This window comes from Symphalangus syndactylus, chromosome 7, assembly GCF_028878055.3.
Source record: "Symphalangus syndactylus isolate Jambi chromosome 7, NHGRI_mSymSyn1-v2.1_pri, whole genome shotgun sequence".
NCBI classification, from domain to species: domain Eukaryota; kingdom Metazoa; phylum Chordata; class Mammalia; order Primates; family Hylobatidae; genus Symphalangus; species Symphalangus syndactylus.
Genome location: NC_072429.2, coordinates 90,115,453 through 90,403,810, shown reverse-complemented (window position 1 = coordinate 90,403,810; position 288,358 = coordinate 90,115,453).

The window sequence follows — 288,358 nt, the reverse complement described above, 5'->3', positions numbered from 1 at the left end:
CCTATCCACTTGGTATTTTAAAACATTCCCCATATAGATACAATGAGCTGAGAGAGTTGAGGAACTCTAGCGTGAGACAATGACATTGAATATAAGGTCTTGAAATGTTTAGGAGACAGTTGCTCCCAGACATGTTGTTATGTCACCCTCTGTTTATTTTTTTATTCCTATTTTGCATTTGTTCATTTAGTCATACTTTCAACATTTATTTATGAGTGCCTATTATTTGTCATGTACTGTAGTTGATTTGGAGAAAAAATGGAAAACACAGATAGTCTTTAATTTAGGGAAGGGGCAGACAATAAAAAAGTAAACAGTAAGCAAACACATACGTAATTAAAAATAGTGATAAATTCTTTAAAGGAAATAAGCTAAATACTGTAATAAAGAATTCATTCTGGTGGATTGCTTGAGGTCAGGATTTCAAGACTAGCCTGGACAACATGGGAAAACCCCGTCTCTAATAGTAATACAAAAATTAGCCAGGTGTGGTGGCACACGCCTGTAATCCCAGCTATTTGGGAGGCTGAGACAGGAGTATCGCTTGAGCCTGGCAGGCAAAGGTTGCAGTGAGCTGGGATCGCACCGCTGAACTCCAGCCTGGGCAACAGAACAAGACTCCTTTCAGAAAAAAAAAAAAAGAATTCGGTGAGCCTGCTTTATAGGGTAGCTAGGGAAATCCTAAAGGGGTGGCATTTAAGCTGAAAACCAAATCACAATAATGAACAGCTCTATGATGAGGTAGAGCATGGCTGAAGGGTGCAAGTGTGTGTTTCAGGATGAGTAGGAGCATGTTCTATGCAGAGAAAAGAATATAAGTCATATAGAAGGAAAACACTTTCAAGGAACTGAAAGATAGTTACCGTGCATGACATGAGTTTGAAGATAAGAGGTCTGAATTTGAGATGAGATGCAATAAGGAACCATGTAAGAGACATTGTGTGGTCTGAAAAAGAAGAAATTACATGAATAGATGTCCTCAGGTGATTTCAAGTCACTGATGTCAAGGAATCTTTTAGCTAATCACTTTTTATCAGGTTTCTAGTTGCTTAAGCAGATTGCTGTCACTTCAGCTACATGTTTTCATTCCGACTCTTTCAAGAATTGTTGGTCCTCTTGTCTTGGTTTTTGCTAGAGCATCTTTGGATGGTCCGCTGCCTGAGGTTGACTGAATTTCATATTGACTTTTAAATTTAGAATGATAAATAAAATCTTAGGATACTGGTAGATTTTCTGGGGGTGGCTTGACGTCTCAGCTTCATCTTCAATTACTAGCAGCATTATAGAGTAGAAAGAACTATTATTGTAAGTTACGTAAGCAAGGGGGACACCTAGGGATTTCTCCCAAGCACATCAAGTTTGTTTTTGTCAGACTTCTTTGTGCCTCTTACGTTGCTCTCTAAATTCATCTGCTAAATGTTTGATATATTTTATAAAGCCTTTCTGCAAACTAATTTTCGAAACTACATATACCCTGGTTTATTATTGCCACAAGTATTTCTGTCTTTGAATTTTAGTGTCTTGTAAACATAAAATTTTCTTTTGGAACTTATCCCAACAGAGATGAGAGTCTTCTGGCCAAGTTACCTATCAAAAGGCACATCAAACAACCCAGTAATTGTCCATTTGCCATATAAGAGGTCCAAAGTTTAAAATAATTAAATTAGATCACATCAAGCCAAAGGTTTATATTAACTTTGTAAAGAAAGACAGCATGGCAGAAACAATACAATTTTAGAGAAGCCCTTGTAAACACGAGCAGCTGAAATTGTTAAAAAGGAATACTCTGATGATTAACAGAAGTTTCATTAAAAAGGGTTTTTTTGTTGTTGTTGTTGTTGTTGTTGTTTTAACCATAAAGCTAAGGATACAGATAGAATCAGTAAGAATACTGAGCCAATTGTAATGGAGACTGAAAGCTTGCTCGGTACTCTCTCCAAAGACCTGTGAATTAAAGGTTTCACACACTCAAGATATTAAATACAAAATGATACAGGGATAGGATAATGTCTATACTCTTCATCCAGGTAAAGCCATTGATAAATTAATAATCTATGCACAGGCCGGGTGCGGTGGCTCATGACTGTAATCCCAACACATTGGGAGGCTGAGGAGGGTGGATCACATGAGGTCAGGAGTTTGAGGCCAGCCTGGCCAATGTGATGAAACCCTACCTCTGCAAAAAATACAAAATTTAGACAGGTGGTGGCACACATCTGTAATCCCAGCTACTAGGGAGGCTGGGGCAGGAGAATAGCTTGAACCTGGGAAGTGGAGGTTGCATTGAGCTGAGATCGCGCCACTGCACTCCAGCCTGGGCAACAGAGTGACTCTGTGTCAAAAAAAAAAAAAAAAAAAAAGAGAAAAAGAAAAAAAAATCTATGCTCTCTCAAGAACTCCTTCTCCAGTGCTTGTTTGAGGTCCTCACGCTGAAAACAAGTCAGTTGGCACCCTGGTAATGTTTAGGAGGATTGCTCATTTCACATTTTAGAGGTCACCAGAGGGCAAGGACAGGCCAGTAACTGAACCATAGAAAAGGACATTGGGTCAACCGAGAGAAACGGAAAACGGCAAGTGCATGAAAGAGAGGAGACTCTTTTAGATCCTCTTGTTCCATTTTAGAGAGGCTTGGTTTAAAAGTAATATTAATATAGTGACTTTAGCTGTTCTCAACTTGTTATGAAAAAGCTCTAGACCTAGTAGCTCACACAATTTTCCCTGGGGCAATATCGCTTCTCTTTGAAAGACAATTTTGAAAATATTTAAATATATATGCAGAGAAAAATGCCATTTTCTCCCTAAAATTACATTTATTTACAAGCATATCATGAAAAAAAAATAAAGAACTTTACTTTGTGTAGACATCTGGAATGGAATGCAGGAATTATCTTTTATATTCCACAAAATAATATACCAAATTATCTCCATTCACTCTCCATTTTCAGGCTGTATTCAACAGGTACATTGTACAGGAAACATCAGCAGTTAGAGGGAAATTGTGGAGAAAGCAAGCCTGGAGTTCACATATGTGCAGACACAGAGCATGCTATGTGATCAGTAATGGCACAATGCATACTTGGGATATCTTTGTGTTAATGCTTCCACTGGAATAATTGAGAGTGGCATTGTAATTTTTTTTTGAGACAGGGTCTCACTCTGTCACCCAGGCTGGAGTGCAGTGGCGTGATCATGGTTCACTGCAGCCTCAACCTCCCTGGGCTCAAGTGATCCTCCCACCTCAGCCTCCCAAGTAGCTAGCTGGGACTACAGGCACTTGCTACCACACCTAATTTTATTTTAAATTATTTTTTGTAGAGACGAGATCTCACTATGTTGCCCAGACTGGTCTCGAACTCCTTGGCTCAAGTGATCTTTCCACTTTGGCTTTCCAAAATGTTGGAACCATGAGCATGAGCTACCACGCCCAGCGAGAGATAAACTTGTGAAAGAAGAGTGTGTGAGAATTTCTCAGAAAGAGAAATGAGGACATAATTCCTTTAATGAATGTTTTCTGAGTACTTACTGTGTGTCCCACACTGGGGTTACAAAGAAGCTTACTGTACATTGAATATAGACAGTAAAGAGGTAATTACAAAGTTATTTGATAGCAACAATAGAAGATGCGAAGATTTACTGAGTGCTAATTACTATGTTAAATTATTTTCTATCTTAAATGTTACAAAAACTTAGGGTGTTTTGTGAAGTTTACTATTTCTATTACCATGTCTGTTACAATTATGATTGTTGTCCCATTGTACAGATGAGGAAATATTGAGGCCCAAACAGTCTGAGTATGTCCCTAAGCTTACTTAGCTGGTAAGTAGAAGAGTGGACATTCAAAGCCAACTTTGTATGGTTTCAGAAGCTGTGTTTTAGCTTCTCTGTTACACTACCTGTGGGAGGGAAAGGAAGGGAAGGAACACACAGTGGCCTTGACAGGGAAGGTGAGTGTCAAGGAATGCTTCTTTGAGAAAATGATTTGCTAGTGACTCCTTAGTCTTTTGTCTTCCATTAGGATTCATCTGTAATTTTTTTCAACAAGGGAGGTCCAAAAGAAAAATCTCTGTTGGGCTTCCCATGAAAGACTGCACAGTCCGGTGGTGAAGAACATTGACACTAATCTAGATTGCTTAGGTAAACATTCACTCCCTACTTAGAGGCTATGCCACCTAAGGCAAGAGTCTGTAAAACAGAGCCAAAGATTTCTACATCATAGGTTTATTAGCAGTGTTGAATTAAATGATCTGTAAGATATTTACACATAACACAGAGTACATACCTATTAAACACATTTGCGAAGGTTACAACACATAAAATAGCTATAGAGATTCTTCTTTGGGGTAATTAATAAAGAATGACTTTGCTCAAGAATGCCTCCTTGCTCCAAAACTTTTTTCATCACTAGTGGAACATGAAGGTTATGGTGGCTAATAGGGAGGAAGGCATTAAAATGAAATGGCTAAAGTCTAGTTGTTGGGTTTTATGAAAAGAGCCTAGGATTTGGGTTCAGACATTCCTGGATTCAAATCCTGCCTCTGCCTCTTGGATCTTGGAAGGATCGTTTAATAACTTTATTTTCAATTCCCTTATTGGTGAAATGAGAAAAATAACAACTCCTATAATTAAATCAATGTTTTAAAATGACAGAGCTTGACAGAGTAGAGACTCAAACGTTAGCTGTTACAAATATTACATCTTATTTGCCAAGCAATTTAGGAAAAGCTAATTTATTTCCCAGCTTCACTTTGCCACTATATATCAAGACTTATTATAGTAGTTGTAGTACTTTTGTAAATAGTATTAAAGTAGCTAAGACAGTGTGGTTTTGATGCAGGGAAAGACAAATAAATGCGTGGATAGAAATGACAGCCCATTAAATGGCTGTTTCTTTGTTTATCAGCTGTAGTAGTTGACTTATGTTTAGGGATCATTTACACTGATGAAAAACAAATTCGAACTGCTCTAGAGGTGAATTTTATTCCTCTTTTTGGCAGCTTAGCAGGAAGCTGGCTCAGCTGGACTGACCTAGTTTGCTAAAAGATAGCAAGACCCTTGACTAGTGTCAGCATTCCAGGCTGGCAAAGCTCTTTCTAGGGCACCTGTGTTTTAAGACCTTGGTTTTAAGTATGCATAACCACTAGTATTGTTCCTAGACCCAGAGATCCCTTGGAATATATATATATATATTTGGTATATATATATCTATATATATATCTATATATATATACATATTTGGTATATATATATATATATTTGGTACTCAGATAAACTACATATTCAAATATCTAGTTCTAACTAGTTACAGGACCAGTAAGTACTATACTATACTATAACTATGTACTCTGATGTGGAAGCTGGACTTGTTCTCTCTTGGGATACCTGCTGCCATGTGTCTAGCCTGCTGATCTGGGCCAACCCCCCGTCTTGGAATCTTGGCTATTGTGTGATGACGACCTATGCCTGCCCTGTGCTGCAGAATAATGATAGTGCAAGGCATACATTCTTTTGCTTCTCTCCCTTTATATTTTTAAATTTTTCTCTAATAAATTCTATATTATGTTCGCATCATGTGGCACTACTGCTCTGTATCCACGATCCCTTTTCATAACACATAGCAAAAATATGTATCTTTAAATCATACTCTAAGCTGCAAAGTGTTCTCGCTGTAAGTGGCATGGTGACCTGAGACCAACCTCTGGTGAATAGTCACACTGAAAGAAATTGTGGGCAGACTGTCCCATATTTCACTATTAAAATTATTTCTCTTTCTCCTCCCTACTTCCCCTCTTTTCTTTTCACTGAGTAATTGTACTTGATTCATGATTCATGTAAGTTAAAGGCATATATGATTCAACTTTCCACTTTTTTTATTAGAGGTTTTAATGATTGCAGGGTAACAACCCACACTACATTTGGAAAGAAGTGGACAAGAGGTGAGTGGTGTCCTCTCCACGGAGGCCTAGATGACAGCAGCGGTGATGGTGGTCACCGACAGAGTGCAGCTATGGACAGTGTAGTGACAGGTTCACAAATCTCCAAGTCAAAGACACCTTTTGGAAAAATCCTGAATCGGGCATGAGTGTCCCTGCTATACTCAGACATAGCCTTAGAGCAGCCTGGGGGAAGTGTGGTTTTGGCACAATTTTGCTGGTGAATCTAGTGGGGCAACAACTGGATGCATCACCGTGCAGGCAGCAGGAGATCTGAGTGGTGTTCTTCCAACAACCACTGCAGCTCCAGGAAAACCCGATAGGATCTAGTCTCTGCCTCCTTCCATGCTACATCACCAATCCTGCTTCCACGCTGGCCTTCTTGCTGCATTCTCAACACACCACATATGCTCCTGACTCATGGCCTTTCCAAGGATCGTTTCATCTACCCAAAAAATTTTTACCATAGATATCTGTATGTTTTGCTCCCTCAATTTCGTTTTCTACTTTAAAAGTGCCCTTATTAGAGTTGCCGTCCCTGACTATTCTGTTCAAAGTAGCTCATATTCTCTGTTCCCTCCCACTCTTCTTGATTGTTCTGCATTGTGGTTTTCTATTTTCTGTATTTTCACTAGAATGTAAGCTTTATGAAAGGAGGGCCTTACTTCTATTCTCTAATAAACGGCCTGCACCTAGATAAATGTCTATCACATTGTAAGTGCTCAGTAAATATTTGCTGAATGAATAAATACTTGTGTTTTAATCAATCCACACAATCTCTCCGATTGAAAATAGTGCCCTTATATGTAAGGAGGGAGATCTATTACTTTAAGACATGTGCTGGAAAGATTTACTGTATTAGTTCATTTTCCCACAACTATAAAGACATACCTGAGACAGGGAATTTATAAAGAAAATAAGTTTAATTGACTGAGTTCCACATGGGTGGGAAGGCCTCAGGCAACTTAGAGTCATGACAGAAGAGGCATGTCTTACATGGAGGTAGGTGAGAGACAGCCTTTGTGAACACAGGAAAAACTATGATTTATAAAACAATTAGCTCTCGTGAGAATTCACTCACTATCGTGGGAACTGCATGGGGGAAACCACCCCCACGATCCAATCACTTCCCTCCCAGGACATGTGGGGATTACAGTAAAATATGAGATTTGGATCAGGACAAAAAGCCTAACCATATCACATACTTTTGTAATCCGCTGAAGAATCTATACCAGGGAGATGATAAAGGTTCTCACTAATTTTTAATTTCATGAGGCAAATCACTAGGCAATACTACTTCTTTATTTTTTAGTCTACTTCATTTATTTATAAAGTCTTAGACCCTAGTAAGCTTTTCTAACAACACAGCCCACTCCAGTCTCTAAATCAATATGAAGCCTTTTGTTTATGTTTTAACACCATTGAGCTATGTTTTATTCATTATTGTGTAGTTATTCTCCGGATGCTATAACCCTCCAGTCGCCATTTCTACTTCCCAGTACTTCATCTTTCATTCTTTTCATGGCAAAAGTCATGTTTATCCTGCCTAATTTTTGTACTTTGGTGAACGCACTGGATTGCTAGTTTTCATGGGGTTCAAGGACTCCAATAATCAGTATCTTGTACTACTTTAATGACCACATGGAATGCAAGCCATTCTTTCAGATTATGAGAGTCGATGTTAAATGGAACTCAATCTAAGCCTGTTTCTTTTGACTCACTGGATACCTCTTCACACACCCAATCTGTTGTTGTTTGTCATTATTTCTGGTTTATATTCAGCTCACCCGTTTTCCATTTCTGTGAATGTGTATGCAGGCCAATTTTACTTCGACTTTAAAGTAGGATTTCATGAGATCCAATTAAGTATTTTTCTAATGCTCAAATATACAGTGTCCACTATAGGATTCTCCTTGTGCTCTAATTTTGTAATGAAACTGAAAGGAAATCAATCAGGTTTCTCTGGCATGAGTTGGTTGTTATAAACTCATGCTGTTGATCGCTTATTCTGTGTTCCTTTGGATTTTACAGAAATGTTTTTCAGTGTGCTTCCACTATTTTGATTACTAAACTCTGATCACACTCTGTTTTTTCAGGAAATCAGTAAAAGGCTTGATTTTTTTCATATTTCTTTGTTCTATCTCATTTTTTGTTTTAAAAATGACATTAATATGAAATGTTTAAGGTGTTTTCCTGACAGATGTATGCACATTTACACTATTAATTACTCATAAAGTAGAAAGTTTCCCAAATAATTTTATTCCTAAAAATACAATATTACATAGACAGGCCCTTAGAAGGTAATACTCTGTCCTATAAAGTGAACCATGGTTTTAGATTTGGAAATTTATTAGTTTAATCATGAAGAAAGGACAGAGTATTAGTTTTTTCAGCTGCTATAACAAAGAACCACACACTTGGTGACAAAACAATAGACACTCTTTCATCATTCTGGAAGCCCTATATTAAAAATCAAAGTGTTAGCAGGGCTATGCTCCCTCTGAAACCTGTAAGGGAGAATCCTTCCTTGCCTCTTCCTATTTTCTGACACTTGGCAGCAATTCTTGACACTCCTTGCCTGGCAGCTGCATCACCCCAATCTCTGCCTCTGCCATTGCATGGTGTTCTCCCTGTCTCTCCTCTGTGTCTATCTAAACACCTTTCCCCTTTCTCTTATAAAGAAACCAGTCGTTAGATTTAGGAATCACCATACGCAGTATGCCCTCATCTAAAGTCAGTTACATCTGCAAAGTCCCTATTTACAAATAAGGTCACATTCACAGGTACCAGGGGTTAGAAGAAGTTAAACATATATTTTGGGAGGATACGATTCCACTTCCTACAGCCAAGTTCCCAAGCCTCTGAATCTTTAGCCAGCCATTGCACTGAAAATATACCAAGAGGATGATATAAACTGTGGTTGCCAACTCCTGTTTGCGCTCCAACTCTTGTGACCCAGAGAGACCTAGATTACAGGCAAGCTCTGCGACCTGTCTATTTTTACTTTTATATTAATTGAGTTCCAACCTCATTCTAAAAGAGACTAAGAGTTAAAATCCAAAGAGGCAACGTATTCCCCAAATGGCAGTGGTAGAGACAGAAAGATAAAGAGAATGAATTCCTCAAAAGAATTGCATATCAAACCAAAATCTTTCAGTGCCTATGCTTTCCCTGCTGAAAGTTCCACTTCCACTGTGGCTAATTAAAAGCTGGATCTTTATCAGCTGATTAGATGAAAGAAATGAGCTCTCTGTAGAGGTTGAATGCCTCAAATATTCCTCAGAGGCAATAATTTTGTCTTAATTATTTTGTAACTTAAAATAAAAGATTGCTTAAATCAGCGATGTGCTGGTAAGCTGGGTCTATTTTTTTTTAAAAAAGCCCTGATTTATAGCATTTATCAATTCACATGGTGTGAATACATATTCCCACCATGGTCAATCTCATGATACCAGTGGTTTAACAACTGGCTTGAAAAACCACTGAAAATTGTCAATTAGATCTTTAGAACCAGTGTGAGTTGGTTCCAGCACTCCACTGAATCAGTTCATCAATTTGCTGCATGACAATTCAGAAAAGCCTGCAACATCATGGAAAGTATAGATGGGAATATGGTCACATTATGGTTTGGAATCTGGAACATATATAAAAGGAAGCATTCACAATCACAAAAATGTTAAGTAATTTTTATTTGTTAAAAGCTAATTAAATCGGCCGGGCACAGTGGCTCACGCCAGTAATCCCAGCACTTTGGGAGGCCAAGGCAGGCGGATCACGAAGTCAGGAGCTTGAGACCAGCCTGACCAACATAGTGAAGCCCCATCTCTAATAAAAATACAAAAATTAGCCGGGAGTGGTGGCATGCACCTGTAATCCCAGCTACTCAGGAGGCTGAGGCAGGAGAATTGCTTGAACCCCAGAAGCAGAGGTTGCAGTGAGCTGAGATCATACCACTGCACTCCAGCCTGGGCAACAGAGCAAGACTCTATCCTAAAAAAAAAAAAAAAAAAAAAGCCAATTAAATCAACAAAATGATAGCACATGTAAAATTGTCAGCTGTTTCAAAACTTATAATCTTCAATGTTGGTGAAGATACATGACATGGGGTATACTTACACATGGCTAGTGGATGTTTAAATTGATATAAACTTAATGAAAATAACTTTTACAAGAAGCTTGACAAATTTTATGTTCTTTTGTGTTGTAATTTTTTGTTATGATACTTCTAGAGCAATTTTTTTTTGTTAAAAAAAGATATCAAGCTCTTTAAGGCACTTAAGTCCCTTCTGACTATCTCCTCAACTTCACCCTCTTCCTCTCCCCTTTCATATACACTCCAGCCATACTTCCCTTCTAGCATTTCTCAAACATAGACAAGAACCTTCCCTACTTTGCACTTCCCATTTTCTCTCCTGCCCTTTGTTCCTGCATGACAGTTGCATGACCAACTTCCTCGTTTAATTCAGGTCTTATCAAATATTATCGTTTAGACAGATACCTCTGCCTAAAACAGTACTGCCTCTATCATGCTGTATTCTTTTGCTCTGAAATAGTTTTCCTAGTAGTACTTATTACTTTACTTTGCATTTTTTTAATTTTTTTTTTTTTTTGTCTCCTCCTACTATATAGGCTCCACAAGGCAGGGATCATGTTTATCTCTTTTACTGTGGAATTGCCATCCCTAGAACAGTGGCTATCATGCAGTAGGCACTCAATAAATATTTGTTGAAACAAGAAATGAATGAATAAGTACACGAATGAATCTCAAAAATCTTTTATTTACACATATTTCCATTACTTTTTTTTCTTAGAATCTGTTTACTATTTTCTTGTAAGTATGTACCAGAATTTATTTAATCAATCCTCTATTAAAAGATATTTAGGTCATTTTAAGTGTTCCCTCTTGTATAAATATCCTTGTATGTACATCTCTATACACCTGCATATCTATAGGCTAAATATCTAGAACTAGAATTTCTGGGTTAAACAACATATACTTAAAATATCAGTAGGTATTTCCAAATTGCCTTCAGAAAGAGACATATGGCCCTGTTACCTTACAGGGACATGAAAATAAAAATTAAAAAAAGAGTTAAGTGGATTTGTATTCTTTAACTGACTACAAAAAATTTTTATAAAATCCTATTTCTGATTTTTGAAAGAAAATTGGTTTACAAATAAGGCTGGATAGATATTTAAAATTCTTGAAAAATATAAGTAATATAGATACTTCAAACCAAAAGCCAGCCTCAGGCTTGATGAAGAAAGACGAGAAGAATTTATGTCTATATTAAGAACAAGACAAAGATGCTCACCAAAGACAAAAGTGTTGGATATTTCAAGACCTTGGAGAAGGTTGATGGATGAGGCATGAGATAATGAGTCAGGTAATCAGGGTCAACAGGGCATTTCAGATACAGATGTGCAGTTGTATACTGCACAAGGGTACACATATAAGAGAATACATTCACATGATAAACATCACAGATTTGTGTATTTTATATGAAATTTTTTGGTGATAGTGGGAAACCATATTGTTCTTAGAAAATCAGGATATTATGTCAAGTTTGTGAGGGATGAAAGGAAACCATGTTGAGGAAGAATGCCTTACCCTAATCTTCTCAAAAGTAGAAAATGGGCAAGTTTTGGCTCTAAAAGATAGCATCAAACAAGGCCTGGCTCAGGCCATCAATTTTATCGGAGCTAAGTGGATACAAGCTAGAAACTGACCACCTGTTGTCACTGGGTGAGCACTGTATGTGGCCTGGACTGATGTGTCCCAAGATCAGTTTCCTCATTGTAGTCTGGTGAGGATCATCCATTGACAGTTGTTTGTCAATTGACAGCTAAAGATTATCTGGCAGAAGCGAGGCCTGCCCAACCTCTGAGATTTCTTGAGACCTATGACTTTGCCTACCCAGAGCTTACTCAAGCCTCTTTAGAGAGTGGGATTCCTGACTTGAAAGATGGTGGTATGGGAAGAAAACTTCCCAGGACTTGTTTCCAGGTGAGACAGATGGTCATCTGTATATATACCTATGTCATAATATTGTTTGATAAATTCAAGGAATTATAAATGCATGGTATCCAGGAATAGAATTCTCTACAATGAATCCAGTTTCTCCAAAAGAAAAGAAAGATTTTAGAAATAGAAGAAACTGATGACCAGAATAATAGAAATGAAAATTGGGTCAGATTGGAATGAAGATGAACATCATTAGTGAACATGCGAATTCCCTATTTTTAAAACAAAATGGCCGTTATTGTCCACATCTCCAAGTCTCTCTTGCTTATCAACTATCTGTACAACAAATGACTGGTACTATACTGGGGCGAGTTGTCACCACGGGGAAGGAGAGGCATCTCTGGAGCTCTGAATTTCCAGATACATGGGCCCAATCCCACAGGGAAAAAATAAAATCTGTCTCAATTTTTGGTTGTTCTCAGAACAGACAAATTCCCTTATTTATTCTGTGCTTTAGCATGCATTTCTCCACCTAAAAATATTGTAAGTGATACTAGCCCTGTCTATAAGAGCCTTTTAAAACCACATCATATTTATATTATTTACTTGCTATTCCCATTTAATGCTTTCATCTAACATTAGAGAGCATTTTATTTTTAAATGCATTTAGAAAAATATATAAAAGGATGATAAAATGATTTAAAGGCATAATCTTGAACTGAAATTGAAAATAAAAGAAGTTATGACTTGAGAGAGTACGAGTTAAGTGCTATAAAAGATATTAGATTTTTTTTTTTACTCTCTATTTAACAAGTATTTATTAGGTACCATATATATTAAGAATTTTGTGAGATATTATAAAAGGTAGACAAGAAATGGCCCAAAGTTGATGAGAAGCTTATTGTTCAATAAGGAGATGAGACATGCTTGCATGCAAATAACAAGAGAGTCAGGGGTTAAATAACAGAGCACCAACAGGTTGCCTGTGCCACAGTGAGTCTACAAGCACAGCCTGCTGTGTTACAAAATAATTCAAAGTCAATGGAAATGTAGAAAAGATTTCTTGGAAGGAGCAGAATTCGAGCTATATTTTAGGCTAGGCAGTATTCTTTCAATTCATTAAGCAACATGAGCAGTGACTTTCAGACTGAAAATAAGCATGAACTCCATTTCCAAAACAACCAACTCAAATGAAACAGATGATTCATGTTGTACAAAAAGTTTGGATAGTTAGGAGGGAGAGGATGGAGGGACTATTGGAGGTGCCAGATTATGGGATGACTTAAAGTCTGGCCATAGACACATGTCTTAACTCTGCACACAATGGGAAATTATTGCCAGTTGTATTAGTCAGGCTTCTCCAGAGAAACAAAACCCATAGGAGATACATACACACACACACACACACACACACACACACAGAGTCATATACAGCATAATGATGTTTTGGTCAATGATGAACCACGAACCACACATACAACCTTGGTCCCATAAAGTTATAATATTATATCTTTACTGTACCTTTTCTACATGTAGACACATAAAAACATTTATCCCGTGTTACAATTGCCTACAATATTCAGTACAGTAACATGCTGTACAGGTTTTTAGACTAGGAGAAATAGGCTATAACTATATAACCTAGATTTGTAGTAGGGCCTATACCATCTAGGTTTGCATAAGTACATTCTATGGTGTTTGCACAATGACAAAATTGCCTAACAACACATTTCTCAGAACATATCCTTAACATTAAAGGATGTGCGACTGTATATACATACATGAAATTTATTATAAGGAATTGGATTAAATTGCCATCTGGACAGTGGAGACCCAGGAAAGCTGGTGATATACATTCCATTCCAAATCCAAAGGCCAAAGAGCCAGAAGCACTAATGGTTTAAGTTGTAATCTAAAGGGAGGAGAAGACCAATGTCTCAGCTCAAGCAGTAGGGTAGAGGGGGCTAATTCAAACTTTCTCTGCCTTTTTGTTCTATTCAGGTCCTCAACAGATTGGATGAGGTTCACCTGCATTGCAGAGGGCCCTCTGCTTTACTCAGTCTACCAATTCAAATGTCAATCTTTCCTGGAAACATGAATCTCAAAGCATTCGGTGTTTGACTTGGAAATGACGAGGTGAGGCCAATGTTTTATGCCTGGATGAAGCATTAGCGAAAATGAGAATTTTTTTGAGGGAAAAATCTGGTTTCAGAGGAAGATGATTTAGATCGATTTTGCACACTAAATTTCTCATATTCAAGTCCAGATTTAGGCAACTGGAGATGTAGAGCTTGGGTCTGAAGTCGTCACTGAGTGTTATGCCATGGTGAGCATAAGAGGTAAAGGTCCTTTGGCCTCCCAGATGACCCGAAATTATGTAAAGTCTGATCAGTGGCTAGAGACATTTTTATGTATATAGTAGTCAAATACATAAAGTTTTAATACATTTTAGAGCCTATAGTTCTCAGAGCATAGTGGAACCAAGGAGAAAGGACCATAAAACAGAGCATTGAAGAAGTAAAAATGGAGAAACAGAAGATGATAGAGGGTCAAAGGAAAGATAGCTCCTAAGGCAAATCTTGCTGGAGGTGGCAGTGGTGGTAGGTCAGGGACCTCTGATAGGGGTTGGAAGTAGAACAACCTGGAGGAGCAGGGAGAGCAGTAAGAAGAATAAATAGACCTGAGCTGGAAGAGGAGGCTGGAAAAACATAGATTTTTGAAGGTAATCAAGTTGCTGACCGCTTTTGTAATGAAAATTAAGTAATACAATATACCATCTGATGTTAAGTGTTTATAATTCTTAGTTGTTGTTAGTAGTAGTAAGTCTATTTTATTTTATTTTATTTTATTTTATTTTTATTTTATTTTACTTTAAGTTCTGGGATACATATGCAGAATGTTCAGGTTTGTTACATAGGTATACATGTGCCATGGTGGTTTGCTACACCAGTTAACCCGTCATTTAGGTTTTAAGCCCTGCATGCATTAGGTATTTGTCCTAATGCTCTCCCTCCCCTTTCCCCCCACCCCCCAACAGGCCCCAATGTGTGATTTTCCCCTCCTCATGCCCATGTGTTCTAATTGTTCACTCCCGCTTATGAGTGAGAACATATGGTGTTTGGTTTGCTGTTTGTGTGGTTAGTTTGCTGAGGATGATGGTTTCCAGCTTCATTCATGTCCCTGCAAAGGAAAGGAACTCATTCTTTTTTATGGCTGCATAGTATTCCATGGTGTATATGTGCCATATTTTCTTTATCCAATCTATCATTGATAGGCATTTGCATTGGTTCCAAGTGTTTGCTATTGTAAATAGTGCTGCAATAAACATACGTGTGCATGTGTCTTTATAGCAGAATGATTTATAATCCTTTGGGCATATACCTAGTAATGGGTTTGCTGGGTCAAATGATTTTCTAGTTCTAGACCCTTGAGGAATCACCACACTGTCTTCCACAATGGTTGAACTAATTTACACTCCCACCAACAGTGTAAAAGCGTTCCTATTTCTCCACAGCCTCGCCAACATCTATTGTTTCCTGACTTTTTAATAATCGCCATTCTAACTGGCATGAGATGGTATCTCATTGTGGTTTTTATTTGCATTTCTCTGATGACCAGTGATGATGAGCTATTTCTCCACAACCTCCCCAACATCTGTTGTTTCCTGACTTTTTAATAATTGCCATTCTAACTGGCATGAGATGGTATCTCATTGTGGTTTTTATTTGCATTTCTCTGATGACCAGTGATGATGAGCCACATAAATGTCTTCTTTTGAGAAGTGTCTGTTCATATCCTTTGGCTACTTTTTGATGGGGTTGCTTGTTTTTTTTTCTTGTAAATTTGTTTAAGTTCCTTGTAGATTCTGGGTATTAGACCTTTGTTAGATGGGTAGCTTGCAAAAATTTTCTCCCATTCTGTAGGTTGCCCATTCATTCTGATGATAGTTTCTTTTGCTGTGCAGAAGCTCTTTAGTTTGATTAGATCCCATTTGTAAATTCTGGCTTTTGCTGCATTTCCTTTTGGTGTTTTAGTTGTGAATTCTTTGCCCATGCCTATGTCCTGAATGGTATTGCCTAGATTTTCTTCTAGGGTTTTTGTGGCTTTGGGTTTTACATTTAAGTCTTTAATCCATCTTGAGTTAATTTTCTTATAAGGTGTAAGGAAGGGGTCCAGTTTCAGTTTTCTGCAAATGACTAGCCAGTTTTCCCAGCACCATTTATTAAATAGGGAATCTTTTCCCCATTTCTTGTTTTTGTCAGGTTTGTTGAAAATCAGATTGTTGTAGATGTGTGGTGTTGTTTCTGAGTTCACTATCCTGTTCTATATATCTGTTTTGATACCAGTACCATGCTGTTTTGGTTACTGTAGCCTTGTTGTATAGTTTGAAGTCAGGTAGCGTGATGCCTCCAGCTTTGTTCTTTTTTGCTTAGGATTGTCTTGGCAATGCGGGCTCTTTTTTGTTCCATATGAAATTTAAAGTAGTTTTTTTTCCTATATCTGCAAGGAAAGTCACTGATAACTTGATGGGAATAGCGCTGAACCTGTAAATTACTTTGGGCAGTATCACCATTTTCACAATATTGATTCTTCCTATCCATAAGCATGGAATTCTTTTCCATTTGTTTGTATCGTCTCTTATTTCCTTGAAGAGTGGTTTGTAGTTCTGCTTAAACAGGTCCTTCATGTCCCTTGTAAGTTGTATTCCTAGGTATTTTATTCTCTTTGCAGCAACTGTGAATGGGAGTGCACTCATATTTAGCTCTCTGCCTATCTGTTGTTGGTGTGTAGGAATGCTTGTGATTTTTGCACATTGATTTTGTATCCTGAGAATTTGCTGAAGTTGCTTATTAGCTTAAGAAGTTTTTGGGCCAAGATGATAGGGTTTTCTGAATATACAATTATGTCGCCTGCAAACAGGAACAATTTGACTTTCTGCCTTCCTATTTGAATACACTTCATTTCTTTCTCTTGCCTGATTGCCCTGGCCAGAACTTCCAATACTGTGTTGAATAGAAGTGGTGAGAGAGGGCATCCTTGTCTTGTGCCTTTTTTCAAAGGGAACGCTTCCAGCTTTAGCCCATTCCGTATGATATAGGCTGTTGGTTTGTCATAATTAGCTCTTATTATTTTGAGATATGTTCCATCAATACCTAGTTTGTTGAGAGTTTTTAGCATGAAGGGATGATGAATTTTATCAAAGGCTTTTTCTGCTACTATTGAGATAATCATGTGGTTTTTGCCATTGGTTCTGTTTATGTGTTGGATTACATTTATTGATTTGCATATGTTGAGCCAGCCTTGCATTCCAGGGATGAAGCTGACTTCACTGTGTTGGATAAGCTTTTTGATGTGCTGCTGGATTCAATTTGCTGGTATTTTATTGAGGATTTTCATGTCAATGTTTATCAGGGATATTGGCCTGAAATTTTCTTTTTTTGTGTGTCTCTGCCAGGTTTTAGTATCAGGATTATGCTGGCCTCACAAAATGAGTTAAGAAGGAGGTCCTCTTTTTCTATTGTTTGGAATAGGGAGAAGGAATGGTACCTGCTCCTTTTTGTACCTCTGGTAGACATTACTGTGAATCTGTCTGGTCCTGGGCTTTTTTTGGTTGGTAGGCTATTAATTGCTGCCTCAATTTCAGAACTTGTTATTGGCCTATTCAGGGATTCAACTTCTTCCTGGTTTAGTCTTGGGAGGGTGTATTTGTCCAGGAGTTTACCCACTTCTTCTAGATTTTCTAGTTTATCTGCATAGAGGTGTTTATAGTATTCTCTGATGGTAGTTTGTTTTTCTGTGAGATCAGTGGTGATATCCCCTTGATCTTTTTTTTTTATTGTGTCTGATTCTTCTCTCTTCTTTATTAGTCTAACTAGTGGTTCATCTATTTTGTTAATCTTTTCAAAAAAAACAGCTCCTGGGTTCATTGATTTTTTTTGGAAGCATTTTGTTTCTCTATCTCCTTCAGTTCTACTCTAATTTTAGTTATTTCTGGTCTTCTACCAATTTTTAAATTTGTTTGCTCCTGCTTCTTTAGGTCTTTTCATTGTGACGTTAGGATGTTGACTTTAGATCTTTCCAGCTTTTTGATGTAGGCATTTAGTGCTGTAAATTTCCCTCTCAACACTGCTTTAGCTGTGTCCCAGAGATTCTGGTACATTGTCTCCTTGTTCTCATTGGTTTCAAATAACTTATTTATTTCTGCCTTAATTTTGTTATTTACCCAGTAGTCATTCAGAAGCAGGTTGTTCAATATTCATGCAGTTGTGCGGTTTTGAGTGAGTTTCTTAATCCTAAGTTCTAATTTGATTGCACTGTGGTCTGAGAGACTGTTTGTTATAATTTCCATTCTTTTGCATTTGCTGAGAAGTGTTTTACTTTCAATTATGTGGTTGATTTTAGAATACGTGCTATGTGGCACTGAGAAGAATGTATATTCTGTTGATTTGTGGTGGAGAGTTCTGTAGATGTCTATTAGGCCCACTTGGTCTAGAGCTGAGTTCAAGTCCTGAATATCGTTGTTAATTTTCTGTCTTGTTGATCTGTCTAATATTGACAGTGGGGTGTTAAAGTCTCCCACTATTATTGTGTGGGAGTCTAAGTCTCTTTGTAGGTCTCTGAGAACTTGTTTGATGAATCTGGGTGCTCTTGTGTTGGGTCTTGACTCTTTATCCAATTTGCCTGTCTGTGTCTTTTAATTGGGGCATTAACCCATTTACATTTAAGGTTAATGTTGTTTTGTGTGAATTCGATCCCATCATCATGTTGCTAGCTGGTTATTTTGCACATTAGTTGATGCAGTTTCTTCATAGTGTTATTGGTCTTTATATTTTGGTGTGTTTTTGCAGTGGGTGGTACCAGTTTTTCCTTTCCATATTTAGTGCTTCCTTCAGGAGCTCTGGTAAGACAGGCCTGGTGGTGACAAAATCCCTCAACATTTGCTTCCCTGTAAAGGATTTTATTTCTCCTTTGCTTATGAAGTTTAGTTTGGCTAGATATGAAATTCTGGGTTGAAATTTCTTTTCTTTAAGAATGTTGAATATTAGCCCCCACTGTCCTGTGGCTTGTAGGGCTTCTGCAGAGAGATCCACTCTTAGTCTAATGGGCTTCCTTTTATAGGTAATCTGACCTTTCTCTCTGGCTGCCCTTAACATTTTTTCCTTCATTTCAACCTTGGAGAACCTGATGATTACGTGTCTTTTGGTTGCTCTTCTCAAGGAGTATCTTAGTGGTGTTTTCTGTATTTCCTGAATTTGAGTGTTGGCCTGTGTTACTAGGTTGGGGAAGTTCTCCTGGATAATAAACTGAAGTGTGATTTCCAACTTGATTCCATTGTCCTCATCACTTTCAGGTACACCAGTCAATGTAGGTTTTGTCTTTCCACCTAGTCCCATATTTATTGGAGGCTTTTTTTTTCCTTTCATTCTTTTTTCTCTAATCTTGTCTTCACACCTTATTTCAGTAAGTTGATCTTCAATCTCAGATATCTTTTCTTCCGCTTGATCTATTCAGCTATTGATACTTGTGTATACTTCACAAAGTTCTAGTGCTGTGTTTTTCAGCTCCATTAGGTCATTTGTGTTCCTCTCTAAACTGGTTACTCTAGTTAGCAGTTCCTATAACCTTTTATCAAGGTTCTTAACTTCCTTGCATTGTGTTAGAACATGCTCTTTTAGCTCAGGGGAGTTTGTTATTGCCCACTTTCTGAAGCCTACTTCTGTCAATTCGTCAATCTCGTTCTCTGTCCAGTTTTGTGCCCTTGCTGGAGAAGAGTTGTGATAAAATGGAGGAGAAGATACATTCTGGTTTTTGGAATTTTCAGCATTTTGCGCTTTTTTTTCCTCATCTTTGTGTATTTATCTACCTTTGATCTTTGAGGCTGATGACCTTTGGATGGGCTTTTTTGTGTGTGGGTCCTTTATGTTGATGTTGATGTTGTTGCTTTCTGTTTGTTAGTTTTTCCTAACAGTCAGGCCTGCTTCAGTTTGTTGGAGGTCCACTCCAGACCCTGTTCACTTGGGTATCACCAGTGGAGGCTGCAGTACAGCAAAGATTGCAGCCTGCTCCTTCCTCTGAAAGCTTCGTCCTAGAGGGGTACTGGCCTGATGCCAGCTGGAGGTCTCCTGTATGAGGTGTCTGTCAACCCCTGTTGGGAAGTTTTTCCCAGTCAGGAGGCACAGGGGTCAGGGACCCACTTGAAGAGGCAGTCTGTCCCTTAGCAGAGCTGGTGTGCTGTGCTGGGAGAATCTCTCTTGTCAGGATCAGCTGCTCTCTGCAGAGCTGGCAGGAAGGAACGATTAAATCTGCTGAAGCTGTGCCCACAGCCGTGCCTTCCCCAAGGTGCTCTGTCCCAGGAAGATGGGGGTTTTGTCTGTAAGCCCCTGACTGGGGCTGTTACCTTTCCTTCAGAGATGCCCTGCCCAGTGGGGAGGAATCTAGAGAAACAGTCTGGCCACAGTTGCTTTGCTGCAGCCAGTCCAGATCTCCCAGCCTCCTTAGCACTGTCAGGGGAAAACGGCCTACTAAAGCCTCAGTAATGGCAGACACCCTTCCCCCACTAAACTTGATAGTCCCAGGTCACTTCAGACTGCTGTGTTGGCAGTGAGAATTTCAAGCCAGTGGTTCTTAGCTTGCTGGGTTCCATGGGAGTGGGAACCACTCAGTGAGACCACTTGGCTCCCTGGCTTCAGCCCCCTTTCCAGAGGAGTGAATGGTTCTTTCTCACTGGTGTTCCAGGTGCCACTGGGGTATGAAGAAATGCTCCTGCAGCTAGCTCAATGTCTGCCCAAACAGCCACCCAGTTTTGTGCTTTAAACCCAGGGCCCTGATGGTGTAGGCACACAAGGGAATCTCCTGATCTGCAGATTGCAAAAACTGTCAGAAAAGTGTAATAACCTGGCAGAGTAGCCCAGTCCCTCATGGCTTCCCTTGGCTAGGGGGAGGTAGGGCCCTGGCTCCTTGCACTTCAAAGGTGAAGCAATGTCCCACCCTGCTTCTGCTTGCCTCCATGGGCTGCACCCACTGCCTAACCATTCCCAATGAGATGAACCAGGTACCTCAGTTGGAAACGCAGAAATCACCCACCTTCTGTGTTGGTCTCACTGGGAGCCACAGACCAGAGCTATTCCTATTTGGCCATCTTAGCCCCTCCCCCTAATAAGTTACTTTTAAAAATGTAATTGTTATCCTTTTTCCTCATCTGGCATAGTTTCAGTTTCTAGTCTGAGTCCTTCCCTAAACTGAGTTTCTTGAAGCCTAGGAACCTGGTTTCTTCCTGATCCTTGAAATGAAAACTAAATACATGCTTGGCTATAGCAGACCATCAATCTTACCTACAGAATAAATATAAATAAAGAATGATGCAGGAAGGAAAGAAGGAAGGAAGGAAGGAACGAAGGAAGGAAGGAAGGAAGGAAGGAAGGAAGGAAGGAAGGAAGGAAAAGAATAAATAATTAAGTATTCTAGGTCAGAATACTCCATTTAAGAAACTAGCCAGATGACATAATCTAATTATAAATCATTGAAAGCATAAAAACTTTTATTCAGTAAACTTAGTAGATTTGAATCAGGAAAATTCTGTATATGTGCCCTCAAGGGCTTTATATTGTAAAATAAGTTAAAGCTCCAGTATAAGACCTCTTTATCAAAGATTAAATTGTGGTCTGAGTAGGATCCTGCCTCCTATACAAAGTGTATATAACATCTACTTCTAAGAAAAAAGAAGCTAGGCCAGGCGTGGTGGCTCAAGCCTGTCATCCCAGCACTTTGGGAGGCCAAGGCAGGTGGATCACTTGAGCCCGGGAGTTTGAGACCAGCCTAGGCAACATGGTGAAATGCCATCTCTACTAAAAATACAAAAAATTAGCCAGTGTGGTGGTGTGCGCCTGTAATCCTGGCCACTCTGGAGGCTAGGGCAGGAGAATTGCTTAAACCCAGTGTGTCCGGAATTGGTGGGTTCTTGGTCTCACTGACTTCAAGAATGAAGCCTTGGACCCTCGTGGTGAGTCTTACAGTTCTTAAAGGCAGCATGTCCGGAGTTTGTTCCTTGGGTTGTTCGGATGTGTTTGGAGTTTCTTCCTTCTGGCGGGGTTCATGGTCTCGCCAGCTCAGGAGTGAAGCTGCGGACCTTCGCAGTGAGTGTTACAGCTCTTAAGGTGGCGCGTCTGGAGTTGTTCATTCCTCCCAGTGGGTTCGTGGTCTCGCTTTCTTCAGGAGTGAAGCTGCAGACCTTCGCGGTGAGTGTTACAGCTCATAAAGGCAGTGTGGACCCAAAGAGTGAGCAGCAGCAAGAATTATTGCAAAGAGCGAAAGAACAAAGCTTCCACAGTGTGGAAGGGGACCCAAGCGGGTTGCCACTGTTGGCTCGGGCAGCCTGCTTTTATTCTCTTATCTGGCCCCACCCACATCCTGCTGATTGGTAGAGCCGAGTGGTCTGTTTTGACAGGGCGCTGATTGGTGCATTTACAATCCCTGAGCTAGACACAAAGGTTCTCCATGTCCCCACCAGATTAGCTAGAAACAGGGTGTCAACACAAGGGTTCTTCAAGTTCCCACCAGAGTAGCTAGATACAGTGTCAATTGGTGCATTCACAAACCCTGAGCTAGACACAGGGTGCTGATTGGTGTGTTTACAAACCTTGAGCTACATACAGAGTGCCCATTGGTGTATTTACAATCCCTTAGCTAGACATAAAGGTTCACCACGTCCCCACCAGACTCAGGGGCTGTGGGCCCGCAGTCCTCAGCCCTTGGGTGGTGGATGGGACTGGGTGCAGTGGAGCAGGGGATGGCGCTTCTCAGGGAGGCTCCAGCGGCACAAGAGCCCAGGAGGGAGGGGGACGCTCAGGCATGGCGGGCTGCAGGTCCTGAGCCCTGCCCCATGGGAAGGCAGCTAAGGCCCGTGAGAAATTGAGCACAGCAGCTGCTGGCCCAGGTGCTAAGCCCCTTACCTCCCAGGCCTGTGGGGCCGGCCTGCCACTCCAAGTGCGGGGTCCTCCGAGTGTGGGGTCCACCGAGCCCACGCCCACCCCGAACTTGCGCTGGCCCGCAAGCACCAGGTGGAGCCCGGGTTGCCGCCTGCACCTCTCCCTCCAACCTCCCCGTAAGCTCAGGGAGCCGACTCCGGCCTTGGCCAGCCCAGAAAGGGGCTCCCACAGTGCAGCAGTGGGCTGAAGCGTTCCTCAAGTGCCGCCAAAGTGGGAGCCCAGGAAGAAGAGGCGACGAGAGCGAGCCAGGGCTGTGAGGACTGCCAGCACGCTGTCACCTCTCACCGGGAGGCCGAGGTTTCAGTGAGCCTGAAATTGAGCCCCTGCACTCCAGCCTGGGTGACAGAGCAAGACTCCATCTAAAAAAAAAAAAAAAAAAAAAAAAAAAAAAAAAAAAAGCTAAACTTAAATGTGGAATGTGGCTCCCCTAGTGTCATGTTATCATAGCATCTTTTATAATGGAAGATTGACCGAAGAACATTATCTTCAGCATACTTTCCTTTCTTAAACAGTGGAACAAATACAAATAGTTCCTTAGTATGCACCAAGATTCCTGGATCTCCTTTTGGGTACATGTACTCTTAAAATTAGGTGTGGCCATGGGACTTGCTTTGGCCAATGACATGTGAGTGAAATTGATGAAGATGACTTCTAGACCTGAGTAGTTAATGGTTGGGAACATGTTCTCCATGCTTTCATCTATGCCCTGATATATCCTGAAGCATTGCATTCAAAAAATAGCACCGTAAGATGATGGGGCCTTTATCATTCTCCGTCCCTGAACACATATGATAGCAGCATACCCTGCTGATCCCCACTGGACATAGTGTGAATAAGAAATAAATGCTTTCAACCACTATGGTTTCTGTGGTTGGTTGTTACGCCAATGTAACTGGCCTATCCTGACTGACAAAAATCCCTCTATTAAAAAAAGAAAGTATTTTTTTTCCTGTAATTCTAACATTGCTAGAGAAAAGTTACTATATATTGATGCTATTGTCTTGATATAGACAAAGTTAAAAAATACTAAAAACTAAAAGGTTTATAGATCTTTCACAGCTGAAGGATTAAAGTTGCATTTCGTAATTTGTTTTTTCTACTCCATTGATACCAACTGTGTCTCTGTGTTTTTAGTATGCCTAAGGGAAATTATTGATAGTTCTGCTTTTACTATTTTATATCTTTTTGAGAAAGGTGATTTATTTCATTTCATATTTATTTGCTCTAGTTTCAATATTAAGAAAAGAATATGAAGATCCATGACATGCAAAGAAAGGAAGAGTTGCTTTATTCCAATACAGAAGGAAAAAGCCAATCTATTTTTTTTGTTGTTTTTAAAGGTCGAAGTCAAGAAAAAATGATAGGAAAACCTGACCTGTTTACCAGAGCATGTTTGATACATATTCTTTATTTCCATAAAATCTTTTAAATGTTCATTTTGCATGCAAATGCAAATACTTTTTTTTCCACTCATTCTCACACACATCTTGGAATCCCCTGTGAGCGATCAGCCTGGGAGAACAGCCCTTTAAGATTCTGCTGTCTCTATTCATTGCATATACTGTAGCTCTGTACGTGTTTATTTTGCTAGTTATATGTGTTCAGGCAGGAATTCAAATATGTGATTTTCATTCTTGCTTCCCAAGGGAATTCTCCTGAGGGGAGAAAAACAATGTACATGTTTCTCTTTTTATTTGACAAAACCGAAAACAATCCTGGATTTAGACCCTTACAAGGAAATATGTTCTACACAAAGTAAAAGCAAAAGACTGTCTTTGTTTCTCTTCCAGCTTTGAATCTAACCTGCTTTTATTAAGAGAGAAGATAGACAGCATAGACTTAATTCTAAAACCAAGAGGTCTTTCCTGCTCCATTACCAGGCAGAAAGGACAGAGCATTTACAGACAAGTGAAATTTCTTTACAGAGGAATGATGCCTTAACATGATCAGACTTTGTGTCTGAGAATCACTCATACAGTCCTCTCATGTTAGGGCTCAGTTATGTAAAGCAAGCATGGCATCGAGGGCAGGACATTCTTAAAATGTTTAAAGGGGAAAAGAAATAAATAGTTTAATAACCAGTTTAGGGGAAAGTGTTGTGACTTGTGGAGAAATATCCTACTTAAAGTTGGAGCTCTAATAAGGTTTCCTGGACCCATAAGTGCATGAAGTTCATAAAAATGTCCCCACCAACCAATTATGATTACTCTGTGCCTTTAATTACTTTTCAACTGATGTGGAACTCAAGATATTATCAGCTTCTGCTTTGCTGAGTTAGACAGCTGAGCAATATAGGATAAGACAGAGCTTGAACAAAAAAATTCAGAATGATGAATAGAGAATGCTGCTTGAAAAAATTTTTGAATTTTTTGATATGGTCTTTGTTGGACATTTCCTCCTCTTATCTGCTTGTATTTTCACTTTCAAGTTGATAACTCCTAGACTGAGTTGAAACACGGTGATGTTTCTGCCATTCTCTTCGGAGTTCATTGTGACTTTTTTTTTTTTTTTTTATCATCAGCAGAAATAGAGGAAGACTGAATTAAACAGGAGCTGCAGAACTTGTGAGTGCGATAACAATACAAATGGATTTTCTCTAACAGAGAAAAACAGCTGTCTCCATTATTTGAATGCTTCACCTTTCTCCATTCCATTAATTGGGTCTTTGATCACAAGCTGAGGTGGAGAGGCCCTGATAAGGAATAGGTTATTAGTAAAGTAGCCTAAAGGAATGAATTGGGCCCGGTACTTGCTGCAGAAGATGAGATAAACTCATAATGCCTGTGTATGTGAGTGGTGGAGAGTGATAGGGCCTCCGACTGCCCTGAACTGCTTGCAAAGGGAGAAGACTAATACTCTAGTGCTATGATAGCTAATGCAGGATATAAATTTAGCTCCCGGGAATGGAATAGGATAAAAATTCCATAAAGAGTTTTCTGTAAATGGCTTACACTTTTATATCAAACTGTGACAGAGTAGTCACTAAAAAAATAAAATAAAACAGTTTCTTGATCTCACTATATGTTGAACACAACTGGAGGCTTTCGTGTAAGAAGGAGAAAAAATGTCTGTTAAATTTGTTCACCAAGACATTAATAAGAGCACCCTTTGAAGTGCGGTAAAGCTAAATTGGAGGAATTAAATTTGATTGAATCTAAGCCTGTTTATTTTTCGTTTCTGCAGAGCGAGTGTTGAGTGATTTGTAATACTTCATTGTAAATCTTCAGGAACTTGCTATCATGTAATCCATTTTTTTGCTGAAGAATATGACCGCAGGGGACAAGGCCGTATTGGTTTGTTGTTAATGTACTGGAAAGAGGTACTATGGAGAAAACAGTTAATATTAAATTACGAACACAAGGTTATCTTTCTGCTGCACATGCTCCACTGCCCTAGGCAGGGGTAATCTGTTAATAGCATTCAGCCAAAATGACACCATTAAGGGACTGAAGCTACACATCTTTTGCAAGCTGAATGATGTATAAAGCTGGTTTTCTATCATCCTAGATGCAATAAATTATCCATGCTGCTAAAAATTGATACAAGACAGAAGTTTGATAGAACCAGCACCCAGACATAAATGGAAGGCCAGGCTGGCAGGAAAGGACATGAAGATGTGAATGCTGCCGCTACAGTGTTTTTATTCGTTGTTCTCATTCCCCCTCCCCTAACTTTTTCAAGCTTTGGGGGCCACTGTGGCAAATACACTGCAGTGGCATTTTCATGGCAAAGAGCAAGGAATGACTGAGCAAGAAAGAAAACGAATAACTCATACAATTATGTAGATGAACACCTCAGAAAGGTTTGGATGTCAGGTCTACTTTCAATGAATCATTCCATTTCGCTTCAGTTTCCGATTGTCAATGCCTGAATATAAAGCGAAGGACATTATAAATGGCTTGCACTGTGGAGCTATCTGATTGGCGTGTGGTACATTAAGAAACCATAACCTGCTCATACCTATTGCCCTTCACGTTATTTGTCCCATCAACATGCAGAATAAATAGCTGGGGAAACATTTTAGAATTATTTCCCATGATTGTTGTTCTCATTTTAAATTAACGCAAATTCTTAATAGATTTAAAAAACACAGAACACCTATTTGCTTTGGCAGAGTTCCTAATCATGTCAGGAAAAGAGACTTTCTAAATTGCAAGGGCAATACTAGTGAAACAATTAAAATAATACATTAAGTCAACATACGAAATTTGTACCACATTCTCTGGCACTGGTAAGCACTGGAGAGGTAAAGATAAAAAGAATATCCTTCCTTAAAACCTCACAATGTAGTGGAGACTTGGACAATTGCATATTATAACGCTATGGAATATTATAATGATGGAGGTTTGTATGATGCTATACAATCTTGGAGGAAGCCCTAGATCTGCTAGGGCAGTCATGACTGGCTTCTCAGAGGAAGTGACTGGCACACAGAGAACTTGTTTTGACAACCTAGTACAGAGGAAATAAACCCAATGAATAAACCCACTTATGATTTTCATCATATTTCATGAGGCTAGAGATAGCAATATACACAGAAGCAGATACTTTTAGTTAACCACAGAATTCAGGTCACATGATAATTGAGAGGAGTATATGAGGTGTTTCTAGAAGCCCACAGTGATGTTTATGCTGGACTTAGGTAACCAGGCAGGAGAGGTTTTGAGGTCTATGACATCATCCCCAGCCTCTCTCTCTCCCTCTTTGCTACCAGTCATTCACTAAGCACAGTGTTCTACACTTAGATATCTGTCCTTTTGATCTGCTTAGTTCCTTCCTTATTCACATAACTATAGAGAATCATAATCTCTGATTTGCATTCCCACCTAACCTCTTCACTGGCATCTCTGCCTCAACTGCATTCCTCTCCAAACCCTTCTCTAGAAGGGGGCAAGAGTGATCTTTCTAAAACAAACATTAAACTGTCATTCCCCAGTTTAAACTTTTCCTTATGATTGCATTTAAGATGAAGACCAAACATTTTGATCTGGTTCCAAAGCTCAGTGTGTTTTGGCCCTGCTACTTCTTGAGTGCTCTCTCTGGTCACCGTATCCACCATTCTCTGCATCTGGGATGTAATTACTGGAACTACCTCAGTTTCTTAGCTTGAAACCCTTATCTACCTTTGAACCTTCAAGTATTGGTTGCCTTAGTTTCCATTCTCTTTCCACACCCATCATCTCATTCCTTCCTTTTTCCTGGCTGAGTTGAATTTAACATCCAGATGCTAGAACTTCCCCTGACAACTAAGTATGGGGCTGGTACCCTTGTCTCTGCTCTCGTAGCACCTTGGGTTCACCAGTCTTAGTATCTATGATTTCCTTGAGGGGTGTGCATCCTGGGAGTGTAGGGTCTGTGGCTATCTTGTTCACTTAATATCTCATCATAGTGCCTGGCATGCTGAGCAGTGAATATTTGTTGAACATTGAAAGAATGAGATGGACAGCAAACAAACAGTAGCTGGGAGCAATGGTTGGAACAAGCACAGGAATATCACTAGGACTGTAGGAAATGCACTGAGATCATTCAGGCCCTCAGAAACTTTTCTCACGGACTGAGTGGAGAGAACTGGGTGAAAGACCAGAAACTGGTACAATGGGGAACTGACAAAATAAGGAAGCTCTATTATTTATTAGGGTGGTTTATAAGCTGCAGTGTATTGACAGGAAATAACCCTTTATTAGAAAAGGAGAAAGAAGAGATTGGGCAGTCTGGGCTATTTTCTTTTATGCTAAGTTGGTAAAATTGAAGTAGGATGTTCCATACATTTGCTATATTGTTGCTAACCTTTGCACTTAATTTTGTACTATGTGGACATTTTGGTATTATAAGAGGTAGACATAATGTAGGTAGGTTATTTTCAATGCATTATATCAAGAATATATACAAATACCATAATGAAATGACCGTAATATAATTCTAATTAAAAACTGATTGATTAAACAGAAATTACTTAGTTTTATCTTGTTCCAGAAACTGGTAGACAGAGGGTGAAGAGAATGAAGGGTGATGTGGACTTTCAAAGTATCCACAGCCTGGGAGAAAATACTGAAAATGCAAGTGAAGAGATGACTACAATGAAGTGTCATGAGTGTTACAACAGGGTGCCATGCAGAGTAGATGCTGGGGAAAATGAGAGAAAGAACATTTCTTAGAGAAAATGACATTTCAGCTGCATTTGAAAAACCCAGGCATAATGAGGAAGGAACACTGGAAGAAAAAGGATATTACAGGCAAAAGAAATAGCAAAGGCAAAAAGTCAATAGAGGGACTTTAAGGAGTTTCATGGGCTACTACTTCAGCATAGCCAGGATTTTTCAGAAGGGCACTGTTCTGAACTGTTTTTGTCTCATTGTTCCATAAGATTACTTATACTTGTCAGATCCGTCAGTGCTCCTGGTTTTTTAGAGTACTCACAAGGCGTAGGTTCTCTGTGTTATGATTCTTTCCACTGTCTCCAGCAACAACCTTCTTCCTATCTTCTCCAATACTGAACTGCTTGTTACTTCTTCCCTAACATAGTGTAGTTCCTTTCCTCCACACCTTCATCGGCAGTACTCTCCTCTCACTGACATACTCTTCCTCCCTGCTCCCATTGCCACTTCTTCTTCCATCCCTGATGCCTTCCCTCTGTGCTTTAGTCGTAATAAATATGCTGCATTATTTATTCAATGAGGATCTCTCAAGCATCTCCAGGTACTTAAAAGCATAAGCTCTGGGGCCAGAGGCCTTGGGTGTGAGTACTCTTTGCCAGATTTATTAGTTGTGTGAACTTGGGAAATTTGCTTAACCTCTGTATATGCTCCACTTTCCTCATCTGTAAAGTGGGAATAATTATAATATCTATCTTACAGAATTTGAGGGAAGATTAAATGAAACAATACTTTAAAGAGTACCTGGAACATACTGATAACTCAAAATATTTGGCTATGTTTTAATTATTATCATATGATGATTAATTATCACTATAAGCCAAGCTCTAAGCTTACATAATAAAGACATAAAAATGCATAAAATGCAGTTACTGCCATGAAAGAGTTCACGATCTACCTACAAGCAGACACATAACCAGATAGTAATAAGATAGTGTGGATTGTTTCATGATTTGCACAAGATGAGGCTAGAAGAAGCAGCAGTTGTCAGAAGAAGCAGCAGTTTCTTACATTTTGTAGAACCATTGAGATAGATTCAAATTTATCTGAAATCTGCTCAGAAGATTACCAAATATTTTTCAGCCAAGTCTGCATGAATTTGGCATTGAGGCATCAATGTAAATCAGAGGAACCTAGTATAAATTGATTATCACAGATGAGCATTAAATTTAGTTCTGAGAATAAGAGAATCACAGACTTTCAAATGGGAAGGAACCCTTCACATTCATCTAGCCCTATGGCTTTATCTTACAGATGAGGAGACTGTGACCCTCCCAGTGGTTAAGTCCTGGGACTAGGGTCATGCAGTGCATTAGTGACAATGCAGAAGGTAAAACCTAGATTTTCCCAATCTCAGTTCAGCTCCCTTTCCATAATTGCACTGACATCCCTTTGGTTTTGTTCTTCTTTTTTTTTTTTTTTTTTTTTTGAGACGGAGTCTCGCTCTGTCGCCCAGGCTGCAGTGCAGTGGCGCAATCTCGGCTCACTGCAAGCCCCGCCTCCCGGGTTCACGCCATTCTCCTGCCTCAGCCTCTCCGAGTAGCTGGGACTACAGGCGCCTGCCACCACGCCCGGCTAATTTTTTTGTATTTTTTTTAAGTAGAGACGGGGTTTCACCGTGGTCTCGATCTCCTGACCTGGTGATCCGCCCGCCTTGGCCTCCCAAAGTGCTGGGATTACAAGCGTGAGCCACCGCGCCCGGCCGGTTTTGTTCTTCTATTCCATGATTTCTTTCACAACCTGCATCCCAAGAAAAGTTAAACATGGCTTTTCAGTTTCATGTTCTTTATCTGATATTTGGGTATAGTCCTCCTTCAGGCTTGGATCAATCTCATGCATCCTTTGGAACCTGGAAGACACCTTGTGTCCTCTGCATAGCCACCCTGAGGGTACCAGCCCAAAACAACTCCTTCCTTTTTCAGTGTCACTGTACTGAATTTTCTGAATCTGTATTTGCGGCACTTCATTGCTGTCTGTACTATTTCGTGTTTCATGTATTTCCCTTGGGTTGTTTCACACACATAAGTATTTGCAAGTGAAAACACTAATCATAGAGCATTTGCAAAGAGCCTAACACAATGCTCCTAGACATACAGGATGCTCAAATGCATAGTGAATGGAACTGACTTAAATGTAACTACTCCTCCTTCAAGTTAGAAGTCACTGGGGAGAAAAAAAAAAAAAAAAGGCACTGGGGAGAAAATACGCCTTTCTTCTTTTCCTACATATTTTGGGAGTAGTTTTGAACATCTTGCTTTGTGCTATTGGTAAAAATTGGGCTTTCATGTCATTTATTTGAAAAAATTAAAAACTAAAAAAAATGTTGTGAAGGTAATAGCCTCAAATCAATTATGCATTGATCTTTCATTCATTCAACAAATTGAGCATTCAGTCAGTTAGGCTGTGTGCTTAACAAACATAAACAGATGCAAATTAACACACATTGTTTATTACTTGAATTGCCTTAAACTTGAGGCCTTTTTTTCCTTTCTGACTTTTCAGTCTTTTCTTTCCCCCTCCTGTTAATACAGCTCTCGTATAAATAGCTGCTGGAGTTTGTAATTAACTGGCCAAGTAAAGAAAAGTCTACATTTTATGCACTACATTTGTTCCCCTTAGGGATTACACGTCATTTGTTAAGCCTGGGAAAGTCTTCCCCCTAACTTGCTTGGCTAAAACCTCTTCATCCTCAAAGTCTCTACTCAGATGTCATTTCTATAAGCCTCTCTTGCAAGCTCCTGAGCCTCCTCTTTACCTGTATTCACAGCGCCAATCACACAGAATTAGAACTGTCTGCTTAGGGGTCTTGTAGAAACTAGATGGTAAGCCCCTCAAAGACAGGAATAGCTGCTTATTCATTGTTTTAAATACAAACCTGGACATATTCTGCACATTCAGTAAATATTTGATAAATACATGAACAAAATTGTTACTTTATGGTGTATAGGTGGAGACCATGGGAGCATGTGACCAGTCCTGCATACCACCTTGCAGTTAGAAATGAAACACTCTCTTTGGGGGATGTCATATTATAAGACAGATGGCTGTAAAATTGTGGTTTGCTAAAGGGTAGCTTTGAATATCAATCAAAATTAGTAAACTTGATTGCTTTATTAGCAAGCAGTAAACATGGTTGCTCTTTGCAGCACTAGAATACTTATTTTAATAAAAATGATTGGAATGGCAAAGTTGTTGGGGTTTAAATCAAATGAGGCTTACCAGTTCACCAATCTGCTACTCTTACTTTAGAAAGTAAATTCAGGAGGGATGGTGGCAGATGTCCAATATGACATCTTTCTTCTTTTTAAATATCTTTTTTTCCTTCATTCTTTTCTCTTCTTAAAATAGATACACTGATATTTTTCATTTGTTAGCACTTAGTCTCCTTACGTATTTGTGTTCATAGAGAAGAGTTTTATTTTTAGTTTTCTGCTCTGTGACAACAATGTTCTTACAGTATATCAGTTTTTAAAATGTTAAAAATGCCTATTATTGTTATTCTTCTATTACACTACACTATTGGCATGCACATTTTTGAGATTTTTCTCTTATATGCTTTTGTTTTTAACCTGATTGTTTCACCGGATGCTAGAAAGGTTTGAATCTCCATCTTCCTTTTCACTTTGCACTGTTGCCTCTTGCTTCTAATTACTTTGTCATACCTTCTTTTTCAGTTGTTTTAAATTTTTAGTAAGTTAAAAAATGCAAAGATGGGGAATTGAGCTGTAGGGGGCTTATTAAATAGCCCAAACTTATTTCAAATTTTTTAAACTACTTTTCCACTTGTTTCTTAAAAGTAGTATTTATTTTCAGAAAACTTTTCCCGTCATGTTTTTGGCCAGGAGCATTTAGCCTGTCAGAGTCTCCATCTTTCTATCTGTAGGGTGGGAAGATTAGCCACCTCCTGTTATTGTGGAGCATGCTGAGTGAGTTAATGCTTGGGAAGAACTTTGAATATTTGAATAAACGTTAGCTTAGATAAACCGTGATTGGCTAATGTGTGAATGCTGTGTGAATGCTGCCTGCATCTTGACACTTCTTTAAAATTTACAGAAGACAAATCACTTGTTGAAGGCAGGACCTGGGGTGCAATATTGTCCAAAACCAACTTGCGCTTCCGCTCTAGTCACAATTCCAAGCACCTTCGCGGCTCCTGCCATTGAGGTGTTTCTGTAGCTGAGATCTAGCTTCTAGTGTTTTCATCAAGTGATGAAACTGTAATTTATATGATGAAGAAAATGTTTATATTTTCATTTGTCATGTTTAATAGAAAAATTACTTTCTTTAGAGTTTGCTCTAGGATAAAATCTTGAGTCAGAAAAGTCCTCTGACAATCTCAACTAATTTTTTCTTCCTTTCTCCGACACAGTGGTATTCTCACTCTTTCCTAAGTCACTTCAGTTACCTACCATACTATCAAGGCTGTGTATAGATGTTCACTTCTTAATTGAACCAGAACTCAAGAGGTATTTTATAGAACTCTTTATAATAAAGTATAAAATCAATGTTTTCTCACTCCCAAGAACACTTACCTTATAGTGAAACTTTATGACAAAACAATTATTCTCTAATTATGGCTTCTAGGAATCAGGAAATGAATCTATTGATATTTTGAGGATAGAAATAATCTTTTCAGTGTCCTTTATATTACACCTCAATGAATTCAACTAATGATGCTAAATATGCATAAAACGTTCTGACATGTTTTTTGAAGCCTAACATTTTCTTCAGGGAATTTTTAGAATTCATGACAGTTTAACAGCTGGACCACTACATAAGGCAGTTAGGATATAAACTCTGAAGCTAGGATTTCTGGGTTTGATTCCCAGCTCTGCTATTTAAAAGCTGTGTGGATTTGGACAAGTCACATAACTTCTCAAGGAGGCTGATAAAAATAATGCTTATCTCTCTGTACATGTCAATCACATCAAGTGTTGATAATATTGTTCTTCTAAATCTTTTTTTAGTTTTTGTTGTTTTAATTTCTGAGAGAGGCTGTTAAAATCTTCTCCTATGTTCTTGGAATTGTATGGTATCCTTTTAAACTATATCAATTTATGCCTTATATATTTTGAGCTATCATTTTTAATTACATACATATTGATAATTTTTTCTGATTAATTGTCCCCTTTTCATTAAAAATTCCCTTTTTATATTTGGTAACATTTTTTGTCTCAAAGTCACTTTATAGTGATATTAAAATAGCAACTCCAGCTTTCTTATGCTTACTGATTGAGTAATATATTGTACTTTGTAAATTTACTTTCACCTATCTGGGTTTTACATTTAAAGTGTTTCACTCATAGGTATTATATAGTAGTGTCTTGCTTTAAAAAAATCTATTCTGTCATTCTCTGCATTTTAATTTGAGTTTCTAGACCATTTAATGCCTCCTTTGTCACGTGGTCATCTTTCATGTTGTGTCTGTGTCTTCCCATGGTGTTCTCCCTTCTCCGTATGTTGTCTCTGTGTCCTTTCTCTCCTGAAAAGGACACCAGTAATATTAGATTAAGACCTCTCTCCCCTAGTCCAGCACTGCCCCATCTTAAGTTATATCTTAATTACATCTGCAAAGACTCTATTTCCAGATAATGTCACATTCACAGGTACTGGGGTAAGAACGTCAACATGTCTTTTGGGGGGCACAATTCAATGCACAACACTCCACTATTTACCATTTCTGTTGCTCTTCCTCCAATTCCTAGAAATCCAGTTTTCCTCTGATAACATTTTCTTTCATCCTGAAAACCTTCTGGCATCTTTTGTATAGTAACTATACTGGTAAGAAATTCTTTTAATTTCACTTAATCTGCAAATGTCTTTAATTTTAAAGATAATTTTACAGATATAGAAATATGAATTGACAATTTTTTTTCTATACTTTAAAGACGTTTTACTATCTTATGGCCTCATGTTTTCTATTAATAAATCCTGGGGCATTTGGATTGTGTCATTTTTCTCTACCTGCTTTTAAGATTTTCAAAATTCCTTTCTTTTGTTTTGTTTTTTAGCAGTTTGACTCTAGTGTATTTATGTGTGATTTTCTTTGAGCCTATCCTATCTGGGATTTGTTGAGTTTCTTAAATCTGTACATCTATATCTTTTAGTATATCTGGGACAATTTCACCATGATTTTTTCAAGTACATTTCTTGCCCCATTTTTTTTCCTTTTCACATGAAATCCCACTTACATTTAAATTATACCTTTTGATATTGTCCCACAGATTCCATAGGCTTTGTCTATTTTTTCAATCTTTTTCTGTATTCTTCAGATTGGATAATTTCTATTTCTTTTCAATTTTACTCACTCTTCCCGCTGTCATTTTCTTTCTGTTATTGAGCCCATACAGTCAGTCTTTTTTAAGGAGTTTTTTTGTTTTATAATTTCCACCTATCTGTTTTTCAGTCTCCATTTCTCAGCTGTGTTCCTATCTTTTCATTGATTTTAATTGGTTTTCCATTACCTCACTGAGCATAGTTGTAACAGCTGCTTGTCTTACAGCTCTAACATTGGGATCATCTCAAGGTTTGATTTTTCTCTTGAAAATCCATCATATTCTTTTTTTCTTTCTCTTTTAAAGTTGTTTTTTTCTTTTTTTAAAATGTTTTAAATTTTAATTTTTATGGGCACATAGTGAGTGTATATATTTATGGGATACATGAGATATTTTGATACAGGCCTGCAATGCATAATAATCACATCATGGAAAATGGCTTATCTATCACTTCAAGCACTTATCCTTTGTGTTACAAACAATCCAGTTATAGTCTTTCATTTATTTTAAAATATACAATTAAATTATTATTGATTATAGTTACCCTGTTGTGCTATCAGATACAAAGTCTTATTCATTCTTTCTATTTTTTTTTATATCTATTAACCACCCCACCTCCACCCCACAATACCCTTCACAGCCTCTGGTGCCATACTTCTATTCTGTAGCTTCATGAGTTCAATTGTTTTGATTTTTAGATCCCATGAATAAATGAAAACATGTGATGTTTGTCTTTCTGTGCCTGACTTATTTCACTTGATGTAATGATCTCCAGCTTCATGTCATTGCAAATGACAGAATCTTGTTCTCTTTTATGGCTGGATAGTACTCTATTGTGTAAAAGTACCACATTTTCTTTATCCACTCATCTGTTGATGGACACTTAGGTTGCTTCGAAATCTTGGCTATTGTGTGTAGTGCTGCAATAAAAATGTGGGTGTAGATTTCTCTTTGACATCCTGATTTTCTTTCTTTGGGGTATATACCCAGCAGTAGGATTTCAGGATTGTATGGTAGCTCTATTTCTCATTTTCTGAGGAACCTCCAAACTGTTCTTCATAATGGTAGTACCAATTTATATTCCCACCAACAGTGTGCACATGGTTCCCTTTTCTCCACATCCTTGCCAGCATTTGTTACTGCCTGTCTTTTGGATAAGATTATATCTCATTGTAGTTTTGATTTGCATTCCTCTAATGATCAATGATGTCGAGCACATCTTTTTTTTCTCCTTCTTTCTCCTTCTCTCTCTTTTTGTATGTCAATGGTAGCATAAATAACATTGTAATTCTTATGCAGACTACGGAACCTATTATCATTATCTGGAGAATGTTGAAATTTTTTGTTTGTTCTGTTAGATACTCAACCTGGGAGGGATAGTCAGAATCCTCTGTAAGATACTGGGAGCCATATCAGTAATGAGTGAGAGACTATGGTGCTCATATGAGTGGCTGCAGTGCTCCACAAAGAACTTTGGTACAAGTCATACGTACATACATTGTCCAATAGGACAATGACTCCAAGGGAAGTCAGTCTAAAGACAGATGTTGGAATGCCTGTTGGAACAGCAGGAGCATCTGAAAGGAAAGGACTTTATGATCAATGAGCATATATAATAATCTGAGGACTTGCAGTGGGGTAGCGGGAATTTTCAGAAACTCAAAGTACCTATAGCAACATCTTATGACAAAGCCCAGTCAAACCTGATTTGTTACTGTCACCATGACTCATTAAAATTTGTAAGCTGATGACGTCTGATGAAACTTGTGTTGTACCAGTGGCTGCATCGTTTTCTCATTTTAATGTGATTTTAGTTCCATTCTACCCTTTTAAATAGTTGATAACTTCACTGTCATGATTCTCACTTCAAATTTTCTTTAAATTCTTTCTACAGACAGCTGATAAAGGTAACATTTATTTGACCAAGGCAGACTCATGTATTTTGTTATAATTTATTAATCTATGCTGTATCTGTTCTAAAAATTAAATAATTGGATAATTCTGAAGAGTATTTGAATCTTCTAGGACAAAAATCAGAAGAGGCCCATAGAGATCATTTAATTTAAACTCTAACTTAAAGTAAGACTTCCCAAGACAGTATCTGATATCCATCTGTCACTAAATTTATAAGCCAAGCGTCTCTTCTTCTAAGAAGACTCCTATGACCTTGCACCTTGATAAAGATGCCCTTTCTTTGTCTTTCCTCAGTACATCCTAATTTACAATATAATGATGATCACATTCTATTATAATAATTCCATTATTATTTTTTCCCACTTTTTGTCCACTTTAGGAGAAAAACCATGTCTAATTGTTTTCCCTCTCATACTTAGCATAGTGCTTGGAATATCGAAGGTACTCAATAAATGACTGTTGATTTAAAGACCACAGTTAATATCTGATTATTACCAGATAGTCTGTCAAATGGCAGAAAGCAAGAATCCATGGAAAGTCTTTAAAATTTAATGCAAGAATGGTAAAAATTTTCCTTTCTTTCTTTCTACTAGCATAACCAATAATATGTTTTATTTCTTACAGTACTGCAGAAGTTATTGGGCCCTGTGAAAAGTTGTACTGATTTATCAGATCGGTGATTAATGGTCTAAATCAATAATTTCTATTTTTATGCAGAGTTCAATGAGTTCTGAGGGCATTTAAGCCTTTAACTATTAATACAGGTATTACTCATATTTCTTAACTCATTTTTAAGAGGTGAAGGAAAGGAAAGAGAAAGTTTAAAGGGAAGGGATGCACCGTGACTTGCCTTCATAAAAAGTTCATCCAAGGAAGAAGACATTTTATTGACAACTTCTTGGTTCTCTTGTGAATAAAATCTGCATTTAGAGACAAAGGTAGGATACTGAAATTCCAAAACAGATTTAGCTCCATATTCAGCAAATGAGTTCTATGATATGCACAGCTGTGCAAGAACACCATGAGAGATGAATCACGTTCTTTTTCTGGAGGAGTTTCCAATCTGTATAAAGACAACAAAGGCACATGAAGAGCTTGAAAAATGCAAAAGGCGACATAAGTCAGGAATCAATGGTGTAGTGTGAACCAAAATTTCTAATGAATTTATCCATGAAAAAGAATTCTATGACCTCTGTTGTCCTGAGAGAGGTGAAATTTTAAGGGGTTGGTCACAGAGAGTGTTTAGAGCAGAATGAGGCACAGCTCTGGCATATGACTGGACCTCTGGTGCGCCTGGTGCGTGGTTAAAGGCAGCAGTCACCACAGGCTCAGTGTTCCAGTAGGCTCTGTGCAGCTCTCATCCACTGCTAAGCATGCTTCTCCTGGGGCAAGAATCAGCCTCAAGCCTTGGGAAGAAGCATTTATTTAGGGAAAGCACCCTAGTAGAGAGCATTTATGGTCTTTCTATTAGCATTACTCTGTTGTTGTTACTTTTAAAAGGGCATCTAGGAAAGAGTGAGGTCATTGAGGACAGAGAGTGAGTTAATCTTCATCTGCATATTTGATACACACTTGCTTATTCTCTTCCCTTCGCTCCCTTCTCCTTAGCTGTCTTCATCCTGCTCAAATAAATCATCACATTACTCTAATTCTTACTATCCCTGACTTAATAAGGTACATTGCATTGCACTCATGGTATTTAAAAATATGATTAAAACATACTGTAGCAGATGTGGCAGAAGGAATAGTATTTCTAAGGCTGTTGGAAGACATTAGAAGTCTCCCAAAGAATTATTTAGCTGCTCATGAAATGAGAACGAGATTATTACTAATGTATTCATTCAAAACAAAAAGCTAACAAGAGGAGGAAAAAAAGAGAAGATTATTTGGTTAGAGAAAAAAAGACAACAAAAAGAAAAGGATTTTAAGACAATTCTAAAATGAGCTGATAGAGTTTAAAGAACATCTGGGTAGCCTATAGTAAACAGTTAAACTTTTATTTTAAAAAAAGCAAAATGAAAAAAGATGGAAAGATACAAATGACTTTTCAAATAGCAACTGTTGGTGAGTGGATCAATGAGACCACTAGAGGAAACTGTGCAGAGGTTGCTTTTGTGTAAATAAGACAAATACTGGAGGTGTTAAAATTGTTTTGTTCCTAAAGTTCCCAAGGGAAGATCTTACTTAGTAAATAGTGAAGATATACAAAACCTTTAGGTTTTTAATAGCAATTCTGCTTGTGGCCAATTTGGTTCTGGGTTCTTCTAGCCAAATGATACAACACATTTACATGATACAACACATGATAGAACTTTTGGATATATAGTTTTGCATGTTTTGGTATTTTCCCTTTCTATTGATTTTTTTTTTACCTTTATTCAGGGAGGGAAAGAAACCAGTTATTTGATTCTTGCTTATAGTAACAATTGCTTGGTTGAGATAAGGAATATTGGCTAAAATATTTGGAGTTTATTTGTGATTTCAATAAGTAATAAAACAATTCTACCATCTCTTTTTATTTGTATTTCTGAGTTTTTAACATTCAAGGGTAATTGTTCTAACAGTCATGAGAATAGACAACATCTGCAGTTTTTGCCAACAAGTTCTGATTATAATAAAGTTATTTGGAATAATTCTCCTGATGGTTTTATGTAAATTTTTGAAATTTTTTAAAATTCTCATTTATATTCTTCTTATTCTCTATTATATCAGAGTTTTCGGATGTCCACTGAGGACTACTTCACATTATGTATTTGGAAAACAGGTAAAATGTTGAAGTGTATGATTTTGCATATCAAAATGCAAAGGCGTATGTGGCCAGGTTGTCTGTTGTCTAGAAAACCCAGCTCCAGTTGATAGCCTAATCACTCTTCCTTGTCTCTTCTTGCTATAGATACACTCACATATAGATATTCCTCATCCATTTCTTGTTTTGGTATCTTTTTTTTAATATACTTTTAAGTTCTAGGGTACATGTGCACAACGTGCAGGTTTGTTATATATGTATGCATGTGCCATGTTGGTGTGCTGCACCCATTAACTCGTCATTTACATTAGGTATATCTCCAAATGCTATGGTGTCAATTTTAGATCTTTCCTGCTTTCTCTTGTGGGCATTTAGTGCTATAAATTTCCCTCTACACACTGCTTTAAATGTGTCCCAGAGATTCTGGTATGTTGTGTCTTTGTTCTCGTTGGTTTCAAAGAACATCTTTATTTCTGCCTTCATTTTGTTATGTACCCAGTAGTTATTCAGGAGCAGGTTGTTCAGTTTCCATGTATTTGAGCAGTTTTGATTTAGTTTCTTAATCTTGAGTTCTAGTTTGATTGCACTGTGGTCTGAGAGACAGTTTGTTATAATTTCTGTTCTTTTGCATTTGCTGAGGAGAGCTTTACTTCCAACTATGTGGTGAATTTTGGAATAGGTGTGATGTGGTGCTGAAAAGAATGTATATTCTGTTGATTTGGGGTGGAGAGTTCTGTAAGTATCTATTAGGTCTGCTTGGTGTAGAGCTGAGTTCAATTCCTGCATATCCTTGTTAACTATCTGTCTCATTGATCTGTCTAACGTTGACAGTGGAGTGTTAAATTCTCCCATTATTATTGTGTGGGAGTCTAAGTCACTTTGGAGGTCTCTAATAACTTGCTTTATGAATCTGGGTGCTCCAGTATTGGGTACATATATATTTAGGATAGTTAGCTCTTCTTGTTGAATTGATCCCTTTACCATTATGTAATGGCCTTGTTTGTCTCTTTTGATCTTTGTTGGTTTAAAGTCTGTTTTATCAGAGACTAGGATCACAACCCCTGCCTTTTTTTGTTTTCCATTTGCTTAGTAGAGCTTCCTCCATCCCTTTATTTTGAGCCTATGTGTGTCTCTGCATGTGAGATGGGTCTCCTGAATACAGCACACTGATGAGTCTTGACTCTTTATCCAATTTGCCAGACTGTGTCTTTTAATTGGGGCATTTAACCCATTTACATTTAAGGTCAATATTGTTATGTGTGAATTTGATCCTGTCATTTTGATGTTAGCTGGTTATTTTGCTCATTAGTTGATGCAGTTTCTTCCTAGCATTGATTGTCTTTACAATTTGGCATGTTTTTGCAGTGGCTGGTACTGGTTGTTCCTTTCCATATTTAGTGCTTCCTTCAGGAGCTCTTGTAAGGCAGGCCTGGTGGTGACAAAATCACTCAGCATTTGCTTGTCTGTAAAGGAATTTATTTCTTTATGAAGCTTAGTTTGACTGGATATGAAATTCTGTGCTGAAAATTCTTTTCTTTAAGAATGTTGAATATTGGTCCCACTCTCTTCTGGCTTCTAGAGTTTCTGCCAAGAGATCCGCTGTTAGTCTGATGGGCTTCCCTTTGTGGGTAACCCGACCTTTCTCTCCGGCTGCCCTTAACATTTTTTCCTTCATTTCAACTTTGGTGAATCTGACAATTATGTGTCTTGGAGTTGCCCTTCTCAAGGAGTATCTTTGTGGCATTCTCTGTATTTCCTGAATTTGAATGTTGGCCTGCCTTTCTAGGTTGGGGAAGTTCTCCTGGATAATATCCTGCAGAGTGTTTTCTAACTTGATTCCATTCTCCCCCTCACTTTCAGGTACACCAATCAGACATAGATTTGGTCTTTTCACATGGTCGCATATTTGTTGGAGGCTTTGTTCATTTCTTTTTACTCTTTTTTCTCTAAACTTCTCTTCTAGCTTCACTTCATTCATTTGATCTTCAATCACTGATACCCTTTCTTCCAGTTGATCGAATGGCTTGTACATTTGTCACGTAGTTCTCATGCCATGGTTTTCAGCTCCATCAGGTCCTTTAAGGACTTCTCTACACTGGTTATTCTAGTTAGCCATTCATCTAATCTTTTTTCAAGGTTTTTAGCTTCTTTGTGATGGGTTCAAACTTCCTCCTTTAGCTCGGAGAAGTTTGATTGTCTGAAGCCTTCTTCTCTCAACTTGTCAAAGTCATTCTTCATCCAGTTTTGTTCCATTGCTGGTGATGAGCTGTGTTCCTTTGGAGGGGGAGAGGTACTCTGATTTTTAGAATTTTCGTCTTTTCTGCTCTGTTTTTTTCCCCATCTTTGTGTTTTTTTCTACCTTTGGTCTTTGATGATAGTGACATACAGATGGGGTTTTGGTGTGGATGTCCTTTCTGTTTGTTAGTTTTCCTTCTAACAGTCAGGACCCTCAGCTGCAGGTCTGTTGGAGTTTGCTGTAGGTCCACTGCAGACCCTGTTTGCCTGGGTATCAGCAGCGGAGGTTGCAGAACAATAAATATTGCTGAACAGCAAATGTTGCTGCCTGATCATTCCTCTGGAATCTTCATCTCAGAGGGGTATCCGGCCATGTGAGGTGTCAGTCTGCCCCTACTGGGGTGTGCCTCCCAGTTAGGCTACCCGGGGGTCAGGGACCCACTTGAGGAGGCAGTCTGATCATTCTCAGATCTCAAACTCCGTGCTGGGAGAGCCACTACTCTCTTCAAAGCTGTCAGACAGGGGCATTTAAGTCTGCAGAAGTTTCTGCTGCCTTTTGTTTGGCTATGCCCTGCCCCCAGAGGTGGAGTCTACTGAGGCAGGCAGGCCTCCTTGAGCTGTGGTTGGTTCCACCCAGTTCGAGCTTCCCAGCAGCTTTGTTTACCTACTCAAGCCTCAGCAATGGTGGGCGGCCCTCCCCCAGCCTCTTTGCTACCTTGCAGTTGGATCTCTGACTGCTGTGCTGGCAACGAGCGAGGCTCTGTGGGCATGGGATGCTCTGAGCCAGGCATGGGATATAATCTCCTGGTGTGCCATTTGCTAAGACCGTTGGAAAAGTGCAGTATTAGGGTGGGAGTGAACTGATTTTCCAGGTGCTGTCTGTCACAGCTTCCCTTGGCTAGGAATGGGAATTCCCTGACCTTGCACTTCCTGGGTGAGGCAATGCCTTGCCCTGCTTTGGCTCATGCTCAGTGGGCTGCACCCACTGTCCTGCACCCACTGTCTGACACGCCCCAGTGAGATGAACCCAGTACCTCAATTGGAAATGCAGAAATCACCCGTCTTCTGTGTCGCTCACACTGGGAGCTGTAGACTGGAGCTGTTCCTATTTGGCCATCTCGCATTTTAGTATCTTAAAAATATTGTTTTCTTTGACCATCCCCTGCATCTCTGGCCTGAAAAAAAATGTAAACAAGCAAACAACAAACCAAATCCCACAAAACTCCAATAATCTTACATTTGCCCACCTGTTCAAAACTTCCTTCCACTCATGCACACAATTTCTAGGCTTGGCTTATATTATAATATGCATCTAATAAAGTTAAGATTGAAGAGGGCTTAGAAAAATGTCTATAAAACATGCAGAAATATACAGATCTAAAACAAACCAGTTGAGAATAGCTCTACAAAGCAGGAGGTACAACTTTAAAGAAAAAAGAAAAAGTTGCTTATCTGGAAAAATAAAAGCAGTGTATATAGGCTGCTGGTCAGAGCTTCCATCCTTTTTGGGTGGGATGATGCAGTGGGCTTGGTGAGGAAACCTCATTCTATCTTTGCAAGAAATTTTTAGTTAAGGTAGAGTGAAAGAGGGAATCTGAGTTAGTAGGAGCCCTTTATAGACAATCTACATTTGATGAGGAGATTTAAAAATGAAAACAATTCACTTACATGCACAAGCCTTTATTCTAAGAAAGCTCATGTTGTACCAGGGAGAAGTTTTGCTGGCCTGGAACCGTAACTTGATCTCTCCCACTGTACAGATCACTTCCAAATTGCTGGTCCATGGAGAAGTATTATCATTCAAAAATGATATAAACAAGATAAAAGCACAGGATCTATACAAAAATACTACAAGTAAAAATAAAAGAACAGGGAAAACAAATAACAGTCAAAGAACAATCACTTGAAAAATGTTACTAAGGAGTGTATAAAAATTGAGACCAAACATATTTCCTTGACTTAAAAAAACAAATAAAATATAAATCTTTTACAAGTATGATTTCAGAGTAGAAATCTGGGCCTATAGAAAAGATATAATGATGACCAAAGGAGATAAATAGAAAGAACTATAATTCATATTTGAAGAAGGAGAACAAAACATACCATTCTAGTTATAAAGACCATTTTATAAGTAGCACTGCTGAAACTAGGCCCTGCTGAAAACGCAGTAAAGTATGTGGAGGATGGGATGGAGAAAATTATTCAAGATGAAGTGGTAATGAAGAAGGATTAAAAATAGAAATATACTGAGAACAAAGAAAATTCAGGACACAAAGAAAATAGGTGGCTTTGAAGAAGAATAAAAAATAGAAGAAATATTTTAATATTGTATTTATTTTCTATTGCTATATAATAACAAACTCCAAAAATTTAGCAACTCAAAACAAGTCTCATCTATTATCTTACAGTTTCTGCAGTTTAGAAATCCAGGCTTCACAGCAACGTGGATGGAGATAGAGGCTGTAATCCTCAGCTAACTAACACAGGACAGAAAACCAAATACTATATGTTCTCACTTGTAAGTGGGAGCTAAACTCCGAGCACACATGTACATAAACATGGTAACAATGGATTCTGTGGCACTAGAGAAGGGAGAGAAGGAAGAGAACATGGATTGAAAAACTACCTGTTGTGTCCTATGTTCACTACCTGGGTGCAATATACCCATGTAACAAGCCTGCACATGTACCCCTGTATCTAAAATAAAAGCGAAGAAGGAGAAGAAGGAGAAGAAGAAGAAGGAGAAGGAGAAGGTGAAGGAGAAGAAGGAGAGGAAGGGGTAGGGGAAGGAGAAGGAGAAGAAGAAAGAAATCCAGTGTGGCTTAGCTGGGCTCTCTGATTAGGGTTTCAGCAGTCTGAAATGAGAGTTGACCAACTGTGCTCTCATCTGAAGGATTTGGAGAAGAATCACCTCCTAAGCTGATTCAGATTGTTGGTTAAATTACATTTGTTGAGTTGTAGGTCTGCTGTCCTTGTTTTCTGCCTGCTAGCTGTAGGCCACTGATATTGTTCAGAGGCTGCCTGCATTCTGTTCCTTGTCATGTGGCCTATCTTCCCCCAAAGCCAGCAATCATCTACCAAATTCTTAGGCTTCTATTCTTTCTGACTTTGTGTTCAGCCATCAACTGGAGAAGATTCTCTGCCTTTTTTTGTTGTTGTTATTATACTATAAGGTTTTAGGGTACATGTGCACAATGTGCAGGTTTGTTACCTATGTATCCATGTGCCATGTTGGTTTGTTGCACCCATTAACTCGTCATTTAGCATTAGGTATATCTCCTAATGCTGTCCCTCCCCCCTACCCCTACCCCACAACAGTCCCCAGAGTGTGATGTTCCCCTTCCTGTGTCTGTGAGTTCTCATTGTTCAATTCCCACCTATGAGTGAGAACATGTGGTGTTTGGTTTTTTGTCCTTGCGATAGTTTACTGAGAATGATGGTTTCCAGCTTCATCCATGTCCCTACAAAGGACACGAACTCATCATTTCTTATGGCTGCATACTATTCCATGGTGTATATGTGCCACATTTTCTTAATCCAGTTTATCGTTGTCAGACATTTGGGTTGGTTCCAAGTCTTTGCTATTGTGAATAGTGCCGCAATAAACATACGTGTGCATGTGTCTTTATAACAGCATGATTTATAGTCCTTTGGGTATATACCCAGTAATGGGATGGCTGGGTCAAATGGTATTTCTAGTTCTAGATCCCTGAGGAATCGCCACACTGACTTCCACAATGGTTGAACTAGTTTACAGTCCCACCAACAGTGTAAAAGTGTTCCTGTTTCTCCACATCCTCTCCAGCACCTGCTGTTTCCTGACTTTTTTTTTTTTTTTTTTTTTTTTTTTTTTTTTTGAGACGGAGTCTCGCTCTGTCGCCCAGGCTGGAGTGCAGTGGCGTGATCTCGGCTCACTGCAAGCTCCGCCTCCCGGGTTCACGCCATTCTCCTGCCTCAGCCTCTCCAAGTAGCTGGGACTACAGGCGCCCGCCACCACGCCCGGCTAATTTTTTGTATTTTTTTTTAGTAGAGACGGGGTTTCACTGTGGTCTCGATCTCCTGAACTCGTGATCCACCCGCCTCGGCCTCCCAAAGTGCTGGGATTACAAGCGTGAGCCACCGCGCCCGGCCGTTTCCTGACTTTTTAATGATGGCCATTCTAACTGGTGTGAGATGGTATCTCATTGTGGTTTTGATTTGCATTTCCCTGATGGCCAGTGATGATGAGCATTTTTTCATGTGTTTTTTGGCTGCATAAATGTCTTCTTTTGAGAAGTGTCTGTTCATGTCCTTTGCCCACTTTTTGATGGGGTTGTTTGTTTTTTTCTTGTAAATTTGTTTGAGTTCATTGTAGATTCTGGATATTAGCCCTTTGTCAGATGAGTAGGTTGCAAAAATTTTCTCCCATTGTGTAGGTTGCCTGTTCACTCTGATGGTAGTCTCTTTTGCTGTGCAGAAGCTCTTTAGTTTAATTAGATCCCATTTGTCAATTTTGGCTTTTGTTGCCATTGCTTTTGGTGTTTTAGACATGAAGTCCTTGCCCATGCCTATGTCCTGAATGGTATTGCCTAGGTTTTCTTCTAGGGTTTTTATGGTTTTAGGTCTAAAATGTAAGTCTTTAATCCATCTTGAATTAATTTTTGTATAAGGTGTAAGGAAGGGATCCAGTTTCAGCTTTCTACATATGGCTAGCCAGTTTTCCCAGCACCATTTATTAAATAGGGAATCCTTTCCCCATTGCTTGTTTTTGTCAGGTTTTTAAAAGATCAGATAGTTGTAGATATGTGGCATTATTTCTGAGGGCTCTGTTCTGTTCCATTGATCTATATCTCTGTTGTGGTACCAGTACCATGCTGTTTTGGTTACTGTAGCCTTGTAGTATAGTTTGAAGTCAGGTAGCGTGATGCCCCCAGCTTTGTTCTTTTGGCTTAGGATTGACTTGGTGATGCGGGCTCTTTTTTGGTTCCATATGAACTTTAAAGTAGTTTTTCCCAATTCTGTGAAGAAAGTCATTGGTAGCTTGATGGGGATGGCATTGAATCTATAAATTACCTTGGGCAGTATGGCCATTTTCACGATATTGATTCTTCCAACCCATGAGCATGGAATGTTCTTCCATTTGTTTGTATCTTTTTTTATTTCATTGAGCAGTGGTTTGTAGTTCTCTTTGAAGAGGTCCTTCACATCCCTTGTAAGTTGGATTCCTAGGTATTTTATTCTCTTTGAAGCAATTGTGAATGGGAGTTCACTCATGATTTGGCTCTGTTTGTCTGTGATTGGTGTACAAGAATGCTTGTGATTTTTGTACATTGATTTTGTATCCTGAGACTTTGCTGAAGTTGCTTATCAGCTTAAGGAGATTTTTGGCTGAGACAATGGGATTTTCTAGATATACAATCATGTCATCTGCAAACAGGGACAATTTGACTTCCTCTTTTCCTAATTGAATACCCTTTATTTCCTTCTCCTGCCTGATTGCCCTGGCCAGAACTTCCAGCACTATGTTGAATAGGAGTGGTGAGAGAGGGCATCCCTGTCTTGTGCCAGTTTTCAAAGGGAATGCTTCCAGATTTTGCCCATTCAGTATGATATTGGCTGTGGGTTTGTCATAGATAGCTCTTATTATTTTGAGATATGTCCCATCAATACCTAATTTATTGAGAGTTTTTAGCATGAAGGATTGTTGAATTTTGTCAAAGGCCTTTTCTGCGTCTATTGAGATAATCATGTGGTTTTTGTCTTTGGTTCTGTTTATATGCTGGATTACATTTATTGATTTGTGTATGTTGAACCAGCCTTGCATCCCAGGGATGAAGCCCACTTGATCATGGTGGATAAGCTTTTTGATGTGCTGCTGGATTCGGTTGGCCAGTATTTTATTGAGGATTTTTGCATCAATGTTCATCAAGGATATTGGTCTGAAATTCTCTTTTTTGGTTATGTCTCTGCCAGGCTTTGGTATCAGGACGATGCTGGCCTTATAAAATGTGTTAGGGAGGATTCCCTCTTTTTCTATCGATTGGAATAGTTTCAGAACGAATGGTACCAGCTCCTGCTTGTACCTCTGGTAGAATTCGGCTGTGAATCCATCAGGTCCTGGACTCTTTTCAGTTGGTAAGCTATTGATTATTGCCATAATTTCAGAGCCTGTTATTGGTCTATTCAGAGATTCAACTTCTTCCTGGTTTAGTCTTGGGAGGGTGTATTTGTCGAGGAATTTATCCATTTCTTCTAGATTTTCTAGTTTATTTGCGTAGAGGTGTTTGTAGTATTCTCTGCTGGTAGATTGCATTTCTGTGGGATCGGTGGTGATATCCCCTTTTTCATTTTTTATTGCATCTATTTGATTCTTCTCTCTTTTCTTCTTTATTAATCTTGCTAGCGGTCTATCAATTTTGTTGATCTTTTCAAAAAACCAGCTCCTGGATTCATTAATTTTTTGAAGGGTTTTTTGTGTCTCTATTTCCTTCAGTTCTGCTCTGATTTTAGTTATTTCTGTTCTTTTGCTAGCTTTTGAATGTGTTTGCCCTTGCTTTTCTAGTTCTTTTAATTGTGATGTTAGGGTGTCAATTTTTGATCTTTCCTGCTTTCTCTTGTGGGCATTTAGTGCTATAAATTTCCCTCTACACACTGCTTTGAATGTGTCCCAGAGATTCTGGTATGTGGTGTCTTTTTTCTCATTGGTTTCAAAGAACATCTTTATTTGTGCCTTCATTTCATTATGTACCCAATAATCATTCAGGAGCAGGTTGTTCAGTTTCCATGTAGTTGAGCGGTTTTGAGTGAGTTTCTTAATCCTGAGTTCTAGTTTGATTGCACTGTGGTTTGAGAGACAGTTTGTTATAATTTCTGTTCTTTTACATTTGCTGAGGAGAGCTTTACTTCCAACTATGTGGTCAATTTTGGAATAGGTGTGGTGTGGTGCTGAAAAAAATGTATATTCTGTTGATTTGTGGTGGAGAGTTCTGTAGATGTCTATTAGGTCCACTTTGTGCAGAGCTGAGTTCAATTCCTGGATATCCTTTTTAAATTTCTGTCTCCTTGATCTGTCCAATGTTGACAGTGGGGTGTTAAAATCACTCATTATTATTGTGTGGAAGTTTAAGTCTCTTTGTAGGTCACTCAGGACTTGCTTCATGAATCTGGGTGTTCCTGTGTTGGGTGCATATATATTTAGGATAGTTAGCTCTTCTTGTTGAATTGATCCCTTTGTCATTATGTAATGGCCTTCTTTGTGTCTTTTGAACTTTGTTGGTTTAATGTCTGTTTTATCAGAGACTAGGATTGCAACTCCTGCTTTTTTTGTTTTCCATTTGCTTGATAGATCTTCTTCCATCCCTTTTTTTGAGTCTATGTGTGTCTCTGCATGTGAGATGTGTTTCCTGAATACAGCACACTGATGGGTCCTGACTCCTTATCCAGTTTGCCAGTCTGTGTCTTTTAATTGGAGCATTTAGCCCATTTACATTTAACGTTAATATAGTTATGTGTGAATTTGATCCTGTCATTATGATGTTAGTTGGTTATTTTGCTCGTTAGTTGATGCTATTTCTTCCTAGCCTCGATGGTCTTTACAATTTGGCATGTTTTTGCAGGGGCTGGTACCGGTTGTTCCTTTCCATGTTTAGTGCTTCCTTCAGGAGCTCTTTTAGGGCAGTCCTGGTGGTGACAAAATCACTCAGCATTTGCTTGTCTGTAAAGTATTTTATTTCTCCTTTACTTATGAAGCTTAGTTTGGCTGGATATGAAATTCTGGATTGAAAATTCTTTTCTTTAAGAATGTTGAATATCGGCCCCCACTCTCTTCTGGCTTGTAGAGTTTCTGCCGAGAGATCAGCTGTTAGTCTGATGGGCTTCCCTTTGTTGGTAACCCGACCTTTCTCTCTGGCCGCCCTTAACATTTTTTCCTTCATTTCATCTTTGGTGAATCTGACAATTATGTGTCTTGGAGTTGCTCTTCTCGAGGAGTATCTTCGTGGCATTCTCTGTATTTCCTGAATCTGAATGTTGGCCTGCCTTGCTAGATTGGGGAAGTTCTCCTGGATAATATCTTGCAGAGTGTTTTCCAACTTGGTTCCATTCTCCCCGTCATTTTCAGGTACACCAATCAGACATAGGTTTGGTCTTTTCCCATAGTCCCAAATTTCTTGGAGGCTTTGTTCCTTTCTTTTTATTCTTTTTTCTCTAAACTTCCCTTCTCGCTTCATTTCATTCATTTCATCTTCCATCACTGATACCCTTTCTTCCAGTTGATCAGATCAGCTACCGAGGCTTCCGCCATCTTCGCATAGTTCTCGAAACTTGGCTTTCAGCTCCATCAGCCCCTTTAAGTCCTTCTCTTCATTGGTTATTCTAGTTATCCATTCATCTAATTTTTTTTCAAAGTTTTTAACTTCTTTGCTATTGTTTTGAATTTCCTCCCGTAGCTCGGAGTAGTTTGATCATCTGAAGCCTTCTTCTCTCAACTTGTCAAAGTCATTCTCCGTCCAGCTTTGTTCCGTTGCTGGTGAGGAACTGCATTCCTTTGGAGGAGGAGAGGTGCTCTGCTTTTTAGAGTTTCCAGTTTTTCTGCTCTGTTTCTTCCCCATCCTTGTGGTTTTATCTACTTTTAGTCTTTGATGATGGTGACGTACAGATGGGTTTTTGGTGTGGATGTCCTTTCTGTTTGTTAGTTTTCCTTCTACCAGACAGGACCCTCAGCTGCAGGTCTGTTGGAGTTTGCTAGAGGTCCACTCCAGACCCTGTTTGGCTGGGTGTGAGCAGCGGCGGCTGCAGAACAGCGGATTTTTGTGAGACCACAAATTCAGCTGTCTGATAGTTCCTCTGGAAGTTTTGTCTCAGAGGAGTACCTGGCCGAGTGAGGTGTCATTCTGTCCCTACTGGCGGGTGCCTCCCAGTTAGGCTGCTTGGGGGTCAGGGACCCACTTTAGGAGGCAGTCTGCCTGTTCTCAGATCTCCAGCTGCGTGCTGGGAGAACCACTACTCTCTTCAAAGCTGTCAGATAGGGACATTTAAGTCTGCAGAGGTTTCTGCTGACTTTTTGTTTGTCTGTGCCCTGCCCCCAGAGGTGGAGCCTGAGAGGCAGGCAGGCCTTCTTGAGCTGTGGTGGGCTCCACCCAGTTCGAGCTTGCTGGCTGCTTTGTTTACCTAAGCAAGCCTGGGCAATGGCGGGCGCCCCTCCCCCAGCCTCCCTGCCGCCTTGCAGTTTGATCTCAGACTGCTGAGCTCGCAATCAGCGAGACTGTGGGCATAGGACACTCTGAGCCAGGTGTGGGACATAATCTCCTGGTGTGCCATTTTCCAAGCCCGTTGGAAGAGTGCAGTATTAGGGTGGGACTGACCCGATTTTCCAGGTGCCGTCTGTTACCCCTTTCTTTGACTAGGAAAGGGAACTCCCTGACCCCTTGTGCTTCCCGAGTGAGGCAATGCCTCACCCTGCTTCGGCTCGTGCAGAGTGTGCTGCACCGACTGTCCTGCACCCACTGTTTGGCACTCCCTAGTGAGATTAACCCGGTACCTCAAACGGAAATGCAGAAATCACCCGTCTTCTGTGCCACTCATGCTGGGAGCTGTAGACCGGAGCTGTTCCTATTTGGCCATCTTGGCTCCACAACCGACTCTCTGCTTTTAAAAGGCTTGAGAGATTGGATTTGGTCCACCCAAATAAGCTACTTATTGTAATATCAATTGTGCCTTATAATAAAACATAATCACAGGAAAGACAATTTATCATTATAACACATTACAGAGCTTAAAGTGTGGTATATTTGGAATTATTTTTAGAATCCTGCCTACTGAAAGTATATAACTATAAAAAAATTCCTCCTGAATACTGAATGTTCTCAATACAAAGAAATGATAAATGTTTGAGATGATACTGAATGTTCTCAAAGAAATGATAAATGTTTGAGATGATAGATGGAATAATTACCCTGATCTGATCACTATATGTTATACGAAATATCACTGTATACCCCATAAATATGTACAATTATTATATGTCAAATACAAAATTAAAAATAAAATAAATTTTAAATTTCTTCCAAGATAAAGGAAGAATTAAATCTATAGTTTGAAAGAGCACATTGTCTTTAAAAATAGACACAGAATGATAAAGAATGACAGAAAAAATTGTCTCTGCCTATAGCTAAAAAGAAAATCAACTGACCTAGAAGGGTAAAAATTCAGATCAGCCTCAGACTTCTCCAGAGCGACATTAAATGCCAGAATGGAGTTTAGTATTGCCTGTGAAGTTCTCGGGGAAAGAAAGTGTAAATAAACAAAACTATATTTTTGCTTATTTATGCAAACCATATCCAACAAAGCTATTATTTAAACATAAGCACAGATAAACATTTTAAAATATGACAGTAAACAAGTAATATACTTTCAGTTAAATTTCCTTGAAAAAAGTATTAGACAAGTGACTTTGGCCAACCGAGTTATGAATAGAGATACTCCAAAAAAGATCTTATATTCACATAATGTTAACTGTTACAACAAATATACTCCCCCAAATGTCAATGGTTTAACATATAAAAGTTTATTTACTCCTGATATCATTGTCCACATTGTGACAAGAACTTCAGCTCCTTCCATGCTGTAGCACTGATTAACAAAGAGACAGGGGAGAGGATCACGTGATGTTTAATGCCGAGGCCAGGAAATGATGTATATCTCATTAGTTAGAACGTAACCTGGTGGCCTCAACCTAACACAAAGGGATGTTGGTAGACATAATCTTCCTGTGTGCTCAAGAAGACAAAATGGAATTGATGCTCATCTAGCAATAGGACTAGATCCCAAAATCTTCTCTTCTCATCACAATATATGTTTCAATCTTCTTCCCTCAGAAAGAATATATCCATTCCCTAAGGAGGATAATCTCAAATTCCACCCATTCACTACACCCAGTTCAAAGTCAAGGTGATACATCATCTTCTTATCTTTTTATCAGGTTCAGTTGTGGCTCCTCGTGCTCTAACTACAAATAAAAAATTAAATTCTGAATTATTAAATAAAAATACGGACATCTAAATAGATAAAAATATATTTTAAGAACATATTTCATCTTCTCCCCTACACTGAGTATGTAGCAGTGGATGGGTCCCATCATGGCCTTCTGTTAAGACGTGGTGTGTGGAAGGGAGCCTCAACCTAAGTATGGAGTCTTGGCCCACCTGTACCTTATGGTTGGTGCAGTGATCATTTTCTCAGTGCCTTGTTAACATAATTGGGAGGGATATCCTTAGTAGTAGGCAGTTCCTTCACATTGCTTCCAGGACTAGTGGAATAAGAGGTATAATATCAGGAAAAAAACAAGTTGAGGCCCCTGAAATTGTCCCTTTTCCACAGTCAACATGTTGAATAAAAATGTCATATTCTGAGTGTAATGGCTTCAAGACTCAACTAAGGCATTATCTTGGTGAGGATATCCTGCAGATCTGGGAAAAGCCCTTTAAGAATGTGGTGTATACACTGAAACAATAGTCATCATATGTTAGTTCTGTGATTGCAGAATCCTGAATGCCTGACTACAGAACATCAAGTGACTAAGTGACCAGAACTGCTTATCATGTCCCAGGTATTGTCATAAGATAAAGTGGGTACAGCAGCAATCCACTGCACAACAGAAATGGTACATTTGAGATTAAGCCCAAGCAGGCATGGAGGGCACACATAAGTCACAGACCCAGGAGTCCCTGAGAGTGAGTTATTGTAATAGAATCCTGCAGAATGTTCCTTCAGACGAAGGAATCCATGTTATGGTGAAGAAAATGCCACAATGGACACATGATCAGATGATTCTTCAGTACTCCTATATACATATACATCATAAATCCTTATGCTGTCAACCTCATAAAACATTGCAATGGCCTCATGAAGGCTCAGCTAAGGCATAAGAATAGCCATGACACTCTGTGATTGGGGGTGCTGTCATTCAAGATGTGTTACATATGTTGAAGCCACAGCTGTTACATGATGATGTACCTCTGATAGACAGAAAACATGGACCTGGTACCCAAGGGGAGGAAGTCAGAGTGGCCTCTGTCATTCAGTGGCCTTCATGGTGACTTTGTGCTTCATACCCCCCACAACTTTACTACTTGCTAGCCTAAAGGTTCTTGTTCCTGGATGGATACCTTCTACCAGGGACAAAGCAAAGATTTTAGTGAACCTAAAGTTATAGCCACTGCATGGTCATTTTGAGACCCTCATGCCAGTTGATCAGCAAGCAGAGAAAGGACTTTGAGAATCAGGAAGAGACAGGTGTGCCTATAATAATGGCAGCAGGGTGGAGTATGTCTGGAACTCAGGAGATTCACTGAGACATCGCTTGCTCTTTCCATATTTAGTAAAAACCATAAATGGATAATTGCAGCAACTGTGACCTGACAAGGGCTTGACAATTAGGAGCTCAGACTGCTCAGACATGATGGTCTGGGCTACGCAATTAGGCAAACAACCACCAACACCAGTGGAAATGCATGCTGAAGGAGAAGGAATATATATAGAAGAAGTAGTGGGAAGCAACCAACTGTAATAACACGAGCTACAGTTTAACCCTCTAGACTTTCCACATTTTTATTAACTTGTTTGTTTTTGTTTTAGAAATGTGACAAGGTATCAGTTTAAAGAGGTACAAGGGATGGACTAAGCAGATAAGTTACTGCCTCACTCATATCCCTTGGACCCATCACTTTGGCATGCTCCAGCCCACTTCCAATCACCAATATATTTATTTCTGTGCCTAAAGGTTTTTTAGGCTTTTTTCCAGAGCTGAAAAAGATGTTCTGCTTGTGCGTGCAACAGTCTAGAAATGTCCAGGGCTCTACTACCCCTGAGCACAGCCGTCAACCAGTGTTTGGAGGGCATTGGTATATCATTAACCTAGCATCTTTACTTCTTGTGTGGTGTATTAAGACAGGATTCTTCAGAGAAACAGAACCATGTACACATATTCATGAGAAAGGGAGAGAGAGAGAGAAAGGGAAAAAGAGAGAGAGGAAGATTTTACAGAATTTGCTTATGTGATTGTAGGGATTGGCAAGTATTGTAAGGCAGGCCAGCAGGCTGGAAGTTCAAGTAAGAGTTAAATGTTGCAGTCTTGAATCTGAAATCTTCAGGACACTCCAGTAGGCTGGAAATTCAGGCAGGTTGTCTATGCTGTAGTCTTCTGCTTTGATGACTACTGATTGTAGACTTCACAGCAACATCTAGATTAGCGTTTATCTAGACACCTGGGCTCCATAGCCTAGCCAAGTTGACATATAAAATGAGCCATCACACGTGGCTTATGTTTTACACTATTTCACAGCATTTTCCCATAGGATTTAGTTGTCCACGGTGGTGACTTAATAAACTATTTATTGTCTTTCTTCTCTTTCTTTTATCACTAGACCACTCCAATAAGCCTCTCAATAATGGTATTTTCTGTACCTCCAAAACAAACTATGTGCATTTGAATTCTTGGAGAATTATTTATTAAATTTTGAAATAGTTGTAGGAGTCAGGCCTTTTGTAATAGAGAAGATACATAAATTACATAATTTACTGGGTCTTTCTCACAAACTATTACAGGTTTCAACTATTATGAATGTTATTTTATAGACAACCGAAGAGTCCTGTGGACACAGAGAATACTGGAGGCTCACCCAAGTTGGCAGGCAGAGGAGATGGAGGGGGGGAATGTGAAAAACCACACATCTGATCCCATCTAGAGGTCCCCATGTTCCTCCATGAGCCTTGGAAGGAAGTTTAGAAACTGGCAGATACTTTGATGTGGTTTTGAAGGAGCCCGGGCAGCAAATTGGCACCAGCATGCTGGCACTCCCAGCAACTCCCTGGCATCACAGGCTGGTGCTGACAGGGCTGCTGCAGGCTGTGTTGATGCTAACTTGAGACAAACAACAAAACCTTTATTTGTCTTGCTACCCTGGGGAGGGAAGGCAGGCTGATGAGGCACTACCTCATTTCAATTTTCTTTTGTTTTGTCTTGAAACTAGGGGACTAAGTGTAGGATACGGAAAGGAATGGCAAAGAAATATGGGTTATAAACCAATGGACATGTTAAAACCATTTTTAAGAATTAATGTGTCTAAATGCATAAATAAGCATGAGAGAACTCAGGTACTACGAAAATCAAGGTAAACAAATAGATAATGGTGTTAAGGGAGTTAGGTCTTCCTGTTTTCTCATATTCCAATTTGGTGATACTATTGCAGAGACTTTGGTTGTATAGACAATGGGATCACCCTGACATATCCATTTATGTTCCTGTGTGTAGAAAAATGACCAATATTTATTTAACTCTAATTAAATACTACACATTGTGCTAAAGACCTTACCGTTGTTGATTCAGTTAAGCCTCTCAATACTCCTATAACATATATTATTTTATATCAATTTTACAGAAGAGAAACTGAGGTTTAGTAAGTACTAAGAAAACTGGTGCAAAACTTACATACTGCCTATTATTGGAATAGTCAGATTTGAACTCAGGTCCATAAAAGCTCCTAATTCCTTAGGACATTGTGCATTTATGAATGAGAATATGATATAGCTACTGGGACTCCACTGGCCAAACAGAAATAAGAAATCATCTAATATGGATGGCTTGTTAGCAAGGTATAACCCAGGCATTGGAAAGAGTTCAGCTCTCATGGGCAGGGATTTTTCTTTGAGAGTAAGTTTAATCTTAACATCATGAAGGACCATATGGACCTCTGACAGTTGTATGCACTAAAGCTACTAATCACAGCCTTCTGAGCATTTTATATCAAAGCACTCCCTTTACCTGCACAACAGCACCAATTTTCAGTGGCATTATTTTCGTTGATATTTTGCATCTGAATGAAGGATTCATTCATCTTAAGTAGTTGTTCTGCTTTGGGAGGCCAAGGCCAGCAGATCACGAAGTCAGGAGTTTGAGAACAGCCTGGCCAGCATAGTGAAACCCTATCTCTACCAAAAATACAAAAAAATTAGATGGGCATGGTGGTGGGCACTTGTAATCCCAGCTACTTGGGAGGCTGAGGCAAGAGAATCGCTTGAATCCAAGAGGCAGAGGTTGCAGTGAACCAAGATCGCACCACTGCACTCCAGCCCAGGCGACAGTATGAGACTCTATCTCGGAAAAAAAAAAAAAAAGTGGTCATTCTAGTGCAAGGAATAATTCAAGGAAGAGGAAAATAAGGAAGTTGAACAGCTTTTCCCATACAAGCCGCAGTGTGAACCCTTTAGAATCAGACACCACTATTTATTGTCAGCCATAACCAGGCCACATTAAGTATTTTACATTTCATAATATGTGTGATCCTATTCTTTTATCTAGGTAGCTATGAATTATTGTAGGTATAATCCAATTGACTGTTACAGAAATATGTATTTCTACTTTTATCTTAATTTTATTTATTTATTTATTTATTTATTTATTTATTTATTTATTTATTTTTGAGACAGAGTTTCACTCTTGTTGCCCAGGCTGCAATACAATGGCACGATCTTGGCTCACTGCAGCCTCTGCCTCCTGGGTTCAAGTGATTCTCCTGTCTCAGCCCCCCCAAGTAGCAGGGATTACAGGCATGCACCACCACTCCCCTCCCGACTAATATTGTATTTATAGTAGAGACGAGGTTTCACCATGTTGGTCAGACTGGTCTTGAACTCCTGACCTCAGGTGATCCAGCCGTCTTGGCCTCCCAAAATGCTGGGATTAGAGGCATGAGCCACCAAGCCCAGCAAAATACATATTTCTACTTTTAGATCCTTCACTTAGCAACTGAAGAGACTCTCAATTGTTATAAAAGAAAATCAAAAGAATAAACAGTGGGTTTTGCCAAAGGTATTCATGTGCAAAAATACTGTTCTATTTCTCCTCGAATATTCTGTGTGCCTATGGCCAAGGCTAGTACTAAGCCAGCTTTAGGAAGCTTAGTGAATCCCATGGCCTCCAGCTCCATCCCTTGCCCCTGATTGCCCAGGAAGTGCAGGCCAATTGTTTGGCTTCAGTGCACTGTTGGTGCCGTATTTGTTTTGGTATCTCTGAGATAGTAACTACAGTGAATGTGGGAATAAATGTCAAGTTGTTAATGTTTTTGTTTCAGCTCACATCAAAAGATCTTTTTCAAGTGCTAATAGCTGCCAACCATTTACTCTTTGTATAATTAAAAGAAGAGTTTTTGTTTTTTTAATATGAAAAAATCTAGACAGGACACCATTCTTTTGTGATGTATGGTTTATTTTACACAGTTCAAGGGAAATCAAGGAAATTGTGTTGGCTAGCAGTAAACAGAAAAGAAATCATCAGATCTTCAACAAAATAACCATTATCTGGAGCAAAAAGTTGTTTTGGTCTGCTCCTATTCTAAATCAGCGTAGCACTCACCATCAGAAATGCAAGGGACCCCACGACACTTTTAAGTAGACATAAAACCCCTTTACACTTAACTGATATAATATTTAAGAAACTTTTTCTTTTGAAATAATTTCAAACTTACGGGAAGTTTAGAATAAAATGAAGTTCTGTACACCCTTTTCTCAGAATCACCTAATGTTAACATTTTGCTATACTTACTGTTTTTCTGTCTCCATCTCACACCCCCATTGTGTGTGTATGTGTGTATATGCATGTATATTTGTGTGTATCTGTATTTCTTTTCTGAACCATTTGAGAACAAGTTGAGAATATCACACTCCTTTACTCTTAAATATTTCAGGGTATGTATCCCAAGAACAAGGATATTTGTTTATACAATCTTAGCACGTTGATGAAAATCAGGAAATTTAACAGTACAATACAAAGATCAAATCTGAAGACCTTATTTTAAAAATGTCAATTGTCATAATATCCTTTATGGTGAATTTTTTTTTTTTTTTTTTTTTTGGCTCAGGATCCAATCCCAGGGTGCTTATTGTATTTATTAGCTTTTGTGTTTTTTAATAGTGTATGCCATTTATTTTGTAGTCTGTTCCTCAATTTGCATTTGTCTGATGTTTCCCCATGAGTAGATTCCAGATTATGCATTTTGGGCAGAAATGACACATCGATTATGTTGGGTCTTCCTCAGAGCCTCACATCAGTAGGCACTTTGTCCTGCTATCTACTAGGCTTCTCTACTGTGACATTGATACTTTTCCTATGTTTGTAAACAACAAATATGACTTTTTAACAACAAGAGGCATTTTGTTTTAAAAGTTGTTTCAATGCTAGGGTAGATGTAGAAATACAGAATAAAGCAATTGAGCCAAGGACTGAGGAGAGTACCTAGGTTCTTCTCTCTGGGCTTTAGAGATCACGTGAAATCTGTCTTTGTTCCTAGTAGAGATAAAGTAACTCAATACTAGTTTTCCTTACTGGGAGAAACACCTGATGGAATTTAAGTTGCCTCAAGAAAATATCATTGTTTCCCATTTAAGCAAATCAGGAATTTACCAAATTTGTTTTATAGTTGAGCTAGCCAGGAACAACTGGTGTGGTGACCAAAGAACAGAGTTGTAAACTTCCAATTTCTTATTTATTTCACTTCATTTGTATTGACATAGTAAATACTGTAGGATGCATATGTCTGTCATTTTCTCTTCTAATTCCATTATGAAAACAACTTCAACAGAGAATCACCCCTAGAATCCTTGAAATAAAGATTCTTATAAAGCAATAGAAGATACAAGAAACATTGAAAATTAGGACTGAGAATCTCAAATTTAATGGATTAATGTTTCTTCTATCATTTTCAGAAGTATAATCTACAAATATTTCCTAATAAACTTAGATAACATCAAATATCATGTATTATTAATCCCAGTAGTATCAAAAAGGAAAAAATGTTTCATGTAAATGTCTCAGTCAACAGGATCTGTAGGCTCTATGAAGTCTCTATTCCATTAAGCTGTAATATGGTTTTATTGCTGGACATCACTGGCTGAAGTTATATGTTCTGAGGTTAAATCTTACTATTAAATGCTCAAATTGTTCCTCACTTTTGTCTTACATCTAAAAAAAAAAAACCTGCTATTTGGGGGAATAGTTCTATCCAAAGGGAGTGGCATTTGTACTTTCTCATTTTCTTGGAGAAAAATTTACAGTCTTTCTATAATCACCTTTTCTATGGTGACACTGGTTGAGAGGCTAATTTTTAGTCTTATGAAGTGTTCTTACCCCAAAGCTTTTTACCTTAGATGGATATATTTCAAAAAAATTTTTGTAAATATAAAAGGAAATGTAATAAAAAGGTAAACAGTCAAAAATGAGAAATAGTGGGTATCTTTTAAAGCATAAGAAAAGGACAGAAAAGCAATATTTTAATCTGAGACTGAAAAAAATAATTTTATAAGAGTTTTATTTTCCCTGTATGTATATGAGAGAGAGGAAAAGAGAAAGAGATCTTTGACAAATCTTTATTTCTATATTTCAAAGTTATTTAGCTGAATAATTAAGATCTGGCTTGTCTTCCTTCTCCACTAGGACATGGTCATGTTTAAGATGAATAACCTTTAGTGGATCCTTTAATGGTCTTTAAGAAAAATTGTCATGTAAGTAAGGAATTAGCATACATTAAACTGAAATATGTAAGGTCATAATCTACTTACAGTTTTCAAGTTGTGTGGCATTTGCTTGGGATGGTGGGAACATACAGAGCAAGAGGCATCTACTCCTGGGAATTTGAGACTGTTCACTAAACTTTATTGAAGCTTTAGGCACAAATCAATATCATCAGAGTTCAATGCCTGGATCAATGCAGTATAACATCCAGTGACAGCAATAATTACTAAGCACTTGCTGCTGATGTGAAAGGAAAGCAGAATCCATTTTATTTAGCATAAGCAGTTTTTGAACATTCACATTTGGGTTTAGTTACTTTGCAAAATGAACAAAAACTGAACAGCAGCAATATTATGCAGCTTGCATTAAGCATCAACATTCTGTTGATATATATAGTCTAAGTAATTTGTGAATCTCATTTATTTCTCTCTAATACTGTATTCAAATTGCATTACCTTCCCAGGACTGTTAACATACTCTTGATGGATTGATTTTTTTTTTTAAATTGCTATCACTTCCAAATAGACTTTCTTAGTGTTTTGTAGGCATTTCAATGAATCTTTGGTCTTGATAACAATCTGTTTTAGATGAAATTACATTATGTCCTATGTTTACTCAAATCTTAAGAAGGACTTTATCACAAAAGTGGAAATTAGAGAGAAATAATCTCTCTCTTGAGAAGCAGATTAGAATTATGCCAGTGATAGGTACCCAGAGACATTTAGTTCCTTTTATTCTCTTAGCTTTGCTCATTGAGTCTTGAATTTTTTTTTTTGATTCAAACATATTCTTATATAAAACATACTCCTATAGGTAACATCTTTGAGAAAAAACACTACATATCAGCTTGGTATGTCAGAGATAGTTACTTTCCCCACTATAACCTTGAAGGAGAATATCTAAATCTCCAAGGGCACTGGTGTGAAAATGAAATCCCAGATAGTCTGATATAAATGTTTCCTAAATTGTCTTTGAAAACTTTAATCATTAAATGATTAGTTTTGCTATTTTTTTTAATTAAAGCTTTGGATATTATCAGAGGAATAACTGTAAATATAAAGATTAGTCCATTCTAATCTTCAACCACAGTCGAGCTCACAACATTTGTCAACCACAACTTTGGGCTTAGTCAGCTCTATTTGTTCATTTATTTGAAGAGGTTATAACGGCAGGACTTATTAGATAGGGCTGATGCCCTGGTTTTTAGTTTAGGTGACTGAATAGAACCTGAAAAACAGAGAAATAGAGAAGCATGTTTAAAGTAAATGATGATACATTACTTTGAACCTTGTTGAGTTTGAAGTTTCTACACGATATTCAGGAGGAAATATCTAGCAGGTAGTTCTACATGTCCACTCCTGTTGATTTAGTTCAAGAACTGTCTTCTCTGGAAAACTTTCAATGATCACCCAAGGTGAGTTGGTTACTCCTTTATTGTGCTCTCACAATAGTTTCTTTCTCTATTATTGCTCTTATCATCCTGTATTATCTTTTCTGCTTATGGTTCTGCCTCCACCACCAGCTGTAAGGTTCTTGAAGGCAGATATTGTGTCCTGTTTATTTTTGAAACCTATAAAATCAAATATAATGCTTAACATACAGAAGGCACCAAATACATTTGGCAAGTGAATAAATAGATGAACATTTCTCTAAAGCTTTGAAGGTTTGTTTTTAAATTCTGTAGATGCAAAAAGGCCATTGCCATGACTACTCCAGGTCAGTTAAGAGATTCAAAGCACCTGATGTAGATAAGAATTATCATAAATCTCTGTACTCCTAGACTTTTTTTTCACCTAAAACACATTAATCTCAAGTGAGAAAGCCACTTTCACATTAGCACTCATTTGCATATAGCACTACTTGTGTTATCAAGGCCGCTTGCAACTAGCAAAAGTCATTTGTGCCATTTGCAGCTTATGTTCACAGGGAATTTTGAATCTTTGTAATCCATTTGGCTGTAGAAGGTTTTTATGTTTAGAAAACTAAATTATGAGAATAGCAAGAGCAGGAATAACATGGTTTGAAGCTAACAGGAAGCAATGGATAAAAAGAAAGGTGACCATAGCCTTTTGGAAGATGAGAGAAAGTTGAAGGCAGAAAAGATCAGGGAGCTCAATCTGGGAGTTTTTAAAAGTTATTCTATAAAAGGATTGTGGAGAAGATAGACATAATAAATCTAGGGCTGATTATGTCTGGGGGAGCAGTGTGAATGGTTCTGTCAATCGGTGTTCCATCTGAAAACAGAAAGTACACGCAAGGTGATTTTAATAAGGATTTCTTTACAACAGTTTGAGTGTGAATATAGCATTACCACAAGGGAAAATGCAGGAACTTGGAGACAGGTGGAACATTCCTAGGCTTGAAGAAATGAGCGAGAGGAGTCAGTTGCCTGAACCTGGAAGGATAGAGACCTTCAGTCAAGGGGCATGCCAGCCCAAGACAACATTGCAGACAGATAGCAAAAGGAATAAATACTCCACCCTTACTCTTCTTCCTTGTCCTCTGCCCCAGTCTGCTAATCATGTTCCCCATTGACAGTCTTCAACTCGAAGCCAGAAGTCACAGGAACCCAGGTGATATGGTCCTTATAGGTCAGTTTTCCTGGCTGAGGACAGATGGAAAGGGTGCAGAGCAGATCTAGAAGGACAACAGGAAAACAATCATTTATCACAGTGGATGGAAGCAAATGATAACCTCTACCATTTCCAATACATTGCCAACTTTATAAATATTTATATTTGCTTTCTATTATAACACTTGTCTGTAAAATATACCTTTATTGGCAGAAATTCAGCCCTCCAAGTTGTGAAAAGAAATTCAGTTCACCAAATCATGAACAAGTCATTTCATTAAGTCTTAGTCACAAATGTCCCAACTTTCCAGATCTGGGAGTTGAGTAGTTCTCATTGCATTACCCCTGATGCCAAAGGATTGCTCAGGATCTTTTATGGTGTATGCTAAACTGCAGCGGCAGGATGTTCCAACACTCTGGCGGAAATTATACTGAGTAAGCCTGGATTTAAAGTTCTGTGAGAGGCATACATGTAGGTGATTCATACCCACTGTCTTCCAGCAGCCACAATTGTGCAGAATTGGCAGTTCTTCCTCAGTTCTGGGGGATTCTTAGGATTGTTCTAGTGTAGCAGTTGGCTCTGATAAAGACATTATCAAGGAAATGTGTAAGCCATTCCCTTGTGAACACACATTAGGTTGGTTTACATGGGAAAGATTTACTAATTTGCTGATTGCTCTTGGACATTAGCCAGTTGCCAGATAGAACTCAACTGCTAAGTTCTTGTTTCAGTTTTTACCTGAAGGACTTTCAAAAATCTCTGCTTGTTTGATCCTACCTACACAATCCCATTATTCCAAACATAACTACCTGTAAATTTGGGATATTATATCTCATAGGATTGTTCTGAAGATTAAACACATTAATGCATGTGGCACACTTAACAGAGTGCCTAAGAGGTAGCTATTTTTTATTTTATTAATTTAATATTACTATTATTGTTATTAGCTAAGTGCTAGTCTCATTATAGATCTGTCACCAATATCTCTTTATTTCAGACATTCTGCCTTGACTTAAGTAAGAAACCCCTGATTTATCCATCTTAGTCCTGCATATACCAGTATTTAACTCACAAATTCAAGGCAGGCAGTCCATGAACTGGTACATGATTACTTGTGGCCAGGAGGCAGGATCATTATAGACCTGAATCTACTTCTCTGGTATCCGAAAGCTCAGTACTGACTATTCCAGAGTTACAGCCTAAGTAGGTAAGAGATATTACATCCCAGAAAATATGGCTAAGCCTTAAATGCACGGTGGTTAGGTACTTCCTGAGTGACTGTTCCATCCAAGATGTACCTGGTTTCAGTTCACAGGTACATGGGGAAATGGGTTGGCAAGATAGAAAGTGCAGAATCTTTCAGCCACTATTGTGCTGGAGCTGGAAATAAGATTGCAGTAATTTGGTTTTCCAGAGAAATGTGAGACACTGGCACTTGCTCGTGAGGGACATGCATGAGACAAAATTAAGGATTAGAGCCAGGCTTTGGGGATTAGGGAGCCAGTGTCCTCATAGACCATTTGCCTTAAGTCTTCTGCTGTCATGCTGGCTACTGCTGATGGAATTTTTTTTTTCGGAGGGATGAGGTTGGGGCACTACTGTGCTCAAGAACATAGTCTCATAATTCTTACTGATGGCCTGAACACAATGAGCTACTATACTTTGTGGCCACCCTCTTCTATATGCTAACCAGTGGAGCTGGACCCATGTCTTTGGCCCATTGGTGGCATGAGGGGGACTTAAGCAATATTTTGGGTTTTAGGTGTTTTTTGTTTGTTTGTTTGGTAATTATTGTCTACTGTTTCCAACTCTCAGATGTTCCCTGGGAAGAGCTGCTCAGCATGAAAACTAATTGTTGCCTCTCCACAAATATGAACAAACTCCTCTCTATCTTAGTAGGGTTACTAGATTCTTGCCTGCAGCCTGAGTTCTTGAAAAGAACAACATGGAGATGAAAAGGTATAGTTTCTATTTAGCAGTTATCTTCTCACCTCTTAAAATGTATCTTTACTTAAGTCTACAGGCAGCCAAAATAGTGAAAATTGTTTTAAAATGTGACTAATTTTCTTCTAGTTGTATGTATGCATGGATAAACATACATGCTAGTTCCTCTTGAGTTAACAATGAAAAATTATCTTTGCCTTGAATTATTCTAATGCAATGAAAGGTGAAACTTTTACTGTTTGATGATGTAAATAGTCTTTTCAAATCATTCCCTGAGAAAAAGTTTATTAGCTCTTCCTTGAGGCCTTTAAAGATTGCTAGTTTTCTTTGTTTACATCTCTCAGGGCGTTAGCTTCTAGTATGATGGTATTTTCTCTACCCTAGATATATAAAAAACTTTGAAGCATGATACATTCATGTTTTCACTCTAACATATATAAGATTTATCTGTATTTATTTGTTTCCATTTTTCCAAATAGATGGAAAGTCCACAGTTGTGAGAATAGGAAATATGTGATTCTATTGAAGCACTCCTCACATTCCACTTATTTTTTCTGTTTGGTTTTAGAAATAACTCATAATTTTATCTTATCCAATAACATGTATATTAACTTCTGTATATTGTGGTTAGCTTAAAAGGATAATATTTAAGCTTATATTATTGAGTAATCAAGATGGTTTGGTACCATATTAGGAAAAATGGAGATAAATTTTTCAAACAGCCTCATGATATCCTGGGCAGCCAAGTTGCCATCATTTGCTACGGCTGCCAAAGAGCTTTGTGGTCTTTTCTTTTTTGGCCTCTTGGTTTTAAAAAATAAGAACTGAGTTTCAGAAAGGTGAAATGATTTTTTTTTTTTTTTTTTTTTTTTATGGTCACAGAGCTCAATAGTGGTTCTGGGAAGGGTGATTCACAATCTCCCAAGTTTTAGTTCACTGTTTCCTCTGTATGACCATACCATTATCAGGAACTAAGGAGTTCTAGAACTTCAGTGGTGTTTACTAGGGAGGAAAACCCTTAAGGTTTAAGGTCTTTGAAATCAAAAATCAATGAATGAAAATTTTCAGAATTTTGGAGGTTTGATTAAATTATTTGGTGATGATTGAAAATATAGGTCTATTATTATAATTGAGGACTTAAGAGAAAGAAAGCAATTGCAATTAATCTGAATAGAATTAATTATTTTTTCTTGTAAGAAAGTGGTGTCTCTGTGGCTAGGTTGTAACTTCTTTTTTTTTTATTATTATACTTTAGGTTTTAGGGTACATGTGCACAATGTGCAGGTTTGTTACATATGTATCCATGTGCCATGTTGTTTTGCTGCACCCATTAACTCATCATTTAGCATTAGGTATATCTCCTAATGCTGTCCCTCCCCCCACCCGACAACAGTCCCCGGAGTGTGATGTTGCCCTTCCTATGTCCGTGAATTCTCATTGTTCAATTCCCACCTATGAGTGAGAACATGCGGTGTTTGGTTTTTTGTCCTTGCGATAGTTTACTGAGAATGATGTTTTCCAGTATCATCCATGTCCCTACAAAGGACATGAACTCATCATTTTTTATGGCTGCATACTATTCCATGGTGTATATGTGCCACATTTTCTTAATCCAGTCTATCATTGTTGGACATTTGGGTTGCTTCCAAGTCTTTGCTATTGTGAATAGTGCCTCAGTAAACATACGTGTGCATGTGTCTTTATAGCAGCATGATTTATAGTCCTTTGGGTATATACCCAGTAATGGGATGGCTGGGTCAAATGGTATTTCTAGTTCTAGATCCCTGAGCAATCGCCACACTCACTTCCACAATGGTTGAACTAGTTTACAGTCCCACCAACAGTGTAAAAGTGTTCCTATTTCTCCACATCCTCTCCAGCACCTGTTGTTTCCTGACTTTTTAATGATGGCCATTCTAACTGGTGTGAGATGGTATCTCACTGTGGTTTTGATTTGCATTTCTCTAATGGCCAGTGATGATGAGCATTTTTTCATGTGTTTTTTGGCTGCATAAATGTCTTCTTTTGAGAAGTGACTGTTCATGTCCTTCGTCCACTTTTTGATGGGGTTGTTTGTTTTTTTCTTGTAAATTTGTTTGAGTTCATTGTAGATTCTGGATACTAGCCCTTTGACAGATGAGTAGGTTGCAAAAATTTTCTCCCATTGTGTAGGTTGCCTGTTCACTCTGATGGTGGTTTCTTTTGCTGTGCAGAAGCTCTTTAGTTTAATTCGATCCCATTTGTCAATTTTGGCTTTTGTTGCCATTGCTTTTGGTGTTTTAGACATGGAGTCCTTGCCCATGCCTATGTCCTGAATGGTATTGCCTAGGTTTTCTTGTAGGATTTTAATGGTTTTAGGTCTAACCTCTAAGTCTTTAATCCATCTTGAATTAATTTTTGTATAAGGTGTAAGGAAGGGATCCAGTTTCAGCTTTCTACATATGGCTAGCCAGTTTTCCCAGCACCATTTATTAAATAGGGAATCCTTTCCCCATTGCTTGTTTTTCTCAGGTTTGTCAAAGATCAGATACTTGTAGATATGCAGCATTATTTCTGAGGGCTCTGTTCTGTTCCATTGATCTATGTCTCTGTTGTGGTACCAGTACCATGCTGTTTTGGTTACTGTAGCCTTGTATTGTACTTTGAAGTCAGGTAGCATGATGCCTCCAGCTTTGTTCTTTTGGCTTAGGATTGACTTGGCGATGCGGGCTCTTTTTTGGTTCCATATGAACTTTAAAGTAGTTTTTTCCAATTCTGTGGAGAAAGTCATTGGTAGCTTGATGGGGATGGCATTGAATCTATAAATTACCTTGTGCAGTATGGCCATTTTCACGATATTGATTCTTCTAACCCATGAGCATGGAATGTTCTTCCATTTGTTTGTATCCTCTTTTATCTCATTGAGCAGTGGTTTGTAGTTCTCCTTGAAGAGGTCCTTCACATCCCTTGTAAGTTGGATTCCTAGGTACTTTATTCTCTTTGAAGCAATTGTGAATGGGAGTTCACTCATGATTTGGCTCTCTGTTTGTCTGTGATTGGTGTACAAGAATGCTTGTGATTTTTGTACATTGATTTTGTATCCTGAGACTTTGCTGAAGTTGCTTATCAGCTTAAGGAGATTTTGGGCTGAGACAATGGGGTTTTCTAGATATACAATCATGTCATCTGCAAACAGGGACAGTTTGACTTCCTCTTTTCCTAATTGAATACTCTTTATTTCCCTCTCCTGCCGGATTGCTCTGGCCAGAACTTCCAGCACTATGTTGAATAGGAGTGGTGAGAGAGGGCATCCCTGTCTTGTGCCAGTTTTCAGAGGGAATGCTTCCAGTTTTTGCCCATTCAGTATGTTATTGGCTGGGGTTCTGTCATAGATAGCTCTTATTATTTTGAGATATGTCCCATCAATACCTAATTTATTGAGAATTTTTAGCATGAAGCGTTGTTGAATTTTGTCAAAGGCCTTTTCTGCATCTATTGAGATAATCATGTGGTTTTTGTCTTTGGTTCTGTTTATATGTTGGATTACATTTATTGATTTGTGTATGTTGAACCAGCCTTGCATCCCAGGGATGAAGCCCACTTGATCATGGTGGATAAGCTTTTTGATGTGCTTCTGGATTCGGTTTGCCAGTATTATATTGAGGATTTTTGCATCAATGTTCATCAAGGATATTGGTCTGAAATTCTCTTTTTTGGTTATGTCTCTGCCAGGCTTTGGTATCAGGACGATGCTGACCTCATAAAATGTGTTAGGGAGGATTCCCTCTTTTTCTATCGATTGGAACAGTTTCAGAAGGAATGGTACCAGTTCCTCCTTGTACCTCTGGTAGAATTCGGCTGTGAATCCATCAGGTCCTGGACTCTATTTGGTTGGTAAGCTATTGATTATTGCCAGAATTTCAGAACCTGTTATTGGTCTATTCAGAGATTCAACTTCTTCCTGGTTTAGTCTTGGGAGGGTGTATTTGTCGAGGAATTTATCCATTTATTCTAGATTTTCTAGTTTATTTGCGTAGAGGTGTTTGTAGTACTCTCTGATGGTAGATTGTATTTCCGTCGGATCGGTGGTGATATCCCCTTTTTCATTTTTTATTGCATCTATTTGATTCTTCTCTCTTTTCTTCTTTATTAGTCTTGCTAGTGGTCTATCAATTTCGTTGATCTTTTCAAAAAATCAGCTCCTGGATTCATTAATTTTTTGAAGGGATTTTTGTGTCTCTATTTCGTTCAGTTCTGCTCTGATTTTAGTTATTTCTAGACTTCTGCTAGCTTTTGAATGCTTTTGCTCTTGCTTTTCTAGTTTTTTTAATTGTGATGTTAGGGTGTCAATTTGTGCTGTATTCAGGAAACCCATCTCACGTGCAGAGACACACATAGACTCAATTTAAAGGGATGAAGGATGATTTATCAAGTAAATGGAAAACAAAAAAGGCAGGGTTGCAATCCTAGTCTCTGATAAAATAGACTTTAAACCAACAAAGAACAAAAGAGACAAAGAAGGCCATTACATAATGGTAAAGGGATCAGTTCAATAAGAAGAGCTAACTATCCCAAGTATACATGCACCCAACACAGGAGCACCCAGATTCATAAAGCAAGTCCTGAGTGACCTACAAAGGGACTTAAACTCCCACACAATAATAATGGGAGATTTTAAAACCCCACTGTCAACACTAGACAGATCAACGAGACAGAAAGTTAACAAGGATATCCAGGAATTGTACTCATCTCTGCACAAAGTGGACCTAATAGACATCTACAGAACTCTCCACCCCAAATCAACAGAATATACATTTTTTTTCAGCACCACACCACACCTGTTCCAAAATTGACCACATAGTTGGAAGTAAAGCTCTCCTCAGCAAATGTAAAAGAACAGGAATTACAACAAACTGTCTCTCAGACCACAGTGCAATCAAACTAGAACTCAGGATTAAAAAATTCACTCAAAACCGCTCAACTACATGGAAACTGAACAACCTGCTCCTGAATGACTATTGGTACATAATGAAATGAAGGCAGATATAAAGATGTTCTTTGAAACCAACGAGAACAAAGACACAACCTACCAGAATCTCTGGGACACATTCAAAGCAGTGTGTAGAGGGAAATTTATAGCACTAAATGCTCACAAGAGAAAGCAGGTTGTAACTTCTTAGAAAATCTGGGCGCAGTGGCTCAGGCTTGTAATCCCAGCAGTTTCGGAGTTTGAGGTGTGCGGATCACTTGAGGTCAGGAGTTCAAGACCAGCCTTGCCAATGCAGTGAAACCTCCTCTCTACTAAAATTACAAAAATTAGCCAGGTGTGGTGGTACATGCCTGTAATCCCAGCTACTCAGGAGGCTGAGACAGAAGAATTGCTTGAACCCAACAGGCGGAGGTTGCAGTGAGCTGAGATCGTGCCACTGCACTCCAGCCTGGGTGAAAGAGCGAGACTCTGTCTCAAAAGAAAAAAAGCAAGGAAAGAAGGAAGGGAGGGAAGGAGGGAGGGAGGAAGGAAGGAAAGAAGGAAGGGAGGGAGGGAGGGAGGGAAGGAGGAAGGAAGAAAGGAAGGAAGGGAGGAAGGAAGGAAGGAAGGAAATAAATAAATAACTATTTTATACTACTTGGCGTCTTACTAAGCACCCAGAAAAGTTCTATCCACATTGTAGAGTGTGTACAAATATGTGATTGATGAATCAGGAAGAACTGAAAAGTAAAGAACTAATGTCAGTGTGCTTGCCCAGTAAACAATTCACAGACTCCTATAAAGGCTTTGGGAGGGTCCTGTCAATCTGAAGCCAAATAGCATTACTATATTCTGAGGTGTATATGTGTGTGTGTGTGTATGCCTGTGTATGTGTGTGTGTGTATTAAACTAACATTTATTGAGAGTTTACAAGATTTACCCTCTGTTAGGTATTAGAATTGGGTTATTTTATTTAATCCTTATTACATTCCTAAGAAATACATTCTAAAACAAACTGCCCCCCGCCCCCCAAACCAAAAAAAATATGCATGGCTATCTCCTGCTCTAGGAGAGAGACACAGATGCCCATTATGCCAACATGGTGAGAGTCTGGCCTTACCAGAAAATCCAGAAGAAGTTTTCTCTGAATAAATTTGAAACAAATTGTCCAGTTTATAATGATCTAAAATGTAACAAATGACAGGAAAGCTTTTAAACTTTTCTTAAACATAAAACCAATAAAGACATATATTTTTAAAAGTTGACAAAATTATACATATTTGTCATGTACAACATGATGTTTTGTTTTTTTTTATTATACTTTAGGTTTTAGGGTACATGTGCACAATGTGCAGGTTTGTTACATATGTATCCATGTGCCACGTTGATTTCCTGCATCCATTAACTCATCATTTAGCATTAGGTATATCTCCTACTGCTGTCCCTCCCCCCTCCCCCAACCCCACAACAGTCCCTGGAGTGTGATGTTCCCCTTCCTGTGTCCATGAGTTCTCATTGTTCAATTCCCACCTATGAGTGAGAACATGCGGTGTTTGGTTTTTTGTCCTTGCGATAGTTTACTGAGAATGATGTTTTCCAGTTTCATCCATGTCCCTACAAAGGATATGAACTCATCCTTTTTTATGGCTGCATAGTATTCCATGGTGTATATGTGCCACATTTTCTTAATCCAGTCTATCGTTGTTGGACATTTGGGTTGGTTCCAACTCTTTGCTATTGTGAATAGTGCCTCAGTAAACATACGTGTGCATGTGTCTTTATAGCAGCATGATTTATAGTCCTTTGGGTATATACCCAGTAATAGGATGGCTGGGTCAAATGGTATTTCTAGTTCTAGATCCATGAGCAATCGCCACACTCACTTCCACAATGGTTGAACTAGTTTACAGTCCCACCAACAGTGTAAAAGTGTTCCTATTTCTCCACATCCTCTCCAGCACCTGTTGTTTCCAATTTTTTAATGATGGCCATTCTAACTGGTGTGAGATGGTATTTCACTGTGGTTTTGATTTGCATTTCTCTGATGGCCAGTGATGATGAGCATTTCTTCATGTGTTTTTTGGCTGCATAAATGTCTTCTTTTGAGAAGTGTCTGTTCATGTCCTTTGCCCACTTTTGGATGGGGTTGTTTGTTTTTTTCTTGTAAATATGTTTGAGTTCATTGTAGATTCTGGATATTAGCCCTTTGTCAGATGAGTAGGTTGCAAAAATTTTCTCCCATTCTGTAGGTTGCCTGTTCACTCTGATGGTAGTTTCTTTTGCTGTGCAGAAGCTCTTTAGTTTAATTAGATCCCATTTGTCAATTTTGGCTTTTGTTGCCATTGCTTTTGGTGTTTTAGACATGAAGTCCTTGCCCACGCCTATGTCCTGAATGGTATTGCCTAGGTTTTCTTGTAGGATTTTAATGGTTTTAGGTCTAACCTCTAAGTCTTTAATCCATCTTGAATTAATTTTTGTATAAGGTGTAAGGAAGGGATCCAGTTTCAGCTTTCTACATATGGCTAGCCAGTTTTCCCAGCACCATTTATTAAATAGGGAATCCTTTCCCCATTGCTTGTTTTTCTCAGGTTTGTCAAAGATCAGATACTTGTAGATATGCAGCATCATTTCTGAGGGCTCTGTTCTGTTCCATTGATCTATGTCTCTGTTGTGGTACCAGTACCATGCTGTTTTGGTTACTGTAGCCTTGTAGTATAGTTTGAAGTCAGGTAGCGTGATGCCTCCAGCTTTGTTCTTTTGGCTTAGGATTGACTTGGCGATGCGGGCTCTTTTTTGGTTCCATATGAACTTTAAAGTAGTTTTTTCCAATTCTGTGAAGAAAGTCATTGATAGCTTGATGGGGATGGCATTGAATCTATAAATTACCTTGGGCAGTATGGCCATTTCACGATATTGATTCTTCCAACCCATGAGCATGGAATGTTCTTCCATTTGTTTGTATCCTCTTTTATTTCATTGAGCAGTGGTTTGTAGTTCTCCTTGAAGAGGTCCTTCACATCCCTTGTAAGTTGGATTCCTAGGTACTTTATTCTCTTTGAAGCAATTGTGAATGGGAGTTCACTCATGATTTGGCTCTCTGTTTGTCTGTGATTGGTTTACAAGAATGCTTGTGATTTTTGTACATTCATTTTGTATCCTGAGACTTTGCTGAAGTTGCTTATCAGCTTAAGGAGATTTTGGGCTGAGACAATGGGGTTTTCTAGATATACAATCATGTCATCTGCAAACAGGGACAATTTGACTTCCTCTTTTCCTAATTGAATACCCTTTATTTCCTTCTCCTGCCTGATTGCTCTGGCCAGAACTTCCAGCACTATGTTGAATAGGAGTGGTGAGAGAGGGCATCCCTGTCTTGTGCCAGTTTTCAGAGGGAATGCTTCCAGTTTTTGCCCATTCAGTATGATATTGGCTGTGGGTTTGTCGTAGATAGCTCTTATTATTTTGATATACGTCCCATCAATACCTAATTTGTTGAGACTTTTTAGCATGAAGGGTTGTTGAATTTTGTCAAAGGCCTTTTCTGCATCTATTGAGATAATCATGTGGTTTTTGTCTTTGGTTCTGTTTATATGCTGGATTACATTTATTGATTTGTGTATGTTGAACCAGCCTTGCATCCCAGGGATGAAGCCCACTTGATCATGGTGGATAAGCTTTTTGATATGCTGCTGGATTCGGTTGGCCAGTATTTTATTGAGGATTTTTGCATCAATGTTCATCAAGGATATTGGTCTGAAATTCTCTTTTTTGTTTATGTCTCTGCCAGGCTTTGGTATCAGGACGATGCTGGCTTCATAAAATGTGTTAGGGAGGATTCCCTCTTTTTCTATCGATTGGAATAGTTTCAGAAGGAATGGTACCAGCTCCTCCTTGTACCTCTGGTAGAATTCGGCTGTGAATCCATCAGGTCCTGGACTCTTTTTGGTTGGTAAGCTATCGATTATTGCCACAATTTCAGAATCTGTTATTGGTCTATTCAGACATTCAACTTCTTCCTGATTTAGTCCTGGGAGGGTGTATTTGTCGAGGAATTTATCCATTTCTTCTAGATTTTCTAGTTTATTTGCGTAGAGGTGTTTGTAGTACTCTCTGATGGTAGATTGTATTTCTGTGGGATCAGTGGTGATATCCCCTTTTTCATTTTTTATTGCGTCTATTTGATTCTTCTCTCTTTTCTTCTTTATTAGTCTTGCTAGTGGTCTATCAATTTTGTTGATCTTTTCAAAAAACCAGCTCCTGGATTCATTAATTTTTTGAAGGGTTTTTTGTGTCTCTATTTCCTTCAGTTCTGCTCTGATTTTAGTTATTTCTAGCCTTCTGCTAGCTTTTGAATGTGTTTGCTCTTGCTTTTCTAGTTCTTTTAATTGTGATGTTAGGGTGTCAATTTTGGATCTTTCTTGCTTTCTCTTGTGGGCATTTAGTGCTATAAATTTCCCTCTACACACTGCTTTGAACGTGTCCCAGAGATTCTGGTATGTTGTGTCTTTGTTCTCGTTGGTTTCAAAGAACATCTTTATTTGTGCCTCCATTTCATTATGTACCCAATAGTCATTCAGGAGCAGGTTGTTCAGTTTCCATGTAGTTGAACGGTTTTGAGTGAGTTTCTTAATCCTGAGTTCTAGTTTGATTGCACTGTGGTCTGAGAGACAGTTTGTTATAATTCCTGTTCTTTTACATTTGCTGAGGAGAGCTTTACTTCCAATTATGTGGTCAATTTTGGAATAGGTGTGGTGTGGTGCTGAAAAAAATGTATATTCTGTTGATTTGGGGTGGAGAGTTCTGTAGATGTCTATTAGGTCCACTTTGTGTAGAGCTGAGTTCAATTCCTGGATATCCTTGTTAACTTTCTGTCTCGTTGATCTGTCTAGTGTTGACAGTGGGGTGTTAAAATCTCCCATTATTATTGTGTGGGAGTTTAAGTCCCTTTGTAGGTCACTCAGGACTTGCTTTATGAATCTGGGTGCTCCTGTGTTGGGTGCATATATATTTAGGATAGTTAGCTCTTCTTGTTGAATTGATCCCTTTACCATTATGTAATGGCCTTCTTTGTCTCTTTTGATCTTTGTTGGTTTAAAGTCTATTTTATCAGAGACTAGGATTGCAACCCCTGCCTTTTTTTATTTTCCATTTGCTTGATAGATCTTCCTCCATCCGTTTATTTTGAGTCTATGTGTGTCTCTGCACGTGAGATGTGTTTCCTGAATACAGCACACTGATGGGTCCTGACTCCTTATCCAGTTTGCCAGTCTGTGTCTTTTAATTGGAGCATTTAGCCCATTTACATTTAACATTAATATTGTTATGTGTGAATCTGATCCTGTCATTATGATGTTAGTTGGTTATTTTGCTCGTTAGTTGATGCAGTTTCTTCCTAGCCTCGATGGTCTTTACAATTTGGCATGTTTTTGCAGTGGCTGGTACTGGTTGTTCCTTTCCATGTTTAGTGCTTCCTTCACGACCTCTTTTAGGGCAGTCCTGGTGGTGACAAAATCACTCAGCGTTTGCTTGTCTGTAAAGTATTTTATTTCTCCTTCACTTATGAAGCTTAGTTTGGCTGGATATGAAATTCTGGGTTGAAAATTCTTTTCTTTAAGAATGTTGAATATCGGCCCCCACTCTCTTCTGGCTTGTAGAGTTTCTGCCGAGAGATCTGCTGTTAGTCTGATCGGCTTCCCTTTGTGGGTAACCCGACCTTTCTCTCTGGCTGCCCTTAACATTTTTTCCTTCATTTCAACTTTGGTGAATCTGACAATTATGTGTCTTGGAGTTGCTCTTCTCGAGGAGTATCTTTGCGGCGTTCTCTGTATTTCCTGAATCTGAATGTTGGCCTGCCTTGCTAGATTGGGGAAGTTCTCCTGGATAATATCTTGCAGAGTGTTTTCCAACTTGGTTCCATTCTCCCCATCATTTTCAGGTACACCAATCAGATGTAGGTTTGGTCTTTTCACATAGTCCCAAATTTCTTGGAGGCTTTGTTCATTTCTTTTTATTCTTTTTTCTCTAAACTTCCCTTCTCGCTTCATTTCATTCATTTCATCTTCCATCAGCGATACCCTTTCTTCCAGTTGATCGCATCTGCTACTGAGGCTTCTGCAATCTTCGCATAGTTCTCGAAACTTGGCTTTCAGCTCCATCAGCTCCTTTAAGCCCTTCTCTCCATTGGTTATTCTAGTTATCCATTCTTCTAATTTTTTTCAAAGTTTTTAACTTCTTTGTTATTGTTTTGAATTTCCTCCCGTAGCTCAGAGTAGTTTGATTGTCTGAAGCCTTCTTCTCTCAGCTCGTCAAAGTCATCCTCCATCCAGCTTTGTTCCGTTGCTGGTGAGGAACTGCGTTCCTTTGGAGGAGGAGAGGTGGTCTGCTTTTTAGAGTTTCCAGGTTTTCTGCTCTGTTTTTTCCCCATCTTTGTGGTTTTATCTACTTTTGGTCTTTGATGGTGGTGATGCACAGATGGGTTTTTGGTGTGGATGTCCTTTCTGTTTGTTAGTTTTCCTTCTACCAGACAGGACCCTCAGCTGCAGGTCTGTTGGAGTTTACTAGAGGTCCACTCCAGATCCTGTTTGGCTGGGTGTGAGCAGTGGCGGCTGCAGAACAGCGGATTTTTGTGAGACCACAAATTCAGCTGTCTGATAGTTCCTCTGGAAGTTTTGTCTCAGAGGAGTACCTGGCCGAGTGAGGTGTCAGTCTGTCCCTACTGGGGGGGTGCCTCCCAGTTAGGCTGCTCAGGGGTGAGGGACCCACTTTAGAAGGCAGTCTGTCCGTTCTCAGATCTCCAGCTGCGTGCTGGGAGAACCACTACTCTCTTCAAAGCTGTCAGTCAGACAGGGACATTTAATTCTGAGGAGGTTCCTGCTGACTTTTTGTCTGTCTGTGCCCTGCCCCCAGAGGTGGAGCCTACAGAGGCAGGCAGGCCTCCTTGAGCTGTGGTGGGCTCCACCCAATTCGAGCTTCCTGGCTGCTTTGTTTACCTGAGCAAGCCTGTGCAATGGCGGGCGCCCCTCCCTCAGCCTCGCTGCCACCTTGCAGCTTGATCTCAGACTGCTGTGCTAGCAATCAGCGAGACTCCATGGGCATAGGACCCTCCAAGCCAGGTGCGGGACACAGTCTCCTAGTGTGCCGTTTTCCAGGCCCGTTGGAAAAGCGCAGTATTGGGGTGGGACTGACCTGATTTTCCAGGTGCCGTCTGTTACCCCTTTGTTTGACTAGGAAAGGGAACTCCCTGACCCCTTGCGCTTCCCGAGTGAGGCAATGCCTGGCCCTGCTTCAGCTCGCGCACAGTGCGCTTCACCGACTGTCCTGCACCCACTGTTTGGCACTCCCTAGTGAGATGAAACCGGTACCTCAGGCCGAAATGCAGAAATCACCCATCTTCTGTGTCGCTCAGGCTGGGAGCTGGAGACCAGAGCTGTTCCTATTCGGCCATCTTGGCTCCACCCCCAACATGATGTTTTAGAATATATATACACATTGTAGAATGGCTAAATTGGGCTAACATGCATACTACCTCACATAGTTATCAATTTTGTGGTGAGAATACAAAATCTACTCTCTTAGAATTTTTACAAATACAATATATTGTTATTAACTGTAGTCACCATGCTGTACAATAGATTTATTGAATTTATTTCTCCTGTTTAACTGCAATTTTGTGTCTTTTGACCTACATCTTCCCAACACCCTCTTTTGCCACTGGCTCAGCCTCTGCTAACTACTGTTCTACTCTAGACTTCCACAAGTTCAACTTTTTAGTTAACAAGATTAGAAAATAAGTTCACACATATACGAGCTGATGCAAATTCGGGAGTGATGGTAACTAAAAGAAACACGAGGTATGGTTTCTTAAGATCCTGAAAAAAGTCAAGCACACTGAGAAGAAATTTATGGCCCTTGACTCGTACCTGTAAAACTCCTATCTTGAGCACCTCCGCAACTATAACAACAATAAAAGCAACCTAGACGTCAAGGTCAGCTAGTCGGTTTTTAAAAATATGAGCACCATACATAGCAAAGAAATTCAATTACAATTAAAATATTTATACCCAAACACATTCCACAGAAAATGTTTAATTAGTAAATGTGTTTTTCATTAAATGACCTCTCATATTACTGCATGGAACAAAATATGTGCAATTTTCTCTTAATGACATCAAAATGGGACCTAACCATCTGCCTCATAGTATTTTCTGTCAGTCATTTTTTATAATGAATGAAAAGTAATTTAAATGTCCTATATGATAATATTTATGATGTGGAAAGTAGTAGAATCTTTACATTCCGTGAATTTTTAATAGAATGGCTTCATGTCCACACATGTGAATATCCTTGTTCACATATCTCCAGCCTAACGTGGATGAGAGGATACTCTTGATGGCTTTTTCCTGCACTCCAATCCGCGTTTTGTTTGGTTAAGCACTATCAAAAATGCTCTTATTGAGAATATTGAGAAACAGTTCTTTCTTTCACAAAAGAATCACAACATTCTTTTTATTTTACCTGAAACTCATTCATCACCATATGGACCAGAGCTCTGGGGACTTAACGAGCCTTGTGCAAAACAAACTTTGTGCAAACAGTGTTACACAGCAAGCTGGCATTTGCTCTAAGAGCATGGAATAAGAACCATGAGTCAGAAAGCACATTGCTGTTTCAGTTATTTCAAAAGAACAAGTACCTAAAAGAAGAAACTATTCCCCTAGGATAAAATGTTAAGCAACCAGCACCACACTGGTCATAGCACCACACAGTAGGCCTTCAGCAAATATACGTTGCATTGAATTTGTTGCCTGAACTAAGACAAATGTTGGTGAAATGTGAAGGCTAATTAAACAAGTTCACTTTTGAAATACGACCTCTTAGTCTTTACACAAGTTCATAATTGACTTAGCAGAAGCCAAAATTACTATTTTAAAAATAACAAAATTATATTCATTTATTTATATAAATAGTTTTTCAAACAGGAGTGTGTCCACCAGCAGCAATATTAATCTGGATTTTATTAACCCAATGCCATGATTTCATTTTAACTCTCACCTCCACAACCAGTAATTAAGTACTTGGTGCTTTTCTCTATCTTTCTAGGCACTGGGATTTCCCTCAATACTGTAATGGCCCTGTGAACTCTCTAATGACTCATTGCCAATAGGGTCCATACAGTAACTTTAATTGCCTCCACATCTCCTTCTCTCTACAAAAATGGAATTCATAAACACAGGTGTGGAAACATAATTACTCACATAATGTTTTCCATCTCTTCCTAACAACTGCTTTACTTCATTCACATTTCAGCTTGTAAAGCTTTACTCTCAATGGAGCAACCCACAGGAGAACCTCACAGATGCTAAAAACACATACACACTATAAATTAATCTTTGCCACTTGAGAGCATTGAAGAAAAAGAAAAGAACTTGCATAGTCCAATGTAATGTATTAGACATCTAGTGACATGGCTTTATGTTTAAATTCATCTCAAAGTATACATACAGATACCAATTACCAACAGCAACAATGGAAAACTGATTCTTTCTGATTCATGTAGTCAAATAGTAAGCAGAGTTTAATCTGTTGTTTGGGAAAATGGCCATAGTATATTAGATAAATAGGACTGTATAACCAACCTATCTGAGAAATGATACATTGTGAATTTTTATCCATCCTGTTATTTAGGATGTGAAAAACATTCACATAAAATACCATATTTATACAATATAGATCAATTTATAAAGCACTCTCATGTACTTTATTTTCCTTAGTACTTACTACAACCCTGTAAAGTAAGGATTATCATAATCCCATGCCTGAAATTTGAGATGACAGGTCTAGTATCATTCCCTTGTTGAGTCATGAGGTCACAAATTATTTATTCATTCGCTTATTTATACAATTAATACTTTTTGGGCATTAGAATTCATATCTTCTGATACTAATGTTTTAATGCTTGTATACTGCATAGTCTCTCAACACTATGCTCTAAGATAACTCTTGGATCACAGCTTTTTCCTGATATTCTGATGGCAAAAGAGGATTGGTGATTCTATACCCACTTCTTAATATGGTTTTGAGTATCTAATGAGGTTACAGAGTATGACTATAATAAACAACTCATGGTGGTTCAACAAATTCTATTATGCTTGTCAAATTTGAGTGAGAAAGCATGGCAGTAGAGGGAAATGTGGTAAAGACTGCAATTGGATCTGTGCAAATTTGCTTACATTTTTATAAAGCTGAGGTTTTCATTCCGCCACTGCCACTTTCTTTGACCAGCATGTGGCACAAAACCTCATAATCAGGGAACATCAACAGTTATTTGTCTATGTCCCACCTCTGTGGACGCTAAACTAAAAAAACTAAAGGCAGCCCTAGACACGTGCACTATTTTCTTGTCTCTCAATGTCGTAACTGCCATGATACCACGTGTGAGGCACCCCACAAGGCTGCCTGGGCATGTCTGAAAAAAACATTTTCAGTACTATTTCTAAACTGGGGATAAATAAATGGCTTCAATCTTTAGAACTGTCAATCCAGCATATATACACACTCAAATTAACCAAGCAACCAAGAAGATATTTAAAAATAGTCTTGAAGAGTTCAGTGTTTATTCTCTGAGCAGGTTTTTCAAATTAGAAATTAACATTTAAGAGAAAACAAACAGAGGGTTGTGGCAAACCAGGGCTAAAAAAACCCACATTAGCACATGGTCATGTGGATTCTTTTTTCAGGAAAAGCATTCCAGATTCCACAGATTTTCAGTGGAAAAACAAAAACAGAATTCCCATCCATTTCCAAGTATGGCAAAGTGTGCACAAAACTTGTGTGTCTCTGCCCTGTTCCCTCAAAGCATAAATTGTTACCCTAATAAAGTACTCCCAGTGAACAGAGAGGACATTGCGGAAGGACCCAGAAATGTTTGATTCCGGCCTCACTACCTCCAGTACCAACTCTTAACAGCTGGATCCTCAGTTTCCTCAAGTGTAAAATGGGATAATAAATAGTTCCTTCTCTGCCACCTTCAATGGCTTTTGGTGAAGATTAAATTAGATAATATATGAGAGCCTCTAAGATGTAAAAAATGTTAGGAAAATTTATTATCTTAATCTTATTTTTATTCAATTGCTTTTTCTCATATATTCTCTAGTATTATGTATGAACAATACCCAATGTCGTGCTGGTAAACCTGCCCTCAGGGGAAAACACCCTGGTTTATGTTGTTTGCTGTGGTGTAAATATTCTCACCATGGCCAATTTTTAACGCACCAATTCACAAAATTTCTGACTATTTCATGATTGGCTCTCAGGAGCTGGTAGTGAACTGGTACCAGTGCAGCACTGGAACATCAAAGAATCTTTAGACTAGAGGAAGTTTTGAGAAAAATCATTTTGTTTGGTCTTAACTTTTGCTTACTTTTTCTTTTTTTACAGTGGTTTTAGATTCTTGCTGTATCCCTGAAGCCTTTTTTTCTATCTCCCTTATATACTAAATCAATTATGACTGCCTCCGGCTGTTGTAAAAATTGAAAACTGGCTGAGTAATTATTTGTTTTGTGACAAACACTCAAATACTATAATATGAATATCAAATACCGTGACAGTTATTCTAACAATACAAAAAAATCTTGTGTCATAAACCACACTAGAGATTAAATAAAACAACTTTTAAAAATGTGGGCAAAATATTAATATACATTAGAGAAGAAAGAAAATTCACGCACTATATAACTTCCTTCTCCAATAGGTTGGAGGTAGTGGGATGAAAATATAGTGGGATTTTTCATCAGAAGTTCTGTGTTTAAATCTTACTGTGGCCGCTGCTCAGTATTTCATCATGGGCAAGTCTCCTCATTGATCTGAGATTTGTTTTTATCTTCTGTTTAGTGGAGACAACAGCATTAACCCATTCACTCTCCACATAAATTTGTTTTGGGGCTCAGAAGTATGTGGCAGTCTTTTGTAAAAATGAGGTACTAAACAAAAGTTAGTTACCACCACAAGGCAGTTGCTACTTACTACAAGAAGAGAAATAAGCAAAGCTGTATTTTTAGGTGAGATGAGGAACATGGAGTAGTGGGGATTGATCTGATCTAGGTTGTAAGTCAGAATAAGCCTTCCTGTTGTATTCACATCTAAGCCTTCTTGCTCTAGCCAAAACTAATCTAGGGAGAAATTGACTTAGCTAGAGGATGAGATAGGGCATGTGGGCAGTGGGAGTGGTATGTACAAGGACTTTATAAAGAAAAGACACAGAGTGACTACAGAGGACTGAAAGATCATACACAAAGATCTTTGGCCCTGGCCTTGCCGCCGTTATAATTAAATGTACACATATGCAGTCAGAAGAAAAATAAAAGCAATCTTGCATCCTAAGATAACCACACTAGATACAAAAACACCTTGTTTAACAAGTCCCCAAGATGAATAAAACCTTGGACCTCTTCTTGAAAATTAAGCAACTTTATCCCTGACTTACATAAGCTTAATATCTGTAGGTATATAATGATTCTTGAAGATATAATTATCAAGTGGAGATATTCTTGTTTTTTAGCAATGAATATAATAAATAGACTATTTTAAAATAAAGAATAGTGAGTAGCACATGTAGAAATTATAGGTGAGTTTTTGAAAATAGTCTTCCTTCCATCATGCTTGTTAAATATCTCTTAATGTGCTTTTGTGGTAGGTAAAAAGATCTTCAGGTACTTTTGGAACTTGACAATCTATATATAAACAGTTATTATTCGAAAAAGTTATATGGGACTAATGGAAAAAAAATCACACTCTAAAAAGTCTGGAGGAGTTTCTGAGACTCCTAAATATGACAGAGAATCTTACACTGAACATCTCTCTTGCTATAAAGGAAGACTTGGGATATTGAGAAGCAGATGGTTACTCCCAGTGATCTTGGGAACATTTGGATACCAAATGTTTGAGTAATACTGAGGTTCCCCAGAAAGGCATGAAGGAAAAAAAAAACAATTTCTCATCCCCTGTTTGCAGTGAGGAACCATTCTACCTCGTTAGTTGTAACTCTAAGCAGACTTCTATGATCTGAACTAAATACCTGAATTTTTCACTGCTTCCTCATACAGCAACTTCCACATTACTGACCCTGGAGTAGATGATGCTGTAGGCAAATGAAATTTTATATTATTAGGTGAGCTTTAGTTGCAAATCTCTATCTGATTCTTTTTCCTAGTTAGCTGCCTGGATTAATCTCTGCCACTTATTCTGCAAATTACTAAATCTTACTAAACATAATTTTACTCTTCTATAAAATGGAAACATTGTCTGTCTCTTTACAAGAATGCAAGATGTCAAAAAGAGAACCTGTTTCCTTTAAGACCTAGAGATGAGCCTGCCTTAAGTCCCTCCTCCACATATTTTCTTCTCTAGACCTGAGTGCCAATCCATTCAAGCTTTGAGTGTTTCCAGACAAGAAGGAGGCACTTCCAGGACCTGTTCTACCCCATTAGCTACCCCAGAGACGGAGGAAAAAGAAAGTTACACAAGGAGAAGAATCAAAAACAAAGGATGATTTCTCCCCTAAGACCTACACAGAAGTGCTCTACTTGACTTCCCAAGGATGACAGTATGCTCTTCCAGATGGTGTCTCCATTCCAACCATTTAAATGGAAGAAAAGGTGGACAAAGAAAAACAAAGGAAAAGGACATGAAAACAGATTTTTCTCTCTAGTTCTACATATAATCCTTTAATCCTCCCACTAAAGGCTCTACTTCCCACATTAGTGCCCCATCACAACATATCAAGGATTACGTTTAGTCTTGGGTCATTACAACCTCTCCTGAGATGGGGACTAGAGGGAAGATGAGAGAAGAGGAGAGAGTCTTATGTTTCCCCAAGATTGAATGAACAACAATCGTGACTCATTCTCAGCTTGCTTTAAATAAACGTAAAAAGAAATACAAATTGACCAAAATCTTTTTCTCCTAAACAGACAGCAATATGAAACAAATACCTGTAGTATTTTTATGTTAACTAAAATAATGACACTTGTTTGAATTTGCAATTAATGCTAGAAGTTGCCTGAGAAACCAAAAGTAAAGGTATGCTTTTAAGTTTATTGAATACTTATCAATATGATCTGACACATTCAGAAACAAGCAAATGAAGGTTATTAGATACTTCATCATTCAAATAAAAATAGATATGTAACAGGGGATGATACCCACATGTTAATATCACACAGTTTATTAAGACTGTCATGAGAGAGAACTATTCAAGACAAAATAAAAAAAAGAAAAAGAGATAAAAGAAAGGGGAAAAAGAGAACCAGCATTAGAATGAAAGACATATATATTTATATTATATAAATGCATCCTATAGTCATGTATATAAGATATAGGTGAGTATTTCACTCTAATATATATGTATATTTGACCAGAAATTTAATAATATCTTATAAATTACAGTGATATTGGATGGGTAATAATAAGGCATCATAACTAACTGCATAACCTCACAGAAGGATTGAAGTTTTTAAACTATTCACAAGTGTGCCAAAAATAAATAAATAATAAAAGTAGCTTGTCTTGCTCAGGAAGCCCCATTCTCTATATCAGGGAATGAGACAGAATATACACTTGAGAGCCTCTTTCAGGTTAACTCACTCTCATTGGGTTAATATTCCATCAATCCAACTTTCAACTTGACTCTCTAAAAAGTTTCTCTTTTCTCTTCCTTCTCTAGAGGATGTTCAGGGACTATGGACATTTTCATATGCTAATGACTTTTGGAGAGGGCCCCTGGCTCACGTCTTCTCCTTTGGCTAAGCACGGTCTCTCACATGGTGTGTTGTGGTTGGCTGTATCTGCCTCTGAGCATCCTGCTGTGGTGTTCACTGTAAGGCTGGTGTTCACTGGGTAAGGCTACATCCCTGCTACAGTTTCCACTGGAAAGATCTCTGCTGTCTGTGGCCATTGATCCCAGCTTCAGCCCTCTTTAGTTCTACTAGTTCTCTTAGCATCTCCATAGAGCATAGCCATTACCACCATAAACAAAGAATGTTGTTAGCAAAACAGCAAAGACGCTAAATGTGGGTTTTAAGAGAAGAAGATAGATGCATATCTGGGCTCTCCCAATTTCAAGCTGTGTGAACTTGAGCTAGGATTGCCTCTTCTCTAGGAAGGGTTAATTCATTAATTCAGCATACACTTAGTTAGTGCCTACTATATGCTAGGCACCTTGTTGAGAGTTGGGAACACCAAGGTGAAAAAGAGATACAGTGCCTACCTGCACAGGGCTTAGAGTATGATGAGGAAAGCCAGTGATATCTCTCCTGGAAAAATCTTAGAAACTTGGGATGGTAAGAGAACTGTTCTTATGGTCAAAAGATTGCCTCTCCAATACTCAACAGGGGAGACCTATGATCAATAAATGGAATCACAGTGCCTCAGTCCATCCATAACAAAAACACCATAAACTGGATGGTTTATAAACAACAGAAATTTATTTCTCACAGTTCTGGGGGCTGCACCAGTAGACTCCATGTCTTGGGAGGGCCAGCTTTGTGGTTCATAAATGGCAATTTTCTCACTGTAACGTCACCTGGCAGATGGGGAGAGCTCTGGTCTCTTCAGCCCCCTTATAGGACTCTAACTTCATTCATGAGTACTCCACTTTCGAATCACCTCCCAAGGCCCCACCTCCCAATACCATCATATTGGGGATTACGTTTCTACATAAGAAGTTTGGGCAGACATAAACATTCAGCTTATAGCACACAGTGAGGTTGTTTTGAACTTAGTGACAGGAAGCTCTTTGACAATAAGTATAGTTGACCATTGAACAACACAGGTTTGAACCATGTGGATCCACTTGTATGTGAATTTTCTTCTGCCTCAGTCACCCCTAAGACAGCAAGATCAACCCTTCATCTTTCTCCTCCTCCTCAGTCTCCTCAACATGCAGATGACAAGGATGAAGACCTTAATGATAACTCACTTCCACTTAGTGAATAATATATTTTCACTCATGGTTTTCTTAATAACATTTTCTTTTCTAGCTTGCTTTATTGTAAGAATACAGTATATATTACATATAACCTACAAAATATGTGGTAGTCAATTGTTTATCAATAAGAATTCTGGTCAACAGTAGGCTATTAATAGTTAAATTTGGGGGAGTCAAAACTTATACTTGGATATTCTTTTTTCTTTCTTTCCTTTTTTCTTTTTTTTCTTTTTTTTTTTTTTTTTTTTGACACAGTGTCTTGCTCTGTCACCCAGGCTGGAATGGTGCAAGGGTGTGAACAACATGGCTCACTGCAGTCTCAATCTCCCGGGCTCAACCACTCCTGCCACCTCAGCCTCCTAAGTAGCTGTGACTACAGGTGCACACTACCATGCCTGGTTAATTTATTTATTTTGTAATTTTTGTAGAGAAGGATTGCTTGAGGCAGCATCACAATCATAGCTCAGTGCAGCCTCAAACTCCTGGGCTCAAGTAATTCTCTTACCTCAGTCTCCCCAGTAGGTGGGACCACAGGTGAGCTTCACTATGCCCTTTTTTTTTTTTTTTTTTTTGCTTTTTGTAGAGACAGTCTTACCCAGGCTGACCTTGAACTTCTGGATTCAAGTGATCCTCTCGCCTCGGCCTCCCAAAGTGCCAGGATTATAGGCATCAGCCACCATGCCCAGCCTATGCTTGGATTTTTTAACTGTGCCTAGGGTTGGTGCCCCTAGTCCCTGAGTTCTTCAAGGATCAAATGTACTTTCTAACTGCTGAACAGTGGGCCTCTTGAAATAGTAAGGTCACTGCTGGAAGTCTTCAGTAAGAGGTGGCATGACTGTCAGGAGGCTACAGGTCTAATTCCTGCAGGGGATGGGAAGCTGGGGTAGTTGGTTTGCATCAAGCCTGGTTCTTGTTATGATGGTGAGATGCCTCAGCAGGGTGGTGGTATAATCAACAGGTGAGAACTTAATTATTTTTTTTCTTTTTTTTTTTTATTGAGAACTTAATTATTAACGTCACAGTTGACCTGCTAGTTTGCCAAGTACATCTATACGTGCACATTGAGCTGATTCCTAATGAGTGTGTATGTTTCTCCCTGTCTTCTCTGTTGTCAAGTAAGAGTTAATGTAACTTTTTCCTCCTGCCATTGCCAATTTACTGTGCAGAGCTGAGGCTTGGGATGAAGAGGATGTTAGGAAAAATAAAAAAAAAAGCAGCTGCCTTTGTGCTCCTAGGCAGAGAAAAAGCAGGCCAGACCAGTCAGAGGCAGGGGAAGAGGTGAACCTGGGGACAAGGAACAGATGGAATGTGAGGAGGGCACAGAGAAACAGATTTGCGAGAAATGCAAACAGGGTGAAGTATATGCAAAGTTAGAGGAAGTAAGGAGATGGTAGGGGAAGAAAATAAAAATAATGATGGAACCCAAGAAAGGAATTAGATAAAATCAGAGGAAGATAATGAAAAGCAAAAAGAGGGAATGCAAAGCAAAGGAGGAACAAGCACAATTTACTAAACAGTATTTTGGTTTTTATCAAGGGCCTTGTTCCCTGAGTAGGGAATAGAGCAAGAAGAGAACGTTTGTTGATGCAGGAGCCCTCCCTCCAAAATGTCACAGTGCAGGTTATTGCAGGTGAGTGTCTCTGGCAGGCCTGTCTCTGGTTCACCATAGGGCCACGTCTCTCTGTCTCTCTCAGCTTTCTTAGGGAGAGGTGGACTGAGAACTTCCTTCAAGTCAAGCAAAATCTTTTTAGTACAAGCATAACTTTTTAATGAGTAATTTAATGAGTAAATATTCCTTAACCTCTGATTATTGTTCTAGGCCAGATAGCACACAAGTTTCTTTCTTTCTTTTTTTTTTTTTTTGAGACAGAGTCTTGCTCTGTTGCCCAGGCTGGTATGCAATGGCGTGATCTTGGCTCACTGCAACCTCTGCTTCCTGGGTTCAAGCAATTCTCCTGCCTCAGCCTCCTGAGTAGTTGGGATTACAGGCACACACCACCATGCCCTGATAATTTTTGTATTTTTAGTAGAGATGGGGTGTCACCATATTAGTCAGGCTGGTCTCGAACTCCTGACCTCGTGATCCGCCCACCTCGGCCTCCCAAAGTGCTGGGATAACAGGCATGAGCCACCTCGGCCGGCCACAAGTTTCTTAATGATAGTCATTGGGTTACACATATGTTCTGTTCAACTGAATGTAGCATAAAAAGTGTAATGCTGCAGGGTGCAGTGGCTCACGCCTGTAATCCCAGCACTTTGGAAGGCCACAGTGGGCGGATCACGAGGTCAGGAGATCGAGACCATGCTGGCTAACGTGGTGAAACCCCGTCTCTACTAAAAATACAAAAAAAGTTTAGCCGGGCATAGTGGTGGGCACCTGTAGTTCTAGCTACTCAGGAGGCTGAGGCAGGAGAATGGCGTGAACCCGGTAGGCGGAGCTTGCAGTGAGCCGAGATCATGCCACTGCACTCCAGCCTGGGCAACTGAGCAAGACTCGTCTCAAAAAAACAAAAAAATAATAATGTTTATGGTTCTGCTGATAATAACAAGTATTACTTGCTTTATTTAACAGGGGTAAATCATTCATTATAAAGAAGTCAAAGTAACTGATTTTCTGTATCTTGTGATTCTCACTAGCCCTTCTTGTGTTCTTTTGGTGGACCAGATGCAGACTGGTCTTCCTGGGCATCATTTCCAGACCTGAGAGATAGAAAACCAGAAAGAACAGCTGTGGCCGTAAGCAGGAAGTGAAAAATAAATCTGATGGGATATTATCCTAGCCCAACTAGTAATTTTTCTAAACACTGAGATTTCTCCGTTGTCATTCTTGTCTTTATAATTCATTAATGGCATTTTGTTCAGCATCTTGTGTTAAGTCCCTTTGTTCTTTAATCCTCATATTTCATATATGTCAGATTCTCTGACACATGAAGCTGTGACAAAAACTCATCAAAGCCCTTGTTATGCTGTATTTCTACGCACTGAGCTGTTGTCATCTCTTACTCTATAAGCAATCTCTCTCCATATCTCACTCCACCCCCTCATTATCATTTATTTTTGACTCAATGTCTACTACATTTTGTTTTTATTTTGAGGAAATAATCTTATCAGCTTATTCACAAAATCTATCATTAAATCTTAAGGGAATGTTAAGATGCATTTAGAGTTATATTTATTTTAAAGTTATCTTCATTCACAAATATCATTGACAACCTTAATATGTGGAAATAAGATGAATAAAAGTCTGCTTATGTTTTCTGAGTTTGGGGCCTAAAAAATAAAACAACTTCATCCCAGGGGCAAAGTAACTCATTTTTTTAAGTTGCTCACAAAGTGGCTTGGCTGCTAGTTTTGGACTAAATGTGAACCTTTGGGGGTTGAAATTCATTTACTCCTGGCAAAATGTGACTTCCTGCTTCTAAGAATAAAGGCTTGAAAAGACTTATTAAAAGGAGGCTCCAGAAAGACGTCTTAAACTTCAAACAGGTCTTACAAAAGAACATTCTGATGAGTTAAGTGCACATGAATTAGAAGCATATGTATTAAATTTCCCTTAAAATACACATGGGTTTAAAAATTAAGCGAGGAGAAAAGACTCTTGGCAAAAATCTATTTTAGGTTTGGCTAAATCCAAACCATTTGAAAAGTAATTCTAAGGAATGAGACAAAAGACAAATTAAAATTCTTAAACACTTTTGGGCATTGAGTACATTTTAATTTTTAAAAATGATTTAAGCTTACTTGAATAAGAAATACTGGATTTGTTTAAATTTCCCCTAAAATAAAGGGAAAACTGCCTGGAAACAGGACCCATTTTTTGAAGACTCCAAAACCTTGGGAAAAAACTTGAAGATCTTGATTTTAAATCAAAGCCAGGCCTGCCTGGAGGAAAAATGGGACTTAATTCAAGGGAATTGTGACTTTTGTCTTGTTTTCCTGCTCATGTCCTTTCAGGAAGAGCTAAAAAGCCTTCCAGACTCTTGTTTCTTCATCTCTCACATAAATGATATCATTTGTTCTTTCTCTTCCAAAGACACACACACACACACACACACACACACACACACACACACACGAGACACTGAAAATTCACTGGATGATGCTGTCAGCAGTGTGCATAGAGAAAAAAAAAACAGTCTTGAATGTACTGTGCTTAAGCCAGGCATAGTATCACAGTCCTCATTTAAATGGAATGACAACACAACATGGATGGTTTTAAAGTGACTGGTTCATTTAATAGAGATGGAGGAAATTTGAACCAGAATAAAAATTTTAATAAATACTATTCCTATGTAAAGTTAGAGCCTGATATTTACAGTTTGTACCTATATCTTGTACTTGTAATATTCCTTTATAGTAGACACCAAGGCCTTGATATCTAAGTAAGCCATAGAACTATCCGGACATCCAGAAGCATTTCCATGTGGCTAATACAGCAAGGGCATAAAACCAAGGTAAAAAGACCTAAAAGTGGCATGGACCTGTGAAAGCCATCTTAAAGGATGCTACAGTTCAGAGTACTTGGAGCCATAAAAATGTAGTTTTTGTGTTTTTGTTTTGTTTTTTGGTGGGGTGGTAGGCAAAAAGTTGAACAATGACAAACAAGAAATAGGGATAGGGAAGGTAAATATAATGTTAAAGGTCAATTTTATTCTATAAATATGTATTAAACAGGTTTGTTACAACAGATATTGAGCCCAGTATCTGATTAAAATGACAAATGAAAAACTATCTTGAATTTCAAAGTACTTGGAATCTACAGTGAAGGCAAACTTATATTCAACTTGTATTATTGTAGCTCAATTCTGTAAAGCCTGGTGACTAAATACATGAGATTTGACTCAACATGAATCCTAGTTACTAACACATGAGCTGGATTCAAATACTGCATCCACCATTGTTTCTACCTGTATGACCTTGAGCAATTTAAATAACCTCCTTGAGTCTCAGTTTCCATGTCTATAAAGTGGGGATCCCATTAACTTTCCTATAGATACGGTGAGTATTAGTGCAGTGTCTAGAACTTCATACTAGTGATTTCATTAATATTGTAAATATAATATTCTGGAAGAACAGAGCAGACAGAGTGGGTGTGCTCTGCAGCGGAGGCAGGTGAAGAAGTAAGTTCTTTTGAACTAAGCCATTGAATCAGTTTGTTTTTACCCCTAAACAAACCACCTCAAAACACAGTGGCTTAAAATATGTATATATATTATATCTTACACATCTATGGATTGGCTATGTAGTGCTTCTAGTCTGGGCTGCATTAGCTGCGAATGGAGGTTTAGAATAACCTTACTGTTATGTCTGGGGCCTTAGCTAAGATGGATAGCATAGATAAGGCAGCTGGAATGGTTGGATCCTCTCTCAAATAGTTTCTCCTCCTCCAGCAAGCTAGCCTGGGGTCATGCAGGTGGAGAAAGGATTTCCTGCAGCAAGAAAGGGAAAGTTTTAATGCACAAACCTGTATCAAGCTTCTTTTAGTGTCACATTTGTTGTTGATCCATTGGTCAAAGTAACTCACATAGCCAAGACCAGATTTAAGGAATGGAGAAATAGATTCAGCTCTTGATAGGAGGGATGGCAAGTCACATAGCAAAGAGAGGTATGAATAAATTGAGACAGACTCATTACTGCAGCAGTCTGCCAAGATCTTAAACAAGTACTTAAACTTTTGTATTCGTAAGAATCACCAGAGTTATTGATTTACCAGACTGATCTCATTTTAATATTGGCAAAATTGAGAACAAAGTCCTGGAAGAAGTTGTTATCATTACTTTTCTCTATGGGATAAGCATTGAAGAGTGAAAAAGATAAATGCCAAATGAGGAATTCAGCTGAATCGGGAAGCTCCTTAATGCTTTCTTTAACTGCTTAGAGAGGCACATGGATATAGTGGCAATAGTCAGCTTGCCGGTGTGGATCAAGGAGCCCACTGGGTCTGGGGAGACCCAAACAATTCTAAGGCACCTGAATTCCCCTCCCCACACGCTGGGATAATTAACCTTCAGAATCTGTCATTGCCAAGCCTAACAACCTGTATGTAGTAATTATTAGGTATCCTATATGGACAGTCAGACTGCAGGTACATATATGAGGCCAGCCCACCAGCATGAACAATTGCTTATCTGCTGCAACACAGCGACAGAATGGAACCGATCATCACAAGCCCAGAAACAGGTCTTCTAAATGAGATCGTTAAATTGTTAAAAATTTCTGGACAGAATGAACACTTTTTCCAAATTATTTGAATTCAAGTGCTTTAGATTCTTCTGACCATACTTGGAGAAACTCTGCCTTAACGGATGGGTAGGAGTTTTCTGGGTAAGAAGGAAAGGACAGACATCCCACATGGAGAGACTAGGATAGAGCATGAACAAATACAATGATCAAGATAGTGTACAGTGTGGCCCCAGCGTCGGGGAGGGAAGGAGGAAAGGTGGATAAAGAAAAAGCAAGGGTGAAAAGCAGACAGCGAGGAAGTTGAGAAAAAAAGCTAGATGGTGCAGATTGATTTCTATAATGGAAGCTAGGCAGCCAGACTATCGCTGATTTCTGATACTTATAGATGGAATAAAATTCAAGGCTATAACATTGACACTGCAAATAGGACAGCTGTAAATATATGGCCTATTATAGACCAGATTTTTTGTATTAATTCAATAGCAAGAGCTAACTGTACTCTTTGGTGAGTTAGGAGTTTAGCTGCCCAATCTCTACTGGAAGTCATACATTGAAGACTTTCTACTTATTCACGTGTATAAACCCTAGGGTCTAATAAATGCTCTCAATCACTAAGAAACCATTCATGTTTTATTGTGAGTTGGACTGGAATAGATCAATAGTGCCCTAACATGTTCATTATGTTTAATATTTTATGCATATATAAGATGATTGATCATCTAAACTGTATGGATGTGATTACTCATCTTCAGTTCTGCTCATGGCCTGCTTGTTTGCAAAAGGGCTTTGTTATTAAGAAACAGTAATGAAGTACTCTAGGTTTATTTTCAGCCATAAAGATAAGATCCATTCAATTCTCAAGAGTTTTGAAGATACTGAAGGCAGTAAACTTATCCCTACTGGTCTATTATAAATGAATTTCTATGCCTAAGATTTTCTAATATAATAATGTCAATAACATTGTAATCCTCTCTAAGTGTTCACTTGTGGGTCTCTAAAAGACGTAAACTAAATAGAGAAATAAACTTGAATTAAAACTTGTTGGTTTGCCAATCTTTTTCATTCCACAGAAAGTTATTCAATATATCTCATTGGCATAAAACTGTGATATCCCTGTTTAATTTGGAAACATCTTCCACAACATTCCTCTACCTCTAACTCCTGGGGTTAATCCTTAGGACTGCAGCATTCTTGACTATGTGATTAGGCCATGTGATTATGGAAGGAATTTAAATGCCAGATCCAAAATTGAGCTTATAATCTTTCCTAAATTATATTTATTCCTGACTTCCATCATTCTGCTAACTGCTTCATATTCTCTCTAGTCAGCCTAGTTGCTGAAGATGAAGATTTCATTAGCATCTTTCTCACTACCTTGTTCCCTAATATGTTTCATGCCATGTGGTTTCTATCTCTGAAAGACTTGAGCATTTACCACCTTCTTTCAATTCTATTGTCATTGGTCTACTTAAAGTTTTTATTTTCTCTCCTTTAGATTATTGCATTTAATAAATTCTATTAGTTGTGCTCATTGTGTCCTGTCTTTCCATCTAATCCATTCTGCATACTGAGTCATGCATTTATTCAGTAAACCTTCACTACATGCCAGCACTCTTCTAAACCCAGCAGATACAGCTGTGAACAACTGATACATAAATCCCCACCTTCTTGGAGCTTACATAATCAACCATCATCAACCTGTGACTTCCAAGGTTGCCACAGAAGAATAAAGCGAGGGAGAATCTCTTGCCCTGGGTGGGACCAGAAGTGACACACATCACTCTGTTCATATTCTGTTAGTGGGAACTAGTCACACAGCCACACTAGATACAAAGGGGGCTGGGAAATGTAGTCTTTGGCTAATGGCACAGTTGCACAAACAACTCTTATAGAAGAGGAGAAAGAATTTTTGGTGCAAGTTAGTTGTCTCTACTACACTTGCCATGCAACAGCCATTATTCCTTTAATTATTTTTCTCTGTGTCCCCTCTCCAAAATCAGGGATTCCTATTACACATATATCAGGTCACTTGATGTTATCCCACAGCTCATGGATGATCTATTTTTCTTTTTGTTTATGTTTTTGAAAGTTTTTTCTGCGTGTTTAATCTCGTTAATGTTTTCAAGGTCATTATTTTTTTTTCCTGAAATGACTAATCTCTTTTGATCCCATCTATATTTTATCTCAGATACTATAGCTTTCCATTTTAAAATTTCAATTTAAATATTTTAAAATGTCTTCCACATCTCTACTTAACATATCCAATTTTTGCTCTTTTTGAACATATGCAATAGAGTTTTGATGAGACTTTTTGGGCCCTAGTCTGCTAATGCTTTTATCTATGTCTATTCTAGATCCGTTTTGATTAATATAGTTTTCTTTTTATCACGGAACATATTCTTTTGCCTCTTGCACTCTGATAATCTTACTTTGGAAGCTAAATATGGTACATTTTATTTTGTTGGGTGCTTAATACTGTGTATTCCTATAAGAATCCTTAAGCTTTGTTGTAGGATACAGTTAAGTTACTTAGAATCAGATGGATCTTTTCAGGTCTTTCTTTTAAAGATTTGTTATGGAGGACTACAGCTGTGTGTCATCTAGGCCTAATTAGTCCCCCACTATTGAAGAAACGTCATTCTGAGTATTCTATTAAATGGCCCATACATTTTTTCATTCTGGATGTTGGCAACAGGCACTATTCCCAGCCTTGTGCAATCTCTAGGTATTCCTCCTTCTAATTGTTCCAGGAGGTTCTTCCCTCTCCTTGGGTAGTTTGCTAAAATGCATGCACTGATCAGTATTCTATTGAATACCCAAAGGGAGCTTTTACACATCTCTAGGATTCTCTCTGTGTTCAGATCTCTATTTGTCAGTGCTCTGCCTGGCAGACATTAGTCTCTTTGGTTTCCCTGAATTCTCAGCTCTATCTCTTCAACTCAAGGAGTCTGCCAGGTTCCACATTGGTTCCCATACCCTATGCATGTCCTGGAGGAAATTCTCTCAAGACATGTGTGTCTTCTGCCATTTTCTAGGAAAATTACAAGATTTAACTCTTTTGTTTACTGTTTCTCATAGAAACAGGATAGATGTTGCATGATGTTCAACAGCTCTAAAATGGGTGTTTCATATTTTTGTCTAGCTTAAAAAATTGTTTTAGGTGGGAGAGTAAACTATTTTCTATTATTTCATCTTGATCAGAAGTGGAAGTTGGCAGTGTGATTTTGATTTATGTTTTGTTTTGCTTTTGTGTTCACTAAAAAGATTATAGTAAGGCCGTAAGTATAATGCATATTTTCTAGAGGGTAAGAATACTTATGTTTAAAAGGAGTAGAGAATTGTAAAGTTTGCTAGGGTGGTTAAGAGTTGTCTGTCTTCCAAAGGAATAAATTATTTGGAGAAAATGAATTACCCAATTATGCTTTATCTCTTTTCAGTATATCATTAAATTAATTCCTGAGTATACTTCAAATCTTACTTTTTCAATGTTATATTAATTTTTTATTTGCTAGAATCATAACTATTTTATTGCATACCTGCTACCCTGTGTTCTTCGTCCCGTGTGTACTTTAAAAAAGTTTTGACACTTCATTAGTTTTGAAAAAAATTACAAAGTGTGGCTTTAGTATTTTTTCTTTAAGTAATACTTTCAGATGTTCATATGTAACACTATTTCCCTGGGAAAGAGTCAAACAAGTAAGTAAACAAAAAGCAATCTAATATTCGCCTCGAAGCCACCATCCACCATCCTTCCAATCACTTTACAGAGGCAGAGCTCATGGCAGCAGCTTGGAAGAAGTTGACCTGCAAAAGTGTTTATGTAAGCATATCATTGCTTTGGCAAAGGCCATGCTAAGAACTGCTGTGTTCAGAGACTCAGAGAGTTGAGTATGAGAACATATTCATTTGTGGATCTTACCAAACTTCAAGGTGCTTTTTAGCCATGGTCTGGGGATTGTCACTTCAGCAACCTTATTAAAAGAAAGGCATTGTTTTTGCTTCATTTGTCATCTGGAGTAAAGCTCTACAGGCATTCTGACCAAGCAGGTCATCATCAGGGAGAGATATGAAACAAGAATTCACAGAAACTCTGGGAAAGGCCAATAATATACAGAAAAAACGAATAGCAGTAAGTTAGGCTGAGATCAAACTTTATTGTGGAAAAAAACAAAAAACGCCAAAACTATGGAGACCGGATAAGCCAAAAAGAAAAAGAAAAAAAGGTTGGCAAGAGGCCCAGGATAACAGTTTAGAAAATGAAGTGGAGTTTGATCTCTAATCCCCAATCTTCAGACTCACTCAAGCCCACTGTAAAAGAAAAAGAGGGGGGAGCACAGATGACTGAAGAGCATCTCCTTTCTGGTGGCGGGGGGAAGAGTTAGCCTATATTTTCTTTTTTCAAGGAACCATAATCTTTGTAGAGTCTATTACAGCATGAACCTTAGGGTTAGCAAGGAAGTTTTCTTCACCTCACCAAGGGGTTCATTTCTCACATTTTTGTTTTTGACTATTTACTACGACACTGCAGACGTGTTTGAGATCTTTTCCTTCTCAATCTCTGCCTCATTTCCATTCAACACTCTACAGTTTGCCTTCCCCCAGTGCATACAATTATCACCTCTCCATTCTAATTAGCTTCCAAGCTGACTATATTGTCACCCCTACTTTTATGTTATTGGCTCCATATATTTTGATCTCTTAATTGGCTTTTGATTCATCTCATTTTGCAAACTGTTGCCAAGTACTTTTTTTTTTTGCTTTTTTATATACTTCCAGGGCTGCTTTACAGTATACTTTTTATTTTTTTAGTATGTCCTTTTTCAAATCTGGTTTCCAACTCAACATAGCTCAAATCTGCTCTTCCTGGCAATATATTGAATCTTACACACACACACACACACACACACACACACACAAACTTTATTGAGTTTTTTTTTCTTTTTTTTTTTTAGCTGTAATGGTGCACAACCAACTTGCCAGATCAATTTTTTAACGGATTTATTATTTTTCCCTTGATATTCCTGGACTTTGTCAGTGAAGACAATCATTTTATATTGAGGCTAGGAAACTTCTCCCTTGCAAATCACATTTGTGATAGTTTGTAATGTCTTTACGACTGTAGGAGGTAGACATCTGAAAAGTGTGATTTTTTGACAGACTGTTTATGTACTAATGTGTAAAATTTCCCAAAAATCTGCTCTGCCATTTCTGTTGCCCGTGGGGTTGAGAAATCCAACAGCTCCGTATGTTGGTAGTTGTCTAATCACGTTGCACTGCTTGTCTACTCCCATTGACTGTCACTCAGCAAAATAGTCCATCAAAGTTTCTAAAAATGTAAAAATAGTTCTTTTCCTTACGATTTTTATAATGTTTTAAAGTTAAATTACTCCTGCCAGTTCATTGCACATAGCAAGGATTTATATTGACACATTTCAGTGTTTAAATAAAAAGTAAATATAGTAGTTAAAAGTGAGGAATAAATATGAAAATATAAAACGCTTAAAGCTTTACAATTGTGATAATAGTCACTGTAGTCTTTAGTTTGTTATAGTTTTCATTTTGTTCTTAACTATCCAAATTCTGAGTTTAAGGGCCCTGATTAAAATGAAAGGAGTGATTCTGTTTTAAGGTGCCATTAGAAGAAATTGCTTTTAACTCACTTGCATAGAAAGCATTATAAGCTATAGAAATCTATGTGAATCATTTGAAAATTGGGAAGTTTGGGTAAACAATAAACAGATGGCTTTCCTGCTTAAGGAACTAACTCAGTCAAGCCTGGTTAAGTATTCATACCCCAATTGTCTCATTTTTAAAATGGATATAATGATCATATTTAGCTCATATGATTGTGGTGAAGATTAGATGAGATGATACATGCTACAGTGACTGCCACATATAAAATACCCAGTAAATGCTGGCTTTAATTATTATTTGATGGAATTGATTGAATCAGATTACAGTTAAGCCTTAAGCAAGAACATTGTTTCTAGGACATTGTAGAAAGTGCTATATTAAGCTTTTTCAGCATTCATAGTAACCTTAAATTTTTGAAAACACGTGCATTTGGGTGTGTAGAATGGTTGGATTGGATGAGAGAAGTGAGTTGTAATCTAAGAACTTCCCTGAATCCACTTCATCAGACAGATGTAATCACATTAACATCTTGACCAGATAAATTGATCAGAGGAGGAAAGGCCAGGCAGAATCTTAGGATGGGTCATGAATTGGTCCAAGGGGACATGGCACTTCTTAATTGTATTTGATCAGTTACAGAAGGAAAAGAAGGAGACAGATGGCCTTAAGGGGTGATACAGAAACAGGGCAAATTGAGGGCTTCTGAGGACAAATTTAATCTACCTATTATACCACATATGATAAATAATTCACTGTCATAGAATTTTTCTCCTGAATAGTTTTGTAGGTTAGAAAGAATTCACTGACAAAACTTCTTTATTCTAGGAGCATCAAGCACTCATTTTTTTGAATGTCAAAAAAATTTGGTAAATATGTTACACATACTGCCTAATTCTTAACAACAATGAAACATACATTTAGAGTATAGAAGTTGTTTTTCAAAGTTGTATAACTGGTAAATAGGAGAAGTAGTATTTGAAGCCAGACATGCCTGATTCAAGTGTGCCCATGCTTAGTAACCTGTACTATTCCCAAGATGCTCCACTACTTCTCTTTCATAAGATTTCAATCTCTTAACTATTGGAATTTGACTTGGTCCCGAAGCTGGTAAGCCTCTCATGATATGTCAGTTTTGGTTGAATAGGTAACCAAATAGTTATTAGGGTATCGTTTGCTTATCTACCTCATGGAACTAGAGGCCACTTTGGACACTTTTGGGTCTGATTTGCATTTGTGGTCCCAGTGGCCTATGAATTGATAGATATATTTAGAGGGATTTGGGGTATGTCATGATTTTTGAGTACCTGAGAGGTAGATTCTCTCTGCACATCTCCTAGATGATTTCAACTGATATTAGAGCTTTAACCTTAAGTCAGTGGAGATTTAGTGATTCTTTTCCACCTTAGCAGAAAGCAGGGAAAAGCAAAGGCAGAGAGTGAGAAGGGGCTGCTGTGTGATCTTGGAGTGCAGTGCTGCATGGTCTCACTTCTCTCATACAGTAGGGGAAGACTGTATAAAACCGACATTGACACGGCAGTCTCCCAGTGTGAGCCACCTCCCTGGAGGAAATACTCTTGATCTATTTGGTTGCTGTGGGGTATGACTAATGCTCAGGTACGCTGGAAGAAGGAGAACCCCAAAAGAGCCACTGAGAAGAACTACTGGGAACTGCCAAGACCAGAAGCCCTTAAGAACTGTAAACCGTAGAAGCCAAAGCAGAAAGCAGATCCTCTAATAGTAATAGTCACAGGCAGCTGCTGCCCCTCAAAGAAGCTGCAATTGCCCCTGCAGAAAGAAGCCTAGAGATGTCCAGTAGGAATAGTCACTGGGAGTTCACCAACAATTTCATTGTTAAAATTCACCCATGGGAAAAGAAGATAGAGTGTCTGACTGAGGAGGCCATGCTCGGCCTTCTTATCCACTGCATAATCACTACCCTGGTAGGGCAGTGTGAATGGCCTTCAAGGTTACTTACATTCAAGAGAGGTAGAGGTTACTGGTTGTATTTTTTTTTATTATTATTATTATTGCTTCTGTGACAAATTACCACAAACCTAGTGGTTTAAATCAACAGGAATTTACTGTCTGCAGGTTAGAGAGTTTGCAGTTCTGCAGGTTAGAAATTTGACTTGGGTATTACTGGCTAAAATTAAGGTGTTGGCAGAGCTGCATCCTTTCTGGAGGCTCCAGGGAAAATCTGTGTCCTTGCCTTTCCTAGCTTCTAGAATTTGTCTACTCTTGACACCCTTCCTCCATCTTCAAAGCCCACAGTGGTGGGTCAACTTCTTCTCCTATCTCATCACTTGAATTTTTTGTTTGTTTTATTGAGATGGAGTCTTGCTCTGTCATTCAGGCTGGAGTGCAGTGGCACAATCTCAGCTCACTGCAGCCTCCGCCTCCTGTGTTCAAGCGATTCTCCTGCCTCAGCCTCCTGAGTAGCTGGGATTACAGGTGTCTTCCACCATGTCAGGCTATTTTTTGTGTTTTTTAGTAGAGATGGCATTTTGCCATGTAGACCAGGCTGGTCTTGAACTCCTGACCTCAGATGATCTATCTGCCTCAGCCTCCCAAAGTGCTTGGATTACAAGCATAAGCCACTGTGCCTGGCCTCATCACTCTGATCTTCTGTAGCCACATCTCCCTCTTACTGACTCTCTGCCCTCCTTCTTTTACTTACAAGAACCCTTGTGATTACATTGGACCATCTGCATAACCCAGGATAATCTTCCCTGTTTAGGATCTGCTGATTAATGAACAACTTTAACTTCATTTGAAACCTTTATTCCCCTTTGACATTTAACACATTCACAGGTTCAACGGATTAGGACATAACCATCTTTGGGGGCAGGCGTCATTCTACCCACCACACCAGTCTTTTCATATGGGTATCATTGAAGAGAGAAGAAATATCCACCAAGAAAACTGACAAAAGAACCAGAGATTCTGGCTGAATGCTCCAGACAATTATAGACACTTCCAATAATGACCTGTGCTAGATATGTTTGGGGCAATATAAAAAAAACATGGCTCTGCCCTCAGTAAGCCTGAAGGGAGGGGGTGAGAATAGATTCTAATCACAGAATCCTATAAAAGATGTAAAATTTCACTTGTGACAAATGTCACAATGATGAGATATGTGATGTCTAAAAGAAGGATCAGTGACTCACTTAGAAGAGGCTTTTCTGAGGAAGTGTTGATTGAGCATAGCTGTAACAAGAGAGTTAAACTAGATGGAAAGCAAGCAAGGGAGAGAAAGGATGATAACAGCCCTGGTCAAGGCAGGCACAGGGTTGAACAGAAAGAAGGATAGCGATTGTGAGGAACATTGTATGTGAGGAAACGAGAGAGAAAAGCAGGGTCAGACCATGTGGGGCCTAGCAACCACATTCATTCATTTAACCTTTATCCTAAACCCAGCAGATTGTCATGGGTGTGTGCTAAACACAAGCCTGAAATAGAGTATGTGTATGTGATTATTTTGGCCTTTTGAAGATATCGCTGTTGCTATAGTTTGAAGAATGGATTAGGAAGGGTACGTCAGCAGGAGGAAGCTGAATGAGTAAGCAAGGATCAGTTGGGAGGCTGTGGCATGTTGCTGGTAAGAGAAGTTGGCTGGCTTGGATTACGGTAGAGACAGCATAAAGGGGAGGACAAAGGACATGCTGAGAGATCTGTCCGTGGTGAAATCATCAGGATCAAAGAAAGGATTCAATATGGGGAGATAATGGAGAGTGACATGCTGAGTATTATCCTGGCTAAGGGATTTGGCCAGGTTGTTACTTGCTTGGGGCCTTCAGTTGTTGCTATTATTTCCAGAGCCTTGATACACCTGAGACTGCCTCTGGCCACCTTCCCAGCCCATCACCTTTAACTGTCTTGGAAGCTGTTTCTGGTTTTGGGCTCATGTTGAACTACCTCCTGGTCTTTAGGTTGGCCTCTGCTCACTTTGCTATGGATAACCACATTTCATCTTTCTTGATGCCAAATTCTTGGGATTCCTGCTGTTATTTTGTCTTTTTGTGGACACAACCCAGAAGGCTTCTGATACAGAAAACACTTCTTCAATGGTGACAGAAGATGATCTCGTAGGCCTCACTATTGCAATCTTGCCTCAAGTTTCCCATTTGTTTATTGAATACCACATTTGAACTTTTCCAGTTTGCCTATGTCTATTCCTGCTATCTCTCTATGCTGTTTTTGGGGTTGTGGCCCCCTTGCCACCTGATTGGTTTCAAGGTTTCAGTGTTCAGTATTACATTGCCTCCTTATTTTCCTTCTTCTTGTCCAAGGACATGCTGGCCAGGATGATTTGGTTTTCCAATTGCCATTGTAATCATTGCATCATTGTACATTGTGGCCTGGTGAAAGCCTCTAGTTTGACTATGACCATTTCTAGTCTAAATCTGTTTTTCCGTGGGCTGCAATGATTTAAATTTTAACCAATATATCCTCAAAATAACTGATCAAGGACTTCCAATTAGCATTTTGCCTTCAAAGAAATTCATAGGTTTGTAAAAAAATACAACCAGATCCCTTCAGGACTATAACTGCATAAAATAATCTGTAGTGATAGTAATTGATAGTATTGTCTGTGTCAATAACTTTATAGACATTTTTACTTTTGCTTCACAACTCTGAGAAGATGTTATTATGCCCATTTTGCAAAGGAGAAAACTGAAGCTCAGAGCTTCAGTTTTAAAAATATGAAAGCTAAATATTATAACTTAGAGCAAGGCAAATCATTTTCCTAAAGTTACACAGTTCATAACTGATGGAGTGGATACCAAGGGTCTGTGTTTTTTAGCTGGGATGGTTTCCCTTAGGCTATATGTATACCTTTGGGTAATATTGAGACTATCTGATAGCCCTACCCTTGCTAAAGTCCTCAGTTCCTTTGGCACCAGAAAAATAGCTGTATGGGACCATGAACCTTAATGGGCCTAGGTTAGGCAAGTTAGGTTGATACAAGTTTTGGGGCCCATTCTTTTAATACTGGAGCAAGTGGCTGTGCATGCAGCTGCTCCACCCAGAACTTGGAAGTGGCTGTTGGTGCAGCCATTGCACCAGGGATCTTACTTCTTAGCTTTTATCCTCATAGTCCCTGCTTTCAGGCCTCTCCCCTTAGACCTACTCCCTCCATGGGCAGTTCTGACCAAGAGAGGCGCACGTATAGAACTGCTGAATGATCTTGGAGAAATACTCTTTCACTGATCCCAGCAGCCTTATTATTGTGCTTTGCATTTTGTTTAAATTGGTTACTTCCAAGGTTTGTCCTCAGACCTGCTGAGTGAACATGTTTCCGATTACCTCCCCCAAGATTGATTAGTTGCACTTTTCTAAATGGAATCTAATTTTCCTCTTTTCTTTCTGTATTTGTAATCTCATTAGATCATTTGTATTAATTCTTAGTCTCCTGGTGTGTGCAACAGCTTCCAAATTTGTAACATCTGCAAATTTTATTAGCTTGCTGTGTGCTCTGTCTTTCAGATCATTAATGCTAACCATCAATAATCCAGATGTTAGAGAAGACAAGAGCTTTACACCAACCCCTGTGGCCCTCCACAAGAGATCGCTCCACACCCTGAACACTGTCATTTATCATCAACTATTATTTATGACCATTCTGCCAAACTGACATTCATGTGATCACAGGTTTTGCAAATCTACTGGTCATTTAAAAGCAGAAATTCAAAGTTTTATTTCATATTTTAAGGTCAAGAATGTAGTTTTTTGCATATTCTTGACTGTTCTATAGCAATTATTATTTAAAAAGTTTTAGCTCTGTGATAGTCTTCAAAAATATTAATAAGGAAGCATTTATGTAGCATTTTTTTATTTCTAACCTTTCTTGTTATCATTAAAAGTCATTTTATAATTTCTCACTAATTTGGAGCAAGTATTATTTTTCAATGTAAAAAAACCCCAAAATATCTAACATTTATTGAGCATCAATGTGTAAAATATAGAGGTCCCTAAATGTAGATGAATGAGAGCTGGGATTTTATGAAATTTTAGTTGCATTCACTGGCAAGTTATCCCTTTATGGTTTTTATATTCATTTTCTTGCTTAAATTTCTCTGCAAAAGACACTTAGTGGTTTTAAAATACTTTATTAGGACAATTATTCAAGTGTTGGTATCATATTTATGATAACATTATTCATAGGGTATTTATGTTCACTTTAATGAGATCTATTCTTAAATAATAACTTTAATCCTGTATTTGGGAAAATTCTTCCTTCTTAAAAATCCTATCCAATCCTATCCTGCCCTTTGCTTGTCTCTGTTTCTCTCCTTTTTCTCATTCTTGCTGTCTTTCTATCTTACTTCCAGAACTAATCTTTTTTTTTTCTTTTTGGTCTAATTCTGCTTAATTCTGGTGTCTACAGAAACCCACTGATTGCATTCATATTCATTACAAAAAAGTAATGCCATGTTCTGGAGGACTTTTACTCATAATTCATTAAAACGTTCATAACATTTTTCATATTGGAAGAGTCTTTAACAAATTTAAAATAGCAGACAGTAATCAGAGCAAACTATTAATGCATTACTAATGATTGTATTTTATATGGAAATAGTCCCATTCTTCAAGTGTGACTTTCCATATTTTTAACTCATTCTCACTTGAGGCCTTGGGGTAGAATACCCATAAGAATGACTAGTTTCATTCTAAATGGGAGGAAAATTAAATTTTAAAAGTTCAGCTTATTTGTCCAAAGCCTTGCCATGTGATATTTAAGAGGAAGCTAGAGACCTATAGTTGCGTGTGCTCATGAGTGAAGGCAATAGCTAAGATTCATTCTAGTAAGGAAAATTTTTAACTTTTTCCCTAGGTCACAACTGACAACAAATACAGGTATGGAAGTAAGAGTAAGATCAAGAACTAAATAATTTGGAAGTACATGTAATATAAACATTACTAGAACTGCCTATTGAAATGAGAATTGAGTTTTTCACTTTTGGAAATAAACAATTCCAGGCTGGTGTAGCTGCTCAAGCAATTAAATAAGGACCCACATTTCTGGTAACTTCCTGCTCTGTCATCTTTACTAAAAAAGTTTGCTGCTCACAGTCACAGAACAATTGTTCTTTCTCTAAGCATCACATCTACATTTCAGATAGAAAAATGAAAGAGCAAAAGGTAGAAAGAAGTATAGCTGAGGCTGTCATCTTTCATCAGGAAAACGATGGCTTTTCCCAAAGCTTCACCCAGTAGACTTCTGTTTACATCTCCCTAGCTGAGGTGAATACGTTTAACACACCCTGAACAAGATCTAGTTTTAGTTAATAAGGTAAGAGGGAGAATGGTTTGGGATGGCACAAGCAAAGTCTACCCCAAGGAGTATGGCATGCCCATCATGTACCGCTTATATGACCTCTGCCCCTGAGAGTTGTAGCAAGCAAGGCACACCAATAGCTCCTTCTCTGAAAGCTCCCGTCACTCATCTGTCCTAGTGTAGCATTGCCATGTCTCACATCATAGTCTCGGTGGTGTAGGCTTCTTACTGCACAGAATTTGAACTGGCTTTCTTGTCCTTCTAAATTAAAATTCTAGAGAAGAGCTCTTTAATTGTGTGCATCAAATTAAATGGGATCAAGTTGGGTAGAAAAAGAATACAAAAGTCTTGAGCTGTGTCTCCCTGTTTATCCGGAAAGCCTTTTGGAACTCACAGGTTCAGGAAGTGGTAGTAGGCAGGGTTTAGGGGCATGAAACACTTGGGACTGAACCCTGCTCTGTCATTTACTATCTCTGGGGACTTTGGCAAGTTAATTAAACTCTATGAGCCTCTATTTCATTATCTCTAAGGTATAATAGGGATAATAATTCTTACCTTAAAGGGTTGTCTGGGAATTGAAGGAGATAATGTATGTAAAGAGTTTGGCACAAAGTAACTGATCAATAAATGACAAGAAATGACAGCAGTGTTCCAGCTTACCACCGTCTCAGAGGTCAGAGGAAGAGGAATAGGCAGTTTATAATTTCTCCTCACATCTGCATCTCCAGCAGAGCAGAGAAATAAGTTCCAAGTCAGACTACGTATTACTTAATAATGTCTCATTTAAATTGAAGGCTGTCTATGGGCCAGGTGTGTTGCATTCATTATCTCCAATCCACAATAAGTTTAACCAAAGAAGAAACAGAGACTTTAAAGAACATTAAGAGCTGTTTAAATGCTCTTGAAAAGTTAGATTCTCTTACCCTAATCATAATTTAACAGTCTTGCCAAATCAAAGACATTTAGACAGAATGAATTGAGATTTCTCACTTCTTGAGTAGCTAATAGTGGAAGATTATGAAGAGTTTATTGAAAGGAAAACAGTTTATGGATGAATGGCCTTCAATACTCATCCATTTCTTCTTATATCTTGAATATGCTAGTCTGTTGAATTAATAACACAATGTTAGCGCAAACTCAGAAAAGATGGAAAAATAAAATTTTATCTACTGCCTAAAGATTATCTCTTTAATAAAATAAGTTACACATCAACCCCCATAGAAATTAATCTTATAGTTCACTCCTGTAACCCCAGATACTTGGGAGGCTGAGGCAAGAGGATCACTTGAGCACAGGAGTTGGAGGCTGCAGTGAGCTATGTTCTCACCACTACACTCCAGCCAGGGTGACAGAGTGAGATATCGTCACTTAAAAAAAAAAAAAGAAAGAAAGAAAAGAAAAAGAAAGAAAGAAATTGGTCTCATAAAAGAAATGAAATGAGAGCTCTTTGGCCTTTGTGAGGAGTGAAGAGATGTGACCTCAGAGTGTTCTCATGTTGTTTATAACACTGTAACATTCTGCTCACTTGTCAGTCATCCCCCATGAGACTGTGAGATATTTAAGGATAGGGATGGTATTTTATTTGAATATTTGGATTTTAACACAGATCCTCCTATACTGTAGGTGTTTAAGAAATGTTTAATTGAATGAATTCATAAGCAAAATACAATAACAAATAGCAGTGACTAGTATTTCAATGTAAACAAAGTGGGTAATCTCTAAATAAGGCTTCATATTGAATTTCTGGCATTATGATAGTTAAATTTTATGGAATTTTTATGAAACTCACAAAGTTCAGTGACTATAATCGAAGCATTCTCCACAGAGCCACTTATACTGAAGAGTCTCCCCATTTACATTCTAGAGCCTCCCCGCTTCTTTCTCCTTTATCAGTCAAACCAGTCCATTGCAAATCATGCTTACTTCATGAAGCTTTTCCTTTAACACTATTAAATTCTGATGTTCTCGCCTGTTCTTGTGTGTGTTTGTGTGTGTAACTCGTAGATTGTATTCAGACCAGAAATATATTTTAAACTGGCTCTCCTTATTTTCTTTTTCTTTTTTTTTTTTTTTTGAGACGGAGTCTAGCTCTCTCGCCCAGGCTGGAGTGCGGTGGCGCGATCCCGGCTCACTGCAAGCTCCACCTCCCGAGTTCACGCCATTCTCAGCCTCCTGAGTAGCTGGGATTACAGGTGTCTGCCACCATGCCTGACTAATTTTTTGTATTTTTAGTAGAGATGGGGTTTCACTGTGTAAGCCAGGATGGTCTTGATCTCCTGACCTCATGATCCGCCCGCCTTGGCCTCCCAAAGTGCTGGGATTACAGGCGTGAGCCACTGCGCCCAGCCTCTTATTATTTTCTAATTGGTTCATATGTCTTGTCGCATTCATTCATTCATTCACTTTATAACCATTTATTGAATGATTTTATGTGCACACAGTGTTCTAGGTGCCTGGAGTATAGTGATGAAGAAATCAACTAAGAAAATTTCAAATGCAAAGTCAAGAAGTCAAATGTGGCTCTAGGCGGGTGCGATGGCTCATGCCTGTAATCCTAGCACTTTGGGAGGCTGAGGTGGGTGGATTGCCTGAGCTCAGGAGTTCAAGACCAGCCTGGAAAACATGGTGAGACCCAATCTCTACTAAAAGTACAAAAAATTAGCTGGGCACGTTTGTGCACACCTGTAATCCCAGCTACTTGGGAGGCTGAGGCACAAGAATCGCTTGAACCCAGGATGCGGAGGTTGCAGTGAGCTGAGATAGTGCTACTGCATTCCAGCCTGGGCGACAGTGAGACTCTGTTTCGAAAAAAAAAAAAAAGTGGCTCTAATATGCTATGCCTGAACCCACAAGTATGCTGCAGACTGTTTTGTTGGATTGAATCGCATCATTACCTAAGAAAGCATATACCAAAGAGTAGGCACAAGGACTCCAAGAGAGGACTCTCCTCTTTCACACCCATTGCTTATTTCTAGGCCTGTACTTGGCACCATATCTTGAAAGCCAAAGGCCTTGGGACTCATTCTCATTTGAGAATGCCCCAGAAAATTGTAATTTGCTCAAGAGCTTTCAAGGGGGTAGGAGTTATCCTAATTAGACATTCGAGGAAGATGGCTAAACGTGATGACACCTATACAACTCATGATGGGTATGAAAACCTAGATTATCATGCCCCTTTTCCACATTTCTGACCAATACGCATAGTTGGCATTTATTTGTAGAGTGGTTACAGGGGACTATGCAATTTAAATTTTCATGCAGCTTCTAGCAAACCAGAAAATCTGGAATTGATATAGTTGGGAACACATGCTTCATCACAAAGTTCAAGTACATGCACCAGATGCAGCCCCTCAAAACTGGGGTTTTCACTTTTCTTCTACCCAGCATGAAATACATAAACCAGTATTGGGAGCCTTCCTAACACACTGACATATAGCAAAAAATAGTATCCCATGGTGATTTAATTGCTAGACTCTCATTTAATGTAACAAGAAGTAAGATAACACATTGAGAAAACCATAAAGTTCACAGGATATGGGGCCTCTTTGAATATAAACATCTTGAGGGTAAATAGTTTTTTCATGTTTGCTCCTGGAGCTAATGGGTAGCCATAAGTCTTTGACAGTACATCAAGATTCGTACGCAAAGTGAAACCATTTGCCAAGTCCAAGGATCAAGTGTAAAGAAAATTTTCATTTGGAGCTTACAATAAAGAGTCAAGCAGGAAGTTGAAAAATAATTATTTGGAAAAAGCATTTAGAGAGTGAAAACACTGCAATTAGTAAGGATACCTTCATGAGATTAAAAAGTTAAACTTTGTTTGCTGTGTATGGATTTGTCTTTAAAGTTCAATAGATACTTTAAAAATTAATGTCATTATAATTTAAACTTTGATGTTAAGTTATTTCTGAAGCTTATCAAGTCAGTTTATTGAATCCTTTTTACATGGAACCTACACAAATGTTCTGATAACTTGGCTATGGGAAATAAATGTGATAATTAATAATTCTGAGTAAGTTGAATTTTATAAATTGAATCACAATGTACTAGTTTTAGGAAAATTTTTTATCAAAATAAATCTCGATGAATATACTTACCACTGCCTTCACATTCTTTGTAGCATCAGAATCTGTGCAGTGAAAAGGACACACGTAAATAGGTATCAGATGGCCGTGCGAACGCCATTGCTCCCAATTGTAGTTTCAAACTCCTTCTTGTGACTGTGTCAGGGCTAATTCAGTTTCTATATTTGAGAATAGCCAGACCCTGCTTATAGTTACTGTTTAGGATACAACCTTCCCAAGTTACTTTTACATGCAACATGCATCAGGCATTATTCCTGGATTCCCTAAACTAAAATCAGGCAAGTCTGTGTGTCTTTGAGGCTAGATTATATAAAAATTAGTTTTGTGACTCTGATTAATATTCATTAGTGCTAAGCTGGTCTCATTAAAAACCAAATATGAAAAACATTTCTAACAAGTATGATGTTTTACAACTATCAGTTAACCAATTTTTTCTCTATCATAAGATAGAACTAAAATTAAATCTGTCTGGTTAATAATTTCTTTATGTGACTAATGTTAATAGAGAAATTTAATATTCTCAGCAGGTATAGTATTCACTTCTCATGATACTATATCTTGCCATTCCAAAGTAATTAATAACCACAACTATTTTAATTTGGGTATATCTTACTTTATAAAGCAAAGATCCAGTTTTAGCCTACATGTTTATGCACATAAAACTATAAGCAACACTTAAATCTCTACTTAAACTGTGATTATTATTCACTGTGAAATGTTTAACATTTTTTTCCTGTTTTGAATTAGTGGAGACCAACTTTTGATTACAGGAAAAATATGATTTTATGAGTTCCACTCATGAAATTGATTTGCCTTCTAAATAAATTGCTCAGCAAAAGTCTAGTGTTTTCAACAAAACAATGACTCAGAACTTTAGGGAAAATGGCTATTCTGTACCAGAACATCCTATTAACATCTTTACACTGACCGCAAATAAGTTATTGTCATGCTATTAGTAAAAACATCTGCTTAAAATATACATGGATTTTCTTTTTTTTAAAGTTAGCGTGTATGTCATATAGTGAGAGTAGTGTCATAAAATTATTCAAAATTTAGAAATAAGCAAATGAGGTTACTGAGTATTCTTTCATTACAGTACTTGGCTTGACTTTCTCTTGGCTGGGCAATTTTCAGCATGAAGAACAGAGATTAACTTGTAGAGTCTTTGTTTTTTCTTTTTTTATTGTTATACTTTAGGTTTTAGGGTACATGTGCACAATGTGCAGGTTTGTTACATATGTATCCATGTGCAATGTTGGTTTGCTGCACCCATTAACTCGTCATTTAGCATTAGGTATATCTCCTAATGCTGTCCCTCCCCCCTACCCCCGCCCCACAACAGTCCCAGGAGTGTGATGTTCCCCTTCCTGTGTCCATGAGTTCTCATTGTTCAATTCCCACCTATGAGTGAGAACATGCAGTGTTTGGTTTTTTTGTCCTTGCGATAGTTTACTGAGAATGATGGTTTCCAGTTTCATCCATGTCCCTACAAAGGACATGAACTCATCATTTTTTATGGCTGCATAGTATTCCATGGTGTATATGTGCCACATTTTCTTAATCCAGTCTATCGTTGTTGGACATTTGGGTTGGGTCTTTGTTTTTTCAGTTGACATGCAAATAAGGCCTGTCCAGTGAAACTACCTCAAATGTTGCAGTGTTTGGCCTGGTTGGGCACTAATCAGTTTTATATCTAACGTTGTGATCATATCTAAAAATTTCTTTGTTAAATTGCCTGTATATACTATCTTCTAAAAAATTTTGACCAGCTTTAACATCTTACTAGTTCCCTTATTAATTTCTAAATTAAATCAATCTTTGATGTGTTTATTTCACAGTTGCCTGGTGTCATGATTTACATTTAAAAATTATACTTTAACAACCAGCAAACACAATGACTAAGAACAGAGAGAGGAGAGCTCTCATATTCCTTTTGTTATTTCCCTTTCATGGGAGTTTCTCTTTATTTCCAAGCTCTTATTCTACTTATAACTCTAGGTTATTTTCTTCTCATTTCTAACTTGCATGTGAAGGATTCAGAAAGGATTCGCTTTCCCAAAATGATTTTTAAGATTTTATCTGCAAAGTGCTTTTATCTCTCTTTTATTTTCTGTAAAAATTAAGATCAACCAAACGACCACTGAGACCTAGCAGGGCACTTGAGCATGCAGGAGCATCGGTAGGGATTCTTTAGTCCAAAGTGGGCAGTACGTCAGCTTCTGGAAAATAGCTGAATCCCTGACTTCTTTTTTATTTTAAATATCCTTATAGCTCTAGCTTGAGTCATTCTGATTTCACTAAACCCAGAGCATCTACATGAAAATTGTATCTTAAGCAGGACGAGGGTCAGGTCAGGTTAATGTCAGGTACCAAGAAGTCAAGTAAACAAAGGAAGTAGCTGAGCTGAGGCTGCTGAATCATGTATGGAATGGAGCCTTCAGCTAGGCACTCCATCCCTAAACTTAACAGTTGGGGTACATTTGTTATCCATAAGATTCTCCTTTATCTAAGACTCTGGAACTAGTCTTGTCTCTGGTCTTGGGCATAGACAGAAGGAGCTCTGGGTGGTTGGTACAGTGATTTAGGGTTCAGCAGGATTGGCTGCTGCTTCTAACAAGAAACTGGTACCCTATTCTCTGGAAATTGGGCCCTTGCTTAGTCTTCTAATCCTTCTGTGATTGCTTTAAGTCTTAAGTCCTTCTTCTTCTTTTTTTTTTTTTTTTGAGATGGAGTTTCACTCTCGTTGCCCAGGCTGGAGTGCAATGCGCAATCTCGGCTCACTGCAACTTCTGCCTCCCGGGTTCAAGAGATTCTCCTGCCTCAGTCTCCTGAGTAGCCGGGGTTACAGACATGCATCACCATGCCCTGCTAATTGTGTATTTTTAGTAGAGATGGGGTTTCTCCATGTTGGTCAGGCTGGTCTCAAATTCCCGACCTCAGGTGATCCTCCCGCCTCAGCCTCCCAAAGTGCTGGGATTACAGGCATGAGACACAGCGCCCAGCCAAGTCCTTCCTTCTTATATGCCATCTCTGTGGCGGCAGGTTTCTACCCTACACTCTGGTTCTCCATTGGCTTATTTTTTCTTACCCTTTCCTGTATTTTAGCTGGTGAATTATCTGAGGAGCAAGTATCCAACATCTCTTGCTTCTAGTGACTGTATCCTGTCCCTGAAGTTCAGGCTTCACACTAGTCTTTGAGTTTTGACACTGGCCATCTGCTTTCCTGTCCTTCTTCTTTTGGTTTTGGAAATTCATTGGTTGTTTATATTACCCTAGCCTTCAATATTCTTTATCCACTTGGATTTTCCACTAAGTTTGAGACACGTTCTGATGGTGATATCCCTTCTTTGTCTGATTTTGTGACCTGTAATTGAACTCAAATTCATGTGTGCTTGTCCTATCCTAAAAGCTGAACTCGTTTGAACTTTCAGAGCTTTCATTTTTGAAGAACATTCTCTTCTCCATTCTCCAGTATCAATTATGACACTTTCCCAAGAAATAGGAAAGGACAATTATATTTTTTATATTTTCTGCTTCTCCTGGTATGATGCATGAGTGGATACTTAGTGAAAAGGGTCCTCACTCTTGAGTCACAATTTGTGGCCCACAGAACTCCAAATAGTCTATTGGCAAACTCTTCTAGCATTTAATTTCATAGTATAGAAATACCTATAGTTTAAATTCTGGTACAACAATATTTTCCTTGTAATGTGCTTTATCACAGGTTTATTAGATGTGTTGCTCTCTTCCGAAGTCCTCTTACCCAGAAAGTTGGAGTGAGGAGCTCATGCAATCCGTTGCTTTGATAAACTCATCTATGTTCTTTAAAACACTGAAAATCATGGATATAAGAATAGTCATTCTATATTTCTTTTATCAAATAAACAACTGGAACTACTTCTATGTACATTTTAACTAAGAGTTTATCAAGGTGTTCCTGAATTTTTTCCTGAATCTTACCTCGGGTCTCTTTGCTTAATGTATTTTTGGTAGATACAATGATAATAAATTAATAGCTACAATTTAATGGACCAGATATTAAAGCACAAAATTAATACACATAATAATATTTAATTCTCAGGAAAACTTCTTTTTAAAATAAAAAAGCTAATTCTGAAAGAAGTGGGGCTGCTTCCCCACAGTCACAGAAGCCAGAAGGTGGGAGCATGTGTCCACATTCTCTCCACTATGCCAGATCACCTGCTTGCATGCATGCCTCATGGAGAAGCCTGTTAATAGTTTTCATGGGGGTGACGTTTCCAGGAGGGTGGAATTAACTTCCTAATTTTTACACTTTACAACTTCTCCTTTTTGTGCCTCATAGAAACACAGGGATCAGGAAAATAAGAATCCATTCCCATGTCTTCACTTAGGAATAAGTATCAATAATCTAAAGAGATAAAAGTAACCTTCTGTCTAAAGACTTTTAAAACTTTCCAGTATGTTCTAAGCCTTTTTTTCCAGAAAATATATTTATTATATTGCACTTGAGAAATTTCAAATCTTGAGACCTTAATAGCAGTAGCAACAGCAGCAATACATGTACCATGCTTACTATAAAGCCGGACTTCTTTTAAGGCTTTTACAAAATTGAATCACAGCTGGGCACAATGAGCTCATGTCTGTAATCCCAACACTTTGGCAGGCTTAGATGGAAGGCTCACTTGAGCCCAGGAGTTCGAAAACAGCCTGAGCAACATCTCTCAAAATCTGAGACCCCATCTCTGCAAAAAATACAAAATTAGCCAGTATGGAGGTATGTTCCTGTAGTCTTAACTTCTCAGGAGGCTGAGGCAGGAGGATTGCTTGAACCCATGAGTTTGAGGCTGCAGTGAGACATGATCATGCCACTGCACTCCAGCCTTGGCTACAGAGCAAGACTCTACCTCAAAAAAAAGAAGAAAAAAAAAAAGGATCCCATAGCCCTCATAACAACCTGGGGAGGTTGGTACCATTATTGACTTTGTTTTATATATTAGAAAACTAAAGCAGAGATAGTAGGTAATGTGCCTAAAATCATACTGATCTGGGCAATTTGCTTTCTCTCTTTCGTAAGTTTCCTTAGAAATAAGAATGGGCAGCATCTCTGTCTTAGGAATATTTATCTCTGGAGTAATACGGCAGCTCCTTGCTTTATTAATGTGAATTTGGTGACCATGTAAAATCTTTTTTAAAAAATGTGTTTTAATCTCGCGACTTTATGAGACTGAAAATGCTAACTTATCTAACTGAATGTCTGAAAAGTGATATAATGCACCATTCAGTCTGTCTGAAAAACAAAAAATATGTAACCAATCACTTCTCTGTCTGCATCTATCACAGTGGTGCTGACCTCCATCCCCTTCCCAAATCTTGTTCACCTTTTATTCCCATTTCCTGAACGTGTCCTCTCCACCCCCACCCTAAAGACCATCCCTGCTGTCCAGAAGACCTTATGAATTATCTTCAACTGGACAGACTTAATTCTAAGGTCCATTAATACTTTGAATATTGGCTAATGTGTTTGTCTGATCTTGCATTTGAATGCATTTCCCTAATATTGAATTCCCAAATTGTTTTAAATTCTCCATTAGGATCATTTGGGGTATTTAAAAATGTATGAAGGTTTGATGCCTCCTGATGCGAACCTGTCAGTCACTGCTGATGGCTGCTGTCAGAGACTCAGGTGATGAGGATCTGAGTTGCTGCTGGACTTAAGTGGAGGACTGTAGAGTCTTCATGGCCTGAGTAATATCTTAACATGCCTCTAATTTAATGCTTTTATCAGCTAATTCAGTTTCCTATCTAGATTGTATTGTTTTCTTCCATTGCAGTAGATAGCTGGGATAAAATGGAGAAGCAGGATAAGACAAAGCATTTCTAAGCATAACTCTATCAGCTTCTGAAATGTGCACTAGAAATGAGCTTGACCCCTAAAATGAACCCTTTTCAAAAGGCATTTGAAAAAAAAAAAATTGAAGAGAAATTATTGAGATAAAACTTTAAAAACCCCAAACCTCAGCATCATACAATATACCCAGGTACAAACATGCACATGTACCCCCTGAATCTGAAAGAAAAGTTGACACTTTAAAGACTAATAAAAATAAATCAATCAATCCAGAATTTAGTCTTTTAGAAAACATCCAGATAAACTCAACAACAATTGAGGTGGTAGTGGTTCAGAAGAGTTTGGAAGTCTATTCTGAAAATCAAATGGTGAGCCATGCTGGGCTGCAAGCTACTTCACTCTTCTTTTGAATTATAGCCATGGAGAACCAGACTGGACCAATCCAACCAACTGTGACATTTGTAAAATTTTCTTTAAAGAGAAAAGAAAAAAAATATATAGGTCTTTATTTCCACTGCGGTATGAGACCAAAATCTTTCAGAGCCATTTACGACTCCCAAAATAAAGCAATCCCGTTGGTAGCAATTCGTTGCTCACACTTGCTGAGATAAGTTTACCAATGCATGGTATTTGGATTATATTGAAGTTTGAGGTATTTGTTTGGGGAAAGAAATGGTTCCAATACATGGTCTGAGTCAAAGATTTCAACCTATGTGGACCAAACGAATATTGTTTGTAACACTGTTACAATCGTGTACACTTCTGTATGTCTAAAATTAAATGTATCAGATGTTTAACATCTATCAGTTATCATTTAACATTAATATTCCAAATTGGCATTATTTAAATTAGCTCAGGATAGCTCCAATAGTTGCCATTTTTATGGCATATATCTTTAAACATATATTTGTCAGTTAATATTTTGAAGCTGAGAAATCATCCAGCCATTATATATTTCTCATTTGAATTACTTTGAAGTAATTTGAAGTAATGATTTTGAATTACTTTAAAATCAGATGATAAATTGGAATAATTAAACCAAAGCATTAAAATAATTGTGGGCAAAATACTTCTTTGTATTATTATTTTTTCACCCTCAAGAAATTTCTCTCTACCTGACAGGAAAACGGAAGATAGTTTGGCTCAAGGCTCGGAGGAATTCAGTGAGGTTAGGCAGGAGAGGACTCCATGATTCTTAAGCCAATGCCGGTGCTCTGACCAGTGAAGGACACCCCTCCCTATGGCTCTCCTTTTAAAGAGAGACACTTCAGTGGGCACAATACAGCTCTCAGCCATGGGTTCAGGGTATTATACGTCACAGCAGGACTCCTTTTCATCCTGCAGGGAAATAGGTTTCCATTATAACTCTCAACTCTCAGCAAGAACACAGTTAAGGACTGAATTAAGCTATTGCCCACAATTGCAAAAAATTGGATGCAACGTCTTTTCGTTCCTTTTGAAGATATAATGACAATACATAAGGCTGACTTGAAGTGGAACAAATGTACTCAGCAGGCTGATGGGAGCATAAATCTGTCTGTGACAACTGTAATAGAGTTACGCAGGCTACTGCTTGTTAATCAAGAGTTTAAGTCTTAGGCTGAATAACCAAATTCTGTTGATTTTTGTTTTTTGAAGATCACATCAAAATTTAGTTTTCCACCACAGATTTGACACAGCTCATCTCCTGATTCTTTTTATCTCTCCTCATGTTTGCTCATCTTTAATGTAAATGTACCTTATGGATTGTTGAACTTTCTAGAGACTCCTGCTGTGTTGATTAATTGCTAATGAATGCTAATGAAGGAGTGAGGTGAATCTACACTATGATGTATTTAAGGGATGATTGATTAGATTTAGCACTGGCTGTCAGGAGAGTACTTACCACCAGAACAACAAGTCCATAAACATGCACGGAGTGGCTGGCAGTCTCCCTCTGTGACGCTCTCTGGCCTTTCAAGTCAAGTTCCTGGGTTCATTGCATCAGAGAAGAACTAACCTTTTAGCTTTTGTAACCAAAATACATTTTCTTATTAAGAAATATGGTAATTTTCCTAATGGGATTTAATGAAAAATTCATAATCAGTGTATATTTAATTGTTAAAATATTTGACAGAGTTTTTAAGAGATAAAATGAATTCCTAGTGAAAACAGGCTTTAACCAAATATCATTAGAACCCTTGTACTTAAATAGCAAATTAACTTTACAAACATAATAATGTGTAGCAGTTGCTTAATAAATATTGTTATATTGGTTCATTTAAGAAAGGTACTATTGTCCTAAAATCAAATTCTATGACACGAATGAATTTGACACTAAAAGTGAATTTCTATTTTTCCCCCCAGTCATGATCCTTATGCTTTTAGAAGTACATTTCTGGAACTTTTAAAATCTACTTGGTGAAGAAAGTACTTTCTTGAGTCTCTCTTCCCTCTTGCTGAAAATGTAACTGCCTGACTGGTTCATCTTGACCACTGCTCAGCTACACTCAGTCTATCAAGACAGGGAAATTGCAATAGAGAAAAAGTGTAATAGAGGGCCCACTAAACGGAAGACAAAACTTTTATTATTACTCAAATCAGCCTCCCTGAAAATTTGGAGGTTAGGGTGATTTAAAGATGGTTTGGAAGGCAGGGGCTAGGGAATGGGTACTGCTGATTGGTTGAGGATACAATCATAGGAGTATAGAAAATGGTCCTTGTGCACTGAGTCTGATTCCGGGTAGGGCCATAGGACTGGTTGACTCTTGTCTTGGGTCCCAGAGGAGTCATTTGGTCCTCAGTAATGCAAAAGTCTGAAAAGGCACCTTAAAAGGCCACTCTTAGGTTCTATAATAATGATGTTATAGAAATAATTGGGGAAGTTCCTATTTCTCCACATCCTCTCCAGCACCTGTTGTTTCCTGCTTTTTAAATGATGGCCATTCTAACTGGTGTGAGATGGTATCTCACTGTGGTTTTGATTTGCATTTCTCTGATGGCCAGTGATGATGAGCATTTCTTCATGTGTTTTTTTGGCTGCATAAATGTCTTCTTTTGAGAAGTGTCTGTTCATGTCCTTTGCCCACTTTTTGATGGGGTTGTTTGTTTTTTTCTTGTAAATTTGTTTGAGTTCATTGTAGATTCTGGATATTAGCCGTTTGTCAGATGAGTAGGTTGCAAAAATTTTCTCCCATTCTGTAGGTTGCCTGTTCACTCTGATGGTAGTTTCTTTTGCTGTGCAGAAGCTCTTTAGTTTAATTAGATCCCATTTGTCAATTGGAGAGGATGTGGAGAAATAGGAACACTTTTACACTGTTGGTGGGACTGTAAACTAGTTCAACCATTGTGGAAGTCAGTGTGGTGATTCCTCAAGGATCTAGAACTAGAAATACCATTTGACCCAGCCATCCCATTACTGGGTATATACCCAAAGGTCTATAAATCATGCTGCTATAAAGACACATGCACACGTATGTTTATTGTGGCACTATTCACAATAGCAAAGAGTTGGAACCAACCCAAATGTCCAACAACGATAGACTGGATTAAGAAAATGTGGCACATATACACCATGGAATACTATGCAGCCATAAAAAATGATGAGTTCGTGTCCTTTGTAGGGACATGGATGAAACTGGAAAACATCATTCTCAGTAAACTATCTCAAGGACAAAAAACCAAACACCGCATGTTCTCACTCATAGGTGGGAATTGAACAATGAGAACTCATGGACACAGGAAGGGGAACATCACACTCCGGGGACTGTTGTGGGGTGGGGGGATGGGGGAAGGATAGCATTAGGAGATATACCTAATGCTAAATGACGAGTTAATGGGTGCAGGAAATCAACATGGCACATGGATACATATGTAACCTGCACATTGTGCACATGTACCCTAAAACCTAAAGTATAATAAATAAATAAAAAAAATTAAATAAAAAAAAATAAAAATTAAAAAAAAAAAGAAATAATTGGGGAAGTTACAGATCTAGTGACTTCTGCAAAAATGGCTGTTGTTTAACTATGCCTACATCTTATCAAAATTCAGGCTCCTCTCAAAATTCTAAACATGTGGCCTTTTATTAGGCCATTTTATAAAGGCAATTTAGTTTTTAGAAGGGCTATTGTTATTTAAACTATAAACTGCATTTTTCCTAAAGTTAGCTAGGTCCTCACCCAGGAATGATGAAGGGCAATTTGGAGTTAGAGGGAAGATGAAGTTTGTTAGGTCAGATCTCTTTCACTGTCATAATTTTCTCACTGTTAGAACTTTTGCAAAGGCAGTTTCAAAACAACCATGAAACAAACAAAAATGAACTGAGGGTTCAGAAATGGAATCTTGAGGGGAATAAGTAAATTATAACATCCCCTTTTCCTGCCTACTTTCTGAATTATTTGAAAGATAAGATAGAAACATATCAGATGGAGAGCCCTTTTTGCTCATAAAGCTGATATTGGATAATGTGATTTAGGTTTGTGGCAATAGTAGGCTTTATAATACTAGGTTGGTGAAAAAGCAATTGCAGTTTTTGCCTTTTTTTTTTTTTTTTTTTTTTTTTTTTGAGATGGAGTTTCGCTCTTGCTGCCCAGGCTAGAGTACAATGGCGTGATCTCGGCTCACTGCAACCTCCGCCTCCCGGATTCAAGTGATTCTCCTGCCTCAGCCTCCCAAGTAGCTGGGATTACAGGCATGCACCATCACACCCAGCTAATTTTGTATTTTTAGTAGAGACGGGGTTTCTTCCTGTTGGTCAGGCTGGCCTCAAACTCCTGACCTCAGGTGATCCGCCTGCCTCAGCCTCCCAAAGTGCTGGGATTACAGGCATGAGCCACCGTGCCCAGCCAGTTTTTGCCATTTTTTTATGGGAAAAACTGCAATTATTTTGCACCATCCTAATATAAACTACCAGACATAGTCTTCCAGGCACAGGGAGCACTGACAACTCTTGGTGTCCTCTAACGGGAGCCTTCTCTGTGTTTCTAGATTGTAGGAGAAAACTTGCTTCCTGTAGGCAGCTATTGCCCAAAGAAAAACTGGGCAGCAAATGTTGAGACATGCAACCCTGATTAATCTTCAAACATACTAATCAAATATGTCATATCTCCTACCCAAGGGAGATGACTGGGAGGTACCAAAATAAACAGGAGAATGAAGCTCCCTCCATGTGGAAGGGATTATTAGGAGGATATTTACAGGAAGAACATTACCCCAAATCAAGGAAAAATTGACATAATCTACCTTAAGCCAGTTGTAAACTAAACATAAAATTCTGGCCAGGCGTGGTGGCTCACACCTGGAATCCCAGCACTTTGGGAGGCTTAGGTGGGTGGATCACAAGGTCAGGAGATTGAGACCATCCTGGCTAACATGGTGAAATCCCATCTCTACCAAAAATACAAAAAAAATTAGCTGGGTGTGGTGGCAGGTGCCTGTGGTCCCAGCTACTTGGGAGGCTGAGACAGGAGAATGGCGTGAACCTGGGAGGCGGAGCTTGCAGTGAGCCAAGACTGAGCCACTGCACTCCAGCCTGGGCAACAGAGCTAGATTGTCTCAAAAAAAAAAAAAAAAAATCTAAGCCTTCCAATCAACAGAATCTACCCCTTCTCTGGGCAAAGGGGATTCCAAAGAAAACCTGAAAAACTAATTCAGTCCATGATGGGAAGAGGGTTTTGGACATGCCCCATTCTACCCTCCTCTTTGGAATTTAGGCACAACAGGTCACCATTAACATTAAAATAGAGATCTTAACACTGACAAAACAGACACTTTGTAGCTATCTGGTACCAAATTCCAACCTGACTTTAATATAGCATCACTTGACAGCAGCCCATGAAAGAAACTGAAGTATTTTTACCCCAAAATATATTCCTTTGACATATTTTTAAATGGTCCTGTAAAGCTGTCCTTTGTGTGGAATATCTTCATTCTGTAGAGAATCCCCTCCCCTTTTCAGGATAGAATTAACTAGGAGGCTGGAACATTTCAATGCCTGATAAAGAGGCATTTACCACCAGTTCTACATAATAAGAACCTTGGTCTCCACAACCCCTTATCTTAATCCAGACACTCCTTTCTATTGATTCTATGTCTTTAAATAATAACTCTATCAACTAGTGGCCAGTCAGAAAACTTTTGAATCTACCAATGACTGTTAAGACCCCCCAATTTGAGCTGTTCCACCTTTCTGGACTGAATCGCTGCATATCTTACATGTATTGTGTCTCCCTACAATGCAAAACCAAGCTGTAACCCAACCACTTTAGGCATATGTTCTTGGAACCTCTTGAGACTGCGCCTTGGGCCTTGGTCACTCACATTTCGCTCAGAATAAACCACTTTAAATATTTTACAGAGTTTTACTCTTTTTGTCAGCACAATTAAAACACACTTTTTAAAAAAGAGAAAGTCTTTAAATATTACCATGACAGGAGAACAGATTATCATGAAGAGTGATACCATGGACCACCAATATTAAGAATGATAATCTCAGGTGTATACATACCAGAGTTCAGAAATCTATAAACTAGAATATTCCTGGAAATGCATGTCAGGTAAAGACCAAAACAGGGAGGAGGGGGAAAGATGACACTTAAAATTTATGGGCAACTGTTATCTACATGAGGTTAAGATATGTAGATTTCTAACTCATAACATATGGATTCAAACATGTAGATAATTGCTTTTTTTCTTTTCATTTAGCTATTTTGGTTTTGTGTTGTTATTCCACAGAAGACATTAATATTGCTTATTAATAACTAAATAGAGATTACGCAATTTAGAGCTGCATCCTATTTTGATGATTAGATTCAGTCAGTTATACAATCAAATGTTTCTAAAAGTTTTACCTAGGGCACAACTGTAATTTTCTTTTAATCCTGTAAGAGTAATTACGTATTCTGTATTTAGTTGGTTGATCATGTTGCTTCAAAAGAAATAGCATATAAATTTTAACTAATTTACTTTACAACATTTTTGCATTTATTTGCAAAGTTTATAGTGTCAACTAATAGAACTGGGCTATTGTTTGTTACAAGGAAGATTTGTAAAATACTAATCATTTTACATTTAGTTCTTTTTTAAAACCTATATTCTAAGCAATCTCTATTTCTGTTATTTTCTTTCTTGAGAAGGTCTTTCATATGGCATGTTTTGCTTTTCCATCTGTTATCTAACACTTTTATTCAGAGTATGGCTATTTCTCTACAGCACTATGGGGGCGTAGACATGTAATTGCCACAACATTAGCATTATATTATAGATGATCATTTGGATGATGATAGGGTATTTATTTTTCAGATTAGTGACTGAATTTCCTTTACCGAATGTTTTTAAGATCAGATAGTCACTGCCTTAAGATAAGGCATTATAAATAAATATCCCTGTTTTATATAGTTGATCAAATTTCTCATGCATGTGTGTATGTCTGATATCTTTTCTCATACAAACATGTGTCTATTTTTTCACTCCTTTTTTGAGTACACTTGCAGAGTAGAGTAACCCTGATCTATACTTCTTTGGATCTTATCTAACTCATTTAGTATTGTGTCCTGCTACACACTTGGATCCTCATTACAGCTTAGCTTCACAAATGGGGAACTGAAATTTAATGACTATGGTTTAAAGTTTAGTACCTTGTCCGTTGTTTAAAAAATTAGTATTATAAGGAGGTAGAATACATCCATTTGAGAACTATCTTAGGAGTTATTTAATGGACCATCTTCTGAAAGGACTTTTAATTGATTGGAAAAAAAATGATTAGGGTGCAAAATAAATGAAGCAGTAGAAAAGATAATGGAAAGACTGTATGCTACAGTTTAGTAAAAGCTTATCCACCCTAAATTTCCCACCATCCCCAAATAGTAATAACTACTGGAAAGGATAAGGAGTTTTGTTAATACTGTCTGCTGGTTTTCTCAGTAAGGACAAGGACAAACAGTTGTGTTATTAAACTCAAAAGGAATTCCACTATCTTGTTTTTTTAAACTTTTTTCGCGTTATTTTTTTGTCTTGTCAAAGATATAACCAAATATGGTTTATCACTGGGTACCCATGGACATATAGATGACAACAATGGACACTGGGGACTGTGGGGAGGGAAAGAACTGAGGGGGCAATGGTTGAAAAACTAACTGTTGGCTACTATGCTCACTTCCTGGGTGATGGGTTCAATCATACCCCAAACCTCTGCATCAAGAAGCATACCCATGTAACAAACCTGCACATGTGCCTGAATCTAAAATAAAAGTTGAAATTATAAAAAAAGTGGGTGATCAAGCATTTTAACAAAATGATTTTCTGTGCAAACTAGAAATAGAATAGCCCATGGAGTATTCCATCTTTGTTAAGCTTTTAAGACCAATTTGAGAAACATTTAAATGTGTTTTGATTTCTATGTTTTATTATAGTATAACATATATAATCTAGAACTTACCATTTTAACCATTTTTGAGTGTTCAGTGCTGTGGCTTTAAATACATTCACAGCATTATGCAATCATAACCACCATTCATTTCTAGAACTTTTTCATCATTTCAAAGTGAAACTCCATGCCCATTAAAGAACAATTTTTCCTTCCTTCCTCTCTCCAGCTCCTGGTAACTTCTGTTTTACTTTGTGTCTGTATGAATTTGACTACTGTGGGTACCTGATATAAGTTGTGTTATGTAATATTTGTCCTTTTATGTCTGACTGATTTTACTTAACATAATATCTTCAAATTCATCCATGTTGTATCACGTATCAGAATTTCATTCCTTTTTAAGGGTAAATAATAGTCCATTATAATATGCATATATCCCATTTTGTTTATTTGTCTATCATTGAAAATTTGTGTTGTTTTGACATTTTGGCTATTGTGGATAATTCTGCTATGAACATAGGTATAAAAATTTAATCCCTTTTAAAATGACTTTTGCTGTATCGATTCTTTACTTCTTCAGCTAAGACATCTCACAAAATGTTCCTTTTGGATTTTTCTCCCTGTACAATTAGTGTATATTTCCCTCTGGGTCCATCTCTACTCTTTTGTCCTGACCCTCCTCCCCCAATAAAAAAAAAACCCTAGTTGCCCCTGAATTGAAAAGTACAGAAGGGTGTATCACACACAGACAGGACATGGAATTTTGTTAGCAGCAAAACTTGGATAACACCTGTAATCCCAGCACTTTGGGAGGCCAAGGCGGGTGGATCACGAGGTCATGAGATCGAGACCACCCTGGCTAATACAATGAAACCCCATCTCTACTAAAAATACAAAAAAAAATTAGCCGGCTGTGGTGGCTGGTGCCTGTAGTCCCAGCTACTCGGGAGGCTGAGGCAGGAGAATGGCGTGAACCCGGGAGGTGGAGCTTACAGTAAGCTGGGATCGCACCACTGCACTCCAGCCTGGGCGACAAAGCAAGACTCCATCTCAAAAAAAAAAAAAAAAAAAAACTTGGATAACAAGTTTATCTCCTCATTATCCCATGTATCCCATTCTAGGGTGCTATTGTCCCAGACTTCTCATTAGCACCTCATTATTATGCTCCTCCATATATCATGTCTATTTTTAAGTTTCTCCAAAAAGCCCTGCTAATAAAACGTCATGGTGTGAATTCTCAAGAACTTGTTATGCCATAGCATTGGAAATGTGTCTGAGATCTCTTAGAAAATGAATAGTTCAGCAATTAGCGGCCTGTAATGCCAGGTGGAACAAATAAACCGTAGTCAAGGAAAAATGACCAATGAATGCACATTAAATTTATTTTCTTCCTTAGCTGCTTGTTAATCCCTAATTGCTAGCAGACAGGTAGGAGGATAAATTTTACAGCTATTGTCCTGGCAGAATATAATTTGTATGCCCAATTAATTATTAGTCTGTCACGATGTTTAATTGAGATAAAGTGGCTCTTTAGTAAACTGTTGCTTTCCTGACACACAGACAAAAATTGTTTATACAAAAAAGATACACAATTCTGTGGACCCAAGGTCTAGTAATACCCTTCACCTCACTGCTCATTTACCCATCCCCCACTCCAAATGTAGAGCTAAAAACACATATCTGAAGTTCTCTGAATGGTTTCAATAATAACATCTCTAGAGACCAGGTAGGAGGATATGAATACAACCAGATGCACAGAGCTTTCTCCCTTCCTTTCTAAACGTGACATAACCTGAGAAAGACAATACTGGATCCTACCCAGATCAATTCTTCTAGAGTTGGTAATGGTGGATGTAAAAAGAAAGGCCTTCCAAAATTTCTGGGCATTTGTATTTTCTGAGAAGTTGCTGCAACGGTCTTCTATTAATACTGTCAAAGGCCTGCATTAGATCAGAAAGAGCCACGTACCACAGATGGCACTTTTCACATGCCTCTTCCTGGAGCTTATGGAGAGTAAAGATCAAGTTGGCGGCAACACTTCCTCCTCTGCAGCCATGCAGGCTCTCTGGTAAAAGTGCATTTTAGCACATGAGGAAGCAGCCAGTTGAGAAAGATTCTTGCCAGTGCAGTATCAAGTGTAGATTGACAGGAGATCTCCCAAGCTATTTTCACACTCCAATCTGCCACCTTTGTCTTGTGTAGAGGCATTATAATTACAACTTTGAATTCATTTGGCAGGATTTTATATCCCAAGAGATACAAATAATTGTTAAAGGCCTTGGGATCAAAAGAAAATATGCCATACAGGTGGTAATCTGGTCTAACCCCTCTGATTTCAGGTAGGTCAATGCCTACCACATGGAAGACTGCTCTTTTGTATCCACTTTTTAGATTATCCCTGTCCCACTCCTACTGGAAACTGGCTAACCTATGGAACAAATTCTGGTCATTAAAGGTAAGAAAATAGAATTTTCTTTATGTCTTCAAGATGTTTCAGTACAGCTTATAAACCTACAGTTTAGATCATTTGCTATAGGAGAAAACCTGAAATCCTTTTCAGTCACCATTCCTAAAAGAGTCATGACAAGAATGATTCCGGTTCTTTTTCACTTTCTTTGGTCACTTCTATCAGTTGTAATTATTAAAAATAATCTACTACTACTATTACCACTAATAGTTTACATTTAGCAAGTGCTTATTATATCAAGTTTTATGGTAAGCACTTTACTTGCATTTTCTCATTTTAAGTTACACAAAACCCTAGGGAGTCCCTGAAGATCAGAGGGTTAAAAGCTGCCCAAGGTCATAAGCACTAAGTGGCCAAGCAGAATTTGATGTAAGTAGCTTGAGTCCAAATCACACCCTCTTAACCACTATGATTTACTGCTGATTAATAGCATAATATTTCCCGTAAACCAAACATCTTACAACTATTACAACAGTCTGTGACATTTTTCTTTTGTGAAAGTGCTCCAACGTCTCCCGGACATTTCAGTCTTGTTCTACCATACATATGTTTCCTTCCATTGAACCTGCGTGTTATTTTCTTTTATTTATTTAATTTTTGCTTCTCTATGTTCTTACTGTCACCTAGGCAACTTTCTAAAGAAACCAAAGGTTTCATATTTTACTATTTTCTATCTCAAATGGATTCTAATGTGAATAGAATGCATAGAATTTCTGTTTACAGAATATAAATAATGTTAGGAGGATACATTTATGAATTTATAAATACTACTTTACATTTATTCTATTTGAAATGCATCCATTTTGGTGAAACATTTTTCTATTTTATAAGCAAACTTGAATTAATGTGTTATTTCCACAAATAAAAGTTACAGTTTCTCAAATTTTTTTAAGTGACTGGGGGAAATAGTATATAATTCTTGCTCTAAGGTGTTAGAAAATATATTTTCTCTCAATGTAGACACAAATCTGTAGATATGTATTTATTTACTTACTTTTTTATTTTATGTTTTAAAATTTAGGGGGTACATCTGCAGGTTTGTTACATGGGTATTTTGCATATGCTGGAGTTTGGGCTTCTAATGATCCTGTCACTCAAGTAATGAACATAGTACTTGATAGGTGGTTTTTCAACCCTTACCTCTGTTCCTCCCTCCCTGGTTTTAGAATCCCCAGTGTTTACTGTTCCCATCTTTGTATCCATGTGTATCCAATGTTTAGCTCCCACTTATAAGTGAGAACATGTGACTAGGTATTTATAGTAATACAACCATGCACTTATGTTTCTCTGTACCCTTATTTGTTCTACACAGAAACATAGGTATATCGATCACATAGGAAAATAAATGTGTTTGATTTGCAATCCTCTTAAATATCCATGTTTATTGCTGATCAGTACTAAGGTGGGATTTTAAAATTAATGTGTATCCATCTTTCTAAATATATACATTATTCTATCCTAAATTTGTGTATTTTTGGAGACAGTTGGTCAGAACTTAACTTGATTTTTAAAAGCAAAGAGCAGAAAAGGGTTAGAACACAGGAACGTGAGATTCCAGATCATGGAGAAGGCTGGAACAATGGAAGTCAAAATCAACATCTGTATTTTTGAATCTTTCTAAAACATGAGAAGTATGACAGCCTTTTGTGAAATTTGGGTACTTTGCCCCTGAGGAGTTTTCAGGAAGAATGACTAGTATGTTTGTGGCAAAAAGCTTTGAGTCCTTAGATAATGAAATCAGCCATACTTCTTAGGCATGTTATCAAATTCATGCTGACTTTAATACAAACTTTCTTCCTTTCTACGTATTTATAAAATGATACTTTATCTGGTCTTCTAGCTATTGAAAAACATGTTAGAATTTTGACTCTATGCCCACACTTAGCAATTTGTCTTTTTGAAAAATACAAATGTTAGGAAAAACTAAAGTGGAAAAGTGGGATACTAAAGTTCAGACAATATTATAGTTTTCACAACATAATATGATATCACACTTTCCTAGTACTTTGATATTACATAAGCCACTGTGAGACTTTTCCTTTGCTTTAAAACATCCATTTTTATTTTTATTTTATTTTATTTTATTTTATAAGAAAAGCATGTTTCTTTAACTCATTGTTCTGAATAGTAAGAAGTCCAAGCACAGCACTGATATCTGGGGATAGCCTTCTTGCTGAGTCATAACGTGGTAGAGAGCATCACATGGTGAGAGGGCAAGAACATACTAACTCAGGTCTCTCTTCCTCTGCCATTTTGTTTTTAAGAGAGTAGATTGTTATTAATTTCATTTATTTTTTTCACATTGGGTGCAGTGTATGCTTCAGGTGATGAGTGTACCAAAATCTCAGAAATCACTACTCAAGAGTTTATCCATGTAACCAAACACCACCTATTCCCCAAAAACTATTACAATAATAATAATAAAAATATTTTAAAAAGAATTTATTTTTAATAAAATTTATTGAAATATAATTGACACTCAATAAGATGCACTCCATTTTAAGGGTGTAGTTCCATGAAATTTGACAAATGCATGCACTACCACCACCAAGTACAGAAACGCCACTCAACAATGTTTCCCCATGGCTTTTTTCAGTTAGTCCTCTCTCTCCACCTTTGGTCTCTAGAAACCACAGATCTGCTTTATGTCATTAGATATTAGATTTCCCTTTTATAGAATTTCATATACATAGAATAAACCAGAATGTGTTTTTGGTTCAGCTACTTTTGTTCAGCTTAATGTTTTGTTGTTGTTGTTGTTGTTTTGTTCTTTTTCTTTTTATTATTATACTTTAGGTTTTAGGGTACATGTGCACAATGTGCAGGTGTATTACATATGTATCCATGGGCCGGTTTATTACATATGTATCCATGTGCCATGTTGGTTTGCTGCACCCATTAACTCGTCATTTAGCATTAGGTAAATCTCCTAATGCTATCCCTGCCCCCTCCACAACAGTCCCCGGAGTGTGATGTTCCCCTTCCTGTGTCCATGAGTTCTCATTGTTCAATTCCCACCTATGAGTGAGAACATGCGGTGTTTGGTTTTTTGTCCTTGAGATAGTTTACTGAGAATGATGTTTCCCAGTTTCATCCATGTCCCTACAAAGGACATGAACTCATCATTTTTTATGGCTGCATAGTATTCCATGGTGTATATGTGCCACATTTTCTTAATCCAGTCTATCGTTGTCGGACATTTGGGTTGGTTCCAAGTCTTTGCTATTGTGAATAGTGCCGCAATAAACATACGTGTGCATGTGTCTTTATAGCAGCATGATTTATAGTCCTTTGGGTATATACCCAGTAATGGGATGGCTGGGTCAAATGGTATTTCTAGTTCTAGATCCCTGAGGAATCGCCACACTGACTTCCACAATGGTTGACCTAGTTTACAGTCCCACCAACAGTGTAAAAGTGTTCCTGTTTCTCCACATCCTCTCAAGCACCTGCTGTTTCCTTTTTTTTTTTTTTGAGAAGGAGTCTCGCTCTTTCACCCAGGCTTGAGTGCAGTGGCGCAATCTCGGCTCATTGCAGGCTCCGCTCCCCCGGGGTTCACGCCATTCTCCTGCCTCAGCCTCCTGCGTAGCTGGAACTACAGGCGCCCGCTACCTCACCCGGCTAATTTTTTGTATTTTTAGTAGAGACAGGGTTTCACCGTGTTAGCCAGGATGGTCTCGATCTCCTGACCTCGTGATTCGCCCGCCCCGGCCTCCCAAAGTGCTGGGATTACAGGCGTGAGCCACCGCGCCCGGCCCCTGACTTTTTAATGACCACCATTCTAACTGGTGTGAGATGGTATCTCATTGTGGTTTTGATTTGCATTTCTCTGATGGCCAGTGATGATGAGCATTTTCTCATGTGTTTTTTGGCTGCATAAATGTCTTCTTTTGAGAAGTGTCTGTTCATGTCCTTCGCCCACTTTTTGACGGGGTTATTTGCTTTTTTCTTGTAAATTTGTTTGAGTTCATTGTAGATTCTGGATATTAGCCCTTTGTCAGATGAGTAGGTTGCAAAAATTTTCTCCCATTTTGTAGGTTGCCTGTTCACTCTGATGGTAGTTTCTTTTGCTGTGCAGAAGCTCTTTAGTTTAATTAGATCCCATTTGTCAATTTTGGCTTTTGTTGCCATTGCTTTTGGTGTTTTAGACATGAAGTCATTGCCTACGCCTATGTCCTGAATGGTATTGCCTAGGTTTTCTTCTAGGGTTTTTATGGTTTTAGGTCTAACATGTAAGTCTTTAATCCATCTTGAATTAATTTTTGTATAAGGTGTAAGGAAGGGATCCAGTTTCAGCTTTCTACATATGGCTAGCCAGTTTTCCCAGCACCATTTATTAAATAGGGAATCCTTTCCCCATTTCTTGTTTTTGTCAGGTTTGTCAAAGATCAGATACTTGTAGATATGCGGCATTATTTCTGAGGGCTCTGTTCTGTTCCATTGATCTATGTCTCTGTTGTGGTACCACTACCATGCTGTTTTGGTTACTGTAGCCTTGTAGTATAGTTTGAAGTCAGGTAGCGTGATGCCTCCAGCTTTGTTCTTTTGGCTTAGGATTGACTTGGTGATGCGGGCTCTTTTTTGGTTCCATATGAACTGTAAAGTAGTTTTTTCCAATTCTGTGAAGAAAGTCATTGGTAACTTGATGGGGATGGCATTGAATGTATAAATTACCTAGGGCAGTATGGCCATTTTCACAATATTGATTCTTCCAACCCATGAGCATGGAATGTTCTTCCATTTGTTTGTATCCTCTTTTATTTCATTGAGCAGTGGTTTGTAGTTCTCCTTGAAGAGGTCCTTCACATCCCTTGTAAGTTAAGTTGGATTTCTAGGTATTTTATTCTCCTTGAAGCAGTTGAGAATGGGAGTTCACTCATGATTTGGCTCTCTGTTTGTCTGTGATTGGTGTACAAGAATGCTTGTGATTTTTGTACATTGATTTTGTATCCTGAGACTTTGCTGAAGTTGCTAATCAGCTTAAGGAGATTTTGGGCTGAGACAATGGGGTTTTCTAGATATACAATCATGTCATCTGCAAACAGGGACAATTTGACTTCCTCTTTTCCTAATTGAATACCCTTTATTTCCTTCTCCTGCCTAATTGCCCTGGCCAGAACTTCCAACACTATGTTGAATAGGAGTGGTGAGAGAGGGCATCCCTGTCTTGTGCCAGTTTTCAAAGGGAATGCTTCCAGTTTTTGCCCATTCAGTATGATATTGGCTGTGGGTTTGTCATAGATAGCTCTTATTATTTTGAGATACATCCCATCAATACCCAATTTATTGAGAGTTTTTAGCATGAAGCATTGTTGAATTTTGTCAAAGGCCTTTTCTGCATCTATTGAGATAATCATGTGGTTTTTGTCTTTGGTTCTGTTTATATGCTGGATTACATTTATTGATTTGTGTATGTTCAACCAGCCTTGCATCCCAGGGATGAAGCCCACTTGATCATGGTGTACAAGCTTTTTGATGTGCTGCTGGATTTGGTTTGCCAGTATTTTATTGAGGATTTTTGCATCAATGTTCATCAAGGATATTGGCGTGAAATTTTCATTTTTGGTTGTGTCTCTGCCAGCCTTTGGTATCAGGACGATGCTGGCCTGATAAAATGTGTTAGGGAGGATTCCCTCTTTTTCTATCGATTGGAATAGTTTCAGAAGGAATGGTACCAGTTCCTCCTTGTACCTCTGGTAGAATTCAGCTGTGAATCCATCTAGTCCTGGACTCTTTTCAGTTGGTAAGGTATTGATTATTGCCACTATTTCAGAGCCTGTTATTGGTCTATTCAGAGATTCAACTTCTTCCTGGTTTAATCTTGGGAGGGTGTATTTGTCAAGGAATTTATCCATTTCTTCTAGATTTTCTAGTTTATTTGCATAGAGGTGTTTGTAGTATTCTCTGGTGGTAGATTGTATTTCTGTGGGATCGGTGGTGATATCCCCTTTTTCATTTTTTATTGCATCTATTTGATTCTTCTCTCTTTACTTCTTTATTAGTCTTGCTCACAGTCTATCAATTTTGTTGATCTTTTCAAAAAACCAGCTCCTGGATTCACTAATTTTTTGAAGGATATTTTGTGTCTCTATTTCTTTCAGTTCTGCTCTGATTTTAGTTATTTCTAGCCTTCTGCTAGCTTTTGAATGTGTTTGCTCTTGCTTTTCTAGTTCTTTTAACTGTGATGTTAGGGTGTCAATTTTGGATCTTTCTTGCTTTCTCTTGTGGGCATTTAGTGCTATAAATTTCCGTCTACACACTGCTTTGAATGTGTCCCAGAGATTCTGGTATGTTGTGTCTTTGTTCTCGTTGGTTTCAAAAAACATCTTTATTTCTGCCTTCATTTCATTATGTACCCAGTAGTCATTCAGGAGCAGGTTGTTCAGTTTCCATGTAGTTGAGCGGTTTTGATTGAGTTTCTTAATCCTGAGTTCTAGTTTGATTGCACTGTGGTCTGAGAGACAGTTTGTTATAATTTCTGTTCTTTTACATTTGCTGAGGAATTTTGGAATATGTGTGGTGTGGTGCTGAAAAAATGTATATTCTTTTGATTTGGGGTGGAGAGTTCTGTAGATGTCTATTAGGTCCACTTTGTGCAGAGCTGAGTTCAATTCCTGGATATCCTTGTTAACTTTCTGTCTCGTTGATCTGTCTAATGTTGACAGTGGGGTGTTAAAATCTCCCATTATTATTGTGTGGGAGTTTAAGTCCCTTTGTAGGTCACTCAGGACTTGCTTTATGAATCTGGGTGCTCCTGTGTTGGGTGCATATATATTTAGGATAGTTAGCTCTTCTTGTTGAATTCATCCCTTTACCATTATATAATGGCCTTCTTTGTCTCTTTTGATCTTTGTTGGTTTAAAGTCTATTTTATCAGAGACTAGGATTGCAACCCCTGCCTTTTTTTGTTTTCCATTTGCTTGATAGATCTTCCTCCATCCCTTTATTTTGAGTCTATGTGTGTCTCTGCACGTGAGATGGGTTTCCTGAATACAGCACAGTGATGGGTCTTGACTCCTTATCCAATTTGCCAGTCTGTGTCTTTTAATTGGAGCATTTAGCCCATTTATATTTAAAGTTAATATTGTTATGTGTGAATTTGATCCTGTCATGATGTTAGTTGGTTATTTTGCTCGTTAGCTGATGCAGTTTCTTCCTAGCCTCGATGGTCTTTAAATTTGGCATGTTTTTGCAGTGGCTGGTACCGGTTTTTCCTTTCCATGTTTAGTGCTTCCTTTAGGAGCTCTTTTAGGGCAGGCCTGGTGGTGACAAAATCACTCAGCATTTGCTTGTCTGTAAAGTATTTTATTTCTCCTTCACTTATGAAGCTTAGTTTGGCTGGATATGAAATTCTGGGTTGAAAATTCTTTTCTTTAAGAATGTTGAATATCAGCCCCCACTCTCTTCTGGCTTGTAGAGTTTCTGCCGAGAGATCTGCTGTTAGTCTGATCGGCTTCCCTTTGTTGGTAACCCGACCTTTCTCTCTGGCTGCCCTTAACATTTTTTCCTTCATTTCATCTTTGGTGAATCTGACAACTATGTGTCTTGGAGTTGCTCTTCTTGAGGAGTCTCTTTGTGGGATTCTCTATATTTCCTGAATCTGAATGTTGACCTGCCTTGCTAGATTGGGGAAGTTCTCCTGGATAATATCTTGCAGAGTGTTTTCCATCTTGGTTCCATTCTCCCCATCGCTTTCAGGTACACCAATCAGATGTAGGTTTGGTCTTTTCACATAGTCCCATATTTCTTGGAGGCTTTGTTCATTTCTTTTTATTCTTTTTTCTCTAAACTTCCCTTCTCGCTTCATTTCATTCATTTCATCTTCCATCACTGATACCCTTTCTTCCAGTTGATTGCATCAGCTACCAAGGCTTCTGCGATCTTCGCGTAGTTCTCGAAACTTGGCTTTCAGCTGCATCAGCTCCTTTAAGCCCTTCTCTGCATTGGTTATTTTATTTATCCATTCGTCTAATTTTTTTTCAAAGTTTTTAACTTCTTTGCTATTGTTTTGAATTTCCTCCCGTAGCTTGGAGTAGTTTGATCGTCTGAAGCCTTCTTCTCTCAACTCATCAAAATCATTCTCCATCCAGCTTTGTTCCGTTGCTGGTGAGGAACTGCATTCCTTTGGAGGAGGAGATGTGCTCTGTTTTTTAGAGTTTCCAGTTTTTCTGCTCTGTTTTTTCCCCATCTTTGTGGTTTTATCTACTTTTGGTCTTTGATGATGGTGATGTACAGATGGGTTTTTGGTGTGGATGTCCTTTCTGTTTGTTAGTTTTCCTTCTACCAGACAGGACCCTCAGCTGCAGGTCTGTTGGAGTTTGCTAGAGGTCCACCCCAGACACTGTTTGGCTGGGTGTGAGCAGCGGTGGCTGCAGAACAGCGGATTTTCATGAGACCGCAAATTCAGCTGTCTGATAGTTCCTCTGGAAGTTTTGTCTCAGAGGAGTACCTGGCCGAGTGAGGTGTCAATCTGTCCCTACTTGGGGGTGCCTCCCAGTTAGGCTGCTCGGGGGTCAGGGACCCACTTTAGGAGGCAGTCGGTCCATTCTCAGCTATCCAGCTGCATGCTGGGAGAACCACTACTCTCTTCAAAGCTGTCAGACAGGGACATTTAAGTCTGCAGAGGTTCCTGCTGACTTTTTGTGTGTCTGTGCCCTGCCCCCAGAGGTGGAGCCTACAGAGGCAGGGAGGCCTGCTTGAGATGTGGTGGGCTCCACCCAGTTCGAGCTTCCTGGCTGCTTTGTTTACCTAAGCAAGCCTGGGCAGTGGCGGGCACCCCTCCCACAGCCTCGCTGCTGCCTTGCAGTTTGATCTCAGACTGCTGTGCTAGCAATCAGCGAGACTCCATGGGCATAGGACCCTCTGAGCCAGGTGCGGGACACAATCTCCTGGTGTGCCGTTTTCCAAGCCCGTTGGAAGAGTGCAGTATTAGGGTGGGACTGACCCGATTTTCCAGGTGCCATTTGTTACCCCTTTCTTTGACTAGGAAAGGGAACTCCCTGACCCCTTGTGCTTCCCGAGTGAGGCAATGCCTCGCCCTGCTTTGGCTTGTGCACAGTGTGCTGCACTGACTGTCCTGCACCCACTGTTTGGCACTCCCTAGTGAGATGAACCCGGTACCTCAGATGGAAATGCAGAAAATCACCCGTCTTCTGTGCTGCTCACGCTGGTAGCTGTAGACCGGAGCTTTTTCTATACGGCCATCTTGGCTCCACCTCCCAGCTTAATGTTTTTTTCATTTTTATTGCATGTATAAGTAGCTTACCTCTTTTCATACCTGAGTAATATTATGTATTATGCATATACTACAATTTTCTTACCCATTCACCTCTTGATAAACATTTAAGTTATTTATAGTTTTTGGCTAATATAAATGAAGCAGTAACAAATATTTTAATATGGCTTATAAATATACACTTTAGATCCTGTGCTACATAAGAAAACCTGAAACACTTTATGTGGACATATACTTTCATTTATCTTGAGTAAATTCCTAGGAATGTGTTGATGGGTGGCATATATGTTTATTTTCATTAATTTTACTGCCAAATATTTTCCAAAATTGTTTTAATATTTTACATTAACATCAGCAATGCATGAAAGTTCCAGTAGCTCTACATCTCCTACAAAATTTTGTACTGTCAGTCTTTATAATTTTAGCCATTCCAGTGTGTGGGTGGCAGTACTGTTCTTGTGGTAGTAAATAGTCTCACAAGATATGATGGTTTTATCAAGGATGTCTGCTTTTGCGTCTTCCTCATTCTCCTGTTTGCCTCCTGCCATCCATATAAGACCGGACTTGTTCCTCCTTGCCTTCCACCATGATTGTGAAGCTTCCCCAGCCATGTGGAACTGTAAGTCCAATTAAATCTCTTTCTTTTGTAAATTGCCCAGTCCCAGGTATGTCTTTATCAGCAGCATGAAAATGGACTAATACATGCCCCTAAGGCATAAAGTTCAATTAAACACATACATACACTTTGCATTGTGAAGTAATTTTTTTAAGTAAATGCACCGACAGGATAACACTCATTCTACCACCTTCCCCTTTTGAGAGTCAAGGTAGATGTACAGAAGTTAATACTGCCAGGTGGTCTGGTGGTCTTGGGAATAAAGGCCTCCTAATTAACAACAAAAACAAAAAGCTGGCCTTGACTTTCTAAAACTTTTTCTGGAGCACTAAACTCAGTTCAGGGGTCAACATTGAAGACATCTCATCAGCTGTGGGACGTTTTTCTTTTTTATGATAAGGGGACATCTTATTTCTACACAAAGAAAGCCACAGCTTATAAATTGATTTAGTAGTCCTTTGCACACTTTGCATTCTGTGTTAGTTCAGGTCCTCAATACCTGCAAGATGGGATTAAAAGTAAAAAGAACACCTGAGGGGCAACCAGAGCAACACTGTGGAATAGAAAGCTCCATCAATCATTCCCACCACCACCACGAAGTTACCAAGTTAACAACTGTCTACACACACACAAAAGAAATACCTTCTTAAGAACCAAAAATCAGCTGAGCACTCATAGTACCTAGTTTTAACTCATATGGCTGAAAGAGGCACTGAAGAGATTTTTAAAAAAAAAACACACACACACACTGAGGGCCAAAGTCCTCTCTGTCTCTAAGTTTGAAAGGCAGTCTAGACCATAAGGACTGCAACTCTTTGGTGAGTCTTAGTGCTGAACTAGGTCCAGAGACAGTGTACTAGTGGGGTACACAACACACTGACACACCAGCTGGGGCAGCCAAGGGAATGCTGGCACTACCCCTCCCATAGCCCCAGGATGCACAGCCCACGGCTCTAAAAGGGTCTCCTTCCTTGGGCTCCAGGAGAGGAAAAGGAAGAGTGGAGAAGACTTTGTCTTTCATCTTGGATACCAGCTAAGCCATAGCAGAATAGGGCACCAGTCAGAGTCCCGAGGCCCTATTTCAAGACCTAGCTCCTAGACAACACTTCTAGAAACAGAAGGAAACCTTGGGCCAGAAGGAAAAGATCTAGTCCCACAAGCATTCATCACCTGCTAACTGAAGAGCCCTTGGGTCCTGAATAACTAGCAGTGATACCCAAGTAGAACATCGAGGGCCTTGGTGAGCCTCTGAGACTTGCTAGCTTCAGGTACCAACAACACTATGGAAGGGTAGAACACCAAGCAGGCTTTTGGAGTCCCTGATTCCAGAACTTCACTCTTGGACAGCATTTCTGGACTTGCTCTGGGCCAGCGGGGACTGCACTGCCCTGAAGGGTGAGTTCCAGGCCAAGCAGCATTCACCACGAGCTCACTTAAGAGCCCTTGGGGCTTAAGGGAATATTGGTGGTAGTCTGGCAGTACTCCTTGTGGACAGGGTTGATGGTGGCTATGGGTTGAGGCTCCTCTGCCTTTGGAAAGAGGAAGAAAAAAGTGGGAAAAGTTGCATCGTGTGGTTTGAGAGCCATTTCAGCCACAGTACAATAGAATACCAGGTAGACTTCTAAGGTTTTTGTCTCTAGTACCTGACTCTTAGATGACACTTCTGGACCCATCTGGGTCCTGGGAGACATTGCCACCCTGAAGGGAAAGACACAGGCCTGGCTGGCTTTACCATTTGCTGATTGTAGCACCTCGGGGCCTTGAGTGAACATAGGTAGTAGCCAGTGTGTTGTTACAGCAAGCCTTGGGTGAGACCCAGCACTTTTCTGGCTTCAGGTCTGACCCAGCACAGTCATAGTGGTGGTGGCCAAAGGGGTGCCTATGTCACTCTACTCTCAGCTTTAGGTGGCTCAGAACAGAAAGGGAGACTACGTTTGGGAGAAAGTAAGGGAACAGAACAAGTGTCTCTGCCTAATATTCGGAAAATTCTCTCAGATCTTGTCCAAGACCATCAAGATAGTACCTCTATGAGTCTGCAAGAACCACAGCATTCCTGGGCTTGGGATGCTCCCTAAAGCAGAAACAGCTTAGATCACAAAGCTAACTTTGATTATTAAGGCTTTCCAAAGTCCTTTCAAATGTCTGGAAAGCCTTCCCAAGAAGGGCAGCTGCAAATAATTTCAGACAGTGAAGACTATGGTAAACACCTAACTCTTAAATGTTCAGACACCAAAGAATATGTACTAACATCAGCATCATCCAGGAAAACATGACCTAACAATATGAACTAAATAAAACACCAGGGATGAATTCTGGAGAAATGGGGGTATGTGGTCTTTCAGGCAGAGAATTCAAAATAGCTGTGTTGAGGAAACTAAAGGAAATTCAAGATAAAACAGAGAAGGAATTCAGAATGCTATTAAATTAACAAAGAGATTGAAATAATTTAAAAGGATCAAGTGGAAATTCTGGAGCTGAAAAATGCAAAAAGCATCAGAGTCCCTTAATAGCAAAATGGATCAAGTAGAAGAAAAATTAATGAACCTGAAGACAGACTATTTCAAAATAGTCAGAGGAGACAAAAGAGAAAAGAATAAAAAAGAAGAAGAAAGCCAGAGAATTTAGAAAATAGCCTCAAATGGGCAAATCTAAGAGCTATTGGTCTTAAAGAGGAGGTAGAGCAAGAGACAGGAGTAGAAAGTTTATTCAAAGGGATAGTAACAGAGAACTTCCCAAACCTAGACAAAGGTATCAATATCTAAGTACAAGAAGGTTATAGAACACCTAGCAGATTTAACTTGAAGACGAGTACTTCAAGACATTTAATAATCAAACTCTCAAAGTCAAGCATAAAGAAAGGTTCCTAAATGTAGCAAGAGAGAAGAAACAAATAGCATACAATGGAGCTCCAAAACATCTGGCAGCAGACTTTTCAGTGGAAACCTTATAGGCCAGGAGAGAGTGGCATGACATATTTAAAGTGCTGAAGGAAAAAATAAAACATTTACCCTAGAATATTATATTTGGCAAAATATTTTTCAAACATGAAGGAGAAATAAAGACTTTCCCAGAAAAACAAAGCTGAGGGATTTTATCAATATCAGGCTCATCCTACAAGAAAGGCTAAAGGCATACTTCAATCAGAAAGGAAAGGAGATTCATGAGAAGCACATAATCACCTAAAGGTAAAAAACTTACTGGCAATAGTAAGTGCACAGGAAAACACAGAATATTATAACATCATAACTGTGGAATGTAAACAACTCTTATCCTAAGTAGACAGGTTAAATAATGAATCAATCAGAAATAGTAACTACAACAGCTTTTCAAAACATAGCCAGTACAATAAGATAGAACTAGAAACAACAAAGAGTTAAAAAGCAGGGAAATGAAGTTAGGGTGAATTTTTTTCTCTTTTGCTTGTTTATGCAAGTAGTGTTAAATTAACAGGTTAAAATAAATGGTTATGAATAAAGGGTTATAAGATAGTATCTGCAAGCCTCATGGTAACCTCAAACCCAAAAGCATACAATGGATACATAAAAAATAGAGAGCAAGCAACTAAATCATACCACCAGAGAGAATCATCGAATGAAAGAAAGAAGGAAGAGAAGATCACAAAACAACCAGAAAACAAATAACAAAATGGCAGGGGTAAGTCCTTACTTATCAATAATAACAGTGAATGTAAATGGACTAAACTCTCCAATTAAAAGACATAAACTGGCTGAATGGATGAAAAACAAGACCCATTGCATCTGTTGTCTACAAGAAACACTTCACCTAGAAAGACACACATCAACTAAAAATGAAGGGATGGAAAAACATATTCCATGCCAATGGAAATAAAAAAGTAGCAGGAGTCACTATACTTATATTGGACAAAATAGATTTCAAGACCAAAACTATAAAAAGAGACAAAGAAGGTCACTATATAATGATAAAGGAGTCAATACAGCAAGAGGACTTAACAATTTTAAATATATATGCACCCAACATTGGAACACCCAGATATATAAAGGAAATATTATTGGAGCTAAAGAAAGAGATAGGCCCCAATACAATAATACCTGGAAACTTCAATACCCCACTTTCTGTGTGGCCATTTCTTCCAGACAGAAAATCAACAAAGAAACATCAGACTTAATCTGCACTATAGACCAAATTGATCAAATTGAAATTTACAGAACATTTCATCCAAGAGCTGCAGAATATACTTTTTTTTCTCAGTTCATGGATCATTCTCAAGGATAGGCAATATGTTAGGTCACAAAACAAGCCCCAAAACATTCAGAAAATTAAAATAATATCAAGCATCTTCTCTGGCCACAATGGAATAAAACTAGAAATTAATAATGAGGAATTTTGGAAACTATATAAATATACGGAAATTAAACAATATGCTCCAGAATGACCAGCAGGTCAATAAAGAAATTAAAAATGAAATTGAAAATTTTCTCTAAACAAATGATAATAGAACACAACATGCTGAAACCTATAGGATACAGCAAAAGCAGTACTCAGAGGGAAGTTCATAGCTACAAATGCCTATATTAAAAAAGAGGAAAGACTTCAAACAATCTAATCATGCATCTTAAAGAACTAGAAAAGCAAGATACAACTGAACCCAAAATTATTAGAAGAAAAAAATAATAAAATTTAGAGCAGAAAGAAATTGAAATGAAAAAAATACAAAAAATACAAAAGATCAATAAAACAAAAGTTAATTTCTGTAAAGTTCAATGAAATTGACAAACCTTATCCAGACTAAGAAAAAAGAGAGAAGATCCAAATAAATACAATCAGAAATAGAAAAGGAGACATTACAACTGATACTGTATAAATTCAAAGGATTATTAGTGGCTACTATGAGCAACATATGCCAATAAACTGGAAAATCAAGAAGAAATGGACAAATTCCTAGATACATACAACCTACCAAAATTAAACTAGGAAAAAATGCAAAACCTGAACAGACCAATAACAAGTTATTAGATAGAAGCTGTAATAAAAAGTCTCTCAATAAAAAAGAAGCCCAGGACTTTGTGGCTTCACTGCTAAATTCTACCAAATATTTAAGAAAGAACTAATACCAATCCTACTGAAACTATTCCAAAAAATAGAGGAGGAGAGAATACTTCCAAACTCATTCTATGAGGCCAGAATTACCCTGATACCAAAACCAGACAAAGACACATCAAAAAAAGAAAAATATAGGCCAATATCTCTGATGAATATTGATGCAAATATCCTAAATGAAATACTAGCAAACCGAATTCAACAATACATTGGAAAGATCATTCATCATGACCAAATGGGATTTATATCAGGGATGCAAGGATGGTTCAACATATGCAAATCAATCAATGTGATATATCACATCAACAGAATGAAGGATAAAAACCATATGATCATTTCAATTGATGCTGAAGAGGCATTTGATAAAGGTTTAACATCCCTTCAGAATAAAAACTCTCAAAAAACTGGGTATAGAAGAAACATACCTCAACACAATAAAAGCCATAGAGGACATACTCTCAGCTAATATCATACTGAATGGCAAAAAATGGAAAGCCTTTCCTCTAATATCTGGAAAACAATAAGAATGGCCACTGTCACCACAGTTACTCAGAATAGTACTGGAAGTCCTAGCTAGATCAATCAAACAAGAGAAAATGTAAAGCTCATCCAAACTCGAAAGGAAGAGGTCAAATTATTCTTGTTTGTAGATGATATAATCTTACATTTGGAAAAACCTAAAGCTCCTCAAGAAAACTATTAGAACTAATAAACAAATTTAGTAAAGTTGCAGGATGCAAAATCAACATGCAAAAATCAGTAGCATTTCTATATGCCAACAGTGAACAATGTGAAAAGAAATAAAAAAGTTATTCCATTTACAACAGCCACACATAAAATTAAATACCTAGGAATTAACTTAATTGAAGAAGTGAAAGATCTCTATAATGAAAACTATAAAATACTAATAAATTGAAGAGGACACAATAAAATGGAAAGGTATTCATGTTCATGGATTGGAAGAATCAATATTGTTAAAATGTCCATATTATCCAAACCAATCTAAAGAGTCACTGCAACCCCTATCAAACACCAATGACATTCTTCCACAGAAATAAAAAAAAATCCAAAAATTTATGTAGAACCACAAAAGACCAAGAATAGTGAAAGCTATCCTAAACAAAAAGAATAAAATAGGAAGAATCACATTACCTGACTTCAAATAGTACTGTAGAGCTATAGTAACCAAAACAGCATGGTGCTGGCATTAAAACAGACACATAGACCAATGGACCAGAATAGAGAACCCAGAAACAAATCCACACACCTACAGTTAACTCAATTTTGACAAAGGAGCCAAGAACATATACTGGGGAAAAGTGTTCTGTTGAATAAATAATGTCTCTTCAATAAATAATGCTGGGCAAAATGGATATCCACATGCAGAAAAAAAACACTATATCCCTATCTCTCAACACATACAAAAGTCAAATCAAAATGATTAAAGACTTAAATCTAAGGTCTCAGACTATGAAACTACTACAAGATAACACTGGGGAAACTCTCCAGGACATTGGTCTGGGCAAAAATTTCTTGAGCGATATCCCACAAGCACAGGCAACCAAAAAAAAAAAAAAAAAAATGGACAAATCAGACCACATGAAGTTAAAAATCTTCTACACAGCAAAGGATACAATCCACAAAAGGAATAGACAACTTACAGAATGGGAGAAAATCTTTGAAAAATACCCATCTGACAAGGGGTTAATAACCAGAATTTATAAGGAGCTCAAACAACTCTATAGGAAAAAACCTAATAATCTGATCAAAAGATGGGCAAAAGATTTAAATAGACATTTCTCAAAAGAAGACATACAAACAGAAAATAGGTATATGAAAAGGCACTCAACATCACTGATCAGCAGAGAAATGCAAATCAAAACTACAATGAGATATCATCTCACCCCAGTTAAAATGACCCATATCCAAAAGACAAGCAATAACAAATGCTTGTGAGGATTTGGAGAAAAGGGAACCCTTATACACTGTTGGTGGGAATGTAAGTTAGTACAGCCTTTATGGAGAACAGTTAAGAGGTTCTTCAAAAAACTAAATATTGAGATACCACATGACCCAGTAATTCCACTGCTGGGTATATACCCAAAGGAATGGAAAGCAATATATTGAAGAGATATCTAAATTCCTATGTTTATTGCAGCACTGTTTACAAAGCTAACATTTGGAAGCAACCTAATTGTCCATCAACAGATGAATGGATAAAGAAAATGTGGTACAAATACACAATTGAGTACTATTCAGCCATAAAAGGAATGAGTTCCAGTCATTTGCAACAACATGGATGGAACTGGAGGTCATTATGTTAAGTGAAATAAGCCAGGTACAGAAAGACAAACATCATATGTTATCACTTATTTTCGGGATCTAAAAATCAAAACAATTTAACTCATGGACATAGAGAGTAGAAGGATGATTGTCAGAGGCTGGGAATGGTAGTGGGAAGCTGGGGAGGAGGCGGGGATATAATGGGTACAAAAAAATTAGAAAGAATGAATAAGACCTACTATTTGATAGCATAAGAGAGCAACTATAGTCCATAATAACTGTGCATTTTAAAATAACTTAAAGGGTGTAATTGGATTATTTGCAACTTAGTGGATAAATGCTTGAGGAGCTGGATATCCCATTCTTCATGATGTGCTTATTTCACATTGGATGTCTATATCAAAACATCTCACATACCCCATAAATGTATACATCTATTATGTATCTATGCAAATTAAAAATAAAAAAAATACCTGAGAATAATGGAAGAAGTAGGAGAAGGGAGAATCTTCAGATTGTGGGGCAGAATTGATGCCTATGAAAGGAGAGCTAGCAGGAAGGATTAGAAAAGAGTTTCAAATTGCAGCACAGTTTCAAGAACAAGTCAGTCAGGAAAACAGAAAATCCTCAAGCTACTGTCACCCATTGGGAGAGTCCCCCATCTCTCAAGAACCTTTTCTTCCTGCCACACACAGTTCTCTGGAAGCAGCCCCTGGGAAGTGTGGCCTTGGTGTATATGCAGCAACAGATTCAGCTTGCAGCAGCAGGGGCCATCAAAAAATTACAACTCAGCAGCAGGAGCTCTGAGTAACACATTCTCTCAACTGCCCCCAATTTCTTTGAGTGTTTGGGAATTATGTTTCTTTCACAAAACCATGCTCCTTGATCGAGTCAAGTGCTTTTTATAAGGAAATCAACAGTACATCTTTTATCTGATGTAATTTTGTAAGTTATTCATGTCATATTAGTAAAAATAATGTCATGCATAGTTAAAACATTAATTTTGGCTTATACGTTCTCATTAGGAGAGGATTTAAAAGGATGATAATTGTATGCATCTTGCTTATAATGACTTAAGGGCTTTGCAGTGAAGTGAAAGGGGTACCCAACTGGATGTCACATGTCCCGAATCTGCCTCTTGCTTGTGATATGGCTGGGAGCAGGTTTCGTGACACAATTTTCTCTCAATTTCTTCATAGGGAAAAGAGAGTTTTCTTCTAGCTTTAAATATTGTAACTTTCTGAAGAAGAAAAAACTATATTATCAAAGAAACACATGTAAAAAATAATGATACAATGATTAAATACATTTTTATGCTCTATGTATATGTGTCTGTGTGTGAGTTTAATAATAAGCATGTTCATACCATCTTGCTATTTAAAAGTGTAAATAGGTGTCACTTTTCTGGAAGCTAATTTGGCAATATGTTTCAAGACTCCTAAGAAATAGTTATTTGACACACTTATTCCAGAGTTTCACAGAGATTCCAACCAAGATTCATGCACAACAATCCTTCAACACAGCACTATTGAAAATAGTGCAGAATAAAAGAATGTAAATGCCTACCATAGTGGAATTGTCTTAAAAATAATGATACAATCATATGAACTATTCCAGAGCCATATTCTGAAGTATGTTTTCAAAGAAAACAATGATGTATGGTAATGTTATATGAGAAAAGAAACATTAATAGCTATATTCATTATTATCCAAAATGTTCTAAAAATGTGTAAACCAGTAAAAACTTCAAACACAGTATTTCATGCCTGAGGGTAGTATGATTATAAATATATTTTATTTTCTTCTTCATGTATATTTTTACATCCCCAATTTTTATAATAACCAATGATTATTGCTTTAAAATTATTTTTAATAAGCAGTTACTGTAATTAATGATTAATATGATCAAGAAATATTGTTTTAAAGTTAAAATAATTTGTTGAGAAAACAAGCTGAAACAAAGAAAAAAATGAGGATTCAAGAAAGAAATGGCAAATTTAAATTTTACCTTAAAAAGTAACTCATAAGCAACTTCAGCAAAGCCTCAAGATACAAAATCAATGTGTAAAAATCACAAGCATTCCTATACACCAACAATAGACAAACAGCCAAATCATGAGTGAACTCCCATTCACAATTGCTACAAAGAGAATAGAATACCTAGGAATACAACTGACAAGGAATGGGAAGGACATCTTCAAGGAGAACTACCAACCACTGCTCAGGGAAATAAGAGAGGACACAAACAAATGGAAAAATATTCCATGCTCATGGACAGGAAGAATCAATATCATGAAAATGGCCCTACTGCCCAAAGTAATTTATAGATTCAATGCTATTCCCATCAAGCTATCAGTGACTTTCCTTACAGAATTAAAAAAAAAAAACTTTAAATTTCATATGGATCCAAAAAAAGAGCCTGTATAGCCAAGACAATCCTAAGCAAAAAGAACAAAGCTGGAGGCATCACGCTACCTGACTTCCAACTATACTACAAGGCTATGTTAACCAAAACAGCATGGTACTTGTACCAAAGAAGATATATAAACCAATGGAACAGAACGGAGACCTCAGAAATAACACCACACGTCTACAACCATCTGATCTTTGACAAACATGACAAAAACAAGCAATGGGGAAAGGATTCCCTATTAAATAAATGGTGCTGGGAAAACTGGTTAGCCATATGCAGAAAACTGACCCCTTTCCTAAACCTTATACAAAAATTAACTCAAGATGGATTAAAGACTTAAATGTAAAACCCAAAACCATAAAAACCCTAGAAGAAATCTAGGCAATTCCATTCAGGACCTATGCATGGGCAGACTTCATGACTAAAATATCAAAAGCAGTTGCAACAAAAGCCAAAGTTGACAATGGGATCTAATCAAACTAAAGAGCTTCTGCACAGCAAAAGAAACTATCATCAGGGTGCACAGGCAACCTACAGAATGGGTGAAAATTTTTGCAATCTACCCATCTGACAAAGGTCTAATATTCAGAATCTACAAGGAACTTAAATAAATTTAAAAGAAAAAAACAACCCCATCAAAAAGTGGGTGAAGGATATGAACAGACACTTCTCAAAAGAAGACATTTATGCAGCCAACAAACATATGAAAAAAAGCTCATCATCACTGGTCATTAGCAAAATGCAAATCAAAACCACAATGAGATATTATCTCATGCCAGACATAATGGCAACTATTAAAAAGTTAGGAAACAACAGATGCTGGAGAGGATGTGGAGAAAAAGGAATTCTTTTACACCGTTGGTGGGAGTGTAAATTAGTTCAACCATTGTGGAAGACAGTGTGGCAATTCCTCAAGGATCTAGAACCAGAAATACTATTAGATCCAGCAATCCCATTACTGGGTATATACCCAAAGGGTTATAAATGGTTTTACTATAAAGACACATGAACACGTATATTTATTGCAGCACTATTTACAATAACAAAGACCTGGAACCAACCCAAATGCCCATCAATGATAGACTGGATAAAGAAAATGCGGCACATATACACCATGGAATACTATGCAGCCATAAAAAAGAATGACTTCATGTCCTTTGCAGGGACATAGATGAAGTTGGAAGCCATCATTCTCAGCAAACTAACACAGGACAGAAAACCAAACACCGCATGTTCTCACTCATAAGTGGGAGTTGAATAATGAGAATACATGGACACAGGAAGGGGGAATATCACACACCAGGGCCTATTGAGGGGTGGGGAGCAAGGGAAGGGAGAGCATTAGGACAAATACCTAATGCATGCAGGGCTTAAAACCTAGATATCGGGATGATAGGTACAGCAAACCACCATGGCACATGTATACCTATGTAACAAACCTGCATGTTCTGCACATGTATCCCAGAACTTAAAATTAAAAAAAAAAAGCAGTTCAGAAATAATGAAGTAAAATATTATGAACCATTCATGTGCTATGAATGTCACATTGTTTTTGCTACACACAGTAACTAAAATCTGTTTTCTTTGCCTAGAGTTTGCACTGGAGATTGTTTGAGAGCAGTATATTAAAGTGAGGCCTACTTAATTTTTTCCTGTTTTCTTAATTCAGTCTTCCAGTGCCAATATTCCCTCTTTGGATCAACCCAGTCACCACCATGCTTATGGGATATCATTTCACATACAGAGCACCAGTCCCTGGATTATTTATATTCTATTTTTAAATTATTAGTGACTCATTCTGCATTACTCTGTCACTATACAACCTCATGTAGAATGATATTTCCTAATCTTTTATACTCTGTATGTCCAAATGGAAAGCAAAAGTTTAGGAAACCTTATATTAACACACAACAATTTATTTTAAGAAATGCAATGTCTCAACTTGTTTTACTGAAATATTTAATCTCCCATCACCTGCCATCAAAGTACCTCACTGTGCAAGCAAGTATACTTTTAAATATTAAAAGATTAGTATTATGTTATGATAACTGGTCGAAGTGTAGAGAATGAAGCATAAGAGTTTATCCGAGGCAACCTGGGCTTCATCTTCTGTGTTGAGACTGTGACAGTGCTTAAGCTGTTTCACCTGTGACATCAGACTCCTCTGTGACTGAGGTTGTAAATGATGGTTTGGTTCTTGAAGTAGGTGATGACAGTTTCTCTGACCTTTAGTTTTTCTTAATGCTAGGCTATGAGGCAGCACCATGAAACAATCACTGCCAGTGATTGCTTTGCAGCACAAGGACCCAGCAATAATCAATGTGATCAAAATCTTGACCTCTTGCCTATTTCCTTTGTGTGTTCCAGATTAAAGACAGGAATATGTGTTCTTGGGCAAATGACAACCAAATGTTAAATGTCTTCAAATTAAGAAGTGGAAAGTCTCTCTAGCTTAATGTGGTCCCACCTAGCCTCTAAGAATGTAAAACTAAAGTGGCCCAGGAATTTCCTTGTGTCAACAATAAGACTTTAATAAATAGTTGATGCTAAGTAGTCCATATATGAAGGTGAATCATTGTTTCCTAGGCATGTGTTCAGAAATCCAACTTCTCATTTCACTGGCATTCAATTGGTCTGAAGCAAGAGGAAGAACTAGGACACTAACATCCATCTGCAAGGCCTCTGCTGCCAGCTTTCTATGTGTTTTCTCATTTACATCTCCAAACAGCTTCATGTGGTAATTATTATTGTTTCTTTCTCTTTTTTTTTGAAATGGAGTGTCACTTTTTCACCCAGGCTGGAGTGGAGTGGCGCAATCTCAGCTCACTGCAACCTCTGCCTCTCAGGTTCAAGTGATTCTCATGTGTCAGCCTCCTGAGTAGCTGGGACTACAGGTGTGCGCCACCACACCTGGCTAATTTTTGTATTTTTAGTAGAGATGGGGTTTCACCATATTGGTCAGGCTGTCTCGAACTCCTAGTGATCCACCTACCTCAGCCTCCCAAAGTGGTGAGATTACAGTCCTGAGCCACCACGCCCAGCCCATGTTTCTACTTTTAACAATGAAGAAACTATGACTCAGATAAGTTGCCTGTTTATGGCCAAAAACATAATTAGTAGCAAAGATGAGATATAAACTCACGTTTCTCTGGCTGCAACCCCACACCACATTCAATAGACATTTGCTCATTTTTGTTGTTAATGGCTTTGAGTCAAAACTAAAGAATTTGAAATGTATGTTTTATGAAGTCATTAGCACCATATAAGTAAGTGTTCTCTCGTTTCGATAGGAGTAAAAGATGGTAAAAGATAATGAGCACAGGCTTCTGGGTCTTATTCTTACCACTCAACTATTTCTTTTTTTATAATGAATTTTATTCTGCATATTTGAGGTTTATGACATAGTTTTATGGGATACGTATAGATAGTAAAATGGTTACTATAGTGAAGAAAATTAACATATCTGTCATCTCACATATTTACGTTTTGTGGCAAGAGCAGCTAAAGTCTACTTTAGAAAAGTCTCAAATATAATACAATATTACTGGCTATAGTCCTTATATTGTACATTATATCTCTAGACTTGTTCATCCTACGTATCTACTACTTTTTATCCTTTGATCTACATCTCTCCATTTCTTCCTTCCTGTAACCGTAGTTTTATTCTCTGTCTCTGTATATTATGCATTTTTCTAAAACTTCTACATGTAAATGAGATCATAAAATGTTTTTCTTTCTGTGTTTGGCTTATTTCACTTAGTATAATGTCTTCCAGGCCTGTCTGTGTTGTAGCAAATAGCAGAATCTTCTTTTTAAAGGCTGAATAATATTCCATTGTGTATACACCATATGTTCTTTACATCTGTTGATGACCACTTAAATTTCATATCTTGGCTATTGTGAATAATGCTGGAATGAACATGGGAATACAGATATCTTTACAAAGTAGAGATTTCATCTTAGTGTATATACCCAGAAGAAGGATTGTTGGGTCACATGATGGTAGTTCTATTTTTATTTATTTTAGGAACCTCCATACTGTTTTCCATAATGGTTGTACCAATCTAACTTTCCATCAACAATGTACAAAGGTTCCCTTTTCTCCTACCTTTACCAACATTTGTAATCTATTGTCTTTTTAGTAATAGCCATCCTGATGGGTGTGAAGTGATATCTCACAGTAGTTTTATTTTGCATTTTTAATGGTTAGTGATGTTGAACACTTTTTTTTCTATTTCTGTGGTGATCTTTATGTCTTCTTTAGAAAAATGTCTGTTTGCATCTTTTGCCCATTTTAAAAATCAGGTTATTTGTTTTTTTGCTATTGAGTTATAATTGTTCTTTATAAGTTTTGGATATTAACACCTTATATATTTGTGGTTTGCAAATATTTTCCCCCAGTTTGTAGGCTGACTTTTTATTTTTTTTTTCTTTCTTCATTTTTTAATTTTTCAATAAGTTATTGGGGTACAGATGATATTTGGTTACCTGAGTAAGTTCTTTAGCGGTGATTTGTGAGATTTTGGTGCACCCATCACCCGAGCAGTATACACTGCATCATATTTGTAGTCTTCTATCCCTTGCCTCCCTCCCACTCTTCCCGCCAAGTCCCCAAAGTCCATTGCATCATTCTTATGCCTTTGTGTCCTCATAGCTTAGCTCCCACATATCAGTGAGAACATAACAACGTTTGGTTTTTCCACTCCTGAGCTACTTCACTTAGTATAATAGTCTCCAATATCATCCAGGTCACTGCAAATGCTGTTAATTTATTCCTTTTTTGGCCGCATAATATTCCATCATATATATATATGGAATCATATATATATCAGTTATATATATCATCATACATATATCATCATATATATGTATGTACCTATATATGATATACATATATAGGTACGTACATATGATATATAGGTACATACATATGTACGTACCTATATATCATATATATCATATATATGTATGTACATATATACATATATGTATGATGATCATCATACATATATATTATCTCATATATATATACATATCATAGTTTCTTTATCCACTTGTTTGTTGATGGGCCTTATGGTTGGTTCCATGATTTTGCAATTGTGAATTGTGCTGCTATACATACACATGTGCAAGTATCTTTTTTGAATAATGACTTCTTTTCCTCTGGGTAGATACTCAGTAGTGGGATTGCTGGATCAAATGGTAGTTTTACTTTTAGTATTTTTTTTTTCTTTTGGTTGTTTCCTTTGTTGTGCAAAAGTTTTTTAGTTTGATGTAGCCTCATTTATTTGTATTTACTTTTGTGGCCTGAGCTTTTGGTGTAATGTCAAAAAAATCATTGAAAAGGCCAATGTAAAGGAACTTTTCAACTATGTTTCCTTCTAGGAGTTTTATGGTTTCAGGTCTTATATTTAGGCATTTTATCTACTTTTAGTTGACTTTTTTGGTATAGTGTTTACAATATTGTTAAATATATATTTGGTCTTTGTGTTTCCTGGCATACAATTCCTAAAATTCATAGAATCTCCAAAGTGATGTCTTTTTGTATGTTAATTCTTGATGGCTGGCAGCCCCTAGGTAGCTTCAAGACAGGGGCAGATCAATAGAAAGTCCAAGACATGATTAAAGGATTGGGACTTTCAACCCCATCCCCAACATACAGGGTAAAGGGAGGAACTGAAGGCTAAATTGAACACCAATGGCCAATGATTTAATCAGTCATGCCTACGTAATGAAGCCTCCATAAACTCAAAAGAACAGCTTAATAGCTCAATATGTGGAGGTTCCTGGAGACCTGCATGCCTGGGGAGGACATGGAAGCTTCACACCCCATTCCAAACCTCAACTATGCATCTCTTCATCTACATTCTTTGTAATATCTTTTATGATAAATTGGTAAATGTGTTACCCTAAGTTCTGTGAGCCACTCTAGTAAATTAACTAAACCCAAGAAGGTAGTAATAGGATTACCAATTTATATCCAGTTGATCACAAGCACAGGTAAAACAACCTGGGGCTTTCAATTGGCATTGGAAGTGGGGCACAGTCTTGTGGAACTGAGCCTTCACCCTGTGGAAACTGATACTATCTCCAGGTATATTGCATCAAAATGGAATTGGATTGAAGGACACCCAGCTTGTGTCCTTTGCAAAATTAATGCTTCCTTGTTGCAGGGAGAACTCCAAACACATTTTGTCATCGAAGTATTCTGTGTTAATTATTGGGTGAGAGAATAAAGAAATGCACTTTGAATTTGAGTGAGTTTTTGCCCTGTCAGAGTGTAAAAATAAAGGTTCAATTTGATTTTTTTGTATGTGGATATCCATGTTGAAAAGACTGTCTTTTCTCCATTGTGCCTTCTTGTTGCTTTTGTTTAAAATTTGTTGACTATCTATGTTTAGATTTACTTTTGGGCTCTCTATTTTGTTTTATTGGTCTAGGTTTTTGGTTTTAATTTTGGTACCATACTGTTTGGATCACTATAGCTTTGTAACATAATTTCAAATCAGGAATTGCTATGCCTCCAACTTTATTTTTGTCAGTATTGCTTCAGCTATTTGAGGGTTTTTTTGTGGCTTCATACAAATTTTGGATCTTTTTTCTATTGTTATAAAGAATGGCCTTGGAATTTTGAAAGGAATTGTGTTAAATTGATATGTTGTTCAGGGGTTGTATGTCCATTTTAACAATATTAAATCTTCTATAAACACAGTGTATTTCTAATTATTTGTGGCTTCAGTTTATTTCATCAATATTTTATAGTTTTTAGTGTACTAATCTTTCACCTCTTTAGTCAAATTTACTCCTAAGTATTTTAATTTTTTAATCTTATCATAAATGAAATTGTTTTCTTGATTTATTTTTCAGGTAGGTAATTATTTATGTATAGAAATGTTACTGATCTTTCTATGTTGATCTTATATCCTGTGACTTTACAGAATTTATTTATTACTTCTAACAGATTTTTGTGTGTGTGTGAAATCTTTGGTGTTTTCTATATATAGATTTGTATCTTCTACAAACAGAGATAATTTTACTTCTTTTTTTTTATTTGGATGCCTTTCATTTCTTTTTCTTGACTTATTGCTTGGCCAATACTTCCAGTACTATGTTGAATAGAAGTGGCAATAGTGGACATCCTTACCTTGAGCTGAATCTTAGTGGAAAAGCTTTCAGTTGTTCCCATTGATTGTAATGTTAGCTCTGGATTTTTTTATAATTTGCCTTTATTATATTGTGGAACTTTTCATTTATAACTAAACTGTTAAGAGTTTTTATCAAGAAAGGATACTAAACTTTGTCAATTGTTTCTTCTACACCAATTGAAATGATCACGTGGTTTTTATCTTTTATTCTGTTAATAGGATACAGCACATTGATTGATTTGTGTGTTTTAAACCAGTCTTGCATGCCAGAGATAAATCCCACTTGGTCATGACATAATCTTTTTGATATATTGTTGAATTTGGTTTGCTAATATTTTTAGGATTTTTGCATCAGTGTCTATCAGAGACAGACATAGCTCAGAGGTAGAGATAGCTCAAAACACAGATATTTACCTGTGCTTTTTTTTCTTTATCAGGCTTAAGGATCAAGGTCGTGCTGGCCTCCTAACATGTATTTGGAAGTATTCACTCTAGCACTATTTTTTGGAAGAATTTAAGAAGTGCTGGTCATAATTTTTCTTTGATGGTTTGGTAGAATTCAACTGTAAAGTCAAGTCATGTGGTCCTGGGCTTTTTTTTGTTGTTGTTGGAAGGTTTTGAATTACTTCCCCAATCTATTTGTTATCAGTTGTACAAGCTTTCTATTTTCTCCTGATTCAATCATGATAGTTTATATATTTTTTAATTTATCCATTTACTTTATTTGATCAAATTTTTGGCACATCATTGCTCATAATAATTCCTTATGACCTCTTTTATTTATGCGGCACCTGTTGAAATGTCCCTAGTTCATTTTTGATTTTATTTATGAATATTCTTTCTTTTTTTAGTCAATCTAACTTGGGGTTTGTTGATTTTGGTTATTTTTACAAATAACTAAATCTTGGTTTTATTGATTTTTTTCTATGGCCTTTCTGTTCTTGACTTTATTATTTTCTTCCTTCTGCTAACTTTAGTTTTAGCTCATTCATCTTTTTTCTGGTGCCTTGAGGTGTAATGTTAGGCTATTTATTTGGATTTTCTGTTTTTGTTTGTTTGTTTGTTTTCAAGATGGAGTCTCGCCCTGTCACCCAGGCTGGAATGCAATGGCACAATCTCGGCTCACTGCAATCTCCACCTCCTGGGTTCAAGCAATTCTCCTGCCTCAGCCTCCTGAGTAGCTGGGATTACAGGCATGTGCCACCACACCCATCTAATTTTTTGTATCCTTGTAGAGATGGGGTTTCACCATGTTGGCCAGGCTTGTCTCGAACTCCTGACCTTGTGATCCACCTGTCTCGGCCTCCCAAATTGCTGGGATTACAGGTGTACCCATGCCTGGCCTCTTTTTTTCTATTTTAATGTAGGCACTTATTGCTATAAAATTCACCCATAAAACTGCTTTTCCTTCATCCCATAAGTTTTGGTATGTTGTGTTTCCATTTTTGTTTGTCTCAATATTTTCATTCATTTATTTTTTATTTCTTCTTTGGCCCACTGGTTGTTCAGCAGCATGTTGTTTAATTACCTCATATTTGTGAATTATTAAAGATCTTCTCCTATTGATCTCTAGTTTCATACCATTGCAATTTGCAAATATAATTGATACAATTTTAATCCTCTTAAATTTGTTTAGACTTATTTTGTGGCCTAACATATGGTCTATCCTGGAAAATATTCTGTGTGCACTTGAAGGTTTATTCTGCTTCTGTTAGATGGAATGTTCTGTATATGTGTTTTTTGTCCATTTGGTCTAAAATGTAGTACAAATTAAATGTTTCCTTATTAATGTTATATCTAATTGATCTATTCATTGTTAAAAGTGAAATATTTACATACTCTATTATTATTGTATTGCAGTCTATCTATCCCTTCAAATCCTTTAATATTTGTTTTGAATATTTAGGTGACCTGATGTTGGGCACATATGTATTCATAATTGTTATGTACTCTTGCTAACCAGACCCTTGATAATTAAATAATGACATTATTTGTTTTACATAACAGTTTTTGAAAGTCTATTTCATCTAATATAAGTAATGCCATTTCTGCCCTCTTTTGATTACTATTTTTATGAAATATCTTTTCCATACCTTCACTTTCAGCCTATGTGTGTCCTTGCAGTTTAAATGAGTGTCTTGTAGGCAGCATATAATTGGAATTTTTGAAAAATCCATACAACCACTTCATGTCTTTTGATGGAAGAGTTTAGTCTATTTACATTTAAGGTAATTTTGATTGGTAAGAAGTTATTCCTGCCATTTTGTTAATTGTTTTCTTATTTTGTACATTCTTCCTTCTGTTCTTCCACTCTTGTTGTCTACCTTTGTGATTTGGTGATTTTATGTAATGTTCAGTTTTTATTCTTTTCTCTTTTTCATTTGTGTATTTGCTATAGTTCTTTTGTGATTACCATGTGACTTACATTAAAATTCTTATAGTTATGACAGACTGTTTTCATCTGATAACAACTTAGCTTCAGTTGCATACAAATACTCTAGACTTTTACTTCCACACACACAGTTTATAGTTTTGTCATCATGGTTTACATGTTTTTGTATTGTGCTTTCCTTAATTAAATATTGTACCTAGGGTTATTGTTAGCCATTTTGACTTTTAACCTTCCTACCAGATTTTGGAAAGATTCACATGCCACCCTTACAGTAATGGAGTATTCTGAAATCTGGTATTAGTTTAATGGAGATTCCCTTGTATTTCACTCGATGCTTTTCTCTTGCTGCTTTAAAAATTCTGTCTTTGACTTTTGAAATTTTGAAATTATACTGTACCCTTGGTGAAGGCCTCACTGGGTTGAACCTGTTTGGGAAACTTTAAGCTTCATGGATCCGAATGTCCATATCTCTTCTAAGAATCCCGGGTAATTTTCAGCAATTATTCTATCAAATAATCTTTATGTGCCTTCAATTCTTGTGTCTCTGGAAATCTCATAATGCAAATATTTATTTGCTTTATGGTGTCCCATAAGTACCATATACTTTATGTATTCTTTTTCATTTTTTTCCCTTTGACTGAGTTAATTCATAAGACTTGTATTCAAGTTCAGAGATTCTTTCTTTTGTTTAATCTAATCTGTCATTGAAGCTCTCAACTGTATTTTTTATTTTACTCATTGAATTCTTCAGCTCCAAGATTTTTGTTTGGTTCTTCTTTGTGATATCTATCTTTTTGTTGAATTTCTCATTCAGATCATGCATTATTTTCTTTGTTTAATTTTATTGTTTCAATCAATACATTATATATTTAAGGTACATGTGATCATTTAATACATTCATATGATTTATAAAGATCAAATCAGTTTAAATGGTATATCCATCTCACATCATAAATTATTTTTCTGGTTTCATTGAATTGTTTATTATTTTGTATCTCGTGGAGTTTCCTTAAAATTAGTATTTTGAATTTGTTTTCAGGCCATTTATAAATATCTGTTTCTTTGGGGTCAGTTACAGGAAAATCATTGTGTTCCTTTGGTTGTGTCATGTTTCCTTGTATTGCATTCTCATGTTTCTTCAGTCACTGTGTTAATGTGTATGGATCTGGTTAAACAGTCTTGTCTTCCTAACTTTATGGCATATCTTATTTTAGAAAAAGACTTTCACCTTCAGATGGGTCTTAGGGTAACAGTTGGTAGGGATGCAATGGCTCTGATACCAAGTGGATGCAGTGGTATAGCTTCCATGCCAGCTTCTTCAGCTGTGATCAATATCAGCAATGATTATCGGTGATTCATTGCCCTTGGCTACAGGAGTTTACGGCAGTGGCAGTGGCAGCTTGTGCTGTTAGCATTCTCAGTGGCAAGGGTTTTTGGGGTCTTTTTGTTCTCATTTTTCCCACAATGGGGAGGCTTAGCTGAGAGGAAGCCTCTGCATTGATTGCATCTGTCATAGGCTACAAGAATCTGCAACAGCACTAGGTTCTAGGACACAGGTACTGTGGAGTTAGGGTCTTGGCATCAGGGTCTCACCAACCAACTATGGCATCTAGGATTTTGAGTGCAGGTTCACGCTGAGGCATGGGTAGATGCAGATTGCCAACAAGCTGGGATCTGTTACTCTGTCAGCTCGTATTTTGGAGGAGGGTGGCACAGAAATTTGGCCCAACAAGATAAGAGTTTAACTGCAGTTTGATTCAAGGATGGTGAGCCAACATGGGGGGTGGTGCAGCTATGACAGAGCCTCAGGGATGGAAAGATGCAATGGCTACTTGCCCTCAGGGCAGGACACGTGCCAGTGGTGGTTCCAATTCCAAGCTAGCACAGCACAGTAGGCCATGGTGGGGGTGAGGTACAGTGTTGGCTTCTTCTCTCTAGGAAGTACAGATGTGTGGACTCCAAGCAACTTCTTCAGCTGAGTATAGCACCTGCGAGAACTCCAGGTGTCCACAGTGGCAAGAACTGTAGGTGACTGAAGTGGTGATGGGGGCTGCTGCATTACTCTTACTTGCAGTGAGAAGTTGCTCCAGATTTTAGGCTGGTCCAAATGGGGGATAGGGTCACAAAGGCAGATGTTTTTTCCCTTCTTTATGCAGAAATCCTGGGTTTTTATGCTCTGCAGGATTTCTGCTACACTTTTTGTGTACTCTGGTGCTCTCCTTTAGTTATTTTCATCAAAATATAGTTTTTTATTTGTTGCTTTGCCTGTTTATGTCAGGGAGACAAGTGCAAGGGGCTTCTAGTAAGCCATATTGCTGATGCCACTCTCTCCTATTTATTATAAGGTTTATTACCTCATTCAGCTTTTCTGAGCCTGTTTCTTAATCTGTAAAATAAGCATATTACCAAAATCTCTCTCACTCAGCTACTTACATTGACTGTGATAATATGAGTGCTTTCTAACATATGCAACAGTACATAAATACTTATGGGTTCACTGATTTAGCTTATGACAGGTATATTTGTTTCTTACAGCTGCCATAACAAAGTAGCAAAAAACTAGGTTGCTTAAAATAAGGGAGATTTATTGTCTCATAGATCTGGAAGTTAAGTTAGAAGTCTGAAATTAAGGTGTTGTTAGGGACATCCTCTTTCTAATACCCTAGGAGAGAATCTTTCTTTGCTTCTTCCAGCTTCTGGTATTTTCCAGCAATCTTTGGCATTCCTTGACTTGTAGAGACATCCCTCCAGTTACATGGATATCTTTGTGTATCTTCACATCATCTTCCTTCTGTATAGGTCTATCTCTGTGTCCAAATTTTCCTTTTGTAATGATCAGAGTCCATCGTAATGACCTATTTTAACTTGATTACCTCTGTAAAGACTCTATTTTCAAATATGGTCAAATTTTTCTTATTAGGGGTTAAGACTCCAACATATTTTGAGTGTCAGTGGGGAGTGGCAAAACTCAACCCATAAGAATGGGGTAGTTCTAAAAGGAATGCTTAGGGAAGAGAATGAAAAGAAAGAAATAGAAAAGCAGTAAAGAGCAAGTAATATCAGGATAATAAAGGAAAATCTTTTATGACAAACCTCATTGATAGTCAGGATTCCTACTACCAGAATATTGTTGGGTTGTTCTGTCCAATTCTATACCTGTTCTGAATCTGGCAGTATCATCATGCTCAGTAATTAAATGATAATATGTTTGAGGCCTCAGAGGACACCAGAGGTTTTCCAGAGGCATAACAAAGTTACTGTGATAATATGATTTTACCTTTGGATCCCTCACAGAGATCTCCATGGTAAATGAGGCAGATTATTTCATTTGGAGCTGGGCCTGCTGTGACCTACCGTTATAATTTTATTCAGTGGTTCTCAAAGTGTGTTCCTCAAACAAGCAGTATAGAACTTATTAGACGTGTATTTTTAGGTCTCATCCCAGAGCCTCTGAATCAGAAACTGTGGGGCCTGGCAACAGCAATCCAAGTTTAATAAGTTCTGCAGGTGATTATAATGCATGTTCAAGTTTTAGAATCACAGAATCAAGTTCTTCTTAATCAGTGGTGCACATCTGTAATATATATATACATATATATATATATATATATATATGTATATATATATTTGTCCTTGTATCTTCCCCAGAGCTTCTGAATTAGAGGATCGGAAGTAGGACATGTGAATTGGTTTAAAAGGCTCCACATGATAAACACTTCTGCTTCAGCACCATCAAAGATCTGCAGAAGTGTACAAGAGTCAGGCCTGGTAGTAATTTTGAACGACCTGTGAAGCCCCATGGAAGTTAAGGATCTCTGGGGCACGTGGTGCTGTCCTTGGTACTGATTTTGCTTTGAGACTTCCTTTTTAGAATCTGCTTATGGATTCTACCAAGTTCTCCGCCCTGATATTTTTGAACTGTTTGTTGGCATTTATCATGATGGATTTGCCTGACCCTGAGATTTCAATGCAAACATTTTGGCTGGCCTATCCTTGGCTGAGTTTAGTCTCGGTGGCACTTAACACCGAACAGAATTAGACTTAATTTAGGAGTAACCACGAGCTGTACAAATAGCTAAAAAATCACAATTGCTGTATAAGGAACCTCAGTATAAATAAATGAATAGTAGGACATGTGAGAATCTCCTGTGGATATGTTAGCAACAATTAGAAACTGGGGCCACAACCTTAGGACTGGGAATAGTAGGGAAGAGGTGGTTTTAAAAGTTCAATGAATAATTTTGATGTGCATCACTGGTTAAGAAATAATTATTTAATAATTATTGACTGCTGAGTATGGGTCAAGCTTCCATGGGATTTAGGTATGTTTATCAAAGGGAGAATCTGTTTTCTAGGTACGTATGAGCTTTAACTAGGATTTTTTTTTTTTTTAAGCAAAGACATACAGCATACACCCTGTCTTTTTTTTCTTTTTCCTGGTGTTTGTTTTTGATGAGCAATTTGATGGATTAAATAGTTTTAGTTTCTGTTGCTGGGTTGTTAGAGATAAGGAGAACTGAAAACATCTGAAAGATATCTGCTAATTCAGAGGAGGACAATTATCTTGACACAGCTCTCAGCTTTCCTTAGCTCACAGGCAAGAACCCACCTGTCATGTTATTTTTGGAAGCAAAATTTCAACTGTGTTCGTAAAATTAAATGTCTTACCATTGCATGTTAAATCACACAGCTTTGTCATTAATAGGTATAACAAACATCAGTGCATTGTAAATCCAGGGCTTAAATCTCAAATCCCAAAGCTCTTTTTGTTAGGTGCAGAGCAATGAAACTGGGATGTGTCCTTGGCTGCCATGGACATAGGAAATGGCCTGAACCCTTTAAAATTTATTCACCGGAGTCTCTGTTAAACTGATTAAATAGTCTCAGACATAGTAGGAAGCTAAAATTTTTTTCAAAACATCTCAGATTATCACCATACAACCTTAGTACACCTATTTAAGCTTTACAAAGAGCTACAATTGCAGTTACGCTGAATTTAACAAGGTGTCTCTTTACAGGAACATCAGTCCAGCAACTCATGTCAAGTAAAAGCAGGAAAGAGGAAGTGCTATTAACAACGTGGCATTGAATGCCTGAAAAGTGAAGCTGACAAAGACACTACGGGTACATACGGAGTCCAGATTCTGAAATTCCATTTCTTCTCAGTTTCAGGAAGACAAGGAGATGGTATTAACCCTGCTTTTGAAAAGTCACCGAAAAATAATATTCTTACCTTTTAGACACAGTGAACTCTGTGGTATTGCCTCAAGGTAACCGAAGATATGGAGGAATTGAGCCTTTTCGGTTGTTATAAAATTTTCCAACCTGTTAAAGCAGGTGTTTTTGCTTTATCACGTTTCACCTCCTCTACTCTTGCCTGGGTTTCAAACTTCATATACCCATAGTTTAAACTACTAACTAACTCCATTTGCTGGTTGGCACTCCTAGCTATTCATTCCATAAGGAGCACCAACCCAGGGCTTAGAAAAAGCTTGTTATTTGCTGCAATACTTTCCCAGATGGATTCAATATGGAATAAATAAATGAAGACTACATAGGCACAAAATTGGCGTTTTGGCACAATCTTATCAAATTACTTGTTTTGTGTTCCTTTTCTATGGAGACTGTGATTTCAGAATAGTTGGATAAGAGAAGTGTAGCTTTATCTTTCAGTGGGGTGTTGTAAATCTGTCACATATTATTGGGCTAAAAACCTGTAATTCAATAGCTAAAGCAACCTAAGTAATATTTTTCCTATCCCCTTTCCTTCAGGAAAGCAAAAGGGGAAGACATAAAGGGACATGGTGAAATGCATTCCCCTTTCCTCTCTTTCTGGAATCTGGAAAGGTGCTCAAAACATTTCTATTTAGTTCCTTTTGAAATCATTTCTTTTAATCCAAGCCAGCTGTTTTCTCTGAAGAGCAGCCTGGAAAAGAAATATTGTTTGGATAATCCTTTCCCAAGCCCGTACATTCTTGGGGTTAGAACTGACTGAACCCATGAATGATTTACACTCCTGTTTATTCCAAGAGCTTTATAGTTTCCCATTAGTCTCTTCCCCAGACCCCAAAGGGCTTCTCTAGCAGCAGCACATTCACAGGGTACACAGCTAATTTAATCACATTGGGCTAATAGACATTTTTTAGAATAGGAAAGTTTTTGTTAGAATCTTCTCAGTTTGAGATAAAATTGGGGAAAGAAGCCCATGATAGAGCTTACTGTATATTGCTTATTTTTCTATTACATGTAAATGTTCTAATTGCTTCCCTCAGAGTGAAACAAATTCTATAATTATAAATAATTAATGTTTCTCTAGAGTGATACCAAAATCTAGTCCTCATTTGGGGATACAAACATGCAGTAGCACCTAATAAAACATATGCCTTAATATCATTTTTACATCAATGCCAATGTGAAATCTCCGAAGGATTCAGACTTCAGGGAAATATATGATATAAGTGATGGACTAGAGAAAAGGAAGGATAGATACAATTTTTTATTGTGAGACTCACTAATGCACGTTTCCAATCATGTAGCAAAATCAACATGTATAGGATCCCTCCAATTTTTGTTTAAATAGGTAGCATATTTCATATCACTACTGTAGCTAATGGTAATCTTGCATATAGAAAATTGCGATACATTATATTCAACTTAGATAAGTTTCCCAGGGCAAGTTGTCTAAAATTAATCTAACAGCACAATTTCTTACCTGACAGACGCCTTTCCTCAGTATCTTGTGTGTGACCTGCACTTTTCATTCTGATTCACGTAAGAAAAGCAGAACAGCAAAGTCATGTCCATTATTTCTAGATCTTGAAAAATACGTACATACCAAAGAGCAAATTACTAGCATGTTTTTGGGTTAAATCAAACACTGGACAGCTAGAGTTGTAAAAAGGGTAATAAAGTTTTTATAACAAGCAATAAATACAAATCTCTGTTAGAACTGATTGAAGAAGACAGTTCTTTACCACCCGTATTTGGTTTATTTCTGGATTCTCTATCTCCTCCTTACAATTACATGCAGGAGGTGCTTTGCTTTGTTTAGAATTGTTGAGGGCAATTATTCTGTTACAGGCTCACCACTAGGTGGGAAGTTATTAGCTGCAGCTTTATATCATAGAGTGGGCTACAGGGAGATTTTTAAGTTTTTGTGGGTAGTTGTTAAACCTTCCACTTACTTAATTAGCTACGGTGAGTCTGTAACTACAGGTGACAAATTTAGTGCCCTGCCTTTAAGAGCCTAAGGCTTTTTTTAGTCCTTCATTCATTTACTCCTAGTACTAGGCATACTAAGTGCTAGAAAAATGATACTAAAAAGTGCTAGACTTGAGGCTACAGTAATGAACATGACTGTTTCTGCTTTTATGTAACTTACATATTAGTTCATTTATTTGTGTATTCACTCATTCATTCAATCATTCACTTAGCAAATACAGTTGACCATTGAGTAACTCAAGAATTAGAACACTGACCCCTATGTAGTCAAAAATTTCTGTATGACTTTTGACTCCCTAAAAACTTAACTACTAATAGCCACCATTGACTGGAAGCCTTACTGATAACATAGTCAGTTAACACATTATTGTATATGTATTATATACTGTGTTCTTATAATAAAGTAAGCTAGAGAAAAGAAAATGTTAATAATGAAATCATAAGGAAAATATATGTAGTATTCATTAAATTGGAAGTGGATAATCATAAAATACTTTATCATCTTCACTTTAAATAGGCTGAGGAGGAGGAAGAAAAAAAAGTGTTGGACTTGCTGTCTTAGGGATGACAGAAGAAGTAAAGGAAGAGGAAATAGAAGAGGAGGCAGAAGAGGCCGGCATACTCTTTGCAACTTCTATTGAAAAAAATCTGTACCTAAGTGGACCTGCACAGTTCAAACCTAAGAGTCAACTGTAGTTACAGAGAAGCTACTTTGTGTCAGGAAATTTTTTCTAAGCATAGGAAGTATGAAAACGCATGCAGTCATTCTTATATTCTTGTGGGATGTACTACCCTACTAATTATTCTTGAATGTCCCTTGTGTAGCCATAATATATCTATCCTTCTGTTTAGACTCATATGTCGCTTGGAAGGCAAAAATAATATAAATATGTGCAAAAGTATTAATTATCATCCAGGGTTTAACGTCAGACAAGCCAGGTTAAGATTTTCCAGGGATCCTCCCCTGCTAAAGAATTTACATAGTGTTATTTTCAAAACTTGGACCCAATTAATTCCAGAGTTCTGTTGGCTATCCACAATTGAGTAGAAAAACCAGTGAAACTTGTCAACCTGGTTTTCCACAGATTTAGTAAAAGCTTCCATGGGATCAATCCTTCCTTGGTTACAAAATAATGAGTGAAACTTTTACTGTATTAAATGTTGCTTCTCAATTGAAAAAGAAACAGTCTAATAGCTTGGATTTTTAAAGTATCACTCTTGATCTGGTGAGTTAAATGGAGAAGTCACTGATACCTTTTCTGAGACACTGCCCATAATTAGGGCAGAATGATAGAGGTGCTCTGAAATCTATCCCAAAAGCAGAGAAAATGCTTCATGATGACTCCTGCACCTGAGTGCATGATAATTTTCTTTCTCACTATTGGTATCAGTAAAAGCGTCCATTTGCATATCTACTTTTCATCTTTGTCCTCCTCACCTCTAAAGGTGTTACCCTCTAAGAGTGTGGGCATAGATCTGTATAGGCTGCACCCTTAGACAAGGAAAGTGGGGTTTACTAAGAGCAGGCACTACTGCTCTGGAAAAATAAGCCCTGATTAGATTCAGATGCTCAACAGCCTTCCCACTCGGGGCAGAATGTGATTTGACACCAGGCTGAGTTTCTAGAAGATGCTTGAAGAAAATGCCTCTGGAGCTCTATAAGATGTCATAAAAACATAATGTATCCATTAAAATAATTAGATATACTTTGAAAGTGATTGGCAAAAGCTGCAATTGCTTTTGCATCAACATACTAACTTGTTCGTATATTTAGCTTCAAAATAGTTTGCTGTCCGTGGATACAATTTTGTTGTTGTAGATACAGGAAACATGTATGTCATGGTTAGGGGTTATTTGACTTCAAAAATAAACTCACTCAAACAATGTAGAAAAATAATTCAAAATATATTGGAAAGATACATGGGAATCTCATAGAATCTAGGGCACAGAACACATCTGACGCAGTATACAGCTCTTTTATTTTTCCCCTTTCAGTGTCCCATGCTTTCTTACCTCTTTTTTTTTTTTCCTGAATATCTACTTTGACTTCCTCTCTAAACGGACTTTCTCTTCTTTGTCATGTACTTGGGATACAAAGGACAACTCTATCCCTTTACTTGCCTTTACAGCTTCTGGACTTCTGATCAACCCACTAGTGTCCCTGTATACCAATTTTAAATTCCTAGTCTAAAGAAGCTGATTGATTTAGTTTAGCCAATGGATTGACTCTCTTCAATCAGATACCATATCACTATTCAGAAATCGAGCATTTTTCTTAGGTTAACATAATTCACAGACATTTTCCCATTAAAGTGTCCCCAAAGGACAGCAACCTTAATGTTCTGTGTCTTTCTTTGAACTTACTCTGTTTATATATGATAATTTTTATTTTATGTAGATATTTTTTCTGTCTGGATTTACATAAATATTCCAAATAAAAATTCCAAATAAAAAATTTAAATTTTAAAAATAATTAAAGTCTGCTAAGAGTCAATGATAATACATTACTTTGAGCAAATTTTTTTCCTACTAAAATGAAGCATTTTGTTATTATCTACCATCTTATCACTTACCACATGAATATCTCTAATGATGACTTATAGTTTAACAAAACTCAGTCCAATATATTTTTGCCTAAAGTATTTTTCTTTTAGCTGTTTTCATCAGCTTTAATTAATTACATTTTATAAATTAATTTTAACTTTTGATCAAATAATTTTAAGCTCTCAAATGATATCTGGTTCATTGAAACCAGTCAAGGAGTCAAGAAAGAACTTAATTAAATAATTATTCTACTGCATACAGATTAGGTTCACAATATGTCTTTTATCTTATTACTGGATTTAGTAATTTTCTCTTTCTCCAGTCTTTTCCAAGTGCGATTCAATCTGCACACTTCAGCAAGAATTGTTTTTAAACAAAGATCTTCCAGTAACATTTTTTCTTTTTTTAAAATATTAAGCTATTTTGCTTAAAGAGTAAAGCCTAACCACATTCTTAGACTAACACCAAGACCCTTAAAGACCATTCCCAAGCTAATCTAACTTCCTTTCCTGTCATTCCTATTCTAATGTCTATAATAGAGCCAAGCTGTTGTTTCCCAAATGCTTCGTGCTATTTTATACTCTGCCTGAGACAGCCTTCCTTCTAACCTACTCCATCTGGTAAACACCCTCTCTCCCATCTCCTTACTTATCAGGGCTTAGATAAGATGTCAATTCTTTGAGAAGCTTTTCCTGATGGCCTTAGGCAGAGTTATTCACCTCCAAATTAAAGCAACAGTAATTGTGTATTATAATTAGTTGGTTTTATGCCTGGAACCCCCACTAAATTGTAATCTACCTTAAGGGCAGTGACCTGGTTTGAAGTATTTTATCTCCAGCATCTAGCACAAGATGTGCATGTGCTCAATAAATGCTAACCCAAATGTGTGCATAAATCGATAAATGAACATAATAAATAAATAAATAAATAAATAAGTGCATGACTAAATGAAGGAAGGGTTCTATTAAAGATCACTTACTCTACTTTGTCAGGTCATCTGGATATTTTGCAGCGTTCTAATTTCTAATGATTGAAGAAGTTATTATGCTATTCTTACAGATATTCCTGCAATATGGCCCTTGATATAGTAATATTTTTTTCAATAAGCTTTCTCAGGTCAAGCTTTTCAATTTTTTATTTATCTCTCGTTTAATTATTTGGTTTATTTTTTTCTTAGTCACAATTGAAAAGAGACTGAATTCCTTTAGTTCAACCATGTTCCATAAAATAGTTTTTGCACTAATAAAATAGTATAGTTTTATACTTTCTTGTAAATTTCTGACTCTTAAGAACCCGGAGTACTTTCCCTTTTTCATTTTCCTGTTACTTCAAAAATAGAGTCCTCAGATTTCTTTTAATGTTTTACCCTATGTTGATTCCTTGATTACTTACACGATAAAAGAGTACAATTTGCCAAATTCTCAAAAAAGCTGTGAAGGGCAGTGCTCCAAGGAGGAGCAAGATATCAACTGGCAAATTGATTTTCAGAATATTTTATCAGGAAAAATAACTATTATATGTTCTTGTGTCCATGAAAATTTATCTACATATCTTCATTTATTCCACCTTAAAACCAATAACTTGGGGTGATGTCAGTTGGTGGCCTTCGCAATATTTCAAATCACAATGTAGTTTAATATTAATATCAGTCATGCAGCCAGTTGGATAGTTTTGTAATGTGCACAGATCAGTGTGATGGCCCAATAACCTAATTAGTTCATTCATTTCAGTAGTTCACCATTGTTTCAGATGGTGTTATTTTCATGGCAAAGTCACCTACAATATTTCCAATTAGAGACAAGGATGATTATGGAACATTTCTAATCCTACGTATATTTCTTCAAATTCTAATTATTTATATTCAGCTTCTAGTTTTCATAGGGATCTGCTAATTTTGACTAATTGAAGTTTTAAAATACTCAAGGAATTGTTCACATTGTCTCTTCCTGCCCTCGCTGAACTTCTGTGCCAGAATTTTAATGAATTCTGGAATGTGTAGGCAAATATGATTGGTTATATGAGGTCAATCTTGACATCGGGTACTTTATAAATTAGTAAAGTACACATTCTGGAATGTGTATGCAAATATGATTGGTTATAAGAGGTCAGTCTTGACATCAGATACTTTACTAGTTGGGGAAATGGAACACCAAGTAACCACAGTATCCTTATAAGGGAGTATAAAACAATGACCTGTGAACCAATGAGGTAAGAAAATAGTTTTAGTTCTGAATAATAGAGTAGTCTTTATGGCATAATTGGCAGACAGAAACTGCATTTATTCAAGACCTACTAGGTGCCTGTCATGAAGAGAACACTTGCATAAACCAATGTATTTATTATCCACGACATTTCCGTAAGGTAGGAATGATCATTCCCATTTTTGCTAGGTAAGAAAACAGATTCAGAGAGGGTAAGCAATCTATTTCAGATCACATAATGTAGAAGACCAAACTGGATTTTAATTCATATTCATAGGATTCCCAAACTTTTAATTAAGCCGTGAAGGACAGGGCTCCAAGGAGGAACAAGATTTCAACTGCCAAAGATAGCATGACAGAGAAAAGATGCTGACATGTTCACATGTGTTCTTAATCATCTGGAGGCCTTACTCTCCCTTGACTTTTTTGGAGGCACAGTGGCATAGAAACTACAAGCATGAGGTTTGAAGTCATATCACCTAAGCTCAAACCTTGGTTTCATTACATACTAATATTTGAATTCTAGGCAGGTTACTTAAATGTTCTGAGCCTCAATCCCATTTGGAAAAACTGCCATTACAGTGGTGATGAACATTAAATGAAATGTTAGCACAGTGCTTACAAAATAGTAATTGCCCAACAAGTGGTAGTTGTTAGTATTATTATTAATCTCTAGGTATAGTTTTGAAAATTTTAAGTATAGTGATCAGAGTTCACGGCCATGAAAATTGGTTGGGTCTTGATGTCCTCTGATCTGTCTTTTATTGATGAGCTATGCATTCAGAGCACATGCAATTCATTGTAATCCAGTGTCATTTATATTTACAATTCACTTTAAAAAATGCTTGCTTCAATGTTTCTCTTTTCTCCTGAATATACAAAATGAGAAAAATACAATGAAGAAAGTATAAAAAATTTGCTTAGTCCCATTATCACTTCAATACCCTGGCTACATGTCAGCTAAGCACAAATTAACACAGTAGAAAAATCAGAAGAGTATTTTTTTGAGTACATAAACTCTCAGCCATAACCCCCCAAAATTAAAAAAAAAATTCTACACTCCATAGATTGCATCTATGTCCCTATATTTATGTGCAGAGATGCATATGACTAAGAAGATCAAAATGTGGCAAAAGAATTTTTCATAGAGGAGATACTTGAAGTTAATCAATGTATATATTTTAAATTAATTACACATTAAACCAGCTTAATTTTCAGTGCAGTAAAACTGCCAAATTATTTTGTTCCATAAATTGCTATTTTTTCTTTCCCTTTATTTTTGCCTATGCAATTTTTAAAAGAAAAATGTAACCTGATGTTATAGCTCATAATCTTATAATATCCTGAGTTAATGCCAGTAACCTAAAAAGCTCAATTGACAAGCAAACATTTAGCTCTGTGTGTGTGTGCACACATGTGTGCATGTGTGTGTGTGCATCTGTGTACATATATGCATATTTAGGATATTCACACATTGACTCTTTGGACTTTGTGGCTTCTAACAAAGATTGTGAAAGAACTTCAACTAAGGCTATCCTTCCAGGCACTTTACCTTAATTACCCACTCCCTGTATAAATCACAGCTTTCTGCCTGTCATTTTTCAGGACCCAGCTGTGAATCCAAACCAGGTGACTATGTGGATATGTTGGAAAGCAAAGCGACAGAACACACCTGAGCTTCCATTTTGCTCAGGGCTGTGATTATTAATGTGAGAAATCCGGAGTGATGTGAAGTGGCCAGAGTTTCAGCAGAATTTATTGCTTACAGCTTTGGGGTCCCCTGGCATTTACCAGCTGTTCCACACCTGGACGTGGAGAACAGAAACATCCCTCTTCAATTTATCTTTCCTGGACTTGTTGCTTAGGGGACTCAGATGCCAGGTGACAGGGCTGGGAAGCAATGGTGAGAGTCTCCACCTGCATAACCCTGAATTCCCCAAATAGCCCTTGTTCTGACTTTGGTACAGACATCAGCTTTTAGCAGTCTATAAGCTTTAAGTCTGGGGGAAAGTGAACGTATATACAAACTCATTTTTCTAGCATATGATCTTTAGTCTAATCTGGGACATAATGATTAAGTGAGCAGGACACTGGAGTCTCCTGCAGGGTTCAAGGACTCTGTCTTCCAGGGTGCCTGAGTGCAGCAAGCATTTCTTTTTTGAAGATGTTTTGTAGAGTTTCTGAAGTTCCAGAGGAGTTCCTTATGCCCTGAGACCTTGTGAGTTTCATAATTATTGTATTTCCAAATTGTTATATTGACTGGCACATATTAGACAACAAGAAAAGATTGCTCATTGGATGAACAAAAGAAGAAATTAATGAAAATAATATCACCTTTCTGGTCTGAAAGGCTAGTCTTTCTGTGGTGAAGAGCACTGGTTTTAGAGGGAGAAGACCCAGTTTCAAAACGTGGTTCTGCTATTTATTAGCTATGTGACCAAAGGCAAAGCCCTTAAACTCTCTCTCAGTTTCTTCATCTATAAAATGAGGATGATAATAGCTACCTCATATAGCTGTTATGAAGGTGAGATGAGGAAATGTAGGTATAGCAGGGTGGATTTTATCTCTCTTCCTTCCATTTACCTATGCTAGAGCTGTGAAGGGGGCCACTGTTTCATAGTAGGATACAGGGATATGTTAGTCGGAGGCTAATCTTGACTATATTCAAGGTCTGGTTTTCTTTCACATAACAGGAAACCATCCTACATTGTGGGTTCTTCCCACTCTTTTCTTCCATTCTCAGGATCTATAGCCATATCTGGAGGGAAAGTCCAGAGAAACAAATGGCCATCTTATTGAGGGTCCCTAAGACAATCCTTTTTAAGAGCCTCTAAAGCAGTAACTATATAGATAAAATTCTTTTCTTCCTTTGGTCAGAAGACTGTGACCCAAATTAAATAAAATCTGTCAAAACTTATATTTGAAGAAAAATGATCCGGTGTCTTTATAATACAGAGATAATGCAATGTCAGAAATAAAGAAGATTTGACTTTTTGCAAGATAGTTGTAAAGAATTGAAAGCCTAGCTGATGCCTGGTTGTTCTTGCAAAAATTTGGATTATGATCAGGTAGCCCTATATGGGGAAGAATCCATGGCAGCTGAAGTGACAGGACACACATTCCAGTCTCTGTTCTTTCAGTTACACCTTCTGGTACCTGCTGAAAGAATTTTGTTCCTACCTCCCTGGAGGAGAAAGATGTAGCACTTCTCAGAGACACACAGGGACTTGGATAATGTCCACTAACCTTCTCCTGGTATCAGGGCAACCTCAGGAAAACCTATACTCTTAGATGTAGGTATGAATTAGCTCCTTTTCTACATACTGAGTCTAGAGAAGATGGTTGGTAACATTCAGGCTAACATTTCTTCTCTTTTTATGGGTTATGTTTCCTAAGAAAAGACCCATATTCTTAGAAAGAATATAACCAGTTCTCAATTCCATCATCGGAACCAGGAAGTTCATGTTCAACAAGAGTATTACAATGACCGACAACTTATACAGTCAATTTAGCATAAGAAGAGAAGATCCTCCTGGGCGTGTGGAGGGAGGAAGGCAAAAGGAATATGGTAAAGCAGCTCAATAGATGCTGAATGAGGAGAAGTAGATGGTCCAAGACAGCAGGGGAAGTGGGAGTTCTGTATTGATTACAAGAAAGTGTAGGAAAACCATTCTGCAGTTTTTAAGCCACTGCGGACCCTATATGGTTAGAATATGCCACCTGAACTCCTGCAGTGCTGATATTTTGTGTAATATTTCTTCCTTGTCTTCTCTTTCTTCTCTCCTATCCTTTCTCTCTTTCACATTCTCTCTTTTCTAACACATATCCACACAAACACACACTCAAAACATTACTATACACAACAAATACATACAGTCAATCAATAATGACTAATTGCTTCAACAGGAGACCTTGCATCCTAGTGCTAAAGGCCTCAACCTGCTCCCTAGTTAAGCAAGGAGATGCTTGACACGAGCTATGTTCACAAAGAAACAACTTTTCTGGACATCTCAGCCAGCTGGAAGGATTTTTGTCCTAATAATTGATTTTAAACACCATTGCTTCTTATTGGCAACACGATTGCTCCCTACTGCAACACATGAAAAGAAAATCATACATCGAATCACTTGTATTCGGGGCATTGCTTCTCCTTAATCTCAACTATGAATACGTAGCCTGGAGAGAGATCTTGTAAGGGATAAGGGGAGGTGACTTAGAGTCTCCTCAGTGTACTCAGTTGTCCAGCATTTTAAAAAAATCTAGTGAAATGACTTAAACATTGCATCAATAACACATTTCTTAGACTTGGATTCTGTGGCACTGGAATCTGCTTTATGATGGAGATGTAGAAACTTGGTTAAAATTTAGCTCTTCATGTAGATAAGACAAGAAGCTATCTACCTCCCATCTACTGCTTAAATCAATGTTTAAAATTCAATAATTACATCTTTTCATTTTTAGCATTACCATGTTTGCATTTTAAGAGTAACTTCCTGGTAATGCAATGAACATTCCTGAAGCAAGATGGAAATTTATAAGAATACAGACAGGTCCTTTGGATGCCTCAAATCCCACAGAAAAAGGTGTGAGCATTTCCTCAGAGAATATGTTCAGCTTTATCATCCTCTTAGACCAGAGACATAATTAATCAATCAAACACATCTGAAAACATTTTCTGATTCAGATTAAAATAAGGGTAAAATTATTCCTATATTTTATGAATTAATTGAATTAGTAATGAAATAGGCTTAATTTTGACTTATGCAAACGGCTTTCTAACAGAATGCCTGTTTTGGTGCACTACAAGTTTTTTGGTTATTAAAAGCACTGTTTAAGAAAAGAGGCCGGGTGCAGTGGCTCATGCTTGTAATCCCAGCACTTTGGGAGGCCGAGGCGGGCAGATCACGAGGTCAGGAGATCGAGACCACAGTGAAACCCCATATCTACTAAAAATACAAAAAATTAGCCGGGCGTGGTGGCGGGCGCCTGTAGTCCCAGCTACTCGGAGAGGCTGAGGCAGGAGAATGGTGTGAACTGGGAGGCGGAGCTTGCAGTGAGCCGAGACTGCGCCACTGCACTCCAGCCTGGGCGACAGAGCAAGACTCCGTCTCAAAAAAAAAAAAACAAAAACAAAAAAAGAAAAGATCCACTTTCAGCGTTGTGACTCTGGACTGAGAATTGGACCTAGAGTATTTCAGCACTCAGTCTCAGTGTGCCTTAGCAGGATCAATCAAAAAGACAAACTGAGTGATAGAACTCACCATCTGAACAAAATGCTTCTCAGATTAAAAGATATTTTTTCCCCTTGTCTCAATCTTGAAAATAACTTTAAGATTGGAAATTTGTACTTGCATGAAGTAAAACCAAATGTGCCATACGATCCTTTATGAAATAAAAAGGTCAGGATGAAATCTTGATAATGTAAAGCATCTTGAATGGCTTACGGACTCCCAAGTTTAGTGAGAAAATATTAGAGGAGGAGTAAGGATACCAGGTTCCAGAAACCCCTTCATGATTAGACTCTTTTCTGGTATGATGACAGAAGTCCCTCTGCCACCAATTACATGGTGTAGGAAGTTCCACAAGGGCTGGGTTCACGCCTGTGTTTGTTCACCTTGGTATCCCATCCCTCAGTAACTACACTGTGAATGGACAGAGTGATCCTCAATGTTTACTGAATGAATAAACAAATCAAAGTAGAGAACTGCACACAAATCGAGCTTCCTGCCCCTCTATCTTTGCTTCTGAGATGTCAGACTGGAACAGTCTTTAAGTCATACTCAGTTTCAGCTCCCTGTGGCTTTGCTGCAGCTATTTTTCTTGTGAAAATATCCTTTCTCCCTTTCTCTCTGTAAAGCAAAATGCTAGTTATCTTCCATGATTTGACTGAAGTTTAAATTTCTCCATGAATATACACCCTTCCTCACTCTCTCAGTCAACTATGGCTCTTTCATTTATACATTTTATTGAAATTGTGATTAGAGGAACACATGATGTATCTGTCTTTAGTATTTTCCTAAACCAACTATATTGGAAGCTACTTATGATCACAAATTGTCTTTAAAAAAAAATCCTAATTGCCATACACAGCACCTTGAGGATGTCAGGACACATTTTAAGTGCTTGAATAATAAGCTTTTGCTGATTCATCTTTGATATATCTTGTACCTATAGAACTTTTCATTCATTTAATTTCTGCATCTATTTATTTATTCTTCCAGAATACAAGCACAATAAAGGCTGTATCTTTGTTCTGCTGTATTGCCAGGTCCTAGGAAAGTGTTTGGCAAATTAGCAGATGCTCAATAAATATATATTGGTTAAACAAATTGTCAATAATTTCAACATGGTCCCATTTCCTGCAGTTTACTGTCTAGTTGGGGATACAGGTAAGTAAACATGCATTTACAGTATAATATGTTGAGTGCTACCATGAGGAAGTAGGAGCTATGGGAAGATTGGAATGATACCTGAATAAGGGAAAGCAGGCATCAGGGAAGTCTTAAAATAGGGCCATGATCACTGCCACGAGATCTGAGCAAACACAAAGAAGTATTATACAAAGGGGAAAGGTAATATGAAAAGTATTCTGGGTGGAAAACACAGAATGTGAAAAGGCAAGAGAGCACACATGATGCATTTGAGGAACTACAAGCAGCTCATCGTGACTGAAATAGAGAATGAGTAGAAGGAGGGTTGTAGAAGCAATGAGAAATGAGGCTGGAAGGTCAAGGAGACCAGATTATGAAGGGGCTTATGAGACAATAAATTTGAGCTGCTTCTTCAGGGCAATGGAGAGGGCACTGAATAGTTTTAAACAACACAAATAGATGGCTGCCATTTCCCTTTTCAGAAATACAGATATTGTAATTTTTCTTGTTATTTCATGTAAATATATTACCATGGCATTTTTGTATAACTGAATTTTCATATTGAAATTTAAACTCATTCTGTCTTCTGTGCATATTCTTAAAAATTACTCCTTTATATCACTCTAAATAAGTCCCATCAAATGCTACGACTCACTTATTGAGGCCTATGTTGTTATTAAAGACTTTTTCGGTGTCTTACAAGTTTTGCTGTGCAACACATGCTGCTCTATTTTGGTCTCGAGTTGGACAAACTAAGCAGGTTGTGTGACAAGTATTCAACTTTCACGTCTTTCACTCCTAGCTCTCCTTTACATCAGATCCTTCCCACTAAGATCTCGTCTTTCTATGAAGTTATTCTTTTTTAAATCTTTCCCACTTCTCTTTCATAACTTAGCTCTCGAATGCCACCTTCTTGTAAATTCTTCCAGATTCTCAACAAATTCCTCCCTGTGAGAAACAACTAAAATGAAAAAGCTGTTTACCATTAGTGATTTCTTTATTGTTACTAAATCAAAAAAACAGTTGGGTCAACACACTTATAAAAACCGAATAAGTTGCAAACAGAAAAATGCTCAAGCTTTTGGACGCTTCACCCTTTTTTGATTTAGTACTGGTGATGCCTTCTCATATTACATGAATGGGGCAGACTCTTAAACCCCACACCAGCCCTACTGAATTAGAACCTGAGTTTTTCCTGAGTTTGTGTGTGTTCTAAATTTCTTTTTAGAGATAGTTACATTCTGTTACCCAGGCTGGAGTACAGTGGCACAGTCATAGCTCACTGCAGCCTGGACTCAAGCAATCCTCCTACCTCAACCTCTCAAACAGCTGAGACTAAAGTCATGCATCACCATGCCCAGCTAGTTTTTTTTTTTTCTTCTTCTATTTTTTTTTTTTTTTTTTTCAGAGATGCAGGTCTCACTCTGTTGCTTAGGTTGCTTTCCAATTCCTGCCTTCAAGCAATACTCCCTTGTCAGTCTCTCATAGTGCTGGGATTACAGGATGAGCCACTGTGCCCAGTCTAGAACCTAGGGTTTAACCAGATCTTCAGGTGACCTGCATGAGTATTAACATCTGAGAAGCCCCACATCAGTGGTATCTGCAGTGGGCAGCAGCACTGGGTGAGGCTATTCCAGGTATAAATAGTATTTGGTTCTTCTCGACACTCTGGAATAGCCCTTGCTCCTGCCCATTTTAAGTTTGTCATGTTGATTCTGTGAGTTATTGATATTCTTCCAATAACGCTCCTTTTTTTTTTTTATTTTTGCACACAAAACAATAAACATTTTCTAAAAGTACATACAAACAAAAAGATGCATATCAAACATATTAGGAAGGTTGCACATGGGAAGACAGGGAATAGAAATGGGGGGTGGGAATTAAAGAAAATAAATGAGAGAGGGACTTCGTATGGATCAATGATAATAACTCAATCCTCTATTTGACAAAGAAGAAGAAGGAAGAGGAAGAAAAAGAAAGTGGGATAAAGGATCAGAAAGGGAGGAAAATAGAAAAAATTAGAGTATGACTCCAGGGTAGACCTGTTTTGTTGTCGCTTGGTTGGTCGGTTGGTTGGTTTGTCAGTTGCATTTTTCATACGTTTCACCATGTTGGCCAGGCTGGTCGCGAACTCCTAGCCTCAAGTGATCAACCCGCCTCGGCCCCCCAGAGTACTGGGACTACAGGCGTGAGCCACCATGACCAGCCCCCACATTGCTTCTGGCCTCTGTGGTAGACCTCCCAGATGGGGCGGCCGGGCAGAGGCGCTCCCCACATCCCAGACGGGGCGGCCAGGCAGAGGTGCTCCTCACATCCCAGAAGGGGCGGCCGGGCAGAGGCGCTCCTCACTTCCCAGACAGGGCGGCCGGGCAGAGGCGCTTCTCACTTCCCAGACGGGGCGGCTGCGCAGAGGCGCTCCTCCCTTCCCAGACTGGGCGGCCGGGCAGAGGCGCTCCTCACTTCCCCAAAGAGGCGGCCTTTTTATCTTTAGAGTTAGTTTCTATTACTTGCAATTGATTAAGTCCTAATTGAAGCACAGGTTATTTTAATTTTTTTAAAAAGTGTGTCTCTAACCTTTCTAAATTTTCCACAAAGTGTATATATTCTACTTTTATAATTAGTAAAGCAAATAAATCATTTTAAAATATATGCCTGCTTTTAACCAGAGAGCTGTGAATCTACATTATATTGCTATGGATCTTTATACTTAGAGAATAATTTAAAACTAAACAAAACAACATTCTGTTTTGGTGCTATGCCCTCTACCTACACTGAGATAAATCAGGAGCAGCCGTGGGACATTTGTTATTGCTTTTGAATGGATGTTTTTGAGGATATTGTTCATGAATTTCATAGTATCTCCCTTCTGAGGACTGTTGGAAAATGTCTCTCGTGCCTAAGTGCCAAGAAAAGCTAAACACCTCCTGAAAATTAATGTTTTACATTCAAATAATTGTGAATCCCAAAAATTGATTGCTCTTCCGAAACTTCTTAATCATTAGAATCACTTGAATTGCTTGTTTAATGACTTATGAGCACTTAATCAGAATATCCAAGGAAGGAACCTGGTAATTTTCATGATCAATCAGTTGTTTTTTTCTTTGCTTTTAGTGGTTTGAAATTCTGGCTGCCCTTTAGCCTCACCTGAGAAGCTTTTGGAACCTACAATGCCCAGGCCTCACCCCAGTTCATTTACATCAGAATAACTGAAAGTGGAATTCAAAAAGAAAGTATCCGGTAATCATAACTTGCAGTCAAGCTTGAAAAGCACTGTTTTGCAGCATGGTATTGGTACCAAAACAGAGATATAGATCAATGGAACAGAACAGAGCCCTCAGAAATAATGCCGAATATCTACAACCATCTGATCTTTGACAAACCTGACAAAAACAAGCAATGGGAAAAGGATTCCCTATTTAATAAATGGTGCTGGGAAAACTGGCTAGCCATATGGAGAAAGCTGAAACTGGATCCCTTCCTTACACCTTATACAAAAATTAATTCAAAATGGAATAAAGACTTACATGTTAGACCTAAAACCATAAAAACCCTAGAAGAAAACCTAGGTAATACCATTCAGGACATAGGCATGGGCAAGGACTTCATGTCTAAAACACCAAAAGCAATGGCAACAAAAGCCAAAATTGACAAATGGGATCTAATTAAACTAAAGAGCTTCTGCACAGCAAAAGAAACTACCATCAGAGTGAACAGGCAACCTACAAAATGGGAGAAAGTTTTCGCAACCTACTCATCTGACAAAGGGCTAATATCCAGAATCTACAATGAACTCAAACAAATTTACAAGAAAAAAACAACCCCATCAAAACGTGGGCAAAGGATATGAACAGACACTTCTCAAAAGAAGACATTTATGCAGCCAAAAAACATATGAAAAAATGCTCATCATCACTGGCCATCAGAGAAATCAAATCAAAACCACAATGAGATACCATCTCACACCAGTCAGAATGGCCATCATTAAAAAGTCAGGAAACAACAGTTGCTGGAGAGGATGTGGAGAAATAAGAACACTTTTACACTATTGGTGGGACTGTAAACTAGTTCAACCATTGTGGAAGTCAGTGTGCGGATTCCTCAGAGATATAGAACTAGAAACACCATTTGATCCAGCCATCCCATTACTGGGTATATACCCAAAGGATTATAAATTATGCTGCTATAAAGACACATGCACACGTATGTTTATTGCGGCACTATTCACAATAGCAAAGACTTGGAACCAACCCAAATGTCCAACAACGATAGACTGGATTAAGAAAATGTGGCACATATACACTATGGAATACTATGCAGCCATAAAAAATGATGAGTTCATGTCCTTTGTAGGGACATGGATGAAACTGGAAACCATCATTCTCAGCAAACTACCGCACGGACAAAAAACGAAACACTGCATTTTCTCACTCATAGGTGGGAATTGAACAATGAGAACACATGGACACAGGAAGGGGAACATCACACTCCAGGGACTGTTGTGGGGTGGGGGGAGGGGGGAGGGACAGCATTAGGAGATATACCTAATGCTAAATGAGTTAATGGGTGCAGCACACCAACACGGCACATGTATACATATGTAACAAACCTGCACATTGTACACATGTACCCTAAAACTTAAAGTATAATAATAATAAAATTAAAAAAAAAAGAAAAGCACTGTTTTGGCTGAATTGGTAGCCCACCCAATTTTCTTAGCCAAACAATATGCATTCTAAAATTAAGTTTATTCCATGGCTTCATTTCACTATTCTGCCACTTTTTTCCATTTTTTGTGACTGTATATATATATATATATGTATAGGTATATATGTTTATATTTTAACATAGGAGGTAGATGAATGAATGAATGAATGTACTGAGTAGCCAAAACCAATTATTAAACATTCTGTCACATATACCAGAACATCAGGAAATAAATACAACTCTTCCCAAGAAATCTCTCTCCTTGATAACTCTCTAGTTATCCAGTAGTAAATGCAGAGAATTGAGGAAATCTGGCAAGAAAAAGAGGCAGAAGCCTAAGAAAAGCTGTGCCTGTAAAGGGATTTGGGGGTCCAAGACAGGGTCTGGGTGCTGTGGGATGTGACAAGAGAAAGCAAGGGTAGAGCTGGGGGATGGAGAGCATCCTTCTGCTGAAACAGCAGCTGTTCCTCCCTGTGGGGGAAACCCACACTCAGTGCTGCCACCTGACTCCTGATGTCCTGCACGATGCTTTCTGCTACATCAGCATTTGTGACACGTGTTCAGGCCAAGGGCACATTTAAGGGGCTTGAAGAACTTTCGTGCCCATTTATAACCTTCAGATATTCATGGAACTCTCTCATGATGGCTCATTGCCAAGCCCTGCTAAGGCCAGCACCCATTATTGTGATAATGGCTGCCCTCACAGGGCACAATTCATTTCTTGCCTGCACTCTGTCAACAAGCCCCTATCCTCCACTGGTTAAGGATGCTTTCAACATGTCTATTAACTAGCAACAGCATTTCTGAACATAGTCCAAGATCAGGACCCAATTCTAGAAGTAGTTGAGTCATCCACCTCTGGTTTAATCTATCTGCTGCTTTACTTTCAAGCCAATAGCCATACGGAATGAATCAATAATAATACTAGTTAACATTTAAAGATGTTCCTCAGCTTATGATGGTTTGACTTACAATTTTTATTTTACAATGGTGCAGTATGAAAGGGATATGCATTTTTATGCTAAACACATCTGATAGCAGTAACTTAAGCACACCCTGAGAATGACCTTGTATGGCAGATGCACCTGAAAGTGTGTTCCGAGCTAGGAAATTCGGGAGTGGCCAACCTGGAGATTGGTTCCTTGTCTATGAGGAACATGTGAGCCTCTGGCCTATTCCATGGAACACAGGCCTTACAGGGGATGGAGGCCCTGTGTTTGGGTTGAATGAAGGTTGCCAGGTGGAGGTGGTTAGGGAAAGGGTGCTAAGTGAAAATGTTATATAAAAACTTCACACCTTTTCAAGTGGTTGTATCCTTATGCCCAGCCCATCACCGCTGGCTACGTGGTTAACCTGTCCAACTCACTGCCATTGAACCCTCTCTCCTGCATGCAAGCCCCCAGTAAAACCCCCTGTCTCATTTGCGGGCTCTGGGTCTCTTCTTCGGCCTCTTAAACCTGATGCCATCCACACTAGAGTCAATAGGGGTTTGGCACAACAGCATTCAGTAGAAACTATACTTCAAATTTTGAATTTTGATCTCTTCCCAAGCTAGAGATATGCTGTACCTTACTGTCTCACTATGCTAGGCAGCAGCAGGGAGCCACAGCTCCCAGTCAGCCATGCTGACATGTTACCATGAGTTTATTGGGACATAATCCCATCACAAGTCGAGGAGCATCTGTACTGAGTACTTACCTTGTGGCAAGCATTTTGCATGTATTAACTCATTTGATCTTCACAAACCTTAAAAGGGTAGGTGCTATGATGTTACATCCACTCTCAAATGAGGAACTGAGACACAGAAAGGCTAAGTAAATTGCCCAAGGTTGCACCATAGTGGTAAAATTGCTGTGAGTGGAGCCCCAGAGTCTGCATGCTTAATCACTTCCCTGTGATCATGTCATCGCTGTACATCACACAGACGACAGCATGGGTTTATCTAACTCACCACCTGGGAATTTGCTTATTGCTTACTATACTACTTCCGCTAAAATTTATCCTTGTGTTGTAACTACGGCATTTACTTACATCCGTTACCCAAACTGCCTCGTATCACCCTAGCAGAAGGCCAGCAAGATCCTGGGAGAGCCACTGGCTATTCAAGGAGTTCTTAAAATCTCCCTTTGGCATGCCAAAGAGCAGTATAAAGCATACAACGACAGGCACCAGGTCTCAGGAGAGAAAATCTGACAGTGAGATGCCATCTGTTTCTACTCCTATCTACACAGACCATCTGCTCTTGCTCAAAATACTGCACAACTGCTACTTAGGGTCATTTAAGGTCAGAGGAATCATCAACCCTTCAACTGTGTCTATCCATACACCCACCTTGTCTTCTACTGCTGCCCGCCATGCCTGGTTCACCAAAGCCCCACACTTCACTGCCCAGGCCTGCATCCAATCCTGAAAGCTAAATGGAGAAATGTGAATGTGTGGTAGGGGAAATGCTAGATTCCCATTAGTCTGAAGGCTGACTCCAGCAGCAGGTAAAATTGGAAGTATGGGGCTGAAAATTAGTCAAGAAAACCTTCCTCCCACAACATGAACATGGGGTCAAAAACTTGAGATTCCTGTTTAGGCAAAGAAGCACTAAAGCAAACAGGATGGAATTGTCTGTCCTATGCCTGGCTGTATAAACCTGTCCTCCACCCATCACACATTTGCTGGCCCAGAAAAGCTAGCCTCAAAATTTAGCTAAAATTCAAAGCAATTCAACAGGAGCCCTCTTGTTTCACACATCCCCTCCCCTTCATCTGCTTGTTCCCAGCCTCTCTTCATTCACTGCCTTTCTGCCATGTGTACAGATTTACCCTCCAATACCAGGCACTGCCTCTGGCCCTGCCAGTATGTCAGGCCATCTCAGTTGGGTTCCCCAGAAGCACGTGCTGAGACAGAGTTTATGAGGGGTCAACACCTGTGAGAGGAAGGGGAGGAAATAGGATTAGGATGCAGGATAATTAAAAAAAATTTTTTTTTGAGACAGGGTCTCGCTCTGTCAGCCAGACTGGAGTGCAGTGGTATGACCTCGGCTCACTGCAGCCTCGACCTCCCAGGCTCAGTTGATCCTCCCACCTCAGCCTCCTGAGTAGTTGGGACCACAGATGCATGCCACCATACCCAGCTAATTTTTGTATTTTTTTTTTTTTTTTTATAGAGACAGTGTTTCTCCGTGTTGCCCAGGCTGGACTAAAACTCCTGGGCTCAAGGAATCCATCCGCCTCAGACTCCCAAAGTACTGGGATTAGAGGCGTGAGCCACTGTGCCTGGCTTGTAGGAGAAATTGAACTGTGTACAGGCCCCAAAAAGGCTCCACTAACTCAAAACTCTGAAAGGTATATTTCCCATCAGAATTGCTCTTGTTGGGCCAAAGCAGTAGGCATTTGCTCCTTCCTGGCTCAGTCTGCAGATGAAGGCTGCCCCGCGAAGGATGTGGCTTTGGGCGAGGTGGCTGTCCTTAGCTGAGGCAGCCACTAAAGGAACTGACAACTGAAGAGACATGCTGACTGCCCTCTCTGCATCTGGGCTGTGCATCTCCAAGTCTACCACAGTGGCCCTTTCTTATGGTCCTCCTCAATGTGAATCATCAAGTCCCGGGTTGTGGAATTCTCACTCAGCTTGTTCCTCCAGCCCCATCTCACGCTGTATCCAGTGAAGACTTCATGCTCTGGGTCCTAGCTTAGAGAACCTGGGCAGTGGAGGGACTGGAGAGTGGGAGATTCAAGCCTGAAGAGGATGAACTCTTTCAGAATGAGTTCTATTCTGCATTCAGGGATTCATCTTGCTGAACTTTTAGAAGGGGCTCTTGGGATTGGTTGTGGTTTCCTGTGCTTTCTCATTTCTCTCATCTTCACTTAGGCTTTTCTTCATACCTACTTCTTTGAAGAATTCTGGGATGCCCCTCTTTCTAAAGCCTTTCTTTAGTTCTGTCATCTTAGATGGGCCTCTTTTTTAGTTTTGAGATGACTCTTTTTTTCAGAACTGGTTTAATGCATCTCAAACTCTTCCACCAAAGAATTCCTGACTTCAGAGAAGGAGTATGTATACTTCTGGGGGTCCCAAAAGGTTAGCTCAAAGCTGCTTTCTCTAGGCATAGAATTTCTTTGAAGTCTTTGTATTTTATCTTAAAATTTCATGTGAATTTTGCATTTTGCATTCTACTCTATAAACTGTATGTTAATATTAAAATACTGCTTTAAATTACTTACTAGTGAATAAGTTTATTCAGGAAGATATATCAATTTATGCATGGTTTCTTGTACCTTATGAAATAACCTTGCATATATCAACTCTAAATTCATAGAACTAGGAGATCGTGCATCTGAAGCTTGGATATAAATATGGCATATGATCTTAGAATATGAATTCAGAATATGTTTTTAATATCAACTTACATGTACTGAATTATGTTTACATAATAGTCTATATTTTAATGTGTATTCAACATGAAATTATATATGAAAAAGATCAACATATTTCTTCTAAAATGAGACAGCGAATTTTCCATCAAATCAAAAACTAGATGTTCAACTAAATATCAATAAATAATCTTTGCAGGTTATGCTATACAAGCTGAAAACATCATCTAAACACAATTTATTAAAGACATTTATATGAGTTAATTAATAAACACTATATTTTAGAATTAGAGTTTTTTGATGGCCTGCCTTAAAAATGTAATTTATAAATCCTTTCTCTGCAGAAATATCTAAAATATCAAGACTTCAGACTCCACAGAAACAAATGAAAGTTATATTATTTAGGGTTATTTCTAGTGTATTTTTTCAACAAATGAGCTTTTTATAAGAATCAAACAGTGTTCATTTATTTATTTAGCAACTGTTGCACATTATTGAGTACCTACTGTGTATCAGGTTTTATACTACGTGCTGGAAAAGAGTGAGGAACAAGGCAAACTGGGTCTCTCTTCCAGGTGGCACCTTTTGCTGGTGGGGGGGGGGGGATACAGCTGAGAATTTCAAGGAGTAATCTTTGGCAAGGTTCAAGAGAGCAGGTGTTCTGAGATATTGATAAAAGACAGGCCTATGTGCTTTGAGGATCACACAGGTAGAGAGAAGACTTAAAACCCTCTTAAAATCACTGAAAAGCTTTAACAAAAAATATGCTTAAATGGATGACCCTCTAGTCCTTAATATGGATGATTCAAGGGCATATATAAAGGTGAACTTTTTTTAAAGTCTATTTTGCATATTTCAATTAAGTAAATACTCAGTGTGCATAATACGGTTTGGCTCTGCGTCCCCACCCAAATCTCATCTTCTAGCTGCCATAATTCCCACGTGTTGTGGGAGGGACCTGGTAGAATATGATTGAATCATGGGGGTGGGTCTTTCCTGTGCTATTCTTGAGTGAATGGGTCTCACGAGACCTGATGGTTTTAAAAATGAGAGTTTCTCTTCACAAGCCCTCTCTTTATGCCTGATGCCATCCATGTAAGATGTGACTTGCTCCTTCCACCATGACTGTGAGGCCTCCCCAGCCATGTGGAACTGTAAGTCCAATAAACCTCTTTTTTTTTTTTTTTCTGGAAATTGCCAGGCTCGGGTATGTCTTCATCAGCAGCATGAAAACTGGCTAATGCAGTGCATTTATTGTGCAAGCTCTGGAGGATATAAAGAGCAAAATAATCTCAGGGGTTTTATGTTATTGTTCACACAGTTGCTTCCCCCACAAAAAGACTCATCTCTAAGTGGAGCAAGGGTGCCCAAATTTTAATGCCTGAACAATGCCTGAAAATAATGTCTCTACTATTTTATGTGGTTTATTTTATTTTTTCAAACACATTCAACTAATGTTTGCTGAGAACCTACTCTGTGCAATGCACTCTCCTAGGTGCTGGGTCTTCAGCAGAAAAACAAAACATTGTTTCTGCTTTTTCTGAAGCTTATCATTTACTAAAAAGAAAGAAAGAAAGAATTACAAAATGCAAAAGGCCATGAGCAAGACAACAGTGCATTTTGGTGGAGAACAATAGAATTGACCCTTTTAGATAGGATGTTCAGCGAAGGCCTTTCCACAGTGGAAATATTTTATCTGAGAACTAAAAAAGGAAAAAGAGCTAGCCCTGAGAAGAACCCACACAAAAGCATTTCAGACATAGGAAACAGCATATACAAATGTTCCCACATGAGAAGGCCCTTAAAATGTTTGCGGTAGAGAAAGAAGGCCAGTGTGGCTGGACTACCATGGATGAGAGAACGAGTAGTACATGATAGGTAAAAATGAAATTGAAGACAAGATGAAATTAAGAAGTTCCTAATTCATTTTCAGTGTAACATTTAAGAGATTTCAGCAAAGAAAATGATGATATGACATATATTTTTAAAATATCAATATGGTATCCACATAGAAGAGAGATTTAGGGGAAAAATAAGGCCAGGAGAGACCCATTTGAAATATCATTGAGATAGCTCCAGGAAAGGTGTGGTTATGATTTGGACCAAGATGGGGGAAGAAAGAATGAGTTTGGGGTCTATTTCAGTGTAAGTGGGACAATTTGAGCTGAGTAGGGGAGAGAAAAACTGGCTCGTACAACATATTTTATCTGGGAGTCCTTTTAGGTGGCACCAAATACTATAATAGAAAAGACTAGGGAAAATTTTGGTTGAAGGAAACCCCTCAAATTGTTTTCAATCTGCGATGCTTGAAAAACTACCAAATAGAAATATCAGATAGAGAGATATATGCACAAGACTAAGGAAAACTTGGATTGAGGATTAAATTTGGGAGTCAGAAGCATCAAGCTGGTATTTAAAGGAGTGGAGAAGGATGAGGTTCTCTAAGGATTGCAGAAAGAATGAGAAAGAACTCTGAGAAATAGCAATATTTAAGGGTCAGAGCAGAAAAAGCCAGTAAATGAAGCATCCAAGGAAAAGCCAAAGATAGCAGTAAAGAAATAGAAGTTAACGGTATCACAAAAACCAGAGAGTCAACTACTTAAATAGAAGGGAGTGATCAACACCATTGAGTGCTTCTGAGAGAGCTAATAAGGGGTGAATAGGAAGCGTCCATTGGGTATGTTAACTTGGAGTTCATTTGTACCTTGATAAGAGCAAACTCATTAGAGAGCACTGGCTGAAGTACACAGGAGCTGGCTGATGACTGAATGGGAAGGGAGGAAGCAACAAGAAGAAAGCCTGGAATGCACAGGAGATATCTATGAAACAGTGAAAGGCTGACCGGTCTGTTCAATGTCTATTGCAGAGTTGTTTAGCAGCAGATGACAGACTGGGTAGGCAAGAGTGACACCAGATTGCAGGAGACTATAATTACATGGCGGAACAATTAGTGTAAGTAATAGTAATTATCAACCTACAGTCCTCAGGTAGTTACAGATAACTCTTCTGCTATTTCCTAGGTTTGTGACTATGGAAAACTTACTTAGCTTCCCTGTGCCTCAGTTTTCTCATCTATAAAACAGGAATAATACTGAAAACTACCTCAAAGGCTTGTTATGAGGACTTAATCAAACAGTATATCCAAAAGCAATGTCTTTCCCATATTAAATATTAATATTCACTAACCAGAATTACCATTATTATTAGTACACATAGGATATACAATAAAAAATAAAATATTTGTGATAGTGAAACAGAGTATTTCATTTTTATTATTATTATTATTTTTTTTTTTTTTTTTTTTTTGAGACAGAGTCTCGCTCTGTCACCCAGGCTGGAGTGCAGTGGGGCAATCTCGGCTCACTGCAAGCTCTGCCTCCCGGGTTCACGCCATTCTCCTGCCTCAGCCTCCTGAGTAGCTGGGACTACAGGCGCCCGCCACCGCGCCCGGCTAATTTTTTGTATTTTTAGTAGAGACGGGGTTTCACCGTGGTCTCGATCTCCTGACCTCGTGATCCGCCCGCCTCGGCCTCCCAAAGTGCTGGGATTACAGGCTTGAGCCACCGCGCCCGGCCAGCAGAGTATTTCATTTTTAAAAAAAGTTACAGCCATTGAACAACTTAGCTCTGGGAAAGAAAGAATATTTGAGAGAGGTTCAAAGGTGTCAGTTTTTCCATTTTCGTCTGTTCTCAGCCCCTGGTAACCTCTATGCTATTTTCTGTCTCCATTTGTGTGTTCTACTAGGTAAAATTTTAAAGTAGCTAAAATTTATTTTTGGAAATCCCTCCCACTGACTCTTTACAATCCACAGAATCCAAAAATCTGGAAGTAGACAGTGGTTGGTGATGGTTGCACAATGATGCACAACCATTTAAAAACCATTTGGTACTTAAATGTATATTTAAATAAAATCTATTTAATTCCACTGAATTGTTTACTTAAAATGGTTAAAATGTTAAATTTTATATTATATATATTTTCACCAAAACAATATTTATCTAGAAAAATAAGTTAGTCATATTTTTGGCATATAAAACACTGTACATATTTAATGTATACAACTTGATGAGTTTGGAGATTAAGTATATACTCATGGGGTGGAGCAAAGATGGCCGAATAGGAACAGCTCCGGTCTCCAGCTCCCAGCCCCAGCGACACAGAAGACGGGTGATTTCTGCATTTCTGCTTGAGGTACCGGTTTCATCTCACTAGGGAGTGCCTAACAGTGGGTTCAGGACAGTCGGTGAAGCGCACTGTGCGCGAGCCGAAGCAGGGCGAGGCATTGCCTCACTCGGGAAGCACAAGGGGTCAGGGAGTTCCCTTTCCTAGTCAAAGAAAGGGAAAACAGACGGCACCTGGAATATCGGGTCAGTCCCGTCCTAATACTGCGCTTTTCCAACGGGCCTGGAAAACGGCACACTAGGAGATTGTGTCCCGCACCTGGCTCGGAGGGTCCTATGCCCACAGAGTCTTGCTGATTGCTAGCACAGCAGTCTGAGATCACGCTGCAAGGCGGCAACGAGGCTGGGGGAGGGGCGCCCGCCATTGCCCAGGCTTGCTTAGGTAAACAAAGCAGCCAGGAAGCTCGAACTGGGTGGAGCCCACCACAGCTCAAGGAGGCCTGCCTGCCTCTGTAGGCTCCACCTCTGGGGGCAGGGCACAGACAACCAAAAACTCAGCGAGAACCTCCACAGCCTTAAATGTCCCTGTCTGACTGACAGATTTGGAGAGAGTAGTGGTTCTCCCAGCACGCAGCTGGAGATCTGAGAACGGACAGACTGCCTCCTAAAGTGGGTCCCTCACCCCTGAGCAGCCTAACTGGGAGGCACCCATCCAGTAGGGACAGACTGACACCTCATTCAACCGGGTACTCCTCTGAGACAAAACTTTCAGAGGAACTATCAGACAGCTGAATTTGTGGTCTCACGAAAATCCGCTGTTCTGCAGCCACCGGTGCTGACACCCAGCCAAACAGGGTCTGGAGTGGACCTCTAGTAAACTCCAACAGACCTGCAGCTGAGGGTCTTGTCTGGTAGAAGGAAAATTAACAAACAGAAAGGACATCCACACCAAAAACCCATCTGTACATCACCATCATCGAAGACAAAAAGTAGACAAAACCACAAAGATGGGGGAAAAAACAGACCAAAAAAACTGGAAACTCTAAAAAACAGAGCACCTCTCCTCCTCCAAAGGAACGCAGTTCCTCACCAGCAACGGAACAAAGCTGGATGGAGAATGACTTTGATGAGTTGAGAGAAGAAGGCTTCAGACGATCAAACTACTCTGAGCTACGAGAGGAAATTCAAAACAATAGCAAAGAAGTTAAAAACTTTGAAAAAAAATTAGAAGAATGGATAACTAGAATAACCAATGGAGAGAAGGGCTTAAAGGAGATGATGGAGCTGAAAGCCAAGTTTCGAGAACTACGCGAAGAATGCAGAAGCCTCAGTAGCAGATGCGATCAACGGGAAGAAAGGGTATCGCTGATAGAAGATGAAATGAATGAAATGAAGAGAGAAGGGAAGTTTAGAGAAAAAAGAATAAAAAGAAATGAACAAAGCCTCCAAGAAATTTGGGACTATGTGAAAAGACCAAACCTACGTCTGATTGGTGTACCTGAAAATGATGGGGAGAATGGAACCAAATTGGAAAACACTCTGCAAGATATTATCCAGGAGAACTTCCCCAATCTAGCAAGGCAGGCCAGCATTCAGATTCAGGAAATACAGAGAACGCCACAAAGATACTCCTCGAGAAGGGCAACTCCAAGACACATAATTGTCAGATTCACCAAAGTTGAAATGAAGGAAAAAATGTTAAGGGCAGCCAGAGAGAAAGGTCGGGTTACCCACAAAGGGAAGCCCATCAGACTAACAGCTGATCTCTCAGCAGAAACTCTACAAGCCAGAAGAGAGTGGGGGCCGATATTCAACATTCTTAAAGAAAAGAATTTTCAACCCAGAATTTCCTATCCCGCCAAACTAAGCTTCATAAGTGAAGGAGAAATAAAATACTTTACAGAGAAGCAAACGCTGAGTGATTTTGTCACCACCAGGCCTGCCCTAAAAGAGCTCCTGAAGGAAGCACTAAACATGGAAAGGAACAACCGGTACCAGCCCCTGCAAAAACATGCCAAATTGTAAAGACCATCGAGGCTAGGAAGAAACTATAGGAACTAACGAGCAAAATAACCAACTAACATCATAATGACAGGATCAGATTCACACATAACAATATTCACGTTAAATGTAAATGGGCTAAATGCTCCAATCAAAAGACACAGACTGGCAAACTGGATAAGGAGTCAGGACCCATCAGTGTGCTGTATTCAGGAAACCCATCTCACGTGCAGAGACACACATAGACTCAAAATAAAGGGATGGAGGAAGATCTATCAAGCAACTGGAAAACAAAAAAAGGCAGGGGTTGCAATCCTAGTCTCTGATAAAATAGACTTTAAACCAACAAAGATCAAAAGAGACAAAGAAGGCCATTACATAATGGTAAAGGGATCAATTCAACAAGAAGAGCTAACTGTCCTAAATATATATGCACCCAACACAGGAGCACCCAGATTCATAAAGCAAGTTCTCAGTGACCTACAAAGGGACTTAAACTCCCACACAATAATAATGGGAGATTTTAACACCCCACTGTCAGCATTAGACAGATCAACGAGACAGAAAGTTAACAAGGATATCCAGGAATTGAACTCAGCTCTACATAAAGTGGACCTAATAGACATCTACAGAACTCTCCACCCCAAATCAACAGAATATACATTTTTTTCAGCACCACACCACACCTATTCCAAAATTGACCACATAGTTGGAAGTAAAGCTCTTCTCAGCAAATGTAAAAGAACAGAGATTATAACAAACTGTCTCTCAGACCACAGTGCAATCAAACTAGAACTCAGGATTAAGAAACTCAGTCAAAACCGCTCAACTACATGGAAACTGAACAACCTGCTCCTGAATGACTATTGGGTACATAATGAAATGAAGGCAGAAATAAAGATGTTCTTTGAAACCAACGAGAACAAAGACACAACATACCAGAATCTCTGGGACACATTCAAAGCAGTGTGTAGAGGGAAATTTATAGCACTAAATGCCCACAAGAGAAAGCAGGAAAGATCCAAAATGGACACCCTAACATCACAATTAAAAGAACTAGAAAAGCAAGAGCAAACACATTCAAAAGCTAGCAGAAGGCTAGAAATAACTAAAATCAGAGCAGAACTGAAGGAAATAGAGACACAAAAAACCCTTCAAAAAATTAATGAATCCAGGAGCTGGTTTTTTGAAAAGATCAACAAAATTGATGGACCGCTAGCAAGACTAATAAAGAAGAAAAGAGAGAAGAATCAAATAGATGCAATAAAAAACGAAAAAGGGGATATCACCACCGATCCCACAGAAATACAATCTACCATCAGAGAATACTACAAACACCTCTATGCAAATAAACTAGAAAATCTAGAAGAAATGGATAAATTCCTCGACAAATACACCCTCCCAAGACTAAACCAGGAAGAAGTTGAATCTCTGAATAGACCAATAACAGGTTCTGAAATTGTGGCAATAATCAATAGCTTACCAACCAAAAAGAGTCCAGGACCTGATGGATTCACAGCTGAATTCTACCAGAGGTACAAGGAGGAACTGGTACCATTCCTTCTGAAACTATTCCAATCGATAGAAAAAGAGGGAATCCTCCCTAACACATTTTACGAAGCCAGCATCGTCCTGATACCCAAACCTGGCAGAGACATAACCAAAAAAGAGAATTTCAGACCAATATCCTTGATGAACATTGATGCAAAAATCCTCAATAAAATACTGGCAAACCGAATCCAGCAGCACATCAAAAAGCTTATCCACCATGATCAAGTGGGCTTCATCCCTGGGATGCAAGGCTGGTTCAACATACGCAAATCAATAAATGTAATCCAGCATATAAACAGAACCAAAGACAAAAACCACATGATTATCTCAATAGATGCAGAAAAGGCCTTTGACAAAATTCAACAACCCTTCATGCTAAAAACTCTCAACAAATTAGGTATTGATGGGACGTATCTCAAAATAATAAGAGCTACCTACAACAAACCCACAGCCAATATCATACTGAATGGACAAAAGCTGGAAGCATTTCCTCTGAAAACTGGCACAAGACAGGGATGCCCTCTCTCACCGCTCCTATTCAACATAGTGCTGGAAGTTCTGGCCAGAGCAATCAGGCAGGAGAAGGAAATAAAGGGTATTCAATTAGGAAAAGAGGAAGTCAAATTGTCCCTGTTTGCAGATGACATGATTGTATATCTAGAAAACCCCATTGTCTCAGCCCAAAATCTCCTTAAGCTGATTAGCAACTTCAGCAAAGTCTCAGGATACAAAATCAATGTACAAAAATCACAAGCATTCTTGTACACCAATAACAGACAAACAGAGAGCCAAATCATGAGTGAACTCCCATTCACAATTGCTTCAAAGAGAATAAAATACCTAGGAATCCAACTTACAAGGGATGTGAAGGACCTCTTCAAGGAGAACTACAAACCACTGCTCAATGAAATAAAAGAGGATACAAACAAATGGAAGAACATTCCATGCTCATGGGTTGGAAGAATCAATATCGTGAAAATGGCCATACTGCCCAAGGTAATTTATAGATTCAATGCCATCCCCATCAAGCTACCAATGACTTTCTTCACAGAATTGGAAAAAACTACTTTGAAGTTCATATGGAACCAAAAAAGAGCCCGCATCGCCAAGTCAATCCTAAGCCAAAAGAACAAAGCTGGAGGCATCACGCTACCTGACTTTAAACTATACTACAAGGCTACAGTAACCAAAACAGCATGGTACTGGTACCACAACAGAGACATAGATCAATGGAACAGAACAGAGCCCTCAGAAATGATGCCGCATAGCTACAACTATCTGATCTTTGACAAATCTGACAAAAATAAGAAATGGGGAAAGGATTCCCTATTTAATAAATGGTGCTGGGAAAACTGGCTAGCCATATGTAGAAAGCTGCAACTGGATCCCTTCCTTACACCTTATACAAAAATTAATTCAAGATGGATTAAAGACTTATATGTTAGACCTAAAACCATTAAAATCCTACAAGAAAACCTAGGCAATACCATTCAGGACATAGGCGTGGGCAAGGACTTCATGTCTAAAACACCAAAAGCAATGGCAACAAAAGCCAAAATCGACAAATGGGATCTCATTAAACTAAAGAGCTTCTGCACAGCAAAAGAAACTATCATCAGAGTGAACAGGCAACCTACAGAATGGGAGAAAATTTTTGCAACCTACTCATCTGACAAAGGGCTAATATCCAGAATCTACAATGAACTCAAACAAATTTACAAGAAAAAAACAAACAACCCCATCAAAAAGTGGGCAGAGGACAGGAACAGACACTTCTCAAAAGAAGACATTTATGCAGCCAAAAAACACATGAAGAAATGCTCCTCATCACTGGCCATCAGAGAAATGCAAATCAAAACCACAGTGAGATACCATCTCACACCAGTTAGAATGGCCATCATTAAAAAATCAGGAAACAACAGGTGCTGGAGAGGATGTGGAGAAATAGGAACACTTTTACACTGTTGGTGGGACTGTAAACTAGTTCAACCATTGTGGAAGTCAGTGTGGCGATTCCTCAGGGATCTAGAACTAGAAATACCATTTGACCCAGCCATCCCATTACTGGGTATATACCCAAAGGACTATAAATCATGCTGCTATAAAGACACATGCACACGTATGTTTATTGCGGCACTATTCACAATAGCAAAGAATTGGAACCAACCCAAATGTCCAACAACGATAGACTGGATTAAGAAAATGTGGCACATATACACCATGGAATACTATGCAGCCATAAAAAATGATGAGTTCGTGTCCTTTGTAGGGACATGGATGAAACTGGAAACCATCATTCTCAGTAAACTATCGCAAGGACAAAAAACCAAACACCGCATGTTCTCACTCATAGGTGGGAATTGAACAATGAGAACTCATGGACACAGGAAGGGGAACATCACGCTCTGGGGACTGTTGGGGGGTGGGGGGAGGGGGGAGGGACAGCATTAGGAGATACATCTAATGCTAAATGATGAGTTAATGGGTGCAGGAAATCAACATGGCACATGGATACATATGTAACAAACCTGCACATTGTGCACATGTACCCTAAAACCCTAAAGTATAATAAAAAAAAAAAGGAAGAAAAAAAAAAACAAAAAAAAAAACAAAAAAATATAATGAAGACACAGACATTATCAAATACAACTGATAGCACTAACCTTCCCTTTGAACTGTCCCTAAACATCCACACTCACATGTCCTTTAAATACAAACCACTTTTCTCCAGGCTTCCTAACTTGGTAAATCCAGGTGCCTTCCCAGGTCGTTTAGAGAATTTGGAGCCTCGTTCCACATTACCTTTCGCCAGCCCAGCAGCACAAAACCAATCAGCTGACAAACTCATTTCCACCTCTCAAGGCCTCTCATATTAATCCTTCCTTTCCACACATATACTGCCCTAGCTCAGACCCTCTTCATACTTCTTAAACTGACACAGACAACCTCACTTGGAGGCTAACTGGTCTCCTTATCTTTAATCCCAAAATACACCTATTTACAACACAGATCCAAAACCTCGTAACTCCTTTCTCAAAATTCTGTAATGCCCTGTCAATTGCATTCAGAATAAAACCACCTTTTCATCCTTTCTCCCTTTAAGAGCACATTAGTAAGAGTGTCAATCCCAGTTCTACCACTTATTAGGTTTATTTCATTTGTAACCTCTATCTCATTCGTAAAAAAAAGAATCATAGTACTATCTTCTCAATAAAGCTGTTCTAAGGAAATAATTAATACTAATAAAGCACTGAGAACAATGCCTAGCACATAGAAAACGCTCAAAAAAGTTATTATTGTTATCCAAACCCTATCCTGTCTCACCCTACAGACTACTTGTACTTTTGTAAGTATTTATTCTACAGATTTATTGAGTCCTTATGACTAGGAGATGAAGATACAAATATCCATTAAAAAATGTTCCACATTAAAAAAAAAAAAAAAAAGTATATACTCATGAAACCATCACCACAATCTATGCCATAAACCTAACCATCACCTACAAAATGTTCCTCCTGCCTCCCTATTTATTTATTAGTATTAATGTGATAAGAGCTCTTAACAGAAGATCTACCCTCTTAGCAAAAGTTCAAGTATATAATACAGTATTACTTACTATAGGCACAATGTTGTTCAGTAGATCTCTAGAACTTTTCAACTTGTATCACCAAAACTTTGTACTTACTAATACCTCCCACTTCTTCCTCCCACCAGCCCCTGCAACCACCATTTCACTCTCTGCTTCTAAATTTGACTATTTCAGATTCAACATATAGGTAGAATCATGTAGCATTTGTCCTTCTGTGTCTGACTTATTTCATTTAGCATAATGTCCTCCAGGTTCATCTATGTTTTTGCAAATGGCAGGATTTCCTTCAAAAAGATGTTAGTTTTAACCTTGCCTCTGACAAGGCCAGGTGACCTTAGGGAAGTCATTTCAAAACTCTTTGGAAGTCATTTTACTCATATATAAAATGGAGTTAGGCTTTTTTTTTTCTTTTGGTTTCATTCAACCTCCAAATTCTGTAACTATCACACTAATGTAACTTTTAAAAATGGATGAAATAATAGGACAGAAAAGACTAGATATAACAATAACATACTTTATTGTGAGTAAAACAAAAAAAACAAGCTCCTCTAATGTTTTCTTATATGCATTTTAAAAATTTGGCTTATTTGCTAATCTTAAACATTAAATTACTATTTATGATTGTTCATGGGATTAGAGCTTATTACATAGAGCTGGAAATACGTAGCCACTAGGTACATATGGCTTTTTACATTTAAATTAAAGGGCTGGGGCCAGGGGCAGTGGCTGATGCCTGTAATCCTACCACTTTGGGAGGCAGGCAGATCATATGAGGTCAGGAGTTCAAGACCAGCCTGGCCAACATGGTGAAACCCCATCTCTACTAAAAATACAAAAATTAGCCAGGCATGGTGGTGGGCACCTGTAATCCCAGCTACTTGGGAGGCTGAGGCAGGAAAATTGCTTGAATACAGGAGGCAGAGGTTGCAATGAGCCAAGATCGAGCCACTGCACTCCAGCCTGGGAGACAAAGTGAGACTGTGTTTCAAAAAAATAAATAAATAAATAAATAAATAAATAAATAAAATTAGGTAAATAGAAACTTAAGTTTAGTTCCTCAGTTACGCTAATAGTATTTCAGGTGTTCAATAGCCGCATGTGGCTACTGGCAGATATAAAGTATTTACATTGCAGAATGTTCTATTCGACAGTGCTGATTTAGCAGATCTCCCATTACTTACATATTTCCGGACATTTTTCATGAGACATTTCTTTTCTTAGCTTTATCTTTCAAATAGTATCAGCAAATGACCAAAGCTATAACAGATGCTCGGGTGTCCTCTGTGAAAAAAGGGCTACCACCAAGCTGTCATCTCCTCCTCCTTCTCATATTTGTTTAATCTTTCTTAGGATATGCACCTAAACAGTATATTTTTAAGCTGAAGTATTCTGTGGTAATTCTTCCAGAAATGTTATTCTTTAATTTGAAGCCGTTTTTCAATGACTTCTATTTCTTTTCATTTAATTGCATCTATAAAAACATAACATAAAATCATGAAATTCTACAAGAGGAAATCAGAAGTTGAAGAACTATTGCTGTCATCCCATATGTGTTTGGAAGCAGACTTTGTAAGCACAGGGATAAGACATAATCTCATTTGTTTTATGATATGACAGAAGCCAGTCATGGCTTAATTAATTCAGGGTTGTTTTCATTTTGGTTGGATGGGACAGATCTGTTAATAGAAACGACGTATAAATAAAGAAGATCCAGAAAAGGATGTTGAATATTGGAGGGGAAGGGGGAAAGGCTGACAAGAACTAAGGTCTGCAAAAAATCATCTTTCCATGAGAAACAAAAACTGGCTGCAGACAGATGCTTATAAGACCTCAGCTTTGTTGAAGAGAACAGCTTTATAAATAGATGTACAATAACAGCAGCCAGCTGTTCAAAATAATTGCCAGGCGATATTTGGTGATGACAACCTGAAGAAAGTCATCAATGCAATTATTTCACACCAGATCAGTTCAGCAGATCTGTTGAACCCTCCTGCCTATTTTGTGTGAGTGAGATACTCATTATCCTTGAAATGCCAATGTTACCTGCTCATTTTTTTCTATAATAAACAATGACTTCAACAGCAATTATATTGTTGTAGCATTATTAATATTTTAATCAGGGACAATGAACTTAGTGGGTTAGAGTTTCAAATATGTGACACTAAGGTTCAGCACACCAATGTCTAAAGAGAAATGCACTGTCCTAAAATAAAAGACTGTGTTCTTAACACCAGTTAGTCATTTCAGAAAAGCACACTGGCTGGTTGTTAAGGGCATCCTGGATTTAACACTAAAGAAAAGCAGGACAATACTCTGTGGTTAATGTCTTGACCACTTTATCATGATATATATAGAAGAATGTCTACATAGTTCTATGTTACAATATAGTTTTATAAACCTAATCAGTAGTTCTCCAAGTGCGTTTATTTTATAACTACTAATGTTCATCATTATTTGTTCATTTCCTTCCATTACCTCTCAAATGTTTAAACTTTCCTCCTCCCCACTTTTCTAGCCCCACTCCCCTTTTCTCAACCCTTTTTTTCCAAAGACCCAGTAGTTACATAACTATCATTTTCTATGACTCAACCATAGTTTCATCAATTTTTCAGGTCTTCGTTGTCAGGGCTTCTGCGTTTAAATGTCATGTTCTTTGAGTAACATCCTCACAACACTATTCCTGAGATGTTTGCAGAATAGTGTTTCATGTGCAGTTTCAGCAAGCATTTGTAGAAGATCTGCTTCCTTCTTGAAGACAAATCAGGTTTAATGACACAACAGTGCGGGGCAGATATTCAAGAGTTAAGTGTAAAGGCTATTCATTCAACAAGTATTAATTCAGTGATAATTATATGTGTGGTGGAGATAAGATATGGAATTCCAGTGGGAGATTTGCTGGCTAAATAAAAATAAATGCTCTGTCGAACTTTAAATTGTGCAAAAGCAGTAGACCTTTAAACTTTAAATTGATGTTGGAACAATATATTTACCTGTATCTTTACCTATCTTTTTCTTACTCTCATCTCTACCTACAGATTTATTATTCCTGAATAAATATTTTGGTTTGGGGGATGTCGATTACATTGAATAAATATTTCCTGAGTATCCATTATGAGAAAGACTGTGCTGTAGGGCGATAAAATATAAAGAAGTTAAAAACAATTATTCTGATATTAAATTTAATCTAAATAATTGGCAAGATATACCATGCTGATAGGATAAAAGACAATATAGTTAAGATGTCAATTCTCCTTAATTTATCTATAAATTTAAAGCAGTCTAATAAAAACTCCAGCAGACTTTTTTATTGAAATTACCAAAGTGATGATAAAACTTATATAGAAATGCAAGTGACCTAGAACATATCTATTCTAAATCCTTTGTATGTATGTAGATGTGTGTATTATGTATTTTATACACACACAAATCATATAATTGTTAAAAGATAAAACTCTAGAGTTAAAATATTAATCGAGTAAGAAATCATTATTTTACTTATATTTTCAGTTGGCAATAACATTTACTTATTTCCACTATAGCTGATAAAATAGATACTTATTTTTTCCTATAATTCTCCTTCAGAACTTCCAAATTGTTAGTAATATTACCGTTTCTACATGATCAAGATTTATAACATCTTTATTCTGTTCTTGACCGTAAGTCCAAAGTTACGTAGTCTTTAGTTCTATATTTAATATGATTTAGTGCTCACTGCCAATATTTTCACCATGGAATCTTCCTACCTCAGCTTTTTAGTTTGTTACGTTACTTGGCTGGCTAGATTTCACCCGAGACTGATCCTCCCCTCCCCTCCCATCCCCTCCCCTCTCTTTTCTTTTGTTTTCTTTTCTTCTTTTTTGATGTAATTTGTTCTTGTTGCCCAGGCTAGAGTGCAATGGAGCGATCTCAGCTCACTGCAACCTCCGCCTCCCAGGTTCAAGTGATTCTCTTGCCTTAGCCTCCCGAGTAGCTGGGATTACAGTTGCCCGCCACCATGCCCAGCTAATTTTTGTATTTTTAGTAGAGACGGGGTTTCACCATATTAGCCAGGCTGATATTGAATTCCTGACCTCATGATCTGCCTGCCTCGGGTTCCCAAAGTGCTGGGATTACAGGTGCGAGCCACGGCACCTGGCCAATTTTTTTCTTCAATAAGGTTAGAGGTACAGTTTTCCCTGAACTTCTGCATGTCTCGTAACATTAGTCTGTTGACCTTATGTCTGAAAGAAAAGCTTCCAGAATTCTAAAATTCTTTGGTCATAATTGTACTCAGATATTTGTAGACATAGTTCCACTGTGTTCTGGAAATGGGTTTGTGAGAATTTATAATGTTTTTCCTGCTTGTGACTTTTTTTCATCACTTTTCAAAAGTTATTTATTTATCCTCAAAATTTGGAAATTCACTGAATACTCAATAAGGTTAGTGTGCCTTTCAAGTTGCAGATTCAGTGCTTTATTTCATAAGTTTTCTTCTATTATATCTGTTACATTTAAAACATCCATTTTGTCTTTGGTTTTCAAGAAATGTAATCTCCTTTTAATTCATATTTATCATTTTCATCTTAATTCTTCTTATAGTTTTTTATTTTGCATTTCATATTTTTATTTCTTTCTGCCTCTTCTTCATGTCTTTATTGTTTAATCAATGTTTCTGTATTTCTGTTATCTTTTAATCATTATGTTCATTTCTTTTCTGATTTTACCAGGGTTTTTTTGCTTCCTGCTATTGATTTTTAAAATTTTCTTCTTTTTCTTTTTCTCTCCAATTGAATCTTTTTTTGTTGTTGTTAGAAAGATATGACTGAAATGTCGAATAACTTTTCCTCAACTCTTTCTCTATTTCTAGGTGTAATACTTACATTTGCTAATTTATTTGCTTTTTTAAAATTATACTTTAAGTTCTAGGATACATCTGCAGAATGTGCAGGTTTGTTACATAGGTATACACGTGCCATGGTGGCTTGCTGCACCCATCAACCTGTCATCTACATTAGGTATTTCTCCTAATGCTATCTCTCCCCTAGCACCCCACTCCCCAACAGGCCCTGGTGTGTGATGTTCCCCTCCTTGTGTCCATGTATTCTCATTTTCAACTCCCACATATAGTGAGAACTTTCAGTCTTTGGTTTTCTGTTCCTGTGCTAGTTTGCTGAGGATGATGGTTTCCAGCTTCATTCATGTCACTGCAAATGAAATGAACATTCTTTCTTATGGCTGCATAGTATTCCATGGTATATATGTGCCACATTTTCTTTATCCAGTCTATTATTGATGGACATTTGGGTTGGTTCCAAGTCTTTGCTATTGTGAATAGTGCTGCAGTAAACATACATGTGCATGGGTCTTTATAGTAGAATGATTTATAATGCTTTGGGTATATACCCAGTAATGGAATTGCTGCGTCAAATTTTCATTTCTACTTCTAGATCCTTGAGGAATCTCCACACTGTCTTCCACAATGGTTGAACTAATTTACACTCCCACCAACAGTGTAAAAGCATTCCTATTTCTCCACATCCTTTTCAGCATCTGTTGTTTCCTGATTTTTAATGATGGTCATTCTAACTGGCATGAGATTGTATCTCACTGTGGTTTTGAGTTGCATTTCTATAATGACTAGTGATGATAAGCTTTTTTTGATATGTTTGTTGGCCACATAAATGTCTTCTTTTGAGAAGTATCTGTTCATATTCTTCACCCACTTTTTGATGGGGTTGTTTTTTTCTTGTAAATTTGTTTAAGTGCCTTGTAGATTCTGGATATTAACCCTTTGTCAGATGGATTGCAAAAGTTTTCTCCCATTCTGTAGGTTGTCTGTTCACTCTGATGATAGTTTCTTTTGCCGTGCAGAAGCTCTCTAGTTTAATTAGATCCCATTTGTCAATTTTGGCTTCTGTTGCCATTGCTTTTGGTGTTTTGGTCATGAAGGCTTTACCCATGCCTACATCCTAAATGATATAGCCTAGGTTTTGGTCTGGGGTTTTTATGAATTTAGGTTTTACATTTAAGTCTTTAATCCATCTTGAGTTAATTTTTGTATAAAGTGTAAGGAAGGGGTCCAGTTTTAGTTTTCTGAATATGGCTAGCCAGTTTTTCCAACACCATTTATTAAATAGGGCATCCTTTCCCTGTTGCTTGTTTTTGTCAGGTTTGTCAAAGATCAGATGGTGGTAGATGTGTGTTGTCATTTCTGAGGCCTCTGTTCTCTTCCACTGGTCTATATATCTGTTTTGGTACTTGTACCATGCTGTTTTGGTTACCGTAGTCTTGCAGTATAGTTTGAAGTCAGGTAGCATAATGCCTCCAGGTTTGTTCTTTTTGCTTAGGATTGTCTTGGCTATATGGGTCTTTTTTGATTCCATATGAAATTTAAAGTAGTTTTTTCTAATTCTGTGAATAAAGTCAATGGTAGCTTGATGGGGATAGCATTGAATCTATAATTACTTTGGGCAGTATGGCCATTTTCACGATATTGATTCTTCCTGTCCATGAGCATGGAATGTTTTTCCATTTGTTTGTGTCCTCTCTTATTTCCTAGAGCAGTGGTTTGTAGTTCTCCTTGAAGCAGTGTTTCATATCCCTTATAGGTTGTATTCCTAGATATTTTATTCTCTTTGAGGCAGTTGTGAATGAGAGTTCACTCATGATTTGGCTCTCTATTATTGGTGTATAGCAATGCTTGTGATTTTTGCACATTGATTTTGTATCCTGAGATTATTTGCTTTTTGCATATATTTATTTCCTCCTCTCTCCCCAACCTGGTATTTCTGCCATGCCTCCCACTATTGTTTCCTTTCTACCTACTAGGTAGTAGAAATGAATCTTTAAATGAGTATTGAACTCAGAACACTTATTTGCCAGTTAAAGTCAGAGGAAAATTCAATCGATTTAGCTTGGTTAATACCCAGATTTAAATTAAGTTTGTGTTATTCCATGCCCTGTAACCAAATTTGTCATTACTTTGTCCTGATTGCCTATCATCTTCAGTCTTTTCCCGTTCAGGAAGTTGGAGTGGCTTATAGCCCTTAGATAATATGCTCTCTGATTTATAGTCTTATTTTCACTGCTTTCCCTTCTTCCTTTATTATACCTCCAGCAGATATTTTATGTAATTATAAATGTTATAATATTATATAATACATCGTAAAAAAGATATATTAGTATAAGGTATACTTTAATCCCATCTCTCCTGATAAATTTTTTATCAAATTGATTACTGTAGGAACATTCTCCTCTTTTTCTAAGACCTTTCTAAAACCCTCTATTTTATTGCCTTAATCAAAAGTTTAATATATGGGCTTTTAGGAACTTGGCCACTTAATTTTAAGAAATCTCTTCCTGCCTAAAGAATATAGGAATAGATATCAGTACTATTTCTCTTTTGGTCCAAGTTTCACAGTATTTGGCAAATATTCTTCATATTTCATAATTTATGGTTATGGATATGTTTTTGTTTCATTGATAATAAAGAAGCCATCGTCCTTTTCATTATGTACCCACTGTACCCCCTAAATGCTTTTGCTATACCACTTTTAGCCCCTTGGTACACAGAAACTTTTATTCTTCTTTTTTCCTTGGTTGAAAGGACAAGGCAATGTTTTACTCTAGAGCCTGCCTATTCTTACAAATAAGATAACAATCTTCATTTCTCATTATTCACTCATGTTAAAGACTAAATGCTACAAACATTTGAAGAAAAAATCAATCTATTGCAATATTTGTACAATCATAGGGCTAGGGATTATTCTAAGAAATTAAAATAGCTGCCTTCTAATTGTTTTAAATAAATATTACCACTATAACCTCCACCACCACCTTTGTCATCACTTCTAGCTAAATTTTCATTAACTCTTTGCTATGCACCATGGACAAGACTGTTACGTGTATCATCTCACTTAATCCTCGCATAGATTTTATAAGTCTGGTTCTGTTATTACAGACTGCTCTAGTAACTTAGATCAATTTTTGGTGTCTGACTCTAGAGCCTGAAATCCTAATCACTATATTATGCTGCCTTCTGAAAACCAAAATAAAATAACATGAGACTCCACATTCTGCACGGAACTCTCACATTTATTCCCACTATGCATTTGGTATTTAAAATATGAATTTTGCTTTGAAGAGATGAAAGGCACTTTGAAATACTTTGGAATATCTGGGAAATGCAAATCGAAACAACGAGATTACAATTCACACCTGTTAAGATGGCTAGTATTAAGATAAAAAAAGATAAAAAGTGTTGGGGGCCAGGCGTGGTGGCTCACGCCTATAATCCCAACACTTTGGGAAACTGAGGCAGGTGGATCACTTGTGCTCAGGAGTTTGAGACCAGCCTGGCAACATGGCAAAACCTTGTCTTTACTAAAAATACAAAAATTATTCAGGCCTGGTGGCACATGCCTCTATTCCCAGCTATTCAGAAAGATCACTTAAGCCTAGGATGTGTGATCATGGTGTGACCATGGCTCACTGCAGCCATAATCACATCACTGCACTCCAGCCTGGGTGTGTGCACATATGTGCGTGTACACACACACACATAAAGTGTTGGGGATGTGGACAAATCGAAACCCTTGTACGCTGTTGGTGAAAATGCAAAATGGTGCAGTCACTATGGAGAAGAGTATGGAGTTTTCTCAAATATTAATAATAGAACTACTGTATTATCCAGCAATCCCACTTCTGGGTATACATCCCAAAGAAAGGAAATCAGAATCCAGAAAAAATACCTGCACTCTTATGTTCATTGCAGCATTATTTACAATAGCCAAGATATATGGAACAACACAAGTGTCTATCAACAGATGAATAGATAATAGATAAAGCAATGTGGTATTTATGTAAAATGGAATATTATCCTTAAAAAGGGAAAAAAGCCTGCCATTTGTGACAATATGGATGAGTCTTTAGGGCATTTTGCTAAGTTAAATAGCATCACAGAAGCACAAATACCACATTATTCCACTTATATGAAGTTTCTAAAATAGTCAAACTCAAAGAAGCAGAGAATACAATAGTGGTTTACAGAAACTAGAGGGAGAGGTAAATGGAGAGTTGTTGTTCAGTGGGTATAAAGTTTCAGTTATGCTAGATGAATAAGTTCTCAAGCTCTGCTGTACAACATAGTGTTTGAAGTTAACAATAGGGTATTGTGTACTTCAAAATATTTTAAGAGGATAGATCTTATATTAAGTGTTCTTACCACAAAACAAACAAACAACAAAAAAAAACAAAAGGACACAAGGAAACTTAGGAAAGTGTTAGATGTGTTACCTTGATTGTGGTGATGGCATGTGAGTATTTGCATACGTCCAAACCTATCATATTGTACACATTACATATGTGCAGTTCTTTGTATATCAATTATATCTCAATAAAGCTGTTAAATAAATTTAAAAATTATACCCCTCATGGCATTTATGGGTTAACAGGATAAATCTATGTTAAATTTCTAAATAAAAAAGTAAATAATTATAAATTTTGATTTAAAAAGAATAAAAAGTGCATTGAAGTAATTAATTAATTATAATAATTATTTTTCAAATACCAGGCCCTGTAGTAAGCATTACAACCACACAGATGAAAACACAAGCATGATCTTTACTCATGTGGCACTCACGGCATTCATTTGTTTTTCTTTCCTCCCTCCTTCCTTTCTTCCAATAAAGAGCTAGGGCCGTGCATAACACAGGGGACTGTGTGTGCCTGAGCAAGTAGGGGAAGGCTTCTCAGTGGAGAGACAAGCCTAGTTGGACTTTGAAGAACAAGTAGCTCTTCATTAGATAGAGGAAAAGAAAATGGCATTTCAGGCAACTAGCAAAGCATGGTAAAAGACATGGATGCAGGGCTCTGCAAGAAATGGTAAGGGATCTGAGGAGGGTGATCATAAGAGATGAAGCTGGTGATACTTGGAGGGCAGATTGCAAAGGCCTTGAAGGTCATGGTAAAAAGCACTATGAAGGGCTCGTTATCAGGTGGGATTTTCTGGAAAGAAAACTTGCTGAGATAAATATTCTTTCTTGGCTCCTCATAAGCATCCAGGCACAGCAAAATCAATTCATAAAATAGCCTGAGATTAAAAACAAATGAGCCCTTGAACCAGGCACCCAACAAGCATCAATAATTTCAACTTTAGAGGAGAGATTACCTTTAAGCATGGACAGTCATCATGGAATTTCATAAATCTCCACTAAACTTTTCTTAACTTAAAAACTAGTGGTATTAGCAGTTGCACATAATAATGTCTTCCTAAATTACCAGGAAAAGAAACAACTAACTCCTAGGGAAGAAATCAAGATCTTATATTATCACAAAGAGCTGTTTCTAATCCATTACTAACTAGAATGGCATGGGAAGTGTAGTGGCCTTTAAGAAATCTGGTTTATGCCACTGTCTTTTCCAGGCTGAAATTTCTTGTTATCAGTTTTTTAAAAAATTTATTATAACTCTTTCATAATCACACTACTTTGGAAGCTGTGGAAATGCCTAGGATTGCCACAAATTTTATCATTGACTTATTTTTGGCTCTTCATTTGAATTTTTAAAAAGCTGAGATAAAAATTTAATTGCATTTATGTGACAGTAACACAGGAATACGTTCTCTTTCGGTAAAAAGTTGAGTGGAATGCTGTGCTTCACTCCGTTTTTATGCTTAGCAGCCTTGGCTGTGTGGGTGGAGGCTTCCTTCCCAGAGCTCATAGAGTCCACAGCTGTCCAAGGATGGACTTTGGAGGAGCAATAAACACCGTCAAATTGCACTCAGAGTATTGTGCATTTTTCCAGGGAGAGAGCCCATTGTTTTCATCAGACATTCAAAGGGGTCTTAGCCACCCCTGCCCCGCCACACACACACACACACACACACACACACACACACACACACACACATTTAAGTGCCATTAACAGAGAGGAAAAAAGTGCCTGGGCATTGTTCTTCCCCATCTCAAACACAGTGGAAAGCAGGCCCTCACCTGCCCATACATTATGAATACCTTGTGTGAAAAAATGGTCCTTAACTAATGGCAAAACTTAGAGTTGTGAAAGGGTCCTGTGCACAGCTCAATAGCTGTAAGCCTCTCCCTCCAGCTGTGTAACAGATGCTCTTAAAGCCCTGAGGAACTACCTCTGGTAGAATTAGTTGCTGTTTCAAAGAATATGACAACAGACAAGTATGTTTGCCTGATATTCTTTCTTAAAATTGGGTGGAGCAATACATATGTGTATAAGAGGATAAATATGTCTGAAATGTGGTAGATATTGTCCATCTTACCTCTTTCTAGAGGAAAGAAAAGAAGTAGCACTGTTTTAACCTATTAAAGTATTTCACCACAAAGCTATGGTGTTAGTGACCAAAATAATCACTGTTCCTGAAGAGCAAGCTGGCACATCTTCTCTTTGGCATTACCCTTATTAACATCTGTTTGGAGTTGTGTGAGCTCTGCTTCTCTGAATTCCAACTACATGAGTGATCCATTAACTTTATTTTGTTCTGGGAATGTCTACATGTTTTTATTATAAACTCCTGCAGTACACTTAACCTTTGTAGGATGCCTGTGCTCTTTTGTGAGGCTTTTTTTGTGTGTGGAAGCCCTAGTATGATAAACAGACTCAAATGTTGCCAGGATTCTCACTGAGGCTAGTATAGACTTTTGAGAGACTGTGCGGGTACAAGCTCTGAATTTACTGAATTATCTAAGGGTCATTCTAGATTCTGACATTGATGACAAATTGTAGGAATTTAATTATTGGTGTTTATTTGTAGGGAATACTTATTTTCAAGGCACTTATCTGATATTATATTTAATATTAGATATTTCACTGTGGTTTAGCATATCAAATTTTTACTTTGCTTCCATATGATTTCGGCTATGACCAAACCAATATTCAACTAGTACTACTATTATTTTCCTTAAATATTAAATTTTGGTATGGTGGTAAGTTAAGGAACATCTTTCATAAATTTTGTAGCCTATCTTATAAATGTTAAAGTATGACATTTGATATTTTCTTGTAATTCAGGTTTTTAAATTTATAGTGGTGCTGGTACCTCTCCACTCTTTCTTTGTTTGCTTGTACATACCAGTACCCCATGGGTATGGTCCAGGAGTCATGTCATTTTCTCTTTCTGTCTCCTTTATATGCTTATTTCTCATCAGTGGAGTGAAACAGAAAATTAGGTTATGATTCTGAACATCTTTCTTCTGATGGTTAGAACAGATTTATGGGGTTAATGTATTTGTGTTACTTTAGGCTTATTTTTGGAATGACCTGCCACGAATTATGGGCACAGTGTTCTTTTTTTCATCTAAGCATAAAAATTAGTATATTTTCTTGCTAAAATAATCCCGAGAAGAAAAGCTCAAAGGGAGTCCGAGCACCTTGTGCCAGAAGGTAAGGAAACATTCAAAGTCTAATGTAGTTGTGTCAAAAGGAAACAGAAGCCAGCTTGAAGGAGGTCCCACTGGCCAAAATTTGAATAATTTGAAGAGGGATAAGAATCATGACTTTAATGATTATAATGATAGAATAAATAAAATCCATAAGGCTAAAAGGAAAGAAAGGAGGAGGAAGCTCATTAGCCTCAATTGGAGATGATGATTATAACAATCCTTTAAATACTCGTAATTAAAGAGAACTAATAAGTACCTATTCTGCCTTTTATTTAGATGAAATATAGTTTTATCCTAGTTGATAATAAGTTTTTCTTTATAGAGCAAGGCCAGGTACTAATTCTATCTAGAATGAATGACAGAATTAGAAAAATCAACGTTTTCTAACCCTCAATATAGTAATTAATTCAGGAAGGATCACCAGTGGATGCTAAAATCATTATGGGAAAGGCAGTCAGGGGAATAGGTAATTCACACTCTGCCAATGTGTCAGTTCACAGACTACTTGCCAATTGCAATGGGAAAAGTGCAACTTTACAATGGAGACATCTGGCTTTCCCCACCCTAACCAAGAGATCAAATAGTGGGACAGACCTAATATTCTATGTCCCCTGATGTGAGGCAATTTGAAGTACATATAATCGTCTAGGAAATACTCTTTCAAAAAATGTTAGCAAGACCCTAATCAATACTTTAAACATAAGTTACAATTTATAGAAAATAAAGGGATGGAGAAAGCAATTACGTGACAACACAAGATCCAGAATGAGACATATTTTACAAGAGAATCAGCCTTGTTTGGTCATGTCTAGACATAAAAAACAGGCAGGAAGACTATTACTGTAAATAAAAAGACACTAAAAAGACAACATACCCAAATGCACTATATGAAAGTTTATTGATCCTGAATTTTTTTTTTTTTTTTTTTTTTTTGAGGTGGCGTCTGCCTCTGTTGCCCAGGCTGGAGTGCAGTGGTGCCATCTCGGCTCACTGCAACCTCCGCCTCCAGGGTTCAAGGGATTCTTCTGCTTTAGCCTCCTGATTATGATTTTTTTAAAGTTACAGAATACACTTAAGAACAACTGGAAGAAATTTGAATATGTACCTCTATTTGATGTTACTAAGGAATTGTTGTTAACTTCTTACATATGATAATGGAATAGTACGGCTGTAAATGAACATGTCCTCATTCTTTAAGAAATACAACCTGAAGCATCTTGATGTCTTTCATTGATTCTCATATAGTTTATTTGAAAAACACAAACACATTGATAGCTACATTAAGCAAATGTGGCAAAAGTTAACAGTTATTGAATTTAGATGTTGGGCATATGGATGTTCATTGTTCATTTAAACATTTCAATATTTACAAATGTATAATATAAATTTGGAAACAAAAGAAAAATGACATATGTGCTTTACATGTGTGATTCTATTTGTGTATATGTATGTGAGTTAATCTCTAGAAATTCAATAAAAATCTTTGTCTCAGAATTCTTTGTACATTCAGATGATGCCACTTTGTAGGGGGTTGGTGGGCCCCCAAATCAACTTGTGAAGCAATGTCAGCTCATTTTGGATGAAAGTGTCCTCCCTTCCTCTCAAATCTGAAATGAATGCACAGAATTTATGTGGTGTCAGCAGAGTGATGGATGTTCCCAGTACTAGGAAGGAATTATAGACATATGTTGCAATCATAACTGTATAGGCTGCCATGAAATGAGAAAGAACAGGGCATGGCAGTGAAACCTGGGATGAAAGTAGAGATCAGAAATCCAAGAGCTGGGAGAAATTGTCAAAGTGTACATAAAGGGAATTAAGAGAATGAAGAGCATAAGGAGGCAGGATGTATGGAAGCCATGTGGCATAAGAATGTGCCATATGGTGTTGGAAGGTGGCAAAGAAAGGGCAAGTACCCTGAAGAGATGATGAAGGAAAAATCACATTGACGAGGACCAGACGGAGGTCAGCGCAGCATAAGTGGGTGGCATTCCTATCACAAGATGATGGGAAGCCTAGAAACAATTCAACGCTAGCAGGATGATGAAAATAAAGGAATCAACTTGAGCTGGTGAGTGGGGGATTTTGAGGTCAGGAAAAGTCAAATGATTTGAAACCAAGTCAGCTTGGAATAGTGAAACAGTGTGAGTTTTGGAATTGGGTAAATCTAATTTTAAATTCTGGCTCTGCTGTTTTCTACCTGTGTGACCTTGGGCAGCTCACTTGGGGTCTGAATTTCACCTCTCAAAATTCACAAGTCAGAATTTTGATTAAAGATAGTGAGCAAATAAAAATAAGTGAACAATGGGCTTTTCATTTTATCCATAGAATGAATCAATCAGATGTGATAATTTGATACATGTAAATTTGACTGTGAACATTACAATCACATTAACATAATAGCAATTTAGAGAGGATCATATCTATTAGGAGCTCTGATACTACTATTCCTCTCTGACCATGGGGGAGGGTATATTTCAGTAGAGCTGAGGACAATCATGAAGCTAAGTTCTCATACTGGGTAAAGTCCCTTGAACTGACCTCACTCATCATTCATTCATTCATTCAACCAATATCTATTGGAGACATGTTATATGCATCAATAATTATGCTAGGCACTGGAATTATACTAATTAGGCAAGATGCCTGTCCTCCAGGGATTTTTACTTATAAATTCCTTCAACAAACATTTATTGAATGTTTTTCCTATCTATACCTTTATTGAGCAGCTTTTATGCACCACATTCCTAAAACTATTCACACATATTTCTTTGTTTCCTTCAAGTTTTGCTTTTGATAGAACCGAGGCTAAGAAAGTGCTAGAAATTCTGCTACATGAAAGAGATGACTATGAATAAGTTATGTTAAAAATACCAAAAGTTTGCAGTCTGGTAAACAGAATACACACGACAAACACAAGGTAAAATGTAATACTCTAGAAGAGTCACAAATAAAGGTCAAAGAAAGGAAAGATCACATACATCATTTAACTGTTAGTTGGAGCAAACCAGTAGGAAAAAAACTTGATGGAAAAAGTGGCATTTGAGAAAATTTTAATAACTAGATAGAATTGCAAGGAATTAAGACAGTATATTTATCTAGGCTGCCGAAACAAATTACCACAAACTCAGTGGTTTAAAACAACAGACAGACAGTGGTGCTCATGTCTGTAATCCCAGCACTTTGGGAGGCTGAGGCAGGTGGATCACGAGGTCAGGAGTTTGAGACCAGCTTGGTCAACACAGTGAAACCCCATCTCTACTAAAAATACAAAAAATTAGCTGGGCGTGGTGGCAGGCACCTGTAACCCCAGCTACTTGGGAGGCTGAGGTAGGAGAATCGCTTGAAGCCGTGAGGTGGAGGTTGCAGTGAGCCAAGATCACACAGCTGCAGTCCAGCCCAGGCAACAGTGCAAGACTCCATCTCAAAAAAACAAAACAAAACAAAACAAAAACAAGACATTTTTCTCACAGTTCAGGAGAGCAGAAGTCTGCCATCGAGGTGTGGGCAGGTTTGTTTCTTTCTGGAGGCCTTGAGGGAGAATCTGCTCATGCCTCTCTCCTTGGCATTCCAGGGCTGGGAGACATATTATTCCAATTCCTGCCTCTATCTTCACATGGCTGTATCCTTGATATGTCTCTAGGTGTCCTCTCCTCTTCTTCTAAGGATACCAGTCATTGAATTTAAAGCCCACACTAAATCCAGGATGATTTTATCTTGAGATATCCCAATAAATTACTCCTGCAAAAACCCTATTTTCCATTAAAGTCAGATTCTCAATTCCAGGTACATGAGTTTTTGGAGAACACCATTCAACTCACTACAGATGGGAAGGGAGACCTGGTTAAAAGTAAAAAGCATGATCAAATGCACTTTTGGCATATGTTCACAGCAAGGAGAATCTTCTGGTCTGTCTGGAAGGTATACAGAATGTAGAAAAAGAGTAGGAGATGTGGCCACGGGGAACCCTTTCATTCACCAGTACTCAAAGTTAGTGTCACATTTTATGTGAACTCTTACCTGAACAATCCTTTTCCTGCCTCCCAGGACTTAGTTGCTTCTTCCTTGGTGTTCTTGATCTCCTTTGTCCTTACTTCTGTTACAGCACTCACCACATCTTAATGTAATTCTGTGTACACATATCTGGTTTTACTAGACTGATTGAGGTAAAACTCTATGTCATTTGACTTGGTGTTCCCAAGGCCTCACACAGTGCTGGACATACAGTAGTCACTCAGTGATTATTTGTGGAAGGGTGAAAGGAAGGAAAGAAGGAAGAACCAAGGAAGAAAGGAAGCAAAGAAGGAGAGGTAGGAGGAATGGACGGATGGCTAGGCTTGCATTGGCCTATACAGGACACTGAATACCAGCTTAAGACTTTATGTGCTTTACTCTGTAGGTAAAGGACTGTCTCCACGGCTTTCTAAACAGAGGATAATAAATTAGAACTATACTTTAAAATGAAATATCTGATAGTGATATTTAATATAGATTGAAATTTAAAAACCTCAAAAGAAGGAAGAAGTTTGGAGGAAATTGGAATAGAACAAAGAAAGGAATTGAGGACCTAAAATAGCCCCTCTACATTATAGATGTAAATAAATAAAATCGTGGTAAAATCAACATGCATGGTAATTGAACTGTTGTAGTTTCATTAACATAAAAATTAGATGGGGCTGGGATGGTGGCTCACACCTGTAATCCCAGCAATTTAGAAGGTCAAGGCAGACAGATCGCTTGAGCCAGGTGTTTGAGACTAGCCTGGGCAACATGGCGAAATCCTGTCACTACAAAAATAAAAATACAAAATACAAAAAATTAGCTGGGCATGGTAGTGCATGCCTGTGGTCCCAGCTACTCAGAAAGCTGAGGTGGGAGGATCATCTGAGTCCAGGAAGTCAAGGCTGCAGTGAGCCATGATCCAACCACTGCACTCGAGCCTGGGCAATGAGAGTGAGACCCTGTTTCAGAGAAAAAAAAAAGGTGGGAGAAAAACATAGCTTTTGTGTAGTAATAAGGAATTCACCTTGGAATGTTTTAAAGGTTAGAAAGAACATTCCAAAATCCACATTTTACCATTCAACTAGATATTCAGGAACAAATTTGAAGGAACCAAGTTTGAAGTTTTGGACTGGAAGTCATTTAAGGAGAGGAAAAACATTCAGGTGAGATTGAGCTGAGGATCTCTAGGAAGAGAATAAAAAGGAGAAGATAAATGGTTTGTGGAGGGAACATTAAATGTTGCCAATATGTAGGAAAGAAGAACTTGTAAAAGATTCAGAGGAGGAGTGAGAGAGTTTTGTTCATGCCCTGCTACTGCTCAGAGAACTTCAAGTATGTCCATTTATTTGTTTAATTAACTACAATATACTGATTCTGGCCTTTACATTTTTTTTTTTTTACAGTATGGCCACCCTGAATTATGAACAAAACTCTACCTGTAGATTGGTCCCTGTAAAATTTTTTTTCTTGACTAATATGCTTTGAGAAATAGGTACTGCCCATCTCTATGTTGGTACTTTTCAATTTTGGTTTTGTAATGAAAAGATTGCATTTTGAATAAATGTTCCAAAGTAGATATTGAAGGCTAGATCAGAGCACAAAAAGCAAAATTGTGGCACATAAGCACTTTGTATTTAGAACCCCACCTACTTTGGGATGTTCTCTTTTGTGAACTTCTTCACCCTATGTGCTTAAAGATCTCTCATAACACGCAATAAGCAAAGGAGACTGGCCAATGCCCTCATACAAAGGAGTCAGCAGACGTAGCTAGCAAAAGTACAAGATGTTGACTAGCACTTTCCCGTCTTGTGCCCAGGGCATCATTAATCAGTTATGGCCAACATTCCCACTGAAGCCTCCTAGGAATCTGTTGCAACGTAACATTCCAGGCCATCAATAAGCAGAGAGATTAACCCAAAAGAAGAATGTGTTACTATCAAAATTTCAGAAATTAGAGAAAAATTTTACTGGACACTATCCCTCAAATCAAACAATGTGTATGAACTTACCCTGAAGAATAAGCTGTGAGGGTGCAGGAAGAAACCATTAAAAGTAGAAAACATCGATTTGGTCATCAGTCAAGTTTAAGGTAAAAATGAGCTATGAAACTGTCTTGGAGTAAAAGAGTTTAGAAATACTGAAATCTAAAAGACAAAAAAAAGGCGAGAAATAGAAAGACCAAGGTGGAAATGTTTGAAACCAAAAGAGGTGAAAAAGGTGAAAAAGAAGCATAATCTTATGCTTTAAAAGAAAATAAACATCAAAATTTCTGAGTTTCATAAAGTATACATTGGCATGTCCTGGCCTTCTGATACTCAGCCCATTGAAAATGCTAAGGTGATCCTGACTTACAGCAACATTCATCTTGAAGGTCACTAAAATTTATTCATCCATCTGGCCACACATAGAACTGAAGATTAGTTTTGATGTTTAAAAAAAGCAAAAGTGTTTCTTTATTGCTTTCACTAAAGCTTTTACTTTTAAGTGAATTATTTATAGCTAATTCCTTATTGAAAATTCTGTAAATTATGGTAGTCCTACAAATTGTGATATGGGTTATTTGTTTTATCATATGTTGGCTCTTCTTCATTAGTTATTGAGCTCTAACGACTTGTCAGGAATGTTAGCCACCCTCATTCCTTAGCTGAAACCAAAAATAATGGCCGCTTGGTTTGGGATCCATTTATGTCAGGGAAAGGGACGTAGGAAGGTTGAAAGTTCAAGGGAGCTCCTCACATTTCTCAGAAATCTTCTTTATTTCCTATTGCAAGAAAACCTACTAGGTTTTAATATACTCTAAAATTAATTTACTACTTTTTATAGCCTCCTTTACCACATGAAAAAATCCAAAAACTGTATCCTGATTGTAGCCAAAGAGTCAGTGTGACACAAATTCTTTCCCTTTTCTAACTGTGATGTCGACCTATCACTACTGAATCCAAGCAAAACTCCAAAGGCACTCTCTGCTCCTAGACTTAATGGAAGAATTTAACAATCCAGTCCGCTGTCCTGGTGTTTTCTAGTTGCTCAGGGCTGGTTGTCAGCAGCTCATTTGGCAACCCGGTAGGAGAGGTTAATTAGCAGGGAGAGTTGAAGAGTGCTACCCAGAGGGAGCAGGAGTGCTGTGCCCACTGAGAGCCTGGAAGACAAACAAAGAAGTCGGGAATTATTTATTTTCTCTGTTGGGGAATCTTTTTCTCCATGGGACTTGAGTTCAAACAGGGGCCAGCACCTTGTTGCCTCCACATGAGAGACACAGAATCAAAGTGCCCTGAAAATGAATGATGGTTAGAAAAGGGATCAGAGGCTTGACTTGCACTCAGGAAGCCAGAAAGGTTTTGTTGCTCTCCATAGTAAAAGGCTATTGATTGCTGCAAGTAAGAGCTTGCTGTTTCCTGAAGTTTAAGTTTATTCAGTCTTTTGCCCTTTGAGAGTCCCTTGCTGTTAAGAACTACTATGGAATTTAGCACTTGTTTAATATAAAATGAATTATTTGTGATCAGCCATGACTGCTCTCTCAGGCTACAAATCTGTTGCCAAGGTCAAAGTGAAGGATGCTTTACATAATGTAGATTTTACTGAGTGGCCATCTTTGAAGTGATCTTAGCACAACACATCCTGGCATGCTCATTGCTGTCTTACCTTTAAACTGACAGACTGGGTGCCAGTACAGCAAAATCTTTTTTGAAATTTTCCACTATTGCTCAAAAGTTATCATGGTTGTTTTAAGCTGGAAAATGGAGGCAAAAGTAACAGGAAACCAATGTCTTCTACACAGACAGTGTCAATTCTGTTTCCAATCATTGGTAAGTGTACCAGTGTGGTATCAGAGAAGAGTGTTTAATCATGCCTATAGCTACAGTTTCTTTAGCGAGAATCTGGGCATTTAAAACATAACCAGAAAGATCACAGAGGCTCTTTGTAGCTTACTGTTCTCTGTTTCTCATTTATTAGAGAGTAGTTTTTTTGAGATAGTAAGATATTTTTATTTTTTCAGGTTACAAAAGTAATATTTAGTGATGAATATCATTAATATTTTGACAACATATGCCCTTTAAATATTTTTTCTCATTTTTAATGTTACTTTACTAAATTGGAATATATGTCCTATTTTTAGTCTATTAGCGGTTATGGTTATAATTTGTTAAATATTCAAGTTATTTTCATAATTATAATGAATTAGGTTTCCACTCTGGGAACCTAATTTTATCCCAATACCTTTTTCTTATATCTGATAACTCTCCATTTTTATTTACGCCAGATTATATAGATTCAGATTATAATTATAAAATTAATGATTTGATACTATGCATTGCCTTTCTAGAATAATTTCTGGTATTTATTTGCATTAAGCTTTAATACCATATTAGAAACAATCATTGGGACTTAATTATGTTTATCCAGTTTCACTGCTCACTCTTAATCTAACAACTTTCTCATTTTCAAAATTCTTTATCTTTTCTTCTATTAGTCAGCCAAAACGTATCTTCAATTAACTATTTCAGGAGAAGTATATAAGGTGACATGCTTTGGAAGTCTTTGCAGTCTGAGAATGCCTTTCTGCTGTCCCTACTACAGGAACCAGTGGGGATAGAAGCCGTCTGTGCTCAGAGCTTGGACGATTACTACCTCAAGGAATGTTCTAGAGAAAACTAACAGTAGCCTGTCTTTGGTGTTTAATAATATGTTAATTTTTCTCTGCTTGGATACTTGTAACATTTCAGGTTTTATTCTTGAGAAGAAATCAGCAAAAAAACAAACCAACAACAACAACAAAAAACCAGCACACACAGAGGCTCCTTTTGGTTCCACGAGTCCTTCTGATCTGTGACCTAATATTGTTTCCTCTCAGGAAGATTTTCTTCTACTCTTTCTTTTATTAATACCTTTGTATCATACAATCTGTTATTTATTTGTAAGATTATTATTTGTATGGATTAAGCCTCTTGAATCTGTATGTCAAGTTGTATAGTTTTTATGCCTTTGTCTCTAATTTCTAGAAATATTTAAGTTCATTTTCTACTTTACTAATTGGATTTTCTTTGGTATTAATTCTGCTACTGTCTTCATTATGGAATTCAGGGCATATTAAATATGAACTCCTTCTGTATTTTAGATTTGGGGTTTTTAAAAAATAGATTTGTTCCTCATTCTTATTGGGGGGATGGGGATCGGTGGCATGAATACCCAGTATTGGCTCACAGCAATACATTGAGGGATTCTGTCCTCTATTGGTGCAAGTGACTGTCTGAAACCTCTAGATCCAGATGAAAAGAGAAAAAGAGAGTACATTTCTGTAAAATTACAGTAACTGTTCAGAAAGCCTGCAGTCTTGGAGGAAAAGAGAGAGAGCTGAGGCAATAGGCAGCCTCAGCAGGGAGCCCCTCTTCTGTGCTGAAACATTGCTTCTTTGTTCTTTTCTGTTCCCATGTAGCCACCTGCTGAAGAACAAGCTGCAATACTGCCCATCCTCTGTTCATCACAGTTGCCAGGCCACAGCCCAGCCTGCAGCTCTCCCCAAAGCTTTGCATATGGTAGCCCTGTGAGTAGCCTTGCCTGATTTAGCAAATAATATACATGCCTATGCCTATGCTACTGTATCTACAATCTTTTAGCAAGAGTCTGGGCATTTCCACCAGAAAGGGCCACAGAGGCTGTTTGTGGCTTACTCTTCTCAGTTTCTAGCCTATTAGATAGTAGTATTTTTAACAGTTTCTTTTCTATATCACAAATTTTTCACAAGACATACTTATTACCCTTGCTCCCTTCCCGCACCCCAAATATTGCATGGGACATACTTATTACCCCGGTCCCTCGCCCCACCCACCAAAATCTATTGTTTACTGGAAAGTCAACTTTAACTAGGTGTCCTATACTTGATCTGGCAACCTTACCCATGAGCCATAGTATGCTCTTGTCTTTTTTGAATTAAGGAGGTGTTACAAGGGCTGTTCAAGGACTCCACCTAATTCCTTAGGATGCTGGCCTTTCAGAGGACTGCATGGCATTGCCCTTCAAGGCTCCCTTCAGCAGACCATTTCAGCACTCTATATGATGGAAATCCCTCAATATTTCATGCCGGTATGGCATTGGCATTAGGATGTAACATATTATAGTTTCCAGAACTGATGCAGATTTCCCACTACTTTCGCATTCCAGTGGTAATTGCTATAGGATTCTGGAGGGATGTGTGAGTGTGTACATGAGGTGAGGAGGCAGTTGTGATGAATAAAAGGAAGTTAAATTTCTGTTCAGATGTTGTTATTGTACTAAAAAGTTTCACCAAGTCAATTTCAACTTTCTAGAGCTCGTGTGCCTAGCAGTGCAGTGCCTCGTTAAAAAATTATTCTTAAATCGAATTGGACAAAATTATTTATGTGGTCGGATAAACAGGACCACCTTACACTGTAACTGATTTAATAGACTAGGACGAATAGCTTTCCCCAAACTATCTCCATAGAGATTTATTTTCCCATCCCATCACTCTTCTGTTTACTACCCTACTACTTGAGCTCATCTACTCCTCTGGGAAGTTAATAAGCCAAAAGAAGATAAATGCTCTATGTGAAACTGCCTATCAATAGAAAGGGATCATACTAACATTTATTGAATATTTAATATATGCCAGGCACCAGGCTAAGTGTTTTATGTAGCTTACCTCATTTAGTCCTCTCTGTACTCTGTGGAATAGTTACTAACTCTCCCTTTCCAGACGAGAACGCACATAACCAGAGAGGTTGACAGACTCATCATAGGCCACACAGTGAGGTTTGAGTGCCCTTTTAAAAACTCTTATTGTCCCATTTCAAAGCTCCTAATTCTCAATTGCCCCTTTTAGAAACAGATGGGACTTCATGTTGGCCTGCTTATTAATTCTTTTCTCCTCTAATTTCACAGAGAGAAACAACTGTGGGCTTAGGGACCAGTATGTGCTACTGATTTCCATTAGCCATATCATTATGCAAGTCACCCCTGCAACAAAGCACAGACAGCTATCAAAGGCAACTTTTCTTTTCCTGTAGTTGCTAGAGTTTTGCTTCCATCTGTAGAGGTTCTTTTATCCACTCACCAACTCACAGAGCATCAAATGACTTTATGACCTAGAAAAAGTACTAAAATGTAGAATTCAGAAGGGAATACAGAGAGAGAGCATGGCAAGGAGCCAGTTCCCAAAGCAAAGTGGATGAAAGGAAAATCCCTAATACCTGCTCAGGGCTGGAAAAATTATAATTGTGTTGCTTATTTACTTTGTGCACTGGTGGCTCATGTTAATTACAGGAGATCCCCTGCAATTTCCCATGAGATGTATCAATGGCCCACAACGTCTTCAGTTATTTCTATTGGAAGTAATAATTTTCCAATGTCATAACCGTGGGCACTATGCATTATTATTGTCACATTAGCTGGTAATGAGACAGAGCACTTAAGTCACACCACCACAGTGCATTCCCATGCATTCCTGCTTGTTATGAAAATTTCTGACCATACCTTCTGCTTGTTATTAAAATGAAGGATCATGAGTAGTGTTGCCCAGAGCCAATAAATGTCATATAAATATCTTCATATAATTTTATCAAATTATTTCACTTTTGACACTTGTCATTAGGCTCCTTAATAGGCAAAACCTCCTATGAACAAATATAGGCACATATGTGATTGTTTTGTGCAGAAGACAAAGTTTCAGAGAGAGTACATGAATGAGAAATAATTACTAATTGAGTGCCTATTACAGGCTTAATGTTTTCTGTGCACTATTTAATGCTTAAGCAACCATAGGAATCATGTTCCATTGCTTCCTTTTTTCCAAATGCAGAAATGGGAGATCAGAGAAGCTCAGTTATTCACTCAAAGTAACTCAGCACTGCCTAATTCAGAGCTAATCTATCTCTAAAACTTCAAGTTTTCTTCTACTTGAGCCACAAACAACCTCCAGTTCATCATCTACAAAACTTCTCTTCACAAAAGTAAACTGTCAGTTGAGTCTACGATCATCTAGTGTTTTGCTTTTATATGAATCATTCATAATTTTAATTTAAAAATATTTATTGGTTAAGCTAACACTGGCATAGATGCATTTATAAATATAAAGAAAGGAACCACTTTCTGCAATTTACTGTTTGACTAGTCAAGCAAAAGTCAAACAAAAATATATCTCACAAGGGCAGTTTGTTTTACTGCATTTTGTAAATGCTAAGTTACTTCGGCCCAAACTTTGTTTATCAGTAATGGAGATCTGAGTTAGAGCTAGATCAATAATCAACCACACACAAATGAGAATACTCAAGGGAAAAGAAACCATGAAAAATGTAAATAAAGGACAGAGGAAAAGCATAGATTATTTTTCTGTTCTATATCTGTGGTCAGAATTATTTCCCCTGTGGTCAAAAGAAGAAAGAAATTCAAGGTTCATCATTTTTTTTTCTGCAAACCAGAGAGACCACAAGAGACTAAGATGAGCAGATGTCCATTCCTAAAACTCAAATGAACCTTCTTAGAAATTAAACTCATTGTCTTCAACGGGAGGATAAGAGCAGTTAGCCAAACCTCAAAGCTGATGTAATAGAAATGCTACATGAAAATATACATTTGAAGAGACCTTGAAAATATAATTTTAGGAGAAATTATTAAACTATAAACTGAAGTGGAACAAGTGCATAAACACATCAATTTTGCTTCCTATATTTTTCTTTGCTTTTCTTTGCTGATTTTTACCTCCCAGAGTCAGTCTGTATTCCAAGGGATAAAAGCTGTATATAGAAAGAGGTCCTACACTTACATTCATAAAACATTTATAACATAAATAGAAAAGAATGTCAATATAAAACTTTATAGTCTTTCACCTAAGGAAGTCTTTAAACACTTACATAATAATAGCAGCTGATATTTATTAAGCTCTTACAAAGGCCTGACCCAATGCAAAGTGCTTCACATGCATTTCATGACAATCATACTCTGGGCTAGCCACTATTTTGGGATTATTGGAGAGACAAAATTCTCCTCTTTAAGAGTAGCTGATTGAGCAGAGGTGGCCAGCACAGCTGGGGTCAGGAGGGCCACTCTGCATGTGGAGTAGCATACAGCAGTCAACACCTGTCCTGGCAGCATGACACTCATGAAAGCTGGCTCAGTGATAGCTAATTGTCCTATTCAGAAAGAAAGCACACTATAACAAGTCAGAGACAGTGAAACAGAGCAGAACCAGAATGTTAGATTCCCTGATTCCTCATTAGAAACTCTGTTCATGTGCTAACGTGCTTATCCACTTATTCATATGTTCAATAGGTATTCACTGAGTGCCTTCTGCATTCTAAGTGCTGAGCTTGGTGATAAGGATGCAGAGATAAATAAGACATACTTCATATTCTTAAGGAGCCCCTGGTCTAGTTAGTTGAACAGGCAATGCTAGATCAAACAAGCCCAATAAAATATAGCTGTAAGAAGGTACAGAAGTATCAGGCCAGATGAAGCAATTCACACTGGCAGGTTCTATTAAGAGAAGGGACAGCTAGGTTGAACAGGTAGGCAAAAGTGAAAATAGTATTTCAGGAAAATGAAACAGCATTCACAAAGCTCTTGGGCGTGAATCAGCACAGTGTATTTTGGGATCTCTAAATAATTTGGGTGGAGAGGGCAGCTTGAACTGATTGTGAAATGACTTACATGCATTTAAGGAGATTAGATTTTTCTTGCAGAAGATTGTGAGTTAGTGAAAAACTAAGCAGAATAAAGCCATAATCCAATTTATACTCTTGGAAAGTTAATTCTGGTGAAAATGTGGATAAAGGATTACACAAGGACACATGCAAGGTATTGCAATAATCATTAAATGAGTTACAGTGGATTGGCCAGACATTGAAAGAAAAGTTTGCAACACTGCCTGTAAATGAATTATGTCATGAGACATCTTGATCTACTTTTGAGATCTTAATTATGCTATGTACATGTGTGCTTTTGTGTATGAGGGTGCACTTGTTGTATAAATTTATTTTTTCAGAGAGCTTTAAATAAAAATTCTTTAGCATTATTGCCCTAAGCAGCAACAGAAAATTGGAACTAATGAATTCTTCTCTATTTGGTCTCTTAATGAAGGCATCTCAAGTTTAGCTGTTACTAAAATTATTCTGGATTTTTCACTCCTGTTAAATAAAGTAATTATCTCACTATGCAATACGATATATTTTTGAAGACATGCTGCTGATTTACAGTACAAGGAGCTGGCTCCTTGGGCATATTTTTACCCCTGGAATTGGCTACAGACTGCAACTCACTCATCCTTTCAGTGCCCAGTGGCAATTATTTGCCAACTGATTTGTTTGAGATGAGAAATAAATCTGGGCCCTTGGAATTGAATGTTTTACTTTCTGAGTGAATTGTGCAGATTCATAAGAGACAGAGTGAAGACCTCAGATCCAACAGGCCCATATCTTAACCCACTAAATTAACTGATCTACAACCAAGCTCAAAATTTCGTATTAATATTGTACCTGATGCTTTCAAATGCCTAAAATCAAAATATTTGTATTCCTTTCTTGCAAATGATTCCACAAATATTTTGTGCAAAAGATGCTGGTCTGAGTAGCATAACAGGTCCTGAACATTGGGATGGAGAGTCTTGAAGACAGGCATTCTGCTGCCCTACCCTGACTTTGTATAGTCATAATGCCCTGTAAGGTATTTCTAGAACTATCATAGAGACTTGACAAATGCCTTCGTCCATGAGACTGTGTACATAATACAGAGGAAACAAAGCTGTATACCAACGTATTTCAAAGTACATAAATCACCTACCTCAACTCCATCAAAAATTGAGACATTATGAATACCTACTCTGCACATCTCCCAGCAATGCTTTGAATATAAAATGAGATAATAAATACAAAAAAGCTTTTAGTGTAAAAGGCTCTATTTAGCCAAGCCAATTGTTTTACTCTGGGAGAACAAGGTCTTTGGGAAAAATTGGTGTCTACTTCTCTGAATAGAAAAGTTCCTTGGTACAGGGTTTGGAACTTGTGAAGGAGTTGCTAGATAATTTATGTTCGCTTACACATGGTGGAGGACTCTGAACAGCATTACCACAGTGTTTCTCCCTTATCTTTGAGAGCAAGGTAAAAATGGGAGGCCCCCTGCATCAATGCCACCCTCTTCTACTGGGGAGTACAACTGGTTGGGGAAAAAGAACACATGTGGCTGGGTGCAGTGGCTCACGCCTGTAATCCCATCACTTTGGGAAGCTGAGGCAGGCGGATCACTTGAGGCCAGGAGTTCAAGACCAGCCTGGCCAACATGGTGAAACCTCCTCTCTACTAAAAATACAAAAATTACCCGGGTGCAGTGGCATGCGCCTGTAATCCCAGCTACTTGGGAAGCTGATGCAGGAGAAATGCTTGAACCCGGGAGGCAGAGGTTGCAGTGAGCCAAGATTGTGCCACTGCACTCAAACCTGGGTGATAGTGGGACTCCGTCTCAAAAAAAAAAAAAAAAGGAAAGAAAGAAAGAAAAAAGACTTTGTGGACTTTGCCTTAGGCATCTTTATGAATGCAGAAAAGACTTGTGCCCAAGGGCATCTATCATAAGACTGGGCATCCATCATAAGACTGAGCATCCATCATAAGACTGGGCATCCATCATAAGACTGAGCATCCTACCTGTTCAGCCCAGAACCATGTTCTCTGCAAGAAAGTTTTGAGGCAGTTTCCTCCTAAGTACAGGAGAAATTGTAGGAGTGTTTTTCTTAAACATGCAGAGTTTCAGGCCTAATCTCCTCATATTAAAAACAGCTGCATGGCCCTGGGCAGTTACTGAACTTTTCTGTGTCAGTTTCCTCATCTGAAGATCCCAACAGTACCTGCTATGGAGTTGTCTGAGAATTATAAGGATTTCTCCTTTTTTGCCTTCCTCTGATTATTATTATTTGTATAAAGTTTTATTTATGAGCTATTACCTTTAAAAACACATGGCTTTTTAAAATGCTTTCATCATATATGTCATTTAAATTTTGAGAAGTGGAGACTTTTCTACAGGATCAAGACTCTTGGTTTTCTTTCTTTGCCCAGGATTTTAAATCTTGAATATAAATCTCAGGTCCATCTTTAAAAGCTGTTTTAAGAAAATTCACAGTCAAGTTGCAGTTCCCTCAGGACTGGCATCCCTTCTCACTGCCTACCTCTGCTCTGTGCTGCCTTTCTAGCAAAGCCAGCCTCTGGGTAATCACCACTCAGGCCATACAATTTGACCTGTGCTGGGCTGGAATGTATTCCTGAGAAGCAGTAGGTAATATGACCTAATTTGGCTTGAGCCTCTCATGAGCTGAGATGAGATTACCAACTGAGTACAATTATAGAAGGTGATTTGGTGCTTCTGACCTACAGTCAGCTGGAGACTGAAGTTGGATCATCTCACCTATGAAATTTCCCCCAGGGCTTCCAGATAATGATTTTAAATGCTAATTACTACATGTAGTCAATGCTCTGATAAAATTGAGAGCGTTTTGATTTATGATGGATATTAAGTAAGAGTAAGAATGAAACCCAGTAGATTTAAAGGATTTAAATATACTCATAAGGTTTTGGCACTAAAAGAAAACCACAAAACCCTTCCTTTTCAGAAACATGGTTTTTCTTATTACTGCTGCAGATGCCACCATAGAAATTGATGAAATTCTGTCCAAATCTATAGTCTGTGTTTAAATTTTAAAACAAGTGTCTTCTCCAGTTTGGCAGTAATTCTAGGCACAGCCAGAGGCAGAGTTGGCTCCTATACAGGAGATTTTTGTTTTTAGAGAGATCCAATCCTGGGCTAAATGGAATTTGAAAGGCAGGACCAACCTGTGGATAGTTCTTCCTAGATCTACATAGCTGAAAGCACACCAAGGATGATCCAGGGATAGGGACTGGGGTTTCTAGCCTCAGATTCACCCAACTCTAGATTCTTAGATCATATATTCAGTTTTGTGATATACCTTTTGGCATGGAGTGTTAAACTAAACAGTATTCAATAAAAACTCTGATTCTGGTCTTTATTTGTCCTGTAAATGTGGTCAATCACTTGACCTCTCTAAGTTTCAACTTCTGCAAAAATAGGGATTATAGTACTAATTTATCGTATAGTAGTGACATGCAGTAAATGAGTTAGGTGCCTAGCACAAAATGAGTGCTGAATGTATGCAAACAAATTGATTTAATATTATTTTAGGGACCTGGGTTTGAGTTTCACTTTTGCCAATATGTACTCTTGGGCAATAATGTTTTATCCTCTAGGCCTCAATTTCCTCCTCTGCCAAATGAGATGATGAAGCTAGATTAGAAGTTCTCAAACTTTGTTTTAAGGAGCTGTCATATTCTACAAAAATGCCTCCAATGGTATGACTTGGGTCTCCTTTTAAAAATATATTTTAAAAACTTTAATAGAACATGCATCTATATGTGGGCTATACATCCATATGTATATGGATCCATATGGACATATGACATCCATATGTATATGGATCCATATGGACATATGACATCCATATGTCAACAAAGTTGACAGAACCTAATAGCCTAATAATCTGTAAATATTGTACTTGGAACTTGTAAAATTGATTTATCTAGTGTCCATATTAACTACTGGGGATTTTCATCAGGTTGCCTTTGAAATAAAGGATTTGATTGCTAAAACATTTTCAAGCCATGGAGCTAATGATCTCTGAGGATCCATCCAGTCTAAAATTCTAAATAATTGACTTTATTAAATTCATGTGAATAAAGACAAATACAAGTGTTCCTTGGCATTCCCTTGATGCACTAGATGTCTTGGAGTACTGAAGGCATTTGAAAGTCAACATCCTCCACATCTCTCCCAGATGTAAAACAAATGTTCTTGCAGATTTCTTTGGATGGTTGTTTAGCTATTTAGTCAGAGAGAATATATGTGGAATGGCAATTAATGCAGCAATAGCTTCACAATTAGAATATAAGATAAATGTGGATGGCGACACTTTTGCCTACATTTTAAAAAACAAAAATCTGATGATGACAGTCACCATTCTTATAGAAACCTCACCCTGAGCTTTGGAGCCAGATTGATTTTTAAGAACGCTCTGGCCCAGGCTTTGTGGATGAGAGGGATTGTTGTCCTTTTCCATGCTGAAATGAGGGACAAACAGTAAAGATCAGTATCAACTCTATTTCAGCAAGATTTACATGTACCCAGCCAGTTGCTTAACTAGTACAAAAGGAAAAAGAATTGTCACTTTTTTAGTTGAAATTCTTTAAGAATGAAGTTAGTCTTTCTCTTAGGGATTATTTTCATAAATCAATCTGTGGTGGAGTCCCTATGGAAAACATATTTCATTTATAAACTTTTTTCTGTGTCTTTTTGTTGGGAGACAAATGTGATTGATTTTACAAGACTGATGGTTTGATCGGATTAGTTTATTGCATTAGCCTTTTAAGATCACTATGATTTATTTGTTTTCCATGAAGTATTTACTTAAGTATTTTATTGTTGCTTATCCTTGTATAATTTTTGAAGATTGAAGAAAGAACTGTGAGTATACAGGTCAACATTTAATTATATTGGGTGAAGGCTATATAAATTGCATGAGAAAGACTCCATTAATTTTTACACTTAACCAGGCACACTATGGTCATTTTAAAGTAGTGAAGACTCAGGGGAAAACAAGATGAATTGTATTGTGTACTAACCTATCTTTAACGAAGTAAAATTCATGGGGGGAGGGTATTGAGTCCCCCAATTTAAAAGCAATATGCATTTTTTTTTCCTACTGCTTACGTTTGCAGTTAAGTCAGCAAAGTCCTCCATTCACCTAAAAGGGAATAATTCTATAAAATATTCTGGTTCAAAGGTCAAGGAAATCAAATTTACTTTCAATCAAATACTCATTAAGATTAAGCTAATTACAGCATATATTTTGAAGGGCTTTTCCCTATTGTCTTCAGAAGAAAAGATTAAACTGTTTAATATTTTTATTTCTCTGGGAAGAAAGCTCCCTTCCAAAATTTGGGTCTGGCTTTTTTTTTTTTTTTTTTTTTTTTTTTTATTATACTTCAGGTTTTAGGGTACATGTGCACAATGTGCAGGTTTGTTACATGTGTATCCATGTGCCATGTTGGTGTGCTGCACCCATTAACTCGTCATTTAGCATTAGGTATATCTCCTAATGCTGTCCCTCCCCCCTACCCCCACCCCACAACAGTCCCCGGAGTGTGATGTTCCCCTTCCTGTGTCCATGTGTTCTCATTGTTCAATTCCCACCAAGGAGTGAGAACATGAGGTGTTTGGTTTTTTGTCCTTGCGATAGTTTGCTGAGAATGATGTTTTCCAGTTTCATCCATGTCCCTACAAAGGACATGAACTCATCATTTTTTATGGCTGCATAGTATTCCATGGTGTATGTGTGCCACATTTTCTTAATCCAGTCTATCGTTGTTGGACATTTGGGTTGGTTCCAAGTCTTTGCTATTGTGAATAGTGCCGCAATAAACATACGTGTGCATGTGTCTTTATAGCAGCATGATTTATAATCCCTTGGGTATATACCCAGTAATGGGATAGCTGGGTCAAATGGTATTTCTAGTTCTAGATCCCTGAGGAATTGCCACACTGACTTCCACAATGGTTGAACTAGTTTACAGTCCCACCAACAGTGTAAAAGTGTTCCTATTTCTCCACATCCTCTCCAGCACCTGTTGTTTCCTGACTTTTTAATGATGGCCATTCTAACTGGTGTGAGATGGTATCTCATTGTGGTTTTGATTTGCATTTCTCTGATGGCCAGTGATGATGAGCATTTTTTCATGTGTTTTTTGGCTGCATAAATGTCTTCTTTTGAGAAGTGTCTGTTCATGACCTTTGCCCACTTTTTGATGGGGTTGTTTTTTTCTTGTAAATTTGTTTGAGTTCACTGTAGATTCTGGATATTAGCCCTTTGTCAGATGAGTAGGTTGCGAAAATTTTCTCCCATTTTGTAGGTTACCTGTTCACTCTGATGGTGGTTTCTTTTGCTGTGCAGAAGCTCTTTAGTTTAATTAGATCCCATTTGTCAATTTTGGCTTTTGTTGCCATTGCTTTTGGTGTTTTAGACATGAAGTCCTTGCCCATGCCTATATCCTGAATGGTATTGCCTAGGATTTCTTCTAGGGTTTTTTATGGTTTTAGGTCTAACATGTAAGTCTTTAATTCATCTTGAATTAATTTTTGTATAAGGTGTAAGGAAGGGATCCAGTTTCAGCTTCTACATATGGCTAGCCGGTTTTCCCAGCACCATTTATTAAATAGGGAATCCTTTTCCCATTGCTTGTTTTTGTCAGGTTTGTCAAAGATCAGATAGTTGTAGATATGCGGCATTATTTCTGAGGGCTCTGTTCTGTTCCATTGATCTATGTCTCTGTTTTGGTACCAGTACCATGCTGTTTTGGTTATTGTAGCCTTGTAGTATAGTTTGAAGTCAGGTAGCGTGATGCCTCCAGCTTTGTTCTTTTGGCTTAGGATTGACTTGGCGATGCGGGCTCTTTTTAGGTTCCATATGAACTTTAAAGTAGTTTTTTCCAATTCTGTGAAGAAAGTCATTGGTAGCTTGATGGGGATGGCATTGAATCTATAAATTACCTTGGGCAGTATGGCCATTTTCACGATATTGATTCTTCCAACCCATGAGCATGGAATGTTCTTCCATTTGTTTGTATCCTCTTTTATTTCATTCAGCAGTGGTTTGCAGTTCTCCTTGAAGATGTCCTTCACATACCTTGTAAGTTGGATTCCTAGGTATTTTATTCTCTTTGAAGCAATTGTGAATGGGAGTTCACTCATGATTTGGCTCTCTGTTTGTCTGTGATTGGTGTACAAGAATGCTTGTGATTTTTGTACATTGATTTTATATCCTGAGACTTCGCTGAAGTTGCTTATCAGCTTAAGGAGATTTTGGGCTGAGACAATGGGGTTTTCTAGATATACAATCATGTCATCTGTAAACAGGGACAATTTGACTTCCTCTTTCCTAATTGAATACCATTTATTTCCTTCTCCTGCCTGATTGCCCTGGCCAGAACTTCCAACACTATGTTGAATAGGAGTGGTGAGAGAGGACATCCCTGTCTTGTGCCAGTTTTCAAAGGGAATGCTTCCAGTTTTTGCCCATTCAGTATGATATTGGCTGTGGGTTTGTCATAGATAGCTCTTATTATTTTGAGATACGTCCTATCAATAACTAATTTATTGAGAGTTTTTAGCATGAAGCGTTGTTGAATTTTGTCAAAGGCCTTTTCTGCATCTATTGAGATAATCATGTGGTTTTTGTCTTTGGTTCTGTTTATATGCTGGATTACATTTATTGATTTGCGTATGTTGAACCAGCCTTGCATCCCAGGGATGAAGCCCACTTGATCATGGTGGATAAGCTTTTTGATGTGCTGCTGGATTCGGTTTGCCAGTATTTTACTGAGGATTTTTGCATCAATGTTCATCAAGGATATTGGTCTGAAATTCTCTTTTTTTGGTTGTGTCTCTGCCAGGCTTTGGGATCAGGATGATGCTGGCCTCATAAAATATGTTAGGGAGGATTCCCTCTTTTTCTGTTGATTGGAATAGTTTCAGAAGGAATGGTACCAGTTCCTCCTTGTACCTTTGGTAGAATTTGGCTGTGAATCCATCAGGTCCTGGACTCTTTTTGGTTGGTAAGCTATTGATTATTGCCACAATTTCAGAGCCTGTTATTGGTCTATTCAGAGATTCAACTTCTTCCTGGTTTAGTCTTGGGAGGGTGTATTTGTCGAGAAATTTATCCATTTCTTCTAGATTTTCTAGTTTATTTTCGTAGAGGTGTTTGTAGTATTCTCTGCTGGTAGATTGTATTTCTGTGGGATTGGTGGTAATATCCCCTTTATCATTTTTTATTGCGTCTATTTGATTCTTCTCTCTTTTCTTCTTTATTAGTCTTGTTAGTGGTCTATCAATTTTGTTGATTTTTTCAAAAAACCAGCTCCTGGGTTCATTAATTTTTTGAAGGGTTTTTTGTGTCTCTATTTCCTTCAGTTCTGCTCTGATTTTAGTTATTTCTTGCCTTCTGCTAGCTTTTGAATGTGTTTGCTCTTGCTTTTCTAGTCCTTTTAATTGTGATGTTAGAGTGTCAATTTTGGATCTTTCCTGCTTTCTCTTGTGGGCATTTAGTGCTATAAATTTCCCTCTACACACTGCTTTGAATGTGTCCCAGAGATTCTGGTATGTTGTGTCTTTGTTCTCGTTGGTTTCAAAGAGCATCTTTATTTCTGCCTTCATTTCGTTGTGTACCCAGTAGTCATTCAGGAGCAGGTTGTTCAGTTTCCATGTAGTTGAGCAGTTTTGAGTGAGTTTCTTAATCCTGAGTTCTAGTTTGATTGCGTCTGGCTTTTAAAAACATTTTAAGGATGCATCACATACAAACGTAGAAACTACATGTACTAAGCTTAAGCATTATAAAGGCAGAAAGCAAGTCTGTCTTGTTCCTTGCTATTTTTTCTCTGCTTTGCATAGACCTCACACTCAGGATCCATAAATCCTTGTTGAATGAATGGTAGGCATTAGCTGAGAAGAGTAGCATTGCAGTAGAGCAGCTAAGGGCATGCAACTGGGAAACAGAGGAGCTCTGTAGAAATTCTCACTTTACCAGTACCAGTTCTGTAAGCACATGGCTTAACTTTTCTGAGTTCAGTTTCCTCATTTGTAAAATGAGGGTGATAGTGCTTGTTTCAGAAGGTTGCTGTGAGGATTATATGAGATAACCCCAGTAAAGATGTTAGCCCATGTCTGGCAAGTGGCAAATGTTCAACGAATGCTAGCTCTGAGTATTCTCAGCAAAGCACAGAAAGTTTTCTAGGTAATGGATTTATCTTTATTTTTTATGTTTTCTAGTTTCATAGTGTATTTTGTATTATAAAACTGTAAAATATACTAGTCAAATTCTCCCATGTCAAACATAATTCTCTCATTTTCAAAATTCTGCTGATGGTACCCATCTGATCGTGTAATTGTATGATGCTAATGTGTAGTTAAATGCCAAGTACTCCTAATTCCATAGTCTTTCAAGCAAGTTTTCCCAAGATGCGAAGATCATTTGAAACAGTTACACATTCAAACCAATAAATGTTTCCAAAGACATAGTGAAAAAACTATGATCAGAATATATAAACAGACTTACGAATCTAGAATGCACTCATCATGAAAGGCTCAGAGTTAATACAAGCATATAATTTGAGACTGCAGAGCTGTGGATACAATACTAGATATTCTCTGCCCTTGGGTGTACAGTGAGTTCTGGAACAGAAGAGAAAAAGACTTGGAGATTCTAGACATGTTCCACTGGAAAATCAGGTAGAAGAAATGCTTCTGCAAAAGGTGCTAGAGGATTTTGGCATTCTTTCCTGTTTTTTTTTTTTTTTTTTTTTTTCTACATTAGACCATGCCAGGAAGTTTTCTCTGTGACTCGTGAGATTACAATAGTCCCAGTTGTTGAGAAGACCTCCAACAATGACAGATAGAGCAACTGTATCAGAATCTCCAATTAGAGCTATATAAGCCAGGCCCGGAAAAAGGATGAAGAGATTATTTTCATGACAAGTAACCTACTTGGGGTGACCATCCATCTCAGTTTTCCAAGGACCATCCTGATTTTAACACTAAAAGTTCTGCATTCCTAGAAACCCCTTATTGCCAGGAAAATAGGGGTAATTGATCACTGCCCTCCACATGCCTCTGCCTACACCTGCCTTTCACCATGACCACAGAATGTCTGGCCTGCTTCTTCCCAATCTGTGCTTTCTCTTGGACTGATACTGTCTCACACACATAGATACATTGAGGCAGGGGAACACACACAGGAATGCAAGATGGAAGAAAGGCACTTATTTGGAATTTTCAGAAGGCAGACTCTTGCAGATTCAAAATATAGGTAGGACTCTGGTCTGAACTGTGTCCCCTTTCTCTTTCATCGGCAGCATAATTCAGAAACAGATTTAAGAACTGAAGATGAACACTTTTGTGTGTGTGCAGACACAGGCAACACTTCATCTAAAATACAATTTTACATCATAGATACACAATAATACATCATTGTACAAATGTGATACATAATGCACATTACTGTAAAAGTCTTATGATGTTCTAACCCTGAGCTCTGGCCCAATTTTCTGACTAAACAGGTTACTTATTGCCACTTCAATAATTTAGTGGCAAGGCCTTTGTCTTCTTGGATGAAGTCTGTGCACAATTTCCTGGCAAAAAGGCCAGAGTTAGCTTGGAGATAGATCTTTGATCAAAAAACATCTGGAGAAATTGAAGAGACTGGTGAGTAAACTAATTAGGCTGTTCTCAGATGTGGAGTCAAGGAACTAATGAATCAGATTTCCTAGTTGCACAATGATTAGACCCCATCCTGTGAATGGGGTTAGGTAGACGTTGGCCCTGCCGTTAACAAACTGGACCCCATTTCAGTTTCACACCATTCTTTCTTGAGGTTGTCTTCATTCTCATATGCTTGCAATTTTATTTCATGTAATACCACTCAAGAATGTTAATGGACTCTCATTACTAGAACCACATTTTGGAGATATGATTTAACATTTAGCACTGAGCAGAAGAAATTTGATAAGGTAGCCAAGAATTATTCAGTCAATCAGTTATGCCTAAATAGTGTTCAGTATAAAGCTCTAAATTACATACAATGCATACCAATCATTTCCAGTAAGCTTTCTACAATTATATAATGATTTTGGTGCAAAGTTACCCACTTTCATATAGTGGAAACTTCTTGAAGAATATACAAATCTATAGATGTTATATTCTTTAGTGGTGGTGTTTCTCAGAAAGTGGAGAATTTATTCAAGATGACAGGACTCCAGGACATTTCTGACTCAAATGCCAGGGGTATATAACTCCTTTGGAAAGAAAATGTTAGCTACCATGCAATATTCATTTTGTACTTTCCAAAATGCTGAAAAACCTGTGTAACACCCAAGAAGCACAGGAAGTAACAGGAGGCAAATTTTGCAAAGCAAAAAGACCACATATAAAATAGACCATGGGATAATCATTCACTTGTTTATTAGTTTTATACATCTATTAAATGCTTGGTACAGTGCAAGACACCAGGAAGATTGGAATTTTTTTTGTTCTAAAAATCTTATGTTCTAGTAGAGGAGATGAAATTTTTTTAATAATAAATGATAAAAAGCATGACTTAATTACTATAAGAAAACAGAGATCAGAGAAAGATTTTCTTCTTTCTCCCTTTCTCTCTTCCTTCCTTCCTCTCCTCTTGCTTCTTTCCTTCACTTCCTTCCTCCTTTCCTTTCTTTCTTACCCTGTTCAGAGTTTCATGGAAGGTTTCTAAAAAGAATTTCAGTTTTGTGATCATAAAATAATGTTTACATATGTTAAAACATTCACGGTAAAAAAGACATATAGTAAAAATCAGCCTTGAGTTTCCTTTCCTAGAAGCACCCCTTTTTGCCAGTTTCTTATGCATCCCTTTAGATATTCAGTGCATGTGCAAATATTTGTAAACATTCCCTCTTTTTCTTTTTACATAAATGGAAGTATCACAAATACGCTGTTTTGCCCTTGCTTTTTAAAAAAGTTAATATATTTTAAGACTTTAAGTATATTTAATTAATGTAATTTTAGTACAGGAAAATTAGTATTTTGCCATATGTGCTGTAAATATTTTCTCAGTTTGTCATCTGTCTTTTGACTTTGTTTAGGTATTTTTACCATGCAGAATTTAAAATATTGTATTTGGTCACATTTATCAATTTTTTTATGACTTTTTGTCTTTTTTTTTTTTTGATAAGCCTTTCCCAAATCAGAGATGAAAAATAAATCCTTCCATGTGTTCTTTAAATGCTTTTATGGTCTTAACTATTTTTTGCAGTTAAATCTTTTCTCCATCTAGGATCTATTTTGGGGTTAAGACTTCACTTTAATCCAATGGCTAGCTGCTGAACCCCAAACCAATTTTGAAATAATTGATCTCTCTTTTACCCTCTGATATGAAATGCTAAGAATGTCAGTTTCAGAACTTTTAGAGAAGGAAATAAAAAAATCCCCAGGTGGTAGGAAAAATGTAAGACAAGAAAGTCTATACCAGTCTTCTGACTTCTTAACCTATGTCCACCGTTTTATCTCAACATTTTCTGAAAAATCTCCTCTAAAATTAGAAACCCCTCTCACCACTACTACCACCACAGTACTTACTCAATCTTCACTGTGTATCTGACATAGTGTAAGTATTTTGCAGGTATCACACTCAATCGTCACATCAGCTGGGTAATGTAACTGTCTCCAATTTTAAGGCGAGGAACCTGGGAGAGTGAGGCTAAGTAATTTTCCTAAGACCACACATCTGGTAGATATTGCAGCATGAGCCCGAACTAACTAGGCTGTTTGATATTAGGTCCTGTGTTTTTAAACCCTGAGTTGCACCGTATCTCAATAGCCCCACTCGAACAAAAGCCCAGGTTTCCTCTGAAAATATTCACTTCCATTATGTCCTTCTAAGTGATAGTTTATTATTTTCCAATACAGCAGGTAAAGAAAGATGGAATTCAAAACTGAAGGCTGAGAAACAACTTTGAAGGCTGTTTCAGAAGTTCAGGGAGCCATGCGAAATGTCTGAACTAGTCTAATTAGAATGGAGAGGACAGGATATGTTTCTGAAATACAGAGGAGATCTAATAGGCCAGATTTAATGGTTGAATGGTTATAGAAGGGAGAAAGAGAGTTCAAGGATGACTCTTACATTTTTAACTTGGTTGACTGACCAGGTAAATGATGTTTGCCATTAATTGAGAGATAATTCAGAAGGATAAACTGGATTTGAAGGACAAAATAAGATGAGTTTAGTTTTTGACTGAAAATACTAAGCTGTTGTATTACAGGCAGTCTATGTGACTCTGAAACCCAGAGATTCAGATAGGAGAATTAAATTTGGGAAATGGTTAGTGCATGGGTATAAGTTTAAATTTTGGAAGTAAGTGAGATCACCTGGAAAAAGAATAAAGCATGAGAAGAACTTCTGGACACTTCAGAACTTTGGTGAACATCAGCATTCAAAAGGTGGGTGGTATGGAATACTACACAGCCATAAAAAGCAAAATCACGTCTTTTACAGCAACATGGATATAGCTGGAGGCCATTATCCAAAGGAAACTAATGCAGGAAAAGAAAACCAAATACTGCATGCTTTCACTTATAAGTGAGAGCTAAACATCAGCTAAGCACAGACATAAAGATGGCAACAATAGACACTGGGGGCTACTGTGGCAGGAGGGAGAAGGCAAGGGTTGAAAACTAACTATTGGGTACTATGCTTACTACCTTCATGACAGGATCAGTTGTACCCTACAACTCATCATTATACAATATACCTAGGTATATTGCACATATACCCCCTGAATCTAAAATACAAATTGACCGAAAATATAGGTAGCTCATTTCAAAAGGGATAGAGAAAAAAAATGGAAGAAACTAGAGAGTCTAGTGTCAACAAATAAAGTGACCAATAGAATAAAATGTAACTAAAATCAGCGATATCAATAGACAAACACTATTTAGATTGCAATGATGAGGTCATTGATGATTCTAATAATACCTTCAATAGAGTGGAATACAGATGTACAGATGTAGTCATCAAACTCCGAAGAGGAGGTTATGTTGAGGTGACCATCCAGCTTACTATTCTATGTAGTCTGGGAGAGAAACAATTGAATGGTAACTTGAAGAGAATGTGAAGTTTGGAGTTTTGTTTTTTTTTTAATATGAAAGACTAGAGAATGTTTATTGGCTGAAAGGAGAAGAACTAGCATAGAGATGAATGAAAGACAATTTGTTTTCATGATACACAAACAAAGAGCTCAAAGACACAAGTAGTATGAGGAAGATGGCTTCATCTTTTAAAGATGGAGGTAAAGATTTTTTGATGGATGCAAAATGATGAGTTCATGTCCTTTGCAGGGACATGGATGAAATTGGAAACCATCATTCTCAGTAAACTATCCCAAGGACAAAAAACCAAACACTGCATGTTCTCACTCCTAGGTGGGAATTGAACAATGAGAACACATGGACACAGGAAGGGGAACATCACACACCAGGGACTGTTGTGGGGTGGGGGGAGGGGGGAGGGACAGCATTAGGAGATATACCTAATGCTAAATGACGAGTTAATGGGTGCAGCACACCAACATGGCACATGGATACATATGTAACAAACCTGCACATTGTGCACATGTACCCTAAAACTTAAATAATAATAATAATAATAAAGATTTTTTGATGGATGCAAGGTAGGCAGATTTGTATATAGGGGAATTGGCAAATTGAGGGAGATTTGAAGAACTTTCTCTTAATGACCTTGATTTTTGTCATGTAATAAATAAACTTATTTACTGAGAATGAAGGAGCTGGAATGGTGTCAGACACTTGAGAAGAGCAGTAAAAACTTGTTGATGCTTGATAAGGGCAATAAAAATGTTGGAATGATATATTTCTAAGAATATATAAAAATCATTTATTGGCAGTTCTGAGTACCTAGCTGACAACAGAGACTGATTTTTTTGTCATGCCAATTCATACTGTTGTTGTTTTTTTCTTGGTATAGAAGAGAAGGCAGAGTTTGACAATATCGATTTTGTGTTGTTTTGAGAAGCTAAAGATGTAAGGAAATTTAGCATATCTGCAAGATAATGAAGATGATAAACATTTTAGTTCAGGGTACAGAAGGAAAGTGATGAGCAACAGGGCTAATAACCTAGAAGACAATAAAAAAAGATGTCTCTATGAGATGGAAGAGTGATGTAGTAGGAGTTTGAGGGTAAGGGTTACCATCAGAAAGTGAGGTGGAGTAATTCTTAATGATAACTGAATTGAGAATTTGGTAATGGTTATAGGTGAATCTCAGTGGATTGGAGATGAGGATCAGTTGATAAGAAAGGTTCAGGGATTTGAAGGCAAGTTTAAAGGGTAGGTTATTAAAAGAAACTGACTTTTCATAGATTACCACAGTAAAGGAGGAAGATTCTGAGTCAGAGGACTGACAGTGTCCAGGAGGTCAATAATGAGGATATAGCCCGATGGCATGAGTATTGAAGGGATGGACAGCTTTGCCTGTAAATAGAGGTGTAATTAAATTGTTCAATGAAATAAGCATTTCACTGGAGAAAGTTATGCAGATATAGATAGAATTAGATACATAGTGTGAGGACCATTGCCATTTTAACAAAAATATTTGAACTTACGTTGATGTTTTCCATCAACATTGATAATTCATTAACCTTTTTGACACTCCCTCCCAAATAAGACAAGGGTTTGAGTACGTTTTTACTTCTTCCTTATTGCTCACCACCAGATTGTTAATTTTTGTGTTATATTGTGGCACTATTTTTTATGTCTCCTTTCTTAGTGTAGTGGTTTTAAAATATGCCAGTCTAATTCCTTTCCTCTTGAATTTGGCCTGGTCTATAGCGACTTGCTTCTAGTGAATAGGAGCTGGTGGAAACTATGCTGTATGACTTCTGAGGCCAAATCACAAAAGAGATACAGTTTCACCTGGTTTTCTCTTTCTTGGGATAGTTGCTCTTGGAACCTAGTTGCCATCCTGAAAGGAAGCCCAGGACACATAGAGAGGCTACATGAGGTGTTCCAGTCAACAGTCCCAATTTTTAGGCAGTGTCAAGTCTCAAATATGAGTGAGGAAGCCATGGAGATGACTCTACCTCTAGCCATCACTTGACTGCAATCACATTAGCAACCCCAACTGAGAACCATCTAGTTGAGCTGAGCCAATTCCATAACTTTTATAGATAATAAAAATAAGTGATAATTTTACATAACTAAGTCTGGGGTGGTTTTTCTGCAGCTATGATCAGAACACGCAACAATTGAGTTAATTCTCACAGTTCTATTATCAATAAGTGTTTAGATGTAACCATGTATTTTATTGATTTATTTGTATTAATCCATCTCATGTTATCCATTTATTTGTGTTCTTTTCTCATTCTGCTGAAATATTAAAAGTTTTTTCCTCTCAGAATAAATTCTGTGTCCTTGCATGTCTAAAACATATTTGAATGGCAGTTTGACTTTTAATAACATCCTAGACTTAAAATTATTTTCTTATTTTTCTGACATGTAGTTTTACAGATGAGAGTTCTGATTCCAGAGTCATTTTCACTTCAAGATGGTTGATGTTTCCTATGTATATATTTTTAAGCTGTGGCTTTTGGAAATTTCACCTGATATTCCCTCTGCTTGGCATGCTCTTCTCCCAGATCTTTTCATAGCTAGCATTTGCCTGCCATTCAGCTGTCACAGCAAATGCCAGTTCTTCAGAGGTACCTTCACTGATATCCCAGTGTAAAGTAGCTCCACATTGTCATTATTTATTATTACCTATACTTCTTTCTTCAGAGAATTTATTTCTTTTTAACTTTTATTTGTTAATTAATATATTTTATCTCTGATCTTTACAATGTAAGATCCATAGAGGGAGAATTTGGTCTGTCCTGTTCATGGCAGTCCCTAATCCCTAGAATGGAGCCAGGCATATAGTAAATATTACCTGAAATCTTTGATAAAGGATGAGTGAATGAATGTATTTGCTTGTATTTCATTTTAGTAGATATCCAGCATGCTTTTCAATGTGAAAACTGAATCTTTTTCAGGTCATTCTTCTAAAAACTATCTTTTGATTATTTATTTTCTCATTCCTCTTCTCTCCTAGCATATGAATATTAGATACATTGGAACTCGTCTCCATATCTCTGAAATGTTTTTATTTTTTATTTCTTTTACTTTTGAGTTTACATTCTTTGGTAATACCCTTTCACTTACTCAGCCCTTCTATTTTTTTTAAAATTTTACCTAACATGCTTTATTTCCAAGAATCCTTTATTTTTTATTGCTATTTTATTGCATCTTGTTTGTTTTCTTTTGTAGATTCAGAGTTTTTTTAATCACTCTGAAATTATTAAAAATAATTTAAGCTTTATTCTCTTTTCTGTACATCTCTGTTTCCCCCAATTGTTCATCTTTAGCATTCTTTTTTATTTTATTTGTGTTTCTTGAATGTCTGGTGATCTTTGTTTCCTGTTAAATGATAGGTGAAATAATACGTTGGTGAGTGTAATTTTCTGGGTTGTATTTTCTCTGAAGCTGTATCACTGTCTCCCAAGTAGTTCTCTCCCTTGAGTGAATCCTTGGCACAGTCCTGCTCCTGAGATTTAAGTTGCTAAGAAGTTTTGTTGGGACAAATGGGTTCTACTCAGTAGAATTTTCTGTGATTTGTTATTGTTTTATTCTGCTGAGTATATGTAATTCCATCTACTTTCCCTCATATACCTCAAATTTATTTTGTCTGCTAATGGCACTCAATAATCTATATCAATGGATATCAATGTATAGATGCAGATACGGATCTGCAGTGAAATGACTATTAACATTTTAACAAACATATTCACACAACATTGATAATGTATTAACCCCTATAACTTTCATCCCAAATAAGACAAAAGTTTGAGTATACTTATTTTTCAGCACCGCCATAAATTCTACTTGTAAATATATTTCCTGTCATTTCAGTGAGAATGCGAGTGTAAGTAAAACATGTGCAAGTCAACCATCCTTATGTAGACACTACAGCTTCCAGACTCACCCATATATTTTCAATTCACTCGGCACACATCTCTCCTAAACTTAATTCAATCTGGTTTGTGTCCCTAGCAGTCGACTGAGACTGCTCTCGCTACTGCCCCATTGACTGATTAATCTTCAAAACCTGTGTCAATTTGTTACTCTCCAATTGATGTTCAACACTATTGATCCCTTCCTATTTTTAAGATTCTTCTCTCTCGAAGATTTTGTGGCACTATTTTGTTTTGATTCTTTTCCTAGCCATTCTTTTTTTTTTTTTTTTTTTTTCTATTTTACTGACTTCTCCTGGAAATTACTTAATTCTTTGATGCTGCCATGGAACAAGTGGAAATTCCTCTGCTGATGAGTCATTGAACCTATTTAACTCTATTCACTGATCTTCAAATCCTGCCCTGTTCAGGATGGTCACTTTACCATCCCCTAAGCCTACCGTACTTATTTCAGCCTCCAAGCATTGGCTTATATTATTTATATATCCTACATAAATTGCCTGCCACTTTGACTATCTTTTCTAATCTTATCCATCCTTATTAAAGGTGCACAAATCTCCATCTTCTATGAAGCATTCCATGTCAAGCCCAAAGCAGTTTCTTCTTTGAATGGTTATTTTTGGTCTACCATGAACTTCCACTTATCATTAATCCCCTCTAAATTTATATTCCATTTCTGTGGTTAATTTCTGCAAAAGCAGTCTGTGTCTTTTTTTGTTGTTTTGTTTTGTTTTTTTGTTTTGTTTTTTTTTTTTTAGATGGAGTTTCACTCTTGTCGCCCAGGCTGGAGTGCAAAGTGGTGTGATTTCAGCCCACTGAAACCTCCACCTCCTAGGTTCAAGCAATTCTCCTGCCTCAGCCTCCCGAGTAGCTGGGATTATAGGCGCGTGCCACCACGCCTGGCTAATTTTTTGTATTTTTAGTACAGATGGGGTTTCAACATGTTGGCCAGGATGTTCTGGATCTCCTGACCTCGTAATCCACCGGCCTTGGCCTCCCAAAGTGCTGGGACTACAGGCACAAGCCACCGCTCCTGGCCTGGGTCTTACATTTTTTAAATTTCTTCTCCCTCTATACATATTCTAGTAATGTGAACATAGAAAGCATTAACATTTCCATTGAATTAATAAACAAAAAGCTAAGTGATCTATAACTAGTACTGATTCTTTTAGCTAGGGCAAAAGAGATAAAAAATTGGGAGTTGGCCGGGCGCGGTGGCTCACGCTTGTAATCCCAGCACCTTGGGAGGCCGAGGCGGGCGGATCAAGAGGTCAGGAGATCGAGACCACAGTGAAACCCCGTCTCTACTAAAAATACAAAAAAAAAAAATTAGCCGGGCGTGGTGGCGGGCGCCTGTAGTCCCAGCTACTCAGAGAGGCTGAGGCAGGAGAATGGCGGGAACCCAGGAGACGGAGCTTGCAGTGAGCAGAGACTGTGCCACTGCACTCCAGCCTGGGGGACAGAGTGAGACTCCGTCTCAAAAAAAAAAAAAAAAAATTGGGAGTTAAGGATTAGATAGGCCTTCGAATAGCTACAGGTGAAAAGTATAATAGCATTTTAATAATGACTTAATAGGGAAAGCACATTAGCCTGCTTAACAGAGTTTCAAACAACATCTGGGTGTTTTCTTCTTGTTTTTTGGTTTTTGTTTTTAGGTTCTCATATTACTATGGAGCATTGGAATATCAAAAAATCCTTCTGCTTATTTGGCACAGCTGGTTCCAGGAGAGATGCCTATGACCTACAACTTAATGAAGATTTCATAGCTCCATAAAATTGTATAGAGAAGGAAAACACCTGTTAGGTCAGCTACCTCAGATAAGAATGTTTCCATGCTTGCTCTCCAGGAGATAAGTCGCTATGAGAACTCATTCCTTCTGAGTGTAATGTTTCAGATAATTGTGATTTTAAAAGAAATTTATTTTTTTAAAAAATTTGGGCTTCTCAGCTCATGAAACAAAGAATTTTTTTCAAAATAGCTAATTTATCTTTTTTATCTATTTTCCAAAATATAGCTGGCTAGAATTTAAGAATCTTAAACGTGTGTGTAGATAATCAAGATAGATATTAAGTAAAGGAAAATTCATGTAATATCTAGAAAATATCTTTGTGAGAAACAAAATTATATTGTCATGGAACTTAACTCCTTGGTTTTTCAAGCTTTCTGAGAGTCTATGATCTAGGTATCAGAAAAGTTTCGTTGACTATCTGGTTGGGAATCTGGACACATATGGTTAAATATGCCCAGTTGATTTTATGCACTGAGGGTTTTAAGAAGGAATTTCCGTAGAAGTAGGAATTTTCTAAACAACTTTTTGAACAATAATTTTTCCATATTTATTCTGTAGAATTGTTTTAAAAAGAAATTGTTTTCAATGAAAGAACATTTGAGTCAGTCTTCATGGCGTTCTCATAATGGTATTTGTTTTTGTTTATGTTCTTGAAATCTACCTAAACATTCATTGCCAAGAGTAAATAATTTAGAGAGATCATCACAAATTCTTTGAAGTAATATCTTTTTCTTTCTACAATTGTAACAACTGAGAAAAAATGTCATTCACTAGCAAGGTGATATTACAGTGACTTACAGTGAGATATCATGATGCCAGTATTTGCTGCTGCCTCAGTTCTTTGCAATGAAATAAATGTAACTCCAACTGCATTGAAGCTGACCTTTCTGAAGCTTAGCTAACAATATTAATATTAAAACCCCATTTTCATCTTGTGTTGTAAGGGAATAAACCATTCAATATTTGCTTTTGTTGTCTGAAAAATTCAGGTAAGTCTTTAAGCAGTAAAATTCACTTCAGTAATTTTCCCTAGATTTTTCAAAGTATTTCAAATATTCATGGCTTTCATTCAGCAGAAAACACTAAACAAAATTTAAATTTTTTTTTTTTTTGCATAATTTAGTGCCATCAGTGTAAACAACAGCCTGTGTAATCACAGTGTTCATCATCTAAAACGAATGGGCAAAGTATGCCCCGGGGCCAAATCTGGCCCACTGCCTGTTTTTGTTAATAAAGTTTTATTGGAACACAGCCAAGCCTATTCATTTACATTTGTCTGTGGCTGCTTACACAGACAATTTTTCTTGCTATCCCAGAAAAGTTGAGTAGTTGTGAGAGAGGCTGTATGCCCCCTTAAATCTTAAAATATTTACTATCTGGATGTTTATAGAAAAAAATTTGCCAAGCTCTGACCTAAAGCATGGTTCTCTTTTTATTGTTCCATGAAATACTAGATAGTCCCTGGAAGTCAGTTTTGGTAATTTCCTTTAGTATACCCCATTTACAATCCAAAATAAAATGCTTCTGAATACCTTTTATTTACTTCCTAAATATTTACCTTATAACAGCTTTTTGAACTTTTTTACTTCTGTCCATTTCCACTACCAGAATTCTAGTCAAACCTTCATTATCTTCAGCTACTATGTTATTGTAACACACTTTTCACTGATTTTCCAGGAGCCAATCTTGCCCCATGAAAATCCCATTCTTCATACTGAAAGGTGGTATTTTAAAGGTACAGGCTTCATTATCTTGCTCCCTTTCAAAGCACTCTTCAGTAGCTTCCCTGTATTTGCTGGGACACAAATGGAATCCATAGACCCTGCATCTACCAGTCATATAAACTCTGTATAATCTAACCCCAGCCTACTTCTCCAGCTTATCTCATTACCCTTCTTACGTCGTGATCTTTCTTTCTTTCTTTTTTTTTTTTTTTTTTTGAGGCGGAGTCTTGCTCTGTCACCCAGGCTGGAGTTGCAGTGGCGCGATCTCGGCTCACTGCAAGCTCCGCCTCCCAGGTTCACGCCATTCTCCTGCCTCAGCCTCCCAAGTAGCTGGGACTACAGGCGCCTGCAACCATGCCCAGCTAAGTTTTTTTTTTTGCATTTTTAGTAGAGACTGGATTTCACCGTGTTAGCCAGGATGGTCTCGATCTCCTGACCTCGTGATCCGCCCGCCTCGGCCTCCCAAAGTGCTGGGATTACAAGCGTGAGCCACTGTGCCCGGCCGTGATCTTTCTTTCATTTCCTCATGTTCCTCCCACGTCAGGGCCTTTGCACAAGCTATATTCTCTGTATGAAATATTTTTGGGCTCTCCATCTATATCCCATCTTCCAAAATATTAGTTTTCAAACATCTGGACATCCTTCAAATCTCAGATAAAGCTCTCTTTCCCAAGGAAGCCTTTTTTATATATATTTAAAACTTTTACAGACCCCATTTTTTTCCTATTTATCACAATATTAAATGTTTTTTGCATAAAATTTACATTAGAATATGCATCCTTCTATAGGCTCTAAAGTTCAGGAGGGTAAGCACCAAGTTTGTTTTTCTCATTGTTTTATCTTCAGCACCCAGCAGGGAGTAGGGCCCTAATAAATATCTGCTGACTGAATTTAGGTTCTAGCAGTGCCTTCTGCAGTTGTTTTGATTCCTTGCCCCTCATGAGCAAGCATTTTGATTTGCCTGAGTCCTTGCCATAGCCTGTGTTTTCTATCTTGCCAAGGCTTTTAGAAACTGGCATTTAAATTTGAAATACTGTGTCTGTATCTAAAGAAAGCATAGAGACGTTAATGATTACGTGAGAGGCACTTTTGTGAGGAAAATCCACAAATATTAGCAAATATATGACTTCTGCGGAGATTACCTACAGAACATTTTTATTTACAAGTTCTCTGGTGATTTCTCTGTTGTTGAGTATTTTGGGTATGAGGCATCCAGTTGTCGTGTGCTGCTTTAGTATTATGCCATGTATCACCCTTTGCCTACCTAATCTAAAGGGCAATGTAGAAATGTCTATGTCTTTTCATAATGTCTCTAAAAGAGAGAAGCCCAACCACAGGCTTACTTCCAAAGGCATGCATTTCTGAGAAGACATGATAATCCTGAGGGTGTTACACATGTGTTTCTACAGCAAATGAGGGAGTCCAAACATGTGTCTTCATAGTCCCTTGATAATTAGGACAAAGAACACAGGTTTTCTGTCATGCTCTCATCTCACTGTGGAAGCTGAAAAATTAGAATAATAAAGCTTAGAAGGAATCTGAAGAGGTCATTTAATCGATCTTTCTACCTTGAGGCATTTGTACTTAAACCAGTAGTAAAAATACGTGTGCAATTATCAGGCTGAGGCCAGAAAGAATAAGAGAAACTGTGCTCTGGGCAGATAAAGTATTTATCCAAAACTAAAACATTCTCTTTTCATTTTGTCCACGTTGATGATATCTCCAGATATATTTGTAAGCAGAATCACCTAGAAACAATCTTTAATGCAAATGTCCATTCTACCTACAAAAAATGACTGAAACTATCTGAGACAGAGAAAGGAGTCTGCTCCATTTTCAAACTTTTCACAATTCTATACTGAGGATTTTACACTGTCCTTTGATAACCCATCTTAGAGAATATCGCCCTAAAGCTACAGTGTTCTTCCTTATGTCTAACATAATCTCTGTGGTTATAATTTAATCCCATCCTTCTACTTTCAGGAAAAAGGAGAGCAGCTGGCAACATACTCTATCCTAATAATCTTTCACATAATTACAGATGGTCAGTTACCAACCCTTAGCTTTTCTTGTCTACACGAAATCAGCTCAGCATTTTTTTTTAACCTTTCCCCAGAGGTCATTTGTACTTTGATATTTTTACACGTTTGTCTGTTATAGATGTTCTTAGTATCTTTTATATTTTTCTTGGTGTTCCTTTTTGCTCAATATTCAGCGTTATGGGAAACAAACCTCATGCACACTGGAAAAACTGAGCCTGAAATTTTTAAATGGCAGATACTAAGTATAAAAAGCCTATTTTAGGCATACCGGATGTAAAGGTCAACCTAATTGCATTGATAACAAAGGCAGAACCCAAAGAGAATTTAGCCTTGCTTTGAAAAGGGACTACTGGTTTGTTTAAAACCTAATCCACTGCAATTTTTACTCAGTACTAATAGTGACAGTGAAAACATTCAGAGAGTGATTGTCACCCTTTCTTTTAAGAGCTCTGGCAAAGAGAAAAATGTGAATCTTGAGAGAAGGAGAGAAATACGGAAAATAAAATATTATTTTAAATTTGAGAGGCTTGAGCAGAGTTTACGAGAAAAAGACAGGTAGAGAATAAGAAATAAAGAAGAGAAAGTGGGCAACTGATGAAATGAACTCCTAATAAGGGACGAGGGAGAGGGGAGAGGTGCAAAGGCAGAGTTTCACTAGCGAAGGCTTCTTTTTAATAAGCAAAATTCTACTATGTCACGATGACTATATAACACTATATTATTTTGCATTTTATTCTCTGATTTTATAAGCAATTCATTTAGACTGCTAATTTCCTAGCAATCTTTTGAGAAAAAAAAAACACAACTCTTTTTTTCATCTTGAAGCAATTATTTACTACATTTTTATGACAATGTATTTTAGATAATATCTGGACTAAGTAACAGACTCTTTTTCCTTCTTGAAGTCCTTGGTTAGCTTAGGCTTTAAGCTATTTTTTATTTTATTTTTGAATTTTTTTAACTGTTCCATACTTAAATCATTGTATTATTTTAATTGTATTATCACTTTTAATACGTAAATGGTCTAATTAGCTTACAATTTTAATTTTCCCTCTCTGAGCATTTATAGTTTTCTTCATGATTTGTCTTTTTATAATTTCTATTTCTTTGCAATTCACATCTTTCTTTAAAACAATCAGGTGTCCCATGAATCTACCAAAATACACCAACAATCCCAGAACCGCCCCCCCAATTTTTAGATCCCCCGAAATGCAACCTGCTATGTGAACAACAGCTTGTGGTGGCCTCTTCCCTCAGGGGTTCTCTTTTATGGGTGATATCAAAGCAAAGGATGTGATTTGGAGTCGACTGAAAGCAAATCCATTTTCTTAAGCTGGATTTTAATTAGTCAAATGGGACATGTTAATATTTTTCACTTGAGGTTCCAGGAGAAGGGACCAAAACACTGAGGAACTTAGCATAGAATCTGATTGGGAATCTCTAACTTCTCTAAAATGTGGGGTAGCACACCCTTTTATTGATTTATTTTTCAACAAAAGTATTCGAAAAGAAAGAAAATAATTGTGAGAGGCTAAATGTTACCCAAGAATATAGTAGCATATGTGCCACAAAGCTGCTAAAGGCTGAAGTACCAGGCTTAACAGCATTTCTCTGCAGCACAGTTGCTTATCAATGAAGCGTGTATGCAGTCTAATTAACATAATTGGAACTACTATAATTATGCTATCATTTTGTTTGCTTTAGCACATTCTGTTGAGGTATATGGGTAGCAATATTTGCTATTGAAATATTGCCCCCTTGCTGCATGCTGGTTGTTTAATCATCCTGTTTATTCTACCTTCCTTGTGGTGCTGCCCTGCTACTCAAAGGTGAGTAAAGTGTTAAGTCCTTGTAGCCAGGAAAGCAGAAGAAGGAAAAAAACAATTAAACTAATCAGGAGCTCACAGCCACAAAGCTCCAAGAATGGGCAGTTTTGCAAAAGCACAATGGGAAAATAATACTTCCTAGTTCAGAGCATTCAATCTAATAAAATGATGAAGGAAATTGATTTCAAACAGAATGCATTCATCATATGTGGTTTGCCCCTGTGTTTTAAGCAATTGAAACAAGTTATATCCCGTTTTGGAAAACTGAGAATAAAGTCATAAATGCTTCATAGAGCTTGTTCTAAGATATTCATTACTAAAATGGGACCAAAAGATTTTATTTGCTTTGACCTTTTAAGTGAGGCTACAGTGAGGATGAGAGAGCTAGCTTCTCCTAGCTCTTGCATTTAGAGGCACTAAAGACTTTATTTTTCCTGATGTCTCAGCAGAACCAGGCAGGAGATAAGAACTTCACAGGGCATCAGACCCTTGCATGACTGTTCCTTTCCAGAATCTTCAAAGAGAGACAGAGAGCAGAAAGCTTGATTTTCAGAATCAGCTTACATGCCTGTTCTATGGCACAGAAGAGGTTACACAGGTGTTTTGGGCCTTTGAAGCTTTCTTTTTTTCTCATGTTGTTTCCAAAGAGAAGGTATGGGCTAAAGCATTCCTGATGGTTCCTACCAGAGGCGTCAAGCCAAGGCAAGCAGATGTCAGTGTCACATTCACAGCCAATGAGTGTAATATCTGGGTTTTCATAACTACTCTTCTAAAGAACATAAACAGAACACAGTATAAAGATCAATAAAACAGGGGGAGATATGCTCAGTGCCCTCTCATTCCACTGAGTTCTCCAAATGACTCCACATCCTCCTGCCTACATTTCCTGAGCTCCCTGTTAGACACCAAAAGTCACTGAAAGAGCTGTTACTGTGTATGCTCCACCTTAAAGGTACATCACATATTGTTCATCCAGGTTCAATATGTAGATCTTAATCATCTACCAGATGTTTTTATTTACCAGTTGTTACTTAAAATAGCTTGTAGGGTTCCTTTTTTATTTCATTCTGATCTCATTCCATTTGGAAGTCTTTAAATGCACAACACATGTATTCCTGAAGCAGAGATTCAGCAGCAATAATCAGGGTTGTAAAAATGGTTTGTGAAATCTACACAGAACCAGTCAACTGCATGAACAAGTTGAACCCTATTTCACACAAATCTTGAGGAATGAATAATGGAAGAACATTTTAATGGAGGATAAGTACAGTGGATGCTGTCAGTGTCTGGCAAGATCCCCTTTCCCTGACTAGTGTGTCTACCCCACAGCTTCTGTGAATGTTGCTGGTTAATAGCCTATAGTTGCCTCCTTCTCTGGAGAATTTTCCTAGGCTGAACTAAGTGTTCTCCGTGAAGGTTACACACACATACACGCGCGCGCGCGTGGACACACACACACACACACACCAGGGCAGCCCAAATTCCAGTAATTGAGCAGCATGGGAGTATAAAGGGTCAGTACCACTGACAATGGCAAGTCATGCTCCCAAAGCTCCCTGTAGGATTGGCCTAAAGCTGGACACCAATTGAGATGACATTCAGGTTTAAATAAATCTTTCCCCTGACCTATCCTCCCACCCTCACTGTCTTTCTCTTAAGAATAGTCCCTGATGTATCCAAATTCTTGCTCTTCTACTTGGTAACTCAACCTAAGACAGTGGGAATATCTAAACAATTTGCACCATTAGCACTGAGGTTATAAATCAATCAAAACATGGTGTTTACTCTGAAGAGGGAACAGAGGTGGCAAAGCATAATACATCTACAGAGTCTGGCACTGAGCAGCAATTCTATTATTTCTTCTAAAATAAAGGAATAAAGAAACAAAAATTAGTCAAAGACTGTTATGGTTATGTTGAGAGGCAGTAACATCCATCATTAAGAACTCAGGCTCTGCAGCAGACATCTGAATTCAAATATAAGTGCCTCCATTGTCTGGTGGGCCGTCCTTGAATAAGTCCCTGAACTTCTTTGTTCCTTAGTTTTCTCATTCAAATATTGAGGATAATAACAGAACCTACTTCACAGAGTTGTTATGAGCATTAAACGAGTTATAAATCTAAATTTTGGCATAGTGTATAGTACAAAGTAAGTACTCAACAAATGAAGTTTTTACAGTATCATACACGTCACAGAAAAGTCCTTATCAACAACCATTGTAAGTGTTGCATGTGGCACATTCCAAAGGCTCCAAAATGACAAAGTAGTCTTCTCTGCTCTGAATCTTCAGGAGGCTGGCTGAGATTTGATATAATGGGTCCAGAAAGCAGCTCCAGGCTTCACAGGACACAGCAAAGTTCTATTCACTTACTTGACAAACATTCTGTATTAGGAACTGTTCTGGACATTGCACATGCAATGATGACCCAACTAGGTCCCTGCATTCATGGAACTTACATTTTAATAGTGGAGAAAAGGAATAGACAAATGAAAGTGGGATTGCCTCAGATAGTGAAGAGCTATGAAATTAGACAGTAATGATCTGGAGCAATGTTGTCCAACAGAACTTTCTGCATGATGGAAACGCTGTATCTGCACTGCCTTGGTGACCACTAGCTATGTGTAGCTACTAAACACTTGAAATGTGGCTAATGTGACAGAACTAACTTCTAATTTCATTAAATTTAAAATTAAATTTAAGTAGCTTTATGTACATTTGGATTTGCAGAAAGGCAAGTGGGAATGCGGAAGCAGACCTCCCATGTGAGGCCATTGGAGTTATGACAAAAGTGGCACTATTCAGAGAACACTTCTGAGTGAGGAATAGATGGATTTTTCAATAAATGGTATTGGGTCACTTGGATGTAAAAATGAAAATACAAAATTGAACTTGGCCCCTATTTCATCACACAAATAAACCAATTCTAGAGATTGTGTATGTGAACGTTAAAAGCAGAACAATAAAACTTCTAGAATATAACATAAGAGGATGTCTTTGCCACTTTGGCATTTGTAAAGATTTTATAAACAGGACTTACAGATCACTAGCTATAAAGAAAACAATTGATAAACTGAAGTTCATTAAAATTAAAAAAGACCCCTTCATTAAGATTCCATTAAGAAAAATTTTTAAAAACAACCCATAGAATGTGAGAAGATACCTACATTACATATAATTGATAAAGCACTTGCATCCAGGAGATATAAAGAAAACCTACAAGCATATCAAAAATACTTTAATAGAAAAAAATGGGCAAGACTTAAGCAAGCACTTCACAAAAGGGGATATCCAATTAAGTGAATAAACGTGAAAAAATGCTCAATCTCATTCGTAGTCAAGGAAATGCAACATGAACTACCACTTACACATCCATCAGAATGGCTGAAATTAAGAAGACTGATGATTGTATTGGTGAGTATATGGAGTATTTAGACCCTTCTATAAGGTTATAGGAACTGTCAATTAGTATAATCAGTTTTAGAAACCATCTGCAGACTCTCTACCCCAATTCCACTCCCGAGAATACACCTAAGAGAAATGCTTACAAATATGTATACAGTAACACTCACAGCAGCACTAATTACAACAGCTCCAAACAGAAAACAATGAAAATGTTCAGAAACAGAAGAATAAATCATGGTGGATTCATCCTGTAAATTATTATACAGCAATGAAAAATGAATAAACCACTGCTATATTCAACAGCATGGCTGAAGTTCACAAACATAATGTGGAATGAAATAAACCAGTCGGAAAACAGTGCATACTGTGTGAACAATACATGTGCTGTTTACAGAGTTCAAAAAGAGACAAAACAAATCTATAGTGTTAGAATCAAGGAGTGATTACCATGGGGAAGAGGGAGGCTTCTGGGGAACAGAGGATATTTTATTTCTTCATAAGTGTTGGTAACACTTAGCTGTGCAATTTTCTATATGTATTTTTTTAATAAAAAGATTATTTTAAAAAGTACATCGTAAAACAGAATATACAATTTGATCACCTATTGTGAAAATAGATGTGTATGTGCCCATGCAGAGAACTGAATCCTCTGTGGAGGTTCAGAGAGAATTACTTAGTTTTTTTTTTTTTTTTTTTTTACTTCTCTGATCATATTTTCTAATTCATCTGTAATAAATATGTAACATTTTACAATAAAAAACAAATTGTTTCTATTTATAACAACAGTTACAATATTAATAGGAATAACAAAAAATAAAGTGAATCTTCAGCTTTGACACAGCTCAAGTTGAGAAAATCAGAAAAATTATTGCTGAAAAGAACAGGCTTTGGGTAGCCAAAGAAAAGATTGGTAGGTCAAAGGAAACCTTTGTTTTCAGAAGATATGAGGGAGCTGATTGTCTTTATGTACTAAGTGGGAAGAGTTAAGGGAGGCAGGAGCTGAGAGATCTTCATTTTGTTTTGTCACTGTGCAAAATTAAACAACCATTTTTTCCATCAATACTATGTAAAGGACAGATCCAGTTCTAGTATATGCAATTGGCCAGAATCTGCCCTGTACAGCAGCTATTCTTCTTCTTCTTCTTTTTTTTTTTTTTTTTTTTTTGAGATGGAGTCTCACTCTGCTGCCTAGGCTGTAGTGCAGTGGCACAATCTCGGCACACTGCAACCTCTGCCTCCCAGTTCAAGTGATTCTCCTGTCTCAGCCTCCCAAGTAGCTGGGACTATAAGCATGTGCCATCACGCCTGGCTAGTTTTTGTACTTTTAGTAGAGATGGGGTTTCACCATGTTGGCCAGATTGATCTTGAACTCCTGACCTCAAGTGATTCGTCAGCCTCAGCCTCCCAAATTGCTGGGATTACAGGCATGAGGCACCATGCCTGGCAATTTTTTTTTTTTTTTTTTTTTTTTTTTTGAGACAGCATCTCGCTCTGTTGCCAGGCTGGAGTGCTGCGGCGTGACCTCGGCTCACTGCAACCTCCACCTCCAGGGTTCACACCATTCTCCTGCCTCTGCCTCCTGAGTAGCTGGAACTATAGGTGCCCGCCACCACACCCAGCTAATTTTTATATTTTTAATAGAGATGGGGTTTCACTATGTTGGACAGGATGGTCTCAATCTCTTGACCTTGTGATCCGCCTGCCTTGGCCTCCCAAAGTGCTGGGATTACAGGCATGAGCTACCGCACCCGGCTGCCTGGCCTCTTTTTATAAGCTTTCTTCTTATTTCCAGTATAGCCAAGTACTCCTAATTACCACCTTTGAAAAGCAGTTAATTCGCTGCAAAATAAATAAAGAAAGAACTAACAACACCAAAACAACAAACACAACTACACAAAACACCTGTGTTTACTTTGCCTATAGCATAATCTTCAGATATTTTAGCATATTCAAGGCACTTCATAACGTGGCACCAGCTTTGTTTTCTTGCCTTGTTTCCTGCTGCTCACATCAGCCCTGCACTGCTCTAGGCATATTGAAATATGGGTATGCCTCTTGCTGTTTCATATTTGTGTTTTGATCTAGCCCATTTTCCTACCTGGCAAAATTGTCCTGGTGTTTTCAGGCTCAGCTCTCATGACAACTTTTTAAGGAAATTGTATAAATTCCCCTAGTTGTAACAGCTAACATCTCCCTGTGTGTTTTCTGAATGCTTCTTAATAGTAAGAGCTACCATTATGCAACAGGGACTGGGTTTGATACTGTTGAAAGAAAAATTTCACCCAAATTAAATTTAAGGGAGTTTAATTGAGCAATGAATGATTCACGAATTGGGTAGCCCCCAGAATCACAACAGATTCATAAAGACTCCAGGGATGCCTCGTGGTCTGAACAAACTTACAGGCAAAAAAAAGGGAAATGACATATAGAAATAGGCGGTGAGATACAGAAACAGCTGGATTGGTTACAGCTCGGCGTTTGTCTTATTTGAACACAGTTTGAACACTCAGCAATGTATGAGTGGTTGAAGTATGGCTGCTGGGATTGGCCAAGACTCAACTGTTATTACAGGAGCGTACTCCTAAGTTAGGTTTCCAATCTTGTCTACCTATTAAGTTAGGATATGGTTTGTCCACAAGGTCTCAAATATAGAGGATGGAGTCCTTCTCAGGTCATATTTAGTTCTCTTTAACAAGACTAGTATCACTAATCCTCAAGGCTACTCTACCAAGTAGATATGATTACACCTTTTTATCAAATACGATAACTGTCCAAGTTTACTTAGCCAGTAAGTGGATGAGCCAGGATTTTACCTCGACCTGTCATCTCTATGTCACTAGTCTAGTGTATGTGTCTGGCTCCCCAGCTATATTGTGCATTTGAGGACAAGAATCATACCCTATTAGTTTTGTTTTCCCCACCCTGGCACCAAAAAAAAAAAAAAAAATCACCTATATTATAGTTAAAACTGCTTGTGGAACTCCACTGAAGTAATTTCAATTAGGCTCCTTAAAAGGAAGCATAACATCACGTTATGAACTGAACTTCATTCCCACAAAATTCCTTTGCTGAAGTCCTAGCCCCTAGTACCTCAGAATGTGACTGCATTTGGAGATATGCCCTTTCCAGAGTTAAGTAAGGTAAAGTGAGATCACATAAGTGGGCCCTAACCCAATATGTCTGGTGTCCTTCTATGAAGAGGAGATTGGGACATAGACATGCACAGAGGGACAACCATGTGAACACACGAGAGAAAGAGGGTCATCTACAAGTCAAGGAGAGAGGCCTCAGAAGATATCAACCATGCCAACACCTTGACCTTGGACTTCTTGCTCTAGAATTTTGTGGAGATCAGTTTCTGTTGTGTAAGCCACTCGTTCTGGTGCTTCGCTATGACAGCCCTTAACATCCAGCTGCTCTGGCCGTGTCCCCCTAACATGTGCCCTCTCTGAGTCACTGTTCTGCTTTGGATTCCTTCTTCTGGGTCTGTAAATCTTTTCATTCCTGACTTTTTTTTTTTTTTAAACCAACCATTCTCCCACTCCTCCCATCACTTTATCTTTCTTTAGAATTGGTATCTTCCTGTATTTTACCCACATATGTGATTTCTCTTTACAGCTTTGCTTTCTTATCAGTCCTATTTTAGCCTTGCTTACCTGTTTCTGCCTGTGGCTTTTATTTTAGATTATTGTCTGACTACTATTGCCAGATTTAGTAAACAAAAGTTAGTTCTTATTTATCTGAAATTCACATTTAACAAGGTGTGCTCTATTTTATCTGGCTGCCCTCTATCTAACCGTTTGCCTGTCCCCATAGTCATCAGGGTCTTTGTTGTGGTATAATTAATTTTAAAAAGAAGAAAATATTTTACTTGCAGTTTTAAAAAATTAGTATCAGGATTTAGAGCAGGGTATTCAATTCAAATTCTGTCATCTCTGCTGACTTTCCAAGTAGCACGGAGCAATTAATTCATTGTATCATGTAAAGCCTTTCTTCACCTGGAAACCATTAGTGAGTTCCTTGTCAGACCTAGCTGAGAAAGGAAAGACTTGATCCCATTCTATTTACAATCATCAGCTGCATAACAATGTGTCAGTCAACATGAACTGCATATATAAGCATGGTTTCATAAGATTGTAGTACCATATTTTACTGTACCATTTCTATGTTAAGATATGTTTAGATACACAAAAATATTTACTCTTGTGTTACAATTGCCTACAGTATTTGGTACAGTAACATGCTGAACATGCTGTACAGGTTTGTAGTTTATGAGCAACAGGCTATGCATACTATATAACCTAGGTGAGTAGTAGGCTCTACCATCTAAGTTTTTGTAAGCATACTCTATGATGTTTGTTCACACAATGACAAAATTGCCTAATGACTCATTTCTCAGAATGTATCCCTGTCATTAAGGGACCCATGACTATGTCTGTCCACCCAGTTCCTCTAAATTGTTGGGCTCTTGGCTATTTTTCAAATTCTTCATCATGCTCCCTCCAACCAGAACGGAGGCAATGTCAAAATGCTAGTTTGTTTCATTTGCCATCTTTATAGCCCTCTCTCTCCCCACCCCCAATTCCAAGGAGTGTTTTTCCATTCATTCCTTTGCTATGAGCTGTTGGAAACATACCCACAAACCATTTACAAATCCCTCCTCATAACTCTATTCCCCACCCCAGTATTGGCATCTTCTACAAACAATTCTTTTGGAAAAAGAGGCTCGATTGTTTACCAATTTCATAGAGCTATCCTGTAAATAAACCAGTTTAAGTTTTGCTTGTGATTTGCTTTTTATTCAAAGAGTTGAATCAATAGTATGTTTTCTGACTCTGCTTAAGGGAGACACAGTTAAGAAGTTTAATGGAGACAGCATGGGCCATACAGCAGTTGCCCAGCTCCATAGATGTCGATTAACTCCCCAATGTTCCCTTTTAGACAGATGTTCCCTAGGAAACTTGCCAAAACACATGCATGTTCTGTTAGCAGCGAAGAAGTTAAATAGAAAGCCACTTCCTCCCTTCCCTGAATGCATGCTTGAAAATCAGAAACTATAATTAAATGCATATGTGGCATTTTTCACAATATGTTAGGTTGGTGGTTCTAATTATTATCATACGTACCATATTTGATCTGGTAGAACATGTGAAAATGTTTATATACTTTTACATTATGGTTTAACAACACTTATAAACATTTAGGTACAAAAGGATTATAAATTTTGTTAAAGGCATTGAATTACTGTCAAAAAGAGAGAAACTTTAGCAATTATCCCTGTGTTTTTTTGCAAACCTTTTGTCACAGAACAAACTGTTTCAGAAAGTAAAACTGTAGGAGAACACAAATTGAGGAAACGAGACTGAAATGTGTCAAATAAACAGAATATATTTTGTAGGAGCAGTCTTTTAGGGCTCTGCAATGATCAGATCATTTAGGGACCAGGCCTGGTTCTGAGCTCATCTGTCTCTTGCTTTACTCACGAAAGGGGAAGAAACAGAGAGTAGAGGGGGTGAGAATTGACCAATGTCACAGAGCAGACTTCTGTCCATGAATGATCAAGAACCTACTATGTTTCAGGCACTATCATACATGAATTCTAATCTTTACGACAAACTGGCTCTCACATTACAAATGAGGAAACCAGTTTAAAAGTTTTAAGTAGCTTTGCCATTCTTGCTTAGCTGATTAAAGGCAGAACCTGGAGTGACAGCCAAATGCAGGTCTGAGAGTAAAAGCCCCTCCTTCTGCATGAGGGTAGGCTTAATCTGAGATTCCCCTCCAAAGTGTTAGCATAAAGGGTCTTTTTTTCCCCCTCCAAAGTGTTAGCATAAAGGGTCTCAATTGTTATGTCTGTGACTTGTACTAACTTTGTATTGCTCACAGAAAGACGGCAAGTAGTATGCAAACTAGTGTTTGAGCAAATTTGCATCATTAATCCATAAAATGTCAAAGCTAGAAAGGCCTTTGAAGGGCATCTGGTCTACTCCCTTCATTTTAAAGAGAGCTGAGGTCAATGAGCTGTGTGACTTGGGATGAGCAGCACTGTGCCAGGGTGTTTTGGAAACACTGCCCTCTGGTATCATCGTATCTCCACTTCTAGCGGAGACGAGTTAACAGATATAGGGTTCTGTTGTGACATCTATGGGAATGATCTGGGTAGGTAGCCCCATAACTACTGCACAGATAGAGAAATACCTCCCGGGATGTTTAAGCATGTAGATAACCCAGCCAATTTGGGCAGTTTTTTCTATTTTTTTTTTTTCTTCTTAATGTACAACATCAGTTAATCAAACACAAACTGCTCCAGCTAATGCTGGCTATTTCCTACCTAATTGACAGGCCTGGAGTGCTTACCATAAGGAGCCTCTTCAATCCCCAGTTGTGGTAGCAGATGAGTTTTGTGGTTAGAAGGAAGTTAAGATGCCCTGAAGTCTAGACACAGAGACTCATCTTTAAAGGTGAAATAAGGAGCCGTGGAGAGGGATAGTTATAAAAGCAGAGTTCAGGAGTCTGCTGGACTAATAATGACTTGAAGCGACTGCCTTAGTGCTCCCTTCTGACTCAAATTATTAGAGGTAACCACTGTGATTCACAGAGAAATGGGATAAGAGATCAGCCTCCTTCCTTGCTTCCTTCCTTCCTTCTTTCCATCCATCCATCCCCCTTTCCTTCCTTCCTTCTTCCTGTTCTTCTAATGCATTTTGAAGTTTGGTGATACCATAGGAGCCACTTTCATTCGTTTCTAACTGTGAAGCAGATAACTGCAAAGTAGCTTTAAAAATCACATTTTAGAGAGTGTTTTAACACCATATGTTTGAGTATTGACAGGATACAGCACAAAGGCAACAGAAAGTGTTTAGTAACAGAAGCATTTTCACGAAATCCACCTTTTCCTTCTCTGGCTTCCCATTTCCAAGGTTGTTTTGGACAGGGATTAATGTGACCTCTCAAGACAGGACAGCATTGCTACTAGTCTCACAAAGAATGAGGCACGTGTGCTGAAGAGGCCGTGGGGTGACATCCAGACAGCCTGCTCTTCATGTTGTGTTCACATGTGGAGTGTTCCCTAGTCCATCTCTTTAGTTTAGTCACTCCCCAGGCTCTCACTCCCCATGGTCTTATTTCTTTTATTCTTTTCCCATTAAAGTGCATCCATGGGGGAAAAAGCTAATTAAAAACAGGATATGAGAAACTACTTCAGAAGATGATTCACTACATTCCCAAAGGCACCCAAATTTGGGTCCATCATAGTAGATTTAAGTATTTATTGAGAACAAACTAAGTGTAAGTGCTTACTAAGAGCTATGCAAAATAAAAAAGTATCACACAAAATACAAAAGTAACTGTAAGGAAGAGGATGGATGTTGACTGGAGTGGTAGGTTGTGGGAATGTGTTGACAAGGATGCTCATAGGAATCCGGCTCACTAGGAAACCATACTGTGCTGCTGACTGAAGATGTTTGCCACGGACTCATGTCAATGTCTCACAGAAGCCTCACAGCAGCCCTGCAGAGGAGAAAGTCATTTTCTCCAATTTACAGACTGGTAAACTGAGGATCAGAAAAATCAGATAATTTTCCAAAAGGCGCATAGCCAGAAAGGTAGACCCAGGTTATCTGATTCCCAAGTCATATTTTACAATTTAATTTTTAAATATGTGTACCACAATTCCGAACTTCTGGCCAAGACAGTGAGTTGAGTACAGTTGTTTACCCTATAGTGCAAGAGTACTAGAAAGTAGATAGAGGAGACCCAGGAATATGTGACTGGCATCCCTTAAATCAGAGAGGAAAGGAATAGAGGTAAGAGCAGACCAAACACCACACAATGGAAAAACATGAATTCCACAATGCAACAGGACACCTGCTGGACAAAGACGTTCTGGGCAGGGTGCCCTTGGGCACCTTAGCAGTGACCATAATGAACCTGCAATGCTACCTTGGATGAGAGGCAAAGTTACCAATAATGATGGCCCCGTGCTCTGAGGCAAACTTCCTTTCCACTACGCCCAGACTCAGAATACCAAAGCCAGTCAAATAAAATTATGGTAAATCTAGTGGGTTTTTCTTTCCCTTTTTCACTTGAAAATAAAAGAATTGGACAGAGACCCACATCAATCTCAACTCCAAACTTATTTTAAGTCAATCTTGAGTAAACATAGATTTCCCTATGCAAGGATGAGCAAGAAGAAACCAGCACACTTTTGAAACTGTATCAAAGTTCTAAAGAAAGGGACAAGCCTGAGATGATTACAAGCATCTTCCTTTGAAATAGATTTATTGCAAGGACAATAAATTCTTAAATTCTAACTTGGGTTCTCATATACCCACAAGAGAATAGTAAATCAAATAAAATGTAGTATTAAATCACAAAGAGAAAATAATCTTGGTTGAGAAAATTTGTACAATGTGAAAGACATGATTTTGTAATTAAAACTTAAAGTGTTGTCTTTCCATGGCATACTGGATATAAAAGGTTTTTTTTTTTTTAAAAAAAAAAAAAGAAGACAGATTTAATATCTTTTTTTTTTTTTTTTTTTTCCGTCGCCCAGGCTGGAGTGCAGGGGCACGATCTCGGCTCACTGCAAACTCTGCCTCCCGGGTTCACGCCATTCTCCTGCCTCAGCCTCCCGAGTAGCTGGGACCACAGGCACCCGCCACCACGCCCAGCTATTTTTTGTATTTTTAGTAGAGATGGGGTTTCACTGTGTCTAGGATGGTCTCGATCTCCTGACCTCGTGATCCGCCCGCCTTGGCCTCCCGAAGTGCTGGGATTACAGGTGTGAGCCACCACACCCGGCCCAATATCTTAACATACTGGTAAGAACATGGTAAAGAAATATTTTGGGTTAAAGATGAGAGTCTAGGAGATGAGATCCAGTGGAATACAGAGAATATGTATTTAGAATTTACATTTCTGTGTGTAGGCACCCAATATTTCAGACATCCAAGAGGATCAGAAAATATAATATTTAAGTTATTCTTGAAAGTTGTTCCTGAAAACAACTATTTGAATATAAGCTCTAACCTTTTTATCAAGGTTAATACATAAAGTAAATCACAAATCCAAATAAAAATTTGAGAATGGGGGACTATGGGTATAAAAGATCTGAGATGAGGCCGGGCGCGGTGGCTCACGCTTGTAATCCCAGCACTTTGGGAGGCCGAGGCGGGCGGATCACGAGGTCAGGAGATCGAGACCACGGTGAAACCCCGTCTCTACTAAAAATGCAGAAAATTAGCTGGGCGTGGTGGCGGGCGCCTGTAGTCCCAGCTACTCGGAGATGCTGAGGCAGGAGAATGGCGTGAACCCGGGAGGCAGAGCTTGCAGTGAGCCGAGATCGCGCCACTGCACTCCCGCCTGGGCGACAGAGCGAGACTCCATCTCAAAAAAAAAAAAAAAAAAGATCTGAGATGAGCAGAGCGATCAATTAAAAAGAGTCTATGTAATTTCCACTATGGCTATAAAACAATGTAAATGTGAAAATGGTCTTCGAAGACTAGATTTATAATATAAATTTGTAGCAATAGCAGTGAAGTAAAATATAATTTATACATGTTACATATGCAGATATGTGTTTTTTGATGCGTATGTAGTTATATGCTAAAAATTTGCATCAGGTAGACCTGGGTTTGGATCCTGGCTTTGCCACTAAGTAAGTTTCCTATGATCTTGCCTGCATATACCCAGACACCTACACATACATTTAACACACTTACAATAGGACAATCCAACAAAATGCTAAAAGTATTTATCTCTAATCAACAGGAATTATGTGCACATTTTATTTCCTTAATACATTTTTATCACTTCAATAATCAGAAAAATGTTATTAAATACAAAAAAGTGATATTAAAAATTTAAACTATAATTCTAACTAAGGATCTTCTTTTCTGAAAATCAAATCTGCATAATTAGGAACCTGGGTTGAGTTTTAGTTGAACTTGTATTGGTAAGCTTAATAACAACAGATGCCATTCTGTGTTGAGATAAGACTTGGAATTTCAACATCACATCATTAGGATTACTGGCACTGCTGAATGGGCTGTTAGTTATTGACGTCGTGGGCAGTTGGCCTGGGTCTGTCTCCTGCTCCATCCTCACTCAATCATACTATGTTACCCAGAGTGAGCTATGTAACCTCTCTGGACCTCACTTTTCTAACCTGTAAACTTTGAATATTGGGGTGCTTATATTATAGGTTGACTGTAAGAACGAAGTCAGATAATGGCTGGTGAGGAAGTTGAAGGTCAAGGAAGCAGAATCAGTCTTCAGAGGGAGAGCTCACCGACTCCAGAGCCCAGCCCTGATGCTTTTGTTTCTCCCTAGCCCTGGAACCCAGTCATGAGGCTGAGCCCCCTGCCCATTTTTTGAGAGCTTGCTTGGAGGGTCTAGCAGGTGAGTGCAGCTACTCGTATACCCTTAGAACACCGGTCCTCCTCTATCAGGGATGGACATCCTCTTCGACCAAGTGTGCAGCTTCAGGAGGCAGACACATGGAGCAGTGAGGTAGAAAGGGGACACCCGCCTAGTCAGCCAGATCAGATGAATCAACCCTGGCAATCAATGGGGTGACACATGTTGCAGCCAGATAGCCCTCACATCCAGCCCCTTGCCAATTTTTAACTTCATCTTCCTACTTAGATTGAGTTGTGTGTGACTACTGTTTTATTTCTAACACCAGTATTCTTTCATTTATTGACAAATTATTTATTTGGTGTTTTTTGAAACTATGCATTTGTTGTTACCATATGCTGACCATCTGAAGTTTCTATATGATACACTATCTGTGTATTATGAATACAATAGCAAAAAACAAACGTGATTTTCATTTTAACTCTGAAAAACCTATTACACAGACATCACAGCCAAGGGTGGTGTATACTCTCAAGCTCATTTAAAATTCTCACGACAGCACTAAATACTCTCTGTGTAGTTACGTGGATCTGTAGAGCAATGGAAGGTAGGTCAGAACTGCTGTGCCTAGAGACTTCGGAATTGGTTTTGCAGTGGTTATATTGAGAATAATCACTTTTCTCATTCTGCACTTGGCTGCTTTGTTTCTTTTTGTTTTTTTTTCTGTCCCTCTTGCCCAAGTAGAAGAAAGTCTGAATACTAAAGGTTGGTCAATTCCAAACTATCATTCTGAGGTAATTAATTTGGACAGAAAACGTAAACCTAGCACTTGTGGGGCTAATTTGAGGTTCACTTAATTCACCAGATGAATTACTTCATTTTTAAGTAGCTACTTTTCCAAAGACCTATTAATAAGATAGGTGTTTAACCTCTAGATCCACATATGACTCAATCCTGGGATAGCACCAAGTTTCCTGAATATACCAATAGAATATTTTGGTGTCATTTTTAAAATTTAACGATCATGGGGCCAATTGTTTAATTAATTTTACCTTTTTTTTTAGGTTAAAAAAAACCTATCAGGAACTACCAAATTAGAATAGAAGTGGAAGAGGACATTTTCAATTATTCTCACATCAAAAACTAGAAAATGCTATGATTGATCTTGCCTGTGGAGCAATGATGAAACACATAACCTACATTCCAAAAGCATACATTTTATATCAGGGAGCTATATGACCAGTTCCTAAAAAGTACTCCCTCTGAGAAGTACACAACCCTTAAAATGTTGCTGACAAAATGTTTGCAGCATTATATGAATACTCTTGAAAAACTGAAATTTGCAATCAGCAACTACAAATGTTTCAAGGACATCCTCACAAGGAGAACACCATATTTTCCAACCTGAAACAGCTGTGCAACTACTTGAGGCTGAGTTCCTTGAGGCCCTTTTTGTACTGTGAAGTATCACCCAGATGTTGCTACCTGGAAGGCCTTCAATGACTAGCATACTTTGTCTAACATAATAGGAGAATGACCCAGCTCCTTAGTTCAGAGCTGCAGCACAAATGTACCAGATAATGCAATCACACAGCATGGTAGCCAGTCACTGGTCTCTGCTTTCACCTTGGTAAGAAATAGAATCATGTTGTCTAAGGATTGGACTCTTGTGCTCCATTTATTTTTGTCATGCTCCACTACCATACGGTTAGTCAAATGGACAGAAGTTAACCTCAACCTCTCCATTCTCCAGAAACACTTAATTTTGTTTCATCTGATTTAATATCAGCACATATGTGCCTTACAAATCTTTGTTAAAGACCACCAACCTTAATGTTCTGAAAAGGGCACTGCTGAATCTGATAAACTTAAAACATGGAAAGATGAAAACCAAGAATTTTCACAAGATTTCTTTCTTTAAACATGGTTGATTAGTGAAGACAGCCAAATGAGGAATGTATCAAAGGTAATGTTACTACAAAGAAGGGAAGTACTCTTTTTCCCCAAACATATGCTTTGCAGCTGAGCCCTGCTCTCAGCTTTGAATCTTGTTTCATGAGGCAGTCTGACTTTCTTCTTTGGCCCAAAGTCCAAGCATCTCTGACCATACCTTCCCTATCTTTCCAGCCTATAGATTTAGATAAAGAAATATTAAACTAAACACACTAAAGTCATTAACATGAGATTCAGTCTCCATGCAATGCAGTGCTCAAATAACATGCTTATCCAAGGAAAAGGTAAAGCAAGTCATTTTTGCTATTTGGAAAAGCATTTGGGGATGTGTGTGTGTATGTGTGTGTGTGTGTGTTTCTTTTCATAAATATTCCTTCCTCATTACTTTGAAAAGTGAGTGAAGTGAGAAAGAAAATAGAAAGAATGAAAGAGGATGGAGAACTTTTGCAAATTGGCAGAATAAAATATGAAGATTCAAAAATGGCATTGACGGATACAGAAAGGAATGTCACAGTACAAGGAAGAGTGGTTAGTGTTTTTAACAGAATTCAATTGAAATAGATGTTACTGTTTCTAGAGGATGAAAAGGTTAAGGTTAGCTTCTATATGTTCTGCTAACCATAGGTCAGTGGTTTATGTCTAAAATAATTGCTGTAGTGTTTCCTCCCCTCAGAATGAGAGAAAATATAGAGAAAAGAGGAGCACATTTTCAGGCTTGCTCTTTCATGAGGTTTTATGATTCCTCAGCAAGACTGGCCCTGTTCTTCAAGACAATGAATCCTATTTTTGCAAGTTGCTTCTCAATGTTCAGAATACTACTCTATTTTATGGAGGAGACTGACCTTTGCATTCTGAACATTCTCTTTATGAAACCCAAGTTTTCTTAGGCTTTGTTATCCTGTGGGTGACAAATGAGATCATACAAACATTTGTGCTGAAATTCCATTAAGCCACGATCCCTATCTGCTTCAACAGAACTTCAGCCCTTCCAGCTCCTCCCTGCTCCACTGTACCTCAATTTGTTCATGGGAGGGTCTGGTGGGCTCATGGACAAGTCTACTTCTGTGGTAGTCATGATACTATACAAGTCATCAGTGCTCCAAGAAGAAACAAAATCTCTCTATACTTCTGTGGACACCACTCTGTGTGAACATTACTGCTTTCCTGGGACCTAGGGGCACTAACCTGCTCCATGAGCCTCTACATCTGCTCTCTCTACTCTTTCCCTAAGTACTTAGAGATTTTTATTGCCTGGGTCCTTTCTTGAGCTCTTTTCTATGGCAGAATTATGAAGATGGTATGTTCCTCTCTGGGTCACTGTTGCAAACATTCTGAAAGTAGAGTTGTTTGGGCCACAGTGGGCTATCGCTTTCAGTGAAAGTGCTATTTTAGTTTTATTTACTGAATTCTCTAAGGATTCAGATGTCTCAGAAAATTGGAGCTAGAAATACACTTATGTGGCAGACAATGTAATCAAAATCCATACTCTCTTCCAAATATCTACTCTATATTCACAAGCTCATCCTACATGGTTTCTCCTTTGCTTTAAGTGATTCCCTCACCCCTCCTACCAACAGGCATCCCCGAGTGATCCACCAGAGCACCAGATTTGTCAAGGAAATCCTGCACTCTGTTAGAAAATGGTCTTGTCTTCTATGCAACAGACATACTAAGTCCATATACATGTTATGGTTCTCTTAAAACTGAGGCCAGTTTCACCTCTACTTTTTAATTGGGTATTTAAATGAGTTATGAAGATTCAATAGATTTGATATTCCTCAAACAGATACCGTATCAAGATACAAATTTGCAAAGAAAAGTATATGAAAACCAGTTTCATGGCCATTATCTCCTCACCTAGCTCGAGGTTTGGGTCAAGCATGGAGATGGAGAAAGGCATTTTAGAAAGCAATGCATTGGAGAGAATTATGATGTGACACGGGTTCCACCATTCTGAGGCCTGGAGAGAGGTGCTTCCCAAGATCTCCTACAACTGGAACATTTCCAGTGGATTCATGTTCATGCTTTCTTATTAAATATAAAAGTAGAGTGGCTGGATGGCTGCTCCAAAATTGAGAAATGGTTGCAGGGTCAGAAATGGCTTAAGTCCCTATGATTTGTCAAGGCCAAGTTTTCAAGGCCATATGAAATAGGGAGGCTCTGTCCAAGATGGACACCTAAAGGCCCAAACTGACCTCAGAACAGAGAAGCTAAAGAAGTTTGGCCAAACTGGGAAGGCTCAAGATCAGTCTAAGGTAGTACCAGTGAAACAAAAACTCTCCTACTTTCCTTATCTGTCTTCCTTCCAGATCACCTCTTCCTACTCCTTCCACCCTCCGAAATCAGTAGCTATCAAATGAGGAAGAAGGTAAGCCAAAAAGAGGGAAGAAGCTGCCCATATAAGTGTCCTCTAGGGCAGATTGCTCACTCTAAGAGCTGTACCTACTTGTGGAATAGAAAATAAGGCATGCTGTTGAATGAAGGACTGGAATGCTCTATTTTCTAAATTGAAACATATTTTATGACCTGAATAGACTATAAAGTCCCTGACTAGATAGTCATGGAACTTTCAAATTGTTTTTCAGAGCCATGGAAAACTAACCCCACTGAACAAAGATAAAAGGACAATGAGAATACAAAATAAAGTCACTTTATGAAAATATTCCATTAGTCCACGGAGTTTGCTCAATACACTAGATATGTCATTGCAAATCCTACATGTTAAAAGGGAAAGTATCACACTCATTATCCTAATATCTGGTTAGATCCCTTTTCTTCTTCTTAGTCATTTAAATCTATGGGTAATTCCACATTTCTAATTAAAGCAACTTCCATAATGTTTTCAATCTTACTGATTATACCAGGGTTTTATAATTATATACATTTTAAGATTATAAATAACTTTAAGAGGATCAACTCCAATGGTTCCCAACCTTTAAATGTGCAAACAAGTCACATAAGACCTTGCTAAGACACAAATTCTAATTCAGTGTGTCTGAAGAGGCCTGAGATTTTGCATTTCTAACCAGCTTCCAGATGATGTTAATGCTGCTAGCCATGAACCATACTTCGCACAGCAAAACTCTATATATATCTGCCCCACTATTATAATATAACCAATAAACTTAAACCCTATAAATAAAGAATTGGAAATCCTCATATGAGGTAATGAAACAAGGAGCAGATTCTAGAACTGGGGCCTCTGACGTTTGCCTCCTTAGGCCATTCACTTCTTCACTGTCATTACTCTTGTCATATGTTATAACTCATCCAGGAGCTTTGTTTTCCAGGTATTACGTGACCTGTGAAGCTCCTCATCCATATAAAAACATGATATAGGGTATACTAGCCACCTGAGACCAAAAACAATGATGGTAGTTACTGAAAGGTAGAAAAAACTATGAATGTACTCAACTAGACCCATGGGAAGAAAAATCTGACTGAAATTTGACTGCACTAAGAAATTTCACCTAGCTTTGCTGACATGCTTCTACTTGTGCCATTTTTTTCCCCACCAGGAATATCTTTCATTCTTACATATTCTAAAATGCCTTAATTTATGCATAATCCCTCTCAAGAAGCCTTACCTGAAAGTCCAGACTTAATCACATGACTATTCTCTGTTCTCCAAAGTATCCTGTGACTGCTTCAACTTTAACATTTACTATATTATTTTGAAGTCAGCCATTTATATATATGACTTATCTTGCTTTTGATGGCTGGGACTATATATTATTATTTGTGCTCCTGAGCATCTAGCAAAATTCCTGGGACATATCAAGTGTTCAGTAGATATTTATAGACAAAAATAGACTTTAGGACAAGAAATTTTTCTGTAGACAAGGAGAGAAGTAGTGACTTAAAAATCCGACTGTATTAGGGAGATCTAATAATTATAAATGTAGATGTGCCTAGACACTTAATATATGTGATTAAAAAACTGACCAAACTGAAAGTAGAAATAGACAATTCAACAGTAATAGTTGGAGATTTCCATAACCCATTCTGAATAATTGAAAGAGCAACTAAATAAAGTCAGCAAGACTATTGAAGACTTAAAATGATACTATCAACTAACTTGACTACCTGAGATATAAAGAACTCTTCACACAACCATAGAACATACACTCTTTTTAAGTGCACATGTAACATTCTTTAGGATAGATCATATGCTAGGCCACAAAGAAATCTCAATAAATTTAAAAGAATTATAAATATACAGAGAATATTTCTGACCAGAGTGGAATTAAATTAGAATCAACAACTAGAAGAAATATGGGAATCTCCAAATGTTTGAAAATTAGACAATATACCCTTAATCATTGGCCAAACGAGAAATAACAAGAGAAATTAGAAAACATTTTGAGCTATATGAAAACAAACATATCAAAACTTATGTGATGCAACTAGATAAATGTTTAGAGAAAAATACAGAGCTTTGAAATGACTTTGTCCAAAAAGGAGAGAATGACATAAGCAAGGTAACAGAATAGGAGTTATTACCATCACCTCTCCATAGTGCACTGATTTTGACAACCACCCATTGACATTTGTGTGAGTTCAGTAGTCTAGTGTAGAAGTTCTAGCACACTGTTGGAGCAAAATATTTGGGAATAGACACATTGAAGAGGGAAGAACAGCTTTGGTTTACCCACATTACCCCTCCTTCAAGGTGGCACAGCTCAGTACCAAGAGAGATCCCCCAAGCATGTGATTCTTCCTATGGGAGAAAGTGAGAGCATAATGAGCAAGCACCCAGGTCTCCGAGCTGTATGGGAATCTGCCCAAGAGGCTCACTACTTTTTTTGCCCCATCCAAAATTCTGAGGAGATCAACATAACTGAGTAGCTGGGAGAGGCTGGTAGTAGGAAAGAGATGTAGGAACTCACAGCAACTAGGGTGTGAAACTCAACAAAGACTCATGAATCCTACTAATTGCCTCATGGGCTTATGTCCCTCCCATGAACTACTTGGGACACTTTGTCTCCAGACTTCACCAAAAAAGAAACTGGCCCATGAGCTTCCCCAAATGTCTTCTCTGTGGCTGACTCCCCATCTGCATCCCCTAGACATGGAGTGTGAGCCTTTACAGATGACTCATGAACAAGCACAGTCAGATTTAGCAGGATTGAGAGAAGGCACACGAACTTGAGCATTTCAGGGCATCACCCTAGGAAAAACAAACAGGAGACTGTCAGCACCAGGCCTACTTTTGTGGGATCCAGACAAGGCACACAATTTTAAGAATTCCCACCTAAGAGGGAACAAGAGGGATAGAGTGGCTGCATCCATAGGAAAAGTTTAAAAGAGTCTCAGAATCGCAAGCCCAGGTGGTTGGTGAAGGTGTTTCTCTCTGAAAGCCAGTTAGTAAAATATGTCTTTACTTCTTCAAATATAAAGACAGCATTCAAGACTTCAAGAAACATAAAAAAGGAAACATGATACTACCAAAGGACTACAGTAATTTCCCAGCTACCACTGCCCCCAAAATGGAGGGCTAAGAACTTCCTGACAAATAATTCAAATTTTTTTTATGGAAGCTCAGTGAGAACACAGATTGACAACTCAGTGACATCAGAAAGTGATTAACAAAGTGTGAATTTCAAGAAAGAAATTGTCTTAGTCCCTGCTATGTCAAAATACCATGGACTGGGTAATAATATATATAGAGAGATATATATATTGTTCACATTTCTGGGGGCTAGGAAGTCCAAGATCAAGGTACTAGTACATTGGGTATCTGCTACAGGCTTTCTCTCTGCTTCCAAGATAGTGCCTTGTTGCTGAATCATCTGGAGGGGACAAATGCTATGACTTCACATGGTGGAAGGACTAGGAGGGAAAAAGGATCAATGCTGTTGAAGGCTCTTTTACAAGGGCATTAAACTGATTCACAAAGGATAAGCCCATATGACCTATTCACATCCTAAAAGCCTCTCCCTTAATACTATTGTGTTAGGGGTTATATTTCCACATAAATTTAGAGGGGCACAAACATTAAAATCATAGCAGAGTTAGAAAACATTTTTAAATAACACAGAAATTCTGGAGCTGCATACAGTAAATTAAATGAAAACTGTAATAAAGAGATTTCAACAGTAGGCTTGATCAAGCAGAAGAATGAATCTGTGAACTTAAAGACAAGATCAGTTGAAATTATCCATTGAAAGGATATTTAAAAAGAGTGAAATTGAATGAAGAAAGTTTATGGGGTTTATGTGACACCATCAAGAGAAATAATTTACCAATTATGGAATTCCAGTAGAAGAGAGAGACGAGAGAGACAAGAGAGAGTGGGGTGGGTACCGAACGCTTATTACATACAAGGGACTCATTACATACAAGGGGATCTTCATTAGACTGAGCAGACTTCTCAGCAGAAAACTTGAAGGCTAAAAGTGGGATAACATATTCAAAGTTCTGAAAAAAAAATCCAACCAAAAATATTTTGCCCAAAAATACTGTCCTTCAGAAATGAAAAAAAGATACAGGCTTTTCCAGACAAACAGAAGCTGAAGAAGCCTACCACCACCAGGCCTGTTAAAGAAGGTTCTTTACCAAGAACTAAAGTCTCTTGATCATTTAACAAAAACTCATTTAATAAGAGTTCATTTAACAAGAAATGCTAAAGGGAGTTTTTCAAGCTGAAACTAAATGACACTAACTAGCAACATGAAAACATATTAAAATATAAAACTCATTGGTAAAGATAAATATATAGTCAAATTCAGAATATTCTAGTCTGTAATGGTGGCATATAAATCACTTTTACTCTAGTATAAAGGTTAAAATAAAAAAGTATTGAGACTGACTATAGCAATACTAATTTGTTAATAGATATACAACATAAAAACTACATTAAGAAATTACAATTTAAAACGGTGGGAGAAGGGAGAGTAAAAGGTGCAGTTTTTAATATGTAATTGAAGAAGGTTGTTATCAGCTTAAAACAGACTGTTATAAATATTAGAGGTTTTATGTACACCCCATGGTAATCACAAAGCCAAAACCTGTAGAAGATACACAAAAGATAAACAGAAAGGAATCAAAGCAAACCACAGAAAAAAAAAAAAAACAAACAAAAACAAAACAAAAAAAACAAAGGTGCCCCTCTGGGACAAAGCTTCCAGGGGAAGGATCAGGCAGCAATATTTGCTGTTCTGCAATATTTGCTATTCTTCAGCCTCCGCTGGTGATACCCAGGAAAACAGGGCCTGGAGTGGACCTCCAGCAAACTCCAACAGACCTGCAGCTGAGGGACCTGACTGTTAGAAGGAAAACTAACAAACAGAAAGGAATAGCAACAACATCAACAAAAAGGACATCCACACCAAAACCCCATGGGTAGGTCACCAACATCAAAGACCAAAGGTAGACAAAACCACAAAGATGGGGAGAAACCAGAGCAGAAAAGCTGAAAATTCTAAAAACAAGAGAGCCTCTTCTCCTCCAAAGGATCGCAGCTCCCCACCAGCAACGGAACAAAGCTGGATGGAGAATGACTTTGACGAGCTAACAGAGGTGGGCTTCAGAAGGTCGGTAATAACAAACTTCTCCGAGCTACAGGAAGATGTTCAAACCCAACACAAGGAAGCTAAAAAACCTTGAAAAAAGATTAGACAAATGGCTAACTAGAATAAACAGTGTAGAGAAGATTTTAAATGACATGATGGAGCTGAAAACCATGGCACAAGGACTATATAACGCATGCACAAGCTTCAGTAGCCAATTTGATCAACTGGAAGAAAGATTATCAGTGACTGAAAATCAAATTAATAAAATAAAGTGAGAAGAGAAGCTTAGAGAAAAAAAGAGTAAAAAGAAATGAACAAAGCCTCCAAGAAATATGGGACTATGTGAAAAGACCAACTCTACATCTGATTGGTGTACTGACAGTGACAGGGAAAATGGGACCAAGTTAGAAAACACTCTTCAAGATATTATCCAGGAGAACTTCCTCAACCTAGCAAGGCAGGCCAACATTCAAATTCAGGAAACACAGAGAACACCACAAAGTTACTCTTTGAGAAGAGCAACCCCAAGACACATAATTGTCTGATTCTCCAAGGTTGAAATGAAGGAAAAAATGTTGAGGGCAGCCAGAGAGAAAGGTCGGGTTACCCACAAAGGGAAGTCCATCAGACTAACAGTGGATCTACTGGCAGAAACTCTACAAGCCAAAAGAGAGTGGGGACCAATATTCAACATTCTTAAAGAAAAGAAATTTCAACCCAGAATTTCATATCCAGCAAAACCAATCTTCATTAAGTGAAGGAGAAATAAAATCCTTTACAGACAAGCAAACATTGAGAGATTTTGTCACCACCAGGCCTGCCTTACAAGAGCTCCTGAAGGAAGCAGTAAACATGGAAAACAACTGGTTCCAGCCACTGCAAAAACATGCCAAATTGTAAAGACCATCGATGCTAGAAGGAAACTGCATCAACTAACAGGCAAAATAAGCAGCTAACATCATAATGACAGGATCAAATTCACACATAACAATATTAACCTTAAATGTAAATGGACTAAGTGCCCCAATTAAAAGACACAGACTGGCAAATTGGATAAAGGGTCAAGACCCATCAGTGTGCTGTATTCAGGAGACCCATCTCACGTGCAGAGACACACATAGGCTCAAAAAAATAGATGGAGGAAGATCTACCGAGCAAATGGAAAGCAAAAAAAAGCAGAGGTTGCAACCCTAGTCTCTGATAAAACAGACTTTAAACCAACAAAGATCAAAACAGACAAAGAAGGCCATTACATAATGGTAAAGGGATCAATTCAACCAGAAGAGCTAACTATCCTAAATATATATGCACTCAATACAGGAGCACCAAGATTCACAAACCAAGTCCTTAGAGACCTACAATGAGACTTAGACTCCCATACAATAATAATGGCAGACTTTAACACCCCACTGTCAATATTAGACAGAGCAATTAGAAAGAAGGTAAACAAGGATATCCAGGAATTGAACTCAGCTCTGCACCAAGCGGACCTAATAGACATCTACAGAACTCTCCATCCCAAATCAGCAGAATATACATTCTGCTCAGCACCACATTGCACTTATTCAAAAATTGACCACATAGTTGGAAGTAAAGCACTCCTCAGCAAATGTAAAAGAACAGAAATCACAACAAACTGTCTCTCAGACCACAGTGCAATCAAATTAGAACTCGGGATTAAGAAACTCACTCAAAACCAAAAAACTACATGGAAACTGAACAACCTGCTCCTGAATGACTACAGGGTAAATAACAAAATGAAGGCAGAAATAAAGATGTTCTTTGAAACCAATGAGAACAAAGACACAACATAGCAGAATCTCTGGGACACTTTTAAAGCAGTGTGTACAGGGAAATTTATAGCACTAAATACCCACAAGAGAAAGCAGGAAAGATCTAAAATCGACATCCTAACATCACAATTAAAAGAACTAGAGAAGCAAGAGCAAACAAATTCAAAAGCTAGCAGAAGGCAAGAAATAACTAAGATCAGAGCAGAACTGAAGGAGATAGAGACACAAAAATCCCTTCAAAAAAATCAATGAGTCCAGGAGCTGGTTTTTTGAAAAGATCAACAAAATTGATAGAACGCTAGCAAGACTAATAAAGAAGAAAAGAGGGAAGAATCAAATAGATACAATAAAAAATGATAAAGGGGATATCACCACCAATCCCACAGAAATACAAACCAACATCAAAGAATACTATAAACACCTCTATGCAAATAAACTCGAAAATCTAGAAGAAATGGATAAATTCCTGGACACGTACAACCTCCCAAGATTAAACCAGGAAGAAGTTGAATCTCTGGATAGACTAATAGCAGACTCTGAAATTGAGGCGATAATTAATAGCCTACCAACCAAAAAAAGTCCAGGACCAGACAGATTCACAGCCAAATTCTATCAGAGGTACAAAGAGGAGCTGGTAACGTTCCTTCTGAAAATATTCCAATCAATGGAAAAAGAAGGAATCCTCCCTAACTCATTTTATGAGGCCGGCCTCATCCTGATACCAAAGCTTGGCAAAGACACAACAAAAAAAGAGAATTTTAGACAAATATCCCTGATGAACATCAATGTGAATATCCTTAATAAAATACTGGCAAACCGAATCCAGCAACACATCAAAAAGCTTATCCACCATGATCAAGTTGGCTTCATTCCTGGGATGCAAGGCTGGTTCAACATATGCAAATCAACAAACATAATACATCACATAAACAGAACCAACGACAAAAAACACATGATTATCTCAATAGATGCAGAAAAGGCCTTCATCGAAATTCAACACTGCTTCATGCTAAAAATTCTCAATAAACTAGATATTGATGGAATGTATCTCAAAATAATAAGAGTTATTTATGACAAACCTACAGCCAATCTCATACTGAATGGGCAAAAACTGGAAGCATCCCCTTTGAAAACTGGCACAAGACAGGAATGCCCTCTCTCACCACTCCTATTCAACATGGTGTTGGAAATTCGGGCCAGGGCAATCAGGCAAGAGAAAAAAATAAAGGGTATTCAATTAGGAAAAGAAGAAGTCAAATTGTACCTGTTTGCAGATGACATGATTGTATATTTAGAAAATACCATCATCGGGCCGGGCGCGGTGGCTCACGCTTGTAATCCTAGCACTTTGGGAGGCCGAGGCGGGCGGATCACGAGGTCAGGAGATCGAGACCACGGTGAAACCCCGTCTCTACTAAAAATACAAAAAATTAGCCGGGCGTGGTGGCGGGCGCCTGTAGTCCCAGCTACTCGGAGAGGCTGAGGCAGGAGAATGGCGTGAACCTGGGAGGCGGAGCTTGCAGTGAGCCAAGATTGCGCCACTGCACTCCAGCCTGGGCGAGACAGCGAGACTCTGTCTCAAAAAAAACAACGAAAATACCATCATCTCAGCCCCAAATCTCCTTAAGCTGACAAGCAACTTCAGCAAAGTCTCAGGATACAAAATCAATGTGCAAAAATCACAAGCATTCCTATACACCAGTAAGAGTCAAACAGAGAGCCAAATCATGAGTGAATTCCCATTCACAATTGCTCCAAAGACAATAAAATACCTAGGAATCTGACTTACACAGGATTTGAAGGACCTCTTCAAGGAGAATTACAAACCACTGCTTAATGAAATAAAAGAGGTCGCAAACAAATGGAAGAACATTCCATGCTCACAGATAGGAAGAATAAATATCGTGAAAATGGCCATATGCCCAAGGTAATTTATAGATTCAATGCCATCCCCATCAAGTTACCAATGACTTTCTTCACAGACTTGGAAACAACTACTTTAAATTTCATATGGAACCGAAAAAGAGCCTGCATTGCCAAGACAATCCTAAGCAAAAAGAACAAAGCTGGAGGCATCACACCACCTGACTTCAAAGTATGCTACAAGGCTACAGTAACCAAAACAGTATGGTACTGGTACCAAAACAAGGATATAGATCAATGGAAAAGAACAGAGGACTCAGAAATAACACCACACATCTACAACCATCTGATCTTTGACAAACCTGATAAAAACAAGAAATGGAGAAAGGATTCCCTATTTAATAAATGGTGCTGGAAAACTGGCTAGCCATATGTAGAAAGCTGAAACTGGATCTGTTCCTTACACCTTATACAAAAATTAATTCAAGATGGATTAAAGACTTAAATGTGAGACCTAAAACCATAAAAACCCTAGAATAAAACCTAGGCAATACCATTCAGGGCATAGGCACGGCAAGGACTTCATGACTAAATACCAAAAGCAATGACAGCAAAAGCCAAAATAGACAAATGAGATCTAATTAAACTAAAGAGCTTCTGCACAGCAAAAGAAACTACCATCTGAGTGAACAGGCAACCTACAGAATGGGAGAAAACTTTTGCAATCTACCCATCTGACAAAGGGCTAATATCCAGAATCTACAAAGAATTTAAACAAATTTACAAGTAAAAAACAAACAACCCCATCAAAAAGTGGGCAAAGGATATGAACTTGAGACACTTCTCAAAAGAAGACATTTATGTTGCCACAGACATATGAAAAAATGCTCATCATTGGTCATCAGAGAAATGCAAATCAAAACCACAATGAGATACCATCTCACACCAGTTAGAATGGTGATCATTAAAAAGTCAGGAAACAACAGATGCTGGGGAGGATGTGGAGAAGTAGGAACACTTTTACACTGTTGGTGGGACTGTAAACTAGTTCAACCATTGTGGAAGACAGTGTGGTGATTCCTCAAGGATCTAGAACTAGAAATACCATTTGACCCAGTGAACCCATTAATGGGTATGTACTCAAAGGATTATAAATCATGCTACTATAAAGAGACATGCACATGTATGTTTATTGCAGCACTATTCACAATAGCAAAGACTTGGAACCAATCCAAATATCCAAAAATGATAGACTGGATTAAGAAAATGTGGCACATATAACCATGGAATACTATGCAGCCATAAAAAATGATGAGTTCGTGTCCTTTGTAGGGACATGGATGCAGCTGGACACCATCATTCTGAACAAACTATCACAAGGACAAAAAACCAAACACCACATGTTCTCACTCATAGGTTGGAAATGAACAATGAGAACACATGGACACAAGGAGGGGAACATCACACCCTGGGGCCTGTCGTAGGGTGGGAGGCAGGGGATGGGATAGCATTAGGAGAAATACCTAATGTAAATGATGAGTTAATGGGTGCAGCAAACCAACATGGCACATGTATACCTATGCAACAAAACTGCATGTTGTGCACATGTACCCTAGAACTTAAAGTATAATAAAAAAAGACATGTAGTATTGCACATAGATAGAAGAAACAGAATCGAATCCATAAACTCTTATATTTACAGTCAATTGATTTTCAACAAAATGCTAATGCAATTTAAAAGGGGAAAGAATATCTTCAACAAATGGTGATGAAACAATTGGATGTCTACATGCCAAAAAAAGAACGTTACCTCAAACTATAAAAAAAACTCAAAATTGATGACTTAAATGTAAGAGCTGAATATTACTAAATAAATCAGAGGAGGAATTTTTTAATCTTGGAGTAAGCAGAGAGTTTTAGAAACAGCATCAAAAACACAACCCATAAAAGAAAAATTGATAAATGGGAGCTTATCTAAATGTTAGACATTTGTATTTTTAGCAACACAATTAAAATAAAAAAAGAAGCCACAGTATGGGAGAAAATATTCACAAATCTAATAGCTGATACAAGTCTTATACACAGAATATTTAGGGAACCCTTAGAACTCAATAAATAAGGCAAACAACTCAATTAAAAATACGAAGAATATGTGAATAGACATTTTACTATACACGCTTTAGAATGGTTATAATGAAAAAGACAAGTCAATGGCAAATACAATAGTACCCCCACAAATTGTCAATTTCACTTTTTTCCAGATTTAAGTTACCCATGGACAGCCAAGGACTGAAAATATTAAATGGAAAAATTACAGAAATAAACAATTCGTAAGTTTTAAATTGTGTACCACTCTGAGTAGTGTGATGAAATCTTGCACCTTCCTTCTCCTACCTGGGACATGAATTATCCCCTTGTCTAACATAGCCATGTTTGTTGCTTGGTCATGGGTCAGTGATCTTCTTTCTGTCCAGTGTTCAAAAGGTCAGTGGTAGAGTAATTCTGTGTTACAATGCCTATGTCATTCATCTCACTTCATCTCATTACAACATAGACATTTTATCATCTCACATCAACACAAGGGTAAGTACAATACAATAAGAAATTTTGAGAGAGAGGCCACATTCACATAACTTTTATTACAATATATTGTTATAATCGTTCTATTTTGGTATTTGTTATGGCTGTTAATCTCTTACTTGCCTAATCTATATGTTAAACTTTAACACAGGTATGTGTAAATAGGAAAAAGCATAGTATATATAGGATTCAGTACTGTTTACAATTTCAGGCACTGACTCAGGGTCCTGGAATGCATCCCCTGCAGGTAAGGTGGGGGACTACTGTATTGGAGAAGAGTACTTTAAAATGTACAGCCGGTTGGAAGACAGTTGGTGGTATCGTTAAAAGTTAAACATAAAGCAATCATACAACCAACCAAGCAATTCTGCTCCTAGGACTCTATCCAAGAAAAGTGAAGACTTAGGTCCACACAAAAACATTATGAATGTTCATAATGGCATTATTCCTAGTAGCCCCAACCTGAAAAAAGTACAAATATCTAATTGGTTAATGGATAAATAAAATTCATACAAATGGAATACTATTCAGCAACATAAAGGAATGAACTACTGACCCATGCTTCTACACTTACGCCTTGAAAGCATTATTTTACGTGAAATAATTGAGACACACAAGAAACTAGATATTATATGCTTCCATTTATATAAAATGTCTAGATAAGAAAAATGTGTAGAGACAGAAATCATATCAGTACCCAGGGCTAGAAATGCAAGTATGGATAAATTGCAAATGGGCACAAGGGAAATTTAGGGGTTTATGAAAAGTTCTAAAACTGGATTGGGGTGATGCTTGCACAACTAAATCTACTAAAAAAATCTCTAATCAAAAAAGTATTATTTTAGAGGTTGAGGATAAGGATTATAAATAAGATATCTTTCTTTTATTATTTTAGCACTTCACCCTACTTTGGTTTAACATACTTGTTAATAAAGACATTAACTGTCTAATCAGTCCAGGATAGCAGTCACTGTTTATCCTTTTCAAAAAAAATATGCTGTTGCAACAGACAAGCAGTTCAAGCACTGTGATTGTTCTGTGGGGACCAACTGAGCACCTGCTCTACATGAATTCCTCTCACCTAATATTTTTATGCTGTTTTAGACAAAGTCTGAAGCAGCAGCACTTCTCATGCTCCACCTTTATCATGATTAGGTGACTTCTGGTCCTGCTCTTTGGTTCTTTTTAAAAGTGCCGAGGCTCCTTATGAGTGTTAAATTGTGCTCAGCTCCAGGAGTTTCCAGTATGTCATGGTGCTCACTGAGCCAAGAGTTTTAATCACCTCCTCTTCATCACATTGGTGAAGAAGAGACTCTCACCCTAGGTTTATGATGATGGCCAAACACAAGAATGCCTGATACTGGACAGGTAAGGGCAACAGCAGTTAGTCACATATACTTATAACCTAGGGGAGAAGGATATCATATGTCACACAAAGCCCATGGACATTGCAATTGGGAATATAGTGAACAACCAGGGGCTGTGGGAGGCAGGCTTTGTAGTATCAAGACAACAGGGTGTGCCCAGGCTCCCTGGGAGAGTGTGATTGACTTGTTTGAATAATTCCATGGGCCAGCAGGAAACTGAAACCTGCTATTCAGGGATAAGTAGGAAGTCCACCTGGTCTGTTTGATAAGGGTGGTTGTTTGGATAAGGGACTTTATTCATGGGAGGAGACTAGTGAGGGAACTTGCAGTTAGACTGGTTGAAGCCCGCCCTGTTTTATCAGATGTCCAGGCAGTATACAATATTGAGCCTTAATTTTAGGTCTTGTATCACACTAAGTTAAACACATGGAACAATTTACTTTCTATAAGTGATTGTATATCCAGAAAAGTGAATCAACAGTCCTGTTCAAATTCTCTATTTAGCCTCTCCATGCCTGCATTTGTAATCACAATATCTGTGAATTATATAAGTTGGAGAAAAAAACCCCACAATATTAACTACCAAAAAGTCATCCATAAGATGTTTTATATGCTTGCAAAGAAGAGCAATAAACATCGTTTTATATATTATAGGCCCTAAAATATAGGGGAAAAGTAGGTATTTTATATGGTTCTTAAATGTCCCCACTGAGCATTTTGTGCATCTCTATGACCCTACAATACTGTATTGGTGGTTTAATTTCCCTGAGGATGGAGCCATGTTTTATTTGTCATGGTGCCTCCAACACCAAGCCTAATATCTGGCAAAATACTTCTAATGATGCCTAACAGTTAATGAGAATTCACCATGTTCCAGACAATGTCCTAAACAGTATGTACACATTGTCCCATTTAATTGTCACAACTACCTGCCAGGTAGGTACTATCATTATTTAAGCTTATTATATCGGGGTCAGGAAAATTTTTCTGTAAGGGGTCAGACAGCAAATATTTTAGGCTTTGTGTACCACAGATTGTGTGTTAAGACCATCCTACTCTATTCTTAGACTATAAAAGCAGCCAGATGATATACAAATGAGTGGGCATGGCTGCATTCCAGGCAGTGGGATGGATTTGGTTCACAGGTCAAAATTTGCCAACCTTGCCTTAGATCATGCTACTAATGCTTGGTGTGTTCAGTAATTGGCTCAAGGTCACACAGCTCATAAGAGGCAGAGCAGGATTTTGTACCCTAAATCCTTATTTGTTTGACTCCAGAATTCCTTTTCCTAATTACTATTCTGTACCGTACCAACCTACTGCATTAGTCAATAAGGCTCCATACATATATGTTGAATAAATAAAAAAGTCTATTATATTCACTTTACTATAGAAAAAGTTGAGTCTAATTTTATTAAGTCAGCACATAATCAGGACTTGTGATTCCTATACTAAACCAAATTTAAAATATAATGAAAAGTTAATCAGTCTGGGATATTTTCACTAGGCCTCTGTCTACTTGTTTAATGGTAAAACAAGTCTATATCTAGTAAGAAAGAGCAGCTGTTAATGGAAGAGAAACAGACCCTGGCCTATAGGCTTTATTTTCCATTATTTGGATTCTTATCTGTAGCGGCATCCCCGTGGTTCACTATCATTGTCTTCAGGTTCTGTCTACGGACTAGCACATTTGATTTTCCTGGGCTGTTCAACCCTAACCCTACTCACATTCTCTTACACTGGAAATTCAAGTACCCCATAAACAAGCTCTTTTTATCTCTTAAATTTGTTATAAAATACTAACATCTTTTTCACACTTTGTTGAAAAATATGCTTCCCAGCTAATACACTATTTTCTAATTTTTAAACAAAAATACATAGGATGAAGAATAAAAAAATTGCTGACACATCTTTAACTGACTATGCCTGAAATAATGGCATTTCTAAGATGGTTCAACTATTATTTTTTTATAAACAGGAGGAATGAATAGCTATAGCATTTTTACTTATAATTCAGAGCTCGCTGTTATTAAAAAAAAAAAAAAGACATGCGGCATCCAGAAAATGTAATTAATTTGATGGTATAAGCCTTCATAAATTATCAAGTATTCCCAGTAGCAGCCATGAAAAACTTAGAACATGAGCTGCCTTTAAATTGCTAGTTTTCTCACAGCCAGAATTATTTTAAGGTGGTTGTGTTGCTGTTGTCATTAAAAGGTGTTTGAATTATTAATACCATTAATGGCTGACTCCACCTTTAAATAAGGTGATAGAGATTTGGAGTCACACACAAGCCGCATCAGTGTCTCAAGTCTGTCATTCTTCTCGCTAATGAACTGCTGCTTACAGAAATTAATTATGGGGGAAAGGTTGCTGTTACCCCCACCAGGAATGAAGTCTCCAGATTCCACATCAAGTGTTGTTGAGGAGGAAGTGCAGAGCTTCCTGTGGCTCCACCTCCCAAAGCTCTGCTCATGTTGTGCTCCTTCTGCCAGGCACAAACAACATGCTTGACTGCACAGTGGGAAAAAAATGACTTTGGGAAGGAGTTTTTCATATTTACAATCAGTATACAAAGCTGTCCCAGAAAGACAGGACAATCCAGTGACTAGAACAATGTATTGGGACCCCTGAAGAGTAGGTTCCAGGCTAGGAGCTCTGGGAGATCATGAATCTACTTTTGAATTTCTACATGGTATTTGCTGACCTCTCCAACCTTTCTAGAAATATGTCAATTTCAATTATTAATAATATAATGTGTTGCATAATTCTATCTTCTGAAATAATAGAAGACATTGACAGTTTGCAAAGTATTTAGGTAAGATCTGAAGACCATCTATATTACGTTTGCTATTCAGTCATGGGAGAAAAGCAAACTGCATTACTTTCTCCATTTGACAGTGGAATAGCTAGCCTTCACAGGAAGTTAATTGATGTGTCATCCTAGAGATATTAAAGCCTAAACTGTGTACCCACTTTTTGTCAATTTGTATGGAAGTTTTGAGTGTATCTATAAGTTCAAGTATTGGGTAGTCTTGAAGTCCTTTTAAATTGTGTAATTTTTTTTTTCATTATGTAACAAGACATATGTGAAAGGAATGAGGAGTTAGAAAATTAGGAACTTAAATTATGTGACTTAGGGCAAAATAATCAAAATCATAAGACCATTTCCAATATCATCAAAAATATTTTCTAAGTGGGGATGAGAGAAGACGATCTAAGAATAAATCAGCCCACATTAGAGAAGAGTTAAACTGGCCATTTTCCCAGCAGCACAAGTGCCTACAGCTGATTTGCAAGCAATTTTATAGAGACACCCTTGTCCTCTCACTAGCTGGAAATAAGAGGGAAAAGATAAATGGGCTCTGTGGATCACTTATTTGAGATACGGTTGCTAGGGGTGAAGAGCACTAATCTGAAGTCATTGATTATTAATATGCTTCCTATTCATGGGTAACATCAGGGTGATGAGGCTGTAAAACTGAAAATTCTAAAGAATGTTGTTATGAAAATGCTATAACCACCAGCTCTTGAACATTAGATGAAAGAATTTTCGATCTTCTCTTTATGTGTTTACTTATAATTACAGGATATGTTAAATTAAACAGTGACAACAATCACTCGAGCACACACATGCACACACACATGCACACTGAAATGTACAAAGAATGAAAGTGCCCAATTGTATAATTGTATTTTTTTCTGCAAAAAGAAGATAAAACGAGGTCAGCCTCTGCTTTCAGAAATCCATCTCTATTGTTGGTCAACAAAAATTTTGTGACTATGCACAGATGCACCTTCCTGTGTCTCAGGATCTGAAAATTTGATGGTACTGGGTACAGTCATGACTTGTAGAGATATCTGCAGTAAACACAACCATTTATGTCTATCTGTCTATCCATCTGTCTCTATTTATCACAATATGTGGACCCAGCCCTGTCTGACATGGGTCACTGTCCAGTCAACTATACCTGTCTGATAGTTTTGCAGAAGTTCACTCTTAGCAGTTACAACAAAAGATCTTCCAATTTGCCACAGAAAGCTAGAAAAATGGTGAAGAAAATTTCTTAGCTCACTTCATTTTATTTAAATAAAAGCCACATGTGAAGTTTTCAGTTTTTTCTTTTTTAAAAAAATGTCCATTTAGAATCCAACGTACAGATTGTGAGACAAAGTAACGACAAAGCTGTTTGCTCATTTCTGCTTGCCAACACAACTTCACTAAGTCCATCACTCTGCAATGATGTGCAGCTCTCCAGAAAGACGCTTCAAAGACAAAACAGGAGAGAGCACATAGGAACCCCCCACGTCTCTTGCCTGAGTCACTACACTCCTTAAAAGATAAATGACCTGGTTCTTGCCTTGTCCTACGCATAAGATAACGTCAGATGGGGCTAGTGATTATGCCTCAGTAATTTATAACCAGATGTACTCTTACACCCAAACCTTGATGTGATTCTGCTTTAATGTAACTTCTGAGGAAGTTTGATGTGATTTAGCATGTACTGAACCCCCATCCCCCTCCCTCCCCCACTTGTACATGAGCTATGAACTCAAACACTGCTTTGGAGCAGTCTGAAATAACTCCTAAGCTATAGACCACAGTAAGACTTCCGAAAAAAACTAACTTTATTTCTTTAAAAGCTTGGCTTCTTTCTTTAGTCAATAAGATCAAGGAAAAGTGACAAAATAACATCTAGAGAATAGAAAATGAAAGTACCCTTCTTGGGTATTATGAGAAATGTAAAAGTAAAAAGGCCATTTGTATCCTGTGTTGAAGGAAAGAAGTACCTGCTAAATTGACCTTGACAGAAGCATCTATAACTACAAAAGTACTCCCGATAAAAAGTACTCCCAATAAAAGTATAAAAAATGAATTGATCAATTTATGTTTTTTTAAATTATACTTTAAGTTCTGGGATACATGGGCAGAATATACAGGTTTGTTACATAGGTATACACATGCCATGGTGGTTTGCTGCACCCATCAACCCGACATCTACATTAGGTATTTCTCCTAATGCTATCCCTCCCCTAGCCCCTCCCTCCCCGACGGGCCTCAATGTGTCATGTTCCCCTCCCTGTGTGCATGTGTTCTCATTATTCAACTCCCACTTATGAGTGAGAACATGCAGTCTTTGGTTCCTGTGTTAGTTTGCTGAGAATGATGGTTTCCAGCTTCATCCATGTCCCTGCAAAGGACATGAACTCATTCTTTTTTATGGCTGCATAGCATTCCATGGTGTGTATGTGCCACATTTTCTTTATCTAGTCTATCATTGATGGGCATTTGGGTTGGTTCCAAGTCTTTGCTATTGTGAACAGTGCTGCAATAAACATATGTTTGCATGTGTCTTTATAGGAGAATGATTTATAATCCTTTGGGTATATACCTAGTAAGGGAATAGCTGGGTCAAATGGTATTTCTAGTTCTAGATCCTTGAGGAATCACCACACTGTCTTCCACAATGGTTGAGCTAATGTACACTCCCACCAACAGTGTAAAAGCATTCCTATTTCTCCACATCCTGTCCAGCATCTGTTGTTTCCTGACTTTTTAATGATCGCCATTCTAACTGGCATGAGAAGGTATCTCATTCTGGTTTTGATTTGCATTTCTCTAATGACCAGTGATGACAAGGTTTTTTTCATACGTTTGTTGGCTGCATAAATGTCTTCTTTTGAGAAGTGTCTGTTCATATCCTTCACCCACTTTTTGATAGCGTTGTTTTTTTTCTTGTAAATTTGTTTAAGGTCCTTGTAGATTCTGGATATTAGCCCTTTGTCAGATGAATAAACTGCAAAAGTTTTCTCCCATTCTGTAGGTTGCCTGTTCACTCTGATGATGGTTTCTTTTGCCACGCAGAAGCTCTTTAGTTTAGTTAGATCCCATTTGTCGATATTGGCTTTTGTTGCCATTGCTTTTGGTGTTTTAGTCATGAAGTCTTTGCCCATGCCTATGTCCTGAATGGTATTGACTAGGTTTTTTTCTAGGATTTTTATGGTTTTAGGTCTTATGTTTAAATCATTAATCTATCTTATATTAAATTTTGTATGAGGTATAAGGAAAGGGCCCAGTTTCAGTTTTCTGCCTTCCCAACAGCATTTATTAAATAGGGAACCCTTTCCCTATTGTTGCTTTTGTCAGGTTTGTCAAAGATCAGATGGTTGTAGATGTATGATGCTATTTCTGAGTCCTCTGTTCAGTTCCATTGGTCTATATATCTGTTTTGGTATGAGTACCATACTGTTTTAGTTACTGTAGCCTTGTAGTATAGTTTAAAGTCAGGTAACGTGATGCCTCCAGCTTTATTCTTTTTGCTTAGGATTGTCTTGGCAATGCAGGTTCTTTTTCAGTTCTATATGAAATTTAAAGTAGTTTTTTCTACTGCGAAGAAAGTCAATGGTAGCTCCATGGGAATGCACTGAATCTATAAATTACTTTGGGCAGTATGGCACTTTCATGATATTGATTCTTCCTGTCCATGAGCATGGAATATTTTTCCATTTGTTTGTGTCCTCTCTTATTTCCTTGAGCAGTGGTTGGTAGTTCTCCTTGAAGATGTCCTTCCTATTCCTTGTAAGTTGTATTCCTAGGTATTTTATTCTCTTTGTAGCAATTGTGAATGGGAGTTCACTCATGATTTGGCTGTCTGTTTGTCTATTATTGGTGTATAGGAAAGCTTGTGATTTTTGCACATTGGTTTTGTATCCCAAGACTTTGCTGAAGTAGCTTATCCACTTAAGGAGATTTTGGGCTGAGACAATGGAGTTTTCTAACTATACAATCATGCCATCTGCAAACAGAGACAATTTGACTTCCTCTCTTACTATCTGAATACTCTTTATTTCTTTCTCTTGCCTGATTACTCTGGCCAGAACTTCCAAAACTATGTTGAATAGGAGTGGTGAGAGAAGGCATCTTTGTCTTGTGGCCATTTTCAAAGGGAATGCTTCTAGTTTTTGCCCATTCAGTATGATATTGGCTGTGGGTTTGTCATAAATAGCTCTTATTATTTTGAGATACATTCCATCAATACCTAGTTTATTAAAAGTTTTTAGCATAAAGCGGTGTTGGATTTTATTGAAGGCCTTTTCTGCATCTATTGAGATAATCATGTGGTTTTTGTCATTGGTTCTTTTTATGTGATGGATTACGTTTATTGCTTTGCATATGTTGAACCAGGCTTGCATCCCAGGGATGAAGCTGATTTGATAGTGGTGGATAAGCTTTTTGACGTGTTGCTGGATTCGGTTTGCCAGTATTTTATTGAGGACTTTTACCTCGATATTCATCAGGGATATCGGTCTGAAATTCTCTTCTTTTGTTGTATCTTTGCCATGTTTTGGTATCAGGATGATGCCAGTCTCATAAAATGAGTTAGGGAGGATTCCCTCTTTTTCTATTGATTGGAATAGTTTCAGAAGGAATGGTACCAGCTCCTCTTTGTACCCCTGGTAGAATTCAGCTTTGAATCATCTGGTCCTGGACTTTTTTTGGTTGGTAGGCTATTAATTACTGACTCAATTTCAGAACTTGTTATTGGTCTACTCAGGGATTCGACTTCTTCCTATTTTAGTCTTGGGAGGGTGTACGTGTCCAGGAATTTATCCATTTCTTCTAGACTTTCTAGTTTATTTGCATAGAGGTGTTTATAGTATTCTCTGATGGTAGTTTGTATTTCTGTGGGATCAGTGGTGATATCCCCGTTATTATTTTTCATATCCAGCCAAACTAAGTTTCATAAGTGAAGGATAAATAAAATCCTTTACAGACAAGCAAATGCTGACAGATTTTGTCACCACCAGGCCTGCCTTACAAGAGCTCCTAAAGGGGCCAGGCGTGGTGGCTCATGCCTGTAATCCCAGCACTTTGGGAGGCTGAGGTGGGCGGATCACGAGGTCAGGAGATTGAGACCATCCTGGCTAACACAGTGAAACCCTGTCTCTACTAAAAATACAAAAAAATTAGCTGGGCATGGTGGTGGGCACCTGTAGTCCCAGCTACTCAGGAGTCTGAGGCAGGAGAATAGCATGAACCTCAGAGGCAGAGCTTTCAGTGAGCCGAGATCACACTACTGCACTCCAGCCTGGGTGACAGAGCAAGACTCTGTCTCAAAAAAAAAAAAAAAAAAAAGAGAGAAAAGAAAAAAAAAAGGCTCCTGAAGGAAGCACTAAATATGGAAAGGAAAAACTGGTACTAGCCACTGCAAAAACAAACCAAATTGTAAAGACCATTGACATTATGAAGAAACTGCAGCAACTAACAAGCAAAATAACCAGCTAGCACCATAATGACAGGATCAAACTCACACATAACAATATTAACCTTAAATGTAAATGGGCCAAATGCCCCAATTAAAACACACAGACTGGCAAATTGGATAGTCAAGACCCATCAGTGTGCTGTATTCAGGAGACCCATCTCACATGCAGAGACACACATAGGCTCAAAATAAAGGGATGGAGGAATATTTACCAAGCAAATGGAAAGCCAAAAAAAAAAAAAAAAAAAAAAAGTGGGGGTTGCAATCCTAGTCTCTGATAAAACAGACTTTAAACTGACAAGGATCAAAAAAGGCAAAGAAGGGCATTAGATAATGGTAAAGGGATCAATGCAACAAGAAGAGCTAACTATCCTAAATATACATGCACCCAATACAGGAGCACCCAGATTCATAAAGCAAGCTCTTAGAGACCTACAAAGAGATTTAGACTCTCACACAATAATAGTGGGAGACTTTAACACCCCGCTGTTGATATTAGACAGATCAACAAGTCAGAAAATTAACAAGGATATCCAGGACTTGAACTCAGTTCTGGACCAAGCAAACCTAACACACATCTACAGAACTCTCCACCCCAAATCAACAGAATATACATTCTTCTCAGCATCACATAGCACTTATTCTAAAATCGACCACATAATTGGAAGTAAAACACTCCTCAACAAATGCAAAAGAATGGAAATCATAACAGTCTCTCAGACCACAGTGCAATCAAATTACAATTCAGGATTAAGAAACTCACTCAAACGTGCACAACTACATGGAAACTGAACAACCTGCTCCTGAATAACTACTGGGTTAATAATAAAATTAAGGCAGAAATAAATAAGTTCTTTGAAACCAATGAGAACAAAGCCACACATAAGAGTCTCTGGAACACAGCTAAAACAGTGTTTAGAGGGAAATTTGTAGCACTAAATTGTCCACTGGAGAAAGCGGTAAAGATCTAAAATCAACACCCTAAAATCACAATTAAAGGAACTAGAGAAGCAAGAGCAAACAAATTCAAAAGCTAACAGAAAACAAGAAATAACTAAGAGCTGAGCAGAACTGAAGGATGTAGAGACATGAAAAACCCTTCAAAAAAGCAATGAATCCAGGAGCTGGTTTTTTGAAGATTAACAAAATAGACCACTAGCCAGACTAATACAGAAGAAAAAAGAGAAGAATCAAATAGATTATTATTTTTTTAAATCATGCAGATAGTAAGCCAGGTAAAGAGTTTTCCTGAATTTTTCAATTTAGCAAAATACAAAGGATTTGCAATTGTTTTCTATTATTCCATAGAGAATAGCTTCATTTTTCTAGTTCTTCAAAAGAAGTATTTTAAGGATTGATGCAGATGGAAGAGGGAGTGAATTCATCAGGCATGGAGAGTATGACTCCCAACCAAGAGTGTAGACCACATGCAAGCCCCAGAATGGAGTCAGGCAATCTCAAGTCCAAGGTCCTCATTTAAAAGATGAGGACGTGTATGTTCAGAGGAGCAAAAGCAGTATTTCTCAAACTTTAAGGTTCACAGAAAGCATCCTGAAATCTTATTGAAATGATATCTTCAATCTTGTAGTTCTGGTCAGGACTAGGATTCTGTGCTTCCTACAAGCTTCCAGGTGCTACTGATACTGTGCTTCATGACCCACACTGGAGTAGTGTAGAAACAGAAGCTTTTCCATTTTAGGTAATGGAACAAAGGGGACTTGGCTATACCCTGCATACCTCTGATTAATTTTTTTTAAGTTATACAGCTACTGCCTATATTCGGCAACTGAATTAGTTATCCTAGTTATTCAGTAGTATGCTGGCTTTATTCCCATCAGAGAGAAGTAATATACACTTATTTGGTAACTGGATTCTGCCACAGGCTTTCTGAGTTCAATCCCAGTTTTTCCATTTACTGTCTATGTGACCCTGATGAATTTTCTACCTTATCTTTGTCTCAATTTCTTCTGTAAAATAATGGTGAGAATATTATCTACCATATACAGTTTTTAGTTTTGTTTTGTTGTATTTTACCACAAGTAAAGCTCTTATAACCGCCCCTAGCATAAGCTAGCCCTCAAAAAATTGTAGAGTTATCAAAGAAGAGTGGAGTCTGACTGATTTTGATGGATCATCTCACTTTATAGATATGAAACTTGAGACCTAGAAGAAAAGTGGGACAGAATCAGAATTAGCATTATTTATGACTGCTTGTGACACTAGAAGAGGAAAAAGTTCAAAACACAACTTGTTATGGAGTGGGAGGGAAAATTGCATGTGCTGAACACTGCTTTTGCCTCACATATCAAATAAATAGTATAATCTTCAGTTTTCTTAACAGTCTTGTGGGGTTGTCTTGTCATCATCATGTTGTACATGAGGACACCAAGGCACACATGTTAAGTGACTGGCCAGTGGTAGCTTAGCCACAAACATGGCAGTTCCAAGATTGGGACTGGCTTGGCTGACTCCAAAACTTGTGTGAGTCTACTAGGTGTGAGCCTTCTGATGTGGGAAACAGGAGTCTGTGTGAAACTAAGTAGGGCAAGGTTACCAGCACCTTGCAGGGTCATCCTCCTAATCCTTTAACGGGTGATCATACATTGGTGACTGCTCAGCCAACACATCCAAAGTCATAGCAATTATCTTGTTTATCAAGAAACAAGTCATTTTCCTCTGCCTGGATGAATCTTTTTTTCCATTCTAGGCATCAGAGAAGGAAGAAAAGGGAAGTTTTGGTGTTTCTTTCTGTCCCCAAGCACCTCCAAAATTCTCTTTCTCTCTCTCTTTCCCTCTCTTTCTCTCTCATACCTCTACTTTTCCATCTGCCTCTCAAAGGAATGTCACCATCATGTCCCCACATCCCCATATCAGTCTCCATTCTTGCCTAAGCCAATGTGGTTACAGAATTTAACCTTTCTCAGGATCACCATAAATAATAGAGCCTCTCAAAAGTATTGGTGTGCAATTTACCATTTACTCATGACTTCACAGGGGCGATAAGGATTTATATTGGAAACACTTCAGCAAGCTGCTTGAAATCATTCTACAGGTTCCTTTTTTCCCACCTTGCAGAGATCCTTGGACCCCACTTCTTAGCCCCATGGTAGCGCTCACATTTGCTGGTTTCTTTCTTTCCCCCACTGGCCTCCTCAACCTCTGCCACCTTCCTTAAACAACATCATTTAGGAGAATGCCGGCAGCTCTCTCTCAGACTTACATGTTCACCCCTACCCTGGAGTAAACTACGGCCATTCAATTACAAGGACCTGTCTTTCCTAGAAAGCAGTGAAGTGCCTGTACAAGAAGTTTTCTGGCCCGTCACAAAGTTGACAGGTAGCACCACTAGAACGGCAGGTGGAAAACATACGCAGCAAGAAGCCGGTCTCCCTGCCACCCCACAGCCTTTGCAGTCTGGTGGGAAAGAGCCGTTCACTCAATGACTTCACGTGCTGCAGGGGTTGTAAAATGAAGGCCAAGCATCATCTGAAGGGAGAGCCTGTGTCAGGAAAGGCTTCCACAGGGAGGAACTACAGGCAGAAAACTAAAGGATGAGGCAGAATCATCCAGATGGAGATGGAGGAAGGTGGAATCCAGAAAGTCCAAAATGTTCTCGTTTCTTGATTCTTCATAGGAGGACACCCTTCTTTCCTATAACCCTTCCTCACCAGCTTGCAGATGATATGTCCTAATTGGTTTCAAAGCTCATTATAAACCTTCAAAAGGCAGTTCAGGGAAATATTGATGACTCATCCTAATCCAGGAGGCGGTACCCTGGTATCTCTCTAAACATTATTATACATCATCTTTAACCTAGCAAAATATTAGTATATATGGATGATTGCATATGTCTAATAGTTTATTCTTGGAGGTTATGGGGAGCAATAACTATAAATGTCATTTGTTGTAAAACTATATGGAGCTATGCATGTATTTTGGTGATATGTATAATTTGCATAAATATATTTTTAAAAAGATTATT